Source organism: Solanum lycopersicum, chromosome 3 (genome assembly GCF_036512215.1).
Source record: "Solanum lycopersicum chromosome 3, SLM_r2.1".
NCBI classification, from domain to species: Eukaryota; Viridiplantae; Streptophyta; class Magnoliopsida; order Solanales; family Solanaceae; genus Solanum; species Solanum lycopersicum.
In genome coordinates, this window is record NC_090802.1 from 3,695,110 (window position 1) to 3,922,134 (window position 227,025).

Consider the following 227,025-nt stretch of genomic DNA (forward strand, 5'->3'; position numbering starts at 1 on the left):
AAAATCGATACCGTTATCAAAATCACTAAACCAATAACTTTTTTTATCAATTCGGCTTATCGGTTTCGATTCGATTTTGAATGGCCCTACTTTTTCCTTGCTTAGAATAAAGAGAAAGAAATATAAAATATGTCATCAGGGGTCTATGGGAAGAGAGAAAAAAAAATTGTCAATGTCCTCGATTGCATATAAATTATGTGTTTTGCTTAATTGTCGTGTTTGCTCGACAGACTCATGAATCACGAGTTAACCAAGTCAAACCTTGACATTGAAGAAAACCAAAAAACCGATTCGATAAAAAATTATTTACATTCGATATTTGATATTAAATAAATATATTTGCACATAATTAACAATCGATAGGTGATATGTATCTTATTTTTTGAATTTTTAAATAGTAATTATGATGATTAATTATTTAATTCGACGTAAATATCGTATATTTTTTTGTTATAACAAGCACTCTTCCATCAAATGTGCTTGTTGCCTCCTAATTGTCTACAGTGTCTTAAATTCATCCTCCAATTTTATTGACCATATTTTTTATGAAAAAAAAAAATAAAGGAGTGCTATGGGGTTGGTGGGGGTGGGGGTGGGGGTTAGAGTCGGCAAACACTAAACAGAAATTGTCAAACCTTAATAAATTGCAAAATGTCATTAGTAATATACTTACTAGTAGCTTGCAAAATATTATTTTCAAGTACACGTTACATGCCTTATATTCTGCAATAATTATTTGTTCTCATTTCTTATTACTTGTTTTCACATCTGTCTTTTCCACATCCCTAATGTAGCAATTGAGATTCTTCTTTGCGTCACTTGTGACGCAGAGTCTTTTGGCGTGAGGTATAAGGTATAATAATCTCACATTTGGTTGGTTTTGAATTATTTATCATATTATTTTTTCGACAATGGCGGAATAACTTATCCAGGGATAACTTGTTCCCAACGGAACAAATTCGTTAGCTTTAGAGTCAGTGAGTTGAGAATGAATACAACCAAGCACGAATTGCTTAATAGTTTATACATAGTTAACTGAAAGGATACTCTTTCCAAGATATAGCTGCACTTCTATATAACTACATAAACACAACAGAAAGGAGTAAACAGAAGAAACTAACTTTATCTCCTGAGCATGTCTAAGTCTCAAACTTCTGTAAAACTTCCCATTTTCGACATTTCGAGGCCATTGAGTTCATCAAATTCCCTCAAGTCCCTTTCTTTAGCTTGTAAAGAATGGGGCTTTTTTCACATCAGTAACCATGGAATTCCTAGAGATTTATGTAAACAACTTCGTTTCCTTTCTAACCAAATTTTCGATCTCCCGTGTGATGTAAAGCTCAATGCTGGACCTTTATCAAATATAAGAACCTATACTCCTCACTTCATTGCTTCCCCTTTCTTTGAAAGCCTCAGAGTGTCTGGACCTGACTTCTTTGCTTCTGCACAGAGTACTTCCCAAGCCCTGATCAACCAGCCAATTCCAGAATTCAGGTAAAATCAAAAACCTTAAAACACTACATCCAACTTGCATGTATCTCGACTATTCATCTAGGTACTTGTTGCCTCGTAGAACAAGCATTAGGTACAGGTAACTCTGTCCATCAAAGCTTTGACAGATGATTTTTTTGTCTCTACTAGGATTTGAACCTTGGTTTTCACAAGCTTCATTGACTCCTAAATCACACCGTTGAATGCACTTAACACAACACTTTCTGTTTTGTGTTTTTATTATTGATGAAATACTCTACTTTTCTTGCATACATCATAAACATTAGTTTAAGATTGCTTGACCAGATGAGTTAACTCAGTCTGGTAAGAATTCAGCATTTTTAATGTTTTTTCTTTTGTCCTTTGTAGTCATGCAATGGAGGTATATGGGAGAAAAATGGTAGAAGTGTCCAAAAGCATTGTTGAGGTCATACTGATGAGCTTAGGTCCTGAATTTGAGCGAAAATTCGCATCGGAATTCAAGAACTGTCATGGCTATCTAAGAGTAAACAGCTATACTCCACCCGAAAGCACTGACGATGTACAAGAAGAAGAAGAAGTTGAAGGGCTAGGGATGCACACTGATATGAGCTGCATAACAATAGTATATCAAGATGAAGTTGGTGGACTTCAAGTGAGATCCAAAGAAGGCAAGTGGATGGATATTGATCCTTGCCAAGACACACTTGTTGTGAATATTGGAGATCTATTGCAGGCTTGGAGTAATGGGAAATTGAGGTCATCTGAACACAGAGTTGTTTTGAAAGAGCCTGTGAGTCGATTTTCCATCGCGTTCTTTTGGTGCTTTGAAGATGAGAAACTGATTGTTGCACCACAAGAGATTGTGGGGAAGGGAAATTTGAAGGTCTATAAACCTTTTGTTTGTGCTGATTATTTGAAGTTTAGAGAAAGCAATGAGAAAGGCAAGTTTGAGAAAGTTGGTTTCACTGTCAAACATTTTGCAGCTAAATAGTAGTCTTGGTTACTTGATTTGTAGCATTTTCTTTTGTATTAGTGAGGTTAAAAACAATTATACTATTTTGGTAATGGAAGTTGTTTGTTGTCCTAGTTATGAATTCTATATACAGATACTTCTATTCTTGAGTTTATGTTCTATGTTATCTCCTTTTTTGTATTTGCACTTAAGTTGAGGGTCTTTAGGAAACATTTTCTCTACCTCCTCGAGGTATTGGTAAGGTCTGCGTACATTTTATACCATTAGATCAAATTATCTGCAATAGCAAGCACAACATATTCTAACATAAAATAAGCAACTTGTTTAACATGTTGAGTTACACAGCTAGTTCAAATTCTTTGGACAGTTGTTATATTATAAAATAAATCCTTTTTTTCCCCCAATTTGGCGGCACATGAGTTTGCTTCCACTTAGTTGGTGGCAACTCTGTTATGTTTGACCTTTTGCAGCTTCTAGAGGTCACTAGACACATTCTTGAATGAGGTTTAGTAATACAACAACAAATTCAGTGAAATCACACAGCTAGAGTCTGGAGAAGGTAGATTATATGCAGTATGTATGTCAGATCAACTCTACCTCACGGAAGTAGAGAGGTTGGTTCCAAAAGACCCATGCATGTATTGAAGCAGTTTGAGAAAGAAAATACAAGAGTCGAGAAGACATAGCAAATAATAAAATACACCTTCTCAACCTAGCTGGAAATGAAGCATCTAAACCTGGAAGAAGAAAAAACCTAACAGACCATCAAATGTTTGGGAATATAATTAGTCAACCAAGAGAATTTAGGCAAAATTCTCTTATTGGCAGATAGGAGTCTTTATTTAATCAGTTCATTGGCAGCTGAGGGACCTGTTCTTGGAAGAAAAGAAAAAGTAATGTCACTGATTATTGCAGGGGAAAGGCCAAGTCTTCTGCAGCTAAGAGCCAAAAGTCTATTTGTATGCTACACTTGCCCAATATAGTTGGCAAAAGAAAGAAAAAAATAATAATCAGAAGATTTTGTCACAAACAATGCCAGTAAAGGTACATATAATCGTTACATAAAGAATCAACAAGCATTACAACTTTTCCTACATGTACCATAATAATCAGGAGAACCAACCATAAAAACAGGATTCCTTTCACACTCTCCAGTAGCAGCCCATCGCGTACAGTTCTCATCTTCATCGGTACAATAGGTGTCACCATCTGATTGTAATGGATCCTTTTGCACAGTTATACTTCTCAGATAAAAGAATTTGATGGCATACCACATTTCACCATCAATAACAGGGCATCTTGCATGGGAGCTACTCCTGTCAGGGGATGCATCGAGGTGGACATTGAAGAACACAATTGCATTTCCTTTAGTTGGTCTCAGGGAGTCGCTACTCTTCGTACAGTCAGACAATATCTTATTCTACATCAGGAGTTCAAATAAATTAAAACAAAAGCACAAACAGAAAAGATGTCATTACGAAATTAAAGTACAAAGCACCTCTATTTTACCTCTGACTCAGGGAAGAGGATCTGACCACCCTGTGTCACATTTGATAGATACAAAATGACAGTCGCCATTAATGGTTCGCTGGACTTGAGTGTGGAGTTCATCTCAAAATAACTATAATTCCCCTTTGAACTCTCACGTCCAGAATGCAGAACATGCAATGGCTTGCTGTTTCCTGAAGGCAAGGATGATAGCGGTCAATCATACAACACTGAAAAAGGCAGACTCAAAACCTTCAGTTGGGAGGGGTACCTAGAAAGAAACAAATGGAACTTATATGTCTGGCAATGAAAACTACCTTTTGGCAGAAAGGTCCAAGCTGAGATCCTTTCTTCGATCCTTGAGGAAGTAGGATCCTAGAATTTTTTGATAAAGGTAACATTAGTAGGATCCTAGAATTTAAAGAACAATACAAAGAAACATGTTACAAGTACTGAGTACTGTGTTTTATTAACATAAACTGCTTTCTCAACCAGCAAATTCAGTGAGCATGGAGACCATTCTCATGGGAAGCATAAGCAGAGTTTATAGCACCCTAATGCATCATTACTAATATCTGGAGTCCATTCGCATGGTAAGCAGAGTTTATAGAACCCTAATGCATAATTACTAATATTCCATTTTCATGGTAAGCAGAGTTTATAGAACCCTAATGCATAATTACTAATATCTTCAATTTACAAGACTAAACACTATCTAAATAATACAAATGCTTAGTCACATCTATGCTTTGAAAAAGCATTAGCTCATATAAAGAACCGTGTAGATAACAAGAACTTACCTTTGCATCTACAGGAATACCCATAGTTGGAAAATTCACTGCATCCACAGAAGCATTATCAATTGTGGAGCCATTTCTCATTCCATGCACCTATAAATGGATTCATGCGAAGACACATTTTAGAAACTTTCTAGAGAAAAAGTATAGCAGTACAAGTTGTGAGGCATTGATTTACCGAAGAGATTAAGTGATCAGTCTCTTCTGCTGACATAAAGTCTCTATACAAGAAAACCCTATTTCAAGAAAAAATATTCATTATTCCTCCATAGTCCATACAGAGAATTATTAACCAGGAAGCCAAACAAGCATGCCTTCAAAACACCAACATAACAAAGAAAACTTTTCTTCTTCTCTTTTTGGGTAAACTTACTTAAATGCAGAATTTTGCGTTTTTAAAATTTCTTCACATGCCACCACATATTGAAGAAGTAACAAGGTTAATGATTGAATAGACTACCTGACCTTGGTCGCCACGAGAGTTGAACGACGCGTGAGGGATCAAATCTATTAGAGCGTACAGGATGGCCCGACTGTATAATGGCATCCCCATTCACCTCCTCAGCCCTCAATTCTTTTCGGCCTCTGAAACAAATTGTTGTAATCATGTCAAGCACCATTTATAAAAATCACTCCAAAATTAATGGTTATCATTGATCTTCTTACATTTAATAATTTGCAGCTTATAACTAGTTGAGTAGTATATCTTCTACAGTACAGTCGAAAAATGTCTCTCTTGAAAACCACAACCCAACAAGATAAATCAGTTTCTTTTCCGAACTCCCAATATTAAAAAATATTTTTGACACACTCATAGAAGCTGCCAACTTCTAAGCTCAAAAGACGGAAACTTTTAGGGGGGAAAGAACAGAAAAGGGCACTTTATACTACTCTCAGTTTAAATTTCTTTGTCTTACTTTTCTTTTTTGTTCATTTCAAAAAGAAATGTTTTTTTTCTTTTTTTGGCAACTCTTAATTTAGCTTTCCACATGAACATGTTTAAAACCACAAAATTTAAAGGGTATTTTGGTACATGTTTTCCAATCTTCCTGTTTGGTTGGTCAAAACTCAAAAGGTTTGGAGAACATTTCCTCTAGGAAAAGAAGTTCTTCGAAATGAGAAAAATGACTTTCCTAATGGAAGTAGGAAAACAAGTTCATAAGTGACATTTCAAGTGTATTGTCTCCTCCCCACCCACCCAATTCCCCCAACCCTTGACCATTCCACCCTTGCCACCTCCGAATCCCCCCATTCCACCTCCATAAAGTTTGCTAGATAACATATAAATGCTCTTAGTATAATATTTTCTTTTTAATTACCAAACAAAGAAAATAAGTGAGAAACACACTTGACTTCAAGGAAAACATTTTCCTTCGTAGCAAACACTGTTGGGTATATAGCAAAAATAGATGGAAAATAGAGGAACTTGAAAAGTTGAGAACTTGAAGAGTTGGGAACTTTGAAAAGTCATTTTATGCTTTAATGAAAGGGCATTTGTTACTCATCAGCCATGGAAAGAAAAATACGACTCCTATTATTAATTGTAATGGTTAAAAGGGTTGGAAAGATAGAAACCCTCGTGCCGTCGTGCAAAGTTTCGGTAATTCTGTTTTTCAAATGCAGATTGGCAACAAACACACCCCTTTTACAAGATTCAAAAAGTATTTCTTTACTTTCTCAAAACCAAACAAACAAATTGATTACTCACTTATGAAGACTTTTATGATTATTTCAATCGTACTGCTAAGTAACCTTAAAAACTATGAATACCCATATAAAAACTACATCACATAATGAACCCAGATCAAGATATGTTTTGAATTCAAATATCATGAACAACATAGCGATTACTATAGAGTATTAAGGAACCAATTACTTAAAAGAGCAATAGAAATCAAAGATAATAAAATACAGGGAAATTGGGACAACTTTACTGACTTTTCAGCGAAAAGAAGCTCGGAACAGATCCCCAAAGCCACGAAGATGAAAACCCAAAGAAAGTTCGCCATTGTTGTAACCTTTTTGGGGAAATGCAGAGTTTTACTGACACAGTTGTTCGAATTTCCAAAGGGATCTGTGAAGTTTCGACTCACTCCTACGCCATCTGGAACTTCATGCTTTCGTAATATTCTTATTTTTATCTCGTTGTTATTAGTATTTGTTATTTAGTAAAATTATATAAATTACTAGTAAAATTACCCGTGTTCTGCGCGGGAATTTAATATCATGATATTTATAAAATAATATTAAAATTTGTCATTCACTAAGACTAAAACACTATATTATGTTATATACAAGATTACATACTAACGAATATTAATAATGTAAAGGAAAATGAAACATATTATCATTGATCCTTTATAACATGAACATAAACAAATTACTGTAAAAATATTTATCAGGATCTCTAACATAACCAATGGTGTCGTTGAGCCATTCAACAGGACCAAAGTACACAACTATTTAAATGTGAAGAAGACAAAGAAGAAGAAGAGCTTCAGAATTTTTGTTGTTTTAAAATGAAAGGAAATCCCTCTACTTATAAAAAACAAACGGTAGTGTGAACAATTGTTTGTTGAGTCTTATAGAAAGGTTACACTTATTTAACAAAGTTGCAATTTTTCGAAAAAGTCGCAACACTCGGAAAGGTCAAAACCGTTCATAAAAATTATAACTTTTCATAAACGTCGTAATTTTTCATCAAAATTACAACTTTTCGTTAAAGTCACAACTCTTCATAAAAATCACAATTCTTCATTACAGTCGCAATTTTTCATAAAAATCATAATTTTTCATGAAAAGGAAAAGATAATTTTGTAAATACTAATTTGTGGTAGCACCACATAGACAGACCGAAGGTTCTTTCATATATATATATATAGATAGATAGATATAATTGTTTGTGAGGTATCAAGTTATTGTTTAGAGCTCTTGAACTATATTTTATCTCTAAGATGAAAATTTATAGACTACTTCATAAGTTAAAAGTCTTAATAAATAGTGTAAATTATTGTCCAGGGCATAAGAAATAATGGCACTCATCTTATGGTGCAAAGAAATATTTTCAGCAATGTAGGAATAGAAAATTTCTCATCTTCCACTCGACTATGGGTTTATTTTGGAAAGTTAAACTTCACAAAACTTGTCCTACAATTAATGGATGCAAAACATGCATGCAACCAATCAAAACTCAATATAGTATCAAATTCAAGAATATCGAGTTCCACTAGATCAACATAAGAAACTCTATTGGGCAATATTATTGGACAATTTCTATACACCCTTTTTACAACAATCGACTCACCCACTGGAGTAGACACTATAAAAAATTAATACAAAATATCAAGTAAAATATCAAACTTTATGGCTACTAGAGGTGTAACAAACGATAATGTAGCACCAGGTTAAGTAAGGCATAAACATCAATAGAGGAGACTTTCAACATAACGGTCACCTTATGCTCAACTACTTAGCAATTCTCCATGAAAAGAATCTTCACACATAATAAACTTACAGAAAAAAAGGACTAATAAATACATCCATTTTCCATATGTTCTGTAAGTTCTATAGATACATTGATACAAGCCATTGCTGGCTGACACACCCAAATAAAAAAAAAAAGGACCATAGTGTCAATCAAATGAGATTATAAGAACTATGGTTTAATCAAAGAATGATGAGTTTATAACATTGTGTATCACTGGGATCTTGATCTTATTAATATCTTATGACCTGATTCATCCTTCTCATATAGACGCTCAATCAGTTCATCCCAGTTATCTTTGGTCTTGCTTCTACTTGATGACCCTGGGGATGAATCCCGAACTGATGTATCAGACTGTTCTTCCTCTAGTTCATCAAAAGTTCCGTAATGAGAAGGTGAAAAAGCATGTGGAACAGCCAAGGTGACAGCTCTCTGTAGAGCAGCTTTATGCTCCTCGTTGTGCTCTCTAGTTAATGTCTGTTGTCGCTCCATCTTTTGCTTTGCTGGAATTTCCTTCACATGATCTCTCTCTTGCATCAACTGGATGCACAAAAAATATATGAATGTGAAGAATTGTTGAAAACGATTTAAGCTTGAACACCTACCGTGTAGCAACATAGATACAAACAAGGAGCACATAATAGAACAGAGCAGCAAAATCATTTTACAATTCAATTGGACACAAGATACTAGCTGATCACTAAAAGTATATTCAAGCCAAAACACTCTCATATTTCGAGGCTTAACTAATAATATTTGCGTACGAAAAATGAATTGATTACCAAAGCTTCCCAGAAATATTTAAAGATCTTCTAAATTTATTAATAAGCTATGCATCAATACCAAGCAAGTCAAAGTTGGCTATGTAAAATCCTCTAAATTTTTCCAAAGAGCTTATAAGTTGCTAAAATTCTTCAACGCATCTACAGTCACAAGTACTACTAGTTACAAGAACGCATCAATCCACAGGCTAAAAGGAACCAATAGATGCAACCACGTTTGCTGCTTTAAATTTCACAACTTAGTGCTGAAACAGCTAATAAAATGAAAGGCATGGACTACTTGCGGAAAAAAAAAGTTTAACCAATTTTTATCAAGACGCAAGAGAGCTGCAACTTGTATTCAACCACCCTTAAGAGTGATGAACTTGTGCCAAGAAGGATTGCACTGATAAACTATCTTAACTGATGATGGATAGCTCACAAGTGCCCTACGAGGGTGGATTGGGTACAGACAATATCATTGATAAGATAAGGTGGAGAGCACATGATGTGGATTCCTGAACATATTGGTGCTAGTTTGAGCTTTGAACCATCTCAATTCAAAGTTAGTGCAGCAGTAAAATTTCTGTTTTGTGTCTATTGCGGAATGCAGTAGGCATACGCAAAACCATGTATTTATGGAATATCTATTCCAGATAGCCTACAGCCAAACTCGCACATCTTTAAAAGTAAAAGGACCGTATAAAGTACACAGACAATTTGTTTGGAATTACAAAAAGCCATCAGTAGTCAAAGAAGTGCAGACAACTTACTTCCAGGGCCCTTCGTGCTTCTCTCTCTATCCAGATAATTGCATGATCAGAAGTAGCATTACAAGAGAGAACTATGTGCTCAAATCTCCCATCCACTGGAACTGCAGTCTTCACAACAGGTGGAAATCGTCCACATCTGTTTTAATGGACAAATATGGTACTATATGAATCAGAGGCTGCAATCATGTACCTAATAGTAGAACACTGCAGCGTAAAATGGTATCATGATTGACTGTATTGTACTATGCAAACCATTATGGTGGTCGTTATGCCAAATCTGTCGGAATAGATGCTTTTACTTAAAACAGAAACATAATAGTATTGAACTATAAAGTACAATAAATGGTTCAGATCCCCGCAAAGGCAAAAAACACTAGGTGATTTCCATTTATTCAAGCCTTGGTGGGCAGAGTTACCTGGTAGCTGTGTTGGTGGAAATAGCAGGTACCTGTTAGAATATTCAAAGTATGCAAGCTGGCCCAAACACCACGTCATAAGAAAAGGCTTATTCTACACACCATCATAGATCTTGTTTTCCACATACATAGGCAGGTCCTATTATATAAACAACTCAAGACAATTTCATGTAGCACATCCTATAAGTCTTGAAATACCTAAAAGGTTTCCTCTCGACAATGTGGTAGAGGCGACCTGGGGCGTAAAGTCTTCGTGGATCCTTGAGCATCTTCTCTTCTGAGATGCATGTATCTCTCATGCACCTTAGGCATAAGAGGCATGGTAAACTGCGAAAAATAAATAAGTAAAGGAAAATATATGAGGTTATTTATGAGGACTAAACGTTAGCATGTAAAAAGGGATCTAAAATATTGGACTCTCTACTTAATGACTGCTATACTAAGGGAAGCTCAATGCACTAAAGCTCCTGCTATGTGCAGGATCCGGGGAAAGGGCGGACCACAAGGGTTTAGTATGCAGCCTTACCCTGCATCTCTGCAAGAGGTTGTTTCCACGGCTTGTAGTTAATGACAGTTTAAAAAAACATGGTTCTGTTTCCTTAAATACTATATTGGATTTTCACACAAACATGAAGTTTTACTAAGTTGACTTGGGTTTAAACACAGTGAAGAGGAGATGAACATTGAACAAAACCTGGAAGTAGAAACAAAAAGAGAAGGACTCAAGTTTCCTAGTTGATGGTACACCACCCATCCAGTGCCTCTTAAGATAGTAACTAAATGAGGATTCAGAAGCTCTTATTCCAAATGAGGGATGGTGTAGTGAAAGGTCCAGTTAAGCCGTGAAGCAAGAATGCAAAAAACATGTTAAGCGCTTCTCCTCGCTTAGATGGGGCTTCAGTGCCTTCATCAAGGCTCTAAGACACATTTTTCCTTGACAATGAGCATAATCCTGAAGAAGCGACACCAAATAATTGATATTTATTTTTATTGTAATTTTTTTCAGTTTCTTTGACTATTTGTTACACATATTTGTAATAATAGTCTTGGACTACACTTAAAAATTTGTATTATTTTTTCTCCATTTGTGTCTTCTTCATTAAAGCCAACTTTATTTGCTCTTAAAGTCCAGTGGACCTTACAGTTTTTTTTTTCGTTTTCGCCTTCAATAACAGTATGAGGTAACGGACTCTTGAAAGCAAGTATAATATCAAATTTAACTATGTTTTACCAGAATAGTGACTTGAATATATCTTCCAAAGGAGTTGCTGTCCGTGGCAAGAAATCATCCTATTAAAGAAAGAGAAGATGGAGTTAGATTGAAAAGAATTGCAGCCCGCAAAATGGGAGAAAAACTTCAAAGGCAGACTAAAAGACCAGTAGACATTGATAATTGACATCAAAATAGACATTGAAGATAATGCAAAACATCTGTAACCATTATATACACTAAATGAAGCTCCTTGCTTCAAAGGTACAGATTCCAAAGCCAATAAATTGACCTCCCACTGTAAGAAAGACTGGAATTACACAGACGGAAGAAACGACATGATCTGCTTATTATGCAGAGCGGATGAGACTTGGGAGTTAGCTAAATTGACAAGGCCTTTAAACTACAAAATGCAGAAAGTTACATGCTTCCACACCAAGAGTATCCATCTAGAGTGGTTAAGTATGTTCAAAGTGATGCATGTAGAACTTGCCTGAAGCACAATGGAGTTGATGACATCTGCATATCTCACTGCCAGATTCAGTGACATACATCTAGCTGGTGCAATAGCAAAGCACCTGATTCTTTTCCTATCAATATTACCCAGCTTGTCAAGATTTTGTGCTACCACCATTGTCAATAACGCTGCTACACCTGACCCAAGTGAATGTCCGGTAACTGTTAAGGTATAGTTTGGATATTTCTCCAGCAGTTGCTTCATGATCTCACATTCTGCATTTAAAACCAATCCAGCTGCTTTTAATAAGCCATTGTGAACATACCCACCATCAAATTTCCGTTTTCCCAGCTTATTGTCCAACAGGACTGCATAATCACTCTCCTTCGCCAAATTAAGACCTCTAATAGCAAGAACTATGTCAGCATGATCATGATCCAAATATAAGAGATATGGTGGTGCTCGACCACCGGTATCTGGATAGTTTTTCTTCACAATTAAACAGTCTGGATTAATTCCATATCCTTCAGGTGGTTCCCACTGAGGTTGTCTAAGATCATCTTCGTATACACCCAATATGTATCGGCATAGCCTAGGGACAGGTTCAAATTCTTCAGCCGTGGCAACACTCCAATTTTCACTGTCATGTCCTGCACTATGGAGGCACCGCTTCCATGCCCATCGGGCACAAGCTACACCGTATACACATTCAAGGAGAGGGGGTAAACCACAGAGAACGGACATTATTGCCTATGGCCTAATTGTTAGACTGTTGATTAAGAATGTCCTTGAGACTAACTAGCAGCTAGTCAAAGTCTGCAAGATTAACATAGCAGATAATAAGGATACCTTAATATAAAAGCCACAATGCCCACAACTTAAATCAGTAGTTGACAAACATTCAAACAAATAATCAGTCAATCAACTACGCCAAAATCTCAAACTAGTTGGGGTTGGCTATATGAATCTTCAATATCCACTCTGTTCCAATTGAGCTCATTTCAGATGTAAACTAAGATTTCCTTGAAAGTAGAGAATCTCAGCAATCTTACCCTAAACTAAGAGTACAAGTCTCTAAACAGCCTGAAAAGACTAATTCCTTCAATGAAATTTATATGAAGAATCATTTAAATCCATGAATCTTAAAAAAACTCATGCAAAGATTCTAATTTTGAGCCAAAAATTAAATCTAAATAAGAAAGTTCTACATGCATCAAAAAGATACTTTCTTCAAACATCCATTAATACCCAATAACATAAACCATAAATGGGGAAAATAACAGTACAAAGACAACACCTTTAACACTTGGAACATTGAAAACATTACCTAAAATGGGTCATTCATCTTAGGGCTCCTGAACCTCAGAAAAGCAGAATTTGCATAAAAATATCGACACCCCAAGTAGCAGATTCAAGTGTTGATGAGAATTCTGAAGTCAATGCTGTGGATTCTCACTTGTTAGCAATAGTATATAACCCACAACTGAGGCAGAAATCGAAATGATCAAATGAAATCAGGAGACAGATGTGTACCAATTATTGCTGAGTTGTTGGAAGTCAACTTGGCTTGGCTAAAATATTGAGTATTTAGAGGGCCATGCTCTTGCTCCTTCACGAAAGGGTACTTCTTTGTTGTCCTTTTCTACTCCCTCCTGTTTCTTCTTAAATCTCCAATGGGTTTAACGGAAACTAACAAATCTCACAGAGAAAATTAGAAAAGGGTTAAAGAAACCAAATTTGTGCATTTTATAGTAACAAAATTCATGGTGGTAAAATCTAAGACATCTACTACCACAATTATTATTATTATTCGTGAGAATAGATTGCTTCGTTTCTTTTTTTTTTTAAATTATAAATTGTGAATTTTATTGTTCGTTTTTTTTTTAATTGTAAATTGTGAATTTTATTGATAAATTTGGTGGTAAAATCTAGTGCTAAAGTAGTAATAATATTGTCGGCCATTATATAAAGTATTCGGCCATTATATAAAGTGTTTTCCTTTTTAGCGTCGGTCAGATAAAGTAAAGATCATTATATGTAAAGTATTTTGTTTGTTAGTGTCGGCCAAAGAAAATTAGGTCATGTGTAAAATTTTATTAAAATAGTGTCGGCCACTTATATTGGCCAAGCATGTAAGTTTGATTGTATAAACAGAGAGTTTTTCCCTTATAATAAAGGCAGACTATTTCCAATTAATTCTCTTCTTCACTCTGTCTTCTAAAATCCGCTTCCACCCTAAATACCATTATTATTATTATTATTTGTTTGAATAAATTGCTTCGTTTCGTTTTATTTTTTAATTATAAATTGTGAAATTTTATTGATAAAATTTATATTAAATTGATTTTTTAAATTTATTATATTTTTTATTAAATCAATTTTTACTCGTTAATAAGGTTAAAATTATATAAAGTTTAAATTATATTTTGGTCATGTTATTTAGTTGACAAAATTAACTAAACTTATGCTCTTTTAAATCTAAGTTTCTCTAAAATTATTGATTAAAACATTTTTAAAATCTTAGCTCATGCATATGTAAAAAGGTCTTCAAGATCATAGAGAAACTTTAGTTGTTCAATGATGAGTTGCAAGTCCTCTGTTTATAAAAGTTTTTCCATCTCTAAATTGTGATCGATAAATTTCAATATCTTTGTAATGTGATCTAGATTTTACTCCGCATTAGTAGTGAAGTTTCAACATTGATTCAAAAACGAAAAAAAAAAGCTTTAAAATCGACGATCGTGAGGAGACATAATAAGAGGATATGTTTTCATCATTAAAATTCATAAAAGATGATAATCTTTGCATACGTAAGGTAAGGTAAGGTCTAGCTCCCTTTACTTGTACTTATTCTTGTTGAGATTTTTATTTCTAATCAAAAGCCGCTAGACACTTTCTCTAATGGTAACCACCAATCGACATACCTGCTTCACCTTTGTGATTCCACATTTACATATACATTTTTTTATCGTTTTAGTTTGTTTGTCTTATTTTTTTAATTTTCTTATATATCTAAAAATTGCATTAAAAGTACTATAAATCATGCTAATTGACAACTTAAATTTCATATTAAAAAATTGATTGCTTATAAAAAAAATCGATTGATTCATAAAATTAATCTATTTATGTCACATAAAACGGGACAAAAGAAGTAACTTGTATTGTCTTGATTTGAAAACTACGTATATAGCATTATAAATCTCAATTATTAACAACATATTAACTCTTGAATAACTATTTTTACTACATATCTTGGGACAAGACAAGTAACATGTATTATTTACAAAATACGTAAAAGTATTATAATTTACCATAATTAACGATTTAAAATACTATAAAATCATGTTAAAATTTAACTGACTCTCTAAATTTTATCTATATCACGTAAAGTGAGACCGAAAAAATAATAAATATCAAACTCATGCTAGCACGGACACTTATATATAGTACTCCTTCCGTTTAAAAAGAATGACCTAGTTTGACTTGGACCGGAGTTTAAGAAAAGAAAAAAGACTTTTTAATCTTGTAGTTCTAAATTAAAGTTATATCAAATGTACCAAAACACTCTTAATCTTGCGGTCTTAATCATACCAGGTGAAAAGCTAAAGTTAAAGTGTTGCCAAAAAAGGAAAAAAAAACTTCTTTTTAGACAAACTAAAAAGGAGATATGGACATTTTTTTTGAAACGAATAGAGTAACGAAATAAATGTAGACTGTATAGCATAGATCTATAAGTTTCAAATAAATAAGATAAAGTTTTGATTTTAGACTCAAATTTCTTATAATATGCAACTGAAATAAGTTCTTGCTAATGATAAAAAAGAAAGGTTGAACGTCGAAGTTGTTCTTATTTTATTGAAGAAATCTGGACCACGCAAACAATGTATCAAAAACGAGGTGGGTTTGACCCTACTAATATTTATATGATCCCTACCTACCCTCAAGAATATGTTGTTTTATTTATGAGAAAAATTCTGAAACATTAATATTTTGAGCTCTTATTATAAAGTATATATTATATATTAATGAGTTGACTAATTATCAAATGCAGGGATAGTTTACTTCTCAAAATTTGCGAACAATGTATGTATTGACTAGTTCTGTTCAATTATTTTGTATTCATTCGCTTTATAAAAAAATAGGTATAATAAATAAATAAGTAAATTTTAGAATTAGCATATATAAAATTATATTAATATGTTATAGCTTGTATAATTATTCTTCGTAGTAAATTTTATATTTGTTATGAAGCATTAGATTTGTATAATCACAGGTAGTATCAGCGAACACTAAAGAGAGAACCGGGGCAAATTTGCTTCGGTTAGGATTCGCCTTTGGGGTCTGGCCGGTAACGAAACTAAAGCTTCATACGGGTCTTACTTCTTTTTTTCCAATAAAATCCTTTTTTTTTGAAAATAAACCACTAATCCGCCTTAGGTACTCTTTTAAGTCCGTGTAAGGCGGAGGGAATGAAGGGACCTGCAGGAGGCTGAAAAGCCGTAGTGCGCTAGCGCTAGCGAGTTAGCGCGTATATATATATATATATATATATATATATATATATATATATGATTGTGTTTGTTTATATATGCATAAAATTTGAATTTGTATAAAATTGAATCGAAATAAAACTTTTGCATATCAAATCTCTCTATCGCTTATACAACACAAATTATATACACAAAGTATAATTTGTGTTTGTGTAAAGCGAGAAAGAGAGAGCGACAAAAGAAATCTGGTAGGAAAAAATACTCCCTCCGTCCGGAATTGTTTGTCATGTTGCGTTTATCGAAAGTCAATTTGATTAATTTTCAAAGGTAAATTAGATCACATTATTTCGATAAACAAAAAAATTAGATATTCTAAAACTACATGAAAAGTACTATAAATTATATTTTTTTGCATATCAATAGATAAAAAAATACATCTTAAAATGTTAGTCAAAGTTTTTATAGTTTGACTCTTAAAATAGAAATCATGACAAATAATTCCGGAAAAAGGGAATATTTGAATAATTATAGGTGTACAGGACAAAAATATATATTTGTATTTGTCTATATAATTTTCTCTCGCTTTATACAAACATAAACACAATTTATATATTTGTTTGTATAAAATAAGAATGACGAGAGAGATTTTTAGGGGAAGAGGCGATGACAAAATGTTTACTACAAATTAGAATTAAATGAAACAATAGTATAATATTTAGTTTGAATTAATAATTTATTATTTTATATAATTCCAATAAATATATAGTAAATCGGTACATTGAAACAGAGAAATTGACATAACACCAAGTATATATATATATATATATATATATAACAAAATGGAAAAGGACTCAAATTCTACTTATGTGTTGTAATTAATTTCTAAATTCTTGTTATTTCGAGTAAATATATAACATATATTTGCTCTGTCAAATAATTATCCAAAGGTAAATATAAAACCATAAAAATTCGACGAGATTTCAAGTTATTTATATGTATATCCTTTATTTTATGTGATTTGTTTTTAATATTTGTTCTTCAAATTCGTTATTTAGTTTTCTCTCTCTTGGTACTCATTCAAAGAAAATTAATAGGCCAAGAGTTCCTTAATTATGATTTAATTTCACTGAACGAAACGAATTTTGTAAGGCAAAACTTATATCAATGTTTATTTTGAGACATAAATTTTGTAACATTTGATTAGCATGACGAGACTTCTATGGAACTTTTGCCTTGAGGCATAACTTTGGTTACTAATTTATGCCCATAACTCAATTTGTGCCACTAAACTTGTGTAATGTGACATAACTTGTGCCTGTCTCACTTAAACTTTGAGGCATGTCACGACTTAATTTTTCTTTTACCTTGAGGTATAACTTTAGCTACTAAACTTAAAATTAAAACCATAGTTTTGTGTCATTGAATCAATGTTTGGGGCATAACTTATGCTACTAAATTTATGCCTCACGAATTTTATTTTGTCTTGCATTTTTTTCCGTTGAAGGTATTTTAGATCTTTTTTCGTTTTTTTTGTGATTTAAAATTTTGAAGGATATAAATTAAAGAATCGAGATAACGGTTAAAAGACGGGCTAAAAAATTCATATTTGTATGCTATAGCAAAGTTTGCATAATTGCGCTCCATAGCAAACATAGAAATCGTATAATTCGTTATACATATACTGTTGAAGCAAATTGTATAAAACGAAGTGTATAAAACAAGAATGAGAAAGACGATTGGACAGACAACTGTATAAAAACGAAGTGTATAAAACGAATTGTATCATTATAAAAATATATAGAACGATTATATACAATTTGAATTTGTATAAAATGAGAAAGAGAGAAAGACAAAAGAGACTTGACAAGGAATACACAATTGAATTGAATTGTATAAAACGAGAAAGAGAGAAATTAGATACAATTTGAAAATTGTATAAAACGAGAAAGAGAAAAAGACAAAAGAAACTGGGGCAGAGGAGTATTTTTATTGTATAATTATAAGTGTATAGGACGAAAATATATGTACTTGCATGTGTATTTACAATTTTCTCACGCTTTATACAAACAGAAACGCAATTTATACATTTCGCTTCTTTTTGTATAAGTGAGAAAGGCGAGGGTGGCGAGCGATATTTGGGAGAATGACGAGCGAGATCTGGAAGAGGGGAGATAGGGGAACAAAAATATATGTATTTATACAATTTTCTCTGCTTTGTACAATTAGAAACAATTTTTTACACACTTGTGTTTGTATAAAAAGTGAGGAAGCGAGCGAGAGATTGGAGGAGAGTGGCGAGCGAGATATTTGGAAGAGAGGCGTCTGACAATTTTTTACAAACGTTTAATTACTCCATTTAATTTAAGTTATTAGTTTGGTATTATATACGATTTATCCTAAAGATTATTTTAACAAAATAGAGGCTTTGTGCAAAGTGAGAAAATAGCCCATGAGATTTTGGTGAACATGGGCCTACAACCTATCGGGCTTTTTTTTTCAATTGGAACAATTGTGAGAAATAAAGGTCCAAGTCCAAACGGCCCAAACCCTAAGTCCTCGCGAAGCGTTTGAATTACTATATTACCCTCATAATCGTGGCCTTGGTATATAAAAAACCTAAAACCCTAGTTTCAGCTTCATCACCCGCCTCAAGACTCTCAGCAGATCGAGCAAAAATCAAAGGTAAGCTTTCGATCTTTCTTCACTGCTAAAGCTTGATGTGATGTTAGAACCAGTAAAAGGATGAACAATCTGTTAACCATTTGTGAAAAAAAATGAAATTTGAAATTGATTTTGTTTTTGCTGTATGGTTTGGTTTGATCAGGGGATGGCGCCGCCGAACACAGGATTAGCAGTGGGATTGAACAAAGGACACATTGTAACCAAGAAGGAGTTAGCTCCACGCCCTTCTGACAGAAAAGGGGTAATTTTTCGTTCATTTTCTGAGCTATAGATTGTTGATTACTCTACTGGACTGTGCTTGTAATGTTTTGGATTTGAATTTAGGTCTTGTTGTATTTGAATCACGTAAACAAACTCAGGGGTTGTATTAAGATATATGTCTAGATTTTATTTTAGTTTGTTACATTATTTTATGCCAATCAAAGATAAAAGGATACACATGTTATATTAATGTTTAAGAGTTTGTGTATTGAATTAATGTAAAGGAGTTTAGAGTTTGTGTATTCAATTAATCTAGAGAGGTTTGATGTGTAATTGAGCACATTCTTGGAAACTTCAGTGTTTAGATTTGTCATTTGGCAGATGGTCCTAAATGTGTATTCATAAAACATTAAGGTTGTAGGTTTGCGTATACGTCACCTTTCTCGAAGTGTTAAGTCAAAAGTTCTGATAAACCAAAAAATGTTAGTTTACTAGAGTGAGTACACCTAGCACTCGCTCTTTTTTCTATTGGTATACAAAGGTTCCTCACCTGATTGTAAAACAAGTTTTGTAGCGACGGATATTGCTTTTTAAAAAGTTGAAAACAAACACTGGCTTCTATGGACTATTTTTTTGTTAGGTTCTTCTATACGTGATATAGAGCCTTCTGTAATATAGCTAATATCTACTCCGGTAACATAATTTCATTCATATAAAAGGAAATTACCAGTGTCTACAACAACTTTGTGTGATTTGTGTAGGTAGGGTTTTTCTGTATTCTTTTTCCTTTTTTATTAGGAAATATTCAGCTGTATAGTGATCCCATTACCTTTCAGTCTGAGGTTTCCAGTTTTGGATGTGCATGCCATGCTTTGCTTGCATGAATATTTGTTAAGTGACATTTGTTTCAATTGCCTAATTACTATGTTTATTCAGAAAACCAGCAAAAGAATCCACTTCGTCAGGAGCCTCATCAGAGAAGTTGCTGGATTTGCTCCATATGAGAAGAGGATTACTGAGCTTCTTAAAGTTGGTAAGGACAAGCGTGCATTGAAGGTAGCCAAGAGGAAGTTGGGTACCCACAAGAGGGCAAAGAAGAAGAGAGAGGAGATGTCCAGCGTTCTCCGTAAGATGAGGTGATGATGTCTTGTTTTCATTTGATTTCTTAACAGCAATGTCAGATTATTATTTCCCCATCTCTGAAGAAGAATGTGTCAATCCCCTGACTAATATTTCTTTCTGTTTTGCAGGGCAACCGGTGGTGGTGAAAAGAAGAAGTGAAGTCTCTATCCTTATTTTGACAATTGAGGAACTGAGTTTATTAGTTAATACATGATCTTTTTGAGTTAGCTATAAAATTCTCTAAACTTTGACACAATTATGGCTTTGAATTTTCATTGAGATTGTGACATTTTGCTCAAACAAGTCTACATTTTAGTTATGTTCTGTATTTTACATTTTTGTTAAATTGTTGATCCTTGTGATGACACGGTGGCTTATATTTTGCTCACTTCCCTGTCGAGTTGACCTAGCTTTTCCGTATACTTGAGGACAATACCACATGTTTATTTCCCTAAAACAAACACATACTTTGATTTTTCCTCCTCCATTGGCCTTAAACAAGTTCAAAGTACTGTCTTAAGTGAGTAGAACCCAATTCCTGTATATCTTTTGTTAATTTAAAACGCTAAAGATTTTTGTATATTTGTTACTAACTAGTTTGAGACAGATTTTTTGGCATTTTTGAAACGTAGCATATTATATCTGCCAGTGATAATGGTTGTATCGTTGCAGTACTTCTAAAATCATTCAAGTTAGTATTTGTGGTATGAATAAATTAGAAAACTGTCAAAAGTAAGCTCTTATCGAAGCAGTGAAGAAGAATATATAAATTCCTTTTATGTTGATGTAAATTCCAAGGATTAGGCTTAGCAAGAGGCACAATTTGTACTGTTTCTTTTCTTCGAGATTTTGCAAAAATACAGCACTATTGTTCGGATTATTCAAATTGAAAATAAAAAATTTCAATCGGACGGTATGAGGTAAACCATTTTATACAGAAAATACATATCAATCTTTGTAACCAAACGAGTGAACAACCCCAGTGTTTACACTAATTCTCATAACCAAACGAGTGAACAACCCCAGTGTTTACACTAATTCTCATATTACCTCTTTTTTTACATGGACTGTTGTCCCTTGCAATTATTAGTTATTGTACATTCACACATGTTCTCTAAATATTGATAAGAATCATAGTGAGATGATTAGACGCAGCACCATCTTTTAAAATGAAGATTTGAAATCATTAGCTTTCGTAGTTTGTCTCTTATCTGTGTGTCTTGTCCAGAGGAGGAGGAGTCATTCTTTTGTTATAGGACTCATGCAAATACAGTTAAGAAGTTCAGTACCAACATTAACATGTATGTAGTACAATTAAGAAGCTGAAATAATCAATGTGCTGATGGAAGGTATCGATACCTCGCGGAGTTTTCTTTTATTCCTCTCTTCTGGTGGATGACAATGTCCACCAGCTTATATGGGCCAAAATTGACTGCTCCAATCAGTGAATTTATTGACCAAAAAGGCAAAAAAGGATACAACAGTCTTTCATACAACACCATGTTCATGTCTTGAATTTCTGTGAGATTTTCTCAACTCCACCCCTGCAGTCATCTGCAAAGCGCTTAACACCGTCCTTGAGAGCCGAGCCAACTTCAGCTGAGCTCTGCTGCATTCCTTGTACTGAGTTGCCCATCTTTGACATGGCAGCATCCTTTAACTCCTCTGTTTGCTTGCCTGCCTTTAATGCCCACTCCTTGAGCATAGTGATCAGCAACATTATTTTTTCAATAATCATATGAATTGTCTCTCTTGATTTCCCTCTCACTGTATCAGCCATTTCCTTGAGCTTGTCCACTAATGTTTCAGCACTATTAACAGTTGATTCAGCGGACTCATTTCCAGCATTCTGCCATGTAACTCCAGCATTGGCTTCTTCTTGCAGGTCACTGTCAACTACCACTTTGATGCCTTGCTTCTGCCAGCGGTCTCTAGCCTCTTCCAAGGCTTTTGCTTGCTCTCTAGCCTTCTTAGCCTCATCTTCTGCCCAAGTCCTAGTTGCAATATTGAAATAAATATCAATCAACTGTAGATGCAAAGAACGAAGGGGGAACGGGACGAAATTATTGCAGCAAACAAAAGATGATGTGATAAAAGTTTCAACATGTAGTCCTGTACTGATGGAAGTTCCTTAATACAAGTCATTTTGCAAATTAGGAGGGACTGCGTGACTAGAGCAACAGACCAACAGTAACAGTTAATGTCAAAGATGCTAGAGTTACCTATGATACATACAATAAAATATGGATGATGGTAGTTTCAAATTAAATCTATTTGTCAGAAAATGCAGCTTTATATGATACTAAAGCAACCATAAGTTCAGAAAAATAACAGAATTACAAGGACAACAAAGGCGACAGCTTAAACATATCAGACCATTGTTATCAAAGGCGAAAAGCGCAAAAAATCTCTAAGGTCCGTGGGGGCTTTAAGAGCAAATAACGCATGGGCTTTAATGAAAAAAAGGTGCAAAGGGAGAAAAAATACAAATATATACATGTTTAGTCCAATAGTAATAATTAAAAATATGAATGACAAATTTATGACCAAAGAAAAAAAGAAATCATGATAAAGTGAAACATCAATTGTTTAGTGTCACTTCTTCATAAGAGGCTCATTGGCAAGGAAAGTTTGCCTTAGAACCTCGATGATGACACCGAAAAGCGTATAATGTGAGGCGAAGCGCTCAACATGTTTTGAGCCACACTTTTGGGCTTAAGCGTGCCTTTGATAACACTGGGCCAGACAAGGAACACACTTCAAAATTATCAAAAGAAGAAAATGGGATAGATTTTCTTAGCCCCTTCACAGAGACGAGGAATTACTTAAGCCAGAGTAGCACTAGTAACCAACTCTAATGATGCATGATATCGTCACAGATTCCTCAGAATACTCAAATATCAATATTGAACTAATTTTCAGTGAATGATAACAAACGACCATTGAACTGTGGGATTGTCACTAACTAGTAGGCAGGTTAAATCCTCCTTGGTGAGCCATTTGAATGTGATGAATCAACATTGTAATTATGATCGAGCTAGAAAAACATTTAAGATGATACATTTCTTACCTAGCCAAGGATAATGCTTTTCTCTCAACCTCCAGCTCATACTGCAAACGTGCTATCTCTTGGGTTTCAAATTCTGCATCTTTCCTAAGCTTTTCAATCCTCTCTTTGTCATAGGTGATCTCTAATTTGTCGCTCACAAGGGTCTGTAATTGCTCCTCTACATCACGTCTTAATCTGGAAAGAATTTCCATTTCTGAATCAACAACAGCACGTTCCTTCATTAATGCTAAATTCTCTTCCTCCCGCTGAGCTCTCAAACTCTCCAACTCTCTTCTTGCTTCCTCAGCTAACTTCTCCACGGCTTCAATCTTTTCCCTTTCCAATAAGAGTTCCTTCTCAAAACTTGCATTTACATCTTTCTCAACTTCAGCTACCAGAGCATTATGGGCTGAAACAGCTTTGTCAGCCATCGACTCAGCCTCAATGCGTGCAAGTTCCTCACCAACGATATCAGAAGCTTCACCGGTTGCTAGGGCAATAGCAGCTTGGGCTTTGGTCACAGGTTTATCTGGTTGGAAGAGTCTTGTGTACCCTGTATTGACAGGTTTGTCACAGCATAACTTACCCTTCCCCAGATCCAACCTCATAAGAAACAATTAATAGTACTCACCGAATGCAAGGGCCATTATTCCCTGTTCACCTGATGATAAGTCAGCTACCACCGCAGGCCATGCATCTGGATGAATCTTGTCAACATCTATGAACCCAGAGACTCTCTGAACAGACTGTCAAGGAAAAGAGATTGTACCAAATTAGTGAATAGTCACTTACTATGCGTAATAAACAAGATAGAAACCACCCATTCTTTAATTTGTATGCAACCTTTTGGTCAACAATTGGTAGCTGTCTTTTCTCTATCGCCATCTTCCAGCTGACAAGATCTTGACGTGATAAAGGACTGCAATGCAGAACTTTAATGCATCAAGTAGGAAATGACTAGGAAAGTTAGTTGGCATCATAATGCATTAGCAATGCCATGAAGTTAATAGTAATAACATTGGGAGAGATGTCACTCTTTTACAGCTAGTACATCAGGGGAACATTGATTAGCAACTTCAACGAATATAGGATCCAAGAAAAATATAAGAAACCATAACCCGTGCTACTATACAAAGTCTAAAGGAGGTACATGTTTTAATTCATCAGGGAAAGGAAAGTAGTACATGAGATAGGCAGATAAATCTATCTGTGGAAATTCAAAACACTCATCAGCTCAGTCTCCACCTGTAAATACTGTTGAATATCGATTCTTGAGAGCGATCACCTAAAAGAAGTCCAACATTGAATGTGTGAGCAGTGTTATACCTTTCAGGACAGAAGAAGACAGGAGTTTGGTCATCATCCAAAGATGACTGCATGTCACGTCTTGAGAGTTTGCTGGAAAGTAACCCTGCTTCGGCTAAACCTAAAGAGGTAAACATTCAGAAGACTGTAGCCCCAATGTCAAACAGAACTTAACAAAAAAATTTGATGATTCTAAGTTCTACCTTGTATAGACGGGAAGTCTGGATCCTCAGGAGTAATATCATCAAAGGCAAGGTCAGTGACTTTCTCAATATACATTGCAGGGTAGACCTTTGAGACAGTGGTTCTGTGGTAATCAAAAGCACCCTTACTTCCTCAATAGATGTCACTTAACTTTTCAGTGTTGCAAATGTTAAAAAAAGACTACAAGTAATGTTGGGGAATATACGAGACAGGTATACCTTGATAGAGCACTACTAGCAGAGACCAACCAACGAGCATATTCACGCCGAGTGCAAAGATCTCCAGGTTGAACATCAGACTCAATAACCTACAACTTAAAGATTCAAAACCAGATGCAAAACACATATTGGAACAACCGTGAGTAACACAGGATCAAACACTTCTCCACTTGATCTAATGTACCACATATAGGCTTCTTCAATTGAAGGAGGACTGACCAAATATTCTTACCATAACATGTTTGACTTTTCATCTTAAAAGATGTCAAGAGGAGATACATGAATACTCTTTTCGGTGGCTGGAAGGCCAGGGACGGTAGAACTCAAATTCATAGTCTGCAACATCACGTCTTTTTTGTTAACGATGGAGTTCAGGCCAACTTGGGCACAACTTCATTATTCCACCATGTACTTGGTACTTACCACCAGCACAAGTTTTAGTAACTTTGCCTACCAAGACATAGCAAATGGGAATAAATCACCTTGGTTCTCTTTTTATCCCAACAACAACATACCCAGTGTAATCTCACAAGTGGGGTTTGGACTCTGGGGAGGGTAGGGTGTACTGCACCTTACCCCTACCATGGGAGGTAGAAAGGCTATTTCACACAGCTGCTCCGCTCAAGGAGAACATAGCAAAGCAGTTCGGGAAAAGAACTAAGGTGGTTTTTTCCCATGCCATATTATTGCACTGGCATAATACATAAATATGCCCTTCAACTTGGCTTCAAATCACATTTAAGCCCTTCAACTTTGGGTAGACACTTAACTTGTATAAAATTGAACAAATAGACACACATGTCCTACATGGCATCCCACATGTCATTTTTTGTCCAAAGTGTGTGCCATGTAGGACACATATATTTACTTGCTCAACTCATACAAGTTTAAGTGTCTACTTGTGCATATCTAAAGTTCGAGGACATAAATGTAAAATGAAGCCAAGTTAAGGACACATTTATGTATTATGCCGATTGCAATCTAGCACATGAAGATGCCTAGATATCCAACAAAGGTGCAAAGCACTGGCGTACTTGATCTAGTTTGCTACTTACGGTGCTTCTCAAATTACAGTTCTAATTACGAGCCCACACAATTGACCAGTCCTCTGATTATATAAGTTTTGGTTTCTGTAGTCTCATTTAAGATATACCAGGCAGTCAACTTCAAGGCTTCAATCACAGAAGGGAAAAGCCCTCCTCAGATGTGATCTAAGAGAAAGATAAGACGGACTGTAGACAAAGACTAACATGATGGTAAAGATAGTTGACAGAAACAACAAAACCACCCTGTCATCAAAGGGAAGAGACACTCTTCTGATGAACATTTATAATAGGAGATAACTCAAGAAGGATATTTCCTTATCAGTTTATTTTTTCTGGTTTTACATATAGTTTTGCTAACTTCTCACATCAGTTTCTCTCGAAAAACACTTACCATGAAGAAAGGGAAGAGCTTATATACCAGAGTTATCCAAGTGAAAAATATTAACATGAAGTAACTTGAGCAATAGGATTGAACTCGATGAAGTAATTATCTAATACCTTCAAAGCTTGTAATGCTGAGAGCGCTTGACCTTGGACTTGATCAAACGAAGCAGGAACCAAAACCCTTCCAGGAGGTGCCTGCAGAGCTGGAGAAATAGTAGATGGAGCCGGAATACCAGCAGAAGTAAAGACATCACCAAGATCCGTTGGGTTTATAGATGATCTGCTTGCATTTATATCCTTAAAATCGTTTCGGAGATGGTCATAAGCTGTTGTTGAAACTGAAGCTGTACCAGGCACTTCGTCTCTATTTGACTTATGCACTTCAAAAGATGACTTATCTCCATCACTTGGAATCTCCAGCATTTCACTCGGGTCAACATTGGTGGTGGAAAATGAGCTTTGAGTCTCTACATACACTTCTTGTGTAATCATGGGTTCTAAAAGTGCTTCTGATTGCGGATTAACAGCAGTGTTGAGGTTGGAAGGCTCAATAGGAGGGGATTCCAATGAAATTTCGGAGTGTCCTCGTCCTTCCAAACTAGATACTCGCACCTCGTTATCAAATTCATATGTTGAATTTGGACTTATAACTGATGCAGCAGCAACTTCGTCATCATTATAGTTCTTCTGTTCTGGTTCAGTTGTTGGTTCTGGTTTTCCAGCAATAAGACTATCTTCCTCACTTTCGTAGCTTGACATGACAAAGGTTGTTTCGGGGGATTCAGATATGACTTCACTAGCAACTACTGCATCATCACTAGCTTTCCCGTCATCCAAATCATGCTGAATATGGGTCTCATGACTATCATCAACAAAGACACCAACACTGGTTGGATTGCCATCATCAGTGTCCTCACTAATTCTACCTGCCTCTAACTCTTCACCGCTATTATCTTTGAATTCATTATCACCTAAAGCTTTCTCCTCTTGAACTGTGTCATTATGATTGTCAGAATCAATTGACATTTCTTCCTGTGCTGTTAAGGGCTCCATCTGTTGTTTAATTCCTGTGTACACGAACTTGCAAATTATGAACCTAACTAGCACGAAGCTCTCCAAGGAAAATATCACTTCTGAACAGGATTTGCATTTTCTGAAGTCACGTGCAGCATAATTAGGCATCCAAACACACATTATAAATCATATACATATTATTCAACATATTAGTTTACTCTATTGATTATTGGGCAATATCCCAAATATTAAGCTTCAGTGTAACCACCCTGCCCAAACATCACAGACTAATGCTATCAATCTTCTTTTAAAAGTGACAAGGGGCTTGAGTGGGTTCCATAATTGACAAGTCCCCCATACTTTGTGCAGGAAATCTCTTAATGCATACATGCCAAACTAGTCATCACAAATTGTTCACATTGTCTAGATATCATACACATGATATTTTACAAATGTAATCAGGTTTTCCAGTCATCATTACTTGAAGAAACATTCCACCACTAACTTTTGACAGAATCACTTAGTCGTCATAATTAGTAGAAAATACAGAACTCACCCGTTGAACTCCGTCTGCTTATTGACAATGCAGCAAAGGTAAGGCCAGACACAAGGATAATACCAGCTGCTCCTGCTCCCACCATCCCTGAAAATAAGCTACTTCAAAAGTGTTATCAGTCCGCAAAAAAAAAACAAAGACAGACCTGCTGTTTAAAAAATTAAATGCATTCTGCTGTCACTTGCACCTACTTCCCAATCTTCAATGCAGAGCCAGAAAATTAACAGATTCCATTTGAAAAAATCACTATATATCATGAATAATGCAGAATTGCTTTCAGATATACGATCTGTATCATATACAGATTTCAATATCCATTTTGCAAATTTGAACCTCTTTATTCAAATACTCATCTCAACAACAAATCAGATATTCCCCAAAACCCTACACTTTTCAACTGGCATACACCATTACCAACTGACTAAGCCTCAAGTCAAACTAAATAATATAGTCTATTATAACGCACTCACCAGCGATGGACTTCTTCCCTTGTGAGTCACTGGGTTTCTCAGCACCATCAGCTCCAGACCATCCAGAGAAGCCATCTGCTGAAGCAGTCGAATTTACACCTCCTGCACTTGTTTTTTCCACTCCACCATTTGACACACTATTCATAGTAATCGAAACCAAACGAACCCCACGATAATCCAGCTTGCCGACACGCATTCCTGCAAAAACTGCCGAAGGCTTTCTGCTTCTGAACGCTAACCGAAGCTGAAAAGAATTTGGACACCATGTTGTAGTCAAAGAACTCATTTTTTTTTTTTTGAAATTTCAACAAAATCCCACAATTGATAATTAGGGTTTATAATATTAATAATTGGGGTTTATCAGTAATGCTTCAAATGATTTTCTTCCCTAAATTTGCCTCTGCATATATGAAAAAAACTGAATATGATACAATTACAGAGATGGTGTTGAGAACTTTGGAAGTGAGAAAATCTAGGGTTTATGAAGAAAGAGAGTACTTTTCACCATCCCTTTGTTTTATCTTATCTTTTATGAAAAACTAAATAATACCAAAGTTTTTTAATTTTTTTTGTCCTAATTCTTAGTGCTACAGCTATATTTTTTTATTATATATATAAAAGCTGCTACCGGAGACCAACTGAATTACCAGTTACCGTGTGTATATATATATATATATATATATATATATATTAATGTCAACATTATTAAAAATGTTTTTTTTCGAAATATTTGTCAATTTACAAAATCAAAATATAATTATTAATTTTTTTTGTCCTGTCAATGAGTTAAAAATGTTATTTTTTCAAATACTTGTCAATGCATTAAAAAATGTGTAAAAGAAAAATGTGACAATTAATATGAAATAGAGAAAATACTTATCATTTCACGAATGTAAGATTAAATAAATTTAGTTAGTGGATTGATTAAATAAATTAAGTTAGTGGATTGATCATTAATTAGATTTAAGGAAGTTTCATGAGATATAATCTCAAAACAATTTTGATCAAGTTTTTATTTTTTAGTGGAGTGTATCAAACAAGTAAAAAGAATAATAAAGGATTAAAATCGATGTATATATAATTATGGAAAAAACAAAATTTTAAGGAATTGTTTGAGAGAGACATGAAGACCATGCCAAAGGTAGACAACAAAAATTATTATTTCGTTTGAAAGAAAGTGATATTAACTAATTTGAATTTTTAATATCTGAAAGATTTTGAGTTATGATCATGTCATTTTTACATCATCACTTCTTTTATCATATTATTACGAATTTTTAGTAGAAAAGTCTATTCAACTAAAACTTCGTGTGAAATTAGTATTTTGATAGTCCTTCATTCCTTTGATTGTTAATCCAATCCAATTAGACTAGTTGACAAAAATAAAAGTAATCTAAAATAAATAAAAGAAATTATTTAAAATAAATTAGAAATTGTTTAACCAGGTTAAAATAAGTCAAAATAAATTAAAAATAGGTCTCTTCTACTTTTTATTTTTTGACGTAAAGCCATGATCTTTTATTTTTAAATGGGAAAAAGGGTCAAATATGTCCCTAAACTATTCGAAAAAGTCTAGATATACACTCCGTTTAAAGTTTATGGGTCAGATTAGGTTTTTAAGAGTCCGAATATCTTTTCATTTTCATATAAATGTCATGTGGTAAGGTCAAAATGACATGTCAATTCCATGTGACATTTAAAGAAATGAAAAATGAGTTGGATATGTTTAACATAACAACTAACACCCATAAGGGCATATTTGGACCAAAAGTTGGACCGCGAGGGCATGAGTGAACCAAACTTTAAACGAAGGATATATCTAGACCTTTTCGAATAGTTTAGAGGCATATTTAACCCTTTTTTCTTTTTTAAGTTAAAAAATACGTTTTTTACTTTAATCCAAATGGGCTCTTAACTATTTATGCATTGCCCCATCTTACCTAATTTTTGGTTAAGCCAACAAATACTTGTATCATAACTGAAGTAGACATAATAATATAGTTGGGTTAATTTTGTTAATATTTTATCACGTACTTAAAATTTTACTAAAGTTTTGTCCGATATTTGATAACTTAGAAAAATTTAGAAGGCTTTGGAGGAAGGCTCTATTTTGCTTTGTAGAAGATTGCTTACAACTTAATTGGATGAGTTTGCAAATGAGAGACTCTCTATTTATACTACTCTTTAGGGGCTTAAATATAAATATAATTATTTTACAAGTTCCTACAATATTTATACTTTGGTCCTAATCTAGAATTATCTACAAGTTCTAGGGAATTCTACAGTCTTCTTGAAATATCTAGGGTATTCTACAGTGTTTAAGTAATCTCTCCACAACTCTAGACTCTTTTTCGTTATTCAAATGTCAAATTTGAATAGTGAAGTAGCGGGACATGACACTCTCCCCCACCTTTGATGCGACGCACTACTATAAGAACTCCCGGATTTGACCCTTAAACTGCCACAAGTCTTTATATCTCTCCCATATAGCCTCTTCCGGAGTTTGTCCCTTCCAATGATCAAGGAATATGGCACAAGCTTTATAGCCTCGCTTTCTCTTTGCTTGGTAGTTGATAATTATGGATGCTCGTCCTTCGACTTGGATCTTCCTTGTCTTCATAGTATGGCTTGAGGACGCTTGAGTAAAAGACCAGATGGATCTTGAAGTGTGGAAGCAACTCAATCTAATAAGTGATCTTGCCAACCTTTGCAATGATCTGAAACGAGCCCTCCCCTTAGTGCTTTAAACTGTCTTGAGGTGAACTTCACCAAGACCATGTCCACAACTTGGTAATCTGTGGGACGTCGTTTGCGATCAGAAAATTTCTTTATCTTTTTGGCTACCTTGTCCAAGTAGGACTTGGTAGTGTCGAGTTTTTCCTCCCATCCCTTGCAAGATGGTAGACTCCCAAACTCTTTCCATGAAAAGCAGCCGACAACAAATGCTGGCCGTCACCAACTCAAATAGTGTGCGCCCAGTGGACTTATTCTGTTGTAATTTGTAAGAAAACTACGCCGTCTAGTAATCTGGGCGAGTCCTTCTGGTGCGCACTTACGTAGATAGCACTTACTAAGGTATTGACACACTCGGTCTGGCCGTCTATTTGCGGATGAAAACTTCTGGAGAAGTGAAGCTCCGTACGAAGTATCTCAAATAGCTCCCTCCAAAAGTTTCCAGTCTTGATCCCTGATGATGATATTTCTTGATAGCCCCCAATACTTAACCACGTTCTTGAAGCAACCGACTATTGCAGGCATAAAAGTAGCACATTTCGAAAATATGTTCACCACAACCATTATTGTTCCATACCCGTCAGACTTAGGTAAGGAAGTGATATAGTCCATGGCCACACTCTCCCATTGGTGCTCTGCTACATGTAGTGGCTCAAGTAGCCCTCTGGATTGCCTCTACTCCACCTTGTCCTGCTAGCACACCAGATAGCACATGTCGTCCCACATGCACGATAATAGATTGCCTCAAGCAATGCCCTCGTATATCGTTGTCACAAATGCCCTGCTCACTACCGATTGGAGGGTCTATGGGCCCAAATTCAATCCTCTAATTAAAAAACCTGTTGCATGGGAATTGTTATCGAAAAATAAAAGAAACAGTAAAGTTCTCAACAAAATAATTCAACTAGGGATGCAAGTTTTGTATGGTCAAAATTTCTAAATTTAGTTGTGTTTTTCAATTCTAACCTCAACTCGGGGTACTTTAATTGCAAAAGAGTAATTCTAAATTTTCATCAACTTCCACTAGCATAAATACAACAGCCTACATAGCCTGCAGGAAATTCTAACAATTGTGACCTTTTCGAAACCAATGAGACAATAAGTTACAAATTACTAGAAAAACAGCCAGTCAAGATTCAAGAGAAGAGAAAAAAGAGACAAAAAGGAAAGCTGCATTTGTTACAAGTACAAAAAGTTACTCTGCTCTTCATATTTAGAGGGAGTAAAAATGTGAATATAGGTACTCTCGAATTTTATAGTACTCTTCCGATAATGGACCTTCAAGCACAATCTGCTGAATAGCTGCACCTCCAACCTACAAGAAATTTTCAAACAGAAGTTTAGTATGCCAAGAAAAAGGCTTCATTTTGCTAATAATATGAAGAACACTTGGATGATATTATCAAAAGCGGTCACCTTTTGACTAGCATCTCCAACTTTGCGAATGGTGACATACTCCCCACAACGTAAAGCCCCACCACCAAATTCTACCTGAAAATGAAAATAGCTGGTCTCAACATTTTGCTAACCTAAAGCCAAATCATGATTAGTAGTAGAAAATATAACATAAAAGAAAAGAGAAAAGACCTGAACGCCCTTGCTTGCAAGAAACTGCTTGAAATCAGACATTTTTAAATCTCCAACAAGAACTGTTTTATGGGGTGGAGAAGGTCCGGAAAGAGGAAGTAAAGAGAACATGTCGTTTTCCGTCTTCCCCACTTCAGCATCAACCCATGCTATTTCATAGTCTCCAAGCTACAATAGCAAATGTGAACACAATTAAGCAAGGACAAAGGGAAAACACAGACACAATAATGATCAAGATTAGTCTTTGTATGCAGCTTCCTGATCAAATGGAGCATAAAGTCTTACACACCGAAGACTTTAGTACAAACACTTGAAATGTCTAACCCATTGTAGTGTGTGGAGTGTACAGAGCCTCAACATTCAAGGACAAAAAGATAGCTACTGAACTGCAAATGTACAAAACATTTAACAAAGAGTACCTTGATAAAAACTCCATCAATCCATTTATACAACACATGAAGGGTGATTGACACAAGTGTGCTTAGGTAACTTTTTGTTTTAATTAGATGTGCATAAATTACTAACTTCAGCTGCTTCTATAAATGCATCAAGAGCCTAAAGTGGCAGAAATTTCGTAAAGGAATCATTTATTGATGTCATACATAATATATCCAGCTTACCTTCTTAAAAAGCACTTGGCTCATTAACTTCTCAGAAAGTTGGACCTATCATGGAAGCAAACATAGACCAAGGATGTTATACTAGTATTTTGTTTAAACAGGTATAAACCACAAAAGGCACATACAAAGAAAGTAGACTAACCTTATAAGCACACAAATCTGAAGTTACATCAATTGTTTCTTCCAACTGTGGAGCATAGACCTGTGGACAAACATGTTTCAGACAATGTTGCTTCAAATGTTCAGTGGCTTCAGCTGATCCATGCACCAATACCTATAAAACAGAATAGCTATTAAAACAAGTCAACTAGTTGAAGTTGAAAGAACTAATTGTTTCACTGTTGAAGAAGAAAAGTAGGACACGGATAGACTAACTGATAGGAAAACAGGCAGAAAGTTCAGGTAATGAATATTATATAGGTGTCAAAAGCAGAAAGATATAAACATTAGTATCCAAAAATGACCATCTATCTGCTATTTAAACTACTAATAAAAAAATACCAACTTCAATTAAGAAAAAAGTGAACCAGGAGAAGTTGTAGTCAACATGAACTAACTAATCCTTGTTATTAAAGGATACAAAGTCATTACTGTATTGAGCATTGTGAACACTGAACAACATACTAATCAGCTAATACTAGACCCTCTATCATTTTAGTTTTTTGATAACCGTGGTGCCCGGGCCAGATTTCGCGCACCTCAACTAACTCCACGGGATACTTACCACCTCCCATAGTACCACCAGGTAACTCCGTCCACCAGGCTAGGACAAATTGGAAGATTCACCTTATGTTTTTTTTCTTCGTTGAGTTTTGAACCTGAGACTTCAAGGTTCTCAACCATTTCATTGATCACTAGGTCACATCCTCTTATCATAATTCGATGCATCACTTCTTTTTTTTCAAATGGAGGACAGAATGGATTCAATTAGTCCCTTGCAGACGCTATTACCATTGCTTCCACAACTATAACCCTCATTTCCAGAATTTTTCAGACTAAGGATAATCAGTCATCATTTTAGCTTTAAAGTGAAAATAAAAAAACTAAAATCAAAGTCTTTGCAGGAAATTTAAGTCAATTATGTGAGACTTTCAAAAATTTCGACTCGAATTGTTCGCAATACAACATTGGTGAAAAAGATATCCTTTGCTTCTTTAAGTAAAAAAGTAGCTACGAGTGGCACTGAGGTGAAAAAGATATCCTTTGCATCTACGATAAAAGCTTGGTCAATAGCAGTGAACACTTAATACATGTGAGCTATAGGTCTTCTTTCTTTTTTGCTTTCCACTTCCTCAGCAGATTGAGAACAAAGGCCAGCAAGGTTAGTTGACTCACCGGGAAAGGTTGGATAGAAATGCCTTTCTTTTTCCTCTAAAGGTGGCAAAGTGGGGGTTGGAGGAAACAAACATAATTTTCTTCTGAAGTAGTTTAATAATGTCAAACAAAACTCTCTGCCAATGTATGTTAAGCGTTTCACAAGTCTTTTTGATAAGAAATAAAAATTTAACTTGTAAGGATGAAGCTATACCACACAGAACTAGCTGTCCTTAAGCTTATGGAAGTGTTAGATCAGAAGAATAGAATCCCCAGTTTTACTAAAACAAGCATTCTCCGGTCCCACAAGTATAAAGATGCAATATCCTCTTTTTTTTTAAGAAAACCCAATGAATCACCAAAATATTTCAGGAGGAAGATTGGTCATGGAAGATGATCCGGAAAATCAAAAGTTCTTTATAAAGTGAACTGTCTTACTTGGCTTCTGGTAAAGGACGCAGCATTGACAAATGAGAACTTGGATAAGAGAGACTTTCAACTATGCTCTACATTTTTTCTATGTGGGGAACAAGCTGAGACAATCAACCATCTGTTTTTACATTGTATGTGGACAGACCAGCTGTGGAAGATGTTCGTCTGTCTGATGAAGATTAGGTGGGTGAAGCCAGGGAACATAAAAGGAGTGTTAAGCTGCTGGAACAAGGATGTCAAGGAAGCAAAAAATGAAGTAGATTTTCCCTGCATGTATTTGGTGGACAAGCAGACCAACTTGCAGAAGTTTCAAATGAATTGCTTAGCTCTATTTTATTTTTGGTGAAAACAGAAACTATTAGATCAAACAGAAGATACCTGTGATGTTGTAGATTATTTATAGGAAAACAATAGATAGGTGTTCAAGTTGTAAGTTGTAGTAATACTTGTGAAAGGGGACTACATATTTTGATGTAGTATACCTGTGAATATATAGATTAACTGTTGGCATTATCGAAAAAAAATCAGATCACTTTATTACTGGAAATTCATTCTTCAGGTTAGAAGAAAGCCTATTATCCAACTATGCCAAAAATATATTCAGAGCATGCATGAGGAATATATTTTTTCCTTTGAATACTAGTTGATTAAGAAAAGCCTGAAAGTGTGTGAATATCCGTCATAGATGCAAAATTTATCAACTAAATACTAATTACCACAGAAAAATGAGAGCCTCATACAAGAGATGGAACTGTCAACATCTTGTAAAACACACAAGAACGATTGTGTTATTACTGATATAGCTACTTATGAAAAGATGGTAAAAATGCATGAAAGAAAACATGATTCCCGTTTATATTAAGTCAGCATATTTAGTAATATCAGTTAAGGAAAGAACTTCATACAAGCTTTAAGGGCGCAACATGAGCAAGAATTGATTTGATTGAACGACCATCAGAACGACCTTCGAAGTCCATGTATAACAAGGAACACTTGACTTGGACCTGTGAAAGGAAAAAAAGGGAGCAAGAAAATTGAAAGGAAAACATATTATAAGGATGCTAATCAAAATATTCAGTAATTAACATCATGAATGTTTGCTGATGAGCAAGTGCAATCAGAAAAAAATAAATATAAGAACGAAAAGATAGCAGCACACCATCCGAATTGACGCTATAGCATGGATACTATAATCAATTTGATGTTGGTCTAATGCTGAGCGTATTGACAAAAAAATGACGAACTGCTCCAATTCTTTTGAGATAGGTGATGACTGGTAAGGCAGATTGTCTAAAAAGGACTTCTTTTTTAAGGTTAAATAGTGGATGTAACTGTATCTTTGTGACACCACAAAGGATGGATCATCAAAACTAGAGCTTCAGAATATCTGGAATACATGTCAATATCTAAGTGACATTTAACATTTCCACAACTGAAGCGACATTTTTAAGAGCCAATTTTGCAAGTAAAGAGTCAATTCAGATTCAGAGATTTTGAAGATGCATCAATTGAAAGTCAAGATGACTTCCAACTAGGACTAATCATATACCCCCTCCGTCCAATATAATGAAGTGTTATCAAAGGCAAAAAGCACAATAAAGCTCTAAGGTCCATGAGGGCTTTAAGCGCAAATAAAGCGTGGGCTTTAATGAAAAAAGCGCAAAGAGAGAAAAGAATACAAATATATATATATTTAGTCAAAGACTAATAACTATAAACATGAATGACAAATATATGTCCAAAGAAATTGAAAATAAATTATGATAAAGTGAAATATCAATTATTTAGTGTCACTTCTTCATAAGAGGCTCATTGGCAAGGAAACGTTTGCCTTAGAACCTTGATAATGACGCTGAAGCGCACATAAAGCGAGGTGAAGCGCTCAACACGTTTTGAGCCTCGCTTCAGAGCATAAGCGCGCCTTTGATAACACTGATATAATGTGAGGGTTTGAAGTATGAGTGTCAATCTGTCTAAGCTACAGAGTGAATTAGGATATTGATTTCTCAAAGTCATTGAAATAAAATTATACCCAAATACTGTAAATCACAATTTTCATAACGAGAGAATTTTTAAAACAATTGAGAAATCTTAGTCAAAAAAAAAACCGTGTGATTCTCCAAACATTGCTAAAGCCCAAAAATTTGGGACAGGGAGTAATTCAATGCTCAACAAGATATTCGAGAAAAAACATAATCTTTTACTTCTCATTTCGAAACCATCGCAGGCCTGAAGCAATTTTTGAAAAGGTAACAGCAGAGCATCAAGTGCATTAAACTTTGATAAGAAAATAACGGCCGTATTCTAGCATGGAACAGAATTTGGTTGCTCTATTCTGTTGTCATTTGTCCAATTTGAAGGGACTATTTAGTCCCTGCATTGCAACATAGAATTCTACACTAAGATGGGAAGTGGTTTTGACTTTGATAAGAAGAAAACTAAAAAAGCAAATAACAGGCCTGCTCTAGCATGATACCAAAATTAGATGAATCTATTTTAATGTCAGTTGTTTATTTTGAAGAGACTGTTTAGACTTTAGTCACTGCATTGTAATTAAGATTATACTCTCTGATATGTTAGAGCGGCTTTCAGGTAAATTCACCTTCCAGCCTTTAGCTAGAGTCTGATTAGGGTAAAAGATAAATCAAAAATCAAAGTGAAACTTACTGTTAACTCAGAAGATTCAACTTTAGAGGGTGTTGTATCAAGGATTAGGTTAGCTGATCCTTCATCAAGTTTTCCATTTAAATCTCCATCAACCTAGCAGAAGATTAGAAAGACATCAAAGTCAAGGAACTAACAAAACAATTCGCCATAAAACTTTATCTAGTTGGATGGAGGAAAACGTAACAACAAGGTACTCACGATGTGACAGAGATGAAAATTTACCAATCTAATAAGGAACATGTCCATGAATTCTTGAGGTGTCAGCCCATGCTAGTAAGTTTCAGTTGAACTTTTTTTTTATCAAGTAACAAAATTTTGTGAACATTGGGGATAACAAATACCATTATATAAGGAGTATACCAAAAGGTAGAAAACTTCACAAAAAAATATGGTTTTCTATAAACAACATCAATCTTCTATACCTATAGGTACCTCATGGGTGCACCAAAAGGAAATAAGGGATAATATGTTATTCCTCAAGTGCACAAAATTCTTCTCTATTATATCAGAAACTCTCCTCTTTCTCTCTCCAAAAAGTACACATAAGTGTTAGTGGAGCAACATCCCACGCCATGCATCTTCTCCTCCCTCTTCTAACTTAAGGAAGAGACCTTCATTCTTCTTTACATGACAGAAAGCAATTACTAGTTTTTATGCTTTTAGCTATTCTGCTGATTCTTCCCCAAACAGGAAAAGCCGATTATAGATCTAGATCTTCCTAGTACTCTCTACTTGTCAACAACAACAAGACCTCAATCCCAAACAAGTTGAGCCGGCTCTGTGAACCCTCCTGACCATATTTCCCCCTTTAAATTTATCTCAGGCCGACATGATACAAAATAAAAATAAAATGTACTAGAAGTTTTGCATATTTTATATTGGCATAAAACCTCAAATAAGGCATACGAACTAAAATAAACCATGACAAAATATATTCCCAATTTATTGATATGACAGATTTTCCTCTCCCGTTGAGTCATATCTCTTGCTAGTACTCTCCACTTATCACATGACATAAATGATACACGTGGAGATAGCCGGTATTATGAATTAAATAGCAGGAAAAGTTTAAAATCCCGAAATGTGATACGGACATGGCTCCTTTTTTAACCATGGATGTCCAATATCCATCACATATAGTCTTGAAGATGTGTAAACTTTTAAAAGAGTTGGCTTTATCGAAACCGTTTGGTTGCGAAAGCAAAATCTTTTACATGTAAATTACTTTACTACAAGCTTCATGCCAAAGTAGCATAATGATTGACAAGCAAATCACTCTTTCTTCCCATAAGAAACTTCGGGGTGGTTTGGCTCACATGCTATAAGTGGGAATTGCAAGGGAGGGATCGTTTATGCGGTGAATAATAATGAAGAGATTGTTATGCGGTGATTAATAATGTAGGGATTGTTAAAATACGATTAATCATGTAAAGATTTTTAGCCAAGGATCACTTACTTTAAGGGCATATTTGTCTTCAATATACTTTAATACCCGTAATACTAATACACATATTCTATCCCATATTCTATCGCACATAAGATAATACATAGATTCATCAATAACTTAACACGAGTATTATTTCATACTGACAACAAAACACTGCATAAGACTTTGTAACTACTTTCTCTTGTACGGCCAACCGCAATGCATACACAATGCAAAGATTATATTATTAACCCTCTAACCAAGTGACCCCTTATTGTCTATTTCAGACTGCAGGTTACACTTGTTAACCTCAAATTCGATTTTAAGCCATATGGAAATAATAGTAGCACCCTTCATAAGCTATGACATAAATAAAAGTTCAGGAATGTGAGAAATTCTAGATCAGAAAGTAGTCAAACCACCACTAATAAGTATCCTTTTTTAAAAAAATATTGGGCAGTCCACCACTAATAAGTATCCTTTTTAAAAAAAATATTGGGCAGTCCATCACTAATATCTAACAGATACTCTGACGAAGTGCATGATTACATTTGAACAATCTTCAGCAAAATGACACAAAGTTCACTTTTCTTGACTCAGAATGGACTAGTTAAATTATCTGCACTGAACAACCAAAAACACACAAACAAACAGATAACTATGCCACTGCTCAATTGGAGGCACATAAAACCAACTTTAACTCACATGCATAAATGACTGCTCCATGTTGTCATCTTTGACCACATAATCATCTGGATTGATGACTTCACCAAAGTCATCCCACTCAGAGGTGTTATCATAGAAAGGGAACATTGGGGCTATGCTAGACGATGTTGTTACAAATCCATCAATCAGCACGTCCTTGAAAGCACCACTGTGCAGACCAGAAGCTGTAAATATAATAAGACCTCTGATTAGCTTATATCAACACGTTAAAAAAAGAAGTCTCTGCATGGATACTAAAAAATCAATATGTTGTGTGCCTACTTGTTCATATTGTGGTAGCTCATAGCTGATTCTCTTTCTTAGAGAGGAAGAATATATTTAAATTCTCTCTCCAATAAAAAGTTGTAGATAAGTGCCTGCGAGTTGTTTAGTGTGCTTATTACAGACCATTATTCTGATTATTCCCACACCTTTCAAGTACTTCCTTATAAGCAGTACCATCAGAGATGGACTATTTCATAAATCTCCCTTAAATTTATTTATTTTTTATGACAAGGGAAACCCGCATCCGCTACCCTTTGGATGCGCACAAGGTGAAACCCCCACTCCCATGCAATAGCTCACAAACCACATAAGAGAGGTAACCCGCACTAAACAAGCCTGGTGCGACGAGCTCGACTCAGAAGGCAAACCCCTTGCTTTCGCTGGCAAGGGGTTTCAAACTTGAGACCTCCAACATGGAAGTCCCAAGCTCAAACCACTGGGCCACCCGAAGGTATCTCCCTTCAATATTTTGAATTTGTACGTTTAACCGAACCCAACCAAATCAATTCAGGTAAACCTTAACCAGCAATATGCTGCCAGATTCAAAATTGATACACAACCAGCAGTAATCAGCTATAAATATTTTGTTAATCCACGTGGGTAGTGAGATTCGAGGTTCAGAAGAGCATTTCAGATAGAGTATGTGGACAAATAGTGAAGTGGAATAGGCTGGCGTTCCATAAAGTAGGAGAAAGGACCCTAACAGCAGAAATTCAAAAGTGCACAGACAGAAAGAGGAACTTAAGTCTAGGATAAGCAATTTGTAGAGAGAGGCATGAAAGGGAAGATAAGCGTGAAGGATATTTTCATTCACATATCAGCAAATTGTACTATACCATTGGAGGAAGGATGTGTGACATTGGTGTCAACGGCCATGGGGTCATCTGTGACGACTTCTGCCCCAACAGACGCTTTTGATTCCTCCTCTTTAACAAGAGTAGCTTTGAGAGCTTCTTCCCTTTTTATCCTGTTCTGCTCCTCCTCATAAGCAGCCAACTCCTCACCAACCAAGGGAATTCTACGTGACATGGTAACTTTAACAGCTTTAGGAGGTGGATCTGACTGAAGTATACGTGCCAATGTGCCAAACTATATTCAAGTAAAAGGAATCAGTAAAAACATAAGCATACAATTTCCACAAACCAAGAAGTTCTGAATGAAGATTATTAAAATGTTTATCAGTAGTTTAGTACACATGGCTATTTTCTTTATTTCATGCAAGTTGAACAAAAGCAAGGAAATGTGTAAACAAATTTCCAGCAATGAAATGAGTTGTCACTACAAAACAAATTATTAATATCTCAACAAAATGTGTAACACTGAAATCTACCTAAATTACACATAGGAAAATAAATGCATCAACAAGTAATAAAGATATTTTAACAGACGAGTATCTTAAAACCTCAGAAAGGGTGAAAGCGACATGTCTTACTCTAAATTAGCATAAATAGTACTGGTTGCAATCCCAAATCTTGAAACAGGATTAATTAATCGGAATATAAGCACACCTGCCCTCTCTCGGTGAACATAACAAGATTCTTTGGATCAGCTGCCCATTCAACAAAGAGGTCATGCGAAAATCCAGCTTCTAAACTAGCCATGGAAGCCATAACAACCTACATATCATATACAGATAACTGAGAACACATAAAGATGACTCCTCATTTGCTAAAGATGAGGAAAGAGAACCTTCGGCCCAGGAGCTTCTTCAAGAGCACTCTTATTGATCACAAGCTTAATTTTCCTGCATATGTTGTAAACCCTTCATTAGACTTCTAATCAGTACTATTCTAAAAGAGGGAACTTCCAAATCAAAATATTGAAAGCCAAAATAGCCCAATAAACTTAAGTGACTGTAATACCCTTCAATTGATAAATAAATTATCCTTCAATGTGTTACCAAAAGGGGCGCTTTAAGCCCGCTTAAGCCCTGAAGCGAGGCTCAAAACGGGTTGAGCGCTTCGCCTCGCTTTATTTGCGCTTCAGTGTCGTCATCAAGGTTCTAAGGCAAATTTCCTTGTCAATGAGCCTCTTATGAAGAAGTGACACTAAATAATTGACATATCACTTTATCATAAATTTCTTTCATTTTCTTTGGTCATATAATTGTCATTCATGTTTATAATTATTAGTCTTGGACTAAACATATATATTTGATTTCTTTTCTCCCTTTGTGCCTTTTTTCATTAAAGCCACGCTTTATTTGTGCTTTGCGCTTAAAGCCCCTACGAACCTTAGACCTTTTTTGCGCTTTTCACCTTTGATAACACTAAATCATAAACCAGTAGGTAAACAACATTCTCTTCTTTGCAGTAAAAAAATTTGGAGAATTCGAGGAGTTGCAATTGAGTAATTCAGTATAGACTAAATACAATTGACTGATTTAATTATTTGAAGATGATTCCAAAAGAATTAAGAGTTAGCAATAATGCTTTAATTTGTCTCAGGTGCAACAAAGGATGGAAGTTGCACTGACTTCTTTTATTGCACGGCCAATGCATATGCAACTGGTAAAAGAAAGTGGAGAAAGATTAATGATGAAAATAGTTCGAAGAAAGAACATGTCCGCTTGCACAAGACTAGAAAGACAAAGGTTTTGATGGAGATTTGGACTCCAAAAAGGATGCCAGAAGGTCATGGATCATTTGGGCACTGATCAAATTGCATTCGCATCAAATTGATCCATAGTATGCAATTTGATGATGCAGTTGCATCTTCCTTTAGAATTCAAGGATACAGATGAATGAGCCTATAGAACAGATCCTTATTATCTTGTCATTGTCTATTATGTACATTGTTTCTGCTTACAAAATGCAATTACTTTCAACTCACGAATACATGTACTTCGACTAATTCTATCTATCTATGAGCTGATTTTCCACTGATATTTATTTCCGCGGTTCAGAAATAAAGTAGCCAAAGAACCTGTGCAGCCTTGTGATTTTAAAACCAAGTGCAGAAATGGAGTACCCGCATGCTTGGCTGGAAAATAACAAGCAGCTGATGCAGATAACGTTTATAATTTTCTGTCTTGTAACAAATTTATTGGTTCTTATTCACTTCTTTATAATTTTAATCCAACATTGGCCCTTCTTCTGACTACATGGTAATACTTGCCATTCACCACAAGGAAGTGCTAACACAACCTCTAGAATTTTGATGCTGGATGACTTGTAATTGGATAGACAACTGATGGTAAACCCTAAAATAAATAGACAGATGAAAGTAAACCCTATCCTTGGGGTTCAATAGCCTCAGAGAATCATCATTGAAGCAAGTCATTTCATTAACTAGAATCTCTGAATTTGAGAGCATGTGAAGTATACTAGCCTTACCTTAAAAGAAAAGCATTATCACGAGTGTGCTCAAAAGATTTTGCAATTGAATCGCTCATCCACTCAAGGAAACTCTTTACATAGTCAATAGTACTTGAGGATACATATGATAGAAAGTAGATGGGAGTGGACAACTGTTTTTGTGTCCAGTGCTGCAATTTCACCAAAACCAGAAATCAGAAAAGTTAGTTAATAAGTTGTAGACAGTAAGAGACCAAGAGATGAAATACTCTCATGTATGAACCTGTTCCAATGTCAGGATGAGCTCCAAAACTCGACCAGCAGTATCAACAGGTAGTAAAACATTTCCCCCGACATTAAGAGTTCTCTCTATGGCATCTGTGGGTAAAAGAAAAAAAGATTAGACAAGAACCAAGACCTAAGCAAAATTATGACCTGCAGCAACAAAAAGGAAGATATAAGGATCTTTTTACTTCTTTTTTTGAGAAAGTTAAACTGGAATTATAACACAGAAGTTAATCAATAAAGTACTCCTGTAGTAATTACATCAGAAGTATAGAGGGGCTGTCAAAAAAAATCTAATCGCCTATCTCCCCACAAAAACTATCTAGATATAGGGTGATGTCCCCTGGGTCCTTAGGTACAGTATGGATACACCAAAAGAAAAAGGTCACTAAACAGTTCATTTTAATGCTTTGAAAGGGGATGCTCTTGTTCTCAGAACATCTCTGATTTCTCTCCCTCCATATTGTCCACCAGATGCAGGTAGGGAAAATCTTCCATCTCTCCTTGTGTCCTGACTAATTTCTATCTCTATTCCAACATGCTATAACTTCTGCAATATTCCTAGACATGGTCCATCTACTACGCCTCCGGCTAGTGAAACACTGGCATAGTTTCTCAATCACTTTCCAATGCAAAAAAAAGATGGTTTATTTTTCACAAAAAAAAAGAGATGGTTTATTGTCTCAGTCTCAGATTCACAAAAACAGCATCTGGGGCATAACTGTCCTCCCTTTTCATTAAGTTGTCCAGAGTCCAAAAAAAACTTGTCTTGCAACAAGCCATGTGAAGCAAGCCACCTTATGTGGTATCTTTCCTTCCAGATCATCTTCCATACCACAATTCCTTGGTTTAAGTTGAGATGTCCAGTAACTTGTAGACTGATTTCACCTTTAACTTTTCTTCTTTATCCAACTTCCATATCAATTTGTCTTCCTCACAGGTAAGGTTATTGGCTTGTTCCAAGGTGTTCAGAATTGAGTCATTCTCTCCACTTTCCACTCATTGAGGAGGCTTTTGAAGGTCAAGTTCCAGCCTTCTTCATTTATGACTTGAGAATTGTAGCCATTTTCTGGCTTCCTGCTGACTAAGAATGTAAATGTCTGGGAACTGTTGTCCCAAAGGTGTTTGTTCCACCCATATATCATTCTAGAACAAGGTTTTTCACCCATTTCCCACATTGATAACAGACTTACTCTACATGCTTGGCCACTTATTACTAATAGTTCTCCATAGCCCCACACCATAAGGAATATTAACATCTTTAGTAGTCCATGGTCCTTCCCTTACATATCTTGCAGCGATGATATCCTTCCACAAGCCCCGATCATCTGATGCTAGTCTCCATAGCCATTTTAACAGAAGGCTCTTATTCTGATCTTTCAACTTCTTAATTCCAAACCTCCCTCTCTTTTGTTGGTTGTAACAGCATCCACTTAACCAAATGATATTTCTTTTCTCCTTCTTGATTACCTTGCCAGAGGAAATTTCTTCTGATAGCATCAAGCTTTTTGATGATCTTCCCGGCATAGGAAAGAGGGGCATCTTATGGGTTGGCATGGCCTCAAGGTCACTGTTGTTCACTGTGACACTACCAGCCAAGGATAAGTATTGACTTCTCCAATTAACTACTTCTTTTCACATTTTTCCACCACAAAGTTACCCCTCCTTTTTGACTTCTTCCCTTCCTAACCATTTCCCCATTTGTGTCGTCTTCCCCAAACCCTTTCATCATTTCCCTAATCCTCTTCCCCTTATCCCCCCCTCCTCAGCAGTTTCGTCTTCTTGCTTGCTGCAATCCCCTCCCCTTCTACACTTTTGCCCCCTATCATTGCTGAAAATTATAGTTAAACCCTCTCCTTCTCCTCAATATGATTGAGATTTGTGAAGATGCAAAAACTCTGGGAGGTGAAGAGTTTGGGTATGTGTTGTTTGTGTGTTGTGGCAAGGATTTTTGAGGTGGTAGCCATGGTGGAAAATTCATTTGCAAAGATGAAGAAAGGGTGTTGTGGTAGAGAAGGTGGTGCAATGGTAGTACCTGAAAAGGGCTTGGCTCTTTAGTCTGAAAATGGCATGGCAGCAGCAAAGGGTTAGCATGAATGACCTTGCTTTGGGCAGGCCTACGTATGGGATGAATAAATCATATTGCCAAGTTGACAACAAACTCACAAATTGGTGCACCATGGTATGGCATAGGCATTGGCGGCACGAGCAATGACACGATAGCATGTGGCATATGCCAAGGTCAAACCAAGTGTGGGAAAATCAAGGTGGACTAATGCCAAAGGTTAAAGAAAACTGAGACAAGGCAACACAAGGTGAAAGCTAAAGAGTGGCACGAGCAAAACAAGAGTTAGCATGACAAAGTGAAAGGCGGCCAAGACGTGTGGCAGCATGACAATGGCAATAACAAATGAGTCAATAGTGGCCATTGTAGCAAGTGAGGCCCTATGTTGCCCGGACTCTTCAAAAATGTTAATAGGTGCATGTTAGATTCGCCAAAAGTAGTGTATTTATGGAGAATCTAACACGGGTGTGACATCAAAAGTGAAGAGTCCGTGCAACTAAGCGAGTGACAGTGAGGCCAAAGTAGGCCTTGGGGGCGCGCAACTGGGCAACACAAATATGTGAACGGCTAGTGGGTTTCCTTTTTGTAATTCTTGTTTTCGAATTCCTTATTTCTTGTAGCTCCTTTGTAATTCCAAGTGTTATAACTGAAAGGTTGGCATATGAGCAAGAAATATGCAACACTATTAATATTAGTTACGTTAAGTGTTTTGAAAGGCGGGAGCGTGAAGCAGGGCGTTTTATATCGTATACGGCGAGGCGTAAGTCCCGAGACACGGGGTGTAAATCATATGGATCTACGGGGAGTAAATCCTATAGATCTACGGGGCATAGTCTCATGTATATTCGATTTTATAGTTTTATTACTAATAAAATAAGCAAAAATAAACCTTTCAATGATTTATGATTCTTATTTCAAATAAGTATTAATACTCCATAATGAAGAAAAAATATTATAATTACTATTTGGGAGATATCATTGCACCAATAGTAAAAATATTATTTAAAACAAAAAAAGTTGAAAAAAAATAAATTTAAAACGCCTGGGAGTACGTTTTTACGCTCAGGACTTATATTTTTATGCTCGGGGCTTACGCCTCAAATTTTTGGACTTACGCCTTATAGATCTACGTCTTCCATTCACGCCTCGAAGCGTTTTTGGTACGCCCCACCCCGAAACTTGCCTTGGGACTCACCCCAAAAACGTTTTTTAAAACACTAGTTAAGTTCTTCTTTTGATGAAGTACTAATATTAGTCAAGTTCTTTAAAGTTAGTTGCATAAACAAAGATTTTGTCAAAGTTTCCTTGTGTTGGTGGCCCCTCGACCTACAACATAGGGTTGCGTCAGGTTATCCTCTTACATTTGATTTTGTTTTATCATAAGAGTACTATACCACGATATTCACGTCCTTTTTCGTTAGGAATGTTGCATCTTTTCATGATGCAGGATGAATTCTCAAAATGATGTGGTCATTCATTAGGTATACCTCTATTATCTTTAACAACTATGTTGACCCCACTATAGTCTAGCGGGTATTTTTGAGTTTAGTGTGTGTATTAAGTGTTCAAGGTCCTAGAAGCTCTGTGTACATTGTGGGTCATGTATTTAAGATTACAGCCTTCCCATTGTAATGAGGAAGATATGTATAATGTCTTCATTTAGGCCAATGAACCAAATGTAATGATTAAAATTTTTACTCAGATTTATGCAAGCATATTTGAGTTTAGGAGAGAAAGGATATGTTCGTTCACTCCATCACAAGTTGAAGGCATCGAATGTTGTGTCCCGCTGACAAGCAACCTCTACTACTAACTCTGTAATGATAGAGCACCTGTTGCTTGTGTATGTTAGACATGACCTCATAACCATATTCAAGCGCATGATAATTATGTTACACACTTCTCAAATAAGTCAAGCTTTATGGGTCGTTGACAATGGTGCAACCCACCATATTGCCTTAAGACACAGAGTCTAGACACTATGCAAGACTACCACAATTTGTAGGATATCTTCATGGAAATGGAAATAACATTCCAATTTCTCATACTGATAATGTGAAACCTAATGCATCTAATCACCAATTCCATCTCCACCATATTGGCATATCATTTGCTCTCTCAAGTGGAAAAAGGTGAAAAATTTATGGCTTAGGTTGCAAGTTTAAGCCCCACATCATGCAAAGCGAAGCCTGGTATTTAAGTCGAGAAGGGTATAGGGGCAGGCCTATTATCCACCGAGTTTAGAAGGTTGTGATTGTTTCAAAAGGATGGGTCACAGACGGATTTCTCGGTTATCAAAAAAAAGAAAAAACTAATTTGTGTCTCTAAGTTTTGTCAAGATAATAACACCTCTATGAAATGTTCTCCACGTTTTTTTCGTGTGAAGGATATTACTATAGGGGCGCTATTGGTTCGGGGATGGAGAAAAAAATAGCTGTGTGAGTGGCCACCAGGCGATGTTGATGGTCCTCCCAAATGCAATGTCATTGTTTCATACGACCTATAGCATCAACAATTAGAACACCCTAACCGTTGTGTTCCTATTCAACATGATTTTTCTAAGTTTTTTATTTCAAAACTAGTACTATGTGTAATTTGTATAGTAAAGGAATGAACATTGAGCCTAAATCAATCACAAAAGCAAGCTCCAAAGAGGAGGATTGTCCAAACAATATTAAGAGTTCAAGGAGACCATCCATTTCCAATGTGATACTTCATTCATCATCCCACACCCCACCCCTCTGCAAGCCCAGACACTATCGCTAATAGAAGTGTGAACAATCTATCAACATTAGGAAACAAGAATTGGGATGGGTCCTACTATGATACCATGTTTAGTTTGTACTTATCCACTTCCTTATCTTTTTTGGAAACTATCCACTTCATTTTCTTTATGATTGTTCTTTTGAAACTGTTTTCTTTATGATTGTTTTCACGTAGGTTAATCCATTAACTAGATTTTTTCAAATGCTATTATTTTTACGACACTAGCCATACAAAAGACTATATAGTGATCAGTAAAACTTAAGTTCATATGCTACCATTATTTTTCTCTTTGAAGGGAAGATGATTTGACAATCTAAAAGTCCTCCAAATACACAATTTAATAATTGTAAAATTTAAACAATGTGATGTGTGTATTTGTCACTTTCCCTAACCCAATGAAGTCTACTCAAAGTTCTTCAAATTTGAAACTAATTATCTTTTTTTCTTTTGAATGAGGGTAGGGAAGAGCAAATGATAATCTGAAAGTCCTCTAAATAAGCAAGTTAATAAATTGTAGAATTTATAAAATGTGTCGTGTGTATTCTGTAATTCCGCTAAACCACTGAAGTCAGAAGGACAAGCAGTTCAGAGATTAAAAAAAAAAAGGAACAACAATTACCCAGAAACTCTTGGTCCCTTTGGCGCCTAGGAGGTTGATTGTTTAAAGCATTAAAAGCATCTGTTATTAGAACAGCTGGACGGACAAAAGATTCTAAAACAGTTCCGTTCAAATGCCTGAAAGAAAAAGATAGAGATCATAATATTAGGATCACAGTAGAGTAGAATCATTAAACTGGATAACAAGACTGTTCTAGTTTGACCTTTCTTTGCGGTGATTGAAGTCAACAGCGTATATGACATCCTCCCCGTCTTTTGTTATCCTCCAGGTGGTACCTCCTAACAGATGACCAGCTACCAGGGGAGCAATCACAATTCCTTCTCCTTTTCCTATAATAAAACAGCAGTTCCATTTACTAATTAGGGGATGTTGTAACTACTTCAAAATTAGTTGGTGGTCAAGACTTGCAACCAAACAAACTATTAGAAACAGTTGAAGTTTTAATCATCAATGTCTTAATTAACTTTACCTTCTTGACAATATGAAGGATGAAACTACATTATACTTGATTTAATAAACCACAATACGGACATGAGTTAAACTCGATAAAAGTGGCAACAAGAAAAGAGACCTACCAGACATGTAATGATTTTGAGAGTAGGTTAATCTGGTCACATTTTGGAATGCTGAATCAATGTCATCCAAGGTGAATAAATCAAACTCTGAAACTTGCTGCACAAGAGGAGAGTGTCAATGGACTTACTTCTACACGATCACACACTCAAAAGTAACAAACACAAATGATCTTGTCAGACACTGGACTTTTAGTTTCTCAGCAGCCAAATATTGCTCTATAGGTCCTGGAATCCCAATAGAGGCGTGTTCTATTACTTCCACTCTCTTTTTTCCTTCAAAAATTCTGAACCCTGATAGTATAAGTGAAAAGTTATATTAAATTAAGTGACACTCAAGTAAGTATATTTGTGACTGATAATGGTTAGTCACATTAACCAATCATATTTCCAGGGTTCTAACTTCTTCTCTAATTTGAAAGGGCTGGCTAGCATTAACGGACATGCTATAAAAAGTAGATAGTATCTGAAAACAGTAATATGAATTCATAGTTTACTACGCAAATAAGGAGAGTGAAATTTAATTAATCATTTCTGTCAATAATTAGGGAAGGATTCATGATAAATTATCCCTATAATACATATTCCAAGTAACAAACATTGTTTTTTATAGCTTGACATAAGTCATTGCAAAGCTAAACATTTATACACAACATCTATGTCAAGGACCGATGCTCAACATACAGGTGAAATGTTCGATTTTAAAGCATATAAGCTAAAACCCGCAGAGTCCGTAGATTAAGGAGTATGAACAGGTAACAACTGCATTGAATAATTCAAAAATAACTCCAGAGTAAAGCTTCACCTTCCGTGAGAGATACTGATCATACATAGTTAGTAACCCTAGCCTGTACACTGGTTCTGTGGCATAAATAGGAGCAGAAAGACCGAGTTGTTTCATGGCATAGGGCAAAGCACCAAGATGAAATGTATCAGAGTGTGAAATCAATACAGCATCCACCGTTGAAGCCACCCTAAACATTAAAACAAGATATATTGTTTCAGCACAGAAATAGTTAAAAGCAATCAATAAATGAAGAATCAATCCAATAACAAACTATCTGTCGTCAAATGCACAAGCCAGCAAACGAGTTTACACTGTAAAATACTTGTTTTGCTCCGAGAAGTAGCAAAAGTATATACATTGAAGTGAATTGAAAAATGAAATTGATACTGTGTTTGTTTGTGGAGTACCTGGATAGGGGTTGAAGAAGAGAAGTATCAAAGTGGTCATTCCAACCGCAATCGACAAGGAAATTGAAGCCGTCGATGGAGACGAGGTAAGACAGTGGGTTCTCATTGTATACTCCACAGAGTGGCGTCACCTGAACCGACGTTCCCATGCCGCCACCGTCGCTCTCCGCTTCTCTTTGCTTAATCCCACAGTGAGTCGCCGGACTTGGTGAAGACGGGGGGGTGTAGTAGGGGTTTTTGTTTTCTCTCCCTCCTTTTTTTGGTCTTTTTGTAAGGTATAAGGAGATTTGACAAAATTACTATAATGAGGAAAAATCTCAAATGAGAAATAACAGTAATGATAGAGTAAAGGTTATGAATTTTAGATAATAATAAAGAAATTACAAAAATATATAATGTAGAATTTATCTTTGGTTCGTTCGATCGAATATTTTGTAGACAGTTAAATCGTTATAGAACTATTAGGTTATTAATTTACGAATTATGGATACTTATATGCGTTTGGTTATCGATTTAACCTTTAAAATTTAATATTAAAAATTCATGAAAAATCAAATAGTAATAAGGTGACAAACCAAATAAATCAAGCAAATTAGTTGTTAGTATATATCTTGCTCAAAAACAAATACCATCACATTGTAGATTAACAGAAAGTTTGAGACAGCCTAAAATAAGTATAAAACTAAACTCCAGTCAAGAACTCCTTCGTAAAGCACTTATTTGTTAAATCTCAAAATGATAATATATGTAAATTTGTTCAAATTTTATATAAATAATTAAATGAGTTTATGTACTTTAATGTGAGAATTATTTAATATTGCTAACCAAAAATTGCTTTAGTTATGTATTGCTTTTTATTCCTTATTTGACACTTATATTACTTGTGTTATTACAACTAACCAAATGACCCCTTTCATGTGTTTTTTTAAAAATAAAATTAAACTCACATACTATTTAGTCACTTAGGTGTGTTTGGTAAAAAACAAATCAGTTTGGTTTGTCTTGTTAGATGAAATACTTTTTTCAAGAACCTCAAGGAAAATGATTTTTCTAGAGAAAGTAGTAAAAATAATTTTTAGAATTAACATTTTAAAATTATTATCTCTTCCGTAACCTTTTACACTTGTTGACTAGAAATTCTGTGTTACTCAAACACTTATCTCACACCTCATCTCCAACTGTATAATATTTTTTTAAATTATATATAATTAATTTTGAAACAATAACAACATTTTTAAATTGACTTAAAAATTGATCAAATCTACTTTAATACATTTTTAGCTTTTGAGAATATTTGATAAAATTAAAACTAACTTAAATATATTTAAAATGACTTTTAAAAAGTTAAACACAGGTACTCCTCTACTTTTCATATTTTAACTTTATAGTTACTAAAGTTTGACCTTTTAATTATGAAATATAAAAAAAAAAACAAATTTAAAAAAATTTACCTATGTTTCAAGAAAATATTTTTTAAATTTTCACTACGTCCTAATCACACTCTTAATTAAGATTTTAAAGATATTCACAAGTCACCGAACACCTTCCCCTCACAAAATAGTTGCAATTTTGTGTGACTAATTGTTTGATTATTTCAACGAAATTTGTACGGAATTGTTTATATTTTTTATTTACTATTAGGAAACTAAGGTAGATGTTTAAAAAGTTGCTCAAAAATACTACCATCTTTTCTTATTTAGGAAAAATATTACTTCAAAACATCCATTAAAATATGTACGTTATATATACCTTTGTGGCGCATAATTCACATGTATAATGTAGATCATACAAAAATATGATTTTCGACTATATTTTACTATTGTTATTGCATTGTACCCTTCAGGGTTACAATCATATGCATACAACAATATTGACATGTCAAAGTCTTCTTTTTCATGGTAGAACCAAGAAAGTTACAGAACGTGAAAAAGACCAAACCACAAGCCACGAGTCTATTGTAAGCAACCTTACCTGCATTTCTATACAAGGTTACTTTCACAACTTGAATCAGTAAACAGCAACTTCGCCTGTACCTGTTAAAATTCGTATGAACCATACAGGAAGAGGATGGTGGTCTATAGTTTCCACCTCTGCCTCTAAGATAGTATTACCAGTTTTACCTTGAAATCACCGGGGTAAGGGGAGGAATAAAGACAATGTAACTCCAGTAATAGAAATATTAGCGTTTGTAATTGCAACATAAGTCTGAGGCTAGTCGCTGTCTCAAGATTGACAGCCTCGTAAATATACGCAAGACATATAGCTCCAACAAAAATTGTAAATATCCAACAGATGGGGCTGAATTATACTAAGTAAATTTACAGGTTTGGATGTGCCCTCCCTAGATGTAGCTTTATGGGAAGAATGCAAGAGCTCAGACTTCAGTAAAACGAGTTTTCTCATTTATGTTTGACGGTGATCCTTCCCACAGCTCAGCTAGCTCCTTTCTCATCCATGAAATGACAATTATCGGCCCCAAAGTTGATGGTACCTATTTTAGCCAAATATAGTAAGTAAATGAGCTAAGACCAAACTGGATCATGCTTGTTATGGAAGCAGAACTTCTTAAACAAGCATAAGAGGATAATCTCAAGAAGTTTTTTTTTACGAGATAATCTCAAGAAGTTTTTGCAAAAGACAGTAGTAAACTACTAAAAATTTGTTACAAGTTCTACTTGCATTTAGTTATTTTTTCATTTCTGGAGTTTGTAGAGTAAAAAGTAGTCACCGGCTAGTAAATTAATGTGAACAATGAACTGAATCATATGTGCAAATTGCAATGCAAAGTTGCAAACTCTTCCCTTAGAAGGCACTAGATCAAATCTTAGGCAGCATGTAAGAGTCTCACATTCACGCTGGTTGGACACCACCTCGACGCTTTTGGATTTGATAAGGAAAAAGAAAACAAATTTGCGAAGATATAAAACCATTGATCTAAATGGACATTTAGGTAGACCTCCAAATGTGCCATCTTAAAAAGTTACTAGCATGCAATGTTTAAACCCAAGCTAAGCAATTTAACATTAGCAGTTAAATCAAAGTGAGAATACACATCACTTAACCACAGTTAACTGATAAATGTGTGTCTTACAAACACTGTCTAGCATTTATTAGTTTAGGGTAAACACCGGGCACGGGGTAAGTTGGGAAGGTCTATTAAAAGGGACAAACTAGTTAGTCAATTAGGTGGGAGTCATTCAAGTCTTAAAAATAGGGTAGAAGTGACAAATAGTATAAATTAGGATAAAAAATATTTTCTCAAATAGTCTGAAACTTTGAACTTTTACACTCAAGTCCAAAAAACTGTCGTAGTGGACAACTTCTTTAGTTGTCCAGACAATTTCAGTAGTTCTCCAGACAACTACGAAAAATGTTCTTAGTTAAGTCTCTTTATTAATATTAAAAATTAAAAAAGGAAAAGAAGTAAAGGGGGCCCAGTTGTCCTATTTTTTTAATTGGAAACCTTTAAGGCACTTTTAGCTCATTTTTCCAGGTAAGTTTCTACCCATATATACGACACTATGAGATTGAAGATCAAAAAGCTAGTGCACAGGCAAAACAGAATTCAATTATATGTAAATCCATAAAGGAACACGTGTGAAAGAGCAATCACATATGTGGGAATAATGCCCTAAATATAGAAGTATTTCCACTAAACGCAGGTTTATACCAGAGATCTGCCTTGAGCTGATACACATTTACTCCTGTACAGATGAACCAACCAACAATATAGAGAATGATGTTACATGATGTACACTATTTGCTGGTGACTGAGTCAAATTGATGAAACTATCAAGGGAGTTAACTAAAAGATAGAAATATAGAGAGCCACTCAAGAGACCAAAGATTTTAGGATAAGTAGTAGTGCGATAAATATATGCACTACAAGACTTAGCTCTAATAAGGAGAGTGAAAATGATATGAGATCGAATGCAGTGCCTAAAAGTTGATAACTATGATATCTAAGCTCAGACTTTAACGAGAATGGCATGACAATGAAGATGCAATATAGAATTAAAATATGATGATTTAAATGGAAGAGTGTTATGAAAGTGTTATGCAGTAGAAAGATACCTTCCAAAGAGTAAGCAAATCGTACATATTAGTTACGGACTAGAATGACTTATGAGAGTGAATTGTGAATGTCGAGACTCATCATTTACCCACGATATGAATGTCATGAAAATGTGGATGCCAAACTAGATGTTCTGGCATATAGTTAGGCTATATTAGAAATGGCCACATCCGACAAAGGGTGTATGTAGCACATGTATAGGATAAAATAAGAGAAAGGCTTAAATTATCAACAAAAAGAAGAATAAAAAGGCCTTGAGATAATTTGGTATGTCCCACCTGCCGATGAACCCTCAGTAGATGCGATAATATGATGACTAAAGTGATTAAAAGAAAGGGATGAGTAGACCTAAACAGATGGAGAGAATTTTTCTTGATATACCTATACCATCCCGGAATCAATGCAGACATAGCTAAGAACATAATAAGATGGAAGAAAAGGTCACATCTAGGTGATACCAACTAGATTGGATAAGCCTTTGTTATTGCCTATACTCATATTGGGCTTGCCAAGCGACGGGTCACGGGAGTCTTCTTATTATGACCGGATACATAACATGTAGGGTCGTTTACAACAAGTATGAAACTAAGAAAATCTCTAGTGTTTAAAAAAATTACTTCATATCACGAAATGGTGTGCCTTTATTTATCAGTCCAACACTAAACACACCCATAGGGACCATGGTTTTGTGTTACTTAACAGGCTCTTGAAAACCCACAAATAAAAAAGACTTGCAGCAGTAATTGGGAAGAGGTGTTGAGCTTCATGCAAAAATAACATACCAAGTATAGAAGTGCTGGTTGTGGCGAGTGAGTCAAAATACCAGCTGCTAAGGCAGTAACCAGTCCAACGGAATATCCTGCTAGCGCATACCAGATGTAAAACCCCTTTGGAGATGATATATCCTCCTTTGGAGGTGGTATATCCATGATGCTTCCAGAGTCCTTGCTCTTTCTATGGTCAAAACAGAGAACCAATGCTAAAAGCATAGAAGGAATAGCCTGAAAACACATAAAACAAATGAAAGCTCAGTCCATGTCAAACTATTTAGCGGGTGGATTTATGGAAGTATTGCATCGTGACTAATCACAAACAGGAGAATCTGTGGAGATCTTTACTGTACTCATTTAACACTCAATAAATGGAAACACATATCACGATTCATGTGTATATGCATTATGCAGTTAGCCGTAGATATTAAACATTGAATATTAGAGACTTATCTTTGGAACAATTGCCGACAGAATCAATCAAAATTTCAAGAATTGGGAAAAAGAAAAGCTTTTTAGGGTTTTTCCATGTTAAGCATGGTTCACTTTTTGTTCGCCGTCAGTATGAAGTTATCTTTGCACAAACACAATAATTACCAGACAAACCTGCAATATGTGTTTGGTGGTGAAGGTTCCACGGACAAAGTAGGATGGATTAGGGACAAAACTTTGTATTGATCTTATCCTACGTTCTATGACAGAATTTTCACTTGGGGTGATAATTACTATATAACTAACACGATTTAAGAATTAATTACTTTCTCAGATTTAAAACATCCATATGAGTTATGACATACTGGTTACTAGATCAAATTTACAAACTTCTACCTTTATACTTTTCATTGCTAGAAAATGTAACATAGAAGCCTAATTAATCGATCAAACTAATGTCAACATTAAATGTCTATCATAGACTATAGGGAGAAGTGATTATTTTCTTTTTTGATACATTCTTTCTTCTGAATCCTTTTAGAATCCTTCCGGGAACATGTGAAATAATATATAGCGCATTTGCATATATTACCTAATCAAAAAATGCATTTGCATAAATAAAACAGCAAAAACTGTCTTGAGGTTTTTCATTGATCTCCAATGTAGTGACAGTAAGCCTTTGAAACCCCCCCCCCCCCTTTTCCACCAACCCAAAATAATAAACAGAAAAGAAAAAGAAATAGGGAAGAGTACAGATATTACATTAACTAATTAATAATAACCAAGAAAACAAGTAAAGATAGAGACTATGAGAAAGAAGGTAATATAACCAACAACACTAAGAAATGGGTCCAAATTTGCCACCTCAAAGCCGTGATGCAAGCCCTACCAGAAACACAGATCATCAATCATGATCTCTTGTTTACGCCAAAAAGATCCACTTAACTACCAGAAAAATATACGAAATTCCCAGTGCCCATGCAGCTACCAATCATAGCTTACCCTAACATGAAAAAGGTCTATCTGTTCATCATACAAGCCAACACATCTAGAATTTCTTTTACTGCAATGCATGGTTTGACTACTCACAATTGTCTTCTTTTCCCTTCTACTTTAATACTACATTCTTGAAAGTGTGGAAAAAGAGCTATTACTGTCAGAATATGAAACCTAGTGCCTATATATGGTTCAATTACGCACAACAGCTGATATCTATTAATATAGAACAAGAATTCCATACATCATTATTTATTTATTTTTGTGACAGGGAAAACCTGTAGCTGCTACCCTTTGGGTGTGCACAGGGTAAAAACCCCACTCCTATGCAATAGCTCGCAAATCACACAGGAGAGGTAACCCGCACTAGGCAAGCACGATGCGACGAGCTCGACCAAGAATGAAGGAGAACTTCATCAGATTGAGAAAAATTGAAATGTCAAATGTTGTGTCTTATCCTCTATATATTTTTAATGCAGACAAAATTAAGATGCTAACAAAAAGAGTATAAAACGAGACATTCGTTGACCATTTTACTTATTTCACAAATAGGAAAATGTATTTACCATGTCGCCAAGACCCAGCATCATGAAATCAACAGCAGCATATCCAGGCACTACACCACCCAGTAAGTTTCTAGGGAACACAATCTTGACAGGCAACTCGAGTTTTTTGGTTATCAACTGCAATCCAGGAAGGCTCAATCTATTCGCCACTATGTGTACAGGATTCGATGATTGCTGGGTTGCTACAGACACCATGACATTTGCACCAAAGAATCTCTCGGAATAGAAAACCCAGAATATATCATATACAAACAAGCAGCCAAGGAGCATTGCACAAACCTTAATGTTAGGAAGGCGAACATGGCTCACAAACGCAATACAAAGAGAGATGCCCAGCAAATTATTCAGTATCCAATGCCCAGAGAGAAGCCACGCTATAACCGTGCCAATGCACAGCAACGTCAAAAGGCCTTGGATCCTAGTAAATGGCTTCGAACAACAGCGAGATACGAAGGGATCAGCTAAGCCAAATCGAGACTTGATTTGGGCAATATAAGGGAAAAGGCAAAAGTAAAGAGAAGATGCTGAGGCAACTGCAGTGAACACAGTGAGGATCTGTGAGACTGAAGAGAACAAATAGAACATCATAAGCAAGCTGCAAGAGCTCACTACCGGGATCATAAGAGCCTGAGACCTGTCTAAGGTAATTGATGCTTCAGACCAATCACGATTTCTCTCCATTTCTTTGCCATAATTTAAAGCCCGGAAGGCAGATGCAAATGACACAGCTATGGCAGTCAGAATAAGAGCGATGGGTGCTGGTTCAAGCAAATACACTAACTTCCATAAAGACTCCATTCTTAACAAAGTTGTACACTTCTCCTAGTGCTGCCTATAAACACTTCCTTTCAGAAGTATAATAATGTTAAAAATCAAACACTTCTCCTTATTTTCATAAACTCCCAGATTTTGCTTTTCAAAAGATGCTTAAGGTCTCCAAACACCTCGTTCACCTACTGTTTCCTCTACTTCCTTCCCTTCCACTATATAGAAGTTGCTCCTTTACCTTGACCAATCGTCACCGCAATTCAAATAAACCTGAAAGGACAAAGAACTAAACTGATGAATTCTTTTTGTTAGTAATAATTCACACATATTATTACCTTGATCAATCAACAACAACAACAAAAACATAACCAGCGTAATCCCAAAAGTAGAGAGGTTTGAGAAATAAAAAAGCAACTGAAGTACAAGAAACAGCATCCAATTTACATTGATCAATCATCCTTCAATTTTATTTTATTTTTAAGAAAATGCGTATTCATGTAGCTTCATCAAGCAGACGAAATCAACTTTATCTAAGAACAAGCAATCGGTACCGACAACTCCACGTTCCATTACATCAATAAAGCTGTATTCTACCCAATCAACTAAAGGCGAAGAACAATCGATCTTCATGATGATAATTACGAAAATCAATGAATTATACCACACTAAAAATATGCAAATTGGGGCTTTTTTAACAGTGAATTTACGAGATCTTTCTAATGTTGGACTTACCTTGGACTTGATGAACTTGCCAGAACTCGTCTTTCTCCAACGCCTCAACGATCCGGCCTGATGAGGGTTTGCTTATCGAACGTTTCAACCGGAGAAGAGAAGGCAATTCTGTTCTCTGGAGATTCAGTGTATCAGTGTGAGTTGCTTTAGTGAAATGAAAGTGAATATCGCCCCAATTTTGTGTTGGTAACAAATAAGTACGTAACTTTAGTACAAAGTATTAAGGAGCGTTTGGGGATTGGGAATGAATTTTTTGAGGCCAATTTTCACGTATAGCAAATAAAATATTTATATTTGTATACTATAATAAAGTTTGTATAATTGTGCTACATAATAAATATAAAAATTGTATAATTGGCTATACATATACAGTTGAAGCAAATTGTATAAAACGAAGTGTATAAAAAAAAAAAGATAAAGATACTTGGACAGAAAACTAACTATATAAAAACGAATTATATTATTATAAATGTATAGAATGATTATATACAAATTGAGTTTGTATAAAATGAGAAAGAGAGAGAGACAAAAGAGACTTGACAAGGAATATACAATTTAATCGAATTGTATAAAACAAGAAAGAGAGAAATTAGATACAATTCGAAAATTGTATAAAACGAGAAAGAGAGAATGGCAAAAGAAACTGGGCAGGGAAATATTTTTATTGTATAATTATAAGTGTATAGGACGAAAATATATGTAGTTGCATGTGTCTATACAATTTTCTCACGGTTTATACAAACAGAAACGCAATTTATACATTTCGCTTCTGTTTGTATAAGTGAAAAAGGCGAGGGTGGCGAGAGAGATTTGGGAGAGTGGCGAGCGAGATCTGAAAGAGGAAAGAGAGGGGAACAAAAATATTTTATACAATTTTCTTTACTTTATACAATTAGAAACAACTTTTATACACTTGTGTTTGTATAAAAAGTGAGGAAGCGAGCGAGATATTTGGGAAAGAGGCGCTTGACAATTTTTTGCAAATATTTGCTATAGAGCACAATTAAATCAAACCCTAGCTACTCCATTTATTTTAGGTTATTAATTTGCTGTTATATACAATTTTCCTAATTTTAAATATGTGAATTTACATATATTTTCGTCCTACACACTTATAGTTATACAAATACAAATATTATTATATAAATTACAATGTATAAATAAAATTATATAAAATCGGATAATTTGTATGAAATTGAATGTATTCAACGAATTATACAAAATTATAAACTTTCTAGCAAATATATTGTTATTGAGCGCAACTACATATTTTTACTTAATAGGGTTTTTATTACTAAAAAATTATATTTTATGTATCAAATAAAAATAAAAATAATTTTAAAGTTTTACAAAATACATGAGTGGAATGTGCTTAAATGGAGTAATATAAATAATATTTTTAATTATTTACTTTAACAACCTTAGGATGAAAGTTTTATTGCTAAAAACATACTACATAACATGAGAATACATACGTAAAAATATTTAAGCTAAATAAGATTAAAAAAATTATTTAAATAAAAATAAAAGTTGTTTTAAAAATAGTGACAAATAAAAGTGAATCGAGAGAGTACTATAAAAGCTTTAAAAATCACGCTAAAATGCATTTAGAAATATATGTATATATCTTTTAAGCTTTAAAAATCACGCTAAAATGCATTTAGAAATATATGTATATATCTTTTTAATTGCATGCATCAAATTATTACATTTGTTACTAAAAACTACACAAGTTATTCCGTGAAAATATTTTTTTTTTAAATCTTCAAAAAGTTAAAGCAACAGAATTTTAAATAAAATCATAGATAATTAAGGGCCCGTTTGGATGGGCTTAATAAAAGCAGCTTTAAAAAAGTATTTTTGAAAGTGCTGAAATTTATTTTTAAAATAAGCAGTTATGCGTTTGGATAAAAGTGCTGAAGTTGTATGCCAAACGTGAAAAGAATAAAAGTGCTGAAGTTGTTATGCCAAGCGTGAAAAGGGGAAAATGGAAGAAAGAGATGTTAGGGTTATATGGGTAATTTGGAGATTGTATAAAAATATTAAGGGCAAAAAGATAAAATTGTGGTCAACTTAAAACAGCTTATAAGCTAAAAAAAAAAAACACCCCTACCCCAGCTTTTAACTTTTGGCTTAAAATAACTTTTTTTTAACTTAAAATAAGTTATTTTGAGGATTGCCAAACAGTTAAATAAGTCAAAAACCAGCTTTTAAGTCAGTTTGACCAGCTTTTAAGCTGAGCCAAATAGGTTCTAAGTTCAATCACGCACAATTTTTTTATACAATTATGTACATACATATTTCTATATATATATAATTGTGTTTTGAAATTAGGGAAAATAAAGCTTCAACGAGTAAAAATGCTCTTCTTGTTGTTATGAATCAATATATTTATTTTGTTTGCTTGTGAAATTTAAAATTTAAAATTTGTTGTTTATGTTTCTTCAATTTAGAAGTTACGGATCATAATAGGTATATTAACTAACTAATTTATTATATATTCTCAAAAGTAGTTCAATATTCTCCCCCAAACACATTTCCCCTTCTTTGTTTTTTTTCCCCTACTAAACAGTATTATTTAGTTTTCTAAATTGAATTATATTTTTTGAAATTATCCATACTTTTAAATTTAAATCTAAATTTATATTAGAATTAAATATATTTTTAATATCTGGAAAAGATAAATTTATTTATAATAGTAAAAATTCTAAAAGTAAGAGTTCTTTATTTCCAACCTAGTGAATTTTTTTCTTTTAAAAAACCTAATGTACTTTTAAATTCAAATATATTTAGTTCAATTTTTTGTTATAATATTTATTAGCTTTATTTTAAAAATGTCTAGTGACTTTTTATAGCTCGACACTTGGCTTAATCACACTGCAAATTACAAATAGATAAAGAAGAATAGTGTGTAATATGGTTAACCCAAATGACAACCTAATAAAGTGCCATTTGACAATTTTAAGGAAAAAAATATAATAAATATTGTAATTAAAAAATGATTTAAAAGATTAGAATTATTTGAATTGAAAAATTTTAGCTTTTTTTATAAGAAGAAAAAATAGTTAGCTTAAAAAGTAGAAATTCATGGTTGAAGAGTTATATGAACTCTAACCTAACTTTTTTTTTATAATCTTATCTTTTCGGATGTTATAAAATATATTTAAATACATTTTTGTTTCCAATTTTTTTAAATTATTATCCTAGTTTTATTTTTTGCGTGAATGCACTATATTCTTGCAAAAGTAACTCTTAAGTTATCAATTGCTCAACCTTTTTCTTTTCATTCAAAATTTCCCTACAATACCTCATTTAAAAAAAAATAAAATGAAAACGTAAGTTAATTAAAAAAGTAATATAAAAATAATAATAAAAATGAGCATTTAAAAAGTGAGTAAATTTAGTTAAATATTAAATAAAATATAGTAAGAATTAAATTTAATTTCTCAATTAGTTGGGAGGCATTGTAGGTCCTCCATTTTTTTAAAAGAAGTTTTAGAATAATAAATTTAATTTTTTGATTTTCCAACTTTCAAAAGAATTTTATCTAATATTTTAGAAATTTCAATTAAAATTTTTAAATCACCACATAAGTAAATAAAGTTTCTAATAATAAGATCTATATCAATGTATCGTAAATATATGGCTAAAATCTCCTTTACTTAAAATAGCCCCTGTCTATATAAATAGCAGGGATGATTAGGGATGATTCCGAAGACCTCTTATCAAGTTTAGCTCAATTACATGGATCTCTTTTACATAGTTTAGAGAAAAAAAATAGAAAAAAGAAAAAAAGAAAATCGAGAAAAGGATAAACCAAAAGTAGGAAAAAAAAGAAAATTTTAATGATTCAAATTTGTTAATTTAAATATACATATGTAGTGGAAACAATAAAGGATAAGGAAAGTAACAAAAAGATATTGTTTTATTACATCATACTATATATAATACGAAAAGTGAGTTTCGTCAACATAAGTGCTTACTTGAAAATATTGAAAAAATATTGTGAATTTAAGGATTAAAATATTGTGAATTCAAGGGTTATTTTTTGTTATTTCATGTTTTTCCTTACCCTTCATCTTTTATTTTTCCTTCATTAAATCTAAGTTAATTCTGCCAGCGTTGTCTTTAGCAATGAAAAATCAACTAATTAATATATGTCATCCTAGATGTCTTTAGCAGTGAAAAATCAACTAATTAGTAGATGTCTTTAGCAGTGAACGGTGGCAGAATTGATTTAGAATTGATAAAAAAAAATCAATCTAAATAAATAATGAAAATTACCTTGCCAATCGAGAAATCAAGTAATTAATAACAAGATTTTGTTTAACGATAGAGAAAAATTCTTGAATTAAAATATATATTTTGATGAACAACTTGTTAGCACTTTCAATGTGAAAAAGTGAAAAGGGATAAAACATGAAAGATATGAAAGTGGGCTAGAACATAAAAGGTGGGGTAGAAACGTGAAAGGGGAAGGAGAAAGATTATTGGGTATTAGATTTATAGTAAAAGTAAAATTCCAAAAAAAAAAGAAGAGCTACAATCCATTTAAATTGTTTCAATAATGAATGCTTTCAATTTTCTTCATTACTATTGTAATTCACTATTATTATAAACGGTAAAAGATATGATAATTTCATTTAGTATAAAAAAAATCATAAATTAATAGATATAATAAAAGTAGAATCCTAAAGTAAATTAATGGATATGACAAAAGTAAAATCCTAATTATCTTATAATATTATATTTGATATAATAAAAGTAGAATCCTAAAATAAATTAATGGATATGATAAAAGTAAAATCCTAATTACCTTATAATACTATATTTTTGATATGATAAAAGTAGAATCATAATTAACTTATACTATATTTGATATTTATATTTTATAAAATAAAAAATATTAATAATAAAAAAATAACTTGTCTTAAAAGTATGTGTCAGTGTAAAAAGATATATTTATTGTGGATACAATTTAAACTCAAATCTGAATACATATTATTTTTTAAAATATTTTCATTTTGACATTTTAAATAAATATTTTAAAGTCTTATTATTTTGATCAAATATATTAAATATTATGATTTAATTGTTAATTCTCCCTAATTTATTTGATTGATAGTTAATGGGTCAAGCCCATAACTTATGCAATACCTTATATGACTCATGTGAAAATAAAAGAAGAATTAACACTTTATAATTACTTTTAGGGGAATCATAAGCATATCATCCAGGTAAGATCACCCTAACTCTTACAATTTGCATATGAACTTATATGATTGCACACATAAATTAATATAATAATAATGATAATTCATTTTGAGAGAGGATGGTTAAGCCAAAGTCACTTATGTTACTGTAGTTAGAAAGGGTTTTGATCATAAAGTAAAAAATATATTAATGGTGACCTGACAATTATGGAATATGCATTCTAATTGAAAACTATCGATTTCTGATGATTTCTTTAATATGATGTTTGTCAATTTTAGATATTGACTCAGGTTACTGGTGGTATAATCAATTGTTGGATTGAATTTTTTTTTTATATGGTTATCATATTATGTTTTAAATTTTGATATATTAAGGTAGATAATTGAATATATGTGATAATTTATTATATGAATATTATTAGAATTATGATATTGGAGTGGTTGGAACATAACCTAGGCTGAAATTTGTAAATATGAGAATTGACATCAAATTTTAGAAACTAGATTTTAGACGCAAGTTTTTGGGTCTAGGCTAGATCCGTAGTAATATGGGTGTCGTTAGTTTCGAAATCTTATTGTGATTATCAATGTGAATAGATTGGTTTGAGTTGGAAATACAACGAAAAGGAAAGGCTCAAGTCCCTGAGTAATTGTTTGACTATTTGGGGCAAGTTGAATTATAAACCTTTGTTAAGTGTATTAAATGTGTATATTTCCTTGTGGTATATGTTTGGGAGTAATGAGACTTGGTGATGGATTGACTTGTCCACATTGATTAATTTTGATGATAAAAAAAAAAGAGGTAATAAAAGGAAATGTGATTATTTGTTGGAGTGTGATTTTGAGAATGATTTGAAGGCTTATTGCTTAATTGTTGACATTGTTGTGAATTGTGCCTTGTTATGAAAATGGTCATATCCTCATTATTTGTGTGAACATGTTATTTGTATTAGTTCTGAGACATTGTGGTGATAAGTGTTATGTTATAAGAGAACCTACCATTTTGAGGGACATATCGACCGGCCGCTATGGATACTATAGTTCGAAAGACGTATCGCGCGCCGCGATGGTTACTATTATTGAGGGACGTATCACACGCAGCGTTGGATGCATAGACTTATATGCCCCCATGGGTCCCATACTAAGAGATAACGGATGTGTATAACTAGGTTAGACATGCATCATTGTACTTGACATTTTATTTCATTGCATCACACATTCGTATCATTAGTGGACTTGACATTCTGTTTTGCTGATCTTGTGAATGCCTCTCTGTGGAACTGGTGATTGATGAATATTGAACTTATTGTTGAGGATATGTAATTTGTTAAAGTGTTATTGTAGAATATATGTAATTTGTTAAAGTGTTGTTGTTGAGGATATGTAATTTGTTAATGTGTTGTTGTTGAGGATATGTAATTTGTTAAAGTGTAGTTGTTGAGCTATGTGCTGTGTAAACTGTGAGTTGTTAGGTTGGGCTGATTTTTTATGTAAGTCGTAGTTGTGGAGGCTCGTTTAGGGTGGTAAAATTACCCGTATATCATCCCATTAGCTTATGTTTAGGTTTACTTGTTGAGTACCGTGTGGTTTGGTACTCACCCGTTGCTTCTACAATTTTTTGTATGTTACTAGTCCGGATCTTTGTATATATTCTTCTCTTTTTCGAGGCATTTTGAAGATTTGTGAGGTAGTTGTTTGTTATCTCAGCAGACCTTCTTACTCTTATTTATGACTTTGTTCTACTCTAGAAACAATGTCATATGAGACTCATATTTTCTTTCAACTCATTTGTAATACTTTAGAGGCTTGCACACGTGACAACCATGTTTTGGAGGTATAATTTTAAAATTGATAGTAAATTTTTCGCATTTTATTGTAATAGACAAGTTCTTAGTTGACTTATCTTGGTGGGATAAGACGAGTGTCATCACGTCTATTTTTGTATCGTGACACTATTAAAAGACACTTTTTCTGTTATACTAGATATATGAGCCCGTGCTAGCATGGGCCCAATATATTTTATTAGGCAAAGGGTTAAATATGCACCTCTACTATTACAAATAGTTTATGTATAACCCACTCATCATAATTTGACACAAATCTACCCTTAATTTTAACGAAAAGACGCATGTCAAGCTCAAAATGAAATGACTTATCTCGATTCTAAATACTTATCTTTTTGGTTGAAACCGATCCGTTTGACTAGATCCAATCCATTTTATTTCCATCTTCTTCTTTTTTCTATATCCACAAACCTTCAAAGGTTGTATATTTACAATTTACAGTGGGTTTCATTTTCTTTTTCAAATTTCCGCACTAACTTTTTTATTGCATAAAGGCTTAAATGTGCCATCAAACTTTCAGAAAAGGATCATTCATGTCATTATTTTTTAACAGTGATTTTACAAAACCATTTTGACACCTAAATAGACTTGTTAAAGTTTTGTTTAAATATTTTATAATTAGTTAATCAAGATTAATATAATCACTTATTTATTCAAATCAAATCATATATAAATTAAATATATCAAATTATTAACACATGTAATTACAACAGGTTGATAAGTGTATTGCTTCAATGAAACACATTTAAGACAAATAATAATTACGAAAGCACTTGATCATGATGAAGTTTAAGGTGAGACTTCGTGAAGTTTTATTTAAATTTGATATGAGTAATTAATTAAAATCAATTAAATATATTTACCCATTTATTTGAACTATATTTTAATTTATAAGGAAGACTGTGTAAAACGGATATGACTAATTAATTAAAATCAAGAAAGATATATTTTGACATTGCTAAAGATTATTATTGTTACAACAATTTTAACCCGCGATAAAAATTAACCTTAAGCTACAAAATATTAACACAATGATATATTTGTGGCTATATCATCTCTTCATGACAAATAATTATACCTATTGAGCTACAAAATATTAACACAATGATATATTTGTGGCTATATCATCTCTTCATGACAAATAATTATACCTATTGAGCCAATTATTGCCATGCTTTTTAGCACGCAAAATAAATATTTACTTAGCCATAATATTTGTTTTAATTAAACTTTCATGGATAAAATAATTAACCTTCATACCAAAAAATCTCAATGTGTGACCCAAAAGAATTAGCTACGAAATTTAATTAAAGCAGTAAATCTATACCTCTATCATTACCTTTAGCCACATTTTTTAACAAGTTGAAGCAAAAATATTTATTTAGCTATAATAATTTATTTTAAATAATTTATTGTGGCTAAAAGGTTATTATTGCTATAGTAAATTTCAACTCGTGGCAAAAATTAATCATTAGCTACAAAATTTTACTATAAAAAAGTACTTGTGGCTATATCAATTAACTATTGCCACAAATTTTTATAACTTGAAGCAAAAGTATTTATTTAGCGACATCATCTTATTTCGAATAATTTATTGTGGCTAAAAAGTTTCTATTGCTACACTAACTTTTATTGTGTGACAAATTTTTTTAACAGCTACAAAATTACATTGTAGCAATAAAGTTGTAGCTATTCATATAATTATTGCCACAATTATTAGCAATTGTAATAAAAATAACCATTTTTGCTTCGCCAAATTAATTTTTGTGGCTAAGAAAATTTATAAATGTTTAAATAGCTAAAAAATTAAAGATTTATTGTAGCTATTACTATATAATAGCCACGGTTTGAATTTGTAGCTTAACTTTTGTAGCTAGTAATAGATAATGTTGTAGTGCGGCACAATAACTTCTTGAGCATTTGTATTGGATACGTCAAACTCGAGTCCAAGAAATAGAGACATGATAAGGTTGTGGCAAGTCCATTTTTTGCTCCCCGAAATCATGATAAAATTGATAATTTTTTCTTGATATTTTTTTAGCGCTTTTCGTTTGAATAGCCCCATGTCATAGAGCACATAATTTTCTATATTCTTGAATTCCTATGAGTTTCCTATCAATCGTACGTGTGTCAATTGTATGTGTGTCCTCTGTTAGTCACAAGGATATATTTAGTCCGAAAATACAATGGGAAAAACATATTTAGTTCGAAAGTATAATAGAGGGGATATATTTAGTCCAAAAATACAATTAAAAATATATTAAAACTATTAATTTTTGTGTTCCTGAAATTTATGTAACTTATAATGTACGGAGAGGAAGGGAGGGGCCGGTGGAAATTGAATAATAAAATAAAAATTCAAATTTTTATAAATTCTCAGTAAACAAAATAACTAGCTTTTATTTTTATTGAGATATAAGTAGAGAACTTGATAATTATATTAAACCAAATGATAAAATAATAAAAGATCAATATTAACAATTTGAAACACAACTCATTATCTTTATTCATATAAATTTATTAATTATTGGGTATAGGGAGTGGGGTGGGACGTGAGAGAGAAGGAGTATATTTCATTAAACAATATAATAGTTAAATTTTTTGTAAAAATAATATCTAATATATCTGATAATTTGAATGAGGTATTAAATTTAAGTTTAAAAAAATCTAATTTTAATTTTATTTCCGTATCATACTAGTTATTAGGGCTGTTCATGATTATGGTTAACAACCAAATCAAATCGCAATCTGAATCAAACCGATTAAAAAAAATTGATATTTGGTTCAGTTTATTAAGTTTAGCTCTTAAATTTTGAAAACCGATACTATTTGATTTGGTTTGATTTTACTAAAAAATAATTGCAAAAATAACCAAATTCGAACCAACAAATTAGATATATAAATTTTATAAATTATTTATATATAATTCATAAAGAAATTAAAAGTATTTTGTTAAATTTTAATTAACTTTTAAGTTTTTAACTTTATCATTTTCTCAAGACCAACACTTTAGCCAAAGTATAACAATCTCAAATCCAAGTCCATCAAAATCAATCTTAGTTCGTACATACTATACTTCACATAAAATAGTCGCACTTTCTCTTAAATGAATCATTTTGTTCGTGTAATGATAACTCTAATATTGCTTAGTTGCTTGGCTGAATCAACACTAGTTTTTCTATAGATTGTTCATATACTTAGTGTTTATATCTATCGAGATACGTAAGTCCTCAAAAGAATACCAAACCAAATTGATTGTTGTTTTTTTCGTTTGGTTTGATTTGATTTTAAAAATTTAAAAAACTGACCAGATAGATTTGATTTTGATTCTAATTAATAACCAATCCAAACCAAATCACAAACGCCCCTGTTAGTTATTATTAAGGGAAAAAATCTCAATAACTCAATCTAAGTAAATTTTTACTTTATGGGCGAAAATTGCTTCTTACCTTTATGATTAATCCCACCTCCCCCTTAACCCTAACTCAATTATTGTAATTTATATTTATACTAATTACTAATTTGATGTAACAAGTTCAATAGATAAAAATGACTTCAATTATTTTTTAATGAAAAAACATAATTTAAACCCTTAATTTAGTTCTCTTGTTTGTATTTGTATTTGTATTTTGGTCAAAAGCAGAGATCTATCTCTAAACTACATGTGTTAGAGGAGAGACGGGAGAAGAGTCTGCCGCCGACGTTGATTCCTCTAACATCATCAGCCGGCACTGTTTTCTGATCACAACTCAAAGGTGCACTGTTAGTTCAAAGTTGCACTGCTCTTTACTTTTACTTTAGTGTTATTCTGTCACTAAATCCTGTCTAAGTATTAGATGCTATTGTTGGTTGTTCTCTTTAGTTTTGGTTTTGCATTTGGCTTCTCTGTTGACCGACTCTCTCACAGATCTGAATTTTTATTCTCAAAATGTATAGCAGTGTTTCGTCTTAATTTGCATTACTTTTGTTGACATGTTATTTGTGTATTGAACTAAATCTAGTTATTGGATTTGATATGTTATTTGTGTATTTCACTGATTCTAGTTATTGCATTTGATGTGTGTATGTCATAAGAAGAACACTGGTTCTTAGTCAAGAGTAGTTTTGAGTTACTATAACTCGGATTATTGTAGAACTCAAGAAACTTCCTGGTGTCATTATTCGAAATTTAAAGAGTCTAGTGCATGACAAGAAGTAGCTCATTGTGCTAATTTTATTGTGATGCGAATTTACTTCTGTGATGATTTCTCTTGTTTTGCATTGTTTTTTTTTAATGACAGAAAAAAGTTGATTTTATTCGATTAGTTGACACAAAATTCTCTAATGTTTGATTAGGTTGATTTTGGAGCATGATCAAGTATTAATTCGAGGGTTGATATGGAAGGTGTGAACGGTAAAAAAGTGGGGCATTTATGTGAAAATATTAGCAGCTTTGTTCGCCAATGTATATTTTCTATACTTAGTGTGGGTCCTGTTCCTAGTCACATTGCTTTTATCATGGATGGAAACCGTAGATATTCTAAGAAACAGAACTTGCTTGATGGGAATGGACATAGAGCGGGATTTTCAGCTCTTATCAATATGCTAAAATATTGTTACGAGCTTGGTGTAAAATATATAACAGTTTATGCATTCAGCATTGATAACTTCAAGCGAAGGCCTGAAGAAGTTGTATCACTAATGAAACTGATGCAGGAAAAAATTGATGAATTAACAAAAGAGGAGAGCATTGTAAACCGCCTTGGTATTAGAATTTACTTTCAAGGAAACCTTAAACTTTTGAGTGACCATGTCAGGTTAGCCGCCGAGAGGGCTATGGTAAAGACATCAGGTAATTCAAAAGCTATATTGTCTATTTGTGTTGCCTACACATCAACAGATGAGATTGTCCATGCTGTTCAAGAATCTTGTGAAGAAAAATGGGACGAGATTAGAAAACTAGATGTAAATAATGATGGAAGCAATTTAATTAGACTCGAAGAAAATGTGAAGGACAAGAATGAGCACCGGATTGGTGTGACAAATGTTGACAGACATATGTACATGTCAGTTTGTCCTGATCCAGACATTATTATACGGACTTCTGGAGCAACTCGTTTAAGCAATTTTCTTTTGTGGCAAAGTTCACATTGTCTTCTTTATTCTCCTGCTGCACTATGGCCTGAGATTGGTTTAAGGCATTTGATTTGGGTAATTTTAGACTTCCAGAGAAACTACTTGTATTTGAAGGAAAAAAAGAAGCAGTCATGAAGTATACGTAAAATTTCTTAATCACTTTAATCCTGCTGTGATTTTGTCTTGCTGCTCCATTTGTTCAATGCAGTTCTCGTCTACTAATATGTTAGCATGGATTAGCACTGGTTTTTAGTGTTCTTTTCATGTAGATACAGTCAGTAAATTATCAATTGGTTCTAGCAAATCAAATAAGTAGTGGGAGTCTGATTGAGCTAATATTGGATGCGCCTTGATAGCAAGCAGTGAATGTATTGTACACTAAGATCTGGCCTTGGAAATTGTTGTATCAGTGAGAAGTTAATTATCATGAATCAAATGTTTAGCCTCTTGCAATTTTGGATTCTTATGGACCATTTACTTGTGATATTGAAACAACCTTATAACCATTTCCAAGATTTGTAGTTTTAACAAATCCTATTCAGTTCCTAAGCTACTCTTGGTTGAGGCCGATTTAACTTCACCAAACAGCTTTTTTACTACTTCTATCTCTCAATGAAGAGAATTTCACCGTTCCCAACTCAGACCAATTAAAGCCTCATCCAAATTACTTTTCTTTGCTTTTTATATGCAGCTTACCTTATAGCAGAAGAGAACAGGGGTTAGGCCTTCAGCATTGTATCATTTAGCAAAGCATTGAACATCAGCTGAGATGAACTTTTGAAGCCATATGTAGATTTCATCTCCTCTAACTACTTCGATGCTCTGTTTTGTAAGTCTCGTTCTCCCAGCTTTATACATAACTCATTACCCTAAGCTCTTGTGAGTCAGCCCTTATCAACTTCTTGTGTCTAACTCTAACCCCAGACTTTGCCATCCTCTGGAAGTATTTCTAAATAGCATTGTGAATTTGTGATCCTCTAGGTAGTACCACTGAGAATGATTGAAGGTGAAGGGGACATGAAAACCAATTGTGATTCTTGATTCTATCTCAACCAAGTTGTTCAGATAACACTACGAGTTTTTTGTTCAATTGCATCAGTATCTTTTTAACTAATTGATGGGATACCTTAATCACTGTTTTGTCAATGGAATTGTTTCTTTCATTTGTCATATTAAACTCTGTTGGTTACTAATTGTTGGTGAATTCTACAAAGTACAAAGATGTTCACTGGTTGCATTTACAGATAGTGTCTTGCCTCAGATGGTTGTCAAGATGATCTCTTATTTAGCAAGTATGAGAAAAGATTGTACATTTTGATCATGCCATTTTCAGTGTCAACAGTCATTTGGCCTCAAAGCAGAAGGGCAACAATATAGCTTGCTCGGTCATATGTATGATACATTTTCATGGACATATCTGTGTTTTTCTTACTCCTTACAGTTTCGAGACAACATTTTTGCATCCTGTCTAGTTGATGTGCAGTAGCCAGTTTTGATTTTGTAAGAGATCACTTTTACATAATGCGGTATATCTGCTTCTGGATTGCTGTTTTGCATGGTCTGTGTTACTCATGAGAGCTTGTAGAGCCTTGTTTCTGTTACCACTTTCTTATTGTGAAAAAAAACTAGAGTTAAGTAATATAACTTTTTCATGTTTTCTCATTGAAGAAGCTAAATCTAAGAGCCTATTTGGCAGCGCTAAAAGCATAGGTATATGGACTTTGCCAATGTGTTGGAAAGTGTAGAATAGCACCTGAGGTTGTGCCCCACTAATTAGCATAGGTGTTCCACTCTATATATTACAAGTTTACAATCAAAGATTATATAAGGCATAGAATGAGGACCTGACCAAAAATAAAAAGAATTGTTGAGTACTAACTAAATAGATTTGCAATATACTTTGTTATTTAATTTATAGTTGTCCACCATTTGTTTTATTAGCTCTCACATGATATCTTGTTATTTCAATTTTAACGTGGTACCCCTAAAGGGGAATAGCATCAAAAGATGGTTAAATGCTAAAAAAAAAAGATAAATGGAAAAACCTGTTGTAACCTTATGTGATGGTAAGGGTTGAGAAAATTGGTCAAATGCCCCCCCAATTTATTATCGAATTTTCAACTACACATTTAAATTTTATGAGGGTTTATAACTGCCTTGAATTCTTTAAAATTGAAATTATCATCTCCCTAAATGCTGGCGAAGTGAGTGTATTTCACTCTTCCTGAGAAAGTGAACGTAAAACATTTTTTTGTGTATGTATATATATATTTTATTATTATTTTTCCTTATTCTTTTCTTTTTTCTTCATAGAAATCTCTTCCTTCTTCTTTGTGGTCAGATCTGTCCATCATCCGTCATTTTTATGTCTTTGCCACCACTGATAGAATTTTTGTATTCCTCTTGACCCTAATTTCTGTATGGAATTAAGAATTTTTAAAAATCAACTCTTTATCGATATTGTTGAAAATTCGGTAATAGATTAGAGGGACATTTGATTATTTTCTCGTTAAGCGTTCAAAATATTAGAATCTATCAAAAACTTTTTTATATATATTGCTTTTGTGTGTAGATGAACAAGGGAATGTTGCTTATGTCAAAATACAACAAAGTTAAACAATGGAATCCATAAATAGACAATGAACAAGAAATCTCAATTAAATTTAAAATGGTGATCAACTGTCACATTAGCTTGTATATTATGCATTTATACTTGCATAAAATTTAGCGCTCCCTTGAATTTTATCATGTTTAAAATCTTTTTATGCTTAAATACACACCAAATGATTAATATAATGTGTTAATGATAGAACATGATATAATTGGGGATGATTTGACGATGAGTTTGGCATTTTCATTAGAGGGAAGAGATAACTCATCACAACACTAGCAATTAGGAAAAGCTGTAGACGCAAAGACAATAGGAAGAGGGTAAGTTCACAAAAAGATGGTTATCATTTCAAGAACGTAAAGCGTCCCTGTTTTTACATGGTTAGATGGGGTAGAGAAAACTCGAGACTCTAAATCACCTCTTTTGAGGGGGTAAAGCTTAAGCAAATATCTAACTACACTACTTGACTGTTCTATCCAGTCAACCGGTGAAAACATCAAAAACTAGTTCAGACCACATATCGGTAAGTAACATAACGCCCTGCAGTCTCACTTGGTCTGATAATTTTCACGACTTGGCCACGTTTTAGCCCATAATATCTAGCAATTGGGTCGGTGATCTGAATCCGAGGAAGCTGTTTTAGCAATCAGGTAGTGTAGTTATCAATCTTGCCTATCTAAATAGCATAAAATTCAAAACAATGGCAATGGAACCAAGATGATAGGTAGATACAAAACGATCAGCCAAAAGGACGAAGCAGAAGATAACAAGGCCATGACTGTGATGATCAACAATGTATGCAGGTATTTAGCCCATAATATTTCTAGTTTACTCCATTCTTTCACTCTTGACCTCCACTGCACTAGCTCAATAAAAATGCCTTCAACATTATGCATGCATCACATGTCTTCTGGTATTTAGTGTATTATATGAGGTGAAAACTTTAGCAAGTGAAATAATATTACAAAGACGAACCTCGCAGTATATCTTTCCAACAAGGTCTTCTTTTCTTCAAGAGTAAATGTCTGGTGCTCAGGAATTAGAACATGTTTTTTTATGTTTACCAACATCTTTGCCTCCTGAAACATTAATCACTTATCTTGATGATTAAGAAGAAAAAAGCATTCTAAGACAAAAATATAACTATCAATCACTTAAAGCAACTAAACGTGTAAATGTGCATATTGGAAGCCAAGCGAACTCCCTGATTTTCCAAATCAAACAAATAACAGAGCGTTGATTTGTTCATATGATGTATAATAGTCTTAAGCCATTCTCTTGTGGATTATGAAGTCAAGTACATGTTATCTAGCCTGGATTAATCCATAATGGCATATAAGCTAGTTTATTAACTTATATACTTGAAAGAGAGCTGTGGATTCTATTATCATTTTAGCTTTGTATTAGAATTAGAATTCACTAAATGAGGCACTCTCATCCCTGAACAACCTCTCTCCTTTTCACTACTTTCTGGCCATGGCGCGGACTTGGCAACCTGATATGCCTGCAAGGCATCTTGGATATGTCTGCATCATAGTAGGAAGTAGATTCTTACACTTGACAATTGACTTTGCACTTTATTCTAATTCTAGAAAAATTTGAACATATATACTTCGGAAGCTTGAAAATGTCATCAATGGAAAGGCTCTCAGATTTTGGTGGTCCTATCAGACCAAAATCAAAGAAATCAAACAACAAAAAAACCAAAAAATAAAATGATCACGAAATAAACTAAGCTCCTTAGCTATTTCATAACAATTTCAATCCTTCGTTCAAGTAGTAAGAACAAACTAAATAGTAAAAATAGTTGAGTAACCTGGAAAACCTCCAAGTGGAACTTTGTAGATATTTCACTTATGCAGGTACGAGCAAAGGGAGTTAGATTTTGTTGTACAATCAGGACTGCTTGGAAGACATCTTCTTTTTTCATGCGCGCTCTGTATAAGTTTCCATGGTCTTAACACCAACCTTTGGCTCCTCCGGGAAGAACACATATATCTGGAATCAAATGGAAATGGCTCAGACATGGGTAGCAAATAAGTCTGAAATCCTCAGGTATACAATGGTACTGTACTAACATACTAGTAGAAAGGAAGTAACTTAAGCCACAAAACCTGAAAAAATTCAAATTTGTTGCTGGGAAACTGAACCAAACATCGAATATTTCATCAATTGAAGTCTGAGTTACAGCTACCACTCTGAACGGTGAACGCTGAATGCATCATCAGAAAAGGATTGCAGTATGTCATCTTTGTAACAAGAAACTTTGCCCCAACTTCCTAATCTAAAGGTCAGACTCCTCCAGCGCGGTGGTTAACATTTTTTTTTTATATATTAGTGCATCACAGACAGAAAAAACTATATTAGAGACGCACAAAAAACTACTGTTTTTTTATTTTTAATAGCTTCTGTTGCAAATAAAATCACTAACGCAAAAAAGAACAGTTCAACGGCAATGGTCTATAAGTTGTTAAATTATATAGCATATGTGATACCCACAAATTTCCTTCTTGAAACTCTCAATTTAAACCCAATATTGAGAGAGGCTGATTTTTCATCATAGAAAATTGAAAGCATATGTTCATTTTGTGGCGATCAAAGTAAAATCCGGAGAGGGATACAAATTTCTTACAATCCCATGAATAACAGCTAGAGATCAGTTAGAATATGTTCTAATATAGAAACGTAGGTCCAAACGTGATGATGTGAAACTAACACTTGAAAGGATCATGTATGAGAGACTTCAACAGGTACTTGAGTATAAATTATTTATTTAATATTAGTGTTGAGTGGTCTTGGTCCTTTTCTAGCTCAAAGGTTGAGTTTTCCCTCACACTTATAAATTGACCACCAGCCCCCTTCCACTTCCGATGTGAGATAACCCAACAATCTCCCCATCGGGCCAGATAACCCAACAATCTCCCCATCGGGCCTTGGGCTGAGACTTGTTATACAACAATTTGGTGGGTGGTCTTGGACCTTCTCAATCCAAAAGCTAGCTCAAAGGTTGAGGCTTTCCCTCACACTTATAAATTGACCACCAGCCCCTTCTACTTTCGATGTGGGATAACCCAACAGTTAGGACTAACTTGCACACACCTTGATTAATTCACCGGGTACCTATAACTTTCCAGCAACACAGATACCATGCGACTCCATACACCCAGGCTTAGACAAGAAAAGAACTAATGAAGTTTTTTTTAGTTTCTTTTTTTTTTTTTTAACTCTGCTATAATTTGACTTATTTTTCAAAAATCATCAACCATTTTTTTTATCACTAAAAATCAAACAATATTTAAGCCTAAAACTATCAATTCCTTTGGTAACTATACAATACAATACTGGCTGAACAACTATCATTCGGTTGAGAACAAGTTATCATGGATAAATTATTCCGCTATCACTAAGGTATAAATGGTGGGATAAATAGTGCTTCATTTTAGGTTATTATAACTTATGTCTCACGCCAAATTCAACTCCTTACAATTTAAAATCAAACTCAACATCATCCTCCCATTATACAAGCAACAAGTACACTAATTTTCAAGAATGAAAGATCAGCATGATAACTAATTGCAAATGCAGCTCCAAAGTACAAATCATTATCACATTAAATTAAGGCGACGATATTCCTTGTACTTGTGAATACGATTACGCAGAAATTTTCATACATAGAATGCATATATATAGAAACAAAGAGAACGAAGATAACACACAGAAATGAGAAATTTTACACAGAAAAAGATCACAGAAACTTCAGAAAAATATATTACTTGTCTATTTTACAAAATGTAGAAAATTTTTAGTACTATTAAGTTGTAATGCATGTTTTTTGGAATAAAAAAATACATTTATTATACTTAGGAGTTGCGTAATCTTTTAAGTAAAGGGTAAAACTATAACTAATCTATGATAATAATTGATGTCTTAATATGTGTGTCACTTCTAAAGTGGACAACTAAATACGAACAGAGAGAATATATAACTATCAAACTTATATCCTAAAAATATAATTCAAAACATAAATTATTGATCTTTAGTCCAAAATTCAATTTAATAAACAGTATTTTATATTCGGAATAAAATAATATTCAATTTTTTCATGACAAATAAAAATTAATTTAAAACTTGATATACAATATGATACTTCTAATATATAACGTTATACAAAATTATAAAAGATATTGAGGTGTTAAACATTGTTTATCAAACAAAAAAAAAAGACTTCCTCTTTTTTACTTGATGCAAACACCAAATTCATCCACTTTAGACCATCTCCAATCCAACATTAACTTTTATATCAAATCTTATATTTAGTGTAAAATTTAATGTTTGAGCTTTAATTCACATTGATTTTTATATCAAATTTGATATGTGAATACTATTACAATAAATTTGATATAACACTATTCATCAAACAAATTCACTTTTTAAATATTTTAACATTATTTTTTATATAAATTTTTAATTAAACATTATATAAATTGTATGGTTTAATTAAATTTCTTGTATGTTTAATTATTTTTTATGCAATATTTTTATAATATTAATTTTAGATATAAAATTAAGTTTTTTATAAATTAATTTTTCTATATACGACTTTTTAAAAAAATTAAGAAGTGCTACATGATATATCAACTTCATTTATTATAATGCACAACATAATAATTGAGGATGTACATGATTTTAATGCACTAATTCAAGATGCGTCGAAAGTTCAATTTCGACTGTGTAAATGACAATAGATGAAAATTATCAATTTCTAGCTCTAGAGAGAAAAATAAAGGACAAAGAAGCTCATTTTGTACTACGTAATGCATTAATAAAGCATTTATGGGAACACCGTGGTAATTTTGAAAGTTGAATATTTATTTAGAATTTAAAATAATTTTTTTAATTATGTAATGTTTATTTTATTGTATTTCATTCATTATTTCACTTTTATTTGTATTATTCATTGTGCATAATGTATAATATTTGTTAGCAATTTATATTATTTAAAATTTTATGGTACAAAATAAATTTATATTAAACGATTATAAAAGATAATAATATGAATTATATATGGTAAATGTTTTAGAAAGAATTTGTTTTATGAAATAAGTAACTAATATATGAAATAATAATATAATAATAAAGAGAGATAGAAATATCTCTTTATGATGTAAAGTTCGATGCAGTAAGTTGGAGTTGATTACATAGAAAATAGTGATGACACCAAATTTGGTGTAAAATTTAATGTTTGGGTTGGAGATGTCCTTAGAAACTACAATAAATCACCTACAATTTCAAATTTAGACTCTTCGATACGTAATTAATCTTTTGTAACAAAACCACGTATTTACAAAAACTTGATTTTCAAATCTCCTTCTTTGCTTTTGTTGCTGTTTCGTCCTCCTCTCTCATCTTCTTTAAAATTTGATATATTATAAATATTAATCGTTTTGAGCAAATTATATATCAAAAGACTCAAAACATCGAGATGATCTCAAATCTAAAATTTGAGACAGTATAAAGGAGATTTTGAATTGATCAGAAATGATAGTCAATGTATATTTCATGGATTATTCGTGAATACTTTGTATTTTTAGTTAAATTATATTTCATTATTTAATGTATTAAGTACAATGCATAGTTAGTATATAATTAATGTATAATTTATATTCTGTTATAAATTTATGGAACAGTGGATTGTCCATTTGCTTTCTTCATGAAATCGCTGCCTAAGCAGCAGTTTATAAAAAAAATTAAAAAATAAGGAAATTAAAAAAAAGATAAAAAATTAAAAGATAAAGAAATCGCTCCCTAACAGCGATTTTTTTTTAAAAAAAAAAATTAAAAAATAAGGAAATCGTTGCTGAGTCAGCGATTTCAAAAAAAATTTAACAAAATCGCTGCCAAAGCAGCGATTTTTTTTTTGAAATCGCTACCCCTACAGCGATTTTCTTAATTTTTTTTTTGAAATCGCTACTGGGCAGCGATTTTCTTATTTTTTTAATTTTTTTCTATAAATCGCTGCTTAGACATTTTGCAAAATCGCTGCAGAGGCAGCGATTTTGCCTTTTCCGGTGGGGTAAGTCGCTGTTGGTGCAGCGATCTTTACCGTTTTGGTTAATATAAAATTTTATATACCGTTTTGGAATTATTGTTAATATTTTGTATCTTTTAGGCTCCGAACTCCTAGAGATATTATTAACCTTTTGTTGAATACACTTGAATAAGAAGAAAACTCCTCTTCTTATATCTACTTCTCTTACCCTCTTCTCTTTATGATTATAGTCTTATGAGCTTGATTCAAACATATTCGACTTTTTTGGTGTGTTTGAATATATACTTATTATATATATTTTACGACTTTTGGTATTTTTACATGTAAATAAAATATGATTATATTTCTTATAAATTAATAAGTTCATTTTATATATTTAAAACTAGCCCTATTTTAAATTACTAACTTATTGTGAATTGTGATATCTTTTTGGTAGTTTTTAAATTTGTTAATTATATTTCTAGATATTTGGAATTGTATTTTGAAATTCACATCAAAATTTGGTAATTTTGAATTTATAAATTAATCAAAAATTGAATAGTGATGGAAATTATGGTACAATAAGATATTTGCTTAATTTCTCATTTAATTTGAGTAATTAATAACGATGATATATTTGATCCTAACTATTAACAGAAAATTGACACTTTAATCATTGTGCCTTTCAATTTTTAAAGAAAAATGATAGAAGAGTTGCAGTTACATTTGGATACGCAATTAAATTAATTAATTCATAAATCATATTACTAAATACGTGGACTATGATGTTGAAATTGAACAAATCATTTCAATCTTATATCTGATTAGCTAACACAGTAAATGAATTTTGGCGTTGTCTATTTTAATATAGTAACGGATAATGACGAAATTACCAAGAAAAGCAAGTTGTTACAACTTTAAATGATCATTCTAATTATTATTAATAGTAATACCTAACAACTAATAATGTCAACAATTTTTTCTTAGGAGCATTAATTTTTGTAGATGAATTATAAGCAACTTATATATTTTGGACTTTTTGGCCAATTTAAGTTCAAACAATTTAGAATTATTCTTTTTTTCTTTACATTGGATTGACATTTTTGCATTTAACTATAGATTACAGGTGTCAATATAATTTTTGAATTCGCGAAATTTATATGGATTATTGATTCGTCCACTTATAAATTAATTTTTTTCATTTTTTAAAGACTGAGTTAATATGCGATTTAAATTTACTTATGAAAGATCTTATCAAAATATTTTCAATTTTTCTTCTTTTTATTTGATAAGTATGTTTTTGCATCATAATATTTTATAAGTTATGTCAGTCCAAAGAGCTTATACTCAGTAGACATAAGTTTGCTTGCTAAGGAAAAAATTAAAGATAAACTCATTTGAAAAACAAAAGTTAGAAATCAAATTATTTAAGTAACAAATAGTATTCGTCTTATTTATATAAATTTAAATGTTTCTATTTGTTTAATTTTATATAAATTTAAGTGTTTACTTGTGCACACCCAAAATTGAAGGACATAAAGATGATTCGAAAACAAATTAAAGAGTATATTTATATACGACATAATACATAAATATGCCCTTTAACTTGAATTCAAATCACATATATGCCCTTCAACTTTGGGTGTGCATGAGTAGACACTTAAACTTTACAAAATTGAACAAATAGAAATACATGTCATTCTACATGTTATTTTTTGTCCTAAGTGGTGTCCCACGTGCAATGATTTAATTTCATTATTAAGAATGGACAAGGAAAAAGAAAAGTTAGAAAAGAGAGTAAATTTAGCTCAAAAAAACTCAATGATAAGATATAGCTTGCTCCTTACTTAACAATAACCAAAAGTTAGTCCCGCCCACACTTATCAATCTCATTATCACCTGTCAATTGCAATTGAAGCCAACCCCACCACCTCAAGCTGTTTTTTCGTAATATAATGTTCACGTTAGAATTTTAATTAAATTTAGATTACATATTGCAAGGTTCATTAAAAGAAATGACACTTCAAATAAATTCTTTTATATCAAAATTCAAATTCGAAATTTCTAATTAAGAATGAAACAGTCCTCCACTGCACCATAAATCCATATTGATTACCTCAAGTTGTTAGTTAATTCACTATTCCCTTATTGGCTGATTCGCGATGAGCTTGTTGTCATCTTCTAAATGTCACTTCTTTACGATTAATTTAGTGTTTTTAATAACATACTTATTATTTTATTTTATGATTTAGCGTTTTGACATAAATTCAAAATTTAGTAAAATAAAAGGGGCATCAAACATTAATAATAAAATGTTTGATTGTCTTTTTGATATTTTGCTCACACTGTAGCATTAACAAAATGTAATATTTAATTGTTATTTGCATAAAATATATTTTATATAAATTATTTAGAAATTGATATACTAATCTAATATGAACTATAAAGTAGAATAAAACACACAAAATTAGTCGCTTAATTTGTCTATCATATTATAGTTAGACACTCAAATCAACATTTATTTGAATTGAGCATATAAATATATGATAGCAAAATATTGCAATTAATCACTTTCAGCTTAAATTTTGTAAAAGTTATAGGTGTGTTCTCAAAGTATTCATTTTTATGAATAAATTAACAATTTAAAATATGTCATTTTCTTTAATGTTACATATAACCTTTTATAAATTGTTAACCCTTAAATCTAAGTAAAGAGTGCCTAAAATAAACATTTAATCACATGTTCAATTAAAGCATGTAATAGTTTGAATATGTAAATAAAATATACTGATAAGTTTAAATGTTTAACGATATGTTTTGCCCTTAAAAATAGCTAAAGTATTATTCACTCCATCTGATATTTGTTGATCACTTGTTTTTTACATGCATATTAAGAAATCATAAATAAGAAGATAATTTACTATTTCGCTCTTTCAAAAGCTTCTTAAAATTTTTACAAACAAATGTGAACAACTTAAAAAAGAATACTACAAGGTAATACAAGAAAAGTTTAATTAATACTTTCTTGATTATGTAAGGTGATTAACTAACATTAGGCAACTCTTTTTAGTAAGGTAATAAACTAATATGGAACGGAGTGTATATATTAATTCCTCAGTTTCTAATTACTTGTCTACTTTTTTTTTATTTGTCCCTAATTACTTGTTCATTTTACAAATCAAGAAAGAACAATTTCTTTTAACTATTTTAATCTCAATTAATTATTATAAAAAAAGTTAAACTTCTTGAAATTAAGTTTTCAATTCATGCAGTTCATGACTAATAGGGGTAAAATGGTAAATTCACTATGTCAATAAATATTTTCTTAATAAGTGTGTCAATTTAAAGGAAAAAAAGTAATTAGGAACAAATGGATATTATTCTTGCTCATTTTTATTTGTCCATTTTGAACGTTGCACCTCTATAAAAATAGTAATTAATATGAGTATCTTATCATGATGTCCTATATTAATTAAAAGTAAATGATATAAGGATTTTTAATAATTAATATTGACGATAAAATAGGAAAAGAATCTTCATATGTGTTGAAAAATAATAATTTAAAATAAAATCTATTACTATTATTAAATGAAGGAAGTAAACAATTAGGTAGTTTTTTTTCTTACGAGAAAATGCACGAGTATCCCCTCAATCTATGCCCGAAATTTTCGAGACACATTTATACTATACTAAGGTTCTATTACCCTCTTGAACTTATTTTATAAGTAATTTTCTATTTGTTTTTGACTTTTTTTTTTCAAGCTAGTACTATGCAGATCGAAAAGGATAGAAAATTATTTATAAAATTAGTTCAGAAGATAATAAAACCTTAATATAATATAATATAAGTGTATTTATGAAATTTCAAATATAAGAAGGTACTTATGCATTATCTCTTTTCTTATCATAAAAGTAAGTGATCAAACAAATTATGTTAATTTCTTTTGTAACTTTGTGTATTCTATTTCCACACCAAATTGCCCTTGAAACCATAAATAAGACATTCCCATTTCCGTCCCCTCCCTCGGGAAATCCCCCTTCATAAGTCACATCTTTTCTATTTGTTGAATCTTCAAATCCTCACTGCTCGCCTCTCCCTAATTTTGTTGCTATTTTTCCAGATTTGTTTCACTTGTTTACTCCAACGAGAATCTCATTCCTCCATTCATCTTAAACAACAATCTTCAGATTCTCTCTCTGATAGAATACCTAAAATTAATTTCTCCGTGAATTTTACTTTGACATTTCCGTCTCAGAGAAGAGTAAAAATGAATGTGAATTCAATTTCGGGGTTGAAATTTGTTCTGTTCATATTCTGGCCATGGCTGGTTAACTCGAAAGGAGAACAGAATCGCCTACTGGTCAACATGACTCTGGTTCAAAACGCTACTGCTTTAGGAGCATGTATGTAAACGCTTCTGATTTAAATAATTTCTCTACCAAAAGCAGTTCATGGACTTGTTGAATATTTGCTTATTGATTTTGCAGATTGCTTGGATGGAAGTTTACCGGCGTATCACCTGCACCGTGGATTTGGAGCTGGAGTAGACAACTGGCTTTTGCAATTTGAGGCAAGTAAATTCCTTCTGGTGTTTTTTGTTGGGAAGAAAGATTCTGATAGAGTTGTTGAATGAGTAGTTACACACTTCTTTGCTTTGCTTGCTTGCTTTTCTCACTACTTGTCAATCAACGTGCTTGCAACCTTTCTTTACACTGAAAAAAAATTACTTCTCTCTCATCCCAAAAAATAGCTAATACAATTAGAGCTCTTGATTCAAGTGTATGATTTTTTTTTTTTTGGGATAGAAACTCGAATGAGTTCTATTTTACACGAATTTGAATTATTCAAAATTGCTAATATAATTTTTTTTTAATTGGAGTTTTTGATTTGAGTGTGTGAAAAAAATCTTTGATAGAAACTCAAATGAGCTCTATTCTACACGAATTTGAATTATTGAAGCCCCAATAAATACCAAATTAATAGTAATAGATAATAAGTAACATGAATGCGAGTTATAAAATCTGCCTGTATCCCTGTATATCCTATTTGTGAGATTAGATATCCTTGATGGATAATAATTATTGATGAGAAACTTATTATATATACATTCTCTGTTGTAATTTATGTGATTTACTTTTCTTTTTAGTTAGTAGTAATAAATGACATATTTCTATATTAAGAGTGTGTTTGGTATGAAGGAAATGTTGTCCAATTTTCTCATGATTAGTTGGGGCAAAAGTCTTGGAAAATATTTTTCAAATCAATTTATTTTTCTCAAAATTAAGGAAAATGACTTCCCAAAAATATTTTCCAAAGCTCTCCTTCAATTTCAAATTACTTTTTTTTGGGAAAAACATTAATTTTTTAAAAAATATTTTCAATTTTTATTTTTTACCCGATCCTTGACTACCTTCGCCCCAACCCCCCTCCCCCAAAAATTTAATTTTGCTTTTTTAAAAATATTTTCAACTTCAAAATTTTATTTTTAAACTCCTGCCTCCCCCTGGCCAGCCCCCACCCACCCCTACCAGCCCTCCAACCCCAACCCCCAAAAAACTAATTTTGCTTTTTAAAAATACTATCAACTTTAAATTTTTATTTTTTCACTCCAACCCCCCTCCTCTGCCCCCACCTCTACTAACACCCCCTCCCAAAAAAAAATTATTTTAAAAAAATATTTCAATTTCATAAATTATTTTCTACTCTAGTAAAAATAAAAGATGTTCCTCAAAATTCAAAAACATTTTTCATTCATAATCAAACACTAAAAATCATTTTCGGAAAATAGTTTCTACTCACCAATTAAAAATGAGAAAATAAGTCCAAAATTTACTTGTTTTCCAGGAAAACATTTTCCTTCATACCAAACACACCCTTCAATAACTTTAACATATCTATTTTATCCTTAATGAAATAAATTTTTAGCCATATAAATATATGTAATTCATTTTGAATCAAAAATTTTAAAAGTCTTTTTCCTAAAAAAATTATATACTATCTCACGGAGGAAGTATATAAATTCAAAATTCATTACTAATATATGATGTCACAGTTGGAAATCATAAAGTAAACTTCAACAAATGCCCGAACTTATTGGTGAGAAATAAAAAAGTACAGGGTCTCTCTATATTTATTGTTGACTAAAAATAGATCATAATTGTTTCGGTTTAGACACGTTTTGACGCTTGTTTTTCTTGGAAGTTAGGAAACGACCTTAATGCTGTTTTTCTTGAGAAACTGAAATCCATCTTATTTTATTTTCATTCTGCTGATCTCACTTCATGTTTGTTAATTTTCTTTATGATGGGTTTCCTTTTTTAACAATTTTAAATTATAAATTATTTAAAATTATATTTAACATATTTTTAATTTAATATTATAAAATTTAAAATTATTATAAGTACTAAATTTGGTATTTGTCGAGGAACAAAGTATGGTGTCCCAAAATAACGGGGATGTGTGACAGAAGCATTTATGATGTACTAATGCAAAATGTTATTCTGGGCCTTTTTTTAATCCGATCAATAATATAAAATTTCATATAATCAACTAATTAAATTATTAAAATTTTTATATCGATGGTATCCCATATTTCTTCTTTTAGCTGCGTTTTTTTGGCCCAGTTCAAAATATGTAAATAGTGTAGGCGTGGGAAGATTCTACTACTACTACTACTACTTATGAATCATCAAACCTGAAAAGAACAAAAGGATATGGTGTGTCCAAAAGTAAACATATTTGTCCATTTATCAAAAAAGGGACCCTATTATCTCTTTCAATTTTTCCAATTTCACTTTCTCAATAATTGTTACGGAGTATGTAGTTATATAGATTAGGATAATAATGCTAAGCTTATCCTTTCAATTAGTTTTTAAAAGGCGGCTTAAATACATGTTACTCCAATCCAGTTGGGCGCATGATGCCCATTCTTTTACTGTACATGACAACTTGAGTATGGACCACACAAGAAAGTCAATTTTATCACATTACCTAATACTCTCTCGGTTACGATATTTGTTCTATTAATTTGATACGAAATTTATAAGATTAAAAAGTAGATGTACAATCAAATTGAAACTTAGAAGGATTGTTTTTCTTTTATTTAATTGTTATATAGTGTTATAAGTACTTAGTAGACTTTTACTAGGACCACGACATTTCCTATGAACTGTGTTGAAATAGACACGTCTATCACCGTTGCCAGTATCCCAATACAAATTTCTAGCTATTATTATACCGCTCAAATTCTCAGAACAGACAACAATATTGTTCCCTCGTTTTAATTCTTTTCTTTTTAATTAGATTTGATACGAAATTTAAGAAAGTAATTTTTATTTGAATTATAACAAGAAAGTTGATATAGGCCGGTTATAAAGTTTCATTCAAATTAAGGAAGTATCGTAGTTAGAACTTAAGTATTATGATACTATAATTGGTTTTTGTGTGTTTGTTTTGAGGCAAAATCAAAGATGCATTATCTTGGGTTAATTTAGTCCAAGAAGTATCGTGGACGGACAAAGTTTTAATTAATTTCTTATTGAATTCATTAATAGGGTGGTGGGTGGTGCAATGATATCAAATCATGCTTGGATAGATCCAAATCAACTCATGGATCAACTCGTTATATGAACAAATGGGAAGTATTCTCTGGTATCCTCAGCAACAATGCCTCTTTTAATCCCGGTAATTCACAAACCTATTCTTAACTCGGTCCCATAATAAAACTAATCAGTTAATATCTCATATGATTACTATATTAGAAAATAAGATACTGCTAGTGTGACAAAATCCATGTTCCCTCACATTTGATGTTGTCTCTTTTCACGTGATCAATATTTTGAAGTAAAGTTATGAATAGTAATTATCCTATACTCTATTTGAGTTTGATTAGTGAAGAGTACTGTTTTTATAGAAAAAATTACGGGAATAAATGTCAATTATGTACATGCTAAAACATGAAAAAGTATAGGCTAGTGGGTGCACCGACAGCCAGTTGGAATTTGGAGGATAGTAACAACTAACAACAAAGCCTATGGGCTAGTTTTTCTAATTAATACTATGATTTATGTATTTTTTTAATATTGATATTATTGATGTTCAAATTAACTTGATTATATTCGATATTTGTGTATTTATATCAATAAAGTTGAATCTTACTTTTTATTATACTTGAGACTCAAACAAAATTATATTCGTTTTTATATATCTTTTAGATATTTTTAAAGAATAAATCTAAGTGGAAATTGTGATTTCTGATGCAACATGATTTGTACAGTTTTGGGCCTTTGCCTTGCATTTCCATCGAAAGCCTAGTACAATTGGTCCCCCAGTGGCCATTTAAGAGTCGTACTATTTTTTCTGCTTTTCTTCTTCGGTGCTTATGATCGATTTTGAGCTAACTAGACTGTTTCCAACCTTAAACGATAAAAATTGACTATGGAACCTCTCAATCTGCGCTTGTACCTATACCAAATTCGTTGCCAATAGACTCTTAAATTTGTATAAAGTTGAACAAATAGACACACATGTCCCACATGTCATTTTTTGTCCTATGTGATTTGTCCCATATAGGACTCATGTGTTTATTTATTTAAAAATTGGATAGTTAAAATGCTTGTTCGTGCATTATAAAAATTGAAGTTCAAATTTAAAATTAATTTAGAATCTGCTTATGAATTATGAAACATGATCATAGGGAAAAAGAAAAGTATATTTGCTTCACGTTTTATTCAACATGGACGTAACAATTATTTCGTCTGGAATCTTTTTCTATTTATAGAATAAATTCATATTTTAATTTAGTTGGATTATTTTTCTAATTGAGATATTTTATAGCTACTTCATGGAGCAGCAAATTCCAAAATGGGCAATTTTCATGCAAGGATAGATAAGATAATTTAACATGTAGGGAAGCAAACCCATCTAAAACCCATCGGCACAAATCCCCAAATTTCCGGCAGGTGGCAATCTCTCCTTCCACCGCCACTGCCGGAATCCACCATTTTACTAAAACACCCTTCGACAAACTTACGAAAACACCCCTGATGCAAAATCCAATATTTAAATCACTTCCACAGTCAGTTTCGCACTCATTGTTTTCTCCATCTCTTACCATCATTGTGCCCAAAAGGAGAACAGCTAGGGCAATAATGCCTTGTACTTCGCTAGTTGAATCCAGCGACGGCAACGGAGCTGTGCGTAGTTTCAAACTGAAAGAGTCAACTTTCCTTGCTGCTCAAATGCCGAAGAAAGAGATTGCTGCTGATCGGTTCATCGAAGCTCATCCCGAGTACGATGGTCGCGGTGTCATCATTGCTATTTTCGGTAGTTTTCTCTATTTCGATCCGTTTTACTTGTCGATGAGTATTAGGAGAAAATGAGTCAACAATTGTTTTGTGAGTTCATATTTGTGTGTATTGCTTATGAGATTAAGTGTCTCAGATTCTGGAGTTGATCCCGCTGCGGCTGGATTACGAGTTACCTCTGATGGAAAGCCGAAGGTCATTGATGTTATAGATTGGTGAGGCTTGAGAATCTGAAGTTTACTTTTTTTTTTATTTCTAGTGGATATGATATTAAAAAAGTACTAGATTTTGCATGCACTGGTAATGATTATCTTACTTGCAGTACTGGGAGCGGAGATGTTGATACTTCTACAGTGGTAAAGGCTGATGACAATTGTTGTATTACTGGAGCTTCTGGTATGTCTTTGAATTTAGGAATTATTCTCCAATTTGTACCTATTTTAGAATCTTTGACTTGTCTTCTTAAGATATAGTTCCATCACGTTGAAACATTTTGTTTAATTATAAAATTTATATTTATTATAGACCAATTCAATCTTAGATCAGCTGATAACTAATGGAACGGTTGAAACTTCCCCTGTCAGTCAAAATCTTTCTATGGCCACATAACTAGGACTTAGGTTCTAATTCCTCTGATGATTGGACCATAGAGCCCAAAATGACACGTTTTCAATATGGATATACTGGATAATGACGGTGCAGTATTGCTAATCTTCAATATTTATAAGAAGTGTTTCCAGAATGAGTTGTATCCTCCGTTGTTGTTTACAACGATGATAATGATGTAGACCTTCGTCATTTATGAACTTTAAAAAGGAAAGAAAGACCTATATCATTTCTCATTATGGCAAGATTTAGTCAGATTCAGGAATGCCTTCAACTTTTTTGATTGGTAATGTGATCTCAGGACATCTGAGTGTATGCAGTTGAAAGGGAAATAAACTACTCTCGTGCATCCTTCTACAAACCACTTCTTTTTAATTGCATTGCTCCGACATTTTCCGAAAATCTATGACATGGGACCATGACATTTACATTTCTCCTGCGATCTTTTGCTTGCTTAGTTTGAAGTACCAAAAGGTACTATGAGTCTACAACTATGAGTCTACATACTCTTGATTCATTTGTATATAATATGCCACGTATCTTCCATACTTACTCAAGGAGGAAGAAACAAAGAAAGATGGGTGAGGATAATGATCTACATCTGAAATTTGTGGATTTCTCACACATAGAGTATTGGGCAGTTTCTTACGTTATTAGCAGTTATTTGGAAATTCATTATAGTTACTGTCAAGAGGACTGCACAGAAGGATAAACCAATATCACAGCCTCAATCCATGAGAATGTAAGTGAAGAAGGAAGGAATTTGGGGAAAAACAATCAATCAATTCCATTACAAGTGTGTGTATTTGTATAAGGAGGAAACAAAAATATCTGACTAGTAACTACCTTACAGCTGTCAATGAGCTGGATACTGCAGCTGCCACTAACTAATTGAATGACTAATAGACTAACTAACTGAATGATAACTAACTGATGATAATTTTAACTAATGTAATCTTAATAGTTACTAGAAGTTATGTCTCTTTATCCTAAATGGTTATGAAATAGTTATAGTTAGCTATTATATACATTATACATAATAGATCCAGTGATGTGTAGATATGTTGTAATATCTTTTATATGCATAAAACTTATTTTGGAGATACGAGATACTTGTGTCTCTCTTTTATCCAATATAAAACTTATGTTTCTATCAATATGCAACATAAATGCTTCATATATTTATTATTTTGTAGGGGCTTCTCTTGTCATAAATTCTTCGTGGAAGAATCCATCTGGTGAGTGGCATGTTGGCTGCAAATTGGTGTATGAGCTCTTTACTGATACACTGACCTCTCGAGTAAAGGTGATTCTGGTTGCCATTCTCTTTATATTCTGGTTCTTTGCTTTATCCAAGTATTTATAATTTATTTTTTTCTTGAATTTTCTTTTAAGTTCAAACCCCAACTTTTTTGGGACTGAGGGGTAGTAGTTGTTGATTTCGTTCTTGAAGGATTCTAAAGTATTCTCTTTCTATAAACTCTTCTTATTTGCAGAAAGAACGAAAGAGAAGGTGGGATGAGAAAAATCAAGAAGCAATAGCAGAGGCTGTAAAGCAGCTTGATCAATTTGATAAGGTTCTCCACCATCTCTGTGATTATTTCCTTCAATAACCTCATATTTTGATAAATTGCAAATGTAGAGGTCATCAACTTATTTGCAGTGAGCATCTTCAAATGGCCAAACGCTAGCTAAGTATTTGGTTCTTTACTTTTGGGGGTCGTCAAAAGTACCTAAACTAAAGGAATCACCACATAGTAATGAGGAGTTGACTATTGTTATCTCCTTCATTTGGTTGTTACTGTGCTCTAGCTTTATATCTTTGAGGTGTTTCTCCACACGTTTCACAATAATAACTGTTTAGCTATGAATAAACATGCACTTTGGGTGCAGAAACTTGTATAAAAAGATGTGCTGACTGTATTTAATATTGTATTGCTGCAAATTTAGGTTTGGTTGAAATTGAGGATCATACCAGCAATATAATTCTGTTGTGTATATCTGACAGATCAATTGTCTTTGTCACACAATACTTATATTTATTTTTCTATGTCTTGGATGGATGGTGTAATTCTTTGAACTTCCATACTCACTTTAAAGAATTAATAGGTGAATAATCTTCTTAAAGGTCTTGCATGCACAGTATCTTTTACAATCATAAGGACCTGGTTAGCCGTATTGCTAGATTAGTGTGTCAACTCCAGTTAGCAGAGTAAATCCCATTCCTTACCCTTCGCACTCTAATCTCTTAGTATATAGATGCAGGGTAGGTCATAGGTGGTTAATATTACCCAAGTGGTTGTCTTTCTACAAAGAACCCGTTTGACCCTTCTTTTTTCACTTTATAGTGAATACTAGTTTGGCTGCGAAAATTTCAAATCCAACTTGAAGTTGTATTTCAAATTTGGGAACAACTTGTAACCTTGTCCAACTTACTTTTCACTTATGAAGTTGTATTTAAGTACATTCAAGCATGAACAATATTTCAAATTTCCTTCGCAAAAGTATAACCAAACACAATTCCAACAAAAGTGACAAATATTTGGGATCTATAGCCAGATGCCTACTTATTTTTGTAAGGAAAGAAGGGTTTGTGAGAGAAGTGGTCGAATTCACTGCTCATGAAGGATATAATTTTTCTAAATGCTCAAATCAACATTTGTGGGCAGACTGGTACAGCTGTTCAAGTCTCAAAACTGGTTTTCAGCTGGAATAATTTTTGGCTTGGAATTCGGATATTGTCGAACCAACGCACAACCAAGTCTGTAGATGTGATTGTGACAGTTGGTTGTCAAAATTCTTTTCCTTCTTATTCATGTGCCTAAGCTTTACACTTTGACACACGCATCACAAATGCCTCGGGTCACTGTCTCTTTGTTTGTCGCGATCCTAGAAATACCTGGAGCCTACAAGTTTTCCTACAGAAACAGCAGCCTATTGCTATCATAGCTCCTTGCCATTGCCATAAATACAAGTTGATACAATTCTACACAGATTATCCACTTCAGCATCACTTCACTGATGAAACAGACTCTGATCCTTTCTTATTTTTGTCGTGACCCTCACACGTTCTTCCACACCCAGACTAGAATTCTTATTTATAAGTTGCCAATTTAATACTCTACTGCGGTCAAAGAAAAGAACAGAAGTATAGTAGAGTTGCTACAGTGGAAAGTGGAAACCTCTATACCTTTCTAGAGGCATCTATGTATGCCTAAAGCTTTTAAAGACCAACAGACTGTATGAAAGGTTTGCAAATCGATTAGTAGATAGCCGGTCTCTGAATGGAGTTAGGTTTTCTATGTTTCAGGTAGAGTGAGGCAAAGCCGAATAATAGAATATCTTTTGTGCTATTCTTTTTAGTGTCAAGGCAGTCAACTTTGATGCGTTCATATGGTTCCTTATTACTATGTTACTAGTCATCTTGCTGTGAGTCTCTACCTCCTTTTAATGTATGTTTTCAGAGTAAAACCATATTGTGTGTGATGGAGAAATGTAGAATCCGATGGGGATAGTTGATTCTGTTGATTTCAGGGGAACACGTGAAATTCTTGAAAATGGTTTGAGCTACTTCTCTGTATTGTGTTAAGTAAATTGATGCAGAAAAGGCTCATATCTGTTTTAGCCAGCTGAAAGGACATTTGGTATAGATGTCATTTAGTCGGTTATGCTTTTTTTTTTATTATGTTGCTACCCTCGTAGGCTGATAACATTCTTTCCTCAGTGGACTGTGGAAATAGCACCGAAGTTCCATGAAGATGCAAATAACTTGGACCAATTGGTTCCTTTTGAAGAGTGCATTGAGTTGCATTCTACTGGAGAGGCAGTGGTGAGAGCTCCTGACTACCTCCTCCTCACCCATAATGGGCGCAGCTTCAGGTTACTCAGCTATCCTATCTATTCTGATTAGATGATTAAGTTAAATATAAATAATTTATTTTCTTATTTTTCCTGTTCCTCTGTCCATTTATAGCTCTCTGAATGTGTGATCTTTCATAGTTGCTTTTGAATTGCCAAATGCACAAATTTGTGGCTACCTCAATGATGGGTCTGCTGATTATTCTGAGGGAGGTGCTAGAAACATCTTTATATTTTAAGCCATGTGCTACTACTTTAGTTGCAGCAGGTCATACTTGTGGCCTTTCAACACTGAAAAAATGGTGCACAAATGATTAAATAGATTGCTCTGCAGGACCTTAAACTATTGTATTCTAATCAACCTCAAAATGATTTGATGTCATATAACCACAGGAACTCCTTAAGAGCTTGCTGGTAACATCATTTCGTTAGTTTTCCACACAATGGTGTCAATTGTGAGTCCTGTGGGATTATACTGCGTATGTTTTTGTTGTGTTTTTGTTGTTCTTAGATGTCAATATTGAGTGTGTAATAGAAAATCCAACCTAAGTCCACTTCTTGTGCTCTCTCCTGGATGTGTTACTAAATAAGTGGAGAGACTTCAAAGGAATTTCTTGTCAGCTCAAAGGACGAGGCAAAAAGGTGTCACGTCGATAAGTTGGAAGGTAATCACATCCCCATTATCATTTGGAAAATAGGGAAGATATCTAGGGGTCGTTGAGAAGGGCCTATTTGGAACTAATGAGGTGGACTCCTTGTTGAACAATGATAGCCAGACCATTTTGGCATCAAAGAAGGGAGTGGAGGGAAGAATTAGTCACATCTTTTTTTTTTTGAAACTGTAACATTTGTATTTCACAGAGTACTTAGGTAGTACAGAAAAACCATAAATTAGTCACATCTTCTTACGGACATTGTTTATGTAAAAAAGCATTAAGACGCAAGTAGTTCAGTAGAGCAGGAAACAGGGAAAATATTAGTTTTTGGCAGAATATGTGGTCTTGGGATGAAATCCTCCTCGATGTCCAGTGATATCAAAGGCGAAAAGCGCAAAAAGGCTCTAAGGTCCGTGGGGGCTTTAAGTGCAAAGCGCTAATAAAGTGTGGGCTTTAATTAAAAAAGGCTCAAAGGGAGAAAAAAGTACAAATATATATGTTTAGTCCAAACTAATAATTATAAACATTATGACAAATATATGACCAATGAAATTGATTTTTTTTAAGTTAATGAAGTGAAATATCAATTGTTTCGTGTCAATTCTTCATAAGAGGCTCATTGTCAAGGAAAAGTTTGTCTTAGAACCTTGATGACGACACTGAATCACACATAAAGCGAGCGAGGTGCTCAACACGTTTTGAGCCTCGCTTCAGGGCTTAAGCGCGCTTTGATAGCACTGTCGATGTCATCCTAAATATTTTCAATATCTTGAGATTTGTTTTAAGTATCTATTGCTAAAAGGTGCAGCTAACAATTGCTCAAGTATACAAGACACAAACAAGAATCCATTTGGAAATAATTTACAGCCCAAAGAGAAGAAAGTGCTACTCACAAGCAGAAGATCAGATCACAGTGACAAATCAAGGGGAAGCAGGATGCTTTGAAGATGGAATGAAAACGTGAACAAAATAATTCTGGATGAAATCCTTTTACCATAGCTAAGTATGAAGCGAAGACACAATGTTCTCTTATTTGTTAGTGTGGATTCAAGAGCTGGTGTGCTTTTTGCTTGGTTTAAGAGGTCTTACTGTTGAAATCTTAAGAAAAAAGAAACCTTACGTTAGTTGATGTTGCATATGCACATGGAAGTGCCAAGGAGAACTTGTGGACTACTTGTTTTATGTTTTATATTACCGTTCCTGTTGTCACCTATGTAGTTTGGATATTTCAAACTGGATTTATGCCCTAGCCAATTTTTCTTTGGTCTTGTATAGATGATCAATTTTTGAGGATACAACACAAGCATCTTTGGTTGGTTGTAGGTCAGTGCCAAAGCAGTCATTAAATGGCTGGCTTGACTATATATCAATTCCTTTCCCTACTTTGAAAGTGAAATCCATTTTCATGTGATAATTTCAGTTAAGATGTTGTGGTTTCCTGATCAGTTCTCACATTTTCTGGTATCTGTGAAGATTTGTTGATGAAGAGAAAGTCCTGTGATAATTCAGAGCCTCAAATCAGATTTGATAATTCATAGCCTCAAATCAGATTTAGAATTTTTGAGCCGAAACAAAGTTTTTGGTGACCAGTTTCAGTAGTTGGCATACTTTGTGAAGGGCTAGCCTGGTATCTTATTCTCCTCCACATATTTGTAAAGCTTATTCTGGTACAAACATCTGTTTTTGGCCAATTAATATGAGATGAAGTCTAAATATGTCACTGTAACCAATCATGTTGGTGTCTTACTTGGACGGTAGATATAGTGATAGTTTACTCTATTACTTTAGGAAGTGAGTATTATGTGTTCAGGAATTCTTCTATTAAGTCATGGCTATTGCCATTTACCGCAATTCCAATTTCTCTTCACATAGAATATATATTAGATTTTTATTTGAACTCATGATATGTATCTAGGTATAGACAGAAAAAGAAAAGAGATTAGATGATTATATTGGTGTACATTATGGGAAAAAACTTACATATTTTTCTCTTCATTCTTCCAGCATAGTTGTGGACCCCACCAATTTAAGTGATGGCTTGCATTATTATGAAGTATATGGCGTAGACAGCAAGGCACCATGGCGAGGACCACTTTTCAGAATTCCAGTGACTATAACAAAGCCCTCTATTGTAACAAGTAGACCCCCTCTAATTTCCTTCCAAGGAATTTCATTTGTACCAGGTGATTATCATATTGCTAATTTTTTCGTGCAATTTGTTCATTGTATTTCTTCCATGTTCTCTTCAGTGGTACCTGTGTCAGTATTACAGTAGGGTGATGTCTGCTTGGTCTTATAGATTATCCCTTTATAATTGTCTTTAAGAGAACAGTAAACACGGAGAGAAGAGCATATTTTGTTCTATTAGTTTACTAGTATTATTTTCGCTTGGTTCCCTATTGAACTATATGTTGCTCCAACTCGTTTGTTACCATCCTCCACTTAGGTTCGAATATTGTCTTTGTATTTTAAGAAGTTCGTCATAAAGCTCCTGTGCCAATGAGTATCCGACTCCTAGGGGCATGTCCACTTTGCGCATGTATTTTGGTTAACAGGTTCCATCCCTTCTCTCTCCCCCACTTTATTGTTAAATGAAAATCCTGAGCGCCAGTGACACGTGGTTCATAGTCTCTTGATAATGAGCCCCGTCCTATATCCTTTTCTACTTAAATGCCAAGCTTTTATCTGTTGTAGGTTTGAACCTGTAATGTGTGCCTAACTAACATACCACACCCTGCATTCTTACCACTAAACCAAAGCACTGGGAGCCGACCGATTGCATGCCCTCCAATAATTGTGTTTACCAAAACAAAGTACCGGTCCACTTTTATCTCTTTCTAATTGGAAATGTCATGTCTTTAAGATTTGGATCTTTTTTTTATTTTTTGAGATTCCAACCATGAGCATCCCAGACTTCTCCTACTGTGGCGTCTTGTTGTTGATTCAGGCTGAAGATAATCGGGAAAAGTTGCTTCACTGGATGTTGACCTTACCAGAAAGATGTTTTCAAACCATTACCCACTTGATGATTGCACTTGTGAATTCTTCCCCCAAGTTTCTGATAGACCTCCATAGACAGACTCCATAAGGTGTAGTGACTAATTTGGTTGTCCATTCCCCATCCATTTCATACTTTTGACTAATTACTTTTTTCCAGAGAGATTGTTCATTCGAGCCGAACCTCCATAACCATTTCATCAAAAGACTATGGTTCTGAGCTTTAGGTTCTTGATTTCCATACCACCAGACTGACTTCCATTTGACCAAATGTATCTTCCTGGTATAACAGTTGCCTTGCCAAAGGAAGTTTCTTCTAAGAGCATCTATCACGTTTGTTGGAACACGAAAAAATGGACATCATATAAGTTTTAATGCATCCAACACTGTAAATCAAGATAAATCTATTATCCAAAGATAAGTATTGACTCTTCCAGTTAATCAGCTTTTTCTCACACTTCCCTATGACTCCATTCCAGATATCTTTAGAATTGCTTTTGGCACCAAGGGGCATGCCAAGGTAAATGGTTGGCAGAAACACCAGTTCTTCCTCCCAGAATATTAGCCAAGTTGTGAATGTCAGGGACCTCATCAACGGGGATATAGAAAACTCTTGCTCCAGTTAATTTGGAGCCCAGATATAGCTTCAAAAAGAATGATAATCACCCTCAAAAATCTTATTTGTCCTCTATCAGCTCCACAGAAAACTAAAGTATCATCGGCGTATAGTAAATGAGTGATTTCAAGGTTATTGACGGCCCTTGAATCGACTCTAAAACCTGTTAGCCAGCTATTTTTTGGGCAGTTTTCATCATAACTCTCCATGGCAATGATTAATAAAAAAGGGGAGCCTTAATCCTCTCTGAGAAGAGAAGAATCCAGTGGGTGAGCCATTGACTAGGATTGAGAACTTGATGGTGCTGATGCAATAGCTGATCCAGTTGACCCATTTTTCTCCAAAACCCATTTTCATCATAGTCTTAGTAGGAAATTCCAGTTCAAGTGGTCAAAAAGTCTTTTGTATAGCTAGCTTGCAAAGGACACCAGGTTCTTTTTGTTTCTGATTGTTGAGCCAACACATTCATTGGCTATAAGAATTGCATCCATGATCTGTCTCCCTTTTATACAGGCCATTTGTTGATCATCCACCAGCTTGTGCATCACTTTTTTGAGTCTCTCATCAACAATTTTTAGATAATCTTGTAAATGCTGCCTATAAGACTAATATGCCTGAAAATTTTCAATTCTTTAGCTCTCACCTTCTTGGAATCAACACAACATATGTAGCATTGAAACTTGTCTCTTTCGTGGAAGTTTTGAATAGTAGGAATGACCTCCGTATTCACTACTTCCAACAGTGTTTGAAAAAAGCCATTGTGAAACCATTCTGGGCCAGGTGCTTTATCCCCAGCACACTCTAGGACACTGGACCATATCTCTTGCTCTTCAAATGGACTTTGTAGCATCAGATTATCTTGTGGAAGATTTGGATCATCTTTACTGAATTTGAACATCTTTAGAAGCTTGGATTTTAACTTCGTACAGCTGAAGTTTGGAGAAACAACTATTGGGGCTGTGTTTAAGTGGTGGGTTTGGACTATATTGCACTTACATATTTGGGTGTGAGTGCATGAGAGAGAGAGAGGGAGGATCAGTTGTGGAGGGATGGGGAAGCGAGAAGAACTCTATTTTTAGTGTTGCTAATAATATTAAAGCTGTTCTTGATTATATTTCTTAGAAGTGTTGGTTTTGCAAGTACGATCTCTTCTGTTGACCGTTTGGTGCTGGTAGAGGATTGCCTTGTCGGCTAAGTCACATGAAGCAATAGTCCTGCCGTTTCTGTAGAGTTTCTCGTCCGAAGAAAATGTGCACCCTTCTATTGCTAATAATATTAAAGCTGTTCTTGATTATATTTCTTGGAAGTGTTAGTTTTGCAAGTACGATCTCTTCTGTTGACCGTTTGGTGCTGGTAGAGGATTGCCTTGTCAGCTAAGTCACATGAAGCAATAGTCCTGCCGTTTCTGTAGAGTTTCTCGTCCGAAGAAAATGTGCATCCTTCTTTCAATAGTTCGTACTTAATTTACTCAAATTGAATGGTCTAGAGTAGACTGAAAAATGATTATTGAATTAATAATGTTCAGTCAAATTGAAAGGTTCATAAAGACTATCTATGATGCTGATAGCTTAAGCTGCAAACCACGGAAATCAGGTAATCTATAATTTCCATGATGCACTTAGTTACAGATAAAATAAAAATCTGATGATATAGTGTTAGTATGATCTGGGCCAGATTTTCGGTGAGAACCTATTTCTTCATATTGACTGCAATAATGTGTTGTAAACAGGTGTGCGTTTGGGGGTAGAAACCCAAAGGAAAAAGTTGGAAAAAAATGTGGCAGAAATTTTTAGCAGGGTATAGATTTCCCACGTGAACGGGTTAGGGTTTAAGCAGAAAAACCAAATGACACAAACAACACCTTCATTTTGTTTCTTAAAATCATTTCAAGGTAGATGTTGCATGTTCTTCCTTTGACTGCTTTGTTATTGTCAACTTTTTTGCATGTACGCTTGTGTTCAGGCCAAATTGAAATGAGATTTATTGAGGTACCATTTGGTGCTACCTGGGTGGAGGCCACCATGAGGACATATGGGTTTGATACGGCTAGAAGATTCTTCATAGATACTGTTCAGGTAAAATATCTCGTGATTTATCGGGTCGTTCTGATGTAAAGTTACCTCAATCACGTGCTCATAATCTACAGCTTTTCCCATTGCAAAGGCCCATTAAGTGGGAAAGCGTGGCCACATTTTCATCACCTTCATCCAAAAACTTTGCGTTTCGAGTGGAGGGTGGTCAGACAATGGAACTAGCAATAGCCCAATGTTGGTTCAGTGGCATAGGCAGTCATGAAACAACTATTGTTGATTTTGAGGTAGTTATTTTCGAGTATGACATAGAAGAAATTGGTTCTTAACTTCTTGTATTTATAATTCTGTTCTGAATTATTAAATTTCGATGACCAAAGGATTGTCGTAGGAGGCATGCTGTTGTTCTTTTCTTCTTTTTACCCTATACGTTTTTGTTCTTTTTTTTTCTTGGACCAACATTTCCAGTCTTAAGAAGAGAGGGATTTTGAACAATTAAAGTTGTTCACACCCTCCTTTTGGTTCTGGAGAGACTCTTAATGTGGAGTCCTGCCATTTGAATTGTGTAAGGTCAGTTTGCTGACTTGTCAAGAGGATTGAGTTCTGTTAATGAAGGAAAACGGTTAAAAAGTTGAAGTACCATAAATTCTTTCTATCTTAATTTAAGTAAAGAGTTTCAGATAATTGCTCAGAGTAACTGTTCATTGAATTGTGTTCCCTAGTCGTGCATCTTATATGTAGCAAAATGTAAGAGTAGTTAGTATAGCAATTTAAAATTTCTTGTATAATCCAGAAGGCTGAATTCTTACTTGTTGCCTTCTCCATTAAGAAGGATAGCATAGATGCACAGCAAACATAGCACTGTCTTCTTAAAATGGTATTTATGTTTCAAACGCGGCCATCCTCTCCTGAAGGTAATTATGTTGTTATGATTAAACAATCCAATCCTCAGGAGTTTCTGGAAGAGAACAGGTGCTTGGAAGTAGTGTTAAGGAAAGCTAGCGCTTCATCCGCTTTAATCGGCGAAGCGAGGGTCAGCGCTTCAGTTGGCTGAAGCGAGGCATGTAAAAAGAAGTGACCGCTTCTGGACTTGAAGCGCGATGCGACCAGAAGCGCTGAATTGAGAAAAACAACGCTTTTATTTTTTCAAAATAAGTGATCAATTTCAAAGAATAAAAATAGGGATGACTTACCTAGTTCTTCTTCTTCTTCTTACTACTACTTCTACTGCAACTACCTAGGAAGTTGGTGGTCCTATCATGAATTAGGTCGGGGTGGCTGGTGGTTTAGGGATCCTGTAGAAAATGCTTGAGGAGGAGGTCAATTTTAAGTGTTGGAAGCTACTGCAAAGGGACTCTCCCTCATCTAGAAATGATTGGCAATTGAGAGAGAATAGGGCGATAGCGATAGACAAAGGAACTGAGAAAAAATTCCCCGATATAATAAAGAAAGGAAGAATGGTTCCAAACCATTGAAACATAAAGCACTAAAGACTGATATGACGTGGCAGAAATTAGAAGTAAGAAGCTGATCCTTGTTTGGTCAGAAGGATAATAATTCTTCTTACGTCAGGGGCGGCCAGACCAGGGGTTAACCGCGATTGGTAATGGCCCCATCGAGAAATTGAACTTACTAATCCTAAGTCAAAGGGTCGAGAAACTCAACACCACTGAGACCGACAGGACAACAATTGTATGTCTGTTTTATGATAAGACAACTAAAGGGGGAAACCTTTTTTCTAGTTTTTTAATATGATTTTTTGCTTTGACTTGTCTATTTATTTTGATCTTTTTTCTTTTAAATTGTGCTGCACTTCAATGAGGCGAACGCTTAGCCTCATGCTTTGCCTCACATGCTTCGCCTCACGCTTCGCTTAAAACATGAAGTGGGGCGTTGTCGCTTTTTACCGCTTCACGCTCCCCTAAACACTGCTTGGAAGAATTTTATGCTTTGCTACTTGAATATATTGGGAGACAAATGAGACAGCGATAATGCCTTTGCTTGGGTCTTCGGTTGAAATTCTCAGATCGCATTCCGTGGTATAAACATCAGCAAAGAGGAAGTAGTTCTTGATGGAAGCGAAGCACCTGTGAGGATTGATGCTGAAGCTCTTCTGTCAACTGAAAAACTTGTCCCTTCTGCTGTGCTCAACAAGGTCAAATTTTTCTTTAACTTTTGGATATTAGCCACTTTGATTGACTTCCTCAGGCGGGTGAAATACTTACATGATCTCTTTTTCCTGTTGTAATATGATTTCAGATAAGAGTTCCGTATCGTCCAATTGATTGCAAACTGCATGCACTTTCAGCAGATCGGGACAAATTACCCTCAGGAAAACAGATTCTGGCTCTTACATTAACGTGGGTTTGATCTCTTGAAACTAGTTATATGATGCTTGATTTCATTTTGAATAATAATCATTTCCTGCTTTTCTGTTTACAGTTACAAATTCAAACTGGAGGATGATGCTGAACTGAAGCCTCAGATTCCTTTACTTAACAATCGAATCTATGATAACAAATTTGAGTCTCAGTTTTATATGATATCGGATGTGAATAAGGTATAGAGTAAATATTCTTTGAAATGGAAGCATTCTATAGATTAGGCTTGAAGTATGCTCCTCCCCCCGCCGAAAGAAAAAGTAAAAAAAAAATACACACACAAAAGAATATCTCAAGAAAGACTACCTTATGTGGGTTGTAGCAGGATTAACAATCTGTTAGTTTTTTTGTGAGTGGAGTATATCCAGGGGACCTTCTGTGCTTGTATTTGTAGAAGAAATAGTACCTGAGATATTTTTGAAGGAATTCATCAATAATGGAAGGAGAATTCTTTCCAATGTTTAAATGTAATGCAGCAGAGCTTCCATGAAGTGAAAACTGGAAATATGCTAAAAACATCATTGGTGAAAGATGACAACAAAACTTGGTATAATATTGAGCTACTTTTAGAAAGAAATGGAGTACTTCATTCAGAGCACCTTGTTCACAGCCTTAGAGCCTGTTTGGCTCAGCTTAAAAGCTGGTCAAACTGACTTAAAAGCTGGTTTTTGACTTATTTAACTGTTTGGCAATACTCAAAATAGCTTATTTTAAGTTAAAAAAAACTTATTTTAAGCCAAAAGTTAAAAGCTGGGGTAGGGGTGCTTTTTTTTTTTTAGCTTATAAGCTGTTTTAAGTTGACCATATTTTTATGTTTTTTCCCTTAATACTTTTATACAATCTCCAAATGAACCATATAACCCTAACATCTCTTTCTTCTATTTTTCCCTTTTCACGTTTGGCATAACAACTTCAGCACTTTTATCCAAACGCATAACTGCTTATTTTAAAAATAAGTTTCAGCAATTTCAAAAGTACTTTTTTAAAGCTGCTTTTATTAAGCCCATCCAAACGGGCCCTTAATACTCTTCATAAAGCGGATTCTTGAAAAGCATAATCGTCTATAATTGCGTAATAGTTGATACAATTTTTTTTGGGTAAGTATGCATGATTTAAATATATTTAAAACCACAAATGTAACACATTTGTGCATTTTATTTAACTCGACAAGTGGATGCAAATTGTGTGAGCTTATCAATGCTAGATTATTTCACTTGTTTCATAGTAATCAAGAAGCTGAGCATTCTTCTTATTAAAAAAAGTCGAGTTTTGCGATTATCATATACATGTAATCTGACAATTTTTGCTTGTTATCCTCTCCTTTCATTCTGTAGCGTGTGCATGCTGAGGGTGATGTTTATCCAGATTCTTCCAAACTTCCGAAGGGTGAATATACTGTACAGCTATATCTGAGGTATGTGGATGTGCCTACATTATTTATTTGATGTGCTGTGAGATTGTGCAGATTATTTCCTCATGCATCTCTTTACTTGTATATATCTCATTGCCTAAGGTTCTTTCCTCATTTTGACCCTGGGAATTGAGGTTATCTGTGCTTGAGTTTTAGACCATAAAAATTGCCTCTATACTAGTAAGTAGAACATAAGGTATTAAGTGAGGTGGCTTGGATGTGTTCCCACCTAGGTTTTTTTTTGTAATACCCTTTTATATGTTAAGCTCATACAGAAGATATTTGTGATGTTTTTAACTTTTTGTAATGCACTGAACTGAATTACAAGTTGTAAGTTGTAATACTTTTGAAGGGGGGTACTACACCTTGGTTGTAGTATACCTGTGGATATATAGAAGTAAAGTTACCATTATCAAAAAAAAAAAGTTAGAAAGTTGAGCATTAGTGTTAGAGTGCTAGAATTAGTGTGTTAGAAGAGGTGAGCTTTTTGCCACACATGGACATATATTATGTGTATTGCATCTCACACCTGTAAATAGCTGGTACTTGTCTTGGTGATATCATTGCATCAGTATATTTCACTTCTTATTTTCTAGTATGGCCATCAAGCAGTAGGCAAAAGTTACTTGAGCCTTAACCAAGGACTGAGAGAGGAAAGAAGAGAACAGAATCTACTGATAGTCTGATGATAAAATTTAAAGGCCAAATACATAGATGACCCTTAAACTAGGGGCCAGCTTTGACACCTCAACTAAGGCTTGTAATCCAAGCAAACTGATGTACCAAGGAAATTATCTATGATATTTCTTTAATGAGATTGTCTAGCCTCAGCACACCTTTTTTCTTGTGATTCTTCTAACACCCAATTATTACATTGTAATGTGAAACCAATCCATGCTTTGTTTCTTTTTTGCTCTCTTAAGAGATTCAAACACAATGATCGTGCCAAATTGGCTAGCTTGAATAAGCCTTCACCAGCTCGTAATATCTGTGGTTCAGGCATGACAATGTACAGTACCTAGAGAAGATGAAGCAACTGGTGTTATTCATCGAAAGAAAATTGGAGGAAAAGGTACACTGCTATCACTGCTACTCTCTTTACAGATCAAAATTTTATCAGTCTGAACTAATCAATAGTTGAGAAGCAGGCATACATCTCCTTTTATTTGATGCATTGGTCCTTTCAGTTGTGTAGTTGCTATCCTTCTTTACATGTTGAGGATTACATGTTTAAACTCATGAAGTTTCACTTGCTTTTGAAAGTTATTGTGTTCACCTGCAGCAGTCAAGTAAGAAGACCAGCCAAAATACATCTTGACCTCCTAATACTCTCTCAACACTCACCTTAACTTGGCCAAAGAATGGTTGTAGAAAAGAAGTTTGGACTGAATTAAGGGTTCAAGTGCTGATTCCAACTAGTTTCGGATTTAACGCTTGGTGATGGCTATTTATTTCCTTCATTTTCCAACAATAGGAAATTGACGATCTCCTTGATAAAGTATGAACTAATCTATACCTTCTTTTCTTTCTTGTAATGATAGAGAAATCTGTCTGGGGTCAAATTGTAGGACCAACTACAACCTTCGAAACTCGAGACAATGGACACACCCCTCTACCCTTCTCTACTTAAATACCATACTTTAGTTTAAACGATGCAACAACCTATAACCTAAGTCACGAGTCCCTCAACCTTTGCAAATGAACTAAGCCCGAGGGGCAAGCAACTTAAGTAGTTCCATACTGATTGATAGTTGACACTCTTCAAAGTTTTTGTTTGTTGATGCATAAGTTTTTTGCATAGGACATTGTTCGGTTGAACTTGTATTCTCAGCCTGATGGCCCACTAACGGGTGATGGTTCCTTCAACTCTTCAGATCTAGTTCCAGGGTAAGTTTAGTCCAATTTATGACGGTTATCTTTCTCTTGCTGTTGTATCACCATGTGTATTGTTTTACATCTTGATATTTGTAGAGTGAAAGAAGCATTTTATGTGGGTCCTCCAGCGAAGGACAAGCTCCCAAAGGTTTTTCCTACCAAAATTCTTTTCTATCGCTTAACTCAGAACTTGTCATCCTGTCATTCCATTTCTGTGAGCTGTCCTCTATGTCCTGGTCATTGTATGATATATACTATCTACTTGCAGAATTCCCGTGAAGGATCTGTATTGTTTGGCCCAATCTCATATGAAGGGGGAAAAGGTCTGCAGAAGAATCCTGCTTCTTATCAAATATCTTATATTGTGCCACCAATTAAGGTTTTCCCTTGTATCCTTCTGTCTAGATTTATCTTCTGCAATGCACAGTTGAACTCTTACATTTCAGAATATTTTCTTTTCAGCTTGACGAGGACAAAGGAAAAAGTTCGAGTGACACCAAGTCTGTCTCAGAAAGACTAGAAGAAGAGGTATTCATATTTATTTATCAAATTCTAATGTTGGCAAGTAATCTAGTTAAGTGTGTTCATACAGTAGGTCACTTTGCTCAACACTAGTTGAGTGAAGTCATTTCTATTTATGTTATTCTGGTTCTTGTTTCATCTATGGCTTCCTTTTTTTTTTTCCTGGAGTTGGAGAAATATCTTCATGCATGCAATGTCTGGTTAGATGTTGTATCAATTAGAGTTGTTATACAACCTTGATTCTCCTTCCTAACAAGATAAATAGTACACCACCATACTGAAGGGGCAAACATAGATTGTTTTGGTATTAACTTATGTCATTACTGAGTATTAGCTGCTTCTGCTTTCAACTGTTTGTATACTGGTAGTTGTCTTTAAAAAGGTATCTTTCTACTATCAATCATTTAAGTTCTCTAGTATTTGACATGCCTAATGTAGCTTTCCTTTTGTCAATCAGGTCCGTGATGCTAAAATAAAGATTCTTTCTAGCTTGAATCAAGGCACAGATGAGGAACGTGCTGAATGGAAAAAGTTATCTCAGTCACTCAAGGTAATTGTTGAATTGTTTCAAGGAGGTGACAATAATTGCCTTGAAGGCCTAATTTGTGAGCTAATAAACTTGATGTGAGGTATCAAACGACACTGGAAGGTACTAATTTAAAAGAAAATAAGTAATTAAGAACAAATGAATATTATTTTTGCTCATTTTTATTTGTTTATTTTAAACGTTGCACCTCCATAAAATTAGTAATTAATGTGAGTATCTTATCATAATGTCCTATATTAATTAATTGTAAATGATTTGAGGATAATATTGACCATAAAATAGGAAAAGAATATTCATGTGTTAGAAAAATAATAATTTAAAATAAAATCTATTACTATTATTAAATGAAGGAAGTAAACAATTAGGTGGTTTTTTTTCTTTATGGAAAAATGCACGAGTATCCCTCAATCTATGTCCAAAATTTCAGAGACATACTTACAATATACTAAGGTTCTATTACCCTACTGAACTTATTTTATAAATAATTTTCTATTTTTTTCGACTTTTTTTTTCCAAGCTAGTGCCACGTAGATCAAAAAGAGATGAAAAATTAATTATAAAATAAGTTCAGAAAGTAGTAAGACCTTAATATAGTATAAATATGTCTATAAAATTTCAAATATAAGGGGGTATTTATGCATTATCCCTTTTCTTATCGTAAAAGTAAGTGATCAAATAAATTATCTTAATTTCTTTTGTAACTTTGTGTATTCTATTTCCACACCAAATTACTCTTGAAACCATAAATAAGACATTCCCATTTTTGTTCCCTCCCTCGGGAAATCCCCCTTCATAAATCACATCTTTTCTATTTATTGAATCTTCAAATCCTCACTGCTCGCCTCTCCCTAATTTTGTTGCTATTATTCCAGATTTGTTTCATTTGTTTACTCCGACGAGAATCTCATTCCTCCATTCATCTTAAACAACAATTTTTCAGATTCTCTCTCTGATAAAAATACCCAAAGTTAGTTTCTCCGTGAATTTTACTTTTACATTTCCGTCTCAGAGAAGAGTAAAAATGAATATGAATTCAATTTCGGTGTTGAAATTGGTTCTGTTTATATTCTGGCCATGGCTGGTTAACTCGAAAGGAGAACAGAATCGCCTACTGGTCAACATGACTCTGGTTCAAAACGCTACTGCTTTAGGAGCATGTATGTAAACGCTTCTGATTAAAATAATTTCTCTTACCAAAAGCAGTTCATGGAATTGTTAAATATTTGCTTATTGATTTTTCAGATTGCTTGGATGGAAGTTTGCCGGCGTATCACCTGCACCGTGGTTTTGGAGCTGGAGTAGACAACTGGCTTTTGCAATTTGAGGCAAGTAATTCTGACAGAGTTGTTGAATGAGTAGTTACACACTTCTTTGCTTTGCTTTGCTTGCTTGCTTTTCTCACTACTTGCCAATCAACGTGCTTGCAGCCTTTCTTTACACTGATAAACAATTACTTCTCTCTCATCCCAAAAAATTTCTTTCTAATTAGAGCTCTTGATTCGAGTGTATGAATTTATTTATTTTTTTGATAGAAATTCGAATGAGTTTTATTTTACACATATTTGAATGATCCAAAATTGCTAATACAATTTCTTTTTAATTGGAGTTTTCGATTTGAGCGTGTGCAAAAAAATATTTGATAATGAGCTCTATTCTACGCGAATTTGAATTATCGAAGCCTCAATAAATACCAAATTAATAGTAATAAATAATAAGTAATATGAATGTGAGTTATAAAATCTGCCTATATCCCCGTATATCCTATTTGTGAGATTATATATCCTTGATGGATAATAATTATTGATGAGAAAGTTATTATATATACACTCTCTGTTGTAATTTATGTGATTTACTTTTCTTTTTAGTTAGTCGTAACAAATGACATATTTCTATATTAAGAGTGTGTTTGGTATGAAGGAAAATGTTGTCCAATTTTCTCATGTTTAGTTCACGGAAAAGTCTTGGAAAATGTTTTTCAAATCAATTCATTTTCCTCAAAATTAATGAAAATAACTTTCCGAATACATTTTCCAAAGCTCTCCTCCAATTTCAAATTACATTTTTTTTTGAAAAAACATCAATTTTTAAAAAAATATTTTCAATTTCAAATTTTTATTTTTCACCCGATCCCTGACTACCCTCCCCCCAACCCCACCCCCTCCCCAAAAAATTAATTTGTTTTTTAAAAATATTTTCAACTTCAAATTTTTGTTTTTAAACTCCTACTTCCCCCCTTGCCAGCCCCCGTACCCACCGCTACCAGACCCCCCAACCCCAACCCCCCAAAAAATAAATTTTGTTTTTTAAAAATACTATCAACTTCAAATTTTTATTTTTTCACTCCAACCTCCCTCCCCTTGCCCCCACCCCTACTACCCCCTACCCCCATCACCATCACCATCACCCCCCAAAAAAATTGTTTTTAAAAAATATTTTCAATTTCATAAATTATTTTTTATTCTAGTAAAAATAAAAAATGTTCCTCAAAATTCAACAACATTTTTCATTCAGAAATCAAACACTAAAAATTATTTTCGGAAAATAGTTTATACTCATCAACCAAACATGAGAAAATAAGTCTAAAATCTACTTGTTTTTCAGGAAAACATTTTCCTTCATACCAAACACACCTAAATAACTTTAAAATATCTATTTTATTATTAATGAAATAAGTTTTTAGCCATATAAATATATGTATTTCATTTTGAATCACAAATTTTAAAAGTCTTTTTCCTAAAAAACTTATATGCCAAGTCATATTATCTCACGGAGGAAGTATATAAATTCAAACTTCATTACTAATATATGATGTCACAGTTGGAAATTCATAAAGTAAAATTCAACAAATGCCCGAACTTATTGGTGAGAAATAAAAAAGTACAGGGTCTCTCTATATATTTATTATTGAATAAAAACAGATCATAATTGTTTCGGTTTAGACACGTTTTGACGCTTGTTTTTCATGGAAGTTAGGAACGACCTTAATGCTGTTTTTCTTGAGAAACTGAAATCCGTCCTATTTTATTTTCATTCTGCTGATCTCACTTCATGTTACTTAATTTTCTCTATGATTTGTTTCCCTTTTTAACAATTTTAAATTATTAATTATTTAAAATTATATTTAACATATTTTTAATTTAATATTATAAAATTTAAAATTATTATAAGTACTAAATTTGGTATTTGTCGAGGAACAAAGTATGGTGTCTCGAAATAATGGGGATGTGTGAGAGAGCATTTATGATGTACTAATACAACATGTTATTCTGAGTCCGACTTTCGGTAATAATATAAAATCTCAGATGATCAACTAATTAAATTATTAAAATTTTTATGTTGATCGTATCCGATATTTCTTCTTTTAAAAGGGTTGCGTTCCAGTTCAAAATATGGAAAAAGTGTAGGCGTGGGAGGATTATACTACTACTTATGAATTATCAAACCTGAAAAGAACAAAAGGATATGGTGTGTCCAAAAGTAAACATATTTGTCCATTCATAAAAAAGGGACCCTATTATCTCTTTCAATTTTTCCAATTTCACTTTCTCAATAATTGTTACGGAGTATGTAGTTATATAGATTAGAAGCTTATCCGTTCAATCAGTTTACAAAAGGGCGGCTTAAATACATGATGCCCATTCTTTTACTGTACATGACAACTTGAGTATGGACCACAAAAGAAAGTCAATTTTGTCATATTACCTAATACTCTCTCGGTTATAATATTTGTTCGTTTAATTTGATACGAAGTTCATAAGATTAAAAAGTAGACGTACAATCAAATTGAAAGTTAGAAGGATTGTTTTTCTTTTATTTAATTGTTATATAGTGTCATAAGTACTTAGTAGACTTTTACTAGGACCACGATATTTCCTATGAACTGTGTTGAAATAGACACGTCTATCACCATTGCCAGTATCCCAATACAAATTTCTAGCTATTATAATACCGCTCAAATTCTCAGAACAGACAACAATATTGTTCCCTCGTTTTAATTTTCTTCTTTTTAGTTAGATTTGATACGAAATTTAAGAAAGTAATTTTTATTTGAATTAAAACAAGAAAGTTGATATAGGCTGGTTATAAAGTTTCATGCAAATTAAGGAAGTATCGTATTTAGAACTTAAAAGTATTATGATTACTATAATTGGTATTTGTGTGTTTGTTTTGAGGCAAAATCAAAGATGCATTATCTTGGGCTAATTTAGTCCAAGAAGTATCGTGGGCGGACAAAGTCTTAATTAATTTCTTATTGAATACATTAATAGGGTGGTGGGTGGTGCAATGATATCAAATCATGCTTGGATAGATCCAAATCAAATCATGGATCAACTCGTTATATGAACAAATGGGAAGTATTCTCTGGCATCCTCAGCAATAATGCCTCTTTTAATCCTGGTAATTCACAAACCTATTCTTTAACTCGATCTCCATAATAAAATTAATCAGTTAATATCTCATATGATCACTATATTAGAAAATGACGTACTGTTTTTAGCATTATATTAAAGGAAAAAAAGGGGAAAGAGAACAAATTTACTAGAAGCATGTGAAATGGCAATGTGGTAAGTCAAGGAGTACATGTACAATGCTGTCAATGTAGTATGCTAGTGTGACAAAATCCATGTTCCCTCACGTTTGATGTTGTCTCTTTCCACGTGATCAATATTTTTGAAGTCCAAAGTTATGAATAGTAATTATCCTATACTCCGTTTGAGTTTCATTAGTGAAGAGTATTCGTTTTTATAGAAAAAATAGCGGGAAGAGATGTCAATTATGTATATGCTAAAACATGAATAAGTATAGGCTAGTGGGTGCACCGACAGCCAGTTGGAATTTGGAGGATAGTAACAACTAACAACAAAGCCTATGGGCTAGTTTTTCTAATTAATACTATGATTTATGTATTTTTTTTTAAATATTGATATTATTAATGTTCAGATTAACTTGGTCATATTTGATATTTATGTATTTATATCGATAAAGTTGAATCTGACTTTTTATTATACTTCAGATTCAAATAAAATTATATTCGTTTTTATGTATTTTTTAGATATTTTAAAACAACTAAATCTAAGTGGAAATTGTGATTTCTGATGCTACATGATTTGTACAGTTTTGGGCCTTTGTCTTGCATTTCCATCGAAAGCCTAGTACAATTGGTCCCCCAGTGGCCATTTAAGAGTCGTACTATTTTTTCTGCTTTTCTTCTTGCGCTTGTACCTATACCAAATTCGTTGCCAGTAACTTTTTCGATTCTCTATGTAAGCTCTTTAAAAAAATTATTAATACAGAAGAAGAATGATAAAGAATAGTACTCGAGACAAATCATAATTGAAAAAGAAGTTACACAGTTTGATTTTGTACTCAGTGTGATTGAATGAATTTGATGGAACTATTTTGTTACTATTATAATCCCTTTTGAATCTCGAGAATGATATTTTTAAATTTTCCATTTCCCTTGCAACGAAGATTGAGAGAACAAGGATTTTAAAAAATATTCAATTTTTTAAATCATGTGAAGAACTGTAAGAATGGAATCTGCAAATGACTGATGGGAGAAATCCAATCCAACAATAAATGCAGATTTTTATAACTGGAATAGGGTGAAGATCAGATATTGTGATGGAGCCTCATTTTCTGGTGATGCTAAGTTCTATAATGGGGTAACGTAAAACTCTGTACAACTTGCACGCACATCGGTTTCTTGCACTTTATTTTTTAGAACATTATGAATTTTTTTGCTATTCATGTCCACTAGACCCTGTTAGCTAATTTAGTTTTTCCAATCATCATCCATGTTTGGTTATATAACAACAACGTACCAGTGTTATCCTACAAGTAGGATTTAGGATTTGGGGAGTGCAGAACGTGCAATTTCACCGCACTTTGTGGGGTAGACAGTTGTTTTTGATAGACAAATCATTGTTTGGTTATTATGTGAAAAATATCAATTTCATGTTCTAGTAGCTTGCCATTATTTCCACGATTAATCTATTAGTATTTGAGAGTTGCCTATCCAGAGTATTATCAGTGACAATTCAGCTTAATCAAGTGCTTTCTTTTTCCTGTTGCCAAATTAGCAAATGTTTATGCTTTACTTCTGTTTTATTCTTGTTTTTGTTAGCCAAACTATGGGTGTATGTAAACGTTTCGTTTCTAATTACTTGAGCTAGGTGTGGTTATTTTTTTATTTTTTATTTTTTGAAAAAGAAAAGGATTTTATGTCTTTAAGAAAGGATAGACACGAAATTGGGGTAACGAGATATTGTTTTACATGAATATCGGTGGCAAACTATTCATGTGTTTTTTGCAAATGAACTGCAAGCCTAAGATTCACTTCAGTTAGTGATGCAGAGAGGGCATTGTTTATAAGTTCCCACGTATTTCTCTGAACTCATACTTCAAAAACATTTTTGTGGAACGTTATGGAAGTCAACAGATAAAAATAGAAAAAATTCATAATTTGCAGAGTGATATTCATTTGCTTTAGAATGAAATTGACACTACTTCGGAAGTATAGAGCTCGAAAAACATGGTCTGACTTGGATCAATGTTGTTACGAAATATACTTTTCATTTTGTTTGTTATCTTAACGCTTTTTCTTCCTTCCAATTATATGACCTTATGTACCTTGGATTCTATCATATGATTGCCATTTGCATTACTCCGAATTTCTTTATTTTTACTTGCTTTCAAAATAAATATAATTAAGTATGAAATTTCTGATATATTTTCTGATGGCATACATATTATACGTCTCAAACCAATTTCTTTGCCTTTGGGCTAGTTAAAAGACTCATGGCTTGATGAAGGTGTATTCTATCTGAATTGCACTCTGTTCTTACTTTTAACTGAGTCTTTTTCTTGCTTAAAATGAAACAGACATCATTGCTTTATTTCAGAGGGCAAAGAATTTGGCAAGCTATTATTCTTGATCTTCTCCCAAAAGGTCTGGGGCACGCAAAGAAGGTAATGCCATTAGACATACTCCTTTTCTACTTTAACAACATCTGATGATAACCGTCAAGGCTTAGGACTACTTGTGATGTCAAAGCAATGAGATAAAACAGCAATTGCTTCCATCACCCACACATCCCCACTCTCTGTCCCACCTAACACACAAATATGAGTCTCCTATGAGGACATAAAGAGGGTAATTAAGTGATCTTGCCTTTCTGGATTGAATTGTCATTTTTTTTGGGTAAAAGTAAACAAATATCTAACAGTGCATTGTTGTACACATCTGGTTGAGATCTGTCAGTAGGTTTATATTCATAATTTGTATTGTTGATTACGTCAATTTTTCCTTGAAAAAGATACATGTAATACAAACATTTAACTTCATCGTCTTACTCCTTTACTACAAAGATATTTTGTGCTTCAAACTATACTTAATGGTCTTAGAGTATTTCTTCTAGGCTATGCTTTCTGGCTGCTCTGCTGGTGGTCTGGCAACCTTTTTACACTGTGACAACTTCACCAGTTATCTACCAAATAATGCCAGTGTGAAGTGCTTGAGTGATGCTGGGTTTTTTTTAGACGAGTATGTTTCTGCCAATTGAATAGTCAAATGTGATTTCCTCTTTGCATTAAACTTAATGACATGTTTGCGTTTGTTTTCTCAGGAGAGATATAGCTTTGAATCACACAATGAGATCTTTCTATGAAGGTCTTATTACCCTACAGGTATGATTTCATCATAGCCATCAGGGATGTCTATTTTAAGCTATCTTATTTTGACAAACGTCATTTTCTGAAGGGGGTGGAACCAAATCTCAATCTAAATTGCACTTCTACTCTCTACTACCCACACCTGGTACGATCTGAGCCACTCTCCTGTTGTTTAATTCATAATCTGGTGATGAAACTAAGCTCTTCTCTAAGAATTCTTGAGATGTTCTTGCAGTGCTTCTTCCCACAGTATGCATTACCATTCATCGAAACGCCATTCTTCATCTTAAATTCAGCATATGACGTGTACCAAGTATGTTCATTATGTAATTTTATATAAACTAGGCAGTTTTTAGAGTAATGTTTGTTATGCACGGTCCCAATAATGTGTGACCTTATGCTTCTGCAGTTCCATCACATATTGGTGCCGCCTTCTTCCGATCCTCGACGGCATTGGGATCATTGCAAGTTGAATGTCACAGCATGTGATACAAGTCAACTGAATATTTTGCAAGGTTGACAATGCTTATTATATTACTCTTTCAAACATTTACATAGGTCTTTAGGCAGACAGGTTTAAGGCTGGGAAAAACTTGCAAGGGTCTGATAGAAAGAAATGTCAATTGAACTCATGAAGTATCCAAATATTCAGTAACTAGATTATAGCAATCTTAAATAACATTCTATGTTGTGCTACTCTTATCATGGTACATTTGTTAGTTTATCTTTATATTTACTGTTCTATAGAGTTTGTAATTTCTATAATATTGATGGCAGTAACCAGGGTTACCTGACTTATTTCAGGGTTCAGGATAGATATGCTTACAGCGTTGAGAGATTTCTATCAAAATTCAACTAGAGATGGGATGTACATAAACTCTTGCTTCACTCATTGTCAGAGTGAGACACAAGATACTTGGTTTGCAGCTGGCTCTCCTCGAATACACAACAAGGTTGGTGAAATTCATTTTTCTGATCTTCTGCTGCGATGTATTATTCACTGTAAATGCAAACTTAACGCTGGAATGACAAACATGAAAATCTTAATAGTGTGTGAAGTGATCTTGTTCCTTTTAGTTTCTTCAACAATGTTACGTGTTTATTACTATGCAAGAGTTAAAATCATATTGTTTCTCAAAATATTGTAATATAAAAGTAAGTAGGTAATGATTCCCTGCATTAAGGAAAACTTCTGTCGTTTTGCCCGAATTTTACAAGTTATGTACAAGTCATTATACAATCTGATGCAACTGATAAGACCCATCAAGCACAAAGGAGATTTCTTTTTGATTTGTGGCTACTGATTCTGAAACTTCTTGTCTTCAGACAATTGCGGAGACAGTCGGTGATTGGTACTTCAGTAGAAACATCAGCAAGGAGATTGATTGTGCATATCCCTGTGATACTACATGCCACCACATGATTTGACGCAGAGATCCAATGTTGCTAGTCATAATGCTGATCTTCAAAGGGTAATTGGAACCCAGAAACTCAGCTATACAAAGCCATAGACAACCTTGGTTACATAGCGCAGATTAGTTCATTTATAAGGGGGTGCAGGGAAGGAATAGGTGTTATATACATATATACTCATATTGCAGAGTAAGAAACAAACATTCTTTTATTTAGAGAGGTTCACAGAGAGCAAATGTATACATCGTCGTCTAGAAAAGGATATGGTACAGATCCATGATGTGCAGAATGTCGCACCGCTGAGTCTGAAAATTTCATGTTCAAATATCAGGCCAAGAAAATATATTCATTATTGTTCTGTTATTCCCCTGAATAGTTTTCTGTTCTCTCTTATGGTAATTGATGCGGTTGTTGTCAAATCAGAAACCAAAACTTCAATATTGGTCCAAGTGAAATGATTGCCATGGGTTGCTGAAGATATCAGCTGTACACATGTTTGAATATTTCATCCACCTATAATAAAAACGAAGAAAGAGTTCACAAATGAAGCCTTGAGATTCTAATTTTTTTAAGTTATTGGATTAGAACTATTGATTTAAATTGGCTTGAACCCTATTTAAACACTATCCATGCAACAAAAATATTTGATAATTGAAAATGGATTGTGTTAAGATACTGCTAGAATCCTCATTTTTTTTTTCAAAACGTATCTTGCCTAACATGATCATAATACATAAATATGCCCTTTAACATGACTTTGAATTACATTTATGCCCTTCAACTTTGGATGTACACAAGTAGATATTTAAGCTTGTATAAAGTTGAACAAATAGACACACATGTCCCACATGTCATTTTTTGTCCTATGTGATTTGTCCCATATAGGACTCATGTGTTTATTTATTTAAAAATTGGATAGTTAAAATGCTTGTTCGTGCATTATAAAAATTGAAGTTCAAATTTAAAATTAATTTAGAATCTGCTTATGAATTATGAAACATGATCATAGGGAAAAAGAAAAGTATATTTGCTTCACGTTTTATTCAACATGGACGTAACAATTATTTCGTCTGGAATCTTTTTCTATTTATAGAATAAATTCATATTTTAATTTAGTTGGATTATTTTTCTAATTGAGATATTTTATAGCTACTTCATGGAGCAGCAAATTCCAAAATGGGCAATTTTCATGCAAGGATAGATAAGATAATTTAACATGTAGGGAAGCAAACCCATCTAAAACCCATCGGCACAAATCCCCAAATTTCCGGCAGGTGGCAATCTCTCCTTCCACCGCCACTGCCGGAATCCACCATTTTACTAAAACACCCTTCGACAAACTTACGAAAACACCCCTGATGCAAAATCCAATATTTAAATCACTTCCACAGTCAGTTTCGCACTCATTGTTTTCTCCATCTCTTACCATCATTGTGCCCAAAAGGAGAACAGCTAGGGCAATAATGCCTTGTACTTCGCTAGTTGAATCCAGCGACGGCAACGGAGCTGTGCGTAGTTTCAAACTGAAAGAGTCAACTTTCCTTGCTGCTCAAATGCCGAAGAAAGAGATTGCTGCTGATCGGTTCATCGAAGCTCATCCCGAGTACGATGGTCGCGGTGTCATCATTGCTATTTTCGGTAGTTTTCTCTATTTCGATCCGTTTTACTTGTCGATGAGTATTAGGAGAAAATGAGTCAACAATTGTTTTGTGAGTTCATATTTGTGTGTATTGCTTATGAGATTAAGTGTCTCAGATTCTGGAGTTGATCCCGCTGCGGCTGGATTACGAGTTACCTCTGATGGAAAGCCGAAGGTCATTGATGTTATAGATTGGTGAGGCTTGAGAATCTGAAGTTTACTTTTTTTTTTATTTCTAGTGGATATGATATTAAAAAAGTACTAGATTTTGCATGCACTGGTAATGATTATCTTACTTGCAGTACTGGGAGCGGAGATGTTGATACTTCTACAGTGGTAAAGGCTGATGACAATTGTTGTATTACTGGAGCTTCTGGTATGTCTTTGAATTTAGGAATTATTCTCCAATTTGTACCTATTTTAGAATCTTTGACTTGTCTTCTTAAGATATAGTTCCATCACGTTGAAACATTTTGTTTAATTATAAAATTTATATTTATTATAGACCAATTCAATCTTAGATCAGCTGATAACTAATGGAACGGTTGAAACTTCCCCTGTCAGTCAAAATCTTTCTATGGCCACATAACTAGGACTTAGGTTCTAATTCCTCTGATGATTGGACCATAGAGCCCAAAATGACACGTTTTCAATATGGATATACTGGATAATGACGGTGCAGTATTGCTAATCTTCAATATTTATAAGAAGTGTTTCCAGAATGAGTTGTATCCTCCGTTGTTGTTTACAACGATGATAATGATGTAGACCTTCGTCATTTATGAACTTTAAAAAGGAAAGAAAGACCTATATCATTTCTCATTATGGCAAGATTTAGTCAGATTCAGGAATGCCTTCAACTTTTTTGATTGGTAATGTGATCTCAGGACATCTGAGTGTATGCAGTTGAAAGGGAAATAAACTACTCTCGTGCATCCTTCTACAAACCACTTCTTTTTAATTGCATTGCTCCGACATTTTCCGAAAATCTATGACATGGGACCATGACATTTACATTTCTCCTGCGATCTTTTGCTTGCTTAGTTTGAAGTACCAAAAGGTACTATGAGTCTACAACTATGAGTCTACATACTCTTGATTCATTTGTATATAATATGCCACGTATCTTCCATACTTACTCAAGGAGGAAGAAACAAAGAAAGATGGGTGAGGATAATGATCTACATCTGAAATTTGTGGATTTCTCACACATAGAGTATTGGGCAGTTTCTTACGTTATTAGCAGTTATTTGGAAATTCATTATAGTTACTGTCAAGAGGACTGCACAGAAGGATAAACCAATATCACAGCCTCAATCCATGAGAATGTAAGTGAAGAAGGAAGGAATTTGGGGAAAAACAATCAATCAATTCCATTACAAGTGTGTGTATTTGTATAAGGAGGAAACAAAAATATCTGACTAGTAACTACCTTACAGCTGTCAATGAGCTGGATACTGCAGCTGCCACTAACTAATTGAATGACTAATAGACTAACTAACTGAATGATAACTAACTGATGATAATTTTAACTAATGTAATCTTAATAGTTACTAGAAGTTATGTCTCTTTATCCTAAATGGTTATGAAATAGTTATAGTTAGCTATTATATACATTATACATAATAGATCCAGTGATGTGTAGATATGTTGTAATATCTTTTATATGCATAAAACTTATTTTGGAGATACGAGATACTTGTGTCTCTCTTTTATCCAATATAAAACTTATGTTTCTATCAATATGCAACATAAATGCTTCATATATTTATTATTTTGTAGGGGCTTCTCTTGTCATAAATTCTTCGTGGAAGAATCCATCTGGTGAGTGGCATGTTGGCTGCAAATTGGTGTATGAGCTCTTTACTGATACACTGACCTCTCGAGTAAAGGTGATTCTGGTTGCCATTCTCTTTATATTCTGGTTCTTTGCTTTATCCAAGTATTTATAATTTATTTTTTTCTTGAATTTTCTTTTAAGTTCAAACCCCAACTTTTTTGGGACTGAGGGGTAGTAGTTGTTGATTTCGTTCTTGAAGGATTCTAAAGTATTCTCTTTCTATAAACTCTTCTTATTTGCAGAAAGAACGAAAGAGAAGGTGGGATGAGAAAAATCAAGAAGCAATAGCAGAGGCTGTAAAGCAGCTTGATCAATTTGATAAGGTTCTCCACCATCTCTGTGATTATTTCCTTCAATAACCTCATATTTTGATAAATTGCAAATGTAGAGGTCATCAACTTATTTGCAGTGAGCATCTTCAAATGTATAATAATGAAGAAACTTGTAAATTCTTTAGTCATAGCATTTAAGCAACATTGTAAATCAAGAGAAGGTCCAAAAAGAAACCTTCAGAGCTTGCTTCTGAGTACGTCAAATTGGATAGTCCTATTATATCTAAGGAGTGGTTTGATAGAGTGTATTAGCAAAAATAATGCATGCATTAGCTTTGTGTATTAGTAGTACCTTATTTGGTACACTTTCCATGCCATGTATAACTGATGCTTGCTGATGCAAGCGTCAGTTATACATTCTATTGTGCATTGAGGAGTGTATAGCTAATATATGAAAATCCATGGTTTTAGTTATACAAGGCGGTTGATGAATGGATTTGCATGGTCAAACACCCAATTGCCCCTCAAAACCTGTTTTTCATCTTTTCCACCATATTTGTGGAGGGTATCTTTGTAAGTACGTTGTTTTTTTTAAAATATACAATGCATGCTGTTTTCAGTAACACCAAACCAAAAAATGCATTAGAAATAATCTATGCATGATTAGTGCAACCATTACTATCCACTCTATTTTAACATTACTCTTGTACACCCTACCGAACCACCCTAAAAGGTCAAACTCTTACATGCTAGAGAGGAAGGACGGCTTTCCTTATCTTAATTACATTTTAGGTAGCTTGTAACCACCAAATGTCGTGGTTGTATCCTTTTTCTATGATCAGAGCATGTCGAATGCTAACCAATTAATGCTAGAGATGAGACTCACAGTCTCAAGACACAAAATTCTTGCCATGTCTGCGTGTCAACTCACGATACTGAAAAGAAAGAGAGAAAAGTTAGCCATTTATCTATTGTAACTTATGAAGGTTAATTCTCAAAGAAACCTTAAGAAAGAAAATAAACCATGTGACTTAGGTGCCCATGCCAGAGATCACATATTTCGGCACCAAGTGTTTCAAAGATCTACTAAAACAATTGACATGAATTTTATAAATGTTCAAAATGCAACCAAGTTCACCAAATCTTAAAGGTAAAGGCGTACAACTATGGTTTTGAACCTTAATTTGCACAGATACCAGATTCAGCCATAGTGACAGTTGACAACCTAGCCTAATTTTTTTTTGATTCGGCCTAGTTGAGGTCTAATGTGAAGTTGGTTATGCTTTCCATCTTAACATAAAGCTTAACAGATGAAATAGGAGCATTTTGACTATTACGAGAGCTGATTAGATTGCTCAGTGAAACTAATCAGATGAGGTGGTGTTATGCAGTTGGATTAATTTGATAGGGTTTTGATCTAAATATATCGTACTAGAAAAGGGTTTTGATCTACTAGAGAAGGGTTTTGATCTTAATGTATTGTGTTAGAAAAAGAATCAAGGATCTTTATTGCTTTAAAATATCGCATGACATTCTAATTAGCTGTTTATTATGAGTACTTACTCATTGTGTTCATTTTGTAAAAGGTAAATGCGGTGCTATTAATTATATCTAATCAGAGTTCTCGTGAAAGCAATTTATCATTAATTCCTTGGCTCATACGTCTGTGAGTACTCAATTGCATAAGTTAATAAACGTTGGTTTAAAGTCCACCGGTTTATCTAAAATGTTCCAACTCATTAGCCATTGCTTTACATATGCGGGGAATGCTCTGGTTTTTTCGAGTTTGTTGTTCTAGTTATCTAGTTTTACTTTGATGTAACTTCGCCTGAACAAATATTACCAATTCTGCAGAAGCACACAAAAGTCGAAGGTGCGCACTTGAAAATGGTCCGTGAAGACCTCCAGAATAGAGTTGATCTTCTGCGCAAGCAAGCTGATGTCGGTACCATTTTGTACTGATTCATTTCCAAGTCCTTAACCAAAAAGTTGTATTCTCGGTTTCCATTGCTAAATCTGATATCTGTCATAGAGCTACGATGACAAGGGACCAGTTATTGATGCTGTCGTATGGCATGATGGGGAGCTTTGGAGAGCTGCTTTGGACACACAGAGTCTTGAGGATGAATCAGGATGTGGAAAGCTTGCAGATTTTGTTCCTTTAACTAATTACAGGTATGGCATGGCTGCTAGAAACAGTAGTAATCAATATATTCTGCTTTTACTGTTTGGAGTTTCATTGTTTGAGCTACTGACTTTGTAGGCTTGAACAAAAGCATGGAGTTTTTAGTAAATTGGATGCCTGTACATGTGTGCTAAATGTCTACAATGAAGGGAATATTTTAAGTATCGTGACAGATAGTTCCCCACATGCCACACACGTTGCTGGTATTGCCGCTGCCTTCCACCCGGAGGTAGAATAATATTTCTGTTTGCAGCATTTCCATTGCACTGGTGCTTGTCTAGCACTAGATTTAACTAACCTGATGCTATATTAAGATGTGTTTATGTAATGCTTGTTCTTTTTGAAGGAACCTTTACTAAATGGAGTTGCACCTGGAGCACAAATTGTGTCTTGTAAAATTGGGGATTCACGGTTGGGTTCTATGGAAACAGGAACTGGTTTGACTAGGGCCTTGATTGCAGCTGTAGAGGTAGGGCCTATTCATCATTATATCATTTTTACTATTAGGTCATCATCTCTTCCATGGCCTTTTCTTGCTTCTCTTCTTCCTGCAATGGTAGTTCTTAAATTTCCAGTGATCCCTGCTTTAAATTCTGTGTGGGTGTTATCTTTTAATTGTAGAAACTTAGAAACTTGATCATTACCTTCTTCGCCATTTATCAAACAAATCCAATATTTGTTTTGGTAATTAATTTTTTTTTTCTTTTTCATCTATGCAGTCTCTCCAGTCTCCACGACTCCTTCATGCTTCTCTTTTTCTAGGTTTAGAGCTTTTGGCATGCAGGTGTTGATACATTAGGTGTTGTTTCTATGCAATATTTGATTAAGGACCTGTTTGACCATAAAAAGTAGAAGTATTTTGGGAAAAAACTTGGCAAAAAGTGTTTGGCCATACAAATTGTCATTTTTTTGGCAAATATTTTCGTAAAAAACCCAAATTCTCAAAAACTAGAAAAAACTAGTTTTGGGCCAAATTCTCTTTTTTGGGAAGTTCTATAAAAACACCTTCATTTGTTAATCCCAACTTGACAAGCTTGATAAAAGCACCATGAAGGCACTCACTGAACTTATGATTTGTTTGTGGTAAATATAAAGATATTGTATGCTCCCTCGTGATTTGAGAAACCAGCAGTAGCTCCTACACTGATCTGTGAAATTGTTTATAAGCAGGTTGGAACTTATAATCTATGAGTTCCAATTTATATCACAGAACATGTTCATTATAAAATGATAGTTTTTAAAACTCATGAGTATAAATCATATTTCTTTAAAATATCAAACATCGCCCACCAAAAACTATGATCTAACACATGGTGAAATTTCAGCTAAGAGTGACTTGCCAAAAATATTTGGCATCTATGGCCAAACGCTAGCTAAGTATTTGGTTCTTTACTTTTGGGGGTCGTCAAAAGTACCTAAACTAAAGGAATCACCACATAGTAATGAGGAGTTGACTATTGTTATCTCCTTCCTTTGGTTGTTACTGTGCTCTAGCTTTATATCTTTGAGGTGTTTCTCCACACGTTTCACAATAATAACTGTTTAGCTATGAATAAACATGCACTTTGGGTGCAGAAACTTGTATAAAAAGATGTGCTGACTGTATTTAATATTGTATTGCTGCAAATTTAGGTTTGATTGAAATTGAGGATCATACCAGCAATATAATTCTGTTGTGTATATCTGACAGATCAATTGTCTTTGTCACAAAATACTTATATTTATTTTTCTGTCTTGGATGGATGGTGTAATTTTCTGAACTTCCATACTCACTTTAAAGAATTAATAGGTGAATAATCTTCTTAAAGGTCTTGCATGCACAGTATCTTTTACAATCATAAGGACCTGGTTAGCCGTATTGCTAGATTAGCGTGTCAACTCCAGTTTGCTGAGTAAATCCCATTCCTTACCTTCGCTCTCTAATCTCTTAGTATGTAGATGCAGGGTAGGTCATAGGTGGTTAATATTACCCAACAGTGGTTGTCTTCCTACAATAGAGTTACTTTTTTGTTTCAGATTTCTGAGGTTTTATATCAGTTATGAGGATAATCTCTGATAGGGCATCAGATGAGCAATTGCATGATGCATACCTATATGCAAAAGAATGGGGCGTGTGTTTAGTTCAGGGTTGGTATCATGTAATTCTAGCGAGATGCCCCCTTGAAATGCTATTTTTTTTTTTCAAAAGTTTAATTGTTGTCAGGCAGCCTGAGTTGGGCTCCTCTTAATTACTCAGGGAGCTAACAGATCAATCCATGTTCCAATTGACATCAAATGGAAAAAAATCTGCAGTGAACTTTCAGGTTTTATCTTCTGAGCTCTGGATAGAGTTTGCTGTGTTTAAATGAAACTAGTTGCCTGAAAATCTTTTGGCTGATTTATAGATTTGGCCATTATTTTTATTTAAATGAACTTATTTTATTGCCAAATGATGACTAGCATATAAGACTGGTCAAAAAATAAAATTGCCTAGTATAGAAGAGGCATATGAAAGAGTCCCTTTCACCAAACTTCAACCGATCATCTATACAAGTAGGGAGACGTGCCTTTTCCACTCAAGAATAAAATCAAAATACTATAGTTCGACACAATTGTCTAATTGATTTTCTCTTTGCCTTTAGATTCAGAATTTCTTAACTCCATAGTGTCCACATACATCTTGTCGTGTGGAATGTCATGCTATGTTTCCTTTGGCTCTTTTGCCTCTTATTCTCCAGCACCATAGGAAGTCTTTCATTGGTATTTGGCGTGGTATAACTTATAGGAGCAGTTTTGGCATCAGCTACCACAGTCTAGAGGTTACTTTACAATTGGTCTAGAGGTGATTTACGTCCTTCTTGTTTCTCTGCAAGCAACAAACACAAAAACCGACAAGTACATGGGCTTGAAGCAAAAAACATAAAGTGAAGTGAAGCACACAATTTAAAGAAAATTAAAAAATTCCAAACATGTATGAATTTGGTGCTTTAACAGTCAAATTGGAATTTAATTTTATTAAACATCCAATATACAATAATGTTGATATTTATTCAACCGCTCAACTTTGAGATTCAGAAGAACGTTTTGATCTCCGGAGCTTATGTGATATAATCGATTGATAGCCATATAAATTGAAATTGAAAGAGAGAAGCTGAGTATGTGAGAGAGTTAAGATATAATAGATAGTTGAATTTGGAAGTTATTTGTGAGAAGAAGTGAATTGAGATTGTGAGTTTATTTCGTTCTTAGGTGATAGGAACATATCATGAATAAATTAAGAGCCCGTTTGACCCTTCTTTTTTCACTTTATAGTGAATACTAGTTTGGCTGCGAAAATTTCAAATCCAACTTGAAGTTGTATTTCAAATTTGGGAACAACTTGTAACCTTGTCCAACTTACTTTTCACTTATGAAGTTGTATTTAAGTACATTCAAGCATGAACAATATTTCAAATTTCCTTTGCAAAAAGTACAACCAAACACAATTCCAACAAAAGTGACAAATATTTGGGATCTATAGCCAGATGCCTACTTATTTTTGTAAGGAAAGAAGGGTTTGTGAGAGAAGTGGTCGAATTCACTGCTCATGAAGGATATAATTTTTCTAAATGCTCAAATAACCATTTGTGGGCAGATTGGTACAGCTGTTCAAGTCTCAAAACTGGTTTTCAGCTGGAATAACTTTTGGCTTGGAATTCGGATATTGTCGAACCAACGCACAACCCAAATTCTTGCTACAGTGGTGAGCTTGTCCCTGGCTTTAAACTGTGGGCCGGGTTTGTGGGTTAAGTAAGTCAGGTTTTAGTAGAAATATTTTTACAGTGGACTATCCGATTGACTAAGATGCGAATTGCTAAGTCTTGCTGTAAAGGCTAGTACTTTGGGCTAAAAAGCCTGTATGCTTGGTATAGACATGCAAGTTGATGTCAGTCTTATAATATCCTATTCTCTGACGTCTAACAACCTCGGTGAGTGTCACGTGACTACATTACCTCCGCGGTTTTCATTCTTGTCAAGTGACGACTTAAAATGCTCTGAATAGATGTGTAGTGACAATAAAAAACTGTGGCTTGCGGGTAGTTCCTATGTTGGTTTTTAATCATTGTTGAGATGTGCATACTTCTATTTTGTGGACAGCATAAATGTGATCTCATCAATATGAGTTACGGAGAACCTACACTGCTGCCAGACTATGGTCGCTTTGTTGACCTTGTCAATGAGGTAATGTTCATTGCCTTTGTATGATCACTTTGTGATAGTTCAGTGCATGGGAAATCTGTTAATCGGTTGACCATCTGGTGAAATATTTTAGGTGGTCAACAAACACCGCCTAATATTTGTCAGTAGTGCTGGCAATAATGGGCCAGCTTTGACTACTGTGGGTGCACCTGGTGGCACCAGTTCAAGCATAATTGGAGTAGGTGCATATGTTTCTCCAGCTATGGCTGCTGGTGCTCACTTATTAGTTGAGCCACCTACTGAAGGCCTTGAATACACCTGGTATGTACAACTTTTAGGATACTTTGTGCCTCTGTCCTAGTTAGAGTGTGGAGAACAAAATTAGATCCAAGAGTTCGCAGGTCTAGTCGGGGACCCACTGTGGATGGTGATCTTGGTGTCTCCATAAGTGCCCCTGGTGGTGCGGTGGCCCCTGTGCCCACATGGACCCTTCAAAGACGCATGTTAATGAACGGAACATCAATGTCATCTCCTTCTGCTTGTGGAGGTGTGGCTTTAATCGTCAGTGCTATGAAGGTAATTCAAATGTTTTGGACCTTTGATACGGTGTCTTTTGTTTTCTTTTTGACTGCAAGTCTGTGACCTGCAGGCGGAAGGTATTCCTGTTAGTCCATACACTGTACGGAAGGCTCTTGAAAATACATCTATACCCATAGGTGCTTTACCAGAAGAAAAATTAACCGCTGGACAGGGACTCATGCAAGTTGACAAGTTAGGTTTACTGCTTCCTTATGACTTTTGATCTTTAGCATGACCATTGATCCGTTTATGATTAATATCTTGAACATTGTTGCAGGGCTTATGATTACATGCAAAAGGTGCAAAATCTTCCCTGTGTGTGGTATCAAGTAAAAATTAAGCAGGCTGGCATCACAAGCAAACCAACTTCGTGTATGTATGTGTGTGTGTGCTCATATCTGTGTTTCGTGCATGTTGTATTTCTTTGTAACCCTTCATGATGCCGCAAACCATTTCTCCTAAGCTTTTACAAATGGTGAATTCCGGATCAAAAAGGAGGTTTATCAAAGATGAATAACTGTTGTCTTTTTGGTTCTTTGGGGTAATATAGCAGTTATCACCATTATTTCTGGTCTGATCAAAAGATGTGTTCATTCTGATCAGAAATGCTATTTTTGCAGCTGCTACGTCTCGAGGCATCTACCTTAGGGAGCCTTTATATTGTCACCAATCTACAGAGGTGAGATTAATGCTCTAACTTCTGTTTGTCAAGCATGCCAAAGATTCATATAGCTGACCCCAAAATATGGAGTCGAGGTGTAGTTTTGTTGTATGAAGGCTGAATAATTTATGGTGTGACAATGATCTGTTATGAAGGTTCAACAATATTTATTTGGCATCTTTGGAGTCTCTGAGTACCCTGGGGCCTGGAGCAAGTAGTTTAGATAAGATTTAATGTCTTATTATAGTAAGGCTTCCTCTAACGCCCCTTGGTATATTCCTTTATCAATAATGTATAGAAGTTCTAAATATAAAGAACTTACATTTCACTTTTATTCTATGTAGTATGCTGATAATTTGAAATGAGTTTAAAGAAGAAGTTGGGATTCATCTAGCCTCAAGCCCTCACTCCACCTTGCTTGGGTCTGAGCCCAAGTTGTTGTATTGTAGTTGAAGTTAAACCCAATAAATTAGATAGAAGACCACACCATTTAGAGTTTTTTCTTCAAATTTATTCCAATAGTGTTTGGGCCAGTCAGTTTGTGCACCTTGTCAAATTCATGTGGTAACCTATCAGTGCATTAGCGAGTTGCCAAATGCAACCATTGAGCTCATACCAAATGTCGTCGTGGGAGTCTAACCTGGAATATCTAAGTTGATAACCTCATGATTCAATGCTCTTGGGTGGACTGAGTTACCCCCAACTGACTTTCGTCCTTCTTTCTATTGGAACCTTAAACGATGGCATTCGCTTGTAAGTGAGATGCAAAATTAGAGAAATCACAATTAGAACTCTGTAGATGTGATTGTGACAGTTGGTTGTCAAAATTCTTTTCCTTCTTATTCATGTGCCTAAGCTTTACACTTTGACACACGCATCACAAATGCCTCGGGTCACTGTCTCTTTGTTTGTCGCGATCCTAGAAATACCTGGAGCCTACAAGTTTTCCTACAGAAACAGCAGCCTATTGCTATCATAGCTCCTTGCCATTGCCATAAATACAAGTTGATACAATTCTACACAGATTATCCACTTCAGCATCACTTCACTGATGAAACAGACTCTGATCCTTTCTTATTTTTGTCGTGACCCTCACACGTTCTTCCACACCCAGACTAGAATTCTTATTTATAAGTTGCCAATTTAATACTCTACTGCGGTCAAAGAAAAGAACAGAAGTATAGTAGAGTTGCTACAGTGGAAAGTGGAAACCTCTATACCTTTCTAGAGGCATCTATGTATGCCTAAAGCTTTTAAAGACCAACAGACTGTATGAAAGGTTTGCAAATCGATTAAGTAGATACCCGGTCTTTGAATGGAGTTAGGTTTTCGATGTTTCAGGTAGAGTGAGGCAAAGCCGAATAATAGAATATCTTTTGTGCTATTCTTTTTAGTGTCAAGGCAGTCAACTTTGATGCGTTCATATGGTTCCTTATTACTATGTAAGTAGTCATCTTGCTGTGAGTCTCTACCTCCTTTTAATGTATGTTTTCAGAGTAAAACCATATTGTGTGTGATGGAGAAATGTAGAATCCGATGGGGTTAGTTGATTCTGTTGATTTCAGGGGAACACGTGAAATTCTTGAAAATGGTTTGAGCTACTTCTCTGTATTGTGTTAAGTAAATTGATGCAGAAAAGGCTCATATCTGTTTTAGCCAGCTGAAAGGACATTTGGTGTAGATGTCATTTAGTCGGTTATGCTTTTTTTTTTTATTATGTTGCTGCCCTCGTAGGCTGATAACATTCTTTCCTCAGTGGACTGTGGAAATAGCACCGAAGTTCCATGAAGATGCAAATAACTTGGACCAATTGGTTCCTTTTGAAGAGTGCATTGAGTTGCATTCTACTGGAGAGGCAGTGGTGAGAGCTCCTGACTACCTCCTCCTCACCCATAATGGGCGCAGCTTCAGGTTACTCAGCTATCCTATCTATTCTGATTAGATGATTAAGTTAAATATAAATCATTTATTTTCTTATTTTTCCAGTTCCTCTGTCCATTTATAGCTCTCTGACTGTGTGATCTTTCATAATTGCTTTTGAATTGCCAAATGCACAAATTTGTGGCTACCTCAATGATGGGTCTGCTGATTATTCTGAGGGAGGTGCTAGAAACATCTCTATATTTTAAGCTATGTGCTACTACTTTAGTTGCAGCAGGTCATACTTGTGGCCTTTCAACACTGAAAAAATGGTGCACAAATGATTAAATAGATTGCTCTGCAGGACCTTAAACTATTGTATTCTAATCAACCTCAAAATGATTTGATGTCATATAACCACAGGAACTCCTTAAGAGCTAGCTGGTAACATCATTTTGTTAGTTTTCCACACGATCGTGTCAATTGTGTGTCCTGTGGGATTATACTGCGTATGTTTTTGTTGTTCTTAGATGTCAATATTGAGTGTGTAATAGAAAATCCAACCTAAGTCCACTTCTTGTGCTCTCTCCTGGATGTGTTACTAAATAAGCGGAGAGACTTCAAAGGAATTTCTTGTCAGCTCAAAGGACGAGGCAAAAAGGTGTCACGTCGATAAGTTGGAAGGTAATCACATCCCCATTATCATTTGGAAAGTAGGGAAGATATCTAGGGGTCGTTGAGAAGGGCCTATATGGAACTAATGAGGTGGACTCCTTGATGAACAATGATAGCCAGACCATTTTGGCATCAAAGAAGGGAGTGGAGGGAAGAATTAGTCACATCTTTTTTTTTTTGAAACTGTAACATTTGTATTTCACAGAGTACTTAGGTAGTACAGAAAAACCATAAATTAGTCACATCTTCTTATGGACATCGTTTATGTAAAAAAGCATTATGACGCAAGTAGTTCAGTAGAGCAGGAAACAGGGAAAATATTAGTTTTTGGCAGAATATGTGGTCTTGGGATGAAATCCTCCTCGATGTCCAGTGATATCAAAGGCGAAAAGCGCAAAAAAGCTCTAAGGTCCGTGGGGGCTTTAAGTGCAAAGCGCTAATAAAGTGTGGGCTTTAATTAAAAAAGGCTCAAAGGGAGAAAAAAGTACAAATATATATGTTTAGTCCAAACTAATAATTATAAACATTATGACAAATATATGACCAATGAAATTGATTTTTTTTAAGTTATGAAGTGAAATATCAATTGTTTCGTGTCAATTCTTCATAAGAGGCTCATTGTCAAGGAAAAGTTTGTCTTAGAACCTTGATGACGACACTGAATCACACATAAAGCGAGCGAGGTGCTCAACACGTTTTGAGCCTCGCTTCAGGGCTTAAGCGCGCTTTGATAGCACTGTCGATGTCATCCTAAATATTTTCAATATCTTGAGATTTGTTTTAAGTATCTATTGCTAAAAGGTGCAGCTAACAATTGCTCAAGTATACAAGACACAAACAAGAATCCATTTGGAAATAATTTACAGCCCAAAGAGAAGAAAGTGCTACTCACAAGCAGAAGATCAGATCACAGTGACAAATCAAGGGGAAGCAGGATGCTTTGAAGATGGAATGAAAACGTGAACAAAATAATTCTGGATGAAATCCTTTTACCATAGCTAAGTATGAAGCGAAGACACAATGTTCTCTTATTTGTTAGTGTGGATTCAAGAGCTGGTGTGCTTTTTGCTTGGTTTAAGAGGTCTTACTGTTGAAATCTTAAGAAAAAAGAAACCTTACGTTAGTTGATGTTGCATATGCACATGGAAGTGCCAAGGAGAACTTGTGGACTACTTGTTTTATGTTTTATATTACCGTTCCTGTTGTCACCTATGTAGTTTGGATATTTCAAACTGGATTTATGCCCTAGCCAATTTTTCTTTGGTCTTGTATAGATGATCAATTTTTGAGGATACAACACAAGCATCTTTGGTTGGTTGTAGGTCAGTGCCAAAGCAGTCATTAAATGGCTGGCTTGACTATATATCAATTCCTTTCCCTACTTTGAAAGTGAAATCCATTTTCATGTGATAATTTCAGTTAAGATGTTGTGGTTTCCTGATCAGTTCTCACATTTTCTGGTATCTGTGAAGATTTGTTGATGAAGAGAAAGTCCTGTGATAATTCAGAGCCTCAAATCAGATTTGATAATTCATAGCCTCAAATCAGATTTAGAATTTTTGAGCCGAAACAAAGTTTTTGGTGACCAGTTTCAGTAGTTGGCATACTTTGTGAAGGGCTAGCCTGGTATCTTATTCTCCTCCACATATTTGTAAAGCTTATTCTGGTACAAACATCTGTTTTTGGCCAATTAATATGAGATGAAGTCTAAATATGTCACTGTAACCAATCATGTTGGTGTCTTACTTGGACGGTAGATATAGTGATAGTTTACTCTATTACTTTAGGAAGTGAGTATTATGTGTTCAGGAATTCTTCTATTAAGTCATGGCTATTGCCATTTACCGCAATTCCAATTTCTCTTCACATAGAATATATATTAGATTTTTATTTGAACTCATGATATGTATCTAGGTATAGACAGAAAAAGAAAAGAGATTAGATGATTATATTGGTGTACATTATGGGAAAAAACTTACATATTTTTCTCTTCATTCTTCCAGCATAGTTGTGGACCCCACCAATTTAAGTGATGGCTTGCATTATTATGAAGTATATGGCGTAGACAGCAAGGCACCATGGCGAGGACCACTTTTCAGAATTCCAGTGACTATAACAAAGCCCTCTATTGTAACAAGTAGACCCCCTCTAATTTCCTTCCAAGGAATTTCATTTGTACCAGGTGATTATCATATTGCTAATTTTTTCATGCAATTTGTTCATTGTATTTCTTCCATGTTCTCTTTAGTGGTACCTGTGTCAGTATTACAGTAGGGTGATGTCTGCTTGGTCTTATAGATTATCCCTTTATAATTGTCTTTAAGAGAACAGTAAACACGGAGAGGAGAGCATATTTTGTTCTATTAGTTTACTAATATTATTTTCGCTTGGTTTCCTATTGAACTATATGTTGCCCCAACTCGTTTGTTACCATCCTCCACTTAGGTTCGAATTTTGTCTCTGTATTTTAAGAAGTTCGTCATAAAGCTCCTGTGCCAATGAGTTTATCCGACTCCTAGGGGCATGTCCACTTTGCGCATGTATTTTGGTTAACAGGTTCCATCCCTTCTCTCTCCCCCACTTTATTGGTAAATGAAAATCCTGAGCGCCAGTGACACGTGGTTCAAAGTCTCTGGATAATGAGCCCCGTCCTATATCCTTCTCTACTTAAATGCCAAGCTTTTATCTGTTGTAGGTTTGAACCTGTAATGTGTGCCTAACTAACATACCACACCCTGCATTCTTACCACTAAACCAAAGCACTGGGAGCCGACCGACTGCATGCCCTCCAATAATTGTGTTTACCAAAACAAAGTACCGGATCATATAAGTTTTAATGCATCCAACACTGTAAATCAAGATAAATCTATTATCCAAAGATAAGTATTGACTCTTCCAATTAATCAGCTTTTTCTCACACTTCTCTATGACTCCATTCCAGATATCTTTGGAATTGCTTTTGGCACCAAGGGGCATGCCAAGGTAAATGGTTGGCAGAAACACCAGTTCTTCCTCCCAGAATATTATTAGCCAAGTTGTGAATGTCAGGGACCTCATCAACGGGGATATAGAAAACTCTTGCTCCAGTTAATTTGGAGCCGAGATGTAGCTTCAAAAAGAATGATAATCACCCTCAAAAATCTTATTTGTCCTCTATCAGCTCCACAGAAAACTAAAGTATCATCGGCGTATAGTAAATGAGTGATTTCAAGGTTATTGACGGCCCTTGAATCGACTCTAAAACCTGTTAGCCAGCTATTTTTTTGGGCAGTCTTCATCATAACTCCATGGCAATGATTAATAAAAAGGGGGAGCCTTAGTCCTCTCTGAGAAGAGAAGAATCCAGTGGGTGAGGCATTGACTAGGATTGAGAACTTGATGGTGCTGATGCAATAGCTGATCCAGTTGACCCATTTTTCTCCAAAACCCATTTTCATCATAGTCTTAGTAGGAAATTCCAGTTCAAGTGGTCAAAAGTCTTTTGTATAGCTAGCTTGCAAAGGACACCAGGTTCTTTTTGTTTCTGATTGTTGAGCCAACACATTCATTGGCTATAAGAATGGCATCCATGATCTGTCTCCCTTTTATACAGGCCATTTGTTGATCATCCACCAGCTTGTGCATCACTTTTTTGAGTCTCTCATCAACAATTTTTAGATAATCTTGTAAATGCTGCCTATACGACTAATATGCCTGAAAATTTTCAATTCTTTAGCTCTCACCTTCTTGGAATCAACACAACATATGTAGCATTGAAACTTCTTTCAGATATGTCTCTTTCGTGGAAGTTTTGAATAGTAGGAATGACCTCCGTATTCACTACTTCCAACAGTGTTTGAAAAAAGCCATTGTGAAACCATTCTGGGCCAGGTGCTTTATCCCCTGCACACTCTAGGACACTGGACCATATCTCTTGCTCTTCAAATGGACTTTGTAGCATCAGATTATCTTGTGGAAGATTTGGATCATCTTTACTGAATTTGAACATCTTTAGAAGCTTGGATTTTAACTTCGTACAGCTGAAGTTTGGAGAAACAACTATTGGGGCTGTGTTTAAGTGGTGGGTTTGGACTATATTGCACTTACATATTTGGGTGTGAGTGCATGAGAGAGAGAGAGGGAGGATCAGTTGTGGAGGGATGGGGAAGCGAGAAGAACTCTATTTTTAGTGTTGCTAATAATATTAAAGCTGTTCTTGATTATATTTCTTGGAAGTGTTGGTTTTGCAAGTACGATCTCTTCTGTTGACCGTTTGGTGCTGGTAGAGGATTTCCTTGTCGGCTAAGTCACATGAAGCAATAGTCCTGCCGTTTCTGTAGAGTTTCTCGTCCGAAGAAAATGTGCATCCTTCTTTCAATAGTTCGTACTTAATTTACTCAAATTGAATGGTCTAGAGTAGACTGAAAAATGATTATTGAATTAATAATGTTCAGACAAATTGAAAGGTTCATAAAGACTATCTATGCTGCTGATAGCTTAAGCTGCAAACCATGGAAATCAGGTAATCTATAATTTCCATGATGCACTTAGTTACAGATAAAATAAAAATCTGATGAAATAGTGTTAGTATGATCTGGGCCAGATTTTCGGTGAGAACCTATTTCTTCATATTGACTGCAATAATGTGTTGTAAACAGGTGTGCGTTTGGGGGTAGAAACCCAAAGGAAAAAGTTGGAAAAAAATGTGGCAGAAATTTTTAGCAGGGTATAGATTTCCCACGTGAACGAGTTAGGTTTTAAGCAGAAAAACCAAATGACACAAACAACACCTTCATTTTGTTTCTTAAAATCATTTCAAGGTTGATGTTGCATGCTCTTCCTTTGACTGCTTTGTTATTGTCAACTTTTTTGCATGTACGCTTGTGTTCAGGCCAAATTGAAAGGAGATTTATTGAGGTACCATTTGGTGCTACCTGGGTGGAGGCCACCATGAGGACATATGGGTTTGATACGGCTAGAAGATTCTTCATAGATACTGTTCAGGTAAAATATCTCGTGATTTATCGGGTCGTTCTGATGTAAAGTTACCTCAATCACGTGCTCGTAATCTACAGCTCTCCCCATTGCAAAGGCCCATTAAGTGGGAAAGCGTGGCCACATTTTCATCACCTTCATCCAAAAACTTTGTGTTTCGAGTGGAGGGTGGTCAGACAATGGAACTAGCAATAGCCCAATTTTGGTCCAGCGGCATAGGCAGTCATGAAACAACTATTGTTGATTTTGAGGTAGTTATTTTCGAGTATGACATAAAAGAAATTGGTTCTTAACTTCTTATATTTATATTTCTGTTCTGAATTATTAAATTTCGATGACCAAAGGATTGTCGTAGGAGGCATGCTGTTGTTCTTTTCTTCTTTTTACCCTATACGTTTTTGTTCTTTTTTTTTCTTGGACCAACATTTCCAGTCTTATGAAAGGGATTTTGAACAATTAAAGTTGTTCACACCCTCCTTTTGGTTCTGGAGAGACTCTTAATGTGGAGTCCTGCCATTTGAATTGTGTAAGGTCAGTTTGCTGACTTGTCAAGAGGATTGAGTTCTGTTAATGAAGGAAAACGGTTAAAAAGTTGAAGTACCATAAATTCTTTCTATCTTAATTTATGTAAAGAGTTTGAAATAATTGCACAGAGTAACTGTTCATTGAATTGTGTTCCCTAGTCGTGCATCTTATATGTAGCAAAATGTAAGAGTAGTTGGTATAGCAATTTAAAATTTCTTGTATAATCCAGAAGGCTGAATTCTTACTTGTTGCCTTCTCCATTAAGAAGGATAGCATAGATGCACAGCAAACATAGCACTGTCTTCTTAAAATGGTATTTATGTTTCAAACGCGGCCATCCTCTCCTGAAGGTAATTATGTTGTTTTGATTAAAATTTCCATCCCCCTCCTGGACAATCCAATCCTCAGGAGTTTCTGGAAGAGAACAGGTGCTTGGAAGTAGTGTTCAGGAAAGCTAGCGCTTCATCCGCTTTAATCGTCGAAGCGAGGGTCAGCGCTTCAGTTGGCTGAAGCGAGGCATGTAAAAAGAAGTGACCGCTTCTGGACTTGAAGCGCGATGCGACCAGAAGTGCTGAATTGAGAAAAACAACGCTTTTATTTTTTCAAAATAAGTGATCAATTTCAAAGAATAAAAATAGGGATGACTTACCTAGTTCTTCTTCTTCTTCTTACTACTACTTCTACTGCAACTACCTAGGATTTTTCTTCTTTTTTCCACTTTGTTCGTAATTTTGTTTTCGTTGTCTTGTTAGCTTTGATTATTTAAATTATATGTTGCTTAATTTTTTTCCTCACAGTGATTAAAATATACAGCGCTAAATTGTTTTATTTCTTAACAATGACTAAAATGTTCTTGAATTTTTTCTTGATAGTGATAAAAATATAATGTTTGATTAGTTTTCTTATATCTTATCTGCGATAAAAATGGCTGACCCAAGATGAAAATGTGGGAAAAAAGTTAGTGTCTCAATCGACAAAAAAGAAGAGTAACCTCCTTAGAACCTGGCAAAGTCATTATTAATGTGAGTGAGACTCCATCTCTATCCCTAGATGACTGCTTAAACTAGGCTCCACTTTTGAGATAGGTTCTTGGTCTTGATCAAAATAGGTCAAGGGCGCGTTGGAACGATCGGGGTCTTTCGATTCGAAAAAATGTGGTGCGGGTTCATCTCTCTCGACCAGTTCAGGTGAGAGGGAGGATGTAATTCAGCTCGACCTACAGGGAGAGGGAGGGTGATCGAGGGGACCAGGCTTTCGATCTCTTCTCTATGGCGGGAGGTTTCTTTCGTATCTCGCCTCTTTGTTGGACCGTCGGCGCAGTGGTCTCTGACTTGGACCAGGAACCAATTCGAAATTGGATCTTCACATGTCGGTGGTTTTTAGCCGTAGGCATTTTACCAGGAAGTTGGTGGTCCTATCATGAATTAGGTCGGGGTGGCTGGTGGTTTAGAGATCCTGTAGAAAATGCTTGAGGAGGAGGTCAATTTTAAGTGTTGGAAGCTACTGCAAAGGGACTCTCCCTCATCTAGAAATGATTAGCAATTGAGAGAGAATAGGGCGATAGCGATAGACACAGGAACTAAGAAAAAATTCCCCGATATAATAAAGAAAGGAAGAATGGTTCCAAACCATTGAAACATAAAGCACTAAAGACTGATAAGACGTGGCAGAAATTAGAAGTGAGAAGCTGATCCTTGTTTGGTCATAAGGATAATAATTCTTCTTACGTCAGGGGCGGCCAGACCGGGGGTTAACCGCGATTGGTAATGGCCCCATCGAGAAATAGAACTTACTAATCCTAAGTCAAAGGGTCGAGAAACTCAAGGGGGAAACCTTTTTTCTAGTTTTTTAATATGAATTTTTGCTTATGACTTGTCTATTTATTTTGATCTTTTTTCTTTTAAATTGTGCTGCACTTCAATGAGGCGAACGCTTAGCCTCATGCTTCGCCTCACACGCTTCGCTTAAAACATGAAGTGGGGCGTTGTCGCTTTTTACCGCTTCGCGCTCCCCTAAACACTGCTTGGAAGAATTTTATGCTTTGCTGCTTGAATATATTAGGAGACAAATGAGACAGCGATAATGCCTTTGCTTGGGTCTTTGGTTGAAATTCTCAGATTGCATTCCGTGGTATAAAGATCAGCAAAGAGGAAGTAGTTCTTGATGGAAGCGAAGCACCTGTGAGGATTGATGCTGAAGCTCTTCTGTCAACTGAAAAACTTGTCCCTTCTGCTGTGCTCAACAAGGTCAAATTTTTCTTTAACTTTTGGATGTTAGCCACTTTGATTGACTTCCTCAGGCGGGTGAAATACTTACATGATCTCTTTTTCCGGTTGTAATATGATTTCAGATAAGAGTTCCGTATCGTCCAATTGATTGCAAACTGCATGCACTTTCAGCAGATCGGGACAAATTACCCTCAGGAAAACAGATTCTGGCTCTTACATTAACGTGGGTTTGATCTCTTGAAACTAGTTATATGATGCTTGATTACATTTTGAATAATAATCATTTCCTGCTTTTCTGTTTACAGTTACAAATTCAAACTGGAGGATGATGCTGAACTGAAGCCTCAGATTCCTTTACTTAACAATCGAATCTATGATAACAAATTTGAGTCTCAGTTTTATATGATATCGGATGTGAATAAGGTATAGAGTAAATATTCTTTGAAATGGAAGCATTCTATAGATTAGGCTTGAAGTATGCTCCTCCCTCCGCCGAAAGAAAAAGTAAAAAAAAAATACACACACACAAGAATATCTCAAGAAAGACTACCTTATGTGGGTTGTAGCAGGATTAACAATCTGTTAGTTTTTTTGTGAGTGGGGTATATCCAGGGGACCTTCTGTGCTTGTATTTGTAGAAGAAATAGTACCTGAAATATTTTTGAAGGAATTCATCAATAATGGAAGGAGAATTCTTTCCAATGTTTAAATGTAATGCAGCAGAGCTTCCATGAAGTGAAAACTGGAAATATGCTAAAAACATCATTGGTGAAAGATGACAACAAAACTTGGTATAATATTGAGCTACTTTTAGAAAGAAATGGAGTACTTCATTCAGAGCACCTTGTTCACAGCCTTAATACTCTTCATAAAGCAGATTCTTGAAAAGCATAATCGTCTATAATTGTGTAATAGTTGATACAACTTTTTTTGGGTAAGTATGCATGATTTGAATATATTTAAAACCACAAATGTAACACATTTGTGCATTTTATTTAACTCGACAAGTGGATGCAAATTGTGTGAGCTTATCAATGCTAGATTATTTCACTTGTTTCATAGTAATCATGAAGCTGAGCATTCTTCTTATTAAAAAAAGTCGAGTTTTGCGATTATCATATACATGTAATCTGACAATTTTTGCTTGTTATCCTCTCCTTTCATTCTGTAGCGTGTGCATGCTAAGGGTGATGTTTATCCAGATTCTTCCAAACTTCCGAAGGGTGAATATACTGTACAGCTATATCTGAGGTATGTGGATGTGCCTACATTATTTATTTGATGTGCTGTGAGATTGTGCAGATTATTTCCTCATGCATCTCTTTACTTGTATATATCTCATTGCCTAAGGTTCTTTCCTCATTTTGACCCTGGGAATTGAGGTTATCTGTGCTTGAGTTTTAGACCATAAAAATTGCCTCTATACTAGTAAGTAGAACATAAGGTATTAAGTGAGGTGGCTTGGATGTGTTCCCACCTAGGTTTTTTTTTGTAATACCCTTTTATATGTTAAGCTCATACAGAAGATATTTGTGATGTTTTTAACTTTTTGTAATGCACAGAACTGAATTACAAGTTGTAAGTTGTAATACTTTTGAAGGGGTACTACACCTTGGTTGTAGTATACCTGTGGATATATAGAAGTAAAGTTACCATTATCAAAAAAAAAAAAGTTAGAAAGTTAAGCATTAGTGTTAGAGTGCTAGAATTAGTGTGTTAGAAGAGGTGAGCTTTTTGCCACACATGGACATATATTATGTGTATTGCATCTCACACCTGTAAATAGCTGGTACTTGTCTTGGTGATATCATTGCATCAGTATATTTCACTTCTTATTTTCTAGTATGGCCATCAAGCAGTAGGCAAAAGTTACTTGAGCCTTAACCAAGGACTGAGAGAGGAAAGAAGAGAATAGAATCTACTGATAGTCTGATGATAAAATTTAAAGGCCAAATACATAGATGACCCTTAAACTAGGGGCCAGCTTTGACACCTCAACTAAGGCTTGTAATCCAAGCAAACTGATGTACCAAGGAAATTATCTATGATATTTCTTTAATGAGATTGTCTAGCCTCAGCACACCTTTTTTCTTGTGATTCTTCTAACACCCAATTATTACATTGTAATGTGAAACCAATCCATGCTTTGTTTCTTTTTTGCTCTCTTAAGAGATTCAAACACAATGATCGTGCCAAATTGGCTAGCTTGAATAAGCCTTCACCAGCTCGTAATATCTGTGGTTCAGGCATGACAATGTACAGTACCTAGAGAAGATGAAGCAACTGGTGTTATTCATCGAAAGAAAATTGGAGGAAAAGGTACACTGCTATCACTGCTACTCTCTTTACAGATCAAAATTTTATCAGTCTGAACTAATCAATAGTTGAGAAGCAGGCATACATCTCCTTTTATTTGATGCATTGGTCCTTTCAGTTGTGTAGTTGCTATCCTTCTTTACATGTTGAGGATTACATGTTTAAACTCATGAAGTTTCACTTGCTTTTGAAAGTTATTGTGTTCACCTGCAGCAGTCAAGTAAGAAGACCAGCCAAAATACATCTTGACCTCCTAATACTCTCTCAACACTCACCTTAACTTGGCCAAAGAATGGTTGTAGAAAAGAAGTTTGGACTGAATTAAGGGTTCAAGTGCTGATTCCAACTAGTTTGGGATTTAACGCTTGGTGATGGCTATTTATTTCCTTCATTTTCCAACAATAGGAAATTGACGATCTCCTTGATAAAGTATGAACTAATCTATACCTTCTTTTCTTTCTTGTAATGATAGAGAAATCTGTCTGGGGTCAAATCGTAGGACCAACTACAACCTTCGAAACTCGAGACAATGGGCACACCCCTCTACCCTTCTCTACTTAAATACCAGACTTTAGTTTAAACGATGCAACAACCTATTACCTAAGTCACGAGTCCCTCAACCTTTGCAAATGAACTAAGCCCGAGGGGCAAGCAACTTAAGTAGTTCCATACTGATTGATAGTTGACACTCTTCAAAGTTTTTGTTTGTTGATGCATAAGATTTTTGCATAGGACATTGTTCGGTTGAACTTCTATTCTCAGCCTGATGGCCCACTAACGGGTGATGGTTCCTTCAACTCTTCAGATCTAGTTCCAGGGTAAGTTTAGTCCAATTTATGACGGTTATCTTTCTCTTGCTGTTGTATCACCATGTGTATTGTTTTACATCTTGATGTTTGTAGAGTGAAAGAAGCATTTTATGTGGGTCCTCCAGCGAAGGACAAGCTCCCAAAGGTTTTTCCTACCAAAATTCTTTTCTATCGCTTAACTCAGAACTTGTCATCCTGTCATTCCATTTCTGTGAGCTGTCCTCTATGTCCTGGTCATTGTATGATTTATACTATCTACTTGCAGAATTCCCGTGAAGGATCTGTATTGTTTGGCCCAATCTCATATGAAGGGGGAAAAGGTCTGCAGAAGAATCCTGCTTCTTATCAAATATCTTATATTGTGCCACCAATTAAGGTTTTCCCTTGTATCCTTCTGTCTAGATTTATCTTCTGCAATGCACAGTTGAACTCTTACATTTCAGAATATTTTCTTTTCAGCTTGACGAGGACAAAGGAAAAAGTTCGAGTGACACCAAGTCTGTCTCAGAAAGACTAGAAGAAGAGGTATTCATATTTATTTATCAAATTCTAATGTTGGCAAGTAATCTAGTTAAGTGTGTTCATACAGTAGGTCACTTTGCTCAACACTAGTTGAGTGAAGTCATTTCTATTTATGTTATTCTGGTTCTTGTTTCATCTATGGCTTCCTTTTTTTTTTCCTGGAGTTGGAGAAATATCTTCATGCATGCAATGTCTGGTTAGATGTTGTATCAATTAGAGTTGTTATACAACCTTGATTCTCCTTCCTAACAAGATAAATAGTACACCACCATACTGAAGGGGCAAACGTAGATTGTTTTGGTATTAACTTATGTCATTACTGAGTATTAGCTGCTTCTGCTTTCAACTGTTTGTATACTGGTAGTTGTCTTTAAAAAGGTATCTTTCTACTATCAATCATTTAAGTTCTCTAGTATTTGACATGCCTAATGTAGCTTTCCTTTTGTCAATCAGGTCCGTGATGCTAAAATAAAGATTCTTTCTAGCTTGAATCAAGGCACAGATGAGGAACGTGCTGAATGGAAAAAGTTATCTCAGTCACTTAAGGTATTTGTTAAATTGTTTCAAGGAGGTGACAATAATTGCCTTGAAGGCCTAATTTGTGAGCTAATAAACTTGATGTGAGGTATCAAACGACACTGGAAGGTACTAACTCAGAATAGGTTAAGCAAAGCCCATTCCTACCTGCTGAAAACTTGCAACTTCTACATAATGTTCTGAAAGTTTTTCTCCAAAAAAAAGAAAGAAAGAAAAACCTTTCTCAAAATAATGTTCTGAAGTCTGCAAAACTAAAAACTGTGTTACTTCAATTTGGAGTAAAAAAGTCGCGGTGCCCTACTCTACTGGAGTAAGGGAAGAGTGTGCAGAAAGGGTTGATGAGGTTCTGTGCAGATCTCTGTCAGCTTCATGTTGTTTTTGGCCTTTACCTCCTGTGTCAGACGTCTCACTTAGGTTGCTTTTTTTGTTTTGTGTGCCAACTTTGTGCTGCCTCTTCTTTTAACGGGGATCTCTTAATTTTATCTCCCCAGTAGCAGAAAGAGCATTTGCCGGTAAAATGTGACTGTTTGATCTTTTCTCCGGACTTCTGTGGAATTTCCCTTTTATCATTCCTTTTGCACTGATTCTTGCTCTATCTATTTATATGCTCACCATGTATGACACTGTTGTTTTGCTTTTTTATTTTTTCAATTTACTTTGCAGTCAGAGTACCCTAAATACACTCCTTTGCTTGCTAAAATACTGGAAGGCGTGCTTTCTCGGAGCAATATTGAGGATAAATTCCATCATTTCACAGAGGTAAAGTAGTTTTGAAGTATATATCTCAATTTGCTTTTTCTGGGATCATGCAACTTGTTAACCAGTTTAAATCTGTTTAGTATATAACTGATTGCAATTGTAACTTTTGGAGCGCAGCTTTGCTTTTTTTTGTATCCATGTATGTTATGTTTTCCAGAAAATATTTACATTAGGGTAGTGTTGGAAATACCTAGATTTTTTGGACGAAATTCCACCTTTTGATTCCTAAATTGCAAGCCAACATCACCTCAAAACCCCCCAAATCAGACTTGAACTGATTCGAGAATTTGAAAATGTGCTAATTATAGCTACAGGGCCACTTCACGATCACAGGACCCTGCCAAGCTTACCTTTCGTGATTGCGGTCACTCTCCTCACAGTCGCATACCCGTCCTTGTGATCGCAATGTTTTGCCTGCCTGAGCTTTGCAATTGCATCTTGTGTCTTGCAGTCACTTGGGAGGCACCAATCATCAGCAAAAGTTTGCCAATTTCAATGCCCACTAAGGTCCTGAAACACCCCAGAGCTCTTCGGGTCCAAATGCGAGAAAGACACAAGTCCTAAAAACATGTTATAAACTTGTACAAAGTCTCGAACCGCTCAACAGCATCTAAAGTTCAAAAGGAGGGTTTGGGTTTGCAAAGTTGGCTTTTAAGCTTTCTAAATCTCAACCGTGTTTTAGAACGTTCCCGAGTCCTTTGGGTTCTGAACTGTACTATCCCACTAAGTCCAAAATACAATGCGGATCTAACCGAAGTATCATAACACAAAAGAGTACATATTCTCTAAACTTGTGTTCTGGTTGTTACGTTGTCATATTTAAAGCCACAAGTTCTGGAGTTGCTTTTGGTGTGTGCCGAAGGTCTTATTTTCCTTCACCCAGTTAAACACCACCATGTACTAAATAGAACAAAGGTAGTAAATGTTCTATTAAAATATTTTCTGATTTTCAGATATCATTCTTCGATAAATCTTCATCTCCAAAATTATTTTTCAGCTACCTAAACAGCCTCTCTACCTTCACAAAGTAGGTTAAGACTGCATACACAGCATCCTCTCCAAACCACAATTATACACTGGGTATGTTATGTTACTCCATCCGTTTCAATTTGGTTGTCCTATTTTGACTTGGCGCGAAGTTTAAAAAAACTAAAGAAGATTTTTGAATCTTGTGGTATTAAATTGAAGATATGAAAAACAATTTCGATTTTTTTTTTTGAAACTGGTAACATTTGTTTTTCATTTGGTACTTAGGTAATGCTGAAAAACCATATTTACAAAAGCAGAAAGGACGTATAATTTATCCAAAAGCTGAACCAAATCTAAATGGATCCTAAAACATCTATGATTGACTTAGTTAACATTGGAGTAGACTTAGACATTTGTACACCAAAAGCAGAACAACAAGATCCACTTAAGCTTTACTCCCTGCAGGTTGTTGTTCCTATTCTCAAAACATCTCTCGTTTCTCTTTCTCCATATAGTCCACCAAATATTTGCAGCGATCATCCTCCATCTTTCTATGTTTGTAGCCCCAATTCCAGCCATATCCCAACTGAATAGAGTCTCACCAATCTTGCTAGGCATACACCAAGATATGCCTCTGAGATTAAGGAAAATCTGCCACAGCTGCTCAGTAAAGTTGCTATGTAAGAAGCGATGTCTCACTGTCTCTTTAGACTTACCACATAAGGAACATCTGTTGCATAGAGAGATTCCTCTCTTGGCCACATTATCCAATGTCAAAACTGCTTCATTGGTGGTACCATTTCACCTTCAGAGCTTACTATGGTTTTTGAGATTCTTGATACCTAATCCACCTTGCCTTTTACTTCTGATGATGTAATCTGGTTCTCATAGAACTCAATCATTCCACCAGACCTTGATTCTTTCAACAAATCCTTCTTGGTTCAGCCACCAATTTTCGAACTTAAAATAAAATTTAGTTTGTTCCCAATGTCCACACAACAAGCTATAGGAACATGATCAGAAGTCACTCTTTGCATAGTAGTTTGCTTTATATTGGTGAAAAGATTATTCCATTCTGTGGAGGATTAAGGCCATAATCCTGTCTATTCTGGATGCTGTTATATGGTTATCACCCTTGTCCCAGGTATACCTTCCACCACTTAATTGCAGATCAATGAGGTCCGTGTCTTCGGTGCATTCTGAGAACTCTCTCATTGCTGAGTTTAACCTGTTGCATTCCTTTTTACAGAAGGAAATCTACCGACACTAAAGTCACCACAAACAGCCCACGGACCATCCATCAAGCCTCTTACATCAGCCAGTTCTTCCCATGCAAACCTCTTCTCCACTTTACTATTCAGAGCATACACTCCGGCTATATGACATTCAAAGTTGCTTGCCTGAGCTTTGAATTCACAAGAGAGAGTATAGGCTCCAACTTGCATAATTTCCCCTTGCCACATTCGGAGTCCCATAGCATTAGGATTCCTCCTCTGGTTCCACTGGCCTCTAAACAAGCATATTTAATCCATCTCCCTGCCCAAATTTGTTAACCAAGTCCCGTACATTGCCTTCTTATTTAGTTTCCTGGAGGCGGACATTGTCTGCTTTCCAATCCTGCAACAGGTTTTGTACCACCCTTCTCTTTCCCTGTTCATTCAGCCCCCCAATATTCCATGAGATTAATTTAATCTTCATGGAGTATTATTTGATTTCTCCTTTCCCTTCCCTCTTATCACCATTGCTTTTGAATTTGACATCAAAAGTTATCAATGGCTAAAAGATATGTCAAATGTATCAAAATGCCCTTTAATCTTGTGGTCTTAAAACATGTCATGTGTAACGTTGGAATTCGAGAGTTGCTAAAAAAGGTACTCGACATTCTTTTTGAAACGGACTAAAAAGGGAAGTAGGACAAACAAATTGAATCAGAGGGAGCATTTTTTTAGTTTACCAGCCAACACCAAGAAACATTTTCCAGAAAGTATTTATCTGAAAAATAGCCTTTTTTCCATGACACTTGTTAGGAAACATGGTCTTAAATTTACCTTTTGCAATTGAATCTCAGTTCTCAACAACGATGGCCATTCATTTAAGTCTTCAGGTAGCACCATTAGATCTTCAATCAGGTGGAAATTCTCGGCTTGGATGAGTATTCTTTTTTGTTCCTATTAGCAAAGCATCCCCTTTTTCTTCGCTTTTTCGGAATCGGTACAGAAATAGGTGCTTTATCTCTGTTGTTTATCTTAGTTACTGGGGTTTTTGGGGGGAAAGCCTATGTGGTCTGGGATGCTCATTTAAGCTCTTTATTCATTTTGTTCCTCATTTACTTATGTGCACTGCATTTTCAAAAGCTTTATGTCGAACTGGCTCCTATTTTAGATCCATTCAATGAATTGAACCACAACATTGAATTAACCAATATATCAGTGAAGTGTGTCATCAAACTTCCATTGAAGAGCAAATGGAAGTCTTCCATAAATATTCTTGTAGAATCATCAATCTCTTACAAACAACTTGTAACATTGAAGAATTCTATTGAGATACTAAAAGTTTCAAAGCAAGGAAGAACAATTTAACTTGGAACTACATTAAGTGAAATAACTTGTTACCTATATTAGATGGCTAAAAGGTCCTTGTTACCTCTCAAACCCCCCCACCCCACCCCACCCCACCCCCCCACCCCCCACCCCCTGTTCCCCCAAAATAAAAGAAGTGATAAAGCCTAGTCTGAAGATGCTTTCTGAAGTGATAGAGCCTAGTCTGAAGATGCTTTCTGTTTGACAATTTAACTGTGAACAGTTGTTCTGATCTGTCTATACAGTTGCGCTATCAGTATAGTTGAGAACAGATAGAGTCCGCTGATACTTGCACAAGGTGTTTATATCTGTGCTACCACTTATAGGTTGTATGTGATTCGATAATTCCATCTTCTCCTTCTATAAGAGCAGGTAGGAATTGGTGGGTACCATGTAGAAAAGAAACTCTGAGTCCACTAATTTGTTTGCAGGGTTGCAAGTGATATGATTGGAGAAGGTGCTAGAAAGCTTAAAAGAGTACTTAGAAAAAAAAGTGTTTTATTTAGAATTTCTTTGTGAGGATGTTGCTTCATTTGGAGAGGAGAGTGGTCAATTTCTTTTGGAAGTCACAGATTAAGTAGGTCAAACGAATTGCTGGCAAACCTATTTTATCAGATGGCGACAATACTTGAATTAATTTTCAGTCTTTCAATATTATTTAAGTGTTCATGGATTTCATGATTCCAAGGCATGTGCTTTCTCCAGATAATCAGTGCAGCAGACGAGGTTATTGCTAGCATCGATAGAGATGAATTGGCAAAATGTTGTGCCCTCAGAAGTGATCCAGAAGACGAGGCTACAGAAGTGAGTGTTCATCATTGGTGTTTTTACCTGTGTTACAATTTCAATTGAAGAAAAGTAACCTTGTGCTAACTGTAAAAAACTGGACTGCTGGATTTGTCCATCTCAGCAGAACAGCTTTTTCTGCCAAGAAACTAGTCATAACTAACAGTCTACTCCATTTGACAGAAACTGAAGAAGAAGATGGAGACGACCCGTGACCAGTTAACTGAAGCACTCTACCAGAAGGGATTGGCTTTGGCTGAGCTTGAAGCATTGAAGGTAATGACTCTTTAAAGGAGCGATTTACCTTCTATCCTTGCTCTTGAATGCTGACCTAAGTTATGTGGACTCTTCACTTTCGATGCCACACCCGTGTCATATTCTCAAAATACACTATTTTTGGAGAATCCGACACGCACCTGTTGACATTTTTAAAGAGTCCGAGCAACATAGATGCTTACTGGTGAGATGATTGCCAATGCAAATAGGAATAAAGAATGGCCTTTGAATGAAAAGTGCTTTGTTTAAAAGGCTTAATCTTTGTGAGTTCTGACACTTAAAACAATAATATAGGCTATTAGATACTTGTCCAACAAAAGAAGAATAAGCTGGACGTAAGTGGTTTGTTCATTTTGTGCAGCTCCTGAGACTTCATTCAGGCATTTCACTTCTAGCACATATGCTAGAATGGATTACTGTGGATCTGTTTGATTTTAAACATTAGTTTGTCTCTGTGCAAGGTGCATTAATCATTAAATGAGCTTCTAAGTTCTAACAGATTAAAATTATTGTATCCTTGAGAATTCTGTGGGACAAAATTCTAAATGACATATGTATGATTTGTCATATAGTCGTGCTTTACATTGATGCCTTGAGTTTAACCTTTCGCTGATGGAAATTTCTGTAAGTGATCCCCAACCCTGGAAGTCCTAAAATTTTTAGAAAATACCTAAGTTTATTCTATCAAATATAATCAATGAAGGAATAAGCATTGTGGGATGAAAACAAGAGCTTCAGAAGAAAACAAAAATACTCCAACCCCTGTTCACTTTTATAATACTCCCTCCCCTGTTCACTTTTATCTTCCACTATTTCAAAAATAGTTTCACTTTTAACATTTCAAGAAAAAATAAAACAATTTTTCCATGTTTACGCTTAACATTAATTATTTATTCTGAAATCATTTTTAAAGACCTTATATGAACCATCTATTAATAGGGGCGAAATAGCGATGCCAATAATTGTTCTCTTAATGGGTGTGTCAAGATTGAAGTCCAAATGTGACAAGTAGAAGTGAACGGAGGGAGTAACCAAGTAACTGGGCAAACTGAATTTCTTATTCCTATTTTTTCTGGGTCTGAGTATTGATTAGATAGTTCCTGCACGTGTTAGAGTATGTTACTATATTTAAGTTAGTCTGACAGGGATGATCGCCTGAGATTAACTCTGATCGGGATGAGCACCTGATGCAGTAGATTATGAGTTGGTCTTCATATTCTGTTGTACATCGTGCATTCAATTATAATTGATTATGCACAAAATTCTGTTGCATGAAGTGCCCAGGGTTTCTTCTTTATTTTATTTATTCATTTTGCTTTTTGAGTGCCTAATGAGGTTATTATGGTTTTGTGGTAGGGTGAAAGCACTGTGGATAAGGTAGATATGTTTGAAGAGAACTTCAAAGAGCTAAAGAAATGGGTGGATCTGAAGTCCTCTAAATATGGCATACTTTCAGTTTTCCGTGAGAGGCATCATGGGAGACTTGGAACCGCACTTAAGGTACAACTACTTTTTGAGCATTTTGTAAATGCTGCAAATTTTAATTAGTGCATCAGTACACTACGTATTCATTATTTTCTCTGGTTAGATGATTGAACTTCTCTCTCATTCTTGCTTCGCTATAACAGTCGTTCATATCTTGAACATGGGATGCATGCATTTTTATAACACTGGTTAGCTCATGTAATTACAAGATCTTATTTGTTTAAAAAATTGATTAATTGCTGACTTGTTACATCAGGTTCTAAATGACATGATACAAGATGATGGTAACCCACCCAAGAAGAAGTTTTATGAACTAAAGCTCTCTTTGCTCGATCAGATAGGATGGAGCCACTTGGTGGCATATGAGAAACAGTGGATGCAAGTACGATTTCCATCATCACTACCTCTTTTTTAGTTTTTGTTCAGTGAGCGCACAAAATTTTAGTAGAATATGAGAGAAAGAGAAGATGTGACGGAGTTCTGCAAAAAAAAAAAAACACTATTACTTGTGGCGCAGTGCAATGTTGATTAAGATTCTTTCTTTCTTTTCAATAATCATCTAGTTTGTTTTCTTCAGTCCTACTTAAAAGCAGGATTGCAAGTATAAACTATGTAATTTAAAATCTAAATGTTGTATAAGATTTGTTTCATGTGAACTTTTGTTGTGTATCATCTGGGTGTTTATGGTTTCCGTGGACATTCAAACACATCATTCAGAATACGGTTATATAAGGATTTCTTGTTTGAGATTACACTTGTCATTCATGTTCCAAAGCTTGATTGTATTGGCTGAGTTCGTTCATTTTTTTTTTTGGACTCATATCACTATTTATCCTACTCCCTACTTAGAACTTAAGTCATGAAGACACAGTTTGGGTGTGGAAACCATAGGGGCTTTCAGATAATTTCTTTTAAAAAAAACAGTACAAAGTTTAACCTCTTTATATTTACCAGGGTTACTTCTTGAAAAATTTGTTACATCTCTTTTGAGTGTGTATTTCACTTTTGCAAATGGATCCTTTACCCTTTAATTGGTTGCAGTTAGGTTGGATGTGTTTGACCTGCTTCGTTTCTTCTCATATTCATTTATAATTTTCTTTTTTTGTTTGTTTGGTGATGACCATGGTGTCTGGATTGCTTTTGCGCACTTGGATTATTTCAACCTCTCATCAATACAACTATCGAATGGAACGGAGTTATCTAGTATCTTTTGTTCTGTTGGAATTTGAAATCTTATGGTTCTCTTAGTTTGTTGATCACTTGGTTGCATCGTTTATGATTCAACATCTCTAATTTTACTGCAACTTAATATTCATTTGTTATGCTCACTCTCTCAGTATCTCTTGTCATGAGTAAGTATTCAACTATTATGCATTTCACTTCGATAATATAAATTATAATCAGTACATGAATTCGACTCCTGGAAAATGAGGTCTACTTCTGTAAGCCATTGCTCCTCATTCTCCTGTGTAATTTTTTTTTAAGAAGAATATAGTAAAGAGTACAAAAACAAAATTCAGATAGATTTGGCTGCCTCTTAGAGCTTAACCAGGTAATAGTTTGTTGATTATTCTACTATGCTAAATTAAAGTGATTGGAGTATAAGAGGTAAACCTAGTGTGGGTCTAAGAGAAAGCATGATAGAGGGACAGTGTTTATAGTTTGGTGAGATGGAAAAGGAGAACCTTGTCAAGATTAATGACAAGACAATCTTGTACTCCATCATAGTCAAATTCCTACCAATGCACATCCTTCCTCCAAACCCAAAAGGCATAAATCCCATCTTATGTTTACATCCACCATGGATGTCGTCCTTAAACCTCTCTGGTTTGAACTCATTCACATCTTCACCCCAAAGTGTCTTATCATGATGCATGGACACCACATCAATCCACATATTTGTTCCATTAGGTATGACCAAATCATCCACTTTAATGTCTTCTCTAGCTTGCCTTTGCACATTTGGTGCTGGTGAGTATAGTCTTAGTACTTCATTCATCACCCATCCCATCTGCATTATACATACGTGTTGAAAAAAGTCAAACACCATATTTCCAAACAAATAAATCTTGAATTAAAAGGTAAGTTTTTTATTAATAAAAAATAAGTATTTAAAAAAATTGTGTCACAAAAGGTTGTAGAGGTTGGAGCTGTGGCCGGTGAGTGATGAATTTTTATTTTTTTAACCAGGTGGAAGTCACATTTAGGTGCATATAGGGAGTTGGCACGTGTAAAAAAAAAAATAAGACCAAGTCCCATTCAATCCCAAATCCTTGGAGTATTTGGTATCTGAAAAGTTACACGCTGCTCTCTCTGTCATTAAATATTGTTGTTGATTTTGAATTGAACTTTAAAACATGCATGTTGACCCCCGACCAAATATTTGGGACCCCTTAAAATTTTTGTTTTTCTCTCTTCCCCTTACATATTAGTCGTAAGAAATTAATTTACCCTTAAAAGAAACATTTTGTACCTTACTAGCTTTTTTATTCATTAAAAAAAATTATATTTAGAAAATATAATTTGATTTTATATATTAACAAATATTTTTAATAAGGTGGATAAATGATAATTTAAATGTGTGAAGTAAAAACTGGAGACACGATTATTGCGCCTCTGAATGGGGGTTCAGGTCGATTAAAATTAGGTGTCGCACTTGATAAAAGGAAATAATTAGGTTACCTTCCTAAGACCAACAAGCTTAGTGACATCTATTTCACCATCATCACCCATCACTTGTTTGATTTCCTCTCTGAGTTGATTTTGCCACTCTGGATGCTGTGCCAACAACAACAAAGTCCAGGCCAGTGCTAGCGCTGTGGTCTCATGTCCACCGAAGAAGAACGTTTTACATTCATCCACCATTTCCCTCGTACTCAACATCCTCCCGTTCCCCGCTAACAACAGACTCAGAAGATCGTGCTCTGTACGATCAACGCTTTTTCTTTTTCGCTCCTCAATAATCGAAATGAGGAGCGAATCGATCTCCTTGCCTAGATTATGGGCTTTTAACGTCTCTTTTAGACACATTATTTGGTTCCCATAAGGTACCCCGACGTAACGGGTAGACTTAAATAGTGTCACTTGCATGTTTCTTAATTTTTTGAATACTTTTTCACATTCTTCGTAGCTAATCCCAAAGCTTGTCTTTGCGATGATTTCTCCTGCCGTGTCTATGATTTCGGACTCTACATCGATTTCCGCGTTACCGGAATCGATGAGTCTAGCCCAACGGTCTAGCATGTGTGTGGCGGAATCAACCATTAAGTTTGCCATGCCCTAAAAAACAAAAGTAAAATTAATACAATTTGATGGAAATGATGTATCAAGTGTAAAAATTGGATGTTTATGTTGTCCCTATAACTTGCTAGCAAATACGTAAATTGTGTGTAATTATAGCCTAAAAACCAAAATTAAAATTAATACAATTTGATGGAAATGATGTATCAAGTGTACAAATTGGATGTTTATGTTGTCCCTATAACTTGCTAGCAAATACGTTAATTGTGTGTAATTATAGCCTAAAACCCAAAATTAAAATTAATACAATTTGATGGAAATGATGTATCAAGTGTAAAAATTGGATGTTTATGTTGTCCCTATAACTTGCTAGCAAATACGTTAATTGTGTGTAATTATAGTTTAGTATATTTTTATATTATCAAGTCATCTAAATTGTATATAATAATGGTATATTATATTTTTATATTATCAGATTATCTAAAAAATAACGTAAATACGATAATATTGTAGGTTAGTTTAATCCTTATGATTGACATGACATTTGCCAATTTGTGTTTTAAGGCCATGTTACTTTTTGTGGAGCCAGATATGAAAACTGATTTTTGTCTCCCATCATGTGGAGTTTCCTAATCAATATAATATGTAGTAGAGATACAAAAATGTGCTTCAATGAGAAAATAAATAAGTTAAAACATAGTAATTAAGAAATATATATACCTTCACATTGGCTGTGGTAAAAGCAGGAGTAATAATATGCCTATGTCTAACCCATTCATCTCCTTCTACCATAACAAGTCCTTTACCAAACATGGCCTTTCTATCCCTTTTAAACACTGTTGGTTTTCCCCAAGTTTTACCCATAACTCCAGCAGACATCTTCTTGATAAATTCTGGGTCAGCAATGTAGACAAATGGTTCTGTCCCTAGCCAGTATGTAAATACTTTTCCTACAAAAAATTAATAAATATTATGAACACTATTTCATTTACACTGCATGTAAGAATGTAGCTACATAAAATTTCATCTCAAAGAATCAACTGGGATGTATAGTATAATAAGTTACGTATTCAACTGAACTCAATAGATTTAGAAATGATATTGTATATGTTAAGGGTTAATCTGGTACACTAAGTTTTTGCTATGCGCAGATTCCGAGGAAGGGCCCAGACCAATAAAAGTCTATTGTATGTAGTCTTACTCAGCATTTTTATAAGAGACTGTTGTCATAGCTCGAACCATGATCTCTTGGTCACATGACAATAACTTTACCAGTAACATTAGAATTCCCCATCACTATATATATATATGTTGTTAAAGCTATCTATTAAACATGTATAAATATTAAATTTCGAACCGAAATAACTCAAATGATTAGTAGGTTCCATGTTTTATACATGTTTAATAGATAGCTTTAACAACATGTATATATAGTGATGGGGAGTTCTAACGTTACTGGTAAAGTTATTTATTAAACATGTATAAATATTAAATTTCGAACCGAAATAACTCAAACGACTAGTAGGTTCCATGTTTTGTACATGAGGGTAGTTCTTAATTACATGTTGAAGAAAACATGCATTATACTATATATTATACTCCATGTCAAGAAGCTTAAAAAAGTGTACGTACCATGCAATTTTTGCCATGTAGCAAAGTAAGGAAATGCCAATGAATGAATATCATGGCTAATCTCATTAATAGAAGAAGATGAAGAAGTAAAACAAGTTCTCTTCATCATTAGCTCTTTCTTCATGTCATTAATATTCCCAAGTGGAAAATTAGGTTTTGGTCCCTCAAAACCATTTGCCTTAAGTTTCCTAAACATGAGTTTAGGCATAATCCACCAAGAATATAAAACTTTACATAACACAAACAAAATTGTCACCATGCCTAACATACTTGCAAATTGAATGAATGTCATGCTTTTTTATTTCTCTCTCAATATAAAATAACACTAGCTAGATGAATAATGAATTTTTCAAGTTTGATTAGTAAATGGAAAAACAAAACGATTGATGAGTGGTGAGAGAACGTTGCATGTATGGGTATTTATAGAAGGACAAATTTGACGAACCCTCAAGGAATTAAAGTCAAAAGTTGACAATTGACCAATACATATGAGATAAAAATACCAATAAATTAAATAACAACTTTTGATCGTAGCCCCACTGTCTCGTATCTCATTTTATATGTTACTTTTTCTTTTTCGTTCCGTCTTAAAATAAATATTTTCTTATTCTAGTTAGAAATAATTTAAAAATTCTCAATTTGCTCTTACTGAAATGATCTCAGACACACAAATATCTAAAAACTGGTTTAAGTTGTAAGTTTCAAAAATCTTTTTTTCCTTTCTTATACACCATATACCAAATCAAAGGGTGACACACATCCCATTTTATACGACTTTTTTTTTATTCCGTCTCAAAATAAATATTTCCTTATTATAATTAAAAATAATTTAATTTTAATTTTTTCTAAATCCTTTTAGTGAAATAATTTTCATACACATAAATATCTAAAAGTTGTTTAAACTATCAATTTTTTTTAAAAAAAATCCTTAATTCTTATATACCATAGGGAGTCAAAAGGGTACCACGGAAAGAGTACTTAATTTGAACATGCACTTTTCTTTCTGGTTTTACGTATTTTTTATATATAAATATTTTGTTACTATTATTTAATAGGGAGTACTAATTTATTTATTTTATTTTAATGTATTGCATGCATGTTTGTATATTTATTCCATATTAGTCTCTACTGAATATAATTATTTGATTTGTCAAAGTAGAAGTTGGTCGTCAGATAAATTCAATATTGCGGCTGTACACATATCCTTATGGTGCACAATTGCCGGCCAACATTTAATTCCACAGCCCTTTTCTTTATGGTCATATCTTCTTTCACCTACAAATTTGCAATTTTTATATCATAAAAAACATATGAAAAAAATCTCAATTATATCGTTTCAAAATTTGAATTGTGTCACGTAAATTAAGACGTATATAAAAAATTTTAAATTAAAAATGTTTTACGCAATAATATGTAACTCGATATTTTAAATAAATCATGATTTGATTTACTGAATATTTTATAATCGTAATACTCAGATCAGATCGACTAAAACATATCTCGATTAATTTTATGAAATACATGTTATAATAATAGGGTATAAATAAATTAAATTCTACCACAAAAACTAGGATAAAGAAAAAAAAATGTAACATATTGAAATGCATTGTGTAAAATTATTTACACATATATATATATCATGTATTTTTAATGGCTAGTATCATGAAACAACTATTACACAAGGTCCTCGTAAAAATGCAAAAACACAAAATTTTATATAACCTGAATTTTATAGTATTCTACTACAAAGTAATAATTAAGTTTAACTAAAAATTATGCCCCCTCCGTTTCTAATTATTAATTTACTTTTTTTTTATATAGTTATCCCTAATTACTTGTTCATTTTAACATATTAAGAAAGGACAAAAAAAATTTTAACATTTTATATCCTTAATTAATGATTAATTACTTTTTAAAATGTAAAATTTTTCATAAACTTCATAATTAATAGGAATAAAATAGTAAACTCACTATATCATTAATTATTTTTGTAATAAGTGTGTACTTGTAATTATAAATAACTTTTCTGGCTGATTAAATAACCAATTTCCAATTACTCGTAGTTCGTTCATATTCCAAATTTCAACCATCGACTAAAGTAAAAAAGAAAATTCAATTTCAACAAAATAATATATTAGTACAAATTTTTTGTTTTTATTTTTATTTTTGTTGGTAGAATTATATAAAAATCCTTGCCAATTACTGCTACAAAAAGGTCGGTAAGATATCTAAACATTTTAGTTGTCAACTTTTACACAAAAAAATAAAAATAAAAACAAAAACTGAGCTTTGATTAGTTTAATATTTTTTTTTAATGAAAAAATATAAACTTTTCACGTACTGTACCGATGGATTTGTTTGACTGATTGTAATTAATTCTTCTTTTCTTAATTTTTTTTTTCTGTTTTCATTTCAAAATATTCTTTTCCACACTTTCATGTTCACGACATATATACACCTTAATCCGTGTTTCTAAACATTTTTTTTTTGTTCATATATGATACGATATATTCCTTTAATTACTTTCTTGGTCAAGATTTAAGAATTATAAAATATGATATGTTTAAATTAATTTCTTGGTCAAGATTTAAGAATCACGTATAACACAAACACGTATAAGAATAGAATTTTCTCAAAGACCAAAGAGACAAAACACATATAGCTAGCGTTAGGACCGAAAATAAGCAGGTGTAACACAGAAGCTAGCAATGCAAATTTCGAAAGATCATGAGTAAGAAGACAACGAGAAATATACCAAAAGACACAAAGATAACGTGGTTCGGTCAATCGACCTACGTCCACAAAGGAGATGAGCAATCCACTATAAATATGAGAGTACAAAATACAGAGGGAAACAACTTCAACCAATTCACTCGGAATACATGGGAGGTTCACACAAGTGATAGCGTTCAAGCTTGTGACCCATAAATTCTCCTCCTAACCAAAACTCTCAAAGCCCTTAAGACTACATTGTGAATGTTAGTTAAGTTAGAAGGAATCTGTCTCTATTAATAGAGTCCTAAACTTTTTCTTACTAGAAAAAAAGGATTAGTCAATCCAAAACATTTTCCTTAAAAAAAAACCTATTTATGGTAAGAAATCAGGGCAAATAAAATCAACAGCTAGTTGCGCTGCTACACATATAAAAATGTATATACAATGATTTTGTATCAAAAAGCCCATCTATATATATTACTATTTATAATATTATTAATTTGATGGATGACTATTTATTTTAAATCGTTGAATAATTAATCAAATTATGGGTGGTTGTTCTTCTTCTTTCAATTTTGCCTTTCCTCTCTGTATATTTCTAACAAAATGATGCACGTCATGATATCACATGTCATGAAAACAAAAATTTTCACGATTAGTTTCTAATTGGAGAAGGTGCATTATTTGTTTGATTTATAATTTCATCATATAATGTACTTTTCGGTAAAGAAAGTTTCTATAACAATAATTAACCACAAACACTTTGGCTAAATGGGGATGAGCAATGACGAAATAAAAGGTCAAAAAATTTTATTGTTTTTTTATAATAAAAATAGCTTAATTTTATCTAATGTGAAATCAATAAAAATTCAAAATGTCGATAGTACTTAAGACGACCTACAAAATCTGATGACCAGATCGATATTGTAGATCGTTGGTATATCTTTGAAAGCTCATATGGAGAGAAGAAATGAATTCTTCGAGGGTTACTTTAAGTTACTTTAGTATCAATATATAATTAGTGGCGTAAGCAGAATTTTTTCAAAGCGATGTCATCATTTAAGGAATAAAAATAGATCAAGAAGAAAATTAATGAAGTTTTTGCTTTAGATTTACAAAAATTTGAAGCCCATTAAAAGTGAACTTTGTGAAAAAATATTTTTCTTAAAAATATAAAATTTTGATTTATATTTTGATTAAATTTTTTAAAAAAAATTATATATTCTTTAAATTAGATAATGTTATAGAATTTTAAATTAAATCACTCATATCTTCATATTATTAAATAAAATTTTATCTAACATTATTTAAAAGATGTATTGTAAATAAAAGATTAACGTCTTTAAAAGAAAATGAAAAAAAAGAAAAAGTTACAAAGCTCTTATATTTAGTTTTAGACCACGAATTTTGTTGGATAGCCTTTCTTAATAATTCAAAAAACTGAAAAATTCACTTTAATAATATAGCTCTATGTGCATATGATGTAATCTGCACAATTAGTTATTGAGGATCAAATAATAGATGATTGCAATGAGAAAAATATAAAATAATTATTATGAACAAGTAAAAATAAAATTTTAAGCATATAATAAAATAAATAAAATAGCGAATAGAATACTAACATGATATGGACATTCGAGATACCGAATAACTATAATGGATGAACATGAAAGGAAAGAGAAAACTTAGAAATAAATATGTCAACATTATTTTTATTTAACTATAATTCTAATTTATAAAGGAAAAATTCATTTTATTTTAATTCTAAAAATAATTAAAAAAGTAATTAGATTTTGAATGATTAGAGTAGATCGGCTTAATGAAAGGACCTTCCTATTGATTTAAATTTAAAATTTGTCATCTGCACTAGAAGTAATCTCACGTAAAGGGTGTCAATTTCAATTATTTTTAACCTTCAATACTATTTTTTTAATTTTTTATATAAGTATAATTTGTAAAAGATTTGAATAAAGTTGTATCACGTGACACGCCTTACATATACATAAATCCGCCCCTGCCTATACCCATTATTATAACAATTATTGAGGGGAAAAAAACAAACTTACTCTTATATTTCAATATATATACTTTTTCTATTCATGATCATTGCTAGCTGTCATCTACGATTATCAGTATGCATATAACCATTATTATAGTCGATCTTTATAAGTATTGTTCTTTTTTTTTTTTTTTTTTTGTATATGTATATGTTTCATGACCTTGTTATCATTTACGATGATAATAATCGGGAAAATGCATAACTATCTTTTCAATCTAAGTCCGAAATCCCAGAGATACACTTGTACTATACTAAGGTCCTATTATCTCCTTGAACTTATTTTAGAAGTAATTTTCTACCTCTTTTCAGCCTACGTAGCACTATCTTTAAAAAAAAAAGTCAATCAACAATGGCCCCACAAAATAGTGCCACGGAGACCGAAAAGCGGTAAAAATTATTAATAAAATAAGTTCAAAAGGTAATAGAACCTTAATATAGTATAAGTGTGTTTTCGGACATAAATTGAGAAGGTACTTGTACATTATCCAATAATAATCAGTACACCTATAACCATTATCATAACAATTATGTTTGGGGGGTTGGGGGGGGGGGGACGAGCAATCTTGTGCTGTATTTGAATACATTTTTTCACTCATGATTGTTGGAAGCCATCATTTACGATTATTAGTATATACCTATGACCATTATCATAGTAATTATTGAGGGGAGAAAATCATGCTATATTTCAGCGCACCTTTTCAACGTAAGCTAAATATAGTTGGTCTGTATATGAAGTGTATGTTATTTTTCTTTCTTTTATGTGTGTTTCACGATTTTATTCTCATTAACGATGATTATAATCAGTATATCTATATCATTATCATAACAATTATGGAGAGAGAAAAAAAGGCAATCTTGTGCTATATTTCAATATATTTTTCATTCATGAATACTGGTAGCTAGCCGTCATTTACAATCATCACTATACCTATGACCATTATCATAGTAATTATTGAGGGGAGAAAAGACGATGTCATGCTAAATTTCAGCGCACCTTTTCAATGTAAGCTAAATATAGTCGGTATGTATACGAAAATATATGTTATTTCTCTTTCTTTGTATGTGCGTTTCACGATGTTATTCTCATTAACGATGATTATAATCAGTATATCTATATCATTATCATAACAATTATGGAGAGAGAGAAAAAGGCAATCTTGTGCTATATTTCAATATATTTTTCATTCATGAATACTGCTAGCTAGCCATCATTTACAATCATCACTATACCTATGACCATTATCATAGTAATTATTGAGGGGAGAAAAGACGATGTCATGCTATATTTCAGCGCACCTTTTCAATGTAAGCTAAATATAGTCGGTCTGTATATGAAAATATATGTTATTTCTCTTTCTTTGTACGTGTGTTTCACGATTTTGTTCTTATTAACGATGATTATAATCAGTATATCTATATCATTATCATAACAATTATGGAGGAAAAAGAAAAGCAATCTTGTGCTATATTTCAATACATTTTTCATTCATGAATACTGCTAGCTAGCCGTCATTTACAATCATCAATATACCTATGACCATTATCTCATAGCAATTATTGTGGGGAACTTTATTTTTCAGCACATTTTTTCTAAGCCATCATTTATGATTATCAGTATTATAGTTAACCATTGTTATAATGAGGAAAAGGACATCTTAGTGCTATATTTCGATGTTTTTCTATGTAGCTAAATTTAGTCAATCCACTCTATGTGCTAAGTGTTCTTTTTTTTTCTTTTATGTGTGTGTTTCACGAGTAATACATGTAGTATTCTTTTAAAAATGATTATACTTAGCAACATTATTTTTAATAATAATAATATTATTATAATCAAGCTGTCGTCTGAGAAGTACTGCTTGGTATTAACACAATAATATAGTTGATCATGTGAACATTCACTAATTAATTCTCTATTAATTAACTAGTAATTAGGTTAGATAACACGTTGGATTTTCAGATTTATTATTCCTCAAGAGACCGTCAGAGAATATAACGTGGGTTAATTAGCTATTAACAACATTTAAAAATAATTTTTCTTTTACTCTATTTCTTTTTATTATTGGTTTTAATCGATATGTTTTACTTCATCAAGAATATATCAAATACATCATTTCTATCTTCAAAAGATAATGTTGTGTATGCTACTACGCTGGTACTCTCCCTAAACCTCGCTTGTGGACTTGTTATTATTATTATTATTGGACTGGAGAGCCGTATAGAGGTGTGTATATAATTTTGGATTTCGTTATTCATTTTTCGATTTTGAGATACAATCTAAAATCGAATTAAAAAGAAAAAAAATACCCAACGTACTAATTTGGTTTAAATATTTTCATGTTAGTAATTTCATTTTCTTAGATTAGTCACTTTTTCTTTTGTTTTGTTTTAATTGCTATTATCATCAAAAGGAACAAATAAAAGTCAGTAATTAAGTTGAGATTTGTCAATTCGAATGATGTTTATTGGACTTTTGACATATCGTTTCAAAGAGTCAATAAGTTATTAAGAATTTTCAATTAAAGAAGAGGAGAATTTTTAATCGCACAATCTAAAAAGTTAAAAAAGAAAAAAGAAGCAAGTAATTTACATTCAAAAAACTATTTCCAAATGTTTGAGTTTTTTTTTTCTTTTTTCTTTTTGGGGTTGGTGGTTACTCGGTATACATATTACATAATATATTGAGAAAATAGACTTGGCTAGTCAAAATTTTCAATTAAGAGAAAGAATTATGTCGAAGAATCCAATCAAACACTTAGTTTACAAGATTATTAAATTTGTTTCACTATTTAAAAAATGCAATCACATGTATATAAAGTCACAGTCTAAAATTATATTTTTTATCGTCGTTTATTCCAACACTTTTTAGAGAAGAAATCTTAAAAAGAATCTTTACACAAACTTTATGGAATTAGAGAATGAAGAAAGAGAAAAAAGCAAAATAGTGTGTTCTTTTTGAAATTGTAGAGAATAAAAAGATTTTTATTTTCTTATTTCTCCTATGAGAGTTTTTTTTTTTATATAATTCTGAAACAAATAGTTATATCTCTTTTCTTATATTTATTAATATATGAATTTAAATTAATCCACATGGACGATCCAATTTTCTTCGCATCCAAATCAATTGGAGCATATATATACTCTCCTCATGCATATCTCCTATCATTATAAAAGTTAATTCTAGTATCAAAGTAATTAATTTAGAATGAAATATAAATGAAATATATATACATATATATATATATATGAGAAATTTGTAAAAAACTTTAATTGCCAAAAAGTTATTTGAAATTCAACGTATATATACGTTTCAAACTTTCAGTTAAATCTGATTGGTAGAATTATAAGTATATACTTACGATCACAAATTAAAATATATATATATAAAAAAAAAGATGAGAGATTTTAAATAAACAAACAAATAAATAAATACATAAAAAAAATAAGCCAATTAAAGGCAATTGGATGCATCCCCTTTGAAATTTCGACTTTGTTACTATAACTCGACGATTAAAATGAAAAAAACATGCGGACTAAGGTATTTTAAAACGGTTAAAGTAGATTTATTAATCATTTTAAGATATGCACGACTCTCTTCATTTGTTATTTGTTTTAATAATAATATATTTATCGTAAAAATTATTATGTTAGAAATAAAAATTTTTCAATCACGAATCATTGTTATTGAACATAATTTTTCACTTATTTTCAATCGAATTAACTCACTGAAAAAAATGTATGATGAGAAATAAATTCTCACTGAAATAGTGAGAAACTTCCTATTTTTTTTTTCTGTATGAAAATATTGGTATTTTCTCTTTTCTTACAAAAATATTTTTTAAGTGGAAAAATAATAATTTTCTTAGGAGTGAATTAACTTGGATAATCATTTTGGACAAAAATACCAAAATTAACTTGATAATTAACTAGAGTTTGAATTTCATAAACTATTCATTAAGTATAAACCTTCACAATCTAAGTGAAACATGTTGGAGTTTCAAATTCCTCATGAACAACTCATGGACATGGAAGCTAAATATTATCAGCTCAAACTCCAAAAAAGTGTTAGGATCGAATCCACATACACATACTTGATAAATTAAGAATACAAAAACTTTCAAGAGAAAGAGACGAGAGATCTAGAGAAACCAATATTTCGTGGTAACACCCTGTGAGTAAATTTTCATGACGGTGGGGTATATATATTGATAAATCAGAGTATTTTTGGTTAAACCGCGTAAACAATTATATATAGTAATCAGGCTCCACAACCTAACACAAAAAACAACTAATAAAGTTTACACTTTTACAATTTTATCATTAGAGTTATGACTATATCTGAATCACCCATTGCAAGGCTTATTTAGGGGTGATGCTCCCAACATGATTCTCTTTATGCTTATGACTCAAACTCAAAGTTTTTTATTTAAGAGTGAAACAATCTCATCACTATCACCGCACCACAACCTATTTTGATAAACTTTTATGATTTAAATATGAATATTTTTTGAAGTTTTGAATTTCATGAAGGACAGTTTATTATATTTTAGGAATAACTCATGCGGTTCAAATTGATACATCTTCAAATTTCAACATAATCTTCCTAGAGGCTTTTCATATTTTGACTACGAATATTTTTATGACAAATTTATTTTTGAATTAAAAAGTAGTTAAACAAAAAATTATTTTTAAACACCCAACTAAATATTAATCAGCGATGGTCCAAAAATATCAACAATAACAGTATTATTAAGTACAATTTCACAAGTAGGGTCAAGGTAAGTTTGAATGTACACAAATATTATTACTATCTCGTAGAGATAAAAAAAAAAATTTCAAAAAATTCTCGATTTAATTATAGCAAATTCAAATAAAAAAAAAGACAATGAAAAAAGCATAACAAAAATAACAAAGAAACAAGACAAAGTTTAGTAGAAGGGAGCCGAAACAATAACAGAACACTGTGATGATCAAAGCACTATAAACAATGTATTAGAATAAATTATTAAAAATAATAATGAATGAATTAAAAAGTAGTTAAACAATATATAACTTTAAAACACCCAACTAAATCTTAATCAACGATGGTCCAAAAATATCAACAATAACAACATATTCGGTACAATTTCACAAGTAGGGTCAAGGTAAGGTTGCATGCACACAGACCTTATTAATATCTCGTGGAGATAAAAAAGAAAAATTCGAAAATCTCTTGATTTAAGTGTAGCAAATTTAAATATAAAAAAAGACAATGAAGAAAGCATAACAAAAATAACAAAGAAACAAAACAAAGTACAGTAGAATGGAGCCAAAAATAATAACGGAACAATGTAATGATTAAAGCACAATAAACCGTGTAAATTATTAAAAATAATAATGAATGAATTAAAAAGTAGTTAAACAATATATAATTTTTAAACATCCAACTAAATCTTAATCAAAGATGGTCCAAAAAAATCAATAATAACAACATACTTGGTACAATTTCACAAGTAGGTTCAAGGTAAGGTCGGATGCACACAAACTTTATTACTTTCTCGTAGAGATAAAAAGATTCTTACCAAAAGACTCTCGATTTAAGTGTAACAAATTCAAGTATAGAAAAAAGATAATGAAGAAAGCATAACAAGAATAACAAAGAAACAAGACAAAGTTCAGTAGAATGGAGCCGAAAACAATAACAAAACAATGTGATAATCAAAGCATAATAAACAACGTATTATAATTATGAAAAATAATAATGAATATTAATATAAGTACGAAATAATACGACGTTATTTGTTAAAAGTGAATTACATTTTGTCTTCTATATTTAGGATCCAACAATTTGTCATGCTTATTGTGTAGCCTACATTTTACCCTTTGATTGTCGGTTTTTCACTTAATTTATTGACAAAATTTGTTAATTTTAATTTTATTGTTATGATTATTATTTTATATTATATATAGGGAATAAACATTTCAACTTTGTCATCTAAGAAAATAGTTACAAAAATGGATCACATATATTTTTATATCACAAAAATAAATCACATGTACACTTTTATATAATGAAAGTTAAAAAATAATTTAATTTTAAAAAAAATCATGTAGAGACATATATGATCCCTTTCACACCTAATTTTTTGCCTTCTTTAGTTATTATTATTTGACATTTTTATTCTTATTTTATTTATTTACTTCATTCGTAAAAATATGAGAAAAAGATTTTGAATAAAAAAAAGAGAAAAAGTAAAAAAATTAACTATAACTATTTTATCGATATAATGTAATTTTCTTTTTATTTTATCTGCAAAAAAATTGTGGTATATATGATTATTACAAAAAAAAAAAGTTGGTGAAAAACTTGGTCAATGACCATCAAAATAATAGGTTCAAATTTGCCTTGCATCAAAAAGCATGTGAGAATATCAAATATAACCTTATAAAAATATTTACAAATAAATTGAAAAATGATTTTTCACTTCCATTAGAGTAAAATGATATGTATTAACCATTTCTGCAACAGTAAGTAAGTAAACATATATGTATGTCATTTTTAAATAATAAAATTGGAAAATATATATAACTTAAATTTAAAACCTTTAACAACCCCTAAGGTTCATATCCTTTTGTCATCGCAAAAGTGTGCCTAATCTCGGACTCTCCTAGAATTTGGGGTCAAAAGGGTAAAAAAAAAAAAAGTTGTCTATAATTTTAAAAGGGTATATCAATTTTTTTTTAACTAAAAAATCAAAAATGTTTTGAATGGAGCAAAATTAACGCCGTTATTCAATTAAAAAACATAAAAATCACTGTCCTAACAGCGATTTCGTTCAATTTTTTTTTCTTTTTTCATTCGAATCACTGATGTGGCAGCGATAATGGTTGAAAATTTTTGGAAAAATAAATGAATCTTTCAATCTACCCCGAATTGAAGAGTGTACTAATTCTCTCAAGCCTTCCACTTTTAAAGAAGAAATTACTGATTTTTTTTAAAATATTGCTGCTTTCTTCGAGGTAATAATATGTTTAAATTTTTTTAAAAAGAAATTTATGTTATCGCTTCTTTGCAAGCTATTTAACCAAAAGAAATCAACTTTTTAAAGAAAATCGCTGCTACGACAACGATTTCAATTTCAATTTTTTTTTTGAAAAACACTACAGAAGTAGCGATTTTCTTGTAACGGCGTCAATTTTGTTAGAAGGAAATCGCTCCGTCGAGAGCGATTATACCCTTTTGATTAAAAAGAAAATTGATATGCCCTTTTAGAATTTTTGACAATTTCTACCCTTTTGACTCCCATTCTCCTAACTAGTGCATCAATGATGAAGTTATACAAATAATATTATTTCCTCTGTCTGATAAAAAAAAATGCATAATTCTATATCTAGTAGTAATTAAATTTTAAACTTTTTATTTATATAGCCACAAAAGTATCTACGACTTATTTTGATCATAAATTGTTCAAGTGTTTTTTTTATTCTTTATAGAATGTGATGCATCAAATCAAGGCGGAGCATACTATTGGTGAGTTCATTCAAACCCCATTTGATAGAAAATATAAATACTATTTATACATACTATAAATATTAAACCCTCATTTATTAATTCGTATATTTAATTCTTTAAATTTTAAACCCTTTCCACTAATACATCAAATTTGTATAAATTGTAACAAAAAGAAGTGGTATATAGTAGAAATTCAATACACTAACTATAATAAAGTGTCACTTTCAAATAATATTATAAGCTCACAAGTGCCAACTAGTGGAAATCCATTCTAACAAGTGCCATTTTTTTGTATAATATAAAAAAAAGTAACTACTGTATATTTTCCTATGGTCTAATAATGAATAATACTCTCCGGCCTAGCTATATTTTGATATTAGACTCTGTCAACTATTTTCAAAAATTGTAAGTGCACAAAAATAAAGTATGAATTGACATACATAAAATAGTGAAGGAAGGGGGATTAATTTGAATGTTGTGTCACCTCAAAGATATATAATGCACGTTTTGCCTCTCGTGCCAAATTATTTTAGATATTTTCATTGTTTGTATTTTATTGGTGAAAATTATAGGTATTGACTTGAATTGAATTTAAGGGAATTATAATATTGGGCTAAGTTAATAGCTGAGTGAGTTGTATATTGACTTGTTCGAAAGTTACTTGGGAGGAAATGGATTAAAATACAGGTCATAATTGCTTTAGTTAAGTTTTAATTGTTCGTTTTGTCAATTTTTAGTACCTAATGTTTGTTTTTTTAATTTCTTTTTATAACTTTATACAACATATTAAGTGTGGGAAAAAAGGTCTTTTTGATTTTTGATGATGAGTTGAACTAATAAAGGAATGAGTCAATAATCCTTTAAATTTAAACATGTTGAATTTGATTTTTTCCATCCATAATGGAAACATAACGGATGGTATTATTGTTAGATACAATAGATCTATCGAAGAGTGTGATAAAATTTATATAGGATTATTTTTTTTAAAAAGAATTAATCAAAATTTATGACCCTGTTAGAGCATCTCCAACTCTACACTTTATTTTTTTTCTCTCCTAATATAGAGTTTTCTATTTTTTCTAATAATTTTCATGTAATATAAATTTTAATTTTTGGAATTTTTTATTTAGTATTAAATTATATTTTATTCTAAATTTCTAAAGAACAACTACGAATAATTGAAAAAAAAATCAACAAGCACAATCGCAATCACAATCACAACTTCTCTAAATCATACTCTAATTCCTTTTTTGAATATTGTTAAATCTAGAGACGACCTACCAGATTGTTAAATTATTGTTGTGGTTTTAAAATTATTATGTGATGTATTATCTTGCATTTAAATTATTATGTTATGTATTGTGTTTTTAAATATTAATTTTTTTTATCTTATCAATTGAATTTTGTACATTTTTCATAGTGAAAATTAATAATAACATCAAATTTTATCACAAAGTGATGAAAGTTAAATAAAAATATTTAAAATGTTATTCATTCAAGATGAAAGTAATTTATACAAAATAAAATATTCTTAAAAATCTTATATTACATTTAAAAGAATTGCAAATATTAGAAATTTAAATAATAGTTTTATATCACTAATAATATGTTAATTATAAAATAATAGAAATAATAATATAATAGCCAAAAAGTAAAATAGAAAGTATGAATAGTAGTTCTTCAATTTGGAGAATTACTAGTCTAACTCTGAGAGTAGAGGGTAAAATAGAGAGTGCTTAGACCATCTCTAAATCTACTCTATTTGGAGAGTAAAATCGAGAATGTCCTCTCCAACAACTCTCTATTTTATCCTCTACTCTTTAATTATAGTGAGTTGAATAGTAATTCTCCAAATTATTTCACTTTCTGAATATTGTATTATTATTTCTACTTTTTGGTAGTTAGCATATTATTTTTTAATATAAGACTATTAATTAAATCTCTAATATATACATTTCATTTTAAATTTAATATAACATTTTAAATAATATTTTATTTTATATATTCTACTTTCATCTTGAATTAATAATATTTTAAATATTTTTTAAATTTTCGTTAATTTGTGATACAATTTGATGTTATATTAATTTCCACTATTAAGAATGCACAAAATTTAAATGATAAGATAAAAATTTGTATTTAAAAATATAATACATAACATAATAATTTAATTATAATATAACAATAGATAAAATGCATAACATAATAATTTTAAAAATCACAACAATAATTTAGTAATCCAATAAGTCATTTCTAGATTTAACGATATTCGAAAAAGGAATTAGTGTATGATTTGAAGAAGTTGTGATTGTGATTGTGGTTGTGCTTGTTGATTTCTTTTTCCAATTATTCGTAGTTGTTCTTTAGAAATTTATAACAATATATAATTTAATATTAAATAAAAATTTTCAAAAAAATTAAAATTTTATATTACATGAAATTATATAGGATGATTATTGATATAAAAAAAGATTTATATCATGGAATAAGAAAACAAAAAAGAAATAAAATAATAATATAATATTGAGGAGAGAGAAAAACATATTTTTAGAGAGTAAATATAGAATTGAATTGGAGTTGGTTGTCTGAAAAAATAGAGAACTCTATATTTGCGAGTAAAATAGAGTGTAGGGTAGGAGATGCCCGGCAAATAGAGTGTAGAGAGGACATTCTCTATTTTACCCTCTAAATATAGAGAATGGAGAGTAAAATAGAGTAGAATTGGAGATGGTTCGATTTTTTTTTATAAAGAGCATTTTCATTTAATGATCCTTATTTAGCCTAAATCCTAATTAATTTAATTTAAAATAAGTATCGTACATCGAATATAAAAAAAGAGAACCTTTGAATAAAAAATGAAATAAATTAGGAAAAAATTTATCCACACCGAATATTTACACCAAGTCAATGCAAAATATATTACTATGTTGTTTAATGAAGTAAAATAAAGTACAAATTTAAACACATTACATACGTGTATTGACCTAATATAAACACCCGATGCGAATAAGTTTTACCATATAAACTATGTATATGATTTATAAATCCTTGCATGTCTATGTCATAGTTTTGTTGAATTAATTTAACATTATTAGTTTAGTGTTACAAATGTGAGTTGATTGATGGACTTTTGTTCTTCCCTTTCCTTGATTAGACATTTTATGTCTCACAGTTTCTCAATTATTATTGAGTCTATATTTGTCCCCATCATATGGCAAAGCCCAAAATAGCAACTAATTGAACTTAATTAGAAATCCTACAATTTATTTTTTAAAGTCAATGCTAGAGAATATAATGACTATGATTGCAAATACCACTAACCTAACTGCAATCTTATATAGGGACTCTAATTCAACAAGTTTTTGCTTACTAATGATAATATAGTAGTAATAATATTATTTGACTTAGTCAAACATTTATAGTCTTCTATAAACATAAGATAAAACGCAATAAAGTAATAAGAAAGAGTTTACTTCTATTATTTTATATTATTGGTATATTAATTTGTAAATCGTTATAGCATATTATAAATATCGTAATAATTATATAAAATATATTTTAATTCTTTCAAGTTCGTATTTCTTACATGTTTACTAGAAGTAACAGAAGTGTTTGATCTTAATAAAATTTATAAAGTTAAAGCATATAACCGTTTTTATTTTTACTTATTTTTTTTAGGTTCATTTATTATATATATATCAATAAAAAGGTCATTCAAAATAAATATCTGAATAATTTAACATTCACTTAAAAATACATTAAAACACAACTTAATATTTTAGATTGATTTTTCTTTTAACTTTATATTTCAATATATATATATATATATATATATATATATATATATATATATATATATATATATATATATATATATATATATATATATACACTCGTGCTCAAATACCTACTAAATAATCTAATGTGAATAGATGTAGGACAAATTAGAGAGATAGAGTGGGTGCTTTTCCAAAAAACAAAAAAAGAGAGAACACAAAATGGATATCCAATTTCTAGAAGCCAATTAATTGGGCTAAAGTGATATATTATTGGGGGAAAAAAAATATAAATGCATGCATGTTTATTGCATTGAGGTACCTAAATTAAGTTATTATTTGATAGCTGATTAAAATTACATAATCATTGATTATATAATTATTAGTTATGTAGGTGTATGATATATGATTTTTACCCGGTATAATATATATAAAAATATTTTTTATTAATTTATACATATATTAATTATGTGAATATTTGAATTACAAATCAAATATCGTATTGATTGATACATGTTTAACTTTACTTTGTATAACTTATACAAAAATTAATGCAAGTTGCCAAACAACTCCTAAGTGACCTATGTGCATATATCATCCACATTTCTAGATAATATAAAATAAAATAAATAAAAATTTTTTTTTAGAAAATACAAAGAATGTGGGTCACGGACAAATAATAATTATTATGATAATGAGAGATAGTATATCATAGAAAAGAACTTTTCGAAGCCCATATATAGTGAGTTCGACATGTGTTTTTGACCATACGAGCTCCCAACTGTACAAACTTCACTAACTTTAGTAAATTTATATTATTTAATTATTTATTATAATTATTATTTACGATTAACATTAATTTTAATTATGTGAGCTGACTTTGAGTTTGTATAATTAGTTATATTTACATATGTATAATTCGCTTAAATATACAAATACATATGTATGATATATAATTATTTAACCTATATACATTTACAATTCACCTCTCTTCCACTCTCTGTCTTCTCTCGCTCGCCTCTCTCCTCCCTCTCCCAGTATCGCTCACTTCTCTCCTCCCTCTTCCAGTCTCGCAGCCTCTCTCTTCCCTCTCCCACTCTTGTTTACCATATATACAAATATAAATGTATAATATATAATTATTTAACCGATATACATATACAATTCACCTTTCTCCATTTTCCCCCCCTCTCTCTCGCCTCTCTCCTCTCTATCACAATCTCACTCGCCTCTCTCCTCTATATAATATGTAGGTACGAATTATAATTATCAAATTATAACTATGGAAAGTAATTAAGCTATTTTTTAAGTGGTTACATGTGAGATTTCCATTTCTAATACTTTTAATGAAGAGTAGATTAATCTCATTAATTTATATACGGTCCTCGATGATATACTTCACAAGATATTTTTTATGTGTGCATGTAAATACATAGGAAGACCGATACAATACATAATAATAATAAAAAAACATTTCACAATAAGAAGCAAAGCACAAAAATACATCAGGAAACTATTTAATACCCGGAGACGAAATTATAGTGTTGATTATAAATCCGATCAAACTTAATACTTTTAATTTCAATTTTATAATTATTATAAACTAATTAGAATTTAAAATTTATAAAATTGTCATCTTTGATTCTTAACTAACTTTCACAAGCTAATAAAAAGCACTAGATACATAAACCCTAACTTGAGAAGCTAGATACATGAACCCTGTGGACGTGGATTTGGTCTTAGCCAATTTTGCTGATCAATTGCAGTCCACAAATTTGTATATATGCACGTTCTAGTGGCTAATACTATGCATATGGACTCTTATTGCAACAGTCCACATCATGTCCCAACTCATCATAATATTGTTTAATTTTTCTTTTTTATCACGATACATTAATTTTTTAGCAGTAATAAATATATGTTAATAAAAAAAAACATTAACAATGTTAGTTGATTGTCACGGAATTTATTATTGCTATAAGTTCTACAGATATTTATAAATAATATTAAATTGTCAATAAAATATATATTTAATCAATAATAATTAAACTATTACGATTAATTAATTATCGTAAAACATCACTGACTTGCTAATCCAATTTCGTCAAACTTTTTGGTGAAAGTTAGATGTTATTACCCCTTAATTCATTCAGTGCTAAATATATAAATTTCGTGTGACACATGTTTTGTTTGTATATGGTTAGGTTCACCAATTTTGAGAGTTCAAATCGAACCACATTAATTTATTTATAATTAAAATGTGGATAGTTACTCAATTAGTTGAAGCCGCAAAACAAAATAGTAAATAATGCATTTCAAATGTTGTCAAACTAAAAATCAATTTAATTTTGTATTTTGACTTTGCAGAACTGAAAATAGATAAACATTATTTTCTGATAGTGATTTTTTTTTCCATGTGAAATTTTTTCAATTAATTTAACTTTTTTCTTGTTTTCCTTCTGAAACTTTCCTATTGAAAAAATTTCATTTTGTCTTCATTAACACCGTCATTCTGGCAATTGTGATGGGAAGTTTTTTAGAGAATGATTTTCAAATTTATCATGTTTAATTGACTTAAATACTTTGAAAATGTTTTTCAAATTACTTATTTTTCTCAAGTTTAAGAAAAATGGCTTATCTCTAAAAAAAAGTTAAATGAAAATGACTTACCTCTAAAAAAAAAATAATGAAAATATTTTTGAAAGCTCTTTTTCAACCTAACACCTTAATTTTTCATCTTCACTCTAAGTCTCGGATATCGATTTCCAATACTAATCCTAAATTTGACTTTTGATTCTCAATTCGGGACCCAACTTTCGACCTCAATTCGAAACTCAATACTCAGATCGGATCGGAGTTAGATCCCGATGTGGATGCGAGTTTCATGTCAGAATTCAAGGTTGGATCCTGATTGAGTTGGTTGTTGGGTCCAAAGTTAGGTGTTAGAATGCAGTTCCGTGTCCACTTTCAGAGTCAAATTTTGAGTTGAAAGTTGAATCGGGTCCCAAATCAAGTGTTGGGTTCAAAATTCAAGTCGGGATCAGATGTAGAGGTAGAGTGTTGGGGTTGGATCCTGATCGAGTCAGTTTTTGGGTCCCGAGCTAGGTGTTAGAATGGAGTTCCGTATCCAGTTTCAGAGTCAAATTTTGAGTTGAAAGTTGAAATCGAGTCCCAAATCAAGTGTCAGGTTCAAAATTCAAGTCGGGATTGGATGTAGAGGTAGTGTGTTGGGGTGGATACTCATTTGGATGCCGAATCTCGAATCGAATGTTAGGACCAAATTCTACTTCAAAAGTTGGATTCCTAGGTGTCAGGGTCGTATCTCGATTCAGGTGTACATGTCAAGTGTCTGGTGCTAGAGTCGGATTTTAATTCAGAAGTAAGGTGTCGGGATCAAATTCAAGTTCAGAAGTCGAGTCTCATGGTCGCATCCAGATTGGAAGTTAGGCCTAGGTTGAAGTCGAGTGTTAGGGTCGGATCTTGGCACCAAATGATTGAGTCTCGTATTTGAGGGTTGAGGTCGAGTCCAGAGTCGAGTGACGACATTGGGTTCTGGATTAGTCACGGGGTGGATGTTCATTTCGGGGTCAGATTCACGTCTAGTTCAATATTTTGCCCTAGGTCGGAAGTCGTAGTCAAATCTTGGGTTGGTTGTCGCGGTTGGATTCCAGGTCAATTATTGAAGTTGTGTCCAAGTTCGACTTTTGGGATTGGAGTTGGGTCCAATTAAATGTCAGATTCCACTCATCAACCAAACATCAAAAAGTAAATTTAAAATCGACTTGTTTTCAAGGGAACATTTTTCATCAAAAAAATTTCCTTCATATGAAACACACTAGCCTAGAAAAGGACTTTACTTAATGAAACTTGTACAAAGTTAATTGCTCCATTTCAATTTAAGTGGTAATATTTAATTGGACACAATTTCTATTAAACAATATTGGCCATAAATAATAACGTGAATACATATAATTGTATCAAGGATAAAAAGAAATTCAATTATTATAAATTGAAAAATGTAACATATTATTTTTTACTTTTTCGCTAATCGAGATAGGAATCCTAACCTATATCTTATTGGGAGTCTTATATTTTGTTCATAAATTTTGTATCAAATATTTGAAATAGTAGCTGCAATTAATTATTTCGAATAAGTGATTTTTTAATGTAGTCAATTATTTCAACTTTAAACTTGGAAGTATAAATTTTGAAGTTCCAAAGATAGGTTTTGAGATTATATCTTAAAAAAAAAGTTCACTCTCAAAAGTTTAATTTTGTTTAATGTCCAAATTAACTCACAATCTTTAACTTCTAAATACCTTTGCTTTACTCAATATCAAGTTCTATTATTTTTTTGGTTCAAATATCAATTAATTCGTGTAGAAACGACTACCTAAAGATTGTAAAGCAAATTGTGATGGGTATTTCAAGTTTGCACTTGCAAAATTTGAAACTTTTTTTTTCTATGTGAAGTTCATAACAAAACACATGCATAACTAGTCTTCCAAGTGCTTATCTCTTTAAAAACTCTTAACTTCAAGAATTAAAAAACACAATTATTAAAAGAACTTTTTGAATGCAAGGGGATATGTCTAATAACAATATTTACTCTATGAGTAGAATATCCTTAAGGACGTACAATATTCTTGACAAGCTTTAAGCTAAATTCTATTCTCCATAAGAAAAAGGGCAAAGATAAATATACCTCTGAACTATTATGAACTATTATAAATGGTATGATTCACGAGTCATAATCCTATTCATTGACCCGATTTTTATTAAATATCAAATCGACGGATAAGATTGCGCCATGTCTCCCTATTAAGTTTTGCGTTAGAGTGAAGGGCATATATGCTCTAGTTTTTGGACGCCAAGAGCTAAGGGGTATACATGACCGGGTTGGTTCGGATTTTTCAAATATCAAATCAAACCATTTGTGTCGGGTTTTTGAATTTATAAACCAAATCAAACCAATAAAACTCGGATTTTTCAACTTCGGATTTTCGGATTTTTTTCGATAAAGTATTCATACAAACATATAATTTACTTGTACATCAAATATTTCTTTAGGCCTACCAAAATGCAACTATCTAAGTTATTTCTCAAGAAAATAACAAAAATATGATATGATTAATGACACTAAATATCCAACAAAAAATAATAATAAATTCGCGTAAAAAATATTGCAAATTAATAAGTCATAGTGAAATTGATCATAATTTAAAGTACTAAATCATACTAAAATAAGTTTAGCAAGTATTAGTTACATGACTAAATATTAAAAGAAAGTAAAATTAGATCATGTATTTTAATTGTCTAAATCTATGTAAAACTAAAAAATAAATATTCAATATTATTGTCATTCTTAGTTTTGAATTGATTTTCTTTTTGCATTAATATTAATTTAACTTTTATTTAAACTTTATTATAATTACCAACATGTATGATATATAATATTTATTTGGGATAATGCCCAAGTACCCCCTCAACCTATGCCTGAAATCTCAGAGACACACTTATACTATACTAAGGTCCTATTACCCCCTGAACTTATTTTATTAATAATTTTTTACCCCTTTTTAGCTTACGTGGCTCTATCTTGTGGGCCCAACGATGGTTGACTTTTTCTTCCGAACTAGTGTCACGTATGCTAAAAAGGGGTAAAAAATTACATATAAAATAAGTTCAGGAGGGTAATAGGACCTTAGTATAGTATAAGTGTGTCTCTGAGATTTCGGGCATAGGTTGAGGGGGTACTTGAGTATTTTCCCTATTTATTTAGATGATAAGAATTCTAACTTCCAAACATGAAATAAATATATTAAAAGATAAAAACTATGAAAAAGTATAAGATATACTTAAAAATTATATCAAAATAGGTATTTTTACGTATAAAATAAAATTTAGAAATTATATATAATATCGGGTTGATTTGGTCTCCAGTTGGTTTTTTCAGTTGAAACCAAACCAACTCAAATATAGTAGGGTTTTTTTTCCCAACACCAAACCAAGTCAAATCAAACCATTACTTTGATTTTTTTTCCCGGTTGACTTGGTTTGCAGTTTGGTTCGGTTTTGTACACCCCTAACAAGAGCATATGACGAAAGATATCTGAATAGCATTTACAATAGTTCAGGATATATTTATCAAGAAGCAAACGCAAAGTGTTTGTAAGTTCTAGGTTGATAATACCTCTTAAGTTGGTATAATTTAATTTGCTAATGTGGTTCAAAGATACGCAGTTTGAGATGACTAAATGATTCATAAGAGTGCTTGTTAAACATGATTAACGATAATGATATGAAACAAATAACAATGAAACAATTGACAATATGAAAACAATTGAATAGATTAGGCTTTTTATCTTCCGTCGTATACACTTACCAAGGAACATTGTAGTCACTATATGAAGAATGATGAAGAAGTTCGTCCAAACTTTAGAAAATTTTTGACCAAACTAAGCCATTATATAAAATAATTTACCAAAGTAATACATTTTTCTAAAATTTTACAAAATTAGTATAAACGTATTTCACGGTAACGTTTTAGGATATATTATAACAGCATTAGGTTGATATACGTTACTGTAAATAACATTTTACTCCTAAAACGTTACTATGAGTAACGTTTTACTCCTAAAACGTTACGATGAGTAACGTATATCAATCTGACGCCATCAACTTTCAAAAAATAAAATATATCCTAAAACGTTACTGTGGAATACGTTTATACTAGTTTTATAAAATTTTAGAAAAATATATTATTTTGGTGAATGGCTTTATATAATGGTTTAGTTTGGTTAAAACCTCAAACTTTAGAATCAGACTAAATAATCGATTGAATGAAACCATTTACATTGTAATCAAAGAAGATCAAAATTAAAATTCTTAGCTGAAAATAGTAGAATTGAAGAGTTCTTCGATCAAAATTTCTTCTCAATGAATTAAATAGCAAGGCCAAGAAGAGTTATCAAAGCATGAGGTAAAAACAGTAGGAAGCTCAAACAATTTATGCTCGAAAATACATACATATATCATTTTCCACTAAACTTTTATACCGATTTACCTAAGAAAACACAATATTTTCCTCGATCGAGTGGGCTATATATATACACACATTTAATTATTCTAGGGTATTAAGTTGACATGGTAAACCTCATTCATATCAGGATAAAATAAACCAAAATTTTGTTCTTTTGATTCTCGTTAAAGAGAGCGAAAATATACGTCTCCAAAGCCTTTCCAGGCCTCTTAGGAGTTCCTTGCCCAGATGAAACATGTGAAATCACATTATTCACACAAGTTTGAGCATTTCCAATAGTTGCATAAACATCTCCAGCACTTGGCCATCCTGTTTCCGCTACCACAACGTTTAAACTAGACTGTCCAACTTTCTCCAAAGCAGCATACACAGAATCAACCATTGCATCAAACAAGTTTTTGTATTGCAACGCTCCGTCAGGCACAATCCGAGCCGTGCCTAGAAAAAGCGCATAGTCCAACTGAATTTGAGCAGAGTTTCCAGAATAAGCGTAGTATGGATAGACGTTAATCAATAACGGATAATATTTTGCAGCTAAAAATTGTGCGATGGGCTGTAGGTATTGCGCGGCCTCCTCGGAGAACGTGCCATTGGAAGGAGGATACGAGGTCTCTAAAACCTGTAACGACATTGCTGTTGTGACGGGTATGTAATAATCAGAGCCAATGATTGCTGCGTCCAGATTTTGCATGGCTCCTAATACGTAACTTGCTAATGGACTTGGTATCACTTCGTTACCTACTGAAATGTGTGTAAAATCGAGAAGTGAAGCATATGGAATAACGTTATTTTGTACCCAATTTGTTGCAAATGTTGGATCAGTTGCAAGTGCTTGTAAATCTTCATTTCGAGTACCAAGAATTACTGAAATAGCTGATTTCTCTAGTGCTTTTAACACGTCGGGGTTCGGGTCGAAAATTCGAATTTTTTGTATGTTTTTCGATTTCAAGAAGTTGAAGACTTGGTCTGGTGGTGGTAGATTGTTACCCAAAAATCCATAGTTCAATCCAATTCCTTCAACACCTTTAAAAGAAAAAAGATCAGTATAATACGCTTAAAAAATAAAGTTATTAACGAGTTTAAAAAAGTGAAGAGTGCTTACCATAAAATTGATGAAACTCACAGATGATGAAGGTAGAGAGAAAAGAAGAAGAAGATTTTTATTCTAGAGAGTTCAAAAACAAATGTTTACAGTACATGCTTATTTATACACCTTTACACAGCCTATTGTTTATTCTAACTAACTAACAGATTGTCTAACTAACTAACTGTACAATTACTGATCTACCCCTAACAATTATACTACTCATTCAAGTAATTCCTTGTATTTCATCACTCCCCCTCAAGCTGGTGGGTACAAAAACATTTAACACACCTAGCTTGCCTACCAAATATTCATGTTGAATTCTAGGAAGACCTTTAGTCAATATGTCTGCCAATTGATTCTTAGAATTCACATATTCAGTCTTCACCAAACCTTCTTGTATCTTTTGCCTAATAAAATGACAATCAATCTCTATATGTTTTGTTCTCTCATGAAAAACAGGGTTGGCTGCTATTTGTAATGCTGCTTTACTATCGCTGAATATCACCACTGGTTCATCAAGTTCACTTCCCAATTCCTTTAACAATGCTGTGATCCACACTACCTCTGATACTGCATTAGCCATACTTCTGTATTCAGCTTCTGCTGAACTCCTAGAAACCACACTTTGTTTCTTTGATTTCCATGATATCAAAGAATTACCATGTTTTACCAAGAAACCTGAAACTGACCTTCTAGTATTAGGACATGATGCCCAATCTGCATCACAGAAAACAGTCAATGTGTTCGTTCTAGTGCTGCTCAATAATATGCCAAGACCTGGTTCTCTTTTCACATATTTCATCACCCTAAGTGCTGCTTCCCAATGAGATTTTTTTGGTTGTTGCAAAAACTGGCTGAGGGTCTGAACAGAGAATGCAATGTCTGGCCTTGTTAGTGTTAAGTATAGCATCTTTCCTACTAAACTTTGATATTGTTCTTTGTTTTCAAGAAGCTCCTCATCTGACTCTCCAATCAAATTATCCAATTCATGTGTTGTTATCTTTATGTTTGTCTCTAGTGGTGTCCAGGATGGCTTTGCACTTCCTATTCCCAACTGTGAAATAATCTCCAATGCATATTTCCTTTGATTGACTAAAATTCCCTTTCCAGATCTACTGAATTCCATACCAAGAAAAAACTTTAGATCACCAATATCTTTGATCTTAAAAGCCTTATGTAATGAAGCTTTTGTTTGTTCTATGAGTGTCAAATTACTTCCTGCAACTAGCATATCATCCACATAAACCAAGATCACCACAATATCTGTTCCCTGCTTAATGAACAATGAATGATCCAAACTGCTTTGCATAAAACCTGAGTTTAATAATGCCTCACATAACTTCAAATTCCACTGTCTACTTGCTTGTTTAAGCCCATATAGGGATTTTACAAGTCTACACACCAGTCCATTAGACTCCCCCTGACTTGAAAATCCCTCAGGTAATTGCATGTAAACTTCATCATGCAGATCACTATGTAAAAAAACATTATACACATCCAATTGATGAATATGCCAATTGAACTGAGCAGCCAAAGACAAAACAGTCCTTACAGTAGTCATCTTAACTACAGGAGAAAATGTCTCATGAAAATCCAAACCTTCCTTCTGAGTGTAACCTTTTGCAACTAGTCTAGTTTTGAACCTCTCAATATCACCATTAGATTTCAACTTAACCTTGTAAACCCAACGACAACCAATAGGAACCTTTCCTGGAGGTAAAGGAACTAACTCCCAAGTATGATTATCATGGAGAGCTTGTATTTCAGACTGCATAGCATCAATCCATCTACTGTCTTTAATAGCTTCCTGATATGTAGAAGGCTCTATGATAGCTGAGAAAACACCTAGATAATGTTGATGAGATGAAGACAGATTTGTATAAGAGACATAATTGGACAAGGGATAAAGTGTGGAAGTGGGAGCAGGTCTGGTTACATAGTCAGCTAACCATAGAGGAGGATGAGAATGTCTATTAGATCTTCTGATAGGTGCAGAAGTATGAGAAACAGGAGGTAGAGAATCATTAGTTGAAGGAGTATGTGATGAAGTAGTAGAAGGAGTAGAGTATATGGTAGGAGAATTAGGAGTGGAATATGTGATAGGGTAAGTGAAAACATCATTATCAATACCAGCATCATTAGCAGTAATACTAGCATCAAAAGAAGAAGATTCTTTAAAAGGAAACTGATATTCATGAAAAACAACATCTCTGTTCAAGAAAAATCTCTGTCTCTCAAGATCAAATAATATGTACCCCTTAGTCACACCAGAATACCCCATAAACACTGCTTTTACTGCCCTGGCTGCAAATTTATCCACCTTGGGCAAAATGCTTGCATAGCATAAACAACCAAATGTCCTCGAATGTATAAGAGAAGGTTTGATGTTAAAGAAAACTTCATAAGGTGACTTACCTGCAAGTACTTTAGAAGGAAGTCTATTGATTATATAGACAGCAGTAAGAATGCAATGGCCCCAGAATTTAAGAGGAACACCACTCTGAAATCTGAGTGCCCTTGCCACCTCTAGTAAATGTCTGTGTTTTCTCTCAGCAACACCATTCTGCTGAGGAGTATAAGCACAAGTTCTATAGTGCACAATGCCTAGATCCTTAAGAAGAGCCTGTAATTGATCATTGCAAAATTCTCCACCATTATCTGTTCTAATACCCTGAACTGAGGCATTGAATTGAGTATGCACTAATTGAAAAAATTGTTTGAGAACTATCAATACATCATGTTTGAACTTCAGTAGGAAAATCCAAGTGATTCTTGAGTAATCATCAACAATTGTGAGAAAATATTTGTTCCCATCAAAAGTCTGAGTATTGTAGGGACCCCATACATCCAAATGCAACAAAGCAAAAGCTCTATCTGATCTAGTATCAATGTTTGTAAAAGGAAGTCTAGTTTGTTTGGCCAATGGACATATTTCACAATCATCTACAACAGACTTACAAGCATCTATTGTACGTCCACAAATATCTTGTACAGATTTTATTGAAGAATGAGCTAATCTTCTATGCCACAACAAGATATCTCTTTTATCATCATGAACTGTGAACCCTTTTGTATCCATATCTTTAGTACTTTCAGACTTGGTTGAATTCTGTGGCACCATCCAGTAAAGCCCATCATGTTCCTTACCAATCCCCTTCAGTCTCCCAGTTGAAAGGTCCTGGAATAAGCAAAATCCAGGATAGAAAGACACAAAATAATGAAATTCTCTTGTTAACTTTGATACTGACAACAGATTGTACTGAAAATCAGGAACAAATAGAACATCTTTCAACTCTCCTTTGTCTATAATTTTACTACTTCCAGTATGTGTAACCAATGTAACTCCTCCATTCGGCAAGTGTACTGTCCTATTATAATCTGACTTAACTAACTTCACATCAGTTAAATTAGACAGGCTAAAAGACATATGATTAGTTGCTCCACTATCAACAATCCATTTCAAATCTTTAATTTTAGCTATTTGAGTATTTCCTGCCATACCTGCCATATTAGCCATCATACCATGCTGTGAATTGTCATTGTTGATCATGCCCAAAATGTTATCATGTTGTGTATCTGTCAAGTGAGGAGCCCTATGAAGTTCTCCAGATGCCATCTTATCCAGTATTTCTCCTGTATTTCTGATTCCAGATTTCATGTTTTGTTGTGTATTTTCAGCTTGAACATTGTAAGCAGTGTTCAGGTTCTCCTTCTTCTTAAATTTCCAGTCAGCTGGATATCCTATTAGTTTAAAACAATTCTTCTTCACGTGTCCCTTTATCTTGCAATACTCACACTTTTGATCCCAATTCTTCTTCCCTTTCTGATAGTCTTGTCCTGAATATTTTTGACCTGTTCCCTTATAATGTTGAGAACTATCACCTCTCCTTATCATGAGTGCTGCTAGATCTATATTTTCTCCATTACTAGAATTACTAGATGTGTTACCCAAACTTCTTTGACTTTCTCGTTCAACAAGCATTGCATATGCTTTATTTAAACTAGGAGTAGGTTCAGTCATCAAAATCTGAATTCTCGATTGATCATACATCTCATTCAGTCCCATTAAAAACTGCATCAATTTCTGTCTCAACATATGATCACAAAAATCCTTAGATCTAGGACAGTCACATGGTGGAGGAACAATACTTGAAAACTCATCCCAAAGATTTCTTAATTTCGAAAAGTAAGCAGGAATACTATCACTTCCTTGCACTAAACTAGTTATGTCCTTGTGTAATTGAAAAATTCGAGAAGCATTCACCTTATCGAAGCGCTCACGTAAATCATCCCAAACTGATTTTGCACTTGTGGCATATACAATCCCTGTATGTAATTATGGAATTACCGAGCTCATGATCCACCCCTGCACTACAACATTACATCGATCCCATTGATGACTTAAATCTGCTCCAAAATCCTCTTTCTTCCAGGTTCCGTCTACAATTCCCAGCTTGTTCTTTCCAAGCAATTGAATCTTCATTGCCCTGCTCCATACAAAGTAATTATCAGATCCTGATAGCTGCATTGGTATTATCGAAGCTCCAGTAGTGTCAGACGGATGAAGAAACAAAGCATGATTATGATCAAACTTGGCCATTGTTGATCTTTAACCCAGGATAAACTGAAATCACAATTGTGATCAATGCTCTGATACCACGATGAAACTCACAGATGATGAAGGTAGAGAGAAAAGAAGAAGAAGATTTTTTATTCTAGAGAGTTCAAAAACAAATGTTTACAGTACATGCTTATTTATACACCTTTACACAGCCTATTGTTTATTCTAACTAACTAACAGATTGTCTAACTAACTAACTGTACAATTACTGATCTACCCCTAACAATTATACTACTCATTCAAGTAATTCCTTGTATTTCATCAAAAATAAGACGAATGAAGCAAAGACTAATAACAACATTGGTTGCATGATTGATTAATTGAGATTTAAGAACTCTCTTGAGGATTAATGTGAAGATGATTACAAAGCATTAGGGGAGAATGTCTGTATTTATAATGTGTGAGTTCTTGCTAATTTAAATGTTTTTCCTGTAATGTTGGTATTTTTTATCTTTTTGCCTTTTTGGGCATGAGATGGATGATTTTTATCTTATTTATATTTTCCTATTTTGGGCTTGAATGTATTTGGATAAATTTTTAATTTAATGCATGTCCACATAAGGACTGACTCCATATGGAATTAAAGTTAATTATAGAATTACATGCATTATACAAAATTGATTTTCCTAGTGTCCTTTTTACTATATGTCCAAAAGTATAGATTAAATTTGTTTTACTGCATTCACAATTTAACATATAATAGTAAATATATTCATATATTTATCGATACACAAGTGTATGGATCTAGAGGCATAGTCTTATGTATATTAATTTTTATAATTTAATTACTAAGAAAATAAGCAAAAGTAAAACTTTTAGTTTATTTACAAATAAATTCTAATAAATAACCTATAATATATAGAAAAAATATTATGATTTTGGTAGATAAAGATATTAATAACCTATTATGGAAAAAAAAGTATAACATTTACTATTTGAGAAATATCGTTACACCAATAATGAAAAAATATGATTTATAGCAAAAAAGGAAGTCCAAGGCATAGATTTTTATGCCAGAACTTACGCTTTTATGCTTTGAGCTTATGCCCCAAATTCAAGGGCTTACTCCCAATGGGTCTACGTCTTCAATTTGTGCTTCAAAACGTTTTTGGTACGTTCAGTCTTGAGACTCGCCTAAAAACATTTTTGAAAACACTATATGCAACTAATATAATTTTGTGTATATATTGTTTGAACAATTAAGAAAGTATATAACGACTTGAAAATAATATTAATTGATCAATATTGTGATGAATTGCGTATAATTAAGAAAATTGCGTAATTTGTAAAAATTAACTTGTAACTGTAAAAATATGTCTGAAAAATAGTGGGAACTGTATGTAATGCTTTCCCAACTCATTATGGATTTCCTGATAGAGTTTTGTCAGAAATTATTTTTTTGGTGCTTCGAGACACTAGATCAATGGGCTAATACACACATAAAATCAAGTATGTCGCGTAATTTCTAAAAGTGAGCTCTAAAATGCGAAAAAATGCCTGAAAAATGATGAGATTGTATGTAATACTTTTCCAACTCATTACAGAAGTCCTCATAATTTGATTTAGAAAATATTTTTGGGTGCTTCAAGGTGTAGATCCATGGGCTAATACACACAAAAATCAAGAAAGCCGTGTAAAACCTAAAGTGTGCTCATAATTGCAAAAATATGACGAGATTGTACGTAATGCTTCCCAACTCATCGCAGATGTCCTTGCAAAGTCTTTTCAAAAAAATTTGGGTGTTTCAACGTGTCAGATCCATGATCTGATACACACGAAAAACTATAAAAAAAAAAGTCATGAAATTTGGCTCATAAATGCGAAAATATACCTAGAAAATGGTGGACTATACATAATGCTTCTCCAACTCATTTCGGAGGTCCTCATAAAGTTTTTATAAACTATTTTTGGGTGATACGAGGTGTCAGGTCCATTGGCTTACATATAGAAAACAAAGAAAGTCGCGTAATTTTTTAAAGTTGGCTCGTAAATGCGAAAGTATGCCTAAAAATGGTGGAATTATATGCAATGTTTCCCAACTCATTACGAAAATTTTTTATAAAGTTTTTCTTCAAAAAGTTTTGGGTGCTCCGAGATACCAATCCCACTAGCTAATACACACACGAAAAAATACGCGTCATTATGAAAGTCCTCATGAAAAAATTTCAAACATAAATATTTGAAAGTTCCGAGGCGTCAGACTCATGGGATATCAAGTTCATTTAGTATATTTAATATGCGTGTATACAACAAAAATACTAAAGATGATGCTTTATCAAAGTTTTCAATATTTGCACTTTGCAGTATAACGAGAATTCTTTTAGGAGAAAATGTGACAGCTTTAACTCTTCAAAGAAAATTAACTACGCATATAAAATTTAACATATTTGGAAAAAAAAAACTTTTTACGATTAACATTAAAAAGTTTTTCTTGCTCCCAAAATCTAACTATTGGAAAGTATATAATGTAATGTAGTTAGAATTTCGACTATTTTTTAATTCGTGGCTATAATCTTATAAATTTTAAATTTAAAATTCGTATATGTTTAACCTAGTTATTTGTATACGATTTATGAAAAGGATCATATTAAATTATTACATTTGTATATTGACAAGCGAAATATACAAATGAAGTTATGAAAAGTCCCTAGACGGATAAACATAGAATTAGTATATAATTACCATGTTTGTGTATTCACAAGCAAAATATACAAAATGTAGCCTCCATTTGCATATATTCACCTTGTTTGTATATTTGCAAACGATATATATGAACATGTAAGTGAAATATACAAATCATAACCTTCATATTAAACGAAATTATAACTATAAAGCACAATTACCAAAATAATAGCTATAGATCCTTATTATGTCATTATCTTTGTTATTTATGAAATTTACTCGATAACTATCTCATGGATTTTCTTCCTTAAAAATTGTAATGTTGGCCCATGGGGCATCTTCGACCCGCTTAAGGCTTATTGGTTAGCGCTTCGGAAGCCCTTTTAGATGAAGGGTTGAATTGGGTTTGGACCAACCGTTTTCATTTGAACTTTTAGCTATATGTTTGTGTTGGTCTTTAATTTTTGTCCCTCGGAATAAATATTTTTTTGGTGGGGTTCGCATTATACTATGGAGATTTTAAAAAATTATTACAAAAGGGAAATTTGTTCCTAACAAATCTCTAATACTCCCTCCATTTCATATTAATAGAATTTTTCAGACATTTTTTATTTTTCAAATTAACTTAATTGTTCAGTTTTCAAAACTACTTGTAGAGTGGTCTTTCAATTTTACTCATCATTTGGATTTTTAATGTGATAACTTCAATAAATTTGACAACAATTAATAAGGATAAAAATAAAAAATTATGTTCAATTTATATTTTAAATATACTTTTTTTAAAAAAAGAAAACACCTCAATTCAATTAATATGAAACGGAGGGATTATGAATTTTCAAATCAAGCATTATACTATTTACTATTTTATATCTATTTTCTCATTTTATTAAGAATCATTCGCCTCACTACATTAAGATGACTTGGAATTAGTATGATTGATATAATAAAAGTACTTCTATTTTCTTTTATTTTTTATAATGTGTAAATTAAATATGAACGATTAAAAATAAATGGAGAAAATAAAATAATTCAATTTGTATTTCTGGTCAATTACCAAGATCAACTTTGGAGATCCCACTGATCATAACTCATAAATGGATTTGGAATAATCAATGTACATTTCACACTAATTTCATAGTATTAAAAATTTAATTATATTTTATTTTTATTTCTTTTCAACTTTGATGATCCCACTGATACAACATAAGATGTAATGATTCCATACATTGATATGTTTCGATACATTGTAAAACAAAAATTATATTCTTTTTAAATGATAATTTTTTTAAAAAAAATAATAGTAAAATAAATAATGTATTTAGATAATTTTTTCTTAATTAATTACCTACTCATATTAAAATAGGTAGTCAGTCCTTATTTATAGCATGCACTAATAATTATAACTAAATACTTTTGCTAAATAAGGCAACAAAATTAGAAAGATCCACCATCTCATGCGAAAGAGGTAAAAATATATAAATATTCCTATTGTAAATAATTTCTAACTTTTTACTTTTACTTGTTATTTTTATTAAACTAAAAAAGCAAAGAAAAATCATATTTTTGTTTGATAACTATAACTTTGTTTAACCAGAAAAGAATATTAACTTATTAGAATGATGGACGTCTTGAATTATATTTTTAGCGAGCCGCATTTCATCAATGTCTTAAAAAAATATAGTAAGTAAATATGTTTGTGATTCTATCCATCAATGAAAATAAATAATAAATTTACTATATCAATTACTGTTTTCTTAGTGTATTCAAAATTTAACAAGTAAATCTGAACAAAGAAAGTAAAACAAAAATCCACCTTGTCATGCCAAAATGAAAATTAGCAAGATAATTAAATAAAGATCCACCTTTAATAGTAAAATATATATTTTTATGTTATTTTAGTACAAGGATTATTCACACATAATTAAAAATATTTACCATCTGTTTTAGTACACAAAATATTAATTCATCACATCACCCATATAAATATGACCATTTCTCATTATTTGTCAATCAAAACTAGAAAGCTCTTAATATATTTATATTATATCAATTATGCAGCATCTTTGCGTCTTGTTATTTCTCTTTGCTTGTGTAACTTTAAGATCTGGTACGTTTTTAACTGATTAAACTAAAAATAGTCGATATATATATATATAATATATATAATTATATACTAATCCAATTTTTTTTCTTCAAAAAAGGTGTTGAAGGAATTGGTGTAAACTATGGGTTTCTAGGAGACAATCTGCCACCACCAACACAGGTGATCAATTTATTGAAATCCATAAACATTCAAAAAACCCGAATTTTCGATCCGAACCCGGCCGTGTTGAAAGCACTAGAAGGTTCTGGAATTTCTGTAATTCTTGGTACTAGGAATGAAGATCTGCAACCACTTGCAAGTGATTTAAATTTTGCGACAAATTGGGTTATTACTAACGTCGTTCCACATGTTTCATCCGTAAATTTTGCATATATCTCTGCGGGTAATGAAGTAATACCCGGACAATTAGCTAGTTTCGTACTAGGAGCTATACAAAATTTGGATTCAGCGCTCAAAGCGCTTAACCTGAATATACCTGTAACGACAACAGTGTCGTTACAGGTATTGGGTACCTCGTATCCCCCTTCGCAAGGGGTGTTCACCGAGGAATCCATTCAATTTTTGCGACCAATTGCGCAATTTTTAGCTACAAAAGAGTATCCGTTATTGGCTGATGTGTATCCTTATTTTGCGTACGCTTCAAGTCCTGAACACATTCAGTTAGACTATGCACTTGTTAAAAACACGGCTGACAATGTTATTGACGGAGATTTAAGATACAGTAACTTGTTCGATGCAATGGTGGACGCTCTGTATGCTGCATTGGAGAAAGTTGGACAAGCAGGTTTAGGTGTTGTGATTTCGGAAACAGGATGGCCGAGTGGTGGCGATGTTTATGCAACTATTGATAATGCTCAAACCTATGTTAACAATTTGATTGCACATGTTGCATCTGGGAAAGGGACTCCTAGGAAGCCTGGAAAAGTTGTGGAGACGTATATATTTGCGCTGTTTAACGAGAATCAAAAGCCTGTTGGTACTGAACAGAACTTTGGTTTGTTTTACCCTAATATGACTGAAGTGTATCACGTCAATTTAACGCCAATGAAGAAGTAATGAATGAAAGTATATGTAGAGCATAGATCTTAATTGGTTACTCGGATTATGAGTACTTTGGTGTTTGTAATCTTTGTATTTACTTATGTTTTCGATGTACCGATCCTCCAAAAGTAATAAAGACACTTTTCACTAGTTACAATTTTATGGCTTGGAAACTTTGTATTAGCAAAGCATGCAATAATATATGTATTTTCTATATTATTGATCTGTGGGAAGAACTCCGTTGACCACTCCTTCGAAGAGCTATGAGGTTGATGTTGGAGCTTTCTCCAATTTGTCGAATGCTTGTTGAATAGATTTCTTCATCCCTCTAGAATGTCATGTCCATTTATAGTTGTAGGGGGTGGACAACGGTGCATATGATTGGCCAAATGATGTCATTTTGATACTTGGCATGTTGTGATTGATTCTTGCACTTGACTGGGGCTAACACCTCATTTAGACAAGTGACACCGCCTTGTTGGTCTTGGATACATAGTCGCTGTGACACGTGACATAGGTTTGGGTTTCAAGGTGAAATGAACCTTTGATTTGAATTTAATAAGATAGACTTATTTATTAAAATCCAAATTAATTATTCAGCCCAAATAAACATAAATTTAATTCAAATTTTGTACAAATTTGAATTAATACAATTTATGTGTCTACAGAGATCAAACTTGATGCTCGATAAATTTTGATTGATCCTCTCTTCCAATCTCTACCTGTAACATTAATTTGGATATCCAATAGTTTTTACTCCACAACATCCCTTGGCAACACAATTAACTTACCTTTTGTATATTTTTATATCTGATAGAAAAAGTAAATAATAAATGTGTCGTTTTTCTCCAAAGTATACAAAATAATCATATATATTGGATAATATAAGAGTCCTGACTCCTGATAAATACTTCAAATGATAAACAGCAAGTTGGTGTCATGCGTCCAAAAACTTACTGACTTAATACAATTTATATATAAAGTAAATCTTCTATATAAACACAACAAAGGGTCCATAGCTCAGTGGTAGAGCATTTGACTGCAGATCAAGAGGTCACCGGTTCGAACCCGGTTGGGCCCTTTTTTCTAATTTTGTTTTTCGATTTTATGCATATGCCCTTAGGCTTCATAATTAATCCAAATTTATTATATGTGAATTTATTTCAATACTAAATTTGAAGTTAAAATATATACAAGAAGTTCACATTTAGAAATCTATAATATTTAATGTATATTATATTTTAATACATAAATATAATTTAATCAGAAATTATTAAGTTCTCATGAATTCAGAAAGTAAACATGGACCTTCGTCCCGACTAATTATAGGACTATGGTAAAATACTTTTAGACATATTCTATATCACCAATGATACGCTATGCTAAACAATTACTTATTATAGAGTGGTTTCTTAGTTTTCCTTTTTTTCTTTCTTTGATAGGTAGGAATTAACGAGTCTAACAAGGGTGTCAAATGGATGGGTTGGGTTGAAACTGGAGATATTATAAAATGAGTTGAAATAGAAATCGGGTTGAGTCTTGACCCACCCAGTTTACTTTGGGCTCAAATGAGTTGGGTTCAAATGGGCTAAAAAACGGATTGGGTCTTGACCCGTCCAATTTGATTCGATTAATCTCAATAATTTTAACATAATGATATTTAACTTTTATAATTAGAATTCGAATTCTCGGTCAAGATTTTTCTTAACAAAAAGTAACAAATGGATAAACAAGTCCTAAAAATGTTAAATAGATAACAATTTCATACCTTTATTTAATATAGGAACATATATTAGTAAAGAATTTTAAAACGAATTGAAACTAAAGATTTAATTGAGCTCAATTGAGTTACCTGTGTTTGAGTTCATTTTTGACGCCTCCAATTCTAACATAACTAATAGGAAAAACTTTACTAAGCTTGAACTTGTTGATCCTTTGTGAAGCTCGAGGTGGTCAACTATTCAACTTACAATGAGAAGTAGAATTAGAACAAGACTAGGTCAAAATAGTTGCAAGCAAATTAAAAGAATTATATTCTAGTTCATAATATGAAGCCATGAAGGTATTCTAAGCACATAGTTTTTTTAAAGTTCATTCTAATAAAGATGACATTTTTAAAAGTAAAAAGTTAATTTTATACTCCGTACATATGTTATGACATTTACTTTAAGGTAACAAAATTATTATTTTTATGGGACAATTTTCTTCTTTGATAATTGTCACCTTCCAACAATATCTACCTAGTAATTCTATTTATCAAAACTAGGTAACAAATATCATCAAATAATTATACTCTATCGTGTTTTAAATCACAATTTCTTTTATAAAAAATATTTCTATTTTAATTTTGATTCAAACTATGTTAGATTAGTGAGTTAAATGTGCTCATGAATCATCAACTTTTTTCCTTAAGGTAACAAAATTATTATTTTTATGGGACAGTTTTCTTCTATGATAACTGTCACCTTCCAACAACAACATGTACCAAGTAATTTTATCCATCAAAACTAGGTAACAAATATTATCAAATAATTACACTCTATCATGTTTTAGATCATAATTTTATTTATAAAAAAATATTTCTATTTTAATTCTGATTCAAACTATGTTAGATCAGTGAGTTAAATGTTCTCATGAATCATCAACTTTTTTCACGTGATTCTTTCCTTGAACTTCTACTAGTGGTCGGAGAAATAATTGACAAAAAAAAATTGATTGGTTGAATAGATTCAAATTTCCACGTAATTCAATTCGAATAATAGCATATGGATCACATATTCAACAGTAATTTTGAGAAAAGTGAAAGATACCTAAAACAAATGTAAGGTGGGAACCTTAGTAACATGAAGTAGTTGAAGAAAATCAATGGTCTCCACTTAGCTTTTACTATTATCGTACCAAAAAAAGAAAACATTAAGACCCCATTTGTACTAAATCAAGGAGACATCTAGTGTGAGCATGTTATCGAAAAGATCATGGGAGATATGTTTTCTTTTTCATCTAGAGGATGTGACGTTATTCGATCCATGACATAATTTGAAATTACATATTTAAATCGAGTCTAAGTAAATCATTAAAATAATTCTCGAAGAAAAAATATATTGATAAAAACAAACATGTTTACGCCTCAAGCGGAATAGTGGCCCTACAAAGCGAATTTTAAGTGTGCTATTATTGGTACTAATTATTTAATAAAACAAATTAAACAAGATTAATTTTTGATATGTTGTATCACTTGTATCCTATATATTTCTGATAATTAAAGAAACATATAACTTAAACCCATAAATGAAGGATTAAAACATGCTTAAAACGATTTTGATCATTAGAGAAACATAGCCAAAAAAAAAAAAACTTAGTTCTCTTCTATTCACCCTTCATCGATATATATGATATCAAAAAAACATGTATCTGATATCATATATGCACTAATATATTCAAGAAATAAGAAGATATACAGTTCAGGTACATGTATTCAGTATCAATTATGTCATGATACATTCATTTGAACTTTTGCCTTTTGTTGATGTTTATTATTTACTCCATTATAAATAACTTTTTCACATAGCATAATGTTTAAAAGTCATATCAGGATATAAATTCAGTTTCTAATGAACTTATGCACAACCACTAGGCATAAGTTAAATTTCCAAAAAATAAAAATTATTAACCAACTCATTTGAAGGTTAAAAGGTAAGATTAATATTTATACTATCAGATAACGAAATTTACACTTGTTCATTTATTAATTATGATGGTTCACTAGGACCTTTTTCCTCCTCTATTTTATGCTTACGCGTAGGGATCTGGCTAGACCCCTACAAATAAAAGTTAATCTATTTTCGAAAACAAAACATACAATTTTATGTCCTATTATAGCTTCTTCTTTCTTTTCTTTTTTCGAAAAAAGAGGTCCCCCAAATTTAAGGGCCTAAGCACCTATTGTATTTCTAAAGAAGTTATGTCTCGCCACTGAACATAAGTTTGATTGCTAAAAACAAAAATCATTGACTAATTCATTTGAAGGGCAAAACGTGTGGCCAATATTTCATATTATTAAATAACAAAACTTACACTTGTTCACTAACTATGATGGTTTGCCGGACCCTTTTTCCTCTTCTCTCTTTTGCTCACTCGAAGGGTCTAGACCCCCACAAATAAAAGCCAATTCACTTGGAAGACGAAACATACAATTTTATGTCCTATTATAATTTTCTTTTGAATGAGGTCCCTCTAATTTAGGGGTTTACACACCTGTAGTGTTTTTAAAGAACTTATGCGTGGCCCATAGGCATAAGTTTTAATGGCTAAAACAAAAATTATTGACCAATTGAAGGGCAAATGTGAGGTCAATGTTCCATACTATTATCTGATAGTAAAATTTATACTTATTCACTAATTATAACGATTTATGAAGATCACTTTTGTTTTTCCTTTTTTTGCTCACCTAGAAGGGTGTCTAGACCCCCACAAATAAAGGTCAATCCATTTAGAAACAAACATACAATTTTATATCCTATTATAACCTTTTTTTTTCTTTTTTAAGAATTTAGGGCCTAAGCACCTGTTGTGTTTCTAAGGAACTTATGTTTGGCTATAGGCCCACATTTAATTACAAAAAATAAAAATTATAAATCAACTCATTTGAAGGGTAATAGGTGAGGCCAGTACTCATCGTAATCTTTTTTGTCTTTCTTTTTTGCTCACTCGAAAGGATCTAGACTCCCACAAATTAAAGCTAGTCCATTGTAGAAGATAAAATATACAATTTATGTCTTATTATAGCTCTTTTAAAAAAAATAAAAAACGAGACCCCTTAAATTTAGAACATAAAAACATGTTTGATTATTTTTTTTACCCTATATGTACAGTAAGATTCTTCTAATTGTTATGAGTGGACAGTGAGAACTCAATAACATGATCAAAGTAAGTGGAAATTAAAGAGCCACACCCTTATAATAAATAACTATGAAATAACAGGCACCCCACCTTAGCTGTTTGATAGCTCCTCTTCCCTGCTGCATTTATGAATTCTCCTTATAATATTCTACATCTAATTAATCAATAAATTTTTTCGTACATCGAATAAAATTTTAAGTTTATGAATTCTAAATTTAATATTAATAATGTAAAGGCTAAATATTAATAATATAAAGTATAAGAAAAAAATTCAATTCATCTGAATTTAATATGATTTAACATTGTAGCTTCTAGCGTCATGCTCACGAATCACGATACGCCGAAAGTCATTGTAGTTAGACTTGGTGCATGGTTAGTTTTTTTTTTCTAGATAAGAGGGGGTTGTTCAAGTGGTGATGGAGGTTTTTAATTATAAAGTTGTACTGGTTGGTACGTGAATTTGAATCATCAAGCAAATAAAAAGAAATAATGAGGAATATATTACTTACATTCTATAATTAATTAACACCTTATCTTATTTAGAGGAGAGGAAAATAATGTTCACTACATTAAAGGAAAGTATAACATTTCTCTAATAAGCTATGTACTATTTTAAGAGAATTTTGAACTTATAATACAACTATCGACTTCCTAGAAAGATCCTACTTATAATTAAGCATATAAGTTTGCATTAACATTTAAGTATTTGTTTGATTCGAATAGGTATAAATCATTAAGATCTTAAACAAAAATTTAAAATCAGGTACTTTGTGTGGGTAATTTTGATCAATACACTATCTATATCCCGGACCACTATTACTAAACACTTCTATTATCATAATAATTGTCATCATTGTCAACCACCATATATCGTCGAGAACCATTAACCATCATCATTATCAATCACTATTGCGAGTCTTTGTCACACTACCACTTGTATCGTTATAATTAATCACTGCCACCATCACCTACGTCACCGTTGTCTCCACCATTGCTATCACTTGTGGTCAATCCATATTACTATCTTCACCGTCAACTAGCATTGTCGTCAATTATCATCAACACATCGTCAATCACCACACGTATATATTCTTCATTTGCCACCACCAATGTTCCTATCTGCAAATGTTAACCAACTCCATCATTACAACCACCACCATCATTACCAACCACCAAAATCGTGCCACCCACAACAACATAAATTATCACTACCACTATTACTAGCCGCCAACACCAACCATCTTTGACATCACTAACAAAAAACTTTTTATTAAATAATAGTTTCATTTTGTTAAATTTATATATTATTACTAATATTTATTTTATTTTTAAAACTTGAATTGTATATTTATTATCTTCATAAATAAATTATACACATTCAGATGTTAGAAAATAAATAATCTCAATCGTTCAGTGTTCGAATCAAAAGATAACACTCAAATATCTCCTAAAATTATTCTCAAAATTAGTTATCTGTTATCCCTCCTACCAAACGAGTCCCAAAAAGTATATTAAAATCAAAAGAGTCCAACAACCTTTGATTCCACCAACACACCAAAAGCATGAATAGTACTATTCAAACAAATATAGAACCTTTTCCCCCCTTATAAATATAAAACCTCACCAAATGAAACCACAACCTTTCTACGTCAATATGCAATTAATTCATAGTGCTGGTGGATTATTCCAAAGGGATCGCATTGATCCTGTGTTCCAAATTAATTAACCATGGGACTATGGGATCATGCGATCTCTTCGGAATTCTCCACAATATTGGCTCTAATTAAATTAACAACTGATCGAGAATCTAGTATCAGTAAATTCAAAATGAGTATATATAGTTCGAATCGAACTCCTTACGCAAATACTCTGAGGTGAGATTAATTTCATAATTCCTTTCTCTTGAGCAATTATATGTGTACTATTGTTATTTTGTGTAATCTAATTAAAAACTATTCCTCCTATTTCTTTTCACTTTTTTCTAATAAAAAAATCACATATGGTATTCTATTTTCAAAAGTTCTATAATTTTGAACTTTGACTACTTTGCTGTTCATCATCGTTTTTCTTAAAATAATCTTAGCCTTGTACAATTCCATATTTTTTTATTTTTTTTAAACATAAATTAACTTATATATACAAATTTTTATACTACTCATCTTTTATTGTTATAGAAGATAGTTTATATATGTGCAACTTGATTTTATTTACAATCATAATAATATTGTCAGAATTCTTAACAATAGCTTCATACTTTTTTGATATTTTCTTTTTAAATTTTTCCCAAGTTTTTTTTAGTCGTCTCACAAACAATGATTTTAGAAAAAATCGAATCCGCAACTGAATTTTGATTTGCAGTTTTGTCTTCTCGTTTTTTGATTTTTTAATCCGAATGAGATTTAATTTGAGTAAAGATAGAATTTCGAGGGAGAGGTGGTAAGACTATTATCTTCCATTAGTCAAAGAGGTGATTGTTTTTCAACCTGATTATTTTTTTGATTTTTACGTAAAAAAAATATCACGCACTGTCATATGACTTATAATTTTACGTTTATCGATTTTTGATAATATATAGGGCAAAATTATAAGGAAAAAATGAAAGTCAAATCGGTAAAAAAGAGATTGGGTCTATCGCGTAAATCTAAAAAAAATGAGAAAGTTTAAAAAAAGAATCGCCTCCAAAAACTGCTCGAGGAATAATCTACGGCCATTTAAAGTTTCACTAAATATGACTTTAAATGGGTACTTGTAAAAATTTAAACTTCAAATGGACATAACACGCGCATCCAATGTCCAATAGAGCAGATTTGCTTGTCATTATTTTTGGTTAAAAATTGATTTAAAAAAGTGTGTGTAAGATCAAGTAAGCTATTGATACCACTGTTAGGTATTAAAATTAAAATTTTGGATATTTAATTTTACTACATGAAGTATATTCACTTTAATACAATGGGCAGATCTGTGTAGAACTAAGGGGGGTGTAACACCACCTAGTGTTGTCAGGTGAAATTTTGTATACACATGTATATTTGTATGTATATTTATAGGGAAATGTATAAATATTAAGTCTTGCACCCTTATAATTTATAATTAGCCTTATTGTGAAAGTGGTTAAAACTCAAGTTTATTATCTTAAGGATGCAAGTTTGAATCCTGTTGTGAATTGTATTTTCTTAAAACTTTTTTTTTTATCATGCAACTAATTAACGAATTTATTGTAAAAGTATGTGTGAATAAATTGATTAGGATCCTAAACCTCTCGTAAATAAGATCTTTAACTAAACCAACAATACAAAACTAAATTATGCATACAATTTTCACACTCACAAATCATAAATTTTAAATTTATCTTTATAACGCTCATCAAGTACGATAATATTATCCTCTCGTGGTCCTTCACCTTGCTTCTAATTAGTAAAGTAATGATTGTACTCTTGTTGGAATTAATCTCCTCATTATCATTAATTTTGATTTTGTGTCCTTACTAATTTTGTAATCCTTATACATTGTCAGTATTAGTGACTAGTAAAAAAAAAACTCTATAATTCAACTTCAGAAAGTAGAAAAAAAATCGACATTATGAGACTAGTTTTTGATTATAAAATTTTAAAATTATTTTTTTAACATCCATAATCAATTCAAAAAAAAAAAAAAGGTCAAAAATTAATTTTGCAATAATATTATTAATTAGTGAAACTCATTGGTATTTGATTTTCTTAAAAAATAAATTAATTGAAGGAACCAACCTCGAAGATTGGTAATGATCTAAATGAATTGAGGTGTTTAAATAAAACCTCGTAAAGTTTGAGGTCATGATGTCAAAGGGAGATAAATAAGATGTCTTTTAGGCTATTTGTATTTAAAATTATGTGATGTAATATTATTAGTTTTGATGACGATAATTGAGAAAGAATTTTTTTTAAATATATCTACCATGAAATTAAAAATGTAAGGTCAATCAATAAAAAATAAATAAAAAAAAGTCAATCAATATCAAATTATTTGTAGTCAAACTAATAAATCTATAGAACAAAATTATGTCACCTCAATAAATTATAATAATTTAATATAATTAATTTCCCAGTTTTAATTGATTCATAGGGTCTTAACAAGAGAATTCCTATCAATAATAAAGAACAAATAATAAAAGCCATATTCCACAAATTCTATAAAGAAATAGGGGTTGTAAGTGGTTTAAATGTGAATATATTGACTTAATAACTATTGTGAGACTAACTGATTTTTTCATTTATTTCACCATATTTCAAATTTATTATCTACAAAAGGTTGTGGTTAAAATATTCTCTATATAAGGCTTTGTAATTAGCCTTTTATACCTCATCTAAGTCTTGATAACTCTTTTGCATTACTTATGTAGTGATTCATTAGATAAACATATAATCGATTCATCATGACCAAAATCATAGTATTTTTAGTAGTCATAATGAGCATTCTCGTTCAGACAACAAATTCTGCATTTACGAAGCGTTTCACAGTTCATATCATCAACGCTCTTTCAAATAACGACACTCCTTTTTTCGTTCACTGTAAATCTCAAGATGATGATCTTGGATTGAAAACTCCTACAGTGGGTGATGATTACAATTTTTCATTTCGCGCGAATGTCTTTAAGACTACTCGTTTCTATTGTCACTTTTTGTGGGGCTCTAGAAAACAAGTCTTTGATGTTTTTAACAGATATCAATCTTATGAATGTGGAAAAATAAAAAGAAATAATTATGAATGTTTTTGGAAAGTACAGGATGATGGATTTTACTTTGGAGGTCATAACTCTCCAGAATCATATTCCAAAAAGTATGACTGGAATTAATGTATAAGGCTTGCTATGTGGTTTTCTAATATTTTGTAGGCATTTGGTTATGAAAATAAAATAAAATTATTTTATTTGGAATTTTTTAGGAATGATGACTTGAAATTGAGTCAATTTATATAAGCATAAAAAATCTTGACTAAATCATATTATTTAGCTGTATAAACTACATTAGGATGTTATTTGTTAAGGTTTTTGTCGTGATTTTCTTATCTTATTTAAAAATTATTTTCCTTTTGCAAGAAAATCAAATTATTATCATAAATAATTTAACTTTTCCTGAAAGGAAATATAATCTTCTATATTTGGTTTATTTTTTTCCTTAGAGAAAAAGTCTGAAATCCTATAAATTTTGAGTACTCGTCTTTCCCATACCAAAAAAATATAATAAAATTCACAATATAGTCATTTTAGAGATATGTTTATGAGAAGATTTTCTCTTCACAATTTTTGTGCTTTTAATTTGTTTTTAATTATGTAGGCCAATTGATCATATCAAATAATAATATTACGGTTTTTGTATAGTTTTATGTTTCATCTAATTTATCAGCATATGATTTGAAATTATGAGCTTTCGCAGATGGCCTAATCTTTTTCGAATCCAACAAGTGCTATCAGAGCACATGGTTCAATGATTTAATGAAACAAAGTTAAAGATGTCATATCCTGAGCATGACTAGCACTCGAGAACCATCGTTGGTCCACAAGCTAACCGTTTGTCCGGCTCAATACTCAGTGAAAAAGTTACTCATCGAAATAAGAACTCAAAACAGTCTAACTCTATTGTCTCAAACAATTAACTCAAAATATTTATTATTTCTCTATTTGTCATAAGAAGGCAACTCAAGTCTTAAGCATTACTAAAGGAAATGGAAAAGACTCTTCAAAATACTACTATCTATGAAGCCTCTAATAACTATGATAAAAGTCGGGACAAGATACACAACATCCTAACAAGATTGAAAGTAAATGTGGAACCCTCCGAAAGCAAGAAGGTTTATTGAAGCTAATTGAGACTGCGGGTGATATTAACGGAGCACATGTTGATGACCCTAAATATCTATATCTGCATCATGAAAAAAAGCAGGTCAAAAGCACCACTACATTAAATGTATGAGCATGTAAGTGAAACACTGAAAATCAACATACAACTTGAATTGATAGAAAGAAAGACATACTAACCTCATTTTAACTCAACTCAGGAATACTTAACTCAACTCAGGAATATTTAACTCAATTTAGAATGAAAGTAATGATAGATAAGATGCAATACATATAAAGCTTTTTGGGCAATAGCTAATAACTCAATGTGTATGAAAATACATAAATATGCTATTTTACTCTTATTTGGGAGATTATATAACGAACAATCATTACTATAAGCAACGTGATGATATAACGTCTCACTCACGCTGTCAGAGTTGTCTTATACCTTATAGCGGTATCGGACACAATGTCTCACCCACGCTATTAGAACTTTCATATACCTTGTCGCAGTATAGTACATACTCAACTAAGTCGATCCACTAATTTATGCTTAAAAACAATAAAGAATCATCTAAAAAGTATGATCATTTACATATGTTAGCATATGTGGTTTGTGAGAATTTTGAGTCGTCTGAACTTGTGATCCTCATATCATTGCTCAATACGACTACCAATATTATAATTCATGCTCAAATATTTAAAAACATAAATCTTCCTCAATTTGAGATAATTATTCAAAAGGTTCTCTTGAAAAACCATATTGAAAAAAATCCTCATCAAATTATTTGGAAATCAAGGTTTCCTCTCATTTTAATTATAAAATGTTTACACTTTGAAATGATTAGTTCCCTTATACTCATTTTGAAAAATGAAACTCAACTCACTTCGTTCTCTTACTCATTTACTTAAGTCTTACAACAAGTTTTAAAATTAAAGATTGTAAAAAAAGAACTTCTTAAAATATCTAAAAAGGAGTTACTCGAACTTTACTCTTAACTCGTCCTTGAATTTAAAATATGAATTCAAAGAGTTATGATTAGTGTATGTAGGATCTTTTAATGATTAATGATGTCTTATATAGTTGAAAAATAAGAAGAGATCAAAGACACAATTTAATAGAAATCATATGGCGACCATGGTGCATCCCTGGCCCAAACCAGCCATTCAACTTTTGAAGGCCACTTCTAGGGCACTGCAGCCCCCTTGAGCCTCAGTGACGCGTCACTCTACCCAGTGCCTAGAAAATTCGATGAATTTTTATGTTTGATTTTGTATCCTAATTAATCTAGAATTGATCTAAATTTAGCTCTTTATAAGACAGAGGTGTTACAATATCTCTCTCTTGGAACATTCGTTCTCGAATGAGATTACTCTAAATAGAACTCAAGGTGAAAATATTTAACAGCCAACTCGAACACCAAAGATACAATTTAACTCAATCGCATGACACCCTTATCACTTTCAAACACAAAATAATTTGTTCTGAATATAAGTTTTGAGATCACAAACACCCCCCCCCCAACACACACACACATACACACATACACAAAAAGAATCATTGATATAAAAAATAGTTTTCACTCATTTACAATGATTATTTTAAATAAAATTTGAATGTGATTAAAAAGTAGTTACTCTTAAACTAAGAAAACAAAGTATGTTTCGACTCGATTTACCAATTTTATTTTTATAAGGTACATATAAATATAGATTATAACACCAGTTCAGAAAAAGGTTAGACGATTGACAATTGAGAGAGAACTTATTTGAAATTGGAAATTTTGAAGTAGCATGGAAGACTTTTTAATAAATTTATAATTCAATATGCACCCCAAAAACTTTCATCATTCTAATTAGTATATTTCACCGGTAGGTAAGTCACTCCGAACCCCAGAACAACCAGCACTAGGTAAAAGAGCAGAAATCAAGTAGCAGAAATAACAACAAAAGGAATGCCAAAAGAATAGATACATAAGAACTGAGTCTCTCCCGGAACCTAAAGTCACAAGTACAATGTCATACTAAGAGTACAGGTCCCAAAAGTGGACAAATATACAAAAATATACACAACTGCAAAGAAGTTGTCTCATGTACAAAAGACGAGGCACGAAATATGTGTACAGAAGGAGACGACAATAATCAGGACGCTATGCTCACCCTCGCCTCCGGATGCTGGGTGCTACTAGCTCGAATGGCAGCACTGATGACTGGTTCCCGATCATGCATCACAAAATAGATGTAGAGTGTAGCAGGAGTGCCAAAACAACAGGTACCTAGTTGGTGTCATAGGCTGATCAGTAAGAAAGGTAAAAACAATAGGAAATGCTAGAATAAAACAGAGACAGAGTCACTAACAAGAAAAGTAAAGGTATGCACACGAGTGTAAGACAAACAAACCTAAAGTGACTACTCCAACTAGCCCAAGAAGCTCTAAAGGTACACTCATGTTCAAATTGAAGTAAAAACCCGAACGGACTCCCATAAGCCCGACGGGTACATAGAAAAGTTAAACCAACAATAGAGGAGATTTGTAAAGTGCATTATAGATATGTTCTTATTCTCGGGCTATGAATGATAGAAAATACATAACCTGAATCTCTAACCACGGGTGAGTCTGCCTATAGCTGATAAAAACGAACTCTTCAAGGAATAGCACGAGCCCTAACCTCAAACTGCAGATGTCGAATACCTGTAGATAGAGTGATATAACCAAAGGGGGCCAGATTCTATATGTTGACTCAAGTATAAGATGGTAAATGAACAACAACAGGATGAATAGAGCCCGAACATTGAACTCCAGGTGAAAACTCTTGTTAAGTAATCACGACAACATAAAGTTTCCAAATAATCCATCCAAGGATGCAACCAGAAGAAGAGAGCCTGGACCTTGAACCACGGGTGAAACCACATATTACGCCATCCAAGGATTCTTGCATCGGCAAGTCATATATATATATATGTATGATTTTTTATACATATACAACTGAAGCGAATTGTATAAAACGAGAAAGAGAGAAATTATATACAATTTGAATTTGTATAAAACGAGAAAGAGAGAAAGGCAAAAGAGACTTGGGCGGGGGAAATTTTCATTGTATAATCATAAGTGTATAGGGCGATTATATAAAATTTGGATTTGTATAAAATGTGAAAGAGAGAAAGGCAAAAGAGACTTGAGCAGGCAAAATACATTTGAATCGAATTCTATAAAATGAGAAAGACAGAAATTATATACAATTTGAATTTGTATAAAATGAGAAAGAGAGTAAGGCAAAAGAAACTGGGCAGGAGAATATTTTTATTGTATAATTATAGGTGTATAGGACAAAAATATATGTATTTACATGTGTATGTATAATTTTCTCTCGCTTTATACAAACAGAAACACAATTTATACACTTTGTTTCTGTTTGTATAAGCGGGAGAGGCGAGGGTGACGAGCGAGATCTGAAAGAGGGGAGAGAGAGGAAAGAAAATATATGTATTTATACAATTTCCTCTCGCTTCATACAAACACAAACACATTTTATAAATTTGTACTTGTATAAAAAGTGGGAGAGGCGAGCGAGACTGCCACCAAACGAGAGTGGCAAGCGAGATTCCACCAAGGAAAGTGGCGAAAATAACTATAGTTTACTATAGGTTTCAATTAAAATCAAAATATATTTATAGCATTTAATTTGAATTAATAATTTGCTATTATATACAAAAATAAAATTTATTCAGTAAATAGGCCTCGCTCATAAACAAGAAAGTATTTTTTTGAGTGACTTACAGAAATGACTATAGTTATAGGGTTATTGAAGTTCAATAGCTGTAAGTATGTTATTTACTAAAAATGAATATAGTTTATGTCTATATCTAGCTATATTTTTTTTAAAAGTATTCATACAATGATACATTTATAATTATAATGCACTAAATAAGATATTTTTAGGTATGTTAAATACTAAAATCACTCCTAAAAGTTTGCCAGTTGGAATATGTAGTCTAAAGTGATAATCTAACATTGTTTATTTTGAAAATTCAAAATACTTAAACTGAAGACAAAAAATTTAGTTAAAAAATTTTTGAAAAACGAGGACACTTGTATGTTGAAAAAATATATCTCAATATTATAATTCTACATATAATTTATACAGGACATGTAGATGAAATCGTAGACAAATAAATACATACAAATACAATTACGTAAAAATCAATTAGTCTTCTATTATATTGTATTTTATACTTATACTTGAATACAAACACACATGAATACAATAATATAACAGTTAAATAGACTTTTTTTCTATTGAATTTGAAATCTATATTTGAATACAGATACAAATGAATTTAAATTCATAACTATCAATAGACTTTAATTTATATGTATTTGATACTTATATTTTGAACATAAATATAGAGAAATACAATTGTATAACTACTAATTTGCTTTCATTTATAATGTATTTAGTACTTACATTTGAATATAAATACAATCGAATACATACATACATACATAAATATATATATATATATACCACACACACACACACGAATACAAACATTTAAATTTATTTGTATTTAAATACATATGCATATATATATTTACATTTGAATACAAAATACAGATGAATACGAATTTAGGACAAACATAGTGTTTTGATTTAAAATACAAATGAATACAAATACAAAGCAAAAGATGATGTTTTGTGTGAACACCTAATTTTTTACCAAAATATAAAGAGTCAAACACAAATTTTTTTTAAAAAAAGGTTATATTTAAAATAAAATAAAATAATAATAATAAATTGTAAATTAATAAAACTAATAAGATCAATTATAGTAATAAAAAAAAATTGATAAATAGAAGTTGGGAATTTAAGTTATTTGTTAATTATCTAGTTTAAAAATAATAATAATATAGAAAATATTATGAAAATGTATAGAAAAAGAAAAGAAAAGAGGAGTGCTAAAGATTTCAAATTTGTTTACCTTATCCTAGTTATTCCCAACTTTCTAACTTATTTTACTAAAAAGTCTCATCCCATTAATTTTGATTTTTTTTTCTTCTTTTGGACGTTCCTTTTGATTTTTTTTAAACATTTTTTTAATTTTCTATTATTATTATTTATTTATTTTAAATCCTTATCTCAACCTCAATTCCCTCAACAATATTTCAAACTGAATCCTAATCCAACTCTATTACTATCCTTTTAATTAGCATCAAACTCTCAGCCAAATTATTATAAAAACACAGTTGAGAAGAAAAGACATAGACACAGATACAAAGAAATATAAAGAGGAAAAGAGAGATATAGAGAAAAAATACAGAGAGAAATATAGAGAGAGAAAAACGAGTTATTTCTTTTGAGAATTAGGTTAGAGTTAGAGATTTGATCGTGATTCTGAATTCGTGGATAACAACTCGCTTTTTTCGTATCAATTTTCGCAGCGAGGTAACTATAATTTCTCGTATGATCTAAATAATATTATTTCTATGAAAAGTTGATTTCAATAGCATGAAATACTTCAAATCACATGTATTATATTGATTATTGCTACGTTGTTATTATTATTATGTTTTTTTAGATCGATTTTGCAATATTATGTCGCATATTGAATTGTTTGAATTTAACCATATTAATATATCTTTCCGTCTATTTTCACTTTAGAAGATTTTATTGGATTTATTATAGACTTGTTAGATTAGGATATATAAATAATTAGTAATTTTTTTTTATCTAAGTAGAATTGTAAATTTCATCTAGAGATTCATGATAAATTAATGATAATTACTATTAATAATTATAATAAAATTTTTTAGAGAAATTGTATAAAGAAAATAAAAGAACAAAATAAATAAATGAATAAACAAATAAAAAAAATAACAAGAAAGCCTAAAACATAAAAAGAAAAAAAAACAACGAAAAAAAAAAGAAAAGAAAAAATATCAAATTTTTTTAAAAGGAAAACAGAAAATTAAAAAAAAAACAGAAGAGAAGCAGAATGAGAAAAATATATATATAAAACAAAAAAAATGAATGAAGAAAAAAAAAGTAACAAAAATTATTTTTAAAAAAAAAGAAAGAGAAGAAGACAAAAATTATAAAATAATAATATAATAAAAATAATGATAAAATAAAATAATAAAAACAAAAGAAAAAGAAGCAGACTTACATAAGGAGAAAAAAAAAAATATATATATATATATATATATATATAAATCTAAAATAAAATAAGAAACAAAAAAAAGCAGATTTTTCCAAAAAAAACAGAAACAGAATTTTTTTTTTAACAAAAACGTGCAGAAAAAAAAACGTGAAAAAAATAAAAAAAAAACAAACAGAAAAACATAAAAAAAAAATAAAAAGATATAAAAGCATAAAAAAAATTAATTAAAAAAGGAAAATGAAAAAATGAAAAATACAAATATAATTTTTTTAAAAAAATGAAGAAAGACCATTTAAAATAAATAAACCAATTTAAAATTAGTTTAAAATAAATCTGAAAATAAATAATAATTTTATTATTAAGTTAAATAATACAGTGTCCAAAAATTAAGTTAAGTCATATTAAAAGTCAATAAAGCGACCGTGCTAGAACCACGGGATTCGAGGGGTGCCTAACACCTTTCCCTCGGTCAACAGAATTCCTTACCCGAATTTCTAGTTCGCATACCAATAAAATAGAGTCAAATTTCCTTTTGATTAGGGATTTAAATAAGGTGACTTGGAACACCAAAACTCAATTTGAAGTGGCGACTCTGAATAATAATTATCCCTTTTCAAAACGTCATTTTAATTGAAAAAAGTCTTTTTCTTTTCAAAAAATAAAAATCAAATAATATATATTGAGAGGAAGAAAAAAGGGGCGTGACACTTTGTTGGTCTGCCGTTACCTCTTGCTAGCTTCTTCTGATTTGTCATGAGAGTAAGAAGTTTGGGAGTTCCGTTTGGTTATCTAATTGAAATCGTAGAAATCATTAAATACGGACACAAAATTTTTATCTCAAATCGAATTCTGCCATTGTAATGGAAAAAATCTTTAATTGAAACCCAATAAAAAATAGATAAAACATATAGATGTATACAAATATAATCTTCATAAAAAAACTGGAGTTAGAATATACTTAAAAAGATAATCACAAGAAAACATTAAAAAGGATAAACATGGAAACCAACACAGTAAAACATGCCTTACATAATTGATTAGGCATATACTAATTACTTAGCTATTTAATATTTGTTTAATATACATATAAAATTGGAAAGAAATGATTATTCATGTATAATCGATTAACTTTGCTATTTAATATTTAATTATATCCATATAATACAAAATAAGTAAATTTAGTTATTTATATTAAATATATATTAATGTTTGCTATGTCTCGTAAGTTCTCCTAATTTTTTCTGTTACAAAACCAAGTAAATTGATTTGTACAATTTCTATTAGTGCAGTAACATTCAAAATAATAGTTCCACTCTTAAATTCCGAATCCGTCATCGTTCAAATTATAATTAATTTGCTCACTCTAATTCACTATATTTACTTATTTTTTGAAGTTCATTTCATTATTTACGAGTGAAAATTTTAGACATTCAAAAAAATTGGGGAACTAATATGTTTGCTTGTAATTTCCAAAACTTCTTCATGATGTACTCTCTATGTGTTGAAGTACTGTTCATAAAATACTCACTCAGTTTAAAAAAAAAATGTCTCTATTTCTTTTTTAGTTTGTTTAATAAAGAATGACGCCTTTCTTTTTTGGTAACACTTTTAGTGTGTTTGGTATAAAGGAAAATATTTTCTCCCATGTTTGATTGAGACAAAAATTTTGGAAAATGTTTTCCAAATCAAACTCATTTTCCTAAAAATTAAGCAAAATGACTTCCCTTCAAAATTAAAAAAAAAAAACATTTCCCATAACTCTCCTCCAATTTCAAATTACATTTTTTTTGGAAAAAACATCAATTTTAAAAAAATATTTTTAATTTCAAAATTTTATTTTTTCACCTGATCCCTGACCCTCCTCCCCCCCCCAACACACACACACCGGCCAGCCCCACCCACCCCTAACTCTTAAAAAAATTAATTTTATTTTTAATAATACTATCAACTTCAAATTTTTACTTTTTTCACTCTTACCCCTCCCCTCCCTCTGCCCCCACCCACTACCCCCATCACCATCACCACCACCACCACCCCAAAAAAATAATAATTTTGATTTAAAAAATATTTTTAAATGTCATAAATTATTTTTTACTTTAGTAAAAATAAAATATGTCTCTCAAAAATATTTTTCATTCATAAATCAAACACTAAAAATCATTTCCGGAAAATATTTTCTACTCACCAATCAAACATGAGAAAATAAGTCCAAAATCTACTTGTTTTCCAGGAAAACGTTTTCCTCCATACCAAACACACCCTTTAACTTTAACTTTCACGTGGCATGTTTAAGGGCCCGTTTGGATGGGCTTAATAAAAGCAGCTTTAAAAAAGTACTTTTAAAAGTGCTGAAACTTATTTTTAAAATAAGTAAAGAAAACGTGAAAAGGGAAAAATGGAAGAAAGAAATGTTAGGGTTATATGGGTAACTTGGAGATTGTATAAAAATATTAAGCACAAAAAGATAAAAATGTGGTCAACTTAAAACAACTTATAAGCTAAAAAAAAAACACCCCTACCCCAGCTTTTAACTTTTGGCTTAAAATAAGTTTTTTTTAACTTAAAATAAGCTGTTTTGAGTATTGTCAAACAGCTAAATAAGTCAAAAACCAGCTTTTAAGTAAGTTTGACCAGCTTTTAAGCTGAGCCAAACAGGCTCTAAGACCACATGATTAAAGGTCATTTTGGTACATTTGACATAACTTTAATTTAGAACCACAAGATTAAAAAGTCTTTTTTTTTCTTAAACTCCGTTCCAAGTCAAACTGCGTCATCCTTTTCAAAACGGAGGAAATAATAAAAAAATAATGCTGAATGATTAGAAAATTTGATCATAATTTGGTCAGAAATTTAAAAGATTAGTAATATCTTTTTTATTTTAAAGTAAACTGATCATTTTTTCATTTTTTTAAATTAAAAAATATTAAATTTAAAGGATAAAATACTTACAAAGATAAAATAATATATGTAAAATCTGATTACTTGAATTAGAGAGTGGTTTTCATTGAACAACAATTTTCGACTACATATAAAATTTAAATATAATTAAAAATTATTGAATTCCTTTTGAAACTAAGAAAGCAAATAAGTTTCAACTCAATTTATTTTGAACATTATATATTTTAATAAGGTACACTATCAATTTAAATACTCCATTCTGTTTAACAATAATGGTTTACTATACTATTTTGAAATGTCAAATTATATTTGTTCATTTTATGAAATTAATAAATAATTTTATACGTTATTTTTAGTTTACCTTTATTATTAATTATAATTAAATATTTTTCTAAATATCGTATTTATTATATTCATAGAATAATATAGAAAAATTATCCTTTTATTTATAATTTCTTAAACTAAACTCAATCGTGTACCGGCTTTATTGGAGCTAGAGTAACAAATAACATCAATTCAAACTAACATATTTGCCTTATGTATTATAGGCAAGTCCACATTTTAAAGTGGCAAAAATCATTTAACAGTCATATCTATCTCAACCATATTTTAAAGTAGCAAAAATCATTTAATAATCATTTCTATCTCAACCATATTTTAAAGTAGCAAAAATCATTTAATAATCATTTCTATCTCAACCATTTTACCATGGTACATGCACACTATATATAAGGACAAACTATTAGAAGAAGAAAACATATAAAGATTCATTAGATAAATATATAAGAGATTCATAATGATCAAACTCATAGTATTTTCACTAGTCATATTGAGCATTTTTGTTCATACAACAAATGCCGCACTTACTGCTGGTTTCACAGTTCATATCATAAACGCTCTGCCAAATAATGACGTCCCTTTTTCTGTTCAATGTGAATCTAAAGATGATAATCTTGGATTGAAAACTCCTAAAGTGGGTGAGGATTATAATTTTTCATTCCGCGGAAATCTCCTAGGTACTACTCGTTTCTATTGTCACTATTCATGGGGCTCTAAAAAACAACTTTTTGATGTTTTCAACAGCCAAATGTATAAATCTCGTGAATGTGGAAATATAAGTGGAAATGATTATGAATGTTTTTGGAAAGTACAAGAGGATGGATTTTACTTTGCAGGTCACAATTCTCCAGAATCTTATTCCAAAAAATATGATTGGAATTAATGTATAAGACTTGTTATGTAGTTTATAAATATTTGGCAGGCGTTTAGCCATGAAAATTGTATCATGAATGATGAAATGAAATTTAGTCAACTTTTATATTATACAACTTTATGAAGTGCACTAGAATATAATTGTTTTCATATATTTCGAGTTTTATGATCATCGCAACCCAAAAAGAGTTTAATGTAGATAATGATTTGCTTGATTTAAATAAAATTAGAATGCAATTAAGAAGTGGTTCCTCTTAAACTATGAGAACAAGGTTTCAACTCTATATTTTTTTAATTTTTACCATTATATTTTGATAGGGTTACGTTATAAATATAATATAGATAACAACGACATCAATCCATAATCAATATATATTGTATTAGGTATTGCTCCTTCTATTCGTTTTTACTAATCATGATTTCCTTTTAAGAGTCAAAGAATGAAAAGTTTTATTAATATTGTAAATAAATATTTTTTCATCATATTAATTATGAAAAAAAAATTGTAATACTATTTTTCATATAGTTTTTGAATAATTAAATCTTTAGTTTATATATCAAATTAATATAGCTTAATTTAGTTTAGTTTAAAAATTAGTCAAATTAACTTTTGAAAACTGTAACGTGACAACTAGACAATGAGAGTATTAAAAATGAGCCTTATTGTGCAAGTGGTTAAAGTTCAAATTTATTGCCTTAAGGATGCAAGTTTTAGCCTTGTCGTGGGTTTTATATTCTTAAAACTTTTTTTATCATGCAAGTAGCAAATTTATTGTAAAAGAAATTGTGAATAAATAGATTAGAATCCTAAACCTCTTGTAACTAAGATCTTAACTACACCAACAATATAAGTTATGCAAACAAATTTGCTAGTAAATATTAAGAATTGTCTTGCTTAGCGTGAAATTTTTTATCATAGATGACTTTTCTGGGACCCAAAATTTACAAATTCTAAATCCGCCTTTATAAAGCTCCTCGAGTCTGGTAATATTGTCCTCGTGTGGTCCTTATTAGTAATAATTGTAAGTTCCTTGCTCTTGTTGACATTAATCTCCTCGTTAACATTAATTTTGTATTTGTGTCCTTCGAAAAAACTCTATTATTCGTTGTAAAAAAAAAAAGCTCTATAATTTAACTTTAAAAAGTTGAAAAAAATCAACATCATGAGATAAGTTTTCAACTACAAAAGCTTTTAAGTTATTTTTTAACATCCCCAATCAATTTTCTTATCACATAAAATTGAAGAGAACACAAAATAAACCTTTCGTGGTCAAAAAACAATTTTACAATATTATAGTAATTAGTGAACCTCCTAAGGTTGGTATTTATTTTTTTCATAAAAAAGTAAATTCATTGAAGGAATCGACCTCGAAGAAGATTGATAATATTCTAAATGAATTTAGTTGTTTGAATGACACCTCATAAAGTTTGAGGATCATGATGTTAAAAGGTGATAATTAAGGTGTCTTTTAGGCTATTTGTATTTAAAATTATGTGACGTAATATTATTAATTTTGATGATAATAATTGAGAAGATAAAATCTCAAATAAAAAACCTAAATAAGAACAAAAATTATGTCACCTTAATAAATTATAAAAATTTAATATATATATAAATCTGAATCTTGATCCGCTGATGTGGCGTCCTCTAATGGCCAGCATTTGTCAATATCTATTTTTATCTTTTTCTGATTTATTTTTTATTTTTATCTCAAAACAAATACATAAATGAGTAAAAACATCACACTAAATACTATAACTAATTACTTGCTCAGTTATAGCCCAAAAAATGCAGTCCAACCCATTTAAAACTCAGCCCACTAACATCACATTAATTATCCAAATTAAATAGATTTTAAATTAATTTTTTAAAAAGGGAAAAGGTTTGATATACCCCTCAACTTTGTCATTTGGAGCTGATATACCCCTCGTTATAAAAGTGGCTCATATATGCCCTTACCGTTATATAAACGGCTCACATATACCCCTGCCGTTACAAAATGGCTCACATATACCCTTCATTTAACGGAAATCAAAAAATTAGTTTTAAATTTATATTTATTACTTCTAATTTTTTTAAAAAAATTATTTAGGGGTATATATGATTCTTCTATCAAGTTCAAGGTATATTTTAATTTTTTTCATACATAAATTATTTTTTGACTTCTTTTATTATAATTATTTGAATTTTTTATTCTTATTTTTTTTTTCTTTCATTCCTTAGTTCAAAGAATAAAAATTTAAACTATTTTTTTTTTGTGTATTGTAATTTTATTTCGTATTCGAAGAAAAAAAATTTGATCATCTACAATAAGTTTTACAAGAATATTAGTGAAACATAAATAAATTTGATTATCAAAATATTAATTATAAATTAGTCAATGAAACAAAAAAAAGTCAAAAAAATATGTTTGACGAGGATTAAATTTAGTCATATGGGATTATATTTTTTAGCTAAAAATAATAAAAATTTAGATTAAAATTATTATTTTTTTCATTTCCGTTAGAGGAAAAGGGTATATGTGAGCCATTTGTTTACAAGTAGGGGTATATATGAGCCACTTTCATAACAAGGGGTATATCAGCTCTAAATGACAAAGTTGAGGGGTATATCAGACCCTTTTCCCTTTTAAAAAAATTACTCATTCCTCAAATTTGAAATTGTTATAAAGAATTATTTGTTGAATTGCTATCTTTAGACTTTATGGCAACATTTATTGTTATTTCAATTTAAAAACACATTATGATTTTGTTAAAATATTTATTACTTATTCAATCCATAAAAGTTATAGTTATATATAATATAAAATTATTTCTTTCATCTCCTTTATTCGTTTTTATATTTATTCTTTTCCTCTTTTATTTATTTTTACAATTTCATATTTATAACTTATACTTATTAAATTTCTACTTTTAATACTATCATTAACTTTTTTAATATTAAATTTTCATATTCATAACCCCCAAGTATTTAATTACAATATTTAAGACACTTTATGATATATTCTCAAATTTTACCTTTATAAATTCATAATATTTTGTACCATGGATCCCAACTCAAAATTATTCATTTTATTTCAATGTTAATCTTTATATTATTATGGGAATGGGGAATCCCATCTTATTATTATAGGATCATATATTCATATTCAACATAAGTTGATGAAGAAGACTCTTTGATAAGAGTTTCAAAAATATGTACTAATTCTGTATTTCTATTTTGATGTATTCTCTTGTGATTAATGTGTGTTCTCTCCATGTAAATTAAGATTTTCTTAACTTTCATTGTTAATCTTTATATTATTATCGGATCGAATTTATCTTGTGGCATAACTTGATAAAAAAGGTTTTTGAATGTTAATTAGTTTGTCAAAAGGGATGTTGGATAAGAGTAACAAAAATTGTGCATTGATTATGCATTATTACTTTCATGTGTTTTCTTATGATTAAGGTCCTAAGGAAAATGTGTGTTGTTTGTTCTCTCCATGTAAATCAAGATTTTTTTTATTTCATTGTTAATCTTTATATTATTGTAGGATCGAATTTATTTTGTGGCATAACTCAACGAAGAAGGCTCTTGGATGTTAGTTTGCCAAAAGGGATGTCGGATAAGAGTAACAAAAATTGTGCATTGATTATACATTATTATTTTTATGTATTTTCTTATGATTAAGGTCCTAAGAAACTAAGAAAGATAGATGTGTTGTGTGTTCTCTCCATGTAACTCAAGATTATTTTTTTTATTTCATTGTTAATATTTATAAATATTATTATTATTATAGGATCATATTCATCTTTTAGCATAACTCGATGAAGAAGACTTTTAAATGTTGATTAGTCTGTCAAAAAGGATGTTGGACAAAAGTTCAAAAAAACTGTGCATCGATCTATATTTCTATTTTTCATTTATTTTCTTGTGATTAAGGTTAAGGAAGATGTGTGTTCTTTTCATTTAATTTCTTTGGATTGAGTTTTCATTATTTCTACTCATGACTATTCTTTTCACTTCATATTTGAAGTAGTGTTTTGCTAATATTATTATTATTATTATTATTACTATTATTAATATTATTATTATTATTATTATCAAATTCTTATGCTTGACTCGGTGAAGAAGACTCTTGATTGTTGATTAGTTTGTCGAAAATAGTGTCGATAAGAGTTTTAAATTTCTACATTAATTTATATTATTCTTTTCACTATGTTCTTATGATTAAAGTCATAAAAAGATGTGTGCATATATTTTTTTTCATGAATTTTATTATGTTTGAAGTTTTATGAATTTTTTATTGTCACAAATATGTACCTTTGTTAGATACAAATTAGTTATTGTAATTTTGTCTAGAATATGATAAAAACTCACCTATGTTCAAACAATATTTTGATAATTTTAATAATATATATTAAATGTTGAAATATATCTCTTTTTATGGTATTTCTTGTGGCAATAAGTAGTATCATTTATGTTTTCTTCAAATTTGTTCAAAAAATTATTGGTAAGTAGAATAAAGAAAAATAATAACAAAGAAATATATATATATATATATATATATATATATTTTATATATATATATATATATATATATAACAAGGACAAATAAAGGATAAAATATATTTTAAAAAATCTAACGGAAAAGATTATTTAATCAAAATTTTACCGTTTGATGAATCAATAATTTATTTCCTAAATACATATATTTAAACTATATTAAAATAAAAATATATTGTATTAACATCATAATATGAATTTTTAAATACAAATTAGTCTTTTCATTTTAATAAACTTCAAATGATAAAATTTTTTAAATCATTTAAGCTCTATCTACTAAACATCTAAAAATAAATCGTAAATTCAAATACTAAAATTAAATTAAATTTAACACTATGTAAGAAAATAGCTCTAAATATCTTAAAAATATATTTAATAATATAAATGAGGACCATAGACAAGGTGATGTGGCACCTCTCTATGGCCTCCATTCCTTTTTTTTCTTTTTTTCTCTCTTTTTGACATTTTTTCTTCTTTCTTTTCATGAAATAATTTGTTTATTAATTAAAAAAATTCAAGTATAGTTATTATTTTAATTATATATAATGAGTTACAAAAAAACCTCCATCTATTGATATTCTCACTTAAATAGCATGTTTTTTCAATTTTCTTCTAACTATTTTTATGGCTTATCGAATCTATAAATATCTATCATATATAGAGATGTTGAATGTTTATTTTCATTTTTAATTTTTAGTAGTATAGGTTTTAAATTTTTTTTTCTTTGTCTTTTTATTCATCAATCATGTGCATAATAAAAAGAAGACATAAAAAAGATGATGTCATAATATGACCTTCACTTTGATGAAGATCATAGATATACTCTTCAAAGATTCATCACATTATTTGGTATAAGTTCAACAAAATGAAGAAGGAAGCATAATTATCTTGGTGATTCCGGAAGATAGAGTCATAGTAGTATAAAAGTTTGAATGATTTTCAATCATTTTGAAAATTCATTGTTGTATTATTTTGATTCCAATTAATATTATTCTATTCTCTTTTATTTTATTTCTTTGATTTGAACAAAAAAATGAATATTCTATTCATTGTTGTTGTCGTTGAAGATGAAAAGATTCACATTTTTTATTATTTATATATACGTCAATCTATAGCTAATTAATATTTTAAATTTTGCAATGATTGAATTAAAAGTATACTACCTATTGTACATTTCTTTTTATATCTACTGGATATTGTTGCCCCTTATAATGTATGATGTGGTCTATCATATTAGTAATCAATCACAAAATAAATGAATAAATCTTATTTTTAGTATTAAATTTTTCCATTTGTTTCTTCTTCTTTTTTTTGTCTTTTTTTAAAAATTCTTTTCATAAAATATTTTTTTATTAATTATAAAATTCAATCATATTTAATATTGTAATCATATGAAATGAGTTGCAAAAAAACCTCATCTATTGCTATTCTCTACTCAAATAGCATGTCTTTTCGATTCCCTTTTAACCATTTTTATGACTTATTTTATCTATAAATACCAATCATCTATGGAGATGTTGTATGTTCATTTCCATTTTTTTCATTCCATCTTCGTAGTAGTATAATCTTTTAATTTTATTTTCTTCATCGTTTTCTTCATCAATCATGTTAAGTAATCAAAAAAGAAGATATAGAAAAGATAATGTCACGATATGATCTTCACTTTGATGAAGATCATTTTTATATTCTTGAAAGATTCATCACATTATTTGGTACAAGTTCAACAAAATGAAGAAAGAAACTTAATTATCTTGGAGATTCATGCATAGAGAGTTGCAATAGTATAAACGTTTAATTGATTTTCAAACATTTTGAAGATTCATTGTTGTACTATTTTGATTTCAACTAATATTATTTTGTTCTCTTTTATTTTATTTCTTCATTTTTGAACAAAAAAATGATTATTCCAGTCATTTTTGTTGTTGTTGAAGATGAAAAAAATGATTATTCCATATATATATGTGTGTGTGTGTGTATATATATATATATATATATATATTTTAGATTTTTCCATGGTTGAATTAAAGGTATATTATCTATGGTACACTTTTTTAATATCTACTGAATATTTTTGTCCCTAAAAATATATGATATGGTCTATTATATTAGTAATCAATCAAAAAATAAATGAATAAATATTTTTTTTAATATTGAATATTTTTAATGATATATTTTAATTGAGCACACCCGGTATCACTTTGTAAGAATACACTAAATTGTTGTTGTTTTAATTAAACATATAAAGTTTGTATTTTTTAAGTTAGTAATGAAACCGTATGAGAATATAAGTAAATTTGTGACTAATAAAATTAATTTCGATTAGAGATCTTTTTTTATTGTAATTTGTTATTAATAACATTTTAAGTTTCTTACCTTTTCATTTTCTCCTATTAAATAGATAAGAGAGAAACTAATCTTACAAACATAATTGGAACTTTTGATTTATCATTCCCTAAAATTAATCTCATTAATTTCCCTTCTTAAACTAAGAAATATGTATCTCTTTATCTTCATAACTTATATTTCTATAATTTCTAACTCCTCATAACTCTCAAATTTTAAATGTGTAAACTTATGATAATTTATTGTGTTTCTCAATGAATATCTAAATAAATGTGTATTGTAAGACAATCCTTTTTTAAGAAAATGTTATTGTATTCTAATTCATATTTTATGTACTCATGATAGAAGAAAATCTTATGAATTATGTATATTGATTTTTTCTTGCTTTTTACTTAGTCATGTTCAAGAGATCAATTCTCGACCACAGAATCTGAATCTTAGTCTATAAAATTTATATTTCCATAATCTTTATAACTCCTCGTAACTCTCAAATTTTAAATGTGTAAAATTATGATAATTTATTGTGTTTCTTAATAAATATCTATATAAATGTGTATTGTAAGACAACCCTTTTGAGGCAAATGTTAATGTATTTTAATTCACATTTGATGTACTCATGATGAGGAAAATGTTATATATATATTATATATATATATATATATATATATATATATATATATATATATATATATATATATATATATATATGAACTATGATAGAAGATATTTAATTTATTTGCCAAAATAAAAAATAACAATTGAAAAAAATAGTATAATTTGATGAATCATGTTTTTGTTATTTATTTATTGTTTTTTTAAACTCACTTTAGTTTATCTATTTTTTATTTCACGTTTTATTAGAATTAATTGAAAAATAAAATCTAATTAATGAAAATATTGATCTCATAATTGAAGATTTTGTAAATTTTTTAGTCAAGATTGTTCTCTTTTTGCTTTGGTTTAATTATATGTTAATTGCGCTCCATGCAAATATTTTGTAATATTAAATACTTGTATTTGATATACTATGAAAATCATATTTTGTAACTCTTTTGAAGTATAATTAAATATAGATCAAAATAAATAAAATAGTGAATATAAATATTTAATATACATTTTATGAAATTTAAAAATAGGACAAACATATATGCCAAAAAAGTTTATTCATGCATTTGATAAATTAATTTATTTTTATTAAATATGTATCTTTTGAAAATTTAAAATAAAAGATGAATACAAATGACTAAGTAAGTTGATTTGATTTTTAATATATTTTTTAAAAATAAAACACAAAATTTTGTACATAAAAATTTTCCATATGAATTGACTAAATAAACACAAAAGTATGATTAAAATTTTAAATTATTTTAATATACTAAGTAATGAATATATATCTTAGGGTGTTCATGTATTAATTTTATATAGAAAGAGGTGCAATCATTGATTTGAGAATGCAAGAAATATATTTGAAATGAAACATATTATCAGAGTATTCAATTTAATTAACTTTTGAATTTTATTATTCTATACACATAATATGTGAAGATGTTTATTATCTATCAAATATTTTTACGTAGTTTATATGAATCTTTTATCTTTATATTTCATATAAAAGATATAGATTAAAATATAGTAAACGAGTTAATAATTTTTTTGAAAAAACATATTCTCATTCGAGGTTGATTATATTGAAATTTAATAATAGCGTAACATTTTGGATAACATCCTTAAAAAACAAATTTGACAAATGATAACAATTATCTTTGATATAGGTGCAGCTAAAGAATCTAAAATACCAATAGATGTGATTCATGCAAAAATCATACAAATTTAAATAGTATATTTGAAAAAGGAACAAAACCGATTGAAAAATGAAATATTCAAATGAGTTTTATCATATCAATATGAAAAAGGATAACAAGACGTGTAGATATATTTTATTAGTATTTTTCAGTTGTTTATAATATAATTCTTATGTACTCAAGAAAAAAATTACATAGGAGTATATGTTGTAATATAAAGATCCAAACTCATTGATATTCCAATAAAATGTAGAAAGTGACATATTAACTACATGTCCAGACAAAAAAATTACTAAGAAAATATATATTGACATTTGACATATTATTAATAATGTACTATCCCTCATTTAATAGATTATAGATGTTAAATTTGTTAAGTTTCATTTCAATCGTCATTTCAAAACGATATTCAGAATTAATATATAAGTAAAAAAAATAAAGTGATAATATTACGTTTGAAAATAAAGAGAGCTATAGAATTAATTAAAAAAAGTAATCCTTTAATATTTATTTTAAAAACCGCGCAAAGCGCGGCCAAATTCCCTAGTTTAATATAATTAATTTCTCATTGTAAGTGCTGTAATATGGAAATTTATTGACCTAATAAATATTGTGAGACTAATTGATTTGTTCATTTATTTCACCATATTCAAATTAATTATCTTTGGTTAAAACTTCTCTATATAAAGGCTTTGTAATTAGACCTTGTATACATCATCACCTCAGTCTTGACAACTCTTTTGTATTATATATTTACGAGGCTTAGTTTTTTCAACTCGACATTTATCGAGATTGTAAACTCTAATTCACCATAGCGATTCTTCTAAATCACATCATAATCAAAATCACGTTGAAAAGAATTATTGAATACAAACACTGACGATTATGAAGAATTTTGCCATGGTGAATTAAGAGTTTACAAGCTAGATGAATGTCAATGTGGTCACTTTTTTATATGAGTATGTATGATTAATTTAATTTTATAAGACGCATATAGAAAATTCAAATTTATTTTCTGAAGGGATAATGGCATGATTAATAAGATTACTTACTACCAAGATAACTTGTTGGTCTAAAATTTCTTTCTTATGTTGGTAGGGTTTAGTTTATCAAATCATGATATTTACTGTTGGTAAAATCAAATTTCTATGGTGTGTTTGGTTAGGATTTCTTAGGCCTATTTTAGATTGGAATTATGAGGTGCATTGGGTAACGATACCAAACTTTGGAAAATACTTTTCACTTTGTTGCTATTGCCTTTTTGTTTTGGGCTTTGGTCACTTTTAGACCCTAATCATTTATGATTAAGCCATCTTTTTATTCAATAAATGGATCTCATCCATAAAGAAAAAACATCTTTTATTACAAAACCAAGTAAATTGATTTGAATAATTTTCTATTAGTTAAGGAACATTCTAAATAAAAAAACTTCACTCTTGATTTATGAATCCATTGTCGTTCAAATTTTAATTTATCAATTCCCTCTAATTCACCTTATTTACTTATTTTTTGAAGTTCATTTCATTATTTACAAGTGAAAATTTTAGACATTCAAAAAATTGGGGAATTAATTGTTAGTTTTATGATCCACTAATATTAATATTATTTTGGTTTAATATTTAATTATTAATTAAATTCTAATTCTAATTCGATAAGTGAAAGTTACTTACATGTGCGGAGAAGTGGAGAAGTGGGGAAGTAAGTCCAACTACCCATTAAGTTTTTCATTTTACTCATTATCTCTTCTAACTATCCATTATCTCCACTACTCACCATAATGAAAATGTGGGAATGATATTAAACACACTCTTATTTAAAGGGTTTTCTGCCATAAAAATATAGTCTCATCTATCAAAGTTATTCATAAAGTATAAGGAAAGAGAGAGAAACAATACATTATTATTTATAATTATACAATATTTTTAATATTCACGTGAGCATATATATATTTTTAAAATACATTAAAATACATTATTAAACAGTACAGGGGTAAAAAGTATTTTCCAAAGTTTGGTATCGTTACATCATTTTCAATCAAAATTCGAATATATTTCTGACCTTTTCCCTTTTAGTTACTACTCCCTAGTCACTATTTAGTTCCACTTAAGAAAATGCACACATATTAAGATAATAATAATTAACATAGTAAAGTTACAATCTTACCCTTATTAAATATGGTTTCAAAAAGGATGAATTGAAACTTAGAAATTTTCAAGAAGTTTAAATGAGGGTATAATATGGAAAAAAAAATTGTCCTTTTCTTGATTTGTTAAAATGGACAAGTAAATAGGGACATCTAAAAGAGGAAATATGAACAAGTAATAGGAACAAAGGGAGTACTTCATTTAATGGACAAGTAAATAGGGACATCTAAAAGAGAAAATATGAACAAGTAATAGGAACAAAGGGAGTACTTCATTTATCCATAATTACTTGTCCAATTTTCTTTTTACTTGTTTATTTTGACAATTCAAGAAACCTTATTTTTTTTACCTATTATATCTCCAATTAATTAATTCTAGAAAAGGTAGAACTACTTGAAAATCTTTAATTTTTGAATAATTTACTTCACAATTAATAAGGTTAAAAATGATAAACTTACCAAGACAACCTATCTTACTAATAATAAGAAAGGGTTAAGGGTCTCCAACGCCTATAAATAGAAGCGCATGAATTCTAAAGTGAATCATAGGGGGTCACATATATAAATCAGGCTTGTGCAAGCAAGGGACACTTTACTTCAAGCGAATAGTGTTGCCTCGCTTTAGCTAGGACGAGAATACGATTTCCGACATTGAACTTCAAAAGAAAGGAGGAGAAGACGATCTGCGGCTGCAAGTGTGCATGAAATAGCGCGGATAAATTGGTTAAACTTTACCTATCTTGGTTTGGTTTAGCTAAGTTGATATTGGTTGCCAAGAAAGTGACTAAAACAACCTTTTCTGCGACTACGTACCTTAAATTGTTCTTACTCGTTTCGTTATACGAAATTTTTCACAGTCATTTCAATCTTTTTCTTGCAATTCTAAGAAAGAAAAAAAGCTACCTTGATCCGTCTTCGGCTTCGATTTGTTACGCTCAGAAGCTCCAACAAGCCCTAAAGTCTCTTGCCGCCTAAAACTCTGCCAAGAGAACGCTGGTTTACGTTTGATCCTATGTACCCATAGAATGCATCAAAAGTGGTATAGGTTGTGAATCGAATCTGTCTGTCCCTGTCAACAGGGTATGGTTCTTTTTATCACCCCGAATGACGCACACTGCTTTAAATTAAGCGCAATGAATAATGCACAAGACTGCCTAACCAGTTGAACCGTTCTCTTATAGAACGGGTAAGACACAAGAATGTTCCTTGCTTCCAGCTATCCTCTATATCAAACATTATTTTGTTAATAGGTGTATTATTTCAAAAGCGGACAAGTAATTAGGGACAGAAAAAATAGTAGTTGCACTTCAATGGCCAATGCCCCAACATAATCAATAAGGAAATAACAACTACTCCTGTCCACTTTTAATTGTCATCGTTTTCTTTCTTAAAGTCAAATTAAATAAAAAAAATTGACTAACATTTTATGACGTAGTTTTATCATATTGAAAATACTTTTTGTATAATTTTTTATAGCTTTAATTTCTTTAGTTAAAATATCGAATTAATATAATATAATTTAACTTTAAAAATTAATTAAACTGACCTTTGAAAAATTTAACGTGACAACTAAAAATGAACGAAGAGAATACTAGCCTTTACTTCCTCTATTTATTTTTACTTGTCTATAATTTCAAAAAATATTTCTTTTTATTTTTATTTGTTACTTTTAATATACTATAAAAAATAATTATTTCAAATATCTTATTATTATTTTGACAGTTCAAAATATGAAATGTAAAAATGCATAGTTAGAATTGACTATACAATTTTATCTTTGAAAGAAGCATATAGGAGTAAGAGAATTTAAGTATAGCCGTAAATGACGGGGTAGAAGTTTGCACTACTCATAGACTTGACTAGTACCGTTAGATTTTATTGACTATCGATCAAACTATATTAGGCATAAATTACTTTCTCCATTTATTTTTAGTTGTCGTAGTGTTTATTTTTTATTGCCTTAATTTGTTTTGGAGTTAATTATATCAGATTTTAATTAACATTTTATGACGTTAACTGACCAAAATCGCTACTGATTTGGCAATTTTATCTAAAAAAAAATTAAAAAATCGCTTACCCTGCAGCGTTTTTGCGATATCTTTTTAAAAAAAAGTTTAAAATCGTTGCTATGCAGCGTTTTTTATTAAAATGATTTTTTCTTTATTGGAAATCGCTGCCAAGAGAGCGTTTTTTCCTATTTTATTTAAAAAATTCGATGGTGTCACAACGTAATTACTTTGTAGATTTAATTTTTTTCAAAAAAAGGATGAAATAGCTCGCGATTTTAGTGAACTTTTTCTTAAAAAATAAAATAAAAAATCAGTGTCGTGACAGTAATATTGGTGGAAATATATTTTTTTAACTTTTTTCAAAAACGCTGCGAAAAAAAAGAAATAAAACCACTGTCTTGGCAGAGACTTTGATGGAATATATATATATTTTTAAAATAATTAAAAATAATCGTTGCCTTGACAGCAATTTACGATACACAATTAAAAAAATTCACTAAAAATTTGTAAAATATCAACTAGTTGGTAATTTCACTATTTGACAAAATTAAAAAAAATTAAAAAATCAATTAAATCGTTGAAAAGGCAACAATTTACAATACAAAATTAAAAGAAAAAATCAATAAATCGCTGCAAACGTAGCGATTCACAATTTCTTAAAAAAAGTTCACTAAATCAGCGATTTACAATTTTTTTTTTTAATTTTAAAAAAAAGTTAACCTACAACAGCGATTTGTTAAAAAAAACCTTTTCTAATAAAAAAAAAAAACAATTACAAAAATCACTTCCAAGCGATGTCAAAAACAAAATAAAATTATACAATATCGCGCAGCAATTTTACTTAACGCCGTTAAAATAAATTGCTACGTCAATAGCGATCTTACCGTTTTGATTAGAAATATTTTTGATATACCATTTTAAAATTTTTATCAATTTTTTTAGACTCGGAAATCCTTTTCTTACGGCAAAAATGTAGCTAGGAAACAAACTGTTTAGACTCCAAACTCCATTTCTTACGGCAAAAATGTAGCTAGGAAACAAACTGCTAAGGAAAATAATAATGAATTGTCACTACTAATCAGAAGCAATTAGTTAAACGTCAAACATAATTAAACAGATTATGATAAAACAAGTTATAGATATTTTTTTGTGATGATAAAAGTTTTAAGTAATATGCGGTTAACGGTATAAAGATTATTTATACAATATTATCTCATTTAAAAGTAATTTTCTATAGTTCTATTTTCTCTATTTTAAAATAAGTGATATTTTTTTTTACTTTTTTAGTTATTTCAGGTAATAAAAAAAAGCATTATCATATTCTTTCAATTTTATTCTTATTTAAATAAAAAAAAAATACTTAACCAAGAAATCTATTTTGAATGAACTACATCTTTTTGAAGGTATTTATTAAGGTAAAATTAATACAAATACATCCAAATTTCTAGGAATAAATAGTTTTCTTACTAGGATACGTTTTAAGCTTAAAATATCATTTATTTGGTAATTGAAGGAGCATATTTGTATTATGTAAACTAAATCTTAAAACTAATACTCATCTATATCAAAATAGATGTTCATTTCACGTGTCTATTTTAATTAATTAAGTCTTATTTATTACCTTTGTTGAAATGTCACTCTTGTATTAAATGACTATATAAAATAAAATTTCAACCGGTTATTTTTATTTATTATTGTTTGATTTAGCTCAATCATTAAAAAAATAATTATTGATATAGTCACTAATGTTAGTATTGAGTTTTTTAAAATGATGGAGAATAGTATCTAATGCTAATGAAATACAATAATTACTCTGTGTTCTGTCTTAATTGATTTAACTTTTGAATTGACACACTTATTAAAAAAATAATTATTGACACAATAAATTAATATTTTATCCCTATTAATTATGAAGTAAATGCATTAAAAACTTAAGATTTCAAGAAGTTTTTTTGAAGTTTTCAAAGTAATTAAGGGTATAATAAGTAAAAAAAAGTTGTTCTTTCTTGACTTATCAAAATTTACAAGTAAACATCTAAAAAAAATAAACATTTAATTAGAAACGGAGGAAATATCTTTTTTTAATATGTCAAAGGATAGTAGCATAAAATATCTACCGTAAGAATAAGTAAAAATAAAAATTTTTGAAATATTGAAAACGTCATTAATAAAATTAATTTAATAAAATACACAACTAACTAAAAAGAATTAACAAGTGTGTCGGATTATTGATACTCGAAATCGATTTCCTACAATGCATTTTTGAGTAAAATCTATCTCAGGGGGCTTGTCTAATACGATTTACATCTCATCCCATGTATGATTTGTAATAAAGACTGCGATAGAAATTGAAGTGGCTTCGAATTATTTCGGGGTAAAAAAAAATAGGGACCAATTGAGTAAGTACTAGTAATACGTGTCAGAAATGTATCAGTTGAAAGTTCAATCCCTATGACAAACATACTATTTTTTCTTTAGAAACCGAAAAGTGGACAAGTATGAGTGCGAGAAAATTCAGTTTTCAACATCAAATAAGCCTAAAAAGTGTGGAATTTTTATAACCAAGACGGCCACTGATGGCGGAGTCTTTTGACCACGAACTACTTTCTTATCTAATTAATAAAAGGGATAATGTACGAGTACCGTTTAATTTATATTCGAAATTTCAGATATATATTTATATTATATTAAGGTTTTATTATCTCCTAAACTTATTTTGATAAGTACTTTTCTACTATTTTTTAGCCTACGTGGCACTAGTTTGAAAAAAAAAAGACAATCATCGTTGGACCCACAAGATAATGCTACGTAGGTAGAAAAATGGTAAAAAAATATTAATAAAATACGTTCAGTGATAATAGGATCTTAGTATCGGACATAGATTGAGGGGTAGTTGGACATTATCCCTTAATAAAATGATGACATCCTCAATTCAATTGTAGTACTAGTTTTCAAATTACATGAAAAATCTGCCTCTATAAATAGTTATTTGGCCTAGTTCTAAAAAAAATAAACTTGCAAGGCAATAGAGTTTGATTATATAGTTAACAAGTTATCATAATGGCTAGCTTGAACACTTTAGCCATTGTTGCTTTTGCACTTGCTTTCTTCGTACAAGTCACTTTAGGTAAGTCGTTTTTTTTTCTTAAATAAAATTTTATCGGTGTAATTTAATTTGTTATAACACGCATAACCCTATGCAGGGGATATTGCGTGCGAGAATTTGAATGAAGACTCTTGTGCATTTGCAATATCAAGCACGGGTAAGCGTTGTGTTTTAGAGAAACATGTTCGTAGGAGTGGTGAAGAAGTATATATATGCCGAACATCAGAAATTGAGTCTGATAAACTCAAGGATTGGATTGAAACTGATGAATGCATTGAGGCGTGTGGCGTAGATAGAAACGCCCTTGGCATTTCTTCTGATGCTCTGCTTGAGTCTCGTTTTACTAGCAAACTCTGTTCCTCTGCTTGCTACAACAAATGTCCTAACATTATTGATCTCTACTTCAATCTTGCTGCTGGGGAAGGTATTTACTAAGTCAAATGATTTAATTATGTGATGATTCATGAATAATTTGTTAGGTTTTATTTGACCTAAATTTCTACCATAAATAGATTTTCCTTTTAGAAAAAAGTTTTGGATTGACTAATCTTTTTTCTAGTAGGAAAATGTTTAGAACTCTATGAATAGAGACATATTCTTTCTGACTTAATCAGCATTCACAATGTAGTCTTAAAGACTTTGATAGTTTTTGTTAGGGGGAGAATTTATGGGTCACAACCTTGATACGTTATCACTTGTGTGAACCCTCCCATGTATTCCGAGTGAATTGGTTGAAGTTGTTTCCCTCTGTATTTTGTACTCTCGTATTTATAATGGATTGCTCATCTCCTTTGTGGACGCAGGTCGATTGACCGAACCACGTTAAATCTTTGTGTCTTTTGGTATATTTTCTCGTTGTATTCGTACTCGTGGTCTTTTGAGGTTTGCTATCTTCCGCGTTTACACCTGCTTATTTTCAATTCTAACATAATGTGCATGTCTTTGATTGGGAATAGGTGTATATCTACCCAAGTTATGTGCAGAGCAAAAGGGAAAAGGACGTCGTGAAATGGCTGAGATTAGAAGCTCGGGATTTGTTGCACCAGCACCGGAATCAGAAGTCAAGCCTCTTAATTTCATGGTTGCTCCGGCAATGCCTCCATTCTAAATTCAATAAAGCTTATTACACTTAGCTTAGTTACAAGTGGTAAAATAAAATAAGTACTCTGGGTTTGGCCCAGTTGATAGCATATAGTTGTATCGTTCTGTGGTTTGTTAGTATTTCATAAGGCAGGTGGAGAAATGCATCTATTATTGTAATGGAGTATTGATAATGTTTATTAGCAATGGGAGTACTTTACTTGTTTTGTTTTTCTTTCCATTTGTGCAAAACTTATATCTTGATGATTTAGAACTGCTACCGAACGAGAGCGAATCAAGTGAGTAAGTACAGAACGAACTTATAGTAGCAACGAGCTACAAAAGAATGACTGTGTTGTGAAGTTATATCGAAATTCAGAATGAGTCCTTTTTAAAACTAAACATCATCTTTAATAAAAATGTTTGCTCAAGAATTACACCTCTGAATTGGGAAATCTTTGTTGCTCAGTTGATTGGCTACTGAATTGAATTTGATTCTCCGTTTTATAATCATTTTAATAATGAATGTATATTTTCAAGATGATATGAACTTCTTTATAATAACAACGTATATACAAATTTAGCATTAAACATGGTGATTTTTAAATTGATTTTTTCCCCTATAAATAAAGATGAGTATTATTCACCATTACAAGACACACTTAATAATAAGAAAAATATCTATATTTTTTGCCTTTTCTCTTTATAACAATTATATTATTTTTGGCATTTATTTTACAACAATATGGCTATTTTTTCATTTAGGT

General features: G+C 32.2%; 15 protein-coding genes, 1 long non-coding RNA gene and 2 other non-coding genes across 27 annotated transcripts; 10 read left to right on the forward strand and 8 right to left on the reverse strand.

Moving 5' to 3' along the window:
• Window positions 1–1,000: 1,000 nt before the first annotated feature.
• On the forward strand, window positions 1,001–2,600 carry LOC101255664 (gibberellin 20-oxidase-like protein). Its single transcript, XM_004234362.5, has 2 exons — window positions 1,001–1,494; window positions 1,861–2,600. Exons 1-2 carry the CDS (start codon window positions 1,136–1,138, stop codon window positions 2,462–2,464), a joined length of 963 nt encoding a protein of 320 aa, XP_004234410.1. The 5' UTR covers window positions 1,001–1,135; the 3' UTR covers window positions 2,465–2,600.
• Window positions 2,601–3,402: 802 nt separating this feature from the next.
• LOC101255367 (probable prolyl 4-hydroxylase 12) lies at window positions 3,403–6,876 on the reverse strand. The gene is made up of 7 exons (XM_004234361.5): window positions 6,670–6,876; window positions 5,197–5,316; window positions 4,910–4,967; window positions 4,735–4,824; window positions 4,252–4,309; window positions 3,956–4,128; window positions 3,403–3,866 (listed from the first exon to the last, which is right to left on the reverse strand). Exons 1-7 carry the CDS (start codon window positions 6,738–6,740, stop codon window positions 3,516–3,518), a joined length of 921 nt encoding a protein of 306 aa, XP_004234409.1. The 5' UTR covers window positions 6,741–6,876; the 3' UTR covers window positions 3,403–3,515.
• Window positions 6,877–8,167: 1,291 nt separating this feature from the next.
• Window positions 8,168–13,704, reverse strand: LOC101255065 (uncharacterized). Its single transcript, XM_010319312.4, has 7 exons — window positions 13,366–13,704; window positions 13,160–13,274; window positions 11,869–12,648; window positions 11,397–11,455; window positions 10,364–10,492; window positions 9,750–9,885; window positions 8,168–8,755 (listed from the first exon to the last, which is right to left on the reverse strand). The coding sequence occupies exons 3-7, from the start codon at window positions 12,574–12,576 to the stop codon at window positions 8,429–8,431; spliced, it is 1,359 nt and encodes a 452-aa protein (XP_010317614.1). The 5' UTR covers window positions 12,577–12,648; window positions 13,160–13,274; window positions 13,366–13,704; the 3' UTR covers window positions 8,168–8,428.
• Window positions 13,705–18,874: 5,170 nt separating this feature from the next.
• Window positions 18,875–20,673, forward strand: LOC101254763 (large ribosomal subunit protein eL36y). The gene is made up of 4 exons (XM_004234359.5): window positions 18,875–19,004; window positions 19,147–19,245; window positions 20,142–20,341; window positions 20,456–20,673. The coding sequence occupies exons 2-4, from the start codon at window positions 19,150–19,152 to the stop codon at window positions 20,484–20,486; spliced, it is 327 nt and encodes a 108-aa protein (XP_004234407.1). The 5' UTR covers window positions 18,875–19,004; window positions 19,147–19,149; the 3' UTR covers window positions 20,487–20,673.
• An 816-nt stretch (window positions 20,674–21,489) lies between these two features.
• On the reverse strand, window positions 21,490–29,159 carry LOC101254456 (uncharacterized). Of its 4 annotated transcripts, none has more exons than XM_004234358.5 (10): window positions 28,574–29,159; window positions 28,104–28,190; window positions 26,648–27,600; window positions 25,104–25,192; window positions 24,885–24,988; window positions 24,703–24,802; window positions 24,220–24,295; window positions 24,008–24,122; window positions 23,398–23,929; window positions 21,490–22,321 (listed from the first exon to the last, which is right to left on the reverse strand). In XM_004234358.5, exons 1-10 carry the CDS (start codon window positions 28,857–28,859, stop codon window positions 21,832–21,834), a joined length of 2,832 nt encoding a protein of 943 aa, XP_004234406.1. In that variant the 5' UTR covers window positions 28,860–29,159; the 3' UTR covers window positions 21,490–21,831. The 4 variants fall into 4 exon arrangements, with proteins under 4 accessions (XP_004234406.1, XP_010317611.1, XP_010317612.1 ...); XM_010319309.4 differs by having other exon boundaries at window positions 26,648–27,686; window positions 28,104–28,201; window positions 28,574–29,157; XM_010319310.4 differs by having other exon boundaries at window positions 28,104–28,201; window positions 28,574–29,120.
• A 3,064-nt stretch (window positions 29,160–32,223) lies between these two features.
• Window positions 32,224–51,481, reverse strand: LOC101254167 (cleavage and polyadenylation specificity factor subunit 2). The gene is made up of 18 exons (XM_004234357.5): window positions 51,140–51,481; window positions 50,751–50,919; window positions 49,949–50,045; window positions 49,576–49,702; window positions 49,374–49,489; window positions 43,922–44,016; window positions 43,678–43,829; window positions 42,032–42,086; window positions 41,851–41,958; window positions 41,179–41,431; window positions 40,058–40,242; window positions 37,927–38,019; window positions 36,165–36,263; window positions 33,656–33,787; window positions 33,514–33,558; window positions 32,894–33,061; window positions 32,723–32,797; window positions 32,224–32,621 (listed from the first exon to the last, which is right to left on the reverse strand). The coding sequence occupies exons 1-18, from the start codon at window positions 51,286–51,288 to the stop codon at window positions 32,520–32,522; spliced, it is 2,220 nt and encodes a 739-aa protein (XP_004234405.1). The 5' UTR covers window positions 51,289–51,481; the 3' UTR covers window positions 32,224–32,519.
• Window positions 51,482–53,307: 1,826 nt separating this feature from the next.
• LOC101253359 (signal peptide peptidase-like 1) lies at window positions 53,308–59,739 on the reverse strand. Its single transcript, XM_004234354.5, has 4 exons — window positions 59,479–59,739; window positions 57,979–59,016; window positions 55,997–56,215; window positions 53,308–53,630 (listed from the first exon to the last, which is right to left on the reverse strand). The coding sequence occupies exons 2-4, from the start codon at window positions 58,774–58,776 to the stop codon at window positions 53,514–53,516; spliced, it is 1,134 nt and encodes a 377-aa protein (XP_004234402.1). The 5' UTR covers window positions 58,777–59,016; window positions 59,479–59,739; the 3' UTR covers window positions 53,308–53,513.
• A 10,431-nt stretch (window positions 59,740–70,170) lies between these two features.
• Window positions 70,171–72,103, forward strand: CPT3 (cis-prenyltransferase 3). The gene is given in 2 exon segments (NM_001320192.2): window positions 70,171–70,290; window positions 70,871–72,103. A coding segment is annotated over 1 exon segment (873 nt). The 5' UTR covers window positions 70,171–70,290; window positions 70,871–70,912; the 3' UTR covers window positions 71,786–72,103.
• A 2,483-nt stretch (window positions 72,104–74,586) lies between these two features.
• Window positions 74,587–76,510, reverse strand: LOC104646151 (DNA-directed RNA polymerases II and IV subunit 5A). Its single transcript, XM_019212601.3, is given in 6 exon segments — window positions 74,587–74,895; window positions 75,227–75,340; window positions 76,078–76,194; window positions 76,197–76,259; window positions 76,371–76,375; window positions 76,450–76,510. Coding segments are annotated over 6 exon segments (486 nt in total). The 3' UTR covers window positions 74,587–74,769.
• A 7,805-nt stretch (window positions 76,511–84,315) lies between these two features.
• On the forward strand, window positions 84,316–116,554 carry LOC101253061 (pectin acetylesterase 9). 7 transcript variants are annotated; one of them, XM_069296219.1, is made up of 34 exons: window positions 84,316–84,693; window positions 84,778–84,860; window positions 87,844–87,973; window positions 89,126–89,614; window positions 89,732–89,810; window positions 89,918–89,991; window positions 91,398–91,507; window positions 91,698–91,778; window positions 93,926–94,080; window positions 96,720–96,898; window positions 100,291–100,403; window positions 100,475–100,645; window positions 102,385–102,513; window positions 102,618–102,718; window positions 102,801–102,918; window positions 104,074–104,153; window positions 105,150–105,222; window positions 105,952–106,037; window positions 106,122–106,173; window positions 106,294–106,404; window positions 106,488–106,553; window positions 107,005–107,097; window positions 108,104–108,251; window positions 108,337–108,419; window positions 111,363–111,492; window positions 112,681–112,760; window positions 113,980–114,066; window positions 114,516–114,640; window positions 114,723–114,783; window positions 114,857–114,913; window positions 115,004–115,081; window positions 115,178–115,283; window positions 115,573–115,721; window positions 116,095–116,554. In XM_069296219.1, the coding sequence occupies exons 4-34, from the start codon at window positions 89,335–89,337 to the stop codon at window positions 116,194–116,196; spliced, it is 3,357 nt and encodes a 1,118-aa protein (XP_069152320.1). In that variant the 5' UTR covers window positions 84,316–84,693; window positions 84,778–84,860; window positions 87,844–87,973; window positions 89,126–89,334; the 3' UTR covers window positions 116,197–116,554. The 7 variants fall into 7 exon arrangements, 6 of the variants coding, with proteins under 6 accessions (XP_069152320.1, XP_069152321.1, XP_069152322.1 ...); XR_011220337.1 differs by lacking the exons at window positions 84,316–84,693; window positions 84,778–84,860; window positions 87,844–87,973 and having other exon boundaries at window positions 88,453–89,614; window positions 114,000–114,066; XM_069296220.1 differs by lacking the exons at window positions 84,316–84,693; window positions 84,778–84,860; window positions 87,844–87,973; window positions 100,475–100,645 and having other exon boundaries at window positions 88,453–89,614.
• A 677-nt stretch (window positions 116,555–117,231) lies between these two features.
• On the forward strand, window positions 117,232–149,562 carry LOC101244555 (tripeptidyl-peptidase 2). The gene is made up of 34 exons (XM_069296225.1): window positions 117,232–117,819; window positions 117,937–118,015; window positions 118,123–118,196; window positions 119,603–119,712; window positions 119,903–119,983; window positions 121,787–121,873; window positions 121,965–122,107; window positions 122,196–122,346; window positions 122,464–122,586; window positions 126,234–126,317; window positions 126,409–126,596; window positions 126,677–126,851; window positions 126,925–127,046; window positions 127,132–127,226; window positions 127,475–127,533; window positions 129,272–129,426; window positions 132,054–132,232; window positions 134,921–135,033; window positions 135,105–135,275; window positions 137,667–137,795; window positions 137,900–138,000; window positions 138,083–138,200; window positions 138,949–139,028; window positions 140,024–140,096; window positions 140,826–140,911; window positions 140,996–141,047; window positions 141,168–141,278; window positions 141,362–141,427; window positions 141,878–141,970; window positions 142,625–142,720; window positions 146,974–147,072; window positions 147,238–147,330; window positions 148,687–148,830; window positions 149,072–149,562. Exons 1-34 carry the CDS (start codon window positions 117,540–117,542, stop codon window positions 149,228–149,230), a joined length of 3,969 nt encoding a protein of 1,322 aa, XP_069152326.1. The 5' UTR covers window positions 117,232–117,539; the 3' UTR covers window positions 149,231–149,562.
• On the forward strand, window positions 134,252–134,749 carry LOC138347794 (uncharacterized). Its single transcript, XR_011220338.1, has 3 exons — window positions 134,252–134,390; window positions 134,484–134,551; window positions 134,688–134,749. It is a non-coding gene; the product is annotated as an uncharacterized lncRNA (long non-coding RNA).
• Window positions 149,563–150,168: 606 nt separating the features above from the next.
• LOC101244259 (cytokinin hydroxylase) lies at window positions 150,169–154,074 on the reverse strand. The gene is made up of 4 exons (XM_010319305.4): window positions 153,688–154,074; window positions 152,776–153,005; window positions 151,498–152,094; window positions 150,169–150,826 (listed from the first exon to the last, which is right to left on the reverse strand). Exons 1-4 carry the CDS (start codon window positions 153,977–153,979, stop codon window positions 150,401–150,403), a joined length of 1,545 nt encoding a protein of 514 aa, XP_010317607.2. The 5' UTR covers window positions 153,980–154,074; the 3' UTR covers window positions 150,169–150,400.
• A 22,495-nt stretch (window positions 154,075–176,569) lies between these two features.
• LOC101266925 (putative glucan endo-1,3-beta-glucosidase GVI) lies at window positions 176,570–178,198 on the reverse strand. Its single transcript, XM_004253449.4, has 2 exons — window positions 177,871–178,198; window positions 176,570–177,791 (listed from the first exon to the last, which is right to left on the reverse strand). Exon 2 carries the CDS (start codon window positions 177,457–177,459, stop codon window positions 176,887–176,889), a length of 573 nt encoding a protein of 190 aa, XP_004253497.3. The 5' UTR covers window positions 177,460–177,791; window positions 177,871–178,198; the 3' UTR covers window positions 176,570–176,886.
• An 8,919-nt stretch (window positions 178,199–187,117) lies between these two features.
• LOC101243964 (putative glucan endo-1,3-beta-glucosidase GVI) lies at window positions 187,118–188,400 on the forward strand. Its single transcript, XM_004234405.5, has 2 exons — window positions 187,118–187,205; window positions 187,300–188,400. The coding sequence occupies exons 1-2, from the start codon at window positions 187,151–187,153 to the stop codon at window positions 188,256–188,258; spliced, it is 1,014 nt and encodes a 337-aa protein (XP_004234453.1). The 5' UTR covers window positions 187,118–187,150; the 3' UTR covers window positions 188,259–188,400.
• An 852-nt stretch (window positions 188,401–189,252) lies between these two features.
• Window positions 189,253–189,324, forward strand: TRNAC-GCA (transfer RNA cysteine (anticodon GCA)). The gene has a single exon. It is a non-coding gene; the product is annotated as a tRNA-Cys (tRNA).
• Window positions 189,325–194,822: 5,498 nt separating this feature from the next.
• Window positions 194,823–194,909, forward strand: MIR393 (microRNA MIR393). Its single transcript, NR_161761.1, has one exon. It is a non-coding gene; the product is annotated as a microRNA MIR393 (primary transcript).
• Window positions 194,910–224,942: 30,033 nt separating this feature from the next.
• On the forward strand, window positions 224,943–226,493 carry LOC101252465 (uncharacterized). The gene is made up of 3 exons (XM_004234351.5): window positions 224,943–225,199; window positions 225,276–225,602; window positions 226,135–226,493. Exons 1-3 carry the CDS (start codon window positions 225,133–225,135, stop codon window positions 226,284–226,286), a joined length of 546 nt encoding a protein of 181 aa, XP_004234399.1. The 5' UTR covers window positions 224,943–225,132; the 3' UTR covers window positions 226,287–226,493.
• Window positions 226,494–227,025: the final 532 nt, after the last annotated feature.

What these genes read in the sequence shown, in the direction of transcription:
- LOC101255664 (XM_004234362.5), top strand. Translation starts at nt 1,136, where the DNA reads ATGTCTAAGTCTCAAACTTCTGTAAAACTTCCCATTTTCGACATTTCG. An exon ending in CAGCCAATTCCAGAATTCAG is followed by an intron (nt 1,495 to 1,860) that starts GTAAAATCAAAA and finishes TGTCCTTTGTAG; the next exon opens with TCATGCAATGGAGGTATATG.
- LOC101255367 (XM_004234361.5), bottom strand. Translation starts at nt 6,740, where the DNA reads ATGGCGAACTTTCTTTGGGTTTTCATCTTCGTGGCTTTGGGGATCTGT. An exon ending in GAGCTTCTTTTCGCTGAAAA is followed by an intron (nt 5,317 to 6,669) that starts GTCAGTAAAGTT and finishes AATTTGTTTCAG; the next exon opens with AGGCCGAAAAGAATTGAGGG. An exon ending in GTATTCCTGTAGATGCAAAG is followed by an intron (nt 4,310 to 4,734) that starts GTAAGTTCTTGT and finishes AAAAAATTCTAG; the next exon opens with GATCCTACTTCCTCAAGGAT.
- LOC101255065 (XM_010319312.4), bottom strand. Translation starts at nt 12,576, where the DNA reads ATGTCCGTTCTCTGTGGTTTACCCCCTCTCCTTGAATGTGTATACGGT. An exon ending in GTCGAGAGGAAACCTTTTAG is followed by an intron (nt 9,886 to 10,363) that starts GTATTTCAAGAC and finishes CCATTAAAACAG; the next exon opens with ATGTGGACGATTTCCACCTG. An exon ending in AAGCACGAAGGGCCCTGGAA is followed by an intron (nt 8,756 to 9,749) that starts GTAAGTTGTCTG and finishes TTGTGCATCCAG; the next exon opens with TTGATGCAAGAGAGAGATCA.
- LOC101254763 (XM_004234359.5), top strand. Translation starts at nt 19,150, where the DNA reads ATGGCGCCGCCGAACACAGGATTAGCAGTGGGATTGAACAAAGGACAC. An exon ending in GCCCTTCTGACAGAAAAGGG is followed by an intron (nt 19,246 to 20,141) that starts GTAATTTTTCGT and finishes ATGTTTATTCAG; the next exon opens with AAAACCAGCAAAAGAATCCA. An exon ending in AGCGTTCTCCGTAAGATGAG is followed by an intron (nt 20,342 to 20,455) that starts GTGATGATGTCT and finishes TCTGTTTTGCAG; the next exon opens with GGCAACCGGTGGTGGTGAAA.
- LOC101254456 (XM_004234358.5), bottom strand. Translation starts at nt 28,859, where the DNA reads ATGAGTTCTTTGACTACAACATGGTGTCCAAATTCTTTTCAGCTTCGG. An exon ending in AGACTTCCCGTCTATACAAG is followed by an intron (nt 24,803 to 24,884) that starts GTAGAACTTAGA and finishes TTACCTCTTTAG; the next exon opens with GTTTAGCCGAAGCAGGGTTA. An exon ending in AATAATGGCCCTTGCATTCG is followed by an intron (nt 23,930 to 24,007) that starts GTGAGTACTATT and finishes CTGTCAATACAG; the next exon opens with GGTACACAAGACTCTTCCAA.
- LOC101254167 (XM_004234357.5), bottom strand. Translation starts at nt 51,288, where the DNA reads ATGGGAACGTCGGTTCAGGTGACGCCACTCTGTGGAGTATACAATGAG. An exon ending in ATCAGTATCTCTCACGGAAG is followed by an intron (nt 50,046 to 50,750) that starts GTGAAGCTTTAC and finishes CCTCTTGTGCAG; the next exon opens with CAAGTTTCAGAGTTTGATTT. An exon ending in AAGGGACCAAGAGTTTCTGG is followed by an intron (nt 44,017 to 49,373) that starts GTAATTGTTGTT and finishes TTTTACCCACAG; the next exon opens with ATGCCATAGAGAGAACTCTT.
- LOC101253359 (XM_004234354.5), bottom strand. Translation starts at nt 58,776, where the DNA reads ATGGAGTCTTTATGGAAGTTAGTGTATTTGCTTGAACCAGCACCCATC. An exon ending in TGCTGGGTCTTGGCGACATG is followed by an intron (nt 56,216 to 57,978) that starts GTAAATACATTT and finishes ATGTGTTTTCAG; the next exon opens with GCTATTCCTTCTATGCTTTT. An exon ending in AACCAGCACTTCTATACTTG is followed by an intron (nt 53,631 to 55,996) that starts GTATGTTATTTT and finishes TGGCTAAAATAG; the next exon opens with GTACCATCAACTTTGGGGCC.
- LOC101253061 (XM_069296219.1), top strand. Translation starts at nt 89,335, where the DNA reads ATGCAAAATCCAATATTTAAATCACTTCCACAGTCAGTTTCGCACTCA. An exon ending in TGATATCGGATGTGAATAAG is followed by an intron (nt 102,919 to 104,073) that starts GTATAGAGTAAA and finishes TTCATTCTGTAG; the next exon opens with CGTGTGCATGCTGAGGGTGA. An exon ending in AGTTATCTCAGTCACTCAAG is followed by an intron (nt 107,098 to 108,103) that starts GTAATTGTTGAA and finishes TTTCCGTCTCAG; the next exon opens with AGAAGAGTAAAAATGAATAT.
- LOC101244555 (XM_069296225.1), top strand. Translation starts at nt 117,540, where the DNA reads ATGCAAAATCCAATATTTAAATCACTTCCACAGTCAGTTTCGCACTCA. An exon ending in AGGAATTTCATTTGTACCAG is followed by an intron (nt 132,233 to 134,920) that starts GTGATTATCATA and finishes GCTTGTGTTCAG; the next exon opens with GCCAAATTGAAAGGAGATTT. An exon ending in CGAAGGACAAGCTCCCAAAG is followed by an intron (nt 141,048 to 141,167) that starts GTTTTTCCTACC and finishes ATCTACTTGCAG; the next exon opens with AATTCCCGTGAAGGATCTGT.
- LOC101244259 (XM_010319305.4), bottom strand. Translation starts at nt 153,979, where the DNA reads ATGACATTCATTCAATTTGCAAGTATGTTAGGCATGGTGACAATTTTG. An exon ending in TTACCACAGCCAATGTGAAG is followed by an intron (nt 152,095 to 152,775) that starts GTATATATATTT and finishes TTTGTTTTTTAG; the next exon opens with GGCATGGCAAACTTAATGGT. An exon ending in AGCTTGTTGGTCTTAGGAAG is followed by an intron (nt 150,827 to 151,497) that starts GTAACCTAATTA and finishes TGTATAATGCAG; the next exon opens with ATGGGATGGGTGATGAATGA.
- LOC101266925 (XM_004253449.4), bottom strand. Translation starts at nt 177,459, where the DNA reads ATGCAAAATCTGGACGCAGCAATCATTGGCTCTGATTATTACATACCC.
- LOC101243964 (XM_004234405.5), top strand. Translation starts at nt 187,151, where the DNA reads ATGCAGCATCTTTGCGTCTTGTTATTTCTCTTTGCTTGTGTAACTTTA. An exon ending in TTGTGTAACTTTAAGATCTG is followed by an intron (nt 187,206 to 187,299) that starts GTACGTTTTTAA and finishes TCTTCAAAAAAG; the next exon opens with GTGTTGAAGGAATTGGTGTA.
- LOC101252465 (XM_004234351.5), top strand. Translation starts at nt 225,133, where the DNA reads ATGGCTAGCTTGAACACTTTAGCCATTGTTGCTTTTGCACTTGCTTTC. An exon ending in CTTCGTACAAGTCACTTTAG is followed by an intron (nt 225,200 to 225,275) that starts GTAAGTCGTTTT and finishes AACCCTATGCAG; the next exon opens with GGGATATTGCGTGCGAGAAT. An exon ending in CAATCTTGCTGCTGGGGAAG is followed by an intron (nt 225,603 to 226,134) that starts GTATTTACTAAG and finishes GATTGGGAATAG; the next exon opens with GTGTATATCTACCCAAGTTA.